The 288,358-nt window shown below is 38.8% G+C and overlaps 1 non-coding gene across 1 annotated transcript; it reads left to right on the top strand.

Moving 5' to 3' along the window:
* Positions 1–164,151: 164,151 nt before the first annotated feature.
* LOC132542490 (U1 spliceosomal RNA) lies at positions 164,152–164,315 on the top strand. The gene has a single exon (XR_009553503.1). It is a non-coding gene; the product is annotated as a U1 spliceosomal RNA (small nuclear RNA).
* The last annotated feature ends 124,043 nt before the right edge of the window (positions 164,316–288,358 follow it).

Raw genomic sequence — 288,358 nt, 5'->3', positions numbered from 1 at the left:
CATATGCAAATCATTGATTTAGTTAGTATTGTTCAACCTGCAGATGAAATAAGGATGATCATACCCTTAAGAGAACATATATTTCAGAACCAGAAAACAGGTTACAATTGATTTAAAAATAATTTCCAGATGATACCATGATGCCAACCTAACTTCCTTGGGCAGATAACCTCACCAATGTGTTCTGGAGCCTCAATTTCCCAGAGCGCTGCTCCACTAGGCAAAGAGAGAGACAGGCTGTGAGTATGAATTGACCTGCCAAGGCCCACTTTCAACAGGGAAGCAGTTATAGAATCCAGACCTTCCACTGTCTGCATCCCATAAGGATACTGGGTCCATAGTCCCAGAGGGATAAAGAATAGGAAAGCTATCAGGGGAGGGGATTGGATACAGAGTTCTGGTGGTGGGAATGGTATCCCACTTATACTATGGTCTTGTCAATATTTCCATTTGATAAATAAAAATTTTTTAAAATACTAGTTTTTAAAATTTTTAAATTTAAAAAAATACTAGTTTTTTTTTCCCTGAGCCTGAAATATGATACGCAGGTGGATCCAAGTTATGGTCTGGGGAGATGATGTCATGCCTAGAATAAAGATCAGAAAGCTGCATCAGGGAAGAGAGTAGCTCCCAAATATGGAAAAGAGGTATAAATATTGTTGACTATAAACCCCATCGATTTGATGTCATCTGGGGCCCATTTTCAGCTTAGGAGCGTATGTGACCTCTGTATCCCTGTAGATCTGAGCTCACATTCTGTGGTCATTGACAGGAACACTCCAAGCTGCCCCAATATCTGGAGCCATCTTCCTCAAGTGTAGCATAGAGTATGTTGTCCATCCTCCTTATTCTTGTTGATCCAAGTTGAGGACAAGGTCCTATGGGGGCCCACAAAGGGGTCTTTTGTGTTGTTCTTGATAGGGATGACTGGTAACAATGGAGAGAGGGATTTATTTGAGGCCTAGGCCCATCATGTTTGTTTGGAAATCTCAGGACTCCCCCATCAGGGCCCCAGTTGATGGGGTAGCCTTCTTCTAGCGTTTGCCCTTCTTCCGTAGCCAGTCAACAGCGTCAGGTTGAGCCTGATGTAAAGTTTCGAGACCTCCTTTGAATCTGGAGAGGTGGCAGTCGTTGACTATGTGGGTCATAGTCTGTCTGTAGCCGCAGGGGCAGTTCGGGTCGTCTCTGGCTCCCCAGTGATGGAACATAGCTGCGCACCGGCCATGGCCTGTTCTATCGCGATTGAGGAGGGCCCAATCATAACGTGCTAGGTCAAAGCCGGGTTGACGCATGCAGGGGTCTGTGATGAGGTGTTTGTTCTTTACCTCAGCTGACTGCCAACTCTGTTTCCAAGAGAATGGAACAGAGAAGTTCAGTGTAGGCATAGGGGACCAGATTGGGTAGTGAGACACAAAGCGCTGGACAGGGTGGGCGAAGATATCCGCGTATATTGGCAGGTCCGGTCGAGCGTAGACGTGGGAAATGAACTTAGATGATGCTGCATCCCAAAGAATATCTGGCGGGGCGATGTTGCTAAGAACTGGCAGCCATGGAACCGGGGTGGAATGGATGGTTCCAGAAATTATCCCCATGGAGGAATATAATTTGGAATCGACCAAGTGGACATGGGGGCTACGGAACCATCCTGGGGCACAGTATTCTGCAATGGAATAGCATAATGCCAGAGATGATGATCATAGTGTGGAAGCGCTCACGCCCCATGAGGAGCTGGCCAGTCTTGCAATGATGTGATTCCTCGAGCCCACCTTTGCTGCAGTTTTTATGAGATGTTTGTGAAATGACAGAGTGCGATCGAGAGTAACGCCAAGATAGACTGGCTGGGCTTCATGCCGGATTCTCGTACCGCCAAGCTGCACATTAAGCTCACGTGAGTCCGAGGCATGGTGTAGATGGAAAACAGATGATACCGTTTTTGCAGTGCTAGGGATTAGTCGCCATTTTTTACAGTAATCAGATATCAGAGACATGTCTTTTGTGAGTGTTTCCTTGAGGATGTCAAACTTTGATGCCTGAGTTGCACAGCAGATGTCATCGGCTTAGATGAACTTCCTTGAAGAAGTTTCTGGGAGGTCATTGATGTAAATATTAAATAGCGTAGGAGCCAGAACAGAGCCCTGGGGGAGGCCACTTGAGACAGGTCTCCATCTGCTAGACTTGTCACCCAGATGCACCCGGAATCTTCTGTTCTGGAGAAGACACGATATAGTGTCGGCCACCCATGGAGGCAGGCATCTTGAGATCTTGACTAGGAGACCATGGTGCCAGACCGTGTCATAGGCTGCTGTGAGATCAACAAAGACAGCACCCGTCTTTAAATTCTTCTGGAATCCATTTTCAATGTAAGTTGAGAGGGCCAGGGCTTGTTCGCAGGTAGATCTTCCTGGGCGGAAACCAGCTTGGGCGGATGATAGGAATTTCTCTGTAAGATGAGAAATTCGTGACAGAAGCAGCCTCTCAAGGAGTTTGTAACACACGGAGAGGAGAGAAATTGGTCTATAGCTGGCGGCCAGTGTTGGGTCTTTCTTTGGTTTCAAAACCGCTATAATCTTCGCACGACGACAAACTTTGGGCATAGACTCAGATTCCAAGATGTGGTACAGGAATGAAGCGAGCCACTTCTTTGCCGCGGGACCCAGGTTAAGAATGAGTTCTGGGGTGATGTTATCATAGCCAGCAGCTGTTCCTGGTTTAACCCTCTTCAAAGTGTCTTCCAGTTCAGACAGTGTAAAGGGAGAGAGTTTTGGAGATAGACAAGATAACCGGAAGTGGGATGACCACTCATGGGAAATTTCTCTCTTCCAGACTGGGTCAATCTTAGCACGTCCAACTTGAGTTAGGTGACTGGCCACTGAGTTTGGAGATACAGGGGGATGAGAGACGAGAGGGGGTTGGCTACCGGCACCCAGTCTGTGAAGAAACTTCCAGGCCTTCCTACTTGAGTGGGTGAAGTTCAGACTTTCCGTGAGTTGTTGCCAGCAGGCTTGGCATGCTGCATCCAGGGAGGCAATGAGATGGTCAGCCACATCTGGGTCGCCCGACTCATCATACTGCTTTAGTAGGGGTGGCCTAATAGTGACTAAAGAGTCATCATTAAAGTATGTCAGTCTCTTGCTCTTATTCAGCTTTTGTTGTTCTTAGTTTGTCTGACAAGGTTAACTTTGGAGTGGTTGAGGTATGTGTAATGGGAAGTAGATGGGGAGGATATCTAGGCTCAAACCAGGATTCTTACACCAGTCCTTGTGCTCTGCGCCACGTGCACTTAACCCACTGCGCAACTGCCCGACTCCCCCAAGTGGAAATATTTTCTAATTACCTTTGAAAGAAAATAATAGACATGAGTATTAGTTGTTATTTTATACCTCCTTGATTTTTTTTTTCATGAAGCAGAATTATTCCATAGTCCCATCCATTTTGTTCCAAAGGATCTTTTCAAATTGCAACATAGCACCCCCTGCAGTTCATATTGATACCTTCCTTCCCAGTGAGCCTTTGAGGGACAATTAGGCTGTTTCTGCTCCTTGGTTATTGTGACTAATGTAGCTATGAGTACAGGGCTGCATATGGTCCCATGAGTTAGTCTGAGCTATTCTTTGTTGGTGGATTACACATTGTGTATGGGACTGGACACAGGCCTGAGCAATGGAGCACAGGATTTACAGGAATGAGGTCCTAGGCTTTATTCTTTTTTTAACAAAAGCATGGGGTGGTGGGGGTGACGGGGAGATCATGTAAACAGACAGAGCATTGTAGGTGGTGGAACAGTGCACTCATTATTCTCTATCAACAAAATATATCAGTAAAGAAATGTTTAAGTTGTCCAGGAAGTAATACAGTGGTCAGACTCAGGCCTATAAGCATGAGGTCCTGAATCTGATTCCTTGACAGTACATGTATCAGAATGATATTCTGTGTGTGTGTGTGTGTGTGTGTGTGTGTGTATTACACATACACACCTCATAAATAAATAAACAAATATTAAATCAACATTTAAGGAGCAAAAGTTAGTTGAATGCATGGAATATACATTAGGAATGACTATGACATTAACAATTACTAGAACTTGAGTTTCTTGAAAGCAAAAGCTAGTTCTCTTACAACTCCAAATCACTGAAATTTAGGTTGTTTTCTTTAAAATTACGTCTGTAGAAAAAGACCCTGAGATGAAAAGTTTGTACGGAGGTGCTTATTAGGCATATTTGAAGGAACAACCACTCGAAAGGAAAGAAGCAGGCTGTGAGAGGACTCTCTAGTCACCATCAGGCCACCCCATAACCTGGGTCCCTAGTCATGGAGTCCTGGTTTCCCACACAGACATGATGAGCTTAGACCTCTAACAGATCCCTCTTGCCACTTTTCCATCAGGAACAACACATTGGACCCCTTTTGTGGGCCCCTGTAGGACATTGCCCTCAATGTGGATCAACAATGGTAGGGAATGTTACATTTTCTGGAGGGAGGTTGGACAACATAGTCTACTACCAGAGGAACATGGGTCCTGAAATTACTCAGCCTGGAATGTTCCTGGCCATGATCATGGAACGTGAGCTCAGACATACAGGGATGCAGAGGTTACATAGGCTTCTATGCTGAATATGGGCCCCAGATCAAATTGATGGGAATTACAGTCAACAATATGTATATTTTTTCCCATATTTGGGAGCTACTCTCTTTCCTGATCCAGCTTTCTAGCCCTTTTTCCAGCCATGACATCATCTCCCCAGACAATAACCTAGGTCCACCTGCATATCAAATGTCAGGCTCGGGCAAAAACTAATAAAGTCAAAGGCCCTTTGGAATATACCTAAAATAGACCTACTAGCTATTTTCCAAAACGGAAACCCCAAATCTTTATCTACAATATTCCAGCCTTTAGGCTCATGATTGGTCAGCAATTTGTTTGGCTTTATATGTTAACTCTTTTTTCAGCCACCTGCTTCCAGAAGCTACCGTGATGCCAACCTGACTTCCCTGGGCAGACGACCCCACCATGTGTCCTGGAGCCCCGCCTCCCCAGACTCCTGACTCACTAGGGAAAGAGAGAGACAGGCTGGTAGTATAGATCAACCTGCCAATGCCCATGTTCAGTGGTGAAGTAGTTACAGAATCCAGACCTTCCACTGACTGCATCCCATAATGACTCTGGCTCCATACTCCCAAAGGGATAAAGAACAGGGAAGTTTTCAAGTTAGGGGAATGGATTCAGAATTCAGGGTGTGGGTTTTGTGTGGAAATGTACCTCTCTTATCCTATATTCTTGTCAATATAACATTTTGTATATAAAACTTGAGAAAGAGAGAGAGAGACCTGCACCACGGCTTCCCTGTCTGTGAAGCTTTCTCCCTTGCAGGACCTAGACCTTGGGCATGGGTCCTTGTGGATTCTATGTTGCATGCATGTTCTGTGCATTATGCCACCACTGCTCGGTTCTCTAAATCATTGATCTTAAGATTTGCTCTGTGTATCTTACTGGGGCTCTAACATGTTAATCTAAGTTCATATGCTTTATATTAAACACAATTTCATTGTATACTGCAAGTTGTGACATGCCACACATGTATTACCATTTAATTCAATATGATTTATATTTCTCTGTTTTCTTTATCCTAGTGATCATTTAAATGAACATTGTTTAATTTTAAATGTTTTCATATTTCCAAGTTATAGACTAATGCTGTTTTCTTTTAATTCCATAGTGTTTATAGAATATATTTTGAGTGACTTTACATATTAAAATGAATTGATAATACCACATTTTCTAAGTGATGTTTCTTTTTAATAAACACTCCATATGCACTAGAAAGCAACTATTATTCTATTTAGGTTGCCAATCTATTGATTATCTATCATCCTTTTATCCAACTATCTACCTAATCAGTTCTATGAGTGTACTGCATGGGACTCCGTACTTCGGATGGATCCACACTTGACTTAATAGTCTGCTGTCATCATCTTAAAACTGTCACTTTGAACACTTTAACTATTGACCTTAGATTTGCAAAGAATATGTCCAGTCCTAAAACTTACAGTGCAATCTGTAATGTCTGTGATCATGTATTGAACAAATTCACAAAGGATCCACATTATATCATGTTCCTCTAGTGGTGATTTGCTAATTTACCCCTTAGCAAATAATCAGGGCTAATTTCATGATCCTACAATAAACCAAAATCGATTTAAAAAAATTTTTTATAATTTTATTTTTGAGAGAGATGCAGAGAGTGAGACACACCAGAGCACTGCTCAGCTCTGGCTTATGGTGGTGTGGGGGACTGAACCTGGGATTTAGGAGCCCTTCAGGCATGAGAGTCTGTTTGCATAACCATTATGCTGTCTCCCCAGCCCCAAGATTATTTTTATCTTTAAATGAAACCTATATTTCCTTCTTAAGATCACATTGTAAATTTGTGTGTGTGTGTGTGTGTGATCCAAGAAGAGGTAAATAAAATATTAAATGTCTGTTCAGTGAAACATTAGAATAGAGTGATTTTTCCTTCTCTCCTAAAGTAGATGATTTAACAATTACAAATCCAGAGCAGGCATTTGAGAGAAAATTTTTAAGGACTAAAACAGACTCTAATGGGAAAAATGTTAATGAGCACATAGCAGATATTTTTAGAAATAGGCAATCGGCCAAAATAAAAAGGCTCGATATGTGAAAAATGAGGCAGTATGGCAATTTTTTTCTTTTGCACAAAATGGGACCAATCTGCAGAAAGCTGGCAGACTGGCACACAAAAGAGCTACATAAGAATATATGCAGCTTTCCGGAGTTGGGCAGTAGTGCAGTGGGTTAAGCGCATGTGGAGCAAAGTGCAAGGACCTGCATAAGGATCTCGGTTTGAGCCCCCGGCTTCCCACATACAGGGGAGTCACTTTACAAATGGTGAAGCAGGTCTGTAGGTGTCTGTCTTTCTCTCCCCATTTCTGTCTTCCCCTCCTCTTTCCATTTCTCTGTTCAATCCAACAATGACAACAACAATAATAACAACAGCAATGATAAACAAGGGCAACAAAATGGAATAAAGAAATAAGATAAATATTGACATATATGTGCAGCTCTCCTTTCTGAACAGAAGAAATCAGAACGACATGTATTCTCGTGGAGATGTGCCCAGTCTCTTGTATCTATCTGATTCTTTTATAGCTGAGATCTTAGGGAAACAACTAGGAGCATGTTTATACAAAAGTACCTTGTCATCCTGTGATGCAGAGGAGAGATAGAGGAGATCTGGAGCGAAGAGGGAACACAAATCTTTATTTGCAGGGGCACCTCAGAGTTGGGTGACAGCGCAATGGTTCAGGCCATGTGGAGCTAGCAAAAATGGCCACGTCCTGCAACACCCTCCCTTGCGTCTAATCAACAATGTGAAAAGCAGGCAAGAGAGAGAGGGATGGAAGAAGAAGGGCTTTATGGGGCAAAAAACCGGGAGTGACGAGCCAGGACAGGATTGGTTGGGAAAGGCACTTCGAGAATATTGTATTAACTCTTACGGGAACTGGCACTAGCCTGAGGTGACAACATGGCTGAACAGGCCATCCGAGAATGTTCCAACTCTTGCAGGAACTGGCACTAGCCTGAGGGAACATCTGCACAGCACACCTGAACAGGGAATCAGGTGGTAGCACAGCAGGTTAATCACTTGTGGTGCAAAGTGCAAAGACTGGTGTAAGGATCCAGGTTTGAGGCCCCAGCTCCCCACCTGAAGGTGAGTTGCTACACAAGCAGTGAAGCAGGTCTGCAGGTGTCTGTCTTTCTCTCCCCCTCTCTGTCTTCCTCTCCTCTCTCCATTTCTCTCTGTCCTATCCAACAACAGATAGCAATAATAACCACAACAATGATAAAACAGCAAGGGCAACTAAATAAGATAAATTAATAATAATAAAAACACCTGAACTAGACAGGACTAGTTCCAAAAAACATTCTTTCAATGAAATGATAATCATATCTCAAAAAAAATCATTAACGGTAAGGACAATATTTGAGTAGCTTCTTTTAAAAAATATTTATTTGTTTATTTCCTTTTGTTGCCCTTGTTGTTTTATCATTGTGCCAGGATAGCCTGAGGGTGCTTCTTCCCGAGCTAGTGCTCTCTGGGTTGGAGAGAAATTAACTGGAGCCGATCTAGGCTGCTGCGTGGGAGAGGGATCAGGAACTCGTGCCGCACTAACTTTGCAGGAGATACACTCTGGAACTCTCGGAGCTGGAAAGCAATTTCCAAGTGTGTTTAATCAGAAGAACAGCTGTATTTATACTCTCCAAGTAGGGTGGAAACAGGATGTGACATAAGAGAGGGTGGAGCAAAAAGGGAGTGGTGGAAAACCAGGGTGTGACAAGGAGAGGGTGCAGAGCAGGTGAGAATTCTACCACAGAACCACCAATGCCCTGGAGGGAGGGTGGTGCTTAGTGATTTATGTAAATAGACCGCAGCTTTGAGTGGGATCAAGTCAATGTCATACAGACAGAAGCCGGGGGGAGCTGGCATACTACCCAACATCGTTGAAGCTATTGTTGTTGTTACTGATGTTGTTGTTGTTGGATAGGACAGAGAGAAATGGAGAGAGGAGGGGAAGACAGAGAGGGGGAGAGAAAGACAGACACCTGCAGTCCTGCTTCACTGCTTGTGAAGTGACCCCCCCTTCAGGTGGGGAACCAGGAGCTCCAACCAGGATCCTTACACCAGTCCTTGCGCTTTGCTCCATGTGCGCTTAACCCACTGTGCTACTGCCTGACAACTCTCTTGAGTAGCTTCTAAGAATGACTAGAAGTAAAGGTATATCACAAACACCGTCTTACTGCCCACATAATACATTTTCCACTTAGTCTTCTGAAAAAGGATGAACTTACTCTGTTGGCCAAGGGTACGAATGAAAAGGGATTGCTTAATGATTCATTTTCAAAGTTTTCTAGACTGTGAAACTCCAGTGATTCTTTCCCCATGGCAAGATCCTTTCCAGACAGACAAACAGCCTCAGTTCGACATCCTTGAGGAAACACTCATGAAAGACATGTCTCTGATATCTGGTTACTGTAAAAATTGGTGACTAATCCCTAGCACTGCAAAAACGGTATCATCTTTTTTCCATCTACACCATGCCTCGGCCTCGCGTGAGCTTAATGTGCAGCTTGGCGGTACGAGAATCCGGCATGAAGCCCAGCCAGTCTATCTTGGCGTTACTCTTGATCGCACCCTGTCATTTCACAAACATCTCATAAAAACTGCAGCAAAGGTGGGCGCGAGGAATCACATCATTGCAAGACTGGCCAGCTCCTCATGGGGCGCGAGCGCTTCTACACTGTGATCATCCTCTCTGGCATTATACTATTCCACTGCAGAATACTGTGCCCCAGGATGGTTCCGTAGCCCCCATGTCCACTTGGTCGATTCCAAATTATATTCCTCCATGAGGATAATTTCTGGAACCATCCATTTCACCCCGGTTCCATGGCTGCCAGTTCTTAGCAACATCGCCCCACCAGATATTCTTTGGGATGCAGCATCATCTAAGTTCATTTCCCACATCTACGCTCGACCAGACCTGCCAATATACGCGGATATCTTCGCCCACCCTGTCCAACACTTGACGTCTCGTCACCCAATCTGGTCCCCTATGCCTACACTGAACTTCTCTGTTCCATTCTCTTGGAAACAGAGTTGGCAGTCATCTGACGTAAAGAACAAACACCTCATCACAGACCCCTGCAAGCGTCAACCCGGCTTTGACCTAGCACGTTATGATTGGGCCCTCCTCAATCGCTGTCAAACAGGCGATGGCCGGTGTGCTGCTATGTTCCATCGCTGGGGAACCAGAGACGACCCGAACTGCCCCTGCGGCTACAGACAGACTATGACCCACATAGTCAATGACTGCCACCTCTCCAGATTCAAAGGAGGTCTCTAAACTTTACATCAGGCTCAACCTGACGCTGTTGACTGGCTACGGAAGAAGGGAAAACGCTAGAAGAAGAAGAACAGCCTCAGAAAAGGACATTTTAAGAGCTGGAGTAGCAATGCTGTGACTAGAACTCCCTGTCCAGCCTCATGACAGAACGAACCCTTTATGCTAGCCAAACAGTTGTGTGATTGAACCCTTCTCATCACTGGCCCCATTACCTTTTATAAATTCTGAGCCCTAGCCTGAGTAAAATGTTTTTTGAAACCTTACAATCATCACTATTAACCTGAAATAAGTGTGTTCTCCTTGCACCAACCCTTACCTCCAGAGTAATTGGCATTTTGAGTGGTAAGCAAAGGCCTTTGCACGTGGTAACAGATGGTGGCTTAAACCATCCAGGATTCACATGTTCTGGGTTGTTGGGTCTCATCATTTCTTTTACTAGTACTGGCAACAGCTGTCCAGCACTTTAGTTTAGTACCAGAAGCTGCCAAGACCTGTTTGTCTTCACAAATCTCCCTTACACTTTCTCTACAGAAACAGCTCTTCTTAACACTTTGCTAGCAAAGGAAAACAAGCTAGTGAACAAAGCTATCTCCTAGGGAGTCTGCAGCAGCGCAGCAGGTTAAGCACATGTCGCAAAACTCAAGGACCAGCTTAAGGATCCCAGTTCAGGGCCCCAGCTTCCCACCTATAAGGGGTTATTTCTCAAACAGTGAAGCAGGTCTGCAGGTGTCTATCTTTCTCTCCCCCTCTCTGTCATCCCCCTCTCTCCATTTCTCACTACCAATTCAAAAAACGTCAACATGAATAACAACAACAATAATCACTTCAACAATAAAACAAGGACAACAAAAGGGAATTAATAATTTTTTTTAAAAAAATAAGAAGAAGTAGATATCTCCTTAGGTTTTAGTAAAAGTCAACAAGCTTCAGGGGGCCAAGCAGTGGTTCACCTCCTTAAGCACTCACACTACTACACTGCACAAAGACCCAGTTTCAAGCACCTGCTCCCCATCTGCAGAGGGAGAGCTTTGCAAGTGTTGCAACAAGGCTTCAGGTGTCTCTCTGTGTCTCTCCCTCTCTATCTCCTCTTCCTCTTTCAATTATTTCTCTCTGTCACTATTCAATAATAAATTAATATATATATAATATATGTCAACAAGCTTCAAGACTGACAAAGTCACCACTGTGTAAAGTCTGTGATCTTCTGTCATTATTACCCTTTGGGCTTTCTGTATTTTGAGTTCTCTGGGTCATATAAGTTACTTGTTGTGGGTCTAATGTGTGTTTGAGCATGGAAGGTTGATTTCCTGGAAGCTCGTCTATCAGACTCCCCTTGGCACGCCAGCCTTGTGGTTGAGTGAGATATGGCCAGAGTATTCAGGGGAATTCCAACTTTCCTATCAGCCTCTGTTGGGGTCTGTCGTGGGGAAGAGAGGAGAGACCAGGAACTTGTGGCTGAGCAGAAACACAATTCTTTATTCACATGGGTGCGCCAAGGTTGGGTGTGAGCACAGCAGTTTAGGCCACATGGAGCTAGCAAAATGGCCTCTTTCCACTATGCCCATCAGCCCTTCTCCAGGTCTTCTCTGGGTCAGGGCGCAGAAGAGAATGAGAGCGAAACCGGAATAGCAGTGGGACTTATAGGGTAAAGATGGAAGTGGTAAGTTGGGAATGGGATTGGATAGGAAAGGGGGTGGAGAGAGGCAAAAGGCATGCTGGGAAGGTGGAAGTGTTCTTAGCAACTGTTGCAATGGTTTTAACTGAATTAGTAATACCCTGAGGGGATAACATGGTGGGGATATTTCAGGCAAAACAATGATTATGTAAGCAGAGCAGGGGGGCTGGCTTTAAGGCCCAACAAGCCTGTAAGCATCACCCTACCTCTCCTCCCTCTGGTGGGTTTCACCTTCCTTAAATTTCTATTTCCCTGTTCCTGCATCACCATACATACCTTCTCATTGGCTTGATCTCTTTTCCCTTATAAGGAGATATTGGTCTCCTTGGCCAGCTTGGCTACTGACCCTGCATAGCTACCTCTTTAAAAACTTGTAACTTCAATAATAAAATGCCCCATTCTCCACCTTAAGGGGGTTTGTGTATCATCTGCTGCCTTGGTATGCTGGAAGACCCCCTCTGTTGGTATGCTGGCACCCCTCAGTGAATTCGCTCCTGACTCTGCTAGCCTGAGGTTCCCCACTCTCTGTCTGTCTCCTGTTGTCCAACAGGCCATATGGGGAAGTGGGAGCCAGGCTGGCTCATTCCCCTGATGAACCTGACATCTTATGAGTTATTCTATTTATCTACCTCCAGCAAATAATGTTACTGCTAAGGATAAGCCACATACTATACAGGAAGCTAGACAAAGCCCCAATAAAGTCTGCATTAAGTGAAAACCTTTTTTTATAAATATTTATTTATTTTCCTTTTTGTTGCCCTTGTTTTATTGTTGTAGTTATTATTGTTGTTCTTGATGTCATCGTTGTTGGATAGGACAGAAAGAAATGGAAAGAGGAGGGGAAGACAGAGAGGGGGAGAGAAATACCTGGAGATCTGCTTAACTGCTTGTGAATTGAGTCCCCTTCAGGTGGGAGAAGAAACTGTTTCATTAGGTACTTGATGGTGGCTTTTTAGGTCTTTCTACTTGCTTGCTCCATTTATTGAATAGCTGCAAACTATTGTGCACTCTTGCTTTAAGGTATATATTTTTCCCTAACTTATGGATACATATACATATGCTCTATCTCATGGGCCCTGGTCTATATCTAGGTTTTGAGGCTTTGTTAAGAAGTGAACCACCTGAAATTGAATTAAGGAGTCCTAAGAGCTAGGGAAGGTCTCACCAGAGAAATGAAGCTGAAGGGTTGGCACTCCACCCCTGACATCTCTGAATACAGTCCATAGTGAAACATACTGAGGTGATACTGGCTGTATTGGTTAGTCTGGGATCAGCAGTATCAATTGGTATGAATTGAGAGAAGCATGCAGGAAAATGAGCCCCACCTTAGAGGTTCTAGGCCTGGGAGATGAATGGGCTTTATAGAAAAAGGGGGCAGCAGTTCCTTCTGTCTGAAGTTTTATCATATAAACATATAATCAAATATGAAACAAAAATAAAATCTCATGTAATGTGTATTCATACAATTTCTGCTACAGGGGAATTCAGTTCTTTGTACTTTTCAGATTTGGGATAAAATTTGTTTTGTTGGGGGACCAGGCAGTGGTGCACCTGGTTAAAGTCACACACTACAGTATGTAAGGATACAGGTTCAAGCCCTTCCTCCCCAGATGCATTGGAAAAACTTCACCCCCGACACCCCACCTGCAAAGGGGACACTTCACAATTGGTGAAGCAGGTCTGCAAGTGTCTATCTCCTCCTCCCTGTCTAAGTCCCCCTCCTCTCTCAATTTATCTCTATCCTATTCAATAAAATGGACAAAAATGGTCACTAGGAGCAGTGAATTCATAGTGTACACAGTAAGCCCCAGCAATAACCCTGGAGGCAAGTGCAGTGGATAAGGCATTGTATTCTCAAGCATGAGGTCCTAAATTCAATCCTCAATAGCCCATGTACCAGAGTGATGTCTGGTTCTTTCTCTCTCTCCTATCATTTCTCATGAATCAATAAGTAAAATATTTTTAAAAAATGATTCAAATCATAAACAAACATCTCAATAAGGTGTGTGATAAAAAATGAACACATGAAGCCATAGGAATACAATTCCTTATTCCCCAGTGTAGGTAGCAGTATACCTAGCCCTTTACCAAACCTTCCTCCTCCTCCACAAACAGGCCTTAGTCTCACCACCCCACTCAGGCACCCCCCTTTCAACTTCTGATCACTAAATCCTGTGATAAGCCACAATTCATTGGGATTTCACCCTGCATTATTACTTGTTCTGTTTCTTATTTCTCATTTATGTGTAAAATAACGCAGTATTTGTATTTTTACTTTTGTCTAAAAGAAATATGTATTAAAACAACAGTGAAAAATTGTTAAATACTTATAATAATAACCAAGATCCAGGACACTGACACCACCAAATTCTGATGAGGATCTAGAACAGGAACTATTTTTTATTCTTGATGAATAAAAAAATTATATCATAGTTGTATACTGTGCTGCAACTCTTTAAAAATCTAGTCTATTTTCTGGGATGGGTGGTGGCACACCTGGTGGCATGAACATGTTCAATGTACAAGGCCCCAGGTGTAAGCCTGTGGTGCCCACCTGCAGGGAGAAAGCTTTGTGAGTGGAGAGGCAGGGCTGCAAGTGTCTTTCTGTCTCTCTTCCTCTCTACCCCACTGTAGGGAATTGTGAAGATATGGTAGAATATGCAGGACCACCCACTGAAAGACAGGTGCTTGAGGGGTACAACCATCCTATGAGTCTCTCTTTACTAAGAGGTTGAGCAAGGAAGGACACAGCCTCCAGGTTCTGCTCTGCTGTCAGCCTCCCTGCCTCACAAGGACCCCGCATTCCCTGACACAATACTCCCTTGTTATCTATATATCAAACAGTAACTGAAGGCCCCCTCCCTCCTTCCCTGTCAGTGCTCATGTGGTGTGGCTCCAACCAGGGTGGGGGTTAAGCCTCCGACCCTCCCTCATCAGTTCTAGTGACTTTGTGAAATAGAAAGAGGCATCAGGAAATATTCTGGCATGAACATCTGTTTATTTGGAGATGGGTACATAATTTTATACTTAGTTAAACAAAGAACATTTTTTGCATGTGTCAGAAACTACAGGTTTCTTAAAGGTCAACTTGCCCCCATGGCAGGGGATTGGTATGACAAGAATTGATGAGATACATAAAGGTCAAGACAACTAGTTTCCATGATGCAGGAAGGTTAATTATCCAAAGGTATTTGAGAGAAGCATAGGGGTTATACCAGTAAGGTGAGGTAGAGAAGGAGAAAAACAAAACTTGATATAAATCACAGATATCAAAGATCACAAGGAAATAGAATATGGGATCGATGCAGGGGTACTGGCAGGGGTGTATGATAGAGTGTGTTCTCCTATATGATGAAACGGTGAATGTGTGAACTTTGAATGACTATCGTGAACTTTGAGTGAACCCTCAAGCAGGTAGCCATTTGGCCTGCTAGCAGGGAAACCTAAGTGTGAGAGGCTTCTAGGCTTTCTGTGAGCTTGAGAGACTAATAAGGAGAAACTGAGTCTGGAAGACTTTTCTTCTTGGCTCATCTCTATAAGGAGAGAGGCTAACAATTGGGGTGTCTTTCCAGGCCTCCATCCAAGGATCGGAGATCTCCCCTAAGCTCTACCAAGTTTTCACATAGTCCCATACTTCCCCATACCTTCCATTCCTTTGATCCTACCTGATCTATCTTCTCTCTACCCTCAGGACCCCCCCTCTGGCTACTGATTACTGTTAACCGTGTTTCCTCATTCCTTTAACAGATTCTGACCCTCCTCCATTCCCTTGTCTCTTCCACCATATAAGGAATATACATGTTACTTCCTCCTATGACCCCTTAAAAACCCTGCTTTGCTGTTCAATAAACAGATCATTCCTAAAAATGGTCTCCAGGTCATTTCTTTATCATGTACTAGTAAAGACACTAGGAGAGTCTCATAATGCTCTATCCTGACTGCCTCAGGTCACATTTTCCTAAGCACCCGTTCCTGGTGCTCAACAGGTTGGACATACCAGGGAATCTGTGCCTCAGAGAGGCCTCCCCACAAAAATCTGGTACCCCCCTTCCTTTTTGATTTCTGGCTATCTCTATCCAATAAATAAATAAAGATAATAAAATAAAATAGGAAGTCTATATTTAAATGTATTATATTATCTCACAATTAGTTTAAGATATTTATGATGATGATGATGATGATATTGGTTTCTCTTTGTAATGCTTATATTAATTGAGTCTCTAATAAAACACACCAAACAGGGGGTCAGGTGGTGGCACACATTACAGTGTGCAAGCACCGAGGTTCAAGCCCCTGATCCCCAACTGCAGGAGGAAAGCTTCATAAGTACAGAATCAGGGATACAGGTCTCTCTCTCTTTCTCTCACCCCCTAACTCTCAGTTTCTTTCTCAGTCTGTATCCTACAATAAAGAAATAAATGAAAAGAGTAAAAAAAATACCCAAAACAATTTTACAAGAATTTTCACTATAGTATTAAATAAAAACAATTCATTATTCAAGAAACCAGTCCTTTTCTCCAAGTTAATTTGAATGAAAATTTATATTCATGGCAGATTAACAGATTTATAAAAGCAGATATATTTAGTTGCACTTGACCCACTAAATTTCTGAATGTGTAGTTGCCTTGGCACATTCTAAGTCATCTAGATCTTTTATTACTCACTACTTGAATAGCACTGAGAATGCCCTTTCAGGTTGTAGTGGTGGCATGTCTTCTTTTCCTCCACATTGTAAAACCCAGAATAAATCAGGGAGAGAGATCAATTTGAAAAGCCAACTAAACTTTCTAGTGTCATCACTAGGAGTCTGATTCTACATCAATGAGCATATGTGTCAGAGAGAAGGTACATTAAGACCTTTTGGGGACTTGAGTGGTAGCACAGCCAGTTAAGCACAGGTGGCGCAAAGCACAAGGACTGGCATAAGGATCCTGGTTTGAGTCCCTGGCTCCCCACCTGCAAGGGAGTCACTTAACAGGCAGTGAATCAGGTCTGCAGATATTTCTCTTTCTCTCCTCCTCTCTGTCTTCCTGTCCTCTCTTCATTTATCTCTGACCTATCCAACAGCAATGACATCAATAACAATAATAACTACAACAATACAAAAACAAGGGCAACAAAAGGGAAAATAAAAGTAAAAAAAGAACTTTTGTGATGTTGAAGAAGGAGGTGGCAGAATAGATGGAATATCCTTTTAATTAAGGAGGAGAATGAAACACTTTCCTTATCTTTTTTGACTGCTTAATACAATGCTTCTTCACTTTTTGTAAGGACATATTTATATGGATTGAAAATATTTCATTAATTTATGAATTAAAAATTCATAACTAGGTACTTTGTGATAAAGTACTTCTATAGAAAAATTAAAAATGATCCATTATTTATAACTTTTAGCTAACCAATATTATTCTTATATTCCAACCGTTTAATTTTCTATTTCCTTTGTATTTTATTTAGATGACTATGTTGAGCAGAAAAGCTATATGATCTGATCAATGTATTCAAATTAAGTTATTTAATGGGAGATGGGAGTCATTAATGCAAGAGGAAAATTAGCAGGAATCTACTCCTGGAAATCATGTAGTCCTGAGAAGGATATCAGAGTGTAGTAACATCATCTGTTTTAAATTTATTTTATAGATAGAGATGACAGTCCTACTTATTGGTTACAAAGGATGAGCTCTATATGCCTCTTCAGATCCTCTCTAACTCACCTGTTTCTGCTTTCAGACAAAACTGCTAGGACCAGCTTTGTGTTTTATGCTGATAGCATCTTTCTCTAAAATTTTAATTGAAGTTTTGATAACGATGTTGAAATGTGAGATAGTTGTGTGCCTGTTTCAATTCCATAAGTAATTTTCATTCTTAATATATTTAATGTATTATTAGAATGTATTATTTCAATCTCTCTCTTGATTGAAATTAAATCTGATGCAGGCATAAACTTCTTTTTAAAAATATATTTCTAATAATATCTTTTTCTTTCCCCCCTTTTTATTTATTTATAAAAAGGAAACACTGACAAAAATATAGGATAAGAGGCATACAACTCCATACAGTTACAACCACCAGAACTCTGTAACCCATCCCCTACCCTGATAGCTTTCCTATTCTTTAACCCTCTGGGAGTATCGACCCATTTTGGGATACAGAAGGTGGATGGTCTGGCTTCATTAATTGCTTCCCCGCTGAACATGGACATTGTCAGGTTGATCCACACTCCCAGCCTGCCTCTCCCTTTCCCTAGTGGGTCAGGGTTCTGGGGAATCTGAGCTCCAGGACACGTTGGTGGGGTTGTCTGTCTCAGGAAGCAAATTGATGGGGTTTACAGTCAATAATATTTATACAGCTATTCGAGAGCTACTCTCTTTCCTGATCCAGCTTTCTGATCCTTTTTCTAGTCATGACATCATCTCCCCAGACAATAACTTGGATCCACCTGCATATCAGATTTCAGGCTCAGGAAAAAAAAAAAAAAAAAAAAAAAAACTAGTGTAGCCACAGGGCCTTTGGAATATAACATATATATAAAACATGCCTACTAGCTATATCTACAAAATGGAGACCCCCCAACTCTTCATCTGCACTGTTACAGACTTTAGGTTCATGATTAATCAACTATTTGTTTGGCTTTATCTCTCTTTTCAGCCATCAGGTTCTAGGCATGAACTTCTTACATGAGATTAAAAGAGCATACAGTGAGATACTAGGTCGTATCTAACTCAACCTATTTTTATATTGGTTTTCCCTCTTTTTCCATTTTATTTTATCATTGCACCCTAAGAGGTGGTAGCATGTTTTGACAAACATATTACTATCTGAATATTTTATCTAAGATTCCTTGTTTTTCTTCCATTTATAAGAACACCAGTACTATCATATTAGGACAATTAGACTTTCTGCAACTTTGAAATCTCCTACAAGTTCTATATCTGTATCTCTGTATCCAGTCACAGTGTGGGGAACTATTGGAGCTTCAACATATGAATTTGATCTAAGATACTTAGAATAGTTTGCTTGCTAGTTATAGAAGGAATACCTTTCTGTTATAAATGGAAAGTCTAGGCATACAGTGATATTATTCTTTTAAACATTGCATTTATGTATCGTTAAGATGAATTGCTTAATTAAAATGAATCATAAGGTGTGTAGGTCTTGGCTCTTGAATAATATATAAAATTGACAATAAATATAAGGACATTCCCATCTTCAGGGGGAAACCTTCATGAGTGGTGAAGCAGGGCTTCAGGGCTCTCTCTTTTCCTTCTCCACCTCCTCCTCCTCTCTCAATTTTTCTTTGTTTCTATCCACTTGATAAATTATACAACTTGAAAAGATTCTACACTTTAATTACTTGTGCAATAAATGTGGTTCATTTTGATACTCCAGGGTAACTTTTGCCATTAAGTGATTAGTGTCACGGTACTCCCTATGAATCTATATGTTGAAACCCTAATGGCCCCCAACACTGTGACTATATATAGGGATAGTGCCTATAGGCAATGTCATAGTTGCACAGAAACTCTAATGGTCCTAATATGATAGGATTGGTGATCTTATAAACTGAGGAAAAACAAGGAATTTGTTCCTCTCTACTTTCACAGAAGGAATGGAGTATGAGCACATAGTAAAAAAACTATTCATGTGTATACTAGGAGGAGTTAGAGAGACTCAAACATGCTGTCACCATGATCTTGGATGACCAGTTTTCAGAATCCTGAGAAAGTAAAATTTTATTGTTTTGACTGGCTCATCTATGACATATTTTGGTGACAGCCAATGTTGAATAAGACTGTTTTTCACATCTAGTTTGTTTACTTAATACTATATTGCTAGTCCCAGTTCGGGGCGCCAGTTGCCAGGTTAGCTTTGAGGGCGGGAGAGAGACGACCAGAGACTCATGGCTGAGTGGGGAACGCAGTTCAATCTTTATTGATGAGGAATTCAGTACAAGCTAGCTATCTCTAATCACAATCCTGTGCTATATATATCTCCTGAGGTGGAAGTGTCAGGTCAGAAGAGGAAAAAGTGCATGAACCAATGGGGATTAAACCAATGAGAACAAAACAATGACTATGTAAATAGACCACAAAGTCAAGCAATGCAAGAGAAGGGGTCTTAGAAGCAGAATTTAGAAGCAGACCAACAATATATTTAAGATTTTTTGCTTGTTAAAGGTGACATAGCCATAGATTCCAGAGATTCAAAGACAGACACTGTAGTATGGTGTTATTCTGCACACATACATTACTTATAGGTATTCATTTGTATTTTACTAGTTATTTAATAATAGACTACAATATTATACGATTAAATGGGTATAGTTTCACACCACACCCACCACCTTGAATGTGCCCTATTCTATCTGCACACCTCTCCTCATGGGTCATTTGTTGGCCTATCTGGAGTGTTCTCATGAAGGAAGAACATAAAACAGAGTTGGATGAAAATGTGTTCTTTTACAACTATTTTAATGAGATGTCTGTCTTTAAATTCATTTCAAATATGCCAAACAGATTCCTTTTTAATAAAATATGAATTCAAGTTCTATATGGGTATTGCTTTCAACTCAACAACTAGAGTTTCTGAGTTCACAAGTTGTAGTCCCTTCCTTAGGTTCAGAAAGAAATAACAGTTAGTCATCTAATATAGTACTTGATAGATTATCTGCTTACTCTCCAACAACATCTAAGAAAGGGTTAGGCATAAAAGGTATAAGGGAACTTAGATAAATGAAATAATTTGGGAATTTAGTTGTAATAAAATACATAGAAGCTATCAGATTCTAATAGGTCTCAGCTGTAAAGATGCCCTTTTGGAAAATGAAATAGATGTCTTGCTTAGGTGACCCAAATTTTTGAATCTGATTAATTGTGTTTATCTTGTTCACCTTCTAGATAACTGAATTCATTGACAGTGTGTGTGGGTGATATACACTGAGAAATCTATTTGTGAAGGCATTGTAAACTTCCTTGAACAATATTTGTTGGCTATTTTCTGTATTTAAAAACCAAGGTGAAAAATGTTATAATTGAAATTAATTCTGAATTAAATAGCAATGAATAGGTTTTGGCAAACAGGCACTTGTCTATCAATGAATTCATTGGTGTGGTTTCTATGGTAACAGTAGGACAATGTAGATAGATATTAGAATCTATTGAAAATTATGCTATTTTCACATTGATATCTTATTAATTTTTCATTTAAGCATTTTAAATCTGGGAATTAGGCAGATTGTTGTTGTCAATTGAAGGATCTTAATAGAAAACTACAATGGAAAATTTATCTGTACAATGAAAGCTGAACTTTTAGGAAAACATAATTAAGAGTCTAAGGAACTTCTCCTGCCCTACCAGAAGAATAAAGTATTTCATATTCCTGGGGAATAATTGAGCTTACTGCTATATTTAAGGCTTGGAAGATGTAGGGCCAGTAATTCTTTTTATATTCCCATTTAACATTCTGATGAAGCAGATAGCTGAATTTTCAGTGGTAATAGTTGCTAAATTAAAGTGCAGTTACATTTTTAGAATTTATTGGAATGAATTTACAAGTGGTCTACAGCTAAAAATTGCCTATATTTTTTGCTCTAGCTCAGGCAGGCAAAAAAAAACCTAGATAGGTTTATTACTAGCTAGATCAATAATAGATTGTATCTTTACCTCAGGGCTACAGACTAATATTTTTTCAAAGCCTGATTAGTGGAAAATGTCATTGTCTCTCAGTGATGACTGTCCCACTCTCAGAGAGAGGCTGGTTCATCTTACTCTGCCACTTGAGATAGGCTGTTCCTTTAATGTGAGCAGCCCAGAATGTCCTCTGCTGTGACTATGCACTGTGAGCTCAGATTAACAAGGACTCAGAGGTTATACAGATTTCTGTGCTAAAGGTGAATATACATAGGCCATGAGTCAGATCGATGTGTGTTGGAGAATGGACCCATTGTCCCAGAAAGTCCAGGCCACTGTTTCCATAAGATCCAAGTGGGTTGACCCCCAAACTCTCTCTTTAGGTTGAGAGAAGGGCTTGTTCCTCCAATTTTGGGAATTTATGATGGCTGGACCCTCAGACATGGTCACCTATCTACACATGCCACCTCCCCATTCCTTCTTTAATTAAAAACCATGAATAACTTTAAAACATCATCAAACACTGCTCAGCTTTTCCCCTCTCTCTTGCTGCTCTAAAGTGCCTGCAATTTACCTCCAGAAAAATGTACATTGTAAAGCTTATGATCAAACAGTCTGTTGGTAAAAATGTAACTATGCATTTTCTTGCTCTGTGCTTGGGTTAATGAATTACCCCCCCCCCCCCGATTTATGGCCTATATATATATCTACTTGTCCTTTCAATAAACTGTTGGTACAAATGTAACTATGCATTGTCTTGCTCTGTGCTTGGGTTAATGAATACCCCAAACCTTACCCCCAAGTTATGGCCTATATATATCTACTTTTCCTTTCAATAAATTAATTGCCCTCCAAGGCCCATCCTATGGCTAACTGAGTATTTGTCTCCCTGTGCATGCCACCCTCAACACGTTGAGTTGCTCTGGGACATGCTGGCACCACTCTGGACTTCTTTCTCCCAATGACCAGGGAGATGGGTGGATCCAGGAGTGAGCCTGCAGATGTGACTATTTCATTCTACATTTAGAATATGAATTTGGATTTTGATTTGCTATCTAACAATAATTAATTAGCAGTTGCTCCAAAAATTCTTTAATGGTATTATAAAATATTGTGAATGAGTTATAAGTCAATAAAACTTGTAAGTTACAGTGTTCATGTTTAGGTGTCTATTTTTCTCTACCCTTTTCTGTCTTATCCTCCTCTCTCCATTTCTCTATATCCTATCCATCAATGATGACATGAACAACAACAATAATAACTACAACAATTAAAAAAAAAAGAGGAAAAGAAAAAAAAGGAGGGTGGGGCAACATAGCACAATGGTTATGCAAAGACACTCCCATGCCCTGATGGTCCAATATCCCAAGCTCAATCCCTGCTCCACCACCCACCAGAGAAGATAATATGAAATGTACTGCTGGACTAGTGTCGCCAGAGAGAAAAAAGACCAGGAACTCGTGGTGGAGTGGGAAGACAAATCTTTATTCATGTGGGTGTCTCAGGGTCAGGTGTGAGCACAGCAGATTTAGGCCACTTCGATCTAGCAAAATGGTGGCCTCCCGCTATGCATGCCAGCCTTTCTCCAAGTCTTCTCCAGGTCGGGACATGGAAGAGAAAAAAGAGCAAAACCAGGAACAGCAGCAGGCTTTATAGGGTAAAAATAGAAGTGGCAAGTAGGGAATGGGATTGGCTACTAAAGGGGGTGGAAAAAAAAGGCACTCTGAGAAAGTAGAAAGCTTCCACAGCAAGTGTTGAGAAGGTTCTAACCACTATTGGGATTAATCAATACCCTGCCGGCAGGGCGGGTCTCAGGCAAAACAATGATTATGTAAATAGACCACAGCATCAAGCAATGCAGGGGAGCTGGTGTAATGCCCAACAATGTACTACTCACCAATTTTATTATAAGACTACTGCCAATACCCCCCACACATACACACACACACTTGACAGGGGCTAACCTAACTCAGAGTTCTAAAAAATACTGTTTGATAATGTAGAATAAAGAGAGTAATAATGAGTATGAAAATTTCCTGTATATACAAAGAATTTTACAAAAAAATATAAAAGCAGCAATTGTGCTATTTTTTTGCCAACTTTAGAATCACAATCATCTCAAGATGCACACAAATTCACAAAAATGATATTTTTAATTAATTATATTTATTTTTATCATCTTATGGGGGTTAATGATTTACAATATGATTGTTGACATATGTGTATAATTTACTACCATATGATAGATGTCTGAAAATCATTCTTACTCCCAATTGAGGTTCATTTGCACCATCATGCACTGGGACACCAAGACCCTCCTTACACTTTCCTGTCCCATCCCCTCCTTCTGCAAAGTTTTCTTTTTGTTGTTGTTGCAATACATCATACCCAGTCCAATTTTCACTTTGTACTTCCCTTTTATATCTCCATTTCTGAAGTTCCACTTATAAGTGAAATTGTCACTTATAACTTATCTCAATTAAATAATTTCTTTAAGTCACCCAAGATGAAGCAAAGGAAGTAAATACATCATTTAACTCAAAGGAGTATCCCATTGGCTAAGAAATTTGTGACATGTACATATATATGGAGAGAGAGATTTATTTTCTGATGCTACATTAGAGAATCAAGTAACTCCTCTTGGATGTTGGGGATGCTTTGTTGTTTCTTTAACTTCTATCTTTTTTCTTTCTTTTTCAAAATACAAAACAAAAATTTGGGGGAGGTGCAGGCAGTGGTGCATCAGGTTAAGGGTGCATAGTACAAAGAGCAAGGACCCACAAAAGATCTGGGTTTGAACCCATGGCTTTCCATTTGCAGTGGGGATGCTTCACAAGCAGTGAAAGAGGTCTGCTGGTGTGTGTCTTTCTCCCCACCCCAAATCTCTTTTCCCCTCCTCTCTCAACTTCTCTATGGATTATCTAACAGAAAGGAAAAAAAAGGAGAGAAAGAAAGAAAGGAAGAGTGGAGCAAAGGAAAAAATGGCTGCCAAGAGCAGTAGATTCATAGTGCAGACACAAAGCCCTAGTGACAACCCTGGAAGCAAAAAAAGAGAGGGAGGTTTGGTATGGTAGTTTATTCCTATCATATATGCTTGAAATCCTAAGTTTAACCCTCGGACTTCATAAAAATTGAAACAAGGGAGGGAGGGAAAGAAAAGAAATCTTAATATAATGTTGCGGATCAGATCTAGCTCCTAAAACATGGAAAGTATACTCTCAGTCTGCACCGCTTCCCACTGGATCAGTGCATTCTCATTGGAGTTTTAATTTACAATGAGTGGTCTGGATATCTTAAGAAAGGCAATATTTGGGAGGAAATTTTGTGCTTCTAAACTTGAAATAACTACTTGAGCTGATTTTGTGGTAGTGTTTGTGCTATCCATTATGCATACCATATTTTGTCGATTGTAATATGAATCAAGATTTATGAAATCATGAGATATCTAAATATATAATACACAGAATTTCCCTTAGAAGATCTCTGGCAAACAAATTCACAGCAATTCTAAGATATTTGTCTTGGATTTACCCCAACGATATTATTTTCTTTTTTTCCTGGGATGGTTCTTACTAGCAGAACTCACCCTTTCTGATATTCTTTATTTTTAAAAAATTTATGCAAGGTAATGTGTAATTTTTCTTCTATAACTAAATTATAGAGATTATGAAGCTTTGTATCTACTTGGAAGTGACTTATTAAAGTATCACAGATTTTCTCCTTTAAGAGCAATTTAGTACCATCTGCTATCACCCAGTGAAAATAACACCTATAACACGCAAATGAGAAAATTTGAATATTTTTCTGCTTTTCATTCAAAACACTATTCCAAGAACTTAAATTCATTTGTGAATTCAAAAGAAAATATATCTTCTATGTATCCCAAGCTAAAAGTGAATGACGAAGTATTGCTTTAACACAATCCTGTTATTTTCATTTATATTTTTATATTTATATATCCCACATATATTGAATATATAATGTCTCTCATTTATCAGTACCACACAGAGTCTGCCATGATAAGTAAATTCTTATTTCATCACTGACTATACAGTACTTAATACTGGAAAGGGCAGAAACCTTTATCATCCCTCAACTCCATCCCTACTCAAGTGGAATCAGATAGCTTACAAAGAAATAAAGGCAATACTCTTTCTTCTCAAGCTGAGAAATTTTCTTAGCAATATTGAGCTTATTTTTATCACCTTTAGTTAAATAAATTATCTTTCACTCTACTTGACTCAAACTTTTTCTGAATTGATACTTAACAGAGCTTATTAAAGAAAGAAGTTTTCAAAATCCACTAAATAAGCCCCTAACATATAGAAATCTGTATTTTAATACATTAGGTAACCAGAATAATATACATTGTTGGGCTAGTGTGAGGGTGTTTCTTCCCAGACACGTGCTCTCTGGGTTGGAGAGAACTCCACCGGGGCCAACCTAGGCTGCAGCTTACTCAACTATGTGGGAGAGAGGCCAGGAACTTATGGCAGAGCGGGAACACCATGTGTCTTTGTTGATCAACACTGGGTGTTGATCAGAGACAACAATGGGTGCATTGGATTGACCTTCCCGTGGTGCATCCCGTGAGTACCCATTCATTGGGGAAACTGACGATCCTTCCTAGCCGACTGAATCCACATGGATCCCAGTCACTTTCAAAGACAGCAACAAGCAGCTCCTGACAGCTTTCAAGCTGTTGGTCCTGTTCTTCGAGTTCTCCAACTTAATGTTGAGGGACTGTCCTTTGCCAAACGTGTTCTTATTGGTCAATTGGCGATACAGCATCAGGCAGATGTCATTTGCCTACAAGAAACACATATAGCAGTCGATGAAGCTGCTCGATTCACCATCAGTGGATTCGATTTAATATGCTATAATCTCCATCCTAAACACGGCTGAGCCATCTACGACAAATCGTATCTTGTGGACGTTTACCATACGGCCTCTTCGACCTTCTACGACTCCATTACTATTGGAACTATTCAGCTCATCAACGTATATAAGCCTCCCAGTGCCTCATGGGATAATGAGGTCCTGCCTAGCCTGAATCACCCAGCCATTTATGTTGGAGACTTTAATAGTCATCACCAACACTGGGAATATTCCTCCACTCATGCTGACGGCTCTATCTTAGCCGACTGGGCTTCAGCGAATGACCTCTCCCTATTATACGATCCCAAACATCCAGGCTCTTTTCACAGTGCTAAATGGAATAAAGACTCATCACCCGACCTGTGCTGGATTAGCACAGTCAATAGCCAAGCCTTTCCCACTAGGAGACAAGTTCTCAAGGACTTCCTGCACAGTCATCACCGCCCAGCTATCATCCACATTGGTCTCCAGCTCCCACTGATTCTGTGCTCGGAGAAACTAAGATGGAACTTTCAGAAAGCAAACTGGCGTCTATTCAGTGATCTTACCAACAAATCTATTCCTGCAATTCCAATTAACTCTATCCCCTCTGAAGATTCCTACAGGCGCTTCCGCCAAGCCATCTTCAAAGCAGCTTCCCAAGCTATTCCTCCTGGGAGATGTGCTAACTATACTCCTTGTCTTGATGCTGAATGCAAGCAACTACTAAAGAAGTATGATGAGTCGGGCAACCCAGATGTGGCCAACCATCTCATTGCCTCCTTGGATGCAGCACGCCAAGCCCGCTGGCAACAACTCACGGAAAGTCTGAACTTCACTCACTCAAGTAGGAAGGCCTGGAAGCTTCTTCATAGTCTGGGTGCCAGTAGCCAACCCTCTCCCGTCTCCCATCTTCCCGTATCTCCAAACTCAGTGGCCAGTTACCTAACTCAAGTTGGACATGCTAAGATCGACCCAGTCTGTAAAAGAGAAATTTCCCATGAGTGGTCATCCCACTTCCGTTTATCTTGTCCATCTCCAAAACTCTCTCCCTTTACACTGTCTGAAGTGGAAGACGCTTTGAAGAGGGTTAAACCGGGAATGGCTGCTGGCTATGATAACATCACCCCAGAATTCATTCTTAACTTGGGCTCCACAGCAAAGAAGTGGCTTACTACATTCCTGTCCCACATCTTGGAATCCGAATCTATGCCCAAAATTTGGTGTCTTGTGAAGATAATAGCAGTTTTGAAACCAAAGAAAGACCCAACACTGGCCGCCAGCTATAGACCAATTTCTCTCCTCACCGTGTGTTACAAACTCCTTGAGAGGCTGCTTCTGTCACGAATTTCTCCTCTTACAGAGAAATTCTTATCACCCGCCCAAGCTGGTTTCCGCCAAGGAAGATCTACCTGCGAACAAGTCCTGGCCCTCTCAACTTACATTGAAAATGGATTCCAGAAGAGTTTAAAGATGGGTGCTGTCTTTGTAGATCTCACAGCAGCCTATGACATGGTCTGTCACCGTGGTCTCCTAGACAAGATCTCAAGATGCCTGCCTCCATGGGTGGCCAACACTTTATCGTTTCTTCTCCAAAACAGAAGATTCCGGTTGCATCTGGGTGACAAGTCTAGCAGATGGAGACTTGTCTCAAGTGGCCTCCCCCAGGGCTCTGTTCTGGCTCCTACACTATTTAATATTTACATCAATGACCTCCCAGAAACTTCTTCAAGGAAGTTCATCTATGCCGATGACATCTGCTGTGCAACCCAGGCATCCAAGTTCGACATCCTTGAGGAAACACTCACAAAAGACATGTCTCTGATATCTGATTACTGTGAAAAATGGCGACTAATCCCTAGCACTGCAAAAACGGTATCAACTGTTTTCCATCTACACCATGCCTCGGCCTCGCGTGAGCTTAATGTGCAGCTTGACGATACGAGAATCCGGCATGAAGCCCAGCCAGTCTATCTTGGTGTTACTCTCGATCGCACTCTGTCATTTCACAAACATCTCATAAAAACTGCAGCAAATGTGGGCGCAAGGAATCACATCATTGCAAGACTGGCCAGCTCCTCATGGGGTGCGAGTGCTTCCACACTACGATCATCCTCTCTGGCATTATGCTATTCCACTGCAGAATACTGTGCCCCAGTATGGTTCTGTAGCCCCCATGTCCACTTGGTCGATTCCAAATTATATTCCTCCATGAGGATAATTTCTGGAACCATCCATTCCACCCCGGTTCCATGGCTGCCAGTTCTTAGCAACATCACCCCTCCAGATATTTGTCGGGATGCGGCATCATCTAAGTTCATTTCCCATGTCTACGCTCGACTGGACCTGCCAATATACGCAGATATCTTCGCCCACCCTGTTAAACTCTTGACATCTCAACATCCAATCTGGTCTCCTATGCCTACACTGAACTGCTCTGTTCCAGACTCTTGGAAACAGAGTTGGCAGTCAGCTGAGGTAAAGAACAAACACCTCATCACAGACCCCTGCAAGCGTCAGCCCGGCTTTGACCTAGCACGTTATGATTGGGCCCTCCTCAATTGCTATCAAACAGGCCAGGGCCAGTGTGCCGCTATGTTCCATCGCTGGGGAGCCAGAGACGACCCGAACTGCCCCTGCGGCTACAGACAGACTGTGACCCACATAGTCAACGACTGCCACCTCTCCAGATGCAAAGGAGGTCTCAAAACTTTACATCAGGCTCAACCTGATGCTGTTGACTGGCTACGGAAGAAGGGCAAATGCTAGAAGAAGAAGAGACAACACTGTTATATATTTATAACTGGAAATGGCAAGTCAGAAAAGAAAATGGCTAGGAAATGGGGTGGAAAAAAGGAAAGAACAACAGGAAGGTAGAATGTTTCTGTAGCAATGGTTGCTAGGGTTTTAACTGGTGGGATTAGCTGCAGGCAGGGTGGGTCTCCAGGTAGAAAGAAGATAGATTATGTAAATAGGCTATAGTGTCAGCAATGGAGGATGGAGCAGGGGGCTGCCCAACAACACATAAAACTTTTGTATTGATTTAATAAAGATTGGCAAGATTGTAGGATAAGAGGTATATAAGTCCATACAATTCCCACCACCAGAGTTCCATATCCTATCCCTTCCATTGGAATCTTTCCTATTCTTTATCTTTCTAGAAGTATGGACCAAAGATCTTTATGAGGTGCAGAAGGTGGAAGGTCTGGCTTCTGTAATTATTCTCTGATAGACATGGATGTTGGCAGATCAATCCATATTCCCAGCCTATTTCTGTCTTTTCCTAGTGAGACAGAGCTTTGGGGAGGTGGGGTTCCATAGCACATTGGAGAGGTCATCTTCCCAGGGAAGTCAGGTTGACATCATGGTAGCAACTGAAACTCAGTGGCTGAAAAGTGCTAAGATATAAAGCAGAACAAATTGTATAATAATCAAGAACCTAAAGGTAAGGATATAGGCGATGAGATTTGTGAGTCTCCATTTTGGAAATAGTTAGGAAGTATATTTTAGGTATATTTCAAGGTGCACAAGTATTTTAGAAACATATAAAGCATAAATGTAAAAACATAAGACAAAATCTTTAACATTTCATACCTATATAAGTAATCCTAAATAATAGATACTCAGGCCTTATTGTTATTCTGAGTTTTGAAGAGAAACTACTGGGTATTTGAAATTAATCAAAGACCAGGTGATTTACATTATGTTGCTTATACCTGTGAATGTCTGTTCTTAGGGTTATTTAAGAAAATTTAAGATAATAATAAAGAAAGAAAATTTGGGTCTTTAATCCCCTGTGTATCAAGAATCTTTGCAAGAATATATACACATAAGTTACTTTAAAAATAGTTGACTCTGAAGGAATTTATTGTTGACAAAATTAACTTCCAGCCCACTCTTTTTTTTCCTGACAGTTGGTAATTAAAAGTTAAAGTTCTATCGTTCCTTTTTTTTTTAATAGAAAATAACTTCAAAATTCTACTAATTAAATTTCTTCTTAAACTTGTCAAGAATATTAAAGGCACAGGTCAAATGTATGGTAGCTATAATTACCATGTCTGTACTTACCATTTTTAGTTAGGCAGTTTTTTTTTTCCACTCTGCATTGCTAAATAGGTTGTAATTATCCCTGTCAATTTCAAATGCATTACTCTTTGGAAAACACTACAGTTTCCACCAGGATCAAGTCTTCTTTATAATCCTTATTTGAGATTCTCAAATAGGATACTCTCTGATTCAATTAAAGACATGTCTTCAGACTTTTCAACCTTTCTATGTGTATGACTATTTCAATTGTAACTGTGTAGGCATATAACACTGGAACAAATTAAGAATTGTTTTCTGTGGGCAGGGTTACTTGATCATTACAAGTTGCCAAGTTGGAGAGTGGAGACTAAGGGATAAGCTGTCCTGTACCATTGTACTGCAAACTGATGTATTGTGTCAATGATAAAATAACTTAAATTTTGGAAATTGCATAACAGCTCTTGTTATTGATCCATAAACTTCTGAATAAAGTCTAATTGATAATTTATCATTAGTGTTATCTATAATAAACATAATAAATTTATGATAAACATAGTATAATAAGTATAACAACAAACAGTTCTGATTGTAAACATGCATGATTGGAAAACATTTGTGCTCTTCAGTAAGATGAGAAGCATGATAAGAAATTTTCAGCTTATTTGTTAATAATAAACATTCTTATGACAAAACCAAAATAAGTAATTGTATAGCTTTTTTCTGGTGCTCACTTAGAGTGGCTCCAACCAGGAGGTAAGCCTTCAATCCTCCTTCACCAGGTCTAGTGGCTGTGTGAATTAGAAAGAGGCATCGGGATATATTCTGGTATGAACATCTGTTTCTTTGGAGATGGGTACAGGATTTTATACTTAGTTAAACAAAGCACATTCTCCATATATGTCAGAAATTACAGGTTTCTTAAAGGTCAGCTTGTCCCCATTGCAAGGGGTTGGTATGACAAGAATTGATGAGATACATAAAGGTCAAGACAATTAATTTCCATGATGCAGGCAAGTTAATTATCTAAAGGTATTTGAGAGAAGCATAGGGGTTAAACCAGTAAGGTGAGGTAAAGAAAGAGAAAAACAAAACTTTATGTAAATTACAGATATCAAAGTGCACAAGGAAATGGAATATGAGGGTCTCACTGCCGGGTACTGGCAGGAGTGTATGATAGAGTGTGTTCTCCTATATGATCAAAAGGTGAAGTTATAGTGGATGTATGAACTTTGAATGACTATCGTGAACTTTGAGTGAACCCTAAAGCAGGTAGCCATTTGGCCTGCTAGCAGTGTAAACTAAGTGTGAGAGCCTTGTAGGCATTCTGCGATCTTGAGAGACTAAGAAGGAGATACTGAGTCTGGGAGACTTTTCCCTCTTGGCTCATCTCTATAAGGAGAGAGGCTAACAAGTGGGGTGTCTTTCCAGGCCTCCATCCAAGGATGGGAGAGCTCCCCTAAGCTCTACCAAGCTTTCACATAGTTCCACATTTCCTCTTTTTTATTTCATTAATGAACAGTGTCTATGGGTCTATGTCAGCAAAGGATGTCATGTCTGTCATAGTAATAGCAGTGTAGGGATGGACAGAAACCTTCTGAACTGTAACATTGATAATGTCATGTATGTACTTTTTGAGGAACTGAATGAGGCAAGGTGCAATCAGTAAAATAACTATAATAACCAGCAAAGGGCCTAGAAGAGGTAAAAGACAAGAAGTTAGTGGAGAAGAAAACCAAGAGTTAGTATCAAAAGAAGAAAAGGAATTGTTAATATCATGGCTAAATTTATGCAAGGTACCAATGTTTTGTTCTACAAATCCAGTTTCATTTATGAAAAAGCAACATTCTTCTTGTAATGCTAAACAAAGTCTGCCATGTTGAGCCAGAATTAAGGGCCTGATGGTTCTGGAGTACCACTTTGGCAAGAGAGTTTATCTGTCTCTGGAGAGACTCTAAGCTGTCAGAGGTGAAGTCAATGTACTGTTGAAGTTGATTCTCTATGAGTCCAGCTGTATAGAGAAATTGTCCTAGAGCAGCACCAGCAAGCCCAAGGGAAGCATTCAGTCTGATGCTGATGACCAGGGGGAGAAACACTGTATGTCAGGTCCTTGGGTGGGACATTAGCCAATGGAATTCTTCTTCTTCATAGAGGGTTAGCTGTAGAACAAGGGAAACTAGGAGGCAAGGACCAGGTAGAGAAGAATTTACTCAAAAATATAGGGTGGTATTACACCAGAACACAAACGGAGGAGGTGCATACACAGTAGAAGTCAAGGTGAGGTTCCTTGAACATCGAGGAACATTGGGAGAAAAGGAAGAGATCAATAGACATGTAAAGATGAAGTCAGAGCTAATAGCTTCTATGTAGAGAGGAATTGAGGTAAGTGGTGGTAGGTCAGCAGAGAGAGGACTTGGGTAGACTGGTGAGGTTGGCAAGAGTATAGTTTACTGGTGTAGCAGCTAGAAGAGGTCTATTAAGAGAAGCACATAAAAAGCAATTGGAGGCATTTTGAAGAGCAGGGGATTGATCAATGAGAGAAACAGCATATTGCAGATAATCAGGCCATGAGATATCATAGCTAGAATGAGAGGCAAGATATTTAGAGAGGGCTTGCTCTTGTTTGGTTATCACATTCTGAATTTGAATTTTTCTAGAGGCAAGGACTAACTGTCGATAAATGAAAACATCAGCAGAAGGAGAGTTAGAAGCAGCAGTATAGTAAAGTTTTCCAGTGACCCCAGAGGGGTCTCATCTCTATAAGGAGAGAGGCTAACAAGTGGGGTGTCTTTCCAGATCTCCATCCAAGCATGGGAGAGCTCCCCTAAGCTCTATTAAGCTTTCACATAGTTCCACAGCTTTTTACTTTAAATTTTATAAGGAATTAAAATGGCTTGTAGTTAATATAATGCCTGGGAAATGCACTGTGTGATACAGCTGCTTTATTCATCCAATAATAATTCTATATATTTAGATAAGGAGAGAGAAAGAGGGAGAGACTAGACTCCAAAGCATGAGTCTATCCTCCATGTAAATCCACTTACCTTGTTTCCTAGTGTTCATATGTAGTTGTGGAGATTAAACCATGTGTTTCACATAAAAGAGTCATATACTTTTCTTTCTTTTTTTTACCTCCAGGGTTATGGCTGGGGCTCAGTGCCTGCACCATAAATCCACTGCTCCTGGAGGCCATTTTTTTCTCCTTTTGTTGCCCTTGTTGTTGTAGCCTTCTTGTGGTTATTATTGTTATTGCTGATGTCATTTGTTGTTGGATAGGACAGAGAGAAATGGAGAGAGGAGGGGAAGATAGAGAAGGGGAGAGAAAGACAGACTCCTGCAGACCTGCTTCACTGCCTGTGAAGCGACTCCTCTGCAGGTGGGGTGCCGCGGGCTAGAACTGGGATCCTTAAGCCTTGTGCTTTGTGCCACATACGCTCAACCCTCTGTGCTACTGGGCAACTACCTCATGTACTTTTCTTATCTGTGAAATCACTTCTTGGTATCCTAGAAAGAACCTATTTTAGAAATGCTACTGAGTTCAATACCTGGAAGCACATGTACTAGAGTGATGTCTGGTTCTTTCTCTCCTCCTTTCTCATTAATTAATAAATAAAATATTTTTTTTAAAAAAGGAAATGCTACTATTTTCCCACTTTAAGGGGGAAATCTTTGCAAGGGGTGAAGCAGTGTTGCAGGTGTCCCTTTTTCTCTCTCCCTCTCTATTACCCTCTTCCCTTTTGATTTCTGGTTGTATCTATCCAACAAATGAATAAGGTAATTTTTAAAAAAGATTAAAAAGCAAAGAAATGCTACTAAATACACTGATGTTTCATCTCAAAGGAACTCTATGAATTTTCAAATTTCATAACTCAAATCATTTTTTTTTTCTCTATTCTCTTGCTAAAGTCCTTAGCAACACAGGAAGATGAAGGGGAAGCTGGAGTCCTGCACAGGTCTTATTTTCAATCTCCACTTTTAGTGTTACTTCAAGTGCTAAGCCATTTACATTTTACAGATAATTCTTCAAGACTAAGTTCCATTTCTTGTTTGCTTAATTTATAACAGTTCAGCATCACCATATCACCTGACATCTCAGCCCAGGTATTGCTTTGAGCAATAAGAGATGAAGGACACCTACCAGATGGTTTCACTTGGGTGTGGAATCTAGAGAACTGATACACATGAACTAGGAGGATAAATAATACAAAATCAAAACAACAACAACAACAAAAGCAAACAAATCACTTCTAAGACTTGTGAGAACTATAGTGGCTCAATAATTCTTAAAAGTTTGACAGCATATATAAATAATGATCAAAGGCATTCCACAAATCTCTAATAAAGACATAGGCATAGTTATTGATACCAAAATCATTGTTTTTTTCTTCTTAATGAAACTCAATTTCCCTTCAATATTTTATGCTAAGATACATAATTTTTTGCTCTAGGTGATTCATTCTTATAGACTACACATGTAGGACAAAGAGACTGATATTTGGTGATGTATTTTAACATCAATATTAGATAACTGATTTCAAGGCTCAAACTATGTGAATTAAAGTTAATTAGCAGTATAAATGTATTATTATTCTTTTACCTCTAGATAGTACTATAACTCAATTGATCTTACAAGTCAATTTTTTAGAATAACCCTTAAAATGTATATGTTATTTTATTTTAGAAATCTAGATTAAATTTGCCAATCCTTATCTGTTTAAGATTTCTGCCTTAGTGTTCATATGAGTTTGTTATGTAATTTTTATTTTCTTTTTCTCCTCTGCCTTCTCCTTCTCCTTCTCCTTCTTTTTCTTCTCCTCCTCCTCTTCCTCCTCCTCCTCCTCCTCCTCCTCCTCCTCCTCCTCCTCCTCCTCCTCCTCCTCCTCCTCCTCCTCCTCCTTCTTCTTCTTCTTCTTCTTCTTCTTCTTCTTCTTCTTCTTGTTGGTCTTCTTCTCTTTCTTCTCCTTCTCCTTTTATATCCTAGATAAGTTTTTCTTCAAGCATGCTGGATTCTTAAAAGAAAGTGGGACATATTTCTCTTTGGTCCAAGATTCAGACTATTTTTTTGGGGGGTCCTTAAAATGAATGTATCTTTATTGCTTATCTTCTTTTATTGTTCTTAAGGTTTTATCAGCTACTTTTGGAGACACATAAAAGATCTGTAAATTCCTCAGTGATGAGAATAAGACAACAATGTAAACCCAAATGATGATGATGATGATAATAATAATAGTTGTTATTATTACTATTACTGTTATTATTGTGCTCAAGAATCTTTCCTACAACTAGTAAATAGCTCTATTGCATGTATGAAATTCCCAGTTTGATTCTTGGAACCCCATGTACCAGAGTACTGCTCTGGCTTGCCTCTCTCTATCTCTCTCTCTTTCATTTTTTTTATTATTTAAGAATGATCAACAAGACCATGGAATAAGAGGGGTACAGTTCTACACAATTCCCACCACTAGAGTTCTGTATCCCATCCCTTCCATTAGGAGCTTTCCTATTTTTTATTTCTCTGGGAGCATGGATCCAGGATCATTATGGGGTGCTGTAGGTGGGAGTCTATTCTATTTCTAATGTAAACCCTCTCCTCTGTAATAAATGAGGTTTTTTATTATATAAAGGGAAAATGGTTAGTGATATGGTTTATCTGGAAGGGTAACTGCTTGTCTGTGTGAAGTATCCAGACTGGATCCAGGCCCCCACTTAGGGGAAATATTATTGTTGTGGTATCTTTCTCTCTTCCCCCCTCTCTCTGTCTCTTTCTATCTGATAACATTAGCCCACAGCAAGGGAACCTCAGTGATTAAATAAATTATATCTACATATATATAGAATAAAGAGGAAGACAAGACTAGCAAAACAACTTCCTCTTGGAAGATGCCAGTTTCACTATGTGTGCAACCCAAGATTGAGCCCAGACCCTACCACACTGAAGAAAGTTTAAGTGCTATAGTCTCCCTCTCTCTTTCCTTCACTCTCTCATTATATCTCTGACTTATAAATAATTAAACCCTGAAAGAAAAATTATTATAGCAGGTAAGCAAATATAATAAAAAATATGACAATAAATTACAAAAAACATTTGAGGGCCTATTATATAATGAAATTGTGTGCATATGTCAGTGATTAAATTGTAAAGCATTAACCCCTTCAATAAAAAAAAACTTTGAGAACAAAAAGACCCAAGCAAATAAATAAATAAATAAATAAACCTAAGAAAACAAAAATAATAAAATCATTTTTAATATTAGTGCTGAACAAGAAAACCATATCAAACAACAAGAAAAAAAGAAAAAAACAATATGCATCTTACTTTAAGACACGATTTAAATTAACTAATGAAATTATTTGGTAAAAAATACTGTTTTAGACAACAGTGGTGGGATGAAAATTCAAGTTACTTTTCTGATAGAAATGTTAGTAACGTGAGATAGACCAGAAAATGACTAATGAAAGTGGGATAATCTCACTCATGGACAGAACTAAAGAAGCAGTGACAAAATGAGGGAACACAAAATAAATGTTGGACTGGTTGGGAGTATTGCAGCAAAGGACTCTGGGCAAGGATGACAGGGAGACGTCTTCCGATGGGGCGACATTCAGGTCCTGGTTCATGATGGTGAAAAGGGGTCTTATCTGGGATGAGAGTGTTTTGCCTAGACCCATCATGGTGAGATGTGCAATTGTACCCACATACCAACAGTTGTACTATCAAGCATTAATCAAATTAAAACATATTTTATCATAAAACAGGAAGTTTATGTTTAATATGTATGGATAAGTATTTCACCAGAGATACAGCTGCATGTCTATCCTGCAACCCAGTGAAGTTATCCTTTGGCCAGGTTAGGGAGGTAGAATGTGCATTTTGTTATGTATGTTCACAGATCACCAGACAATATCTCAGCCTTACTTCTGCCTGTCGTATACTTTACTTCAAGGTACTCCTTAACGTTTCCATCTCCATTTGTATATACGGTTGGAACTTCACTGCACAATGGTGAAAGGAACCTGGTAATATAATCCTAAAAATGTTATCATTACTCCCAGCCTGCCTCTCTCTTTTCCTAGTAGGGTGGAGCTCTGGGGAAGCCGAGCTCCAGGACATATCGGTGGGGTTGTCTGTCCAGGAAAGTCTGGTTGGCATCATGCTAGCATCTGCAACCTGGAGGTTGAAAAGAGAGCACACAAAGCCAAACAAATTATTGACCAATGATGGACCTAAAGGCTGGAATAGTGCAGATAAAGAGGGATAAATAATAGGAAAGCTATCAGAGGAGGGGATGGGATATGGAGATCTGGTGGTGGGAATTGTGTGGAGTTGTACCCCTTGTATCCTAAGGTTTTGTCAATGTTCCCTTTTTATAAATAAAAAATTTTAAAAAATGTTATATGATTTGATTTAGCTAGCAATTCCTCTTCTAGTTAAGACAAGAATACACACGAGCTTCCAGAATTCAGCTTCTCCTGTGTATCTAATTAAAGACTCCAATTATTCAGGGTCATGTCATTTTCTTAGAGTACAACCTGTGACTTAAAATAGTTCTTTCAGTGTGGATTTATTTGTAAAATTATTTTATACAGTAAACTGAAAGGGACTGAATAGTAGCAATGATAATCTCATCTGGCAAATACCACTAAATAAAGTGAATTAATGACACTTGCCTAGCAAGTATTCTGTACAATTGCAGTACCAGGAACAAGACTATTGTTGCAGTTCTGTGGCAGTGCTCCCATGCACCCAGTAGAGTAAACACATACTCTTGTGTAAGGATTTTGGTTCAAGTACCCAGACACCATTTGCAGGGGTGATGCTTCACAAGTAGTGACAAGAGCCCAGAAGAAACTACAAATCAGCCAGAAGTAACCATAGATAAGAAAAGTATGCAAGCAATAATAAATTTATTAATCACAGAAATGAAAACAACATTGGAGGAAAGGAATTGCAGTATTAGGGAAGCAACAGTTGAGACCCCCAAGGAAAATACTGATTATCTTGAGGCAATTAGAGAACTGAAAGCTGAAATAGCTGTAATGAAGAAAGAAGCTGAGGCAAGGGAAAGCAGACTAACAGAAGCAGAAAACAGAATTAGTCAGACAGAGGATGAGTTAGAGAAAACTAAGAAAGAGGTGAAAGAGCTTAAAAAGAGATTGGGAGACACTGAAAACAACAACAGAGACATATGGGATGATCTCAAAAGAAGTAACATTCGTATAATTGGCCTGCCAGAGGAAGAAAGAGAGGAAGGGGAAGCAAACATTCTAGAGGAAATAATACAAGAAAACTTCCCAGACCTGAATAACAGAAAGGATATCAAGGTGCAAGAGGCCCAGAGAGTACCAAACAGAATCAACCCAGACCTGAAGACACCAAGACACATCATAGTCACAATGAGAAGAAGTAAGGATAAAGAAAGGATCCTAAAGGCTGCAAGAGAGAAATAAAAAGTCACATACAAGGGAAAACCCATAAGACTATCTGCAGATTTCTCCACTCAAACTCTAAAAGCCAGAAGGGAGTGGCAAGATATCTATCGAGCCCTGAATGAAAAAGCGTTTCAACCAAGGATAATATATCCTGCTAGACTTTCATTCAAGCTAGATGGAGGGATCAAAACCTTCTTAGACAAACAACAGTTAAAGGAGGCAACCATCACCAAGCCAGCCCTGAAAGAGGTACTAAAAGACCTCTTATAAACAAGAACATCACTATAATACTTGCAATATATCAGAGCAAACAATTTTTTTTTAGAACAATGGCACTACAATACATTAAATCCATAATATCAATAAATGTCAATGGCTTAAACTCACCCATCAAAAGGCACAGGGTGGGGGGATGGATCAGAAAACATAACCCAACCATATGCTGCTTGCAAGAATCCCATCTGTCACAACAAAATAAACTTAAAGTGAAAGGATGGAAAACTATCATACAGGCTAACGGACCACAAAAAAGGGCAGGAACAGCCATTCTCATCTCAGACACGATATATTTTAAATTAAATAAAGTAATAAAAGATAGGCAAGGACATTACATAATGATTAGAGGATCAATCAGCCAAGAAGACTTAACAATTATTAACATCTATGCACCCAACGAGGGACCACCTAAATACATTAAGCATCTACTGAAAGAATTTCAAAAATACATCAATAGTAATACAATAATAGTGGGAGACGTCAATACCCCACTCTCACACTTAGACAGATCAACAAAGCAGAGAACCAATAAAGATACAAGAGAATTTAATGAAGAGATCGACAGACTAGACGTCTTAGACATTTTCAGACTCCTCCACCCCAAAAAACTGGAATACACCTTCTTTTCAAACCCACATAACACATACTCAAGGATAGACCACATGTTAGTCCACAAAGACAGCATCAATAAATTCAAGAGCATTGAAATCATCCCAAGTATCTTCTCAGACCACAGTGGAGTAAAACTAACATTTAAAAACAAATGGAAAATTATTAAAAGACACAGAATTTGGAAACTAAACAACATGCTCCTTAAGAACCACTGGGTCAGAGACTCACTCAAACAGGAAATTCAAATGAAGTTATTAGGCAATATAGCAAGGTATCAGGCTACAAAATCAATGTACACAAATCAGTGGCATTTATTTATGCAAACACTAAATCTGAAGAAGAAGACATCCAGAAATCACTCCCATTTACTGTTTCAGCAAAGTCAATCAAATACCTAGGAATAAAGTTGACCAAAGAAGTGAAAGACTTGTATGCTGAAAACTATGAGTCGCTACTCAAGGAAATAGAAACTGATACCAAGACATGGAAAGATATCCCATGCTCATGGATTGGAATAATAAATATCATCAGAATGAATATTCTCCCCAGAGCCATATACAAATTTAATGCAATACCCATCAAAGTTCCACCACGCTTCTTTAAGAGAATAGAACAAACACTACAATCATTTATCTGGAACCTGAAAACACCTAGAATTGCCTAAACCATCTTAAGGAAAAGAAACAGAAATGGAGGCATCACACTCCCAGACCTTAAACTATATTATAAAGCCATCATCATCAAAACAGCATGGTACTGGAACAAAAATAGGCACACAGACCAGTGGAACAGAATTGCAAGCCCAGAAGTAAATCCCAACACCTATGGGCATCTAATCTTTGATAAGGGGGCCCAAAGGATTAAACGGAAAAAGGAGGCTCTCTTCAATAAATGGTGCTGGGAAAACTGGGCTGAAACATGCAGAAGAATGAAATTGAACCACTTTATCTCACCAGAAACAAAAATCAACTCCAAATGTATCAAAGACCTAGATGTCAGACCAGAAACAATCAAATACTTAGAGGAAAACATTGGTAAAACACTTTCACACATACACCTCAAGGACATCTTTGATAAATCAAACCCAATTGCAAGGAAGACTAAAGCAGAAACAAACCAATGGGACTACATCAAATTGAAAAGCTTCTGCACATCCAAAGAAACTATTAAACAAACAGAGAGACCCCTCACAGAATGGGAGAAGATCTTCACAGGCCATACATCAGACAAGAAACTAATCACCAAAATATATAAAGAGCTCAGCAAACTTAGCACCAAAAAAGCAAATGACCCCATCCAAAAATGGGCAGAGGATATGAACAAAACATTCACCTCAGAGGAGATCCAAAAGGCTAACAAACATATGAAAAACTGCTCTAGGTCACTGATTGTCAGAGAGATGCAAATTAAGACAACACTAAGATACCACCTCACTCCTGTAAGAATGGCATACATCAAAAAGGACAGCAGCAAGAAATGCTGGAGAGGATGTGGGGACAGAGGAACCCTTTTACATTGCTGGTGGGAATGTAAATTGGTACAGCCTCTGTGGAGAGCAGTCTGGAAAACTCTCAGAAGGCTAGACATGGACCTTCCATATGATCCAGTAATTCCTCTCCTGGGGTTATACACCAAGGACTCCATATCACCCAACCAAAAAGAGTTGTGTACTCCTATATTTATAGCAGCACAATTCATAATAGCTAAAACTTGGAAGCAACCCAACAACAGATGAGTGGCTGAGAAAGCTGTGGTATATATATACACAATGGAAACTATGCAGCTATCAAGAACAATGAACCCACCTTCTCTGACCCATCTTGGACAGAGCTAGAAGGAATTATGTTAAGTGAACTAAGTCAGAAAGATAAAGATGAGTATGGGATGATCCCACTCATCAACAGAAGTTGAGAAAGAAGATCTGAAAGGGAAACTAAAAGCAGGACCTGATCAAATTGTAAGTAGGGCACCAAAGTAAAAACCCAGCGGTGAGGGGTAGACATGCAGCTTCCTGGGCCAGTGGGGGGTGGGAGTGGGCGGGAGGGATGGGTCACAGTCTTTTGGTGGTGGGAATGGTGTTTATGTACTAGAAAAATGTAGACATATAAATCAGTAGTTAATTTATATGAGAGGGGGAAAATCAATTGTATGTCTCAAAGTTTCTCAAAACACAAACTGAATCTTTTTAATATATAGGCTGTGTATTTGATATGCGGACTCTCTCAAAAGCCTAGACCAAGTAGATTAGAAGCATCCAATAGCACAGCTATATACAAGATACTGGATACTGTACAGCAAACCATAACAAAAGGACTTTTCAAAGTTAACCCAATTACCAAATAATGTGATGATAACATTAACTATTGATTGTCTTTTTGAACCCTAAGACAGCAGGAACCTCACATCTCCACTATAGAGCCCCTACTTCCCTCAGTCCTGGAACCCTTGGATAGGGCCCACTTTCCCGTATGCATCTCCCAATCCAAACCAAATAATATTGCATCCGCCGATCACAGCCTAACCAACGCAACGATTGCCACTTCAACATGCTTCACCTCAGACTGTGTCCAGAGACTTCACGTGTGGAATGACAACCCTTCAGCTTCATTACTTGGGTGAGACCTTTCCTTTTATAGTACACTCTAATTTCATCTCAGGTAGTTCACTTTCTAACAAAGTCCCATAATATAGATATACACCAGTTTCTGTGAGAGAGAGCTTATGTTCACACGTATCCATAAACTACTACAAAATATATACCTGAAAGCAGAAGTACACTAGAGTTTGCAGTGAGTACCTCCCTAACCCTTCCTCTCCACTATTCCAAGCTTGGTATCCATGATTGCTCAACAAATTGTTTGGCTTCATATGTTAACTCTCTTTTCAATCACCAGATTCCAGATGCCACCAGGATGCTGGCCAGGCTTCCCTGAATTGAAGACCCCACCAATGTGTCCTGGAGCTCAGCTTCCCCAGAGACACACCTTACTAGGGAAAGAGAAAGGCAAACCGGGAGTATGGACCCATCAGTCAACGCCCATGTTCAGCATGGAAGCAATTACAGAAGCCAGACCTTCTATCTTCTGCAACCCTCAATGACCCTGGGTCCATGCTCCCAGAGGGCTAGAGAATGGGAAAGCTATCATGGGAGGTTATGGAGATTGGGTGGTGGGAATTGTGTGGAGTTGTACCCCTCCTACCTTATGTTTTTGTTCATTAATCCTTTCTTAAATAAAAAATTTAAAAAAAAAAGGCTACGTGATAAAATAGCATTTACCTACAGCATCTTCCCTGTTTATTTTACATACCTATTGTAGTATGACAATTCACTGGAGAATTTTAATATCTGATTTTGCATAATTCCATGTCTTCTATTATTAAAAATCATCTACGGTCTCAGTAATACTTTGCTACCATAAAAGGGTCCATCGAGACTAATAATTGTACTTTGCCACAGAAGGATTGTGCACTGTTACTCCCATGTGATCTATATCTTCCACTGTTTATACATTGCTTTTACTATGATACATATAAAATATGTTCAAAATATGTTTTCCTCTCTGATTGAGAAAGGAAATATTCATTTGTGGATGATTAAGTGAGCTGTTCACAGTATTAATAAATCTCTGAGTAAAAGAACAATGCTGAAAATAAACATAATACTGTGACTATCAAAATGCTACATAACCATCAAGCCCATATAGGTTAAAATAAAAAGTTAATAAAATGTAATGCACAAACATTTGACTCATAGAAAGTGAGGCTTGGTTTTAATAACCTTAATACGGGCTGGGTGGTGGCCAAGCCCCCATCTGCAGGGAGCAGTGAAGTGATGGCTGCAGGTGTAATACTATTTGCCTATTTCTACTTTCCCTCTCAATTTCTCTTTGACTCTATATTTTTAAAAATGTTAATTTAAACATATATATATATATATATATATATATATATATGGGATTAGTCTTCACTTAAGAAAAATAAGAACCTTAACAACCCTGCTCATATGGAGAATTTCCATTATTACATATTTAGTTCTTATCATATTACACTTCACTTTTACTGATGAACAAAAGATGAACAACTCAGTGAGAGATAATCATGAATAATAAGAAAAGATTCTTATCATTTAAAGATAAAAGGAAAAAAATGAATCCTAAATACCAGTTAAAAAAAAAACAGTTTTTCTCAGAGTAAGTTAATCTACTGTTTATTAACAACAACAACAAAAAAATCTGAGTTAGGGTACCACGAATGAATGAGAGTGAACTCTCCCTATCAGATGACCTTACCAGAAGCTTTAAATGGAACAATACCTATTTGTTAAATGTGTTTGTCTCCTATTTTAAGCTGAATAAAAGTGGATTAAATTGGTTGTGACATTAAATTTAATTGAAAATCTTCTCTTAAATTTTTAAAAAATGATAACTGTTTAGAGATTGAATATTTGCACTAATTTGCATGAAGAATGTGTTTATCAAAGCATCAAGTCTTTTCATGGTTACTCTAAAAATAAAATCCATACAGATAATAATTTCTAAATTGGCTAAACTATTTAGTTAAAGATTTCTTTATGTAGCTAAAACATTTTCTTTTTCACTTTTATGAATACTACAAACGTCAAAATAATTCTTCTTTAGCGTTTGCCGTCAAATAATTAATTTGCATTAATGCAAGATGGGTTTATTTCCAGAGACATTATTTTCTAAAGGATTCTTTTTTATATCACTGAATGGCACCTTTTGATTTTGAAGAAGACATAGTTAAAATAATACCACAGTTGCCAATAAATAAATATAAAAAAATTTATTTTGACTATTTTATTTTATTAATAAATGTTGACTGAAATGACCCTGTTGATCAGCTGTCATTCTCTCCCAATTAAAATCTAAAAGCAATAGGGGGCAGAGCCAAGATAGAGACTTGCAAGCAAAGGCTGGAGTGAGCTCCAACAAGAAGCAACTTGTGACTAAAGAGTCTCTGGATAGAATAGGATACTAGGACATCAGCAAAAGGGTGAATAAGGGATCCTAAGGGTGAGACCACTCTTGGGTCAGAAAATAAAGGCCAGGAGGAAAAAGAAAGGAAATCTTTTGATTATTTCTAAAGCTCATTCCCCCCCCCAACCCCAGAACCAGCCCCCAGGGAAGGACTCCCCGATGAGCTATTTTCTTTACCAAGATTCCTGGCTCACAAGCAGTGTCATTCCTAGTCTTTTACCCTTTTGTTTTTCTTCTCTCTCTCCCTCTCTCTCTCTCTTTTAAGAGGCTGGAGCTTTTGAGTGACAAAATACCTGAACAATTAGAGCCTCACCCCTGCCTACGAAAGACTACCTGGAGTTTTATTATTATTATTATTATTTTTTGGATACTTCTTACAATTGGCTGTTTTTGCTCAGGCTGCTTGCAGCCAATCTGGAGTGGTCCAAGCTGCAGGCTGACTGTTAGGGTTTTTAACTCCATTCCATTTATTATTACTATTATTATATGCATGTGTCCCTTTTATCCCCTTCTTCAGGTTGAGCAAAATTAACTGTTGTTGTTTTCTCCATTGATAGGTGACTGTGTGTTCTATCTAGTGTGAGAGGAACTTGTTTCTCTTGACCTCTTCCTTCCACTCTTCTTTTTCCCTCCTCATAGCTAATTAAAAATAAATAAATAAATAAACAACTCTTTCACTGCTCTATTTTTTTTCTTGTTCTTGTCTTCTTTTCTTCCTTTGTCCTTCTTTTGATTTCTGAATTCACTGATACTAGTTTGTGAGTTATTTGGGGGAAGAAATCTGACTCAGAGTGGACTCTTTCTGTATGGTTGTCTCTCTTCTCTACTTCCCTTTCTCCTATTGCTCTCCCTAGAATTTACAGTGGACAGTAGATTTGCATAATTATCTAGTCTTGATTATCCTTTTTTCCTTTCTTTTTCTTTTTCATTTGGACTTGGTTGTTATTTTTTCTTGGACTGGAGATATTGTTTGGCTAACTGTTCTAGGTTGAACTGCATCAATACTTGTATCAGTTACTATTGTGATTTCTGAGGTTGAGTGACTACATTTGCCATAAAGGTATTTAATATAGTGTAGCTTGTACTCAAACAAAGCAACTGAAGAGTGACAGAACAGAAAAATAAAAAACACATCAATGAAAAAATGGTTAAATCTAGAGCAAATAAAACTGCTACCACAATTAATCAAGATAGGAGCCCAGAAGAAACTCCATAGATAGGAACGTAACCATAGATAAGAAAAGTATGAAAGTAATAGTAAACCTAATAATCACAGAAATAAAGATAACTATGGAGGAAAGGGCTATCAGAATTAGGGAAACAACAGATAAGACCCTTAAGGAAAACACAAGGTACCTCGAGGTAATTAGAGAACTGAAAACTGAAATAGCTGAGCTAAAAGACCAATTAGAAGAACAGGCTAATACTATAACAGAAATGAAGAAAGAAGCTGAGGGAAGGGAGAGCAGGCTAACAGAAGCAGAAAAACTGAATTAGCCAGACAGAGGATGAGTTAGAGAAAAAAAAGAAAGAAGTAAAAAAGCTCAAAAAGAGATTGAGAGACACTGAAAACAACAACAAAGACATATGGGATGATCACAAAAGAAATAACATTTGTATAATTGGTCTGCCAAAGGGGAAGTAAACATTCTAGAGCAAATAATAGAAGAAAACTTCCCACACCTAAACAACAGAAAAGATATTAAGATTCAAGAGGCTCAGAGAGTCCCAAACATAAGCAACTGAGATGTGAAGACACCAAGAGACAGCATAGTTACAATGAAAAGAAGTAAGCATAAATAAAGAATACTAAAGGCTGCAAGAAAAAAAAAAGTCACATACAGGGGAAAACCGATAAGATTATCAGCAGACTTCTCCATTCAAACTCTAAAAGCCAGAAGAGAATGGCCAGATATCTATCGAGCCCTGAATGAAAAAGGGTTTCAACCAAGGATAATATACCCTGCTGGACTTTCATTCAAACTAGATGGAGGTATTAAAACCTCAGACTGAGAACCATCACCAAGCCTGCCCTGAAAGAGGTTCTAGAAGACCTCTTATAAACAAGAATATCAACATAATACTTGCCATGTAGCAGAGTAAATAAAAAATGTAAAATAATGGCACTAAAATACATTAAATCCATAATATCAATAAATGCCAATGGGTTGAATTCACCCACAAAAGGTGCAGAGTAGGAATATGGATCAGAAAAAACAACCTAACCGTATTCGTCTTGCAAGAATCCCAGATGACCTAACAAGACAAACACAGGCTTAAAGTGAAGGTATGGAAAACTATCCTACAGGATAATGGATCACAAAAAGGCAGGAACAGCCATTCTCATCTCTGACACCATAGAATTTAAATTAAATAAAGTAATAAAAGATAGACAAGGCCATTACATAATGATTAGTGGAACAATCAACCAAGAAGATTTAACACTTATTTATATATATGCACACAATGAGGTACCATCTAAATACATTAAACACCTACTGAAAGAACTAAAAAATACATTAATAGTAATACAATAATAGTGGGAGACTTTAACACCCCACTCTCACACTTAGACAGATCAACGAAGCAGAGACTCAAACAAGAAATAAGAGAATTAAATGAAGAGATGGACAGACTAGACTTTCTGGACATTTTCAGAGTTCTTCACCCCCAAAAAACCAGAATAACCATTTTTTTTTCAAATTCACAGAGCACATCCTCAAGGATAGACCACATGTTAGGCCACAAAGACAGTATCAACAAATTCAAGAGCATTGAAATAATCCCAAGGATCTTCTCAGAACACAGTGGAATAAAACTAACATTTAAAAATAAACAGAAAATTACTGAAAGTCACAGAATTTGGAAACTCAACAATATGCTACTTAAGAATTGCTGGGTCAGACACTCAAGCAAGAAATTCAAATGTCCCTGGAAAAAAAATGAAAATGAAGACATAAGCTATCAAAATATTTGGGACACAGCTAAAACAGTACTGAGAGGGAAACTCATAGCCATACAATCACATCTTAAAGAACAAGAAAAAGCTCAAATAAATTACCTCACTGCACACATGAAGGACTTAGAGGAAGAGGAACAAAGAAACCTTAAAGCAATCAGAAGGGTGGAAATCACTAAAATTAGAGCAGAAATAAAAAATATCAAAAATAAGAGAGTCATACAAAAGACCAATGAAGCCAAATGTTGGTTCTTTGAATAATTAAACAAAATTGACGACCCCCTAGCCAGACTCAGGGAAAAAAAAAGGAGAAGACTCAAATAAATAGAATTGTAAATAATAGAGTAGTGATCACAATTGACACCACAGAAATCCAGAAAATCATGCGAAACTTCTATCAAGAACTATATGCTACCAAGCTAGAGAATCTGGAAGAAATGGAGGAATTCCTAGAAACATATGCCCTTCCAAAACTGAACCAAGAACTACAAAACCTAAATGCACCAATCACAGACAAAGAAATCAAAACAGTTATTAAGTATCTCACCAACAACAAAAGTCCTGGACCAAATGGTGTTACAGATGAATTCTATAAAACCTTCAGGGAACAGTTAATACCTATACTTCTAAAGCATTTCCACAAGATCAAACAAACAGAAACACTTCCTTCCACCTTCTATGAAGCCAATATCACCTTGATACCAAAAGCAGTTAAGGATACTACAAAAAAGGAAACTACAGACCAATATCTCTGATGAATATAGATGCCAAAATATTAAACAAGATCCTGGACAATCAGATACAGCAGTATATCAACAAGATTGTTCATCACAACCAAGTAGGATTTATCCCAGGAATACAAAGATGATTCAACATAGGTAAGTCAATCAATGTCATTCAACACATCAATAAAAGCAAAACCAAAAACCACATGATTATCTCAATAGATGCAAAGAAAGCCTTTGATGAAATCCAACACCCATTCATGCTCAAAACACTACAAAAAAATGGGAATAGATGGGAAATTCCTCAGGATAGTGGAGTCCATATATAGCAAACCTACAGCCAACATCATACTCAATGGACAGAAGCTGAAAGCATTCCCCCTCAGATTGGGGACAAGACAGGGCTATCCATTATCACCAACACTCTTCAACATAGTATTGGAAGTTCTTGCCATATCAATCACGCAAGAGAAAACAAAATCAAAGAATACAGATTGGAAGGGAAGAAGTCAAACTCTCACTATTTGCAGATGATATGATAGTATACATAGAAAAACCTAAAGAATCCAGCAGAAAACTGCTGGAAGTTATTAGGCAATATAGCAAGGTGTCAGGTGACAAAATCAACGTACAAAAATCAGTTGCATTTCTTTATGCAAATACCAGATTTAAAGAAGACATTCAGAAATCACTCCCATTCACAGTTGCAGCAAAATCAATAAAATACCTAGGAATAAAGCTGACCAAAGTATAGAAAGACTTGTATACTGAAAACTATGAGTCACTATTTAAAGAAATAGAAAATGATACCAAAAATGTAAAGATATCCCATGCTCATGGATTGGAAGAATAAATATCATCAAAATGAATATTCTCTCCAGGGCCATATACAAATTTAACACGATCCCCTTCAAAGTTCCACCAAGCTTCTTTATGTGAATAGAACAAAAACTACAGTCATTTATCTGGAATCAGAAAACACCTAAAATTGCCAAAACAATCTTGAGGAAAAGAAACAGAAATGGAGGCATCATACTCCCAGATCTCAAACTATATTATAAGGCTATCTTCATTAAAACAGACTGGTACTGGAACAAAAATAGGCACACAGACCAGTGGATGATACTTGAAAATCAAGAACTAAACCCCCATACTTATGGACATCTTTGATAAGGGAACCCAAAGTATTAAATGGAGGAAGGAGACTCTCTTCAATATATGGTCCTAGGAAAAATGGGTTAAAACATGCAGAAGAATGCAACTGAACCACCTTATCTCACCAGAAACAAAAATCAATTCCAAATGGATAAAGGACCTGTATGTTAGACCAGAAACTATCAAATACTTAGAGGAAAATATTGGTAGAACATTTTCCCACTTAAACCTCAAGGACATCTTTGATGAAACAAACCCAATTGCAAGGAAGACTAAAGCAGAAACAATCCAATGGGACTACATCAAATTGAAAAGCTTCTGCACAGTCAAAGAAACTATCACACAAACAAGGAGACCCCTCACAGAATGGGAGAAGATCTTCAAATGCCAGACATTAGAAAAGAGACTAGCCACCAAAATATACAAAGAACTCAGCAAACTTAGCTACAAAAAAGCAAATGATCGCATACAAAAATGGGCAGAGGATATGAACAGAACATTCACTAAGAAGAGATCCAAAACACATAAAACTTGTACCAGGTCACTGATTGTCAGAGGAATGCAAATAAAGACAACATTGAGATACTACCTCACCCCTGTGAGAATAACATACATCTAAAAGGACAACAACAACAAGTGCTGGAGAGGCTGTGGGGACAGAGGAACTCTTATGAACTGCTAGTGGGAATGTAAACTGGTCCAGCCTCTGTAGAGAGTAGTCTGGATAACCCTCACAAGGCTAGACATGGACCTTCCATATGACCCAGTAATTCCTCTCCTGGGGATATACCCCCAGGATTCCATAATACCCAACCCAAAAGAAATGTGTACACCTATGTTCATAGCAGCACAATTCATAATAGCTAAAACCTGGAAGCAATCCAGGTGCCCAACAACAGATGAGTGGCTGAGAAAGCTGTGGTACGTATACACAATGGAATACTACTCAATTATTAAGAACAATGAACCCACCTTATCTGACCCATCTTGGATGGAGCTAGAAGGAATTATGTTAAGTGAGGTAAGTCAGAATGATACAGATGTGTATGGGATGATCCTACTCATAAACAGATGTTGAGAAAGAACAGAAAGGGAAACTCAAAGCAGGATTTCACTGAATTTTGAGTAGGGCACCAAAATAAAAACCTTGGGTCTAGGGTCATAGTGGAGTAAAGCTTCATGGGGGGGTGGGGTGAGGGGAATGGGAATGGGGCACAGTCTTCTGGTGGTGGGAATGGTGTTTATATACACTCATATCAATTTTAGTCATATAAATCACTATTTAATTAATATGAGAGAGAAAATTACTGAATGTATCAAAAATTTTAAAGCACAGTCTTTTTAATACATAGGCTGAGTCTTTGATATGTTGACTCTCTTAAAAGCTTAGACCAGGGAGAACAGAAGCAACAAGTGGCACAGCTATATTGAATATTTTTATTATAAATAAAAAAATTAAAAGCATTAGTACTTAAAAAATCACCATTTTCTTTTCCTTTTTTTTTTTTTTTTTGCTACCAGGGTTATCGCTGCTGTTCATTGCTTGCTCTATGAATTCACTGCTCCTGGCAGCCATTTTTCTTTTCCATTTTATTGAATAAGACAGAGTGAAATTAAGAGGGGTGGGGTAGGTAGAGAGGGGGACAGAAAGATAGACACCTGCAGAACTGCTTCACTACTTGTGAAGTGAGCCCCTGCAGGTAGGGAGCCAGCATTCAAACTGAGATCCCTGTGCCAAAGGTCATTATTTTCTATATTATTAAATCTCCAGGACTATTCATATTTAACAATGGAAAAAAGGGGAACGATACTTCCTATTGCATCTCAGGTTGCAAAGTCAGTTTATTTCTCATTTCTACTCATGATTTGCAATATCCTGCTAAACAAATATAATGCCTTTTAATAATCTCTCAACAGTTGGTCAAGTAACAGATTATTTGAGTTAATATAATTGATCCTAAATTCCATGATTCTCAAAACAGTTCATAATTTAAACTACATTTTCTTCATATTTTAAATATCTGACACACTTATTTTCTAATAGGAGATACTAATTACTACAAAAGAGGAAGCTGGCTGGAGAGATATTCCACTGGGTAGAGATATCTCACTAGGTAGAGTTTCCTGTTGATGCCATGAACCTGATCAAGGTTTGGGTCCTAGAATCATGTGGAAGGACCAATAGCAATAGAAAAAGCTTTGGTATTTCCTCACTCCCCTCTCTCTGAATGAAGAAATGACCTATTGTAGTAAAATCATGCACAGAAAACTCACTTATACGTACAAAATCATCTTATTGATTATAAGGAGTCAAATCTTTCTTACTTCCTTCTTTCCCTTTTATTGGAGGTATTAATGGTTCACAGTCAACAGTAAATACAGTAGTTCGGACCTGTGTAACATTTCTCACTTTTCCACATAATACTGCTTATTTTCTTAAATGCTATAGCAAGTTTCTACATTATATAATATTTCTGAAATATCTTAAAATATTATGATTATTGGATTCTACATTCAATGAATCAATTGAATTTTTTATGTTATTGATATTTATTTCATTCTTTTCACTTCAAAATTGACTACAGACTTTAATAATCAGTATAATTAATTATTGATATCTATTTGAATCATGGATGTAACCACATAGACCTGAAACTGAGTTCAACTTGGTCACTTCGTAGTTGAGATTTTTGACAAGACATGTAAACTTTCTGCACACCAGTTATATATTTTTTTAGTATGTAATAAACTTATTTAAGGGGTGAAATAACTCATGCCCAAGATCTAATATATTACATAAGATATGGTAAGTCCTCATATAATAATTATTATGCTATAAATTTAACTATTTAATTGAGAACTTCGTTGTGAAAACATATTCTGAAAACAAATACTATTTTTAAAGCTGCCACAACTCAGTTGCCTCTGGTACACTGAATTTATATAAATATATATTCTCTTATGGATTTAAATGTTTCACATTCTGCCTTCTGGGAAACTTAGCCTCTCTTCAATGAGTTAAATATGGAACTATTATATGGCCCAGTATTTTTACAAGATATAAGCATAATATAATTGAAAACAATGTGTACACATCCAATATGTTATTATGCATAATAACAAAAGAGTGAAAATAGTCCATGTCCATAAGTTAATGACTAGATAGACAAAATTTACTATTTATATGCAATGAAATATCAGCCAGTCATAAAAAGAACCAATAAATGCTACATCTTGGATACTATGACAGCATTACGTTAAGAAGAGGAGTTAGGCCAAAAGAAGACATATTTTAATGATCCCTTTCTGTGAAAGGTCAAGAATATATAAGTCCAACAAGGGCAACAAAAGGGAATAAATAAATATAAAAATAAAAAAGAATATATAAATCTATAGGGAAGAAAGTGAATAGTGTTTGCCTAGGTGCCAGAGAAGGTAATCATTAGTGATTATGGAGTTATTTGGAGCTGTGGGGTGATATTCTTTTGGAATATATATTCTTTTTGGAGTTATATATTGGGATATGTACCCCTATGTTCATAGAAACCTTACTCACAAGAGCATAGGAATGGAAACAACCTAAATACCCATCCACTAGATAATTTAATGAAGAAGGATTAGGATATAGTCATTGGATTGGTAGTCTGCAGTTTAAAAACATAATATTGTATTCTTAGGGATGAAACAGATGGGAGTGGAGGTGATTATAGTTAGTGAACTAAGAGATAAGATATAACTACTTTATGGTTTCCCTCATATACGGAATATAGATAATTACAACACAAAAACTTGCAAAAAAAAGTAACCAAATTATCTATGAGTCTTTGTGAGAATTATAGTGGTTATCAAGGTAGGAGGGCAACATAAGTTTGATAATGACTGCGGTTTGGCACTCCACTCCTATAATATTAAAGTCTTGTGAAACTAATAAAAATAGTATCTAGGGGTGAGAAGAGCATCTGGTAAACAACTCAGGTAGAGAACTAAACTCTCATGACTACGATTTCTAGTTTGAACCCACGCACTTAATACAGTGAGTCTCTGTCTTTCTGTCTTCTCTGCCTCATATTTCTCCTTTGTGTCATATATAAAACAAATATTTAAGAAGAGATTTTGGTATTGGTTACACAACTTTCTGAATGTACTAAAAACCATACATTTTAAGTAATACATTTAAGGTCTATGTATCCCAGCAGAACAATAGAAAAAATAATAAAAAAGAAAAAGGGCCCCGGATACTGTATTCTTTTAAATTCAAGCTCCATGGCAACTCATTTTGAGTAAGTCTGTTGGTGTTATTATTTCCAAAAGCATCTACTCACTTTATCTCTATGTAACATTTTGATTATTACTGAGATATTTAAAAATTTATCAGGCTGGCAAGATAATTCAGAATAGTGCCCTTGTTTACCATAGAGATGACTTGTTGCTGTGGTAAGTTTCCCTCTCTTCCTCTCTCTCTCTCTCTCTCTCTCTCTCTCTCTCTCTTTCTGCATCTTTCTCTCTGAAACTTTTAAAAGTTTGTTTGGAATGTGAAGCCTCAGTGACTACAACATGAAAAAGTGTTTTAATACTAAAGTAATTGTTTATGATATATGTTATAGTGCTATGTTAGTGATTTTTGATACTACCATTGTGCTTGCTTTAGGGTACCATGAACCATACAAAATATAAGGCAGGGTATCTAAAGGATGCACTGACGGGTTTTCCCTCTGACACTTTCCCTCTTCATGGGTCTCTGTGACACACAAGCTTATTAAAATAGTAGTTGATAGCCCTACAGTGACTTCTAAATGTCTGAATAAAGGGAAAATATGAAATGTCTCACTTTAAATTCTAGCAATTAAATAGTTTCAATTAAAGTACAAACACTTTTTTTTAAATGACATACTGCTAGTGCATACACAGTACACAGTAGGAGTAGATAAGAAAAGTGACTTTTATACAAGGAAAACAAAAATGCTATGGGGCTTATTGCTTAAAGTGATATGTACCTAACTGTGCAGTGTCTCTGAGGCACTATCTGTGTGAGCATTACCATGCAAACTGTAATATTTTCTACACATAACTATGATTAAAATGAGGTGTTCTATTTACCCCTAGAGAGCATTCGTCTGTTGAGTGGCAAAGTATGTCCCACTCACCAGAATAATCCCAAAAAGAAGTTAGGTGATTAAATAATCAAAGCATGGTAAATGTGGTTTAATTAAAGGTACTTATTACGAACTTAATATATGCTGCTATAATTTTAATAAAACATTCATTTTGTATGAACATGAGCTCGCCATAAATATAATGCAAAATCAAATTTAAATATGCAATTAATTGTATTTGTATATTCCAAAATCTATCGTTGTGAGTCACTTTAAAATACAAATAGACTACTAATACTCACACTAGCCATGCCTCTATTCTTAAGAATCCTGCTTCATTCTTTTTAAGTAAATGCATGTGACGGTACCTACAAGCCACTGTGATTGACTTTTCTCAGCTTCACACGTAGAATCCTTTCAATTTTCTTGTCGTTTCTTAATTAGCAAATATTCTCTTAGTCTACTCCTTTTGTCTCCCAATCACTTCGCTTTACCTCTCTAGAAAGACTTTTTTTCTGAAAGAAACAGGAGAGGCACAAAACAAGGAACCATACTACAGACCCAATGAGATGACACCTGGGTTTGAAACTTGGGTGTTCATTTTGCAAAGCAAGCACACTATTTAGATGAGTCATTCTGCCTACCCTCTTCCAAGCCTAATTTTTGGCTTCTTCTGCCCTGTTTCTTTCTTCGTTTATCTTCTTTAACGTGCAGAGATCATCACAACACCGCTGAAAACTGAAATATAAAGTACTGTTTTCTCAACATAAGTACAACTGTAACTTGTGACATTATCAAGAGTTACAATTTAGAAGATGATTGAGGAATATCTGGCCTGTAAACTGTATACAGCCTGCAAAGCTATTTGGTCAGGCTCTGCCAAGGCTGCTGCAGGTAGGACTTGAAATTCAGTTAGTGGTAATTTCTTTTTTTAATTTTAATTTATTTTTTATGGCTTTGTTAGGAAGTAATGGAATTAGACAATCCTGTGAGAAAGGAAAGGTCTCACCCAAGGAATGAGGGGAAAGGGTTGACATTCCACACCTGACGTCTCTGAACACAGTCCGAAGTGGACTATGCTGAGGTGATATGTTGGGTAGTATGCCACCTCCCCCTGGCTTCTGCTTAACCATATAGGGATTTACTGATCCAAAGCTTTGGTCTATTTACATAAATCACTTTTACATAAAGCACTCCAGGGCATTGGTGGTTCAGTGATAGGATTCTCGCCTGTTCCGCCCCCTCCTTGTCATACTCTGATTTTCACCAGTCACTTTTCTCTCCACCCTCTCTATATCACATCCTGTTTCCACCCTACTTGGAGAGTATAAAAACAGCTGCTCTTCTGATTAAAGACACCTGGAAATTGCTTTCTGGCTCCGAGAGTTCCAGAGTGTATCTCCTGCGGAAGTTAGTGCGGCATGAGTACCCTCAGGCTATCCCAGCATCTGGCGCCCGGAACAGGGACCCGTAAGCAGCAGATTTACAAGAAGACATCTTAGATAAGTACACACCTTTTGGGTATCTGCAATATTGTGTTAAGGCACTGTGTTTTTTTTTCTTTTTTTTTCTTATTGTTTTCCTGAGATCTCTCCACCATGGAAAATCTTTTCCAAATTCTGCATTCTTTTTCCAGTATACAATTTTTATATATCTGGGACATTTTTCTCGGGGCTTCACCTTATATCCTGTTGATCATCATAGCAGCTTTTAAGGGATATATAGGGCAACCTCTCAAAAGGCTTAAGGACCTAGAGGCTGAGGTCCAAGAGATAAAGGAAGTAATCATAGAACTTAACCAGCACCTTAAAAACAAGAAGAAGCAAAGGCCTGTCGTGATCTTGACCCACCCTAATTCCTCTGCATCTTGCCCTGAGGCCCCTATTTTGGCAGACACGTGTCCGAATTCTCCTTTGGACCCCACAGCCACTTCTTCGGCCACCCCCATTTTGGCAGACACGTGTCCGGAACCTCCTGCTGCCTCCACGGCTGCTTCTTCGCCCACCCCTGTTTTGATAGACACATGTCCGAATTCTCCTGTAGCCTCCAAAACTACTTCTTCGGCCACTTGTCCAGAAGCTTCCACTTCAGTGACTCCTCCTACCACTACACACTTATCAGAGCAAGTCCACACATTTCCGGTCAATGTTACCCCTAATAGACAAAAATCTCAGGCATGGTATCCATATTCCGCCACAGACCTGAAGGAACTACGCCAGGCTATCAAAGATGACAGTGTTCATGCCCCATGGACCAGGTCCATTTTACAAGGCCTGCTTCAGAACCTTAATACCCCCGAAGATTGGAGAGATGTGACTTGTGCTACGCTCCCAGGTCCCCTCTTCCTGCAATGGGAGGCATTCTTTCGCGACGAATGTTTACAACAATCGCGGAAAAATATTCAAAATCAGCCAGAGGGTAATTTTGATGCATTGTTTGGAACAGGCCAATTAGAAACAGGGATTCAACAGGTGGAAGCCAAGTTTCCACCGGGGTATTTTGATCAAGTACGCCTGTGTGCATTAAAAGCATGGGAGCGATTAACACCACCCATGGGAGCAGCCTCAGCTCCCATTCTCTCCCTGCAACAAGAACCTGATGAATCCCTCGCTAAATTCATTGCCAGGGTCCAGTCGAGTTTGGAAAGGAAGATTTATAATCCTGATGCTCGTTTTATCCTCCTGCGATCCATAGTCTGGGATGGAATGCTTCCACATTTTCGACAGGCCTGTATCACTCTTAAAAACGAACACCCAGATACTTGGATTCTAGCTACACAGGATCTCAGATCAAGCTCTTTTCAAGGACCTATGTTACAGGCCTATGCAGCTACCTTACATAAGCAAAAAGGGGCTTGCTTTCAGTGTGGTCGCCAAGGGCATTGGCGTAACCAATGTCCAGAAAATAGACCGCGACCCCACCTCCAGTCAGGGCAACCCCGCCTCCAGACAGGGAATCAGAGACCACGAATGCCTTGTCCCAGATGCCAGAAAGGATTTCACTGGAGGAGAGACTGTTGGTCAAGGTTCCATAGGAACGACACGCCTCTGCCAAATGTAAACAGGGATTTAAACTAGGTATGGGGCTTCCCTTAGCCCCGCCCCCAAGAGGGAAGGAAGCAGGTCACCCGCTTGGTGCTGTGCCCTTCTTCCACAAACAGAAGCCCAGCTTGGGACCCAATCCATCGCTATACCCACCACGCCAAGTAACAATAACAGAGGGTGAGCAGAAGGAGGAACCCGCGGTATGTGGGAACTTCCAGCATAGAAATACCGGCTGGAGCAAGAGAACAGCTCGAATTCGGAGCCTGAGATTTTATGGACCACCCCTGTTTTAGAAAGGGGTCACCCAACTATGACAGTAAAGATTGGTAATATTCCTTTTAAGTGTTTGATTGACACGGGAGCAGATAAGACAATCTTAAGACAAGCAGAGGTTCCCCAGAGTTGGGAACTCCTCCCAGGACCACGCTTACATGGTGTTGGAGGATTGACTCAGGCATTCCGCACACGAGATTCCCTTGTGTGGGAAGATCCAGAAGGGACTACTGGACGCTTTCAGCCTTTAATAGCTGATATAAGCACCAATTTATTGGGAAGAGACTTGCTGGAATCTTTAGATGTAGTGATATCCTCAGACACCTCTGCAGGACACCACACTCACTCCTGTGAGACTGCTAGACCCAACCAGCACCCCCAATACTAACTGCCACTGTTCGTAACAGAACTCCCCGCTTAGATTGGCTTTCTAATGAGCCTATCTGGGTGGAACAGTGGCCTTTGCCTAGGGATAAGCTAGAAATTTTAAAAGAACTCGTCCAAGAGCAGTTATCTTTGGGACACATTCGTCATTCTCGGAGCCCATGGAATACTCCAGTCTTTGTGATTAAAAAGTGCTCAGGAAAATGGCACCTCCTCCAAGATCTTCGTGCAGTTAATAAAACCATGCAGGTTTGGGGCTCCCCCCAAAGGGGTTTGCCTCTTGCTTCCACAATTCCCACAGGAATTCCAATCATAGCTATTGATATACAGGATTGTTTTTTCTCTATCCCCTTACACCCACAAGATTGTAAACGTTTTGCTTTCTCTGTTCCTTCTATTAATAATGCCAGCCCTGCCGATAGATTTGAATGGGTGGTACTGCCCCAGGGCATGGCTAATAGTCCTACTATTTGTCAAGAGGTTGTTAAATCTGCCCTTTTTCCATATATTCATAAGGGCCTTAAGGTTTTTCATTATATGGATGACGTGTTAATGTGGGGAGAATTAGATACAGATCTCTCCGCCCTACGTGATTTTCTAATCCCTGCCTTAAAGAGAAGTGGACTTAATGTAGCTCCTGAGAAGATACAGCTAATCCCTCCAATATCTTTCTTAGGCTCAGAGATTTCCCTAACGCAGATTCGTCCTTTTAAACCTTGTGTTACTTTTCCTTCTAATCTCACTCTTGCTTCTTTACAAAGTTTTCTTGGAAATTTGAATTGGCTTAGGCAGTATCTTTATCTGCCTACGAGCTGCCTGCAACCACTGTTCGATCTGTTAAAAGGAAACAAACAGCCCTCCTCAAAGCGTATGTTAACCCCTGAAGCATCCTTGGCTCTGGAAAAAGTTAACCAGGCTCTCCAGGACATGCACCTCGTTCGGTTCTCCCCCTTCTCTCCAGTAAATCTTCTAATCTTTAACTCCACCCCCATGGTAGTGGGGGCATTGTGGCAGAAACATGGCGTTCTCGAATGGCTTCATACGCCAATAGGTGGAGTTCCAAGACTCCTTACCGAGATTGATGCCTTAGCATTTATGGTTTGCCAAGGAAGAGATCGGCTCAGGTCTTAGGAAGGGAACCAGATTCATTCATTCTTCCCTTTTCTCTCACTGATACAGAATGGCTCATACGCCACCATTCTCGTTTTGCCATGAGTTTAATGGGTTTTCCAGGACAATTAGATAATCATTTTCCCTCTAATAATTTGATAGCTTCTTTACCTCTGTTGCTTCTACTAGTACCTAAACTTTTCTCTCGAGATCCCATCCCCTCTGCTCCTACAGTGTTCACTGATGGTGGAAAAAAGGGAGCTGCTGCCCTTATATATTATCCAGACCAGCAATACCCCAAACCTCTCTTTACTGAACTTCCTGATAATTCCCCTCAGTACAAAGAACTTTATGCTGTTTTCCTTGCATTAAAAGCTGTACCAGAATCCTTCAACCTTTTTTCTGACAGTGTGTATACTGTTAACTTACTTCCATGGTTTGCTCGATCTTATGTAAGAATTGATGACAACCCACTTTCTCCTCTTTTAATTCAAATTGCCTCTATGCTCTGTTCTCAAACCCATCCACTGTATGTTCAGCACCTACGTTCCCACAGCCCTCTTCCTGGTCCCCTGTCTGAAGGGAATGCTGCAGCTGACCGCCTTGCCTCCACAGGAATTCTCCTAGCCTCTGTCTCTAATCCTGCTGACTTTCATTCCCTAACCCATGTTAATCTTAAAGGTCTTTGAGCTCGATTTCCTGATATTCCTCTGCCACAGTTAAAACGTATTCTTGCTACATGTTCCTCCTGTGCAGGTCTAATCAAAACACCTGCTATTCAGACTCTGGGGGTTAATCCTCGAGGTTTAACAGCCAACGCTCTTTGGCAAATTGATGTTACCCACATACCTAACTTTGGCAAACAAAAATATGTGTTCGTCTCAATTGATACCTTCTCTAAGTTTATGTGGGCTACAGCTCAGACTGGAGAAAACTCAAAAAAGCTTATAAGCCATATGCTCTCCTGTTTTGTTGTAATGGGCTTACCGCTTCAACTTAAAACGGATAACGGACCTGCTTTTACCAGCAAACAATTTAAAGATTTTTGTTCCCTCTGGAACATTACTAATACTACAGGCTTTCCGTATAATCCACAGGGACAAGGCATTGTTGAGAGCGCCCATCAAACTCTTAAGGCTCAATTAAATAAAGAAAAAGGGGAAATGTACCCCCCTAATATCCAGCTGGCAAAAGCCTTAACTACATTAAATCTCTTTAATATTTACAAAAACTCAGACCAACCTCCTATAATTCTTCATTGGCAAACACCACCCACCCTTCCAGCTATTAAAGTCAAATGGAAAGACCCACTTGATAAAATTTGGAAAGGACCTGACCCCCTGTTGACTATGGGGAGGGGTTTCACATGTACTTTTCCACAAAATTACTTCAAGCCTGTTTGGGTTCCTGCCCGCCATGTTCGGCAATACCCACATGCTGGCGCTGATATCCCTGAAGAACAAGAAACACTGCAAGAAGACTGGCTGCAAGAGGACTGGCTACAGGATGCACCCCAGGATCCATAATACAGCATGGCAGAATCAAAAAAAAAATCTGATTCACAGAACTCTTCCCCCCCCCCCGAATGAATGTCTTATGCTATGACTGGCCAGTTGTGTTTTGTGAGTGAGTGAGTGAAAAAAAAAATTGAGTGAGTTGAGTGACCAAAATTTTTGTATGACCCATTGTGCTCAGAGTACTCTGAAAGTTAACTGACTTTACATAAAACGGCTGGACGCAGCCATGGTTTCTGGAGACGTCCAGAAACAGTCCAAAAATCGTTCATTCCCCCTTTTGATTTCTTTTTTAAGTCTTGATATCAATATGAAATGTTTAGTCTTAAACTGTGTGAGTAAAGATGGTTCAACTATGACAGTAGATCTAAATTCACATTTGAAATGATATATCTTATTTACAAGTTTTTCTCCTCCTGTGTGTTATAAACTATATGTTTAATATGCGTGTTTCAAGTTTGGTAAACATTAACTTAACAGTTAAATTGTAACTTCGAAGCTACATTTTTACGAGAAGAGGTAAAATCAATTCATTTAAGTAACTGAGTGTTTAAGGTAAAACTCTAAATATTCAATGTGACAACTCATCATCTCCTAAGTTAAAATACAAATTCTCTATACAGGACATTTTTGGAGGGCCCCCAAAAATGTCCTGTAAGCTATCTTGTGGAAATTAATCCACAACAAATTTGGCATCAATCCGATATTGTAAATGTACCAAAAAAAAAAAAATTGTCACTAAAATGTGTTAACTCTAGTAATCTGAGTTTGCTTAAAAACCCAATGTAAAAATAGTTAAGAATCAATATATGTGACTTAAATTCGGTATGAAAACTTTGCTATATAAAGACTGCTACATGAGGTCACGTAAGATGACCTTTACACGAAATTATAAAGATACCTAAACCAATTATAATCATTGAGTTATCAATTGTAGTAAACTTCTAATTTGTTACAAGTTTTTTCATAAGTAATTCACTACAGCTATGACAAGCCTTCACATAAAGAAGCATCTGCTCATATATTATCCCCAGAAATCCATCTTGGACCCCTGACCTCTGACATCACCCACAATTACAGCCATCCCCCGAAACCCATGATGTGACCTGACACGATCTGGAGAACCTGATTCACAGACTCCAAAGGACAAGTCTTTCCTACTGCCTTTCTCTCAACCATCAGTGTCTGCTCTTCCTGCTTCTGTTTCACCCACCATGTTTTGGCAGTTCCAGGTCACTCTCTACAGAGAAGAAAAGTTCCAGTGGCCGTCCTCCTCCATCAAGATAGACGTGTGGCATTTATTTCCTGGCCTTTGACATTGGACTGATGCTTCTATAGAACTTGCTGGACACTCCTTTTATACTGCTGGACTTCTTGAAGAATGACTGTAGCAGTTCATAGAACTTACCGCCAGCTGACTCGGGATTTTGCAATGCCAGATCACCCCTCTAGCCCCTCGGCTTATCAGGCCCCCACTCCTCCACCCATCAGGCTCACTCTGTCTCTTGCTACTCTTACTTATCCCTCCCTGTCTTGTGCTAGTTCTTTTTGAAGACACTTACACACTATCATTCTGCTTTCTTCCCAACAGGTTTCCGTTCACCCCTACACTGCTATTCCCCTGACAGAGATGAAGCCTTTTACAGACATTGACCCAGTTATATATGGCCATTAAGTAAGAGGAAGATGTCGGGGAATTGTGAGGATATGGTTGAGCTTGGAAGGGCTTGAGCCTGAGGGGTGTGTCAATCCTGTTAGTCTCTCCACGGAGAGGTTGAGCAAGGAGGGACAGTAGAACCCCCCAAAAAAAGGTGTGCCTCTTATCAGTCTCCCTGCCTCACAAAGTGCCCTGCACTCCTGATACTATGGCAAATAGTTAAAAAGAAAGGGGGAGATGTTGGGTAGTATGTCACCTCCCCCTGGCTTCTGCTTAACCATATAGGGATTTACTGATCCAAAGCTTTGGTCTATTTACATAAATCACTTTTACATAAAGCACTCCAGGGCATTGGTGATTCAGTGATAGGATTCTCACCTGTTCTGCCCCCTCCTTGTCACACTCTGATTTTCACCAGTCACTTTTCTCTCCACCCTCTCTATATCACATCCTGTTTCCACCCTACTTGGAGAGTATAAAAACAGCTGCTCTTCTGATTAAAGACACCTGGAAATTGCTTTCCGGCTCCAAGAGTTCCAGAGTGTATCTCCTGCGGAAGTTAGTGCGGCATGAGTTCCTGATCCCTCTCCCACGCAGCAGCCTAGATCGGCTCCAGTTGAGTTCTCTCCAAGCCAGAGAGCACTAGCTCGGGAAGAAGTACCCTCAGGCTATCCCGGCAGTGATACATGTTGTATTGATTAGGTTGGGATCAGCAGATGCGATATGATTTGATATGAATTGAGAGAAGCATGCTGGAAAGTGAGCTCCACCCTAGAGGTTCCAGGACTGGGGGAAATGTAGGCTTTATAGAGGAAATGGAGATTCCTGCTGTCTTAGGGTTTAAGAAGACAATAGATAGTTATTGCCATAATCACATTATTTGGCAATTGAGTTAACTTTGAAAATCCCACTGTTAGGATTTGCTGTATCATACACAACATAATTTATGTCCTTTGGCATTATTTAAATACACCTGTGTCTTATAAAGTAATGCCATTGGTTGCTTCTGTTCTCCCTGGTCTAAGTATCTAGAAGATTCAACATTTCAAAGTGCAAGTTATTATTAGGAATGTATTAACAATTTGAGACCACTGTTAAAATGCAGTCTGATTACACATTTGAAGTCTTAAGTGCATAGATTGAGGGAATATATACTCAGCCTATGGTCTGTACATTAAAAAGTTGAGATATTCAATCAGTTTTTCCCATCTCATATTAATTAAACAGTGATTTTATGAGACTACAAGTTAATAGGAGTCTATATCAACACCATTCTCTCCACCAAAGGACTGTGTCAGGACCCCCCACCCCCAATGAAGCTGAACATCAATTCTCACCCTCCACCCAGAGATTTTCACTTTGGTGCCCTACTCCAAACTCAGGTCTTGCTTTGAGTTTCCCTTTCTGTTCTTTCTCAACTTCTGTTTATGAGTGGGATCATCCCATACTCTTCTTTGTCTTTCTGACTTAGCTAACGTACCATAATTCCTTCTAGCTCCTTAGAAATTAGTGATAATTTCTAAACTGATAACTCTGTATGAACTATGGATGATGTTATAAATATACAAATAAAATTTTATAGAAAAAAAATGTTTGGGGCCAGGTGGTGGCTCACCTAGTTCAGCACACACTCTATAGTGTGCAAGGCCCATGGTTCAAGCCCTGGTCTCATCCTGCAGTGGGAAAGCTTCAGAAGTTTTCAAATAGAGCTGTAGGTATCTCTCTTGTTTCCTTTTCTCTCTATCTTCCTCTCCCCTGTTGATTTGTCTCTGTCTCTATCCAGTCATAAGTACAGTAATTAATTCATTAAAAAAATATCCCCACTCTTGATTTAGAGGAATTCAAAATATATCTAGGGAAAAGTAACATAAAATCCATACTATATAAAATAACTCAAATTTCATTCATATTCGTGGCATTTCAGCTTTAACAGACCCTCTGAGAAATTCCTTTAAATAATGACTTTAACAAGATTGCTACTTAAACAACCACTGTGAATTTTGCTAACTTGAGTATCCTTTTGCACTATATATTTTTAATTCATTTTATGAGAGAGAGTAGAGCACTATTCAGCTCTAGCTTATGATGGTGTCAGTCTTTGAACTTGGACTTCTGAGCCTCAGATACATTGAAATATTTCCCCAGCCCCTCAGTTGTCTTATTTATATGTTATCCTGTGCTGACACTGATACTGAGTAGGAAGTTGTAGAATATAGCCATGATCAAGCTATTTCTAATCAGGTGATAGTGAGCTGCTTTGTTACTTGTTTAACCTAGTTGCAAACTGATTTCCACTTCACTGAAGGAACTTTTGGTTCCATAGTGACACTCTCTCTTTCTCTCTCTCTCTCTCCCTCTTCTTCTCTTCCCTCTCCCTCTCCACTTCTCTGTCTCTAAAAATAAATAAAAGGCAATTATGTATGCCTTTGTTTTATTTCTTTATGTTTTATTGAAGAATCTGTGATTTATAATACAATTTCTGGCACATGGGTACAATTCCCACCACCAGAGCTCCATATCCCATCCCCTCCATTGGAAACTTCTTTATTCTTTAGTCCTCTGGGAGTATGGACCAAAGATCTTTATGGCATGCAGAAGATGGGAGTTCTGGCTTTTGTAATTGCTTCTCTGTTGGAAATGGACATTGATAGGTCAATCCATACTACCAGCCTGTTTCTATTTTTCCTAGTGGGGTCGAGCTCTGGAGAGGTGAGGTTCCAGGAAAGACTGGTGGGGTTGTCTTTCCAGGGAAGTTAGGATGGTGTCATGATAACATCTGCAACTTGGTGGCTGAAACCAAGCAGGGCAAACTGTTTACTAAACAGGAACCCAAAGGTATAAGAATAGAGCAGCAACCAGAGTTCTGTTAACTCTGGCTTATGGTGACGCCAGGACTGAATCTGGGACCTCGGCTATCTCAGGCGTGCAAATCTACTGCACTGTCTATCCAGTCTTTAAATAAGTCTGGATGAAAAGAGAAAGATCACTGTATGACAACTGTAGAGAGAGTTCATCAAGGATAATGTCTGTGCCATTCCCTTCATGTAGCATTTTTGAAAGCCAGCAGGCACACGGGCAAGTTCTAGCACAACAGAGAGAGCAGTGATGCCTCTCCCTCTCTCTTATCTGAAAGAGAAATCAGCCCAGTGCAGTGAAGCTTAAGGTATAATAATTAATAATAATAATAATAATGACAATAATAATAATAATAATACACTAGCAAAGATCAATTAGGGAAAAATCAGATCAGAGTTTCCATTATAGTCCATTGTATCAATTTCCATAAAGATTGTACATTTAAAACCAGTAAAAAGTAATCCCCACTAAGCCATCTATTTAGAAATGTGGATTATAATTACTAGGTAAATGATCTTAAAAGTATTAGAAGGGTAAGCTAAGTTCAACAGAATGACAGAAAAATTAAAGCATCTTATAGTTGTGTATAACAGCGTCTGTACTCTTTAAAAATTGTGTTAGAAAGTAAAGAGGATGTGTCATAGAACAATGTTTACCCAGAGGGATGGAGAATGGGAAAGCTATCAGGGGAGGGGGTGGGATATGGAGATTGGGTGGTGGGAATTGTGTGGAGTTGTACCTCTCCTACCCTATGGTTTTGTTAATTAATCCTTTCTTAAATAAATAAAATAATAATAATAATAAAGAACAATGTTTAAAAAAATAAAGAACCAAAGAATCGCTCAGCTTTGGTTTATGGTGGTGCCAGAGATTCACCTGGGACCTTTTGTACCTCAGGAATGCAAGTTTATTGCTCTCCTAATGTTGTTATCTCTCTGTCCTGGAACAAAACTCTTTGTGAAGTACTTAAGATCTTCTGCCTCACTCATCATTGCCAGGGAGCCTGACGTATATGAAGAATGAGTCTGGGAAATGCCTTTTTATTAAATTGAGTATAAAAAAATGCATTTCCAAAGTGTTTATTAGATAACCCTTTTAATATTTGTGAGATCACTACCAAATATAAATCAGCAGATTAAGTTATGTGAAACCTTGAATGACTCACTAATAAATAATAAAAATCAAGAAATATCAGAAATGTCTATTTCTTAGATTTAAACCATTCTATCACAGCTGGAAGAAATGACAATGTGCACCATTTGTTAGCAATGCCTTCATGAATAACTTAGCATGACTACTGTCAAAGACTGGTTTCTGCCATACATTAACTGATACTAAATTTTCTTTTACAATTTATAGTCGCCATTCAGCTATTCTACATAGCTTATCTTTTATGCTATGTAAATATGCTCTGAGACTCCTCACTCATTCTTAGAAAAGTTACTATGTAGAATTATGAGCTTACTTCAAGAAGATGCTGTTCCCATAACTATAATTTTGGGAGAACATGGTGGCTATCACTGGGGGAGGTGTGGGGGAGAAGGACACAGAATTTTGGTGGTGGGAGTTGTTTGGAATTATACCTCTACCATTAAATCCCTAATACAAGTGTGTAAAAGAAGAAGCTATGTACTTTGGATGAGTCAGTTAGCATTTCATTGTCTTACATTCTTCATCTTTTCAAATTAAAGGCCAAGTTCTTGGAGATGTAAATAAGGTAGTAAGACATCAAAAAAGTCAGTCAATGCAAATGCTTATTAAGCTTATTAATAATAAATCATTTCTCATAAAAAGGACAGAATCTATACATTGATATGTATACATTTTGCCTCCAAATGAAAGCAACCAGTGGATTGATCTGGGAGACAATTTCAAGAGTAATTAATGAAAAAGAAACACCATGCTTTGTTCACAGTCAACACATGAATTTATTAATATAATGCCTGACTTGTTTTATTCATTTATATTCTTATTTTGGGACCCCACAGGCTAACTGAAAATAATGTCCCAGTGACTGGCAAGGTAGCTGAGCAGTACAGCTGGTGACTGACCTATGTGAGGGCCTGGTTCAGTCCCTGGCAGGTACCATATAAAATGAAAGAACAATGATTTTGTCTCTTTCTCAAGGCACTGCTGCTGCTGGCAATGACTCAAGATATTTATTTACCATATTAATTGTTTCTTGAGCTGGTTGACATAATTCCTGAGTAGAGAGATCTATGAAGCACTTCTGAATAATTTCTCTTTTTACCTGAATTTACCTGTACTCCATCTGTACCTATGCTCCTCTAGCAAAAGCCTTCTTTTGTTACCTAGGACAATTGAAAGAGCCAGGTTCTTCTAAGTACTTCCCAGGATGGCAAATGATTCATGGTTTCTTTTCTTTTCCTCTTGTAACCACAAGCAGAGATAAACACGAACTAGTTGGGAGATAGCTGCTCATCTGGACCCCTGCACACTCTGACATCACCCACTAGATGGCACGACTACAGTGGCACACCCCCTGAAACCCTAGATGTCACCTGATGTGATCTGAAGAACCTGATTCACAGACTCCAAGGACAGAACTTTTTTACTGCCTGTCTGCCCTTTCTACTTCTGCTTTGCCTGCCACGTCTTGGCGGTTCCAGCTCACTGTTTACAGAGAAGCAGAACTATATCCCAGAAGCAGAACTAGAAGCATACCAACACTAGTACCATGCTCCTAGAAGGTTAAAGAACAGGAAAGCTGTCAGGGGAGGGAAGAAATATGGAGCTCTGGTGGCGGCGGGAACTGTGTGTGGAATTGTACCCCTCTCATCCTGTGGTCTTCTCAGTGTTTCCATTTTATAAATAAAAACTTTAAAGAAAAAAAAAAAGAATGTGAGCAAGTTGATAAGGATGATGGGTTGTCAACCTGACCATTATCCTAATAATTGGTAGTGAATAACTCAAGTCAACATAAAAGGGGCTGTCTGTGCTGTGTAAGATTGAATGAAGCCTCAACATTACCAGATGGTATTGTGGAGATTATATATATATATATATATATATATATATATATATATATATATATATTCATCATATCCATACCTAAGAAAGATAGTTATTTAAATATTTTTGTTTCATTTTTCAATAAATATTCCTACCAGATAAATATTGTCTAATAGGTAGTAGGGACAACACTTTTTACTATCTTTAATGTTGGGTCGGTCATAAGCACTTATTAAAATTTTGTTAATGATGTTTCCGTTTATGAAGATAATAGCTTCCGGTGTCACGATCTGAATGAACTATGTCAGAATATTATTTATTGATAAGGCAAAAAATAAAAATAAATTAAAAAATACCTTTGAATTAAGAGCAGTTATCATCACTTCTCAAAGGAATATTTTCTTCCAGTAACTGACTCGTTGTTTTGTTCAGTTTGTTTTAATTCTCTTCACTATTTAGGATTTAAAGTTGAATCACTGAACTGTAATATTCCTTGGGCAAGCTGGGGCTGGACCGTAGCCTTTGATCACTTCCTGTTTACAACTAGAATTTTCTGTGTCTGTTTCTACTGTATAATTTGCTGTGAAGTACTTGAAGGCTGGGATTAGAATGACAAACTAGTGAAATTACAAAACATGGAAAAGGTCAAGGTTATATACATTAGTGTTATCTTTCAGAGAACATATGAGGCCATAAAATTCTAAAACCTAATTCCTGTGACAAATCTTGTAAAAGGAAGGGAAAAAAAAAAGTGAGGCATAAATTTGGTTCTCTACTGCTATCTGGAGCAGCAGGAAACGTACCTACTTAAGCCATCTGAGTTACAAAGTGGAGACTGTAATCTCTGACTCACAGTTTTATAATCAGAATTGGATTTCTATCTCTTTAAATAAAGGATTTCATGTGGGTCCTTTTCCAATAAACCTTGCTGTGATTTCATTTCATTGTTTAAAGGTTAATGTTTTAAAAATCAAGCTTGTAGAGAGGTTAAGATATGTAAATATGAGAATGTTGTACTTCTTTTTTAAAATTCTTTTAATACTATCTTTATTTATTGGATAGAGACAGTCAGAAATGGAGAGGGGGAGAGAGAGAGAGAGATTGAGAGGAAGAAACCTGCAACCTTGCTTTACCACTCACAAAGCTTTCCCCCTGCAGGTGGGGACCAGGGACTTGAACCTGGGTCCTTGCACATTGCAACACATGCACTCAACCAGGTGCACCACCACCCAGGCCCAAGAATACTTCTTAAGTTATGTGACTAGGGAGACAGTCCAGCTTTAGAGAACAGAACTTCCATGTCTGAGGTTCCAAATTTCCTCAGTTTCAGTTTCTGGCACCATTAATAAGACAGAGATGAGCAGTATTCTTTTTTTTTTTTTTAGAATATCTCATAAAAATAAATAAATATATAAATAACAACCTTAATATAATAAAAGATAAATATATAGAATCAAAATTTTAAAAATGACAGTATATACCAGCAAAAGCTGGATTTTTCATGTTCTTGAGGTATTTTGTTCAGCTATTTTCTTTTTTCTATTTTAGTTTCAGATTAAGAAAAAAATGGGGGCAGAGGCAGGCAGTGATGCACCTGGCAAAGCATACACACTACAGTGTTCAAGGATTCAGGTTCAAGCCCCTGGTCCCCACCTGCAGAGGAGTAAACTTACAAATACTGATGCATGGCTGCAGCTGTGGCTGTCTCTCTGTTTCTTTCTCTCTCTATCTCCCTCTCCCCTCTCAGTCTATTTGCCTCTATCCAAAGTGAGCATGTTGTGCAGACACCTATCAGAGGGAAAAGATAAATCATACCCATGTACCAATGATTGTACTGTATACCATTAACCACCCCCTCCCCAGTAAAATAATTAAAAAATTAAAAAGTGAGAAACACGACTGTGGAAAAAAAAAACTCTTCAAAAGTAATTTTTCTTTCTGGACTTTTATTTACTTATTTATTTATTTTCCCTTTTGTTGTCCTTGTTGTTGTAGTTATTATTGTAGTTATTGATGCCCTCGTTGTTGGATAGGACAGAGAGAAATGGAGAGAGGAGGGGAAGACAGTGAGGGGGAGAGAAAGACAGACACCTGCAGACCTGCTTCACAGCCTGGGAAGCGACTCCCCTGCAGGTGGGGATCCGGAGGCTGGAACCTGGATCTTTACTCTGGTCCTTGAGCTTCGCGCCACGTGCACTTAACCGGCTGTGTTACCGCCAACTCCCTCTGGACTGTTTTTACGCACTGGGATACTTCAATTAGTAATGGGTACTGTGGCTCCTCAGTATAAACACGATCATACATACTTACTGTGACTTTAGTAGCATCAGTAGTCTGTCCTAATGAGAATGGGGAGTGACAAGCAGTAAGACCAAAATATGGGATGCTATTAAGAGCTTATGTGACTACCTGAGGGGAAGCTTGCTTATGCTTCAGAGCAGGAGTGAAGGCGATAATGTTCTCTGTTATTCCAAAGGTCAGTCCCAGACTGCCTTTCCTGTACACTTGGGTAAAGCACAGGAACATTCAAGGCACAAGTCTTTGTCTATCCCACCGTACACAGTGCACATTGTTTTGTAATCTGTAGACAATATATCCATTTTTTAAAACCTTTAAATAAATATTTATTTATTCCCTTTTGTTGCCCTTGTTTTATTGTTGTAGTTATTATTGTTGTTATTGATGTCGTTGTTGGATAAGATAGAGAGAAAGGAAGAGAGGAAGGGAAGACAGAGAGGGAGAGAGACAGACACCTGCAGACTTGCTTCACTGCCTGTGAAGAGACTCCCCTGCAGGTGGAGGAGGGGTTGTGTGTGGCTGGAACTGAGGTCTTTATGCTGGTCCTTGGGCCAACTGTGCTTAACCCGCTGCGCTACCACTCGACTCTCCCAATCTATCCATTCTTTTGTCTCATTGTATACTAAAGGATTCTTCTCTTTGAAGGTAAAATCAAAATAGTGTTTGGGGTGATTTAATGTCTAGATAACCCAGAAAAAATGGGTCATTCCTGATCTCCCCATTCTCATTTAGTTTCTTTTAAAACATTTAAGCCTTTATTTATTTAAGAATTAATATTGATTTTGCAAAATTATATGAAGGGCCAGGCAGTTGGCAGGTGGATCCACACCACCAGCCTGTTTCTATGTTTCCCTAGTCGGGGCAGGGCTCTGGAGAGGTGACGTCTCAGGACACATTGGTGAGGTTGTCTGCCCAGAATTCAGGATGAAATCATGGTAGTATTTGCAACTTGGTGGCTATGATTTAGTGAATTTCTGAAGAAATCTTGTCTATATTTTGCTGAGTTTTCAGGTGATTTTTTTTCTAGTTAATCAGTTGTGCACTCTGAAAGAAGTCCTACTTCATAGCCATGCCTCTGGAAGTCCCCTACCTTTTTTTTTTCTTTAATCATTTTAAAACTTCATTTAATTGACTCATACAGTATATACTTGACTTCTTTCAGCATAATTCTTACTATATTATCTTCCTTGTACATTTACATTTTTTATTATCTTTATTTTATTTATTCGATAGAGGCAGCCAGACATTTAGAGGGATGGGGATGATAGAGACGGAGAGACAGAGAGACACCTGCAACATCGCTTCACCACTCACAAAGCCTTCCCCCTGCAGTTGGGGACTGGGGGCTCGAATTTGGGTTCTTGAGCATTGTCATGTGCGCTCAACCAGGTGCACCACCACCCGGTCCCCTTGTTGTACATTTTAATAATTCATTTTTTTACTGAGTAATTGTCTTTTAAATCTAGAGTCAGTGATTTTTTTTCTATAAAAAGCATTACAGCAAATGACTTAGCTTTTGCTATTTATGTATGAGACTCTATCACATAATCATCCCTTAAAACTATTTTTCTAAGTCTTTAAATATATGAAGGCCATTCTCAGTACTCAAATGATATAAACACAAGCTTCAGACCAGATTAGTCCACTACACTATAATTTATCAGTCTCGATTCTAGATGAATGTGTGACAATATCTTCACTCATTTCAGTATCAGTGGGCATTATGTTGATTGTTTTGTGTTTTGAACTATTATAAATCAAACTGCCAGGAAGGTTTCTCTAGAAGTGTTTCTAGGACTACGTATGTCATGCTAGAATGCATGTAGCATAAAGTATTCCACTTTGAACATTTTCAAGTGCACAAGCGGATAGCATCAACTATCTCTCCAGAACCTGTTCATTAGCCCTAACAGAAACTCTGTCTTCATTGACCAGCAACCCCACCTCCTCCAACCAGCAGATATTTTTTAATTTTTTTATTTTTCTTAAATACCTATGGTTGAAATCGTTGAGCACTAAGGTAGGTAGATGTTTAATTTCTTAAGAAATTCTAGAGTTCACAAAATCATTTTAAAATTACATCCTACGAAGCCTCCTGTCCACCCTCATCCTCACCACAGGGTTTTTACTTTGGTGCCTACTTTCAATTTCAGCTTCCAGGGCCGGGGGTGGGGGTGGGGGGGGGTGGGGAATGGGTGGGTGGGATGGGACACAATCTTTTGGTGATGGGAATGGTGTTTATGTACACACCTATTAAATTGTAGTCATATAAGTTACTATTTAATTAATATGAGAGGGGTAAAAATTGATTGTATGTCTAACAAAGGGACTTTTCAAAGTTAACCCAATTACCAAATAATGTGATGATAACAATAACTATGCATTGTCTTCTTGAACCCTAAGACAGCAGGAAACTCACATTTCCACTACAGAGCCTAAACTTCCCCCAGTCCTGGGACCCTAAGGTAGGGCCCACTTTACCGTATGCTTCTCACAATTCTTATCAAATAATATTGCATCTGATGATTGCAGCCTAATCAACGCAATGAGTGCCACCCCAGCATGCTTCACTTCAGACTGTGTCCAGAGATTTCAGGTGTGGAACGACAACCTTTCAGCTTCAACACTCGGGTGAGACCTTCCCTTTCATAGTATTCTCTAATTCCATTGCAGGAATTTCACTTCCTAACAAAGTCCCAAAACCTAGATATAGACTAGGTTCCAGGAGATAAAGCCTATGTTCACACGTATCCATAAACCAGGGCAAATATATACCTGAAAGCAGAAGTACACTAGAGTTTGCAGTGAGTATCCCTCAACACTTCATCTCCACTATTCCAACATTTGGGTCCATGATTCTTCAACAATTTGTTTGGCTTTGTATATTAACTTTCTTTTCAGCCACCAGGTTCCAGATGTCATCAGGATGCCGGCCAGGCCTCCCTGGACTGAAGACCCCACCAATGTGTCCTGGAGCTCCGCTTCCCCAGAGACCCATCCTACCAGGGAAAGAGAGAGGAAAACTGGGAGTATGGATCAACTAGTCAACACCCGTGTTCAGTGGGGAAGCAATTACAGAAGCCAGACCTTCCACCTTCTGTAACCCACAATGACCCTGGGTCCATACTCCCAGAGGGATAGAGAATGGGAAAGCTATTGGGGAGGGGATGGAATATGGAGATTGGGTGGTGGGAATTGTGTGGAGTTGTACCCCCCCATCCTATGATTTTGTTAATGTCTCCTTTCTTAAATAAATAAAATAAAAAATTACATCCTTCAATTAATAATATAAAATTTGTAGTGGCCCCACATGTTCCCCAACACTGAACACTGTCACTGTCTAAATTTTCACTGTTCTCCTGGGTTTATCTCCAGTCATTCCAAGACAGGTGTTCTCTACCTTCATCCATCAGGCTCTCATCTCCCCCAAACCCCTGTGTGGTAAAAGCTGACTCCTGTCATATATGCAGGTCAAACATTTTCTCTCAAGAATGTTATTCAGAAGGTGCATTTATGCTTTCTTCTCCCTTCCATAGGGTAGCTGTCGCTTACAAGACCATAGGTGGAATTAAGTAAATTAGATTTTAAATAATAGTTTATTTTGCTAGGAAACTATATGACATTAATCCTAAACTTATCTACTAAAGAAAACAACAGTGGTGATTGGGTGGTGGCACACTCAAAAGTCACTTTATCCTTCCCAGGGACATAGGTTTGAGGCCCTACTCCCCACCTGTGTATTAGGGGGAAGGGCAGTGCTTCAGGAGCAGTGAAGCAGATCTCTCTCCCTCTCTCTCTCGCTATATATATATATATATATATATATCCTTTATTTTTTGTTATCTTTATTATTTTTTAAAATATTTATTTATTCCCTTTTGTTGCCCTCATTGTTTTATTGTTGTAGTTATTATTGTTGTCATTGTTGAATAGGACAGAAAGAAATGCAGAGAGGAGGGGAAGACAGAGAGGGGGAGAGAAAGACCGCCTGTGAAGCAACTCTCCTGCAGGTGGGGAACTGGGGTCTTGAGCCAGGATCCTTAAGTCAGTCCTTGCGTTTTGCGCCACCTGCGCTCAACCTGTTGCTCTACATCCTGACTCCTTATATTATTAACTGGGTAGAGACAGCCAGACAGCAAGAGGGAGGGGGCGGACAGAGAGGGAGAGAGAACGAGAAACATCTGCAGCACTGCTTATCAACCTGTTAAACTGGATGACAGATAGGACTCCATGGCTCATTGCCTGTTTTCTTTCCTTTTTTCTTTTTAACTTTTATTATGTTTATTTATTGGATAGAGACAGTCAGAAGTCTAGAAAGGCAGGGGAAATAGAGAGGAAGAGGGACAAAGAGACACCTGCAGCCCTGCTTCAACACTCGCAAAGCTTTCCCTCTGCAGGTGGGGCCCGGGGGCTGGAAGTTCTTGTGTCCAGTACCAAGTGTGCTCGACTAGGTGCGCCGCGCCACCAGCTGCCTCTTCTATTTTCAATTTCGTTTTTTTTTTTTCATACTGTTCCATGATTGTGATACACATTTATCTGTTTTGCTTTACTTTCTAGCCAAAGTACTATTGAGCTTTAGATGTGGGTGCAGACAAGTTTCAAACCTGACAGCTTTCACAAACAATTGATATGTGCTTCTTGTAGGTTATATGCTCAGCTGTTTATTTTTGTGAAGTCTTTCAGATTCCCTAGGTCATTTGATAATGTGTGGTTAATCAATTCTCTTCTAAGTAAGTGTTGTACACACATGCTAAATTCTACGTCCATAAGTAGGAAGTTTAAAATAAAGTTAGTGGGGGTTGGGCGGTAGCTCAGCGGGTTAATGCACACATGGTGCAAAGCATAAGGATCTGGGTTTGAGTCACTGACTCCCCAACTGCGCGCGCGCGGGTTGGGGGGGGGGCTTCACAAGTAAAGCAGGTCTGCAGGTGTCTGTCTTTCTTTCCCTCTCTGTCTTCTCCCCCTCTCTCTATTTCTCTCTGTCCTATCCAACAACAACAACAATAACTACAAGAACAATAAACAAGGGCAACAAAAGATAAAAAAGATCTTAAAAAGGTATATTATGTACCCACATATAAAATGAAGTTAGAGTGTACATTCACTTTTGTTGTGTCGTTTTTCTCTGAATAACTTTTCCAATTACAATTACAGATTAGTTTTCATTTTCAGTTCCAAGAGAATTCTTCATTAATTTAAAATTTTTCTGTTGGAAGCAGAATTATATTACATTATGCTTCCCAATTTATATATAAAATCATATTCAAACTTTTAATTCTTTTACTAGTCTATTTTATTACAGAGATGATACTGGCAACAACAAAAAATAAATGTAGGAGGCAGCAATTTTTTATTCTGGGGTGTTTATCAAGTGAATGTAAAAAGTGCCTTTGCATGCAAATCATCGTGATTATCAAGCAAATCCAGATAATGTGATCAAAAAGATAACAGAACTAAAAGGAACATCTTTTCAGCAGATTTAATACTTCCCTGATATGCAGTACTGAAATGTCCATGCCTTGGCTATTTTTCGTTCACCGTGCGCCCTCAGTCACAAGAATGCGTCTACATGACATTTTGCTTCTTGAAGGTCTATGGGAAGATTGCTAAGGCTTCCATTCTCTCTCTTCAAGAAGATTTTCTTCCTTTTCAAGTACTCACTTCATTAGACCAAATCACCCAGGATAATCATGTTTTGATGAATGTAAAAAAAAAAATCAAGTGATCTGGGATTTTAATTTTAAATGCACAGCTTTCCAACTTGGTTACATAATTTAATAATCGAAGGAATGAAATGCCTCACACTTATGGTTCTGGCCACACTCTGGAGAGAAGATAACTTGGGGCAATTATTGTAGGTGGTGGAAATCTGCAGGATATATTAGTCTTGACTGCAAATCTAGTTTCCTGACCCAGCCTAAGCCAGCAGCCTCCTGCAGAAACTACTCATTTCCAGAGAGCCTTACATTTGTAAAGTCAGGAGGGGTTGTTTTATTTTTAAAAGACTGTCACTTGAGAATGCAAAAAATCAGCCTGTGTAAGATCATAAAACTTCCATCTAAGCAATGGACAGGTTAATATTTTGCTGCAGAGTATGATTCCTTGGGAAATGAAGGAAAAAGATGATAATTAGTTCACAAGAGAGGAAGCAATAGACAAGCTTCAATTGTTGTTCATATGGTCTCATGTCTAAAGTCACAAATTGGCTATCTGGATGGAGTCTTTTTTTTTTTTCTTTCACCACCATATTTATAGCCGATGTCTCAGTGTCTGCATGGTGACGCCAACATTCCCAGCCACAATTATTTTTCCCTGTAGAGATAGAATGAAATAGAGAGGGAGAGAGAAGAAGAAAGGAGAAAGACACTCCCAGCACCGCTGCACTGCTTTTAAAGCATTGTCCCTGCAAGGTGGAAACTGTAGATTTGAACCAAGATGCTTACACATGGTAACAGATGTGTGATGCCAAGGATACCACCACCTGGCTTCCCTCGAAACAGTCTTTTAGGCTGAATCTTGACGCCCTGAAGCCACTGTGCATGATGACATATAAGGTCTTTGTGGTACCATTGTCTGAAACTGATCACAGAGATATGTTTCAGTAAGCAACTCAAAACTGAAGATGATTGAGAGGTTTTACATTTTTTTCTTGACCATTATAAACATTTAAGAAAGTTCCTCTGATATAATATTTTATTACATATTTTAGTTGTATTTCATCTTTTGGGTCGTATTTTACTTCTAACGTTTTAGTATCCGAAAGAGAGTATGTGGGTGGTGGGAGGCAGGGTGTCAGTTCTCCTGGTTGAGCTCACATGTTACAGTGCACAAGGACCCAGCTTTGAGCCCTCAGCCCAACCTGCAGGGGGTAGCTTTGTGAGTGGCGAAGCAGTGCTGCATGTATCTCTCTGCCCCTCTTCCTCTCTCCCACTTTCCTCTCATTTTTTTGTCTCTATCCAATAAGTAAATAATGATAATAAAAAAGTACAAAGAAGTTAGTTTAAAATGAGAGAGAAAAAAAAAACTTAGATGAGGGCTGAGTGATAGCCATTCTGGTAAAGTACATCTTACTATGTGCAAAGACCAAGGTTTAAACTTTCATCCCCCAACCTGCAATGCTTCATGAGTGCTAAAGCATACTACAGATGTCTTCTCTCTCTTTCTCTCTCTCTCTGTCTTCCCCCTCCTCTCTCCATTTCTCTCTGTACTATCCAACAATGACAACATCAACAACAATAATAACTACAACTACAATAAAAACAAGGGCAACAAAAAGGTGTTGGTATTCTTCGTGTTGGTTTGGTCCCCTTCCCCCTACCTCTGAGAGATTTGTTTTGGCCCCTGCTAGTTTCGCACCCCTCTTTTTCCCTGACCCCTATGCTAAGGAGGTCCAGGGTTCCAGCAGCAGCCGCTGAAGGAGAAGGATGGGGAAGCACATGGTGTGGTGATTTGCTCGCTTGTGAATAAAGATTAAACTGCAGCTTCTCAGCCCAGCCGTGTGTCCCTGAGTCTTTGTCTACCGCCGTGAAGCTAGCCCAGCCTGCTGGACCCCCGAACCCTAACGACAAAAAGGAAACAAATAAATATTTTTTAAAAAGTATGTGTGTGCACATGCTTTAAAAAAAAGAAAATTTAACTTTGGTGTTACACTTAAAACAGTAAATACATCATAAAACATAAATTATTAAAATATCACACACAAATAATTGTATTGATTTTAGATGAAACTATACCATGACATAGATATGTTCTGTGAGTAATACATCAATAAAATATTACCAAAAGTTTTACCTAAAATGACTTATCATTTTAGCTACATGCTATAGTTTTATCAAAATTACATTATAAATGAGCAAATGTTGAAGTTTGACATTTCATTACTGACAAACTCAAGTACAGTTTGGGGATATATTGTACTACATCTTGGTATAGAAAAAGGTGATATGAATGCAAGTCAATTATTATGCGTAAATTCTGCCTTGTCGTGATGAACTAACTATACTCAAGACTTTCTAGATAATTACTCCATTCTCACGTTATCTGATGTTACATCTTCTTTCTGAAATTGTATTGCTGCCAGACTTAATACCATGAGTGGTGTGTGTGTGTGTTTGTGTGTGTGTGTGTGTGTGTGTGTGTGTGTGTGTGTGTTATCCATGGTCTTGCAAAGTAAAAGAAAATGTCAAAAGTATTATCTATATTAAAGTCATGATTCATTCAATTACTAATGCTCAAGACTTATTTTAGGCTTTATATGAACTCCACAAATGTTTCTGGAGCACCAATTATCTGACTGTGTATGGGACAGAGAAAACAAACTTCTTGTGTGAGTGCAGTCTTAGTATTTGTCTAAGATCCAGTTGGAGAGGTCAGTGAAGTCGAGTCAGGCTGTTAATATATGGTCAGATTCCATCCTCACATTTCTTCAAGTGTCAGTATCAAGAGCCACTGAAAGCATGGACAGCCCTATTGCCATCTTTCAATTTGAATACAGATTTTTTAGTGAAGTCATACTAACAGTCACTCTAGGCAGCAATAGTATGTGTTTATTGTTATGATATGGGTATACCTGTTTCACATTATTAATAAATTAGACCTCATACTCTTAAAATTATGGTACTCAGACATGTGAGGAATGAGCACGATGACTGTTTTATTAATAAATTGTTCATAAGAAATAAAGGGATTTATAAAGCAATTTATTATTATTTTTTTAATTATCTTTATTTATTTATTGGATAGAGACAGCCAGAAATCAAGGGGAAAGGGGTGATAGAGGAGACGAGAGACAGAGAGACACCAGCAACCCTGCTTCACCACTTGCAAAGATTTTGCCCTGCAGGTGGAGACCGGGAGCTCGAACTTGGGTCCTTGCACACTGTAACATGTGAGCTTAACCAGGTGCACCTCCACCCGGCCCCTATAAAGCAATTTCTTAAGTGCATTAGGTTCTCTTCTTATGTTAACTGCTAACTTTATTTGTTTGCATAGTTAGAAATTCCACAATGTAGTTTGACATTAATGAAGGAGTACGAACATCTCTTTTTTTTTTTTTTTGTATGACTAGCATGCTTTTAGATTGGTGAATCAAATTCTAGCTTATTCTAGCTCTTCTTTTTTTTAATGGAATTTAATTGTGTCTCTAGCTCATGCAAGAGTAAGATGGCATCTGCCAAATTACTTACAAAATCTAGTTTTATAATTTGATTCAATAAATGAAAATGAGTTGAGTGTGAGGCATTTTCACAGCTGATGGTAGAAGACGTGTGTGGGGCCAGGCGGTGGCGCACCTGGTTATGCTCACACATTACAGTGCTCAAGGACCTGGGTTCAAGGCCCTGGTCCCCACCCGCCAGGGGAAAGCTTCACAAGTGGTGAAGTAGAGCTGCGGGTGTCTCTCTGTCTCTTCCCCTCACTATCACCCTTCCCTTCTCAATTTCTCTCTGTCTCAATCTAATATAAATAAATAAATAATTTTTAAAAAGACATGTGTGACTGTACAATGAGGAACCTACTCAGCACGGCATTTGGCTGTAAGATTGACATGGCACCATGTTTGTATTATACCACTCTTCAAGGTCTCATCACTTTTTCTCAGAGCTATAGCTTTGTGCATTCATAGGCTCACTGTTTCCTTTCCCAAGCTACTTTTCATTTCAGAGAAATAGACAGATGACAGACACCAAGGCAACAAAACTTTCTCTAGGGTATTAGCACCTCTTATAGAACGCCTGACTCAAAATCCTGAGCCATGAAGGTGGGATGTCACACACTACACGTCGAACGATGGCCACTGATGAGTCATTTTATTTCTTGAATAGCCACCCTGCTCACGCAGATGTGAAGCTATGTAGTCGACACATTGCCTACCTTAGAACTAAACGTCCTCACATATTTATATATTTGATGAAGTGCTTTTTTGAACATCTGTCTTAGAGAACATCAGTATATGAATTGTACCTCTTGTATCCCACAATATTGTCAATCATTAGTAAATAATTAATAATAATAATAATAATGTTGAAAAATAAGAAAACACAAAGCAGAACTTGGATGGGGCTTGGTGTATTGCACCAAAATAAAAGACTCTGGGGTGGGGTCGGGGTCGGGGGTTGAGGTCTTGGAACATGATGGCAAAGGAGGACTTAGAGGGTGTTGAACTGTTAACGTGGAAAACTGAGAAATTTCAGACATGTGCAAACTACTGTATTTTACTGTTGACTGTAACCCACTAATCTCTCCAATAAAGAAAAGGAAAGAAAGATAAAAGAATAAGGAAGCTTACAATGCAGGGGATGGGATACAGAACTCTGGTGGTGGGAATTGTGTGGAACTGTTCTCCTCTTATCCCATAATCTTCATGGTCATTATTAAATCCCTAAGAAAATTAAAAAAAAATAAAAAGCCTCAATGGATTTTAAACTAACAGAACAAAATGTATCCGGGGCCAGATGTTGGCACACCTGGCTGAGTGCACCTGTTACAATGCACAAGGATCCAGGTACAAGTTCCTGGTTGCCTCTTGCAGGGGCCAAGCTTTGGGAGTATTGAAGCAGTGCTGTAGGTATCTCTGTAGGTATCTCTGTTTCTCTTCTTCTCTACTTCCCCCTTTCTCTTGATTTATGGCTGGCTGTCTCTATCCAATAGGGAAAGATTAAAAAAAGAAGGGAGTCAGGTGGTAGCGCAGCAGGTTAAGCACAGGTATTGCAAAGCGCAGGTACAGGCATAAGGATCCCGGTTTGAGCCCCCAGCTCCCCACCTGCAGGGGAGTCGCTTCACAGGCGGTGAAGCAGGTCTGCAAGTGTCTATCTTTCTCTCCTCCTCTCTGTCTTCCCCTCCTCTTTCTATTTCTCTCTGTCCTATCCAACACTGAGGACGTCAACAACAACAATAACTGCAACAATAAAACAACAAGGGCAACAAAAGGGAATAAATAAATATTTCTTTAAAATAACAAGAAGAACAGGATGTGTAAGATTATGAATTTGAATTTTAGTGTGGACTTCTTTGTAAGGGACACCAACTTGCCTAAGTCTTGGGGAATGTTTTGTGTATTTTTTTTGTAGTGAGGATAGTTATGAAAATGAATTAAAAGAGATCTTTTGATATGTAAGATAGGAAATAAAATAGTCTAAATGTGTTAATGAATCAAAAAAAAAGTTGAGTTAACAGCATGCAATCACTCTGTAAGGAAATGAAAGCTAATTATAATGCAGTCATTCTATTAGCATATACACCTGCTACTTATGGGGCTCATTTCTTCCCAAAATAGTTTCATTCCTGAATAAGGTTCTCCCTCTAGTTTGCCTCCTATTGGATTTTTTTTTTGGCCTTAGTGTTATTTGCACTGATATTTCTTAATACAAGGAATATACTGATTTCACATGAAGCAATCTTGATGATGAAATGTCCCAGTATACTTTTTAATCCTGTGTTTTATTTTGGAAAATAGAGATACAGATGCTACTTTTCAAAATATCATAAATCCTGTAGGACCAGATGTGAGTTCACCTATTTTATTTATTTTTAAATAGTCTTTCCTTTTTTCTTTCTTTCTTTTTTTTTTAAGTCTTTATTCATTTATTGGATGGAGACAGCCAGAAATTGAGAGGGATGGGGGTGGTAGAAAGGGAGAGAGACAGAGAGACACCTGTAGCCCTGCTTCACCACTAGCAAAGCTTTCCCCCTGCTGGAGGGAACTGGGGGCTTAAAGCTGGATCTGTGTGCATTGTAACATGTGCGCTCAACCAGGTGTACCACCAACTGGCCTTTTAAAAAAAAAATTATTTGTTATTATTGGATAGAAACAGAGAGAGATGAGAGGGTGGAGGTAGAGAGAGAGAGAGACAGAGAGGCACCTGCAGCCCTGCTTCACCACTTGTAAAGGTCTCCCCCTGCAGGTAGGGACCAAGGGCTTGAACCCAGGTCCTTGTGGACTGTACTGTGTTCACTTAACTAGGTGTCCCCCCACCTGACCCCACTGAGATCTTTATTTTATTTTATTTCAACCACTTACAGCTTAAAGTGCACTGTTAGAGTTAAAACACGAAGATAAGTAACATTCAGGCACACTGATGCTTTATTTAAAGTACTATTTCTTTTCTGGAAACATTTTTTAAAGAAGTTATTTATATGCTTCTTTTACTGAAAGAGGCTATTTTCTCTCAAATCTTTTCAATCATGTGTCATGACATTCCTACTAAAAAATAAACAAATGTTCAATTAAGGGGTCTAAAAAAATAGTAAAAATAGGTCTGGGAGGTATCCAGGTAGGGCATTATGCCTCGCCATGCAAGCTGTGTTTGAGTCCAAGCTTATTTCTAGCAAAATTCTTAGTTGGAGGTGGTCCACAGTCTGGGATCAAGACAAGAAAATTCCTTAATCAAAGCTTATGATAAAGGTGGGCTGCTACTGGAGTCTCACCTTACCTAATTGCTGTGGGTGGTTACTGATCCCATGATTGAAATTTTGCTCAGCTCCTGCTGCTTATGCAGCCAACTTGGCAGATGCCATGTTAATGAATGAATGCCACAGCAGAGAATGTCTACTATGTTCTAGATACTACAGCTAGACAAGGGGCCCTTGGTTACATACTCAGTGTCACATACTGTGTTTGGGCCTTTCAGATTCTTTCCTGTGCTGTTGAAAATGAATGGAGAACATAGGCATTGTCACCATTTGTAAGAGGAAGTTTATTAGAAATAAATTAAAGATGTATTATTGAGAGACGGAAAAGTTAACAGATGAAGAACTCTTGGTATGCTTCTAATTCTACTTCTAAAACCCCTTCTGTTTCATTGGTTTAATCTCCCCTGCTTAACACTGTATTCTAGGAGACGACCAGAGACTCATGGCTGAGTGGCACACAGTTCAGTCTTTATTCATGTGGAATGCAGCGCAATCTAAGCCATCTCTAATCATAATCCTGTCCTTATATATACTCGCCAAGTAGGGTGGAAACAGGATGTGACATAGAGAGGGTGGAGCAAAAAAAGACTGGTGGAAATCAGGGTGTACTAGGAGAGGGGGCGGAGCAAAAAGAGATCATGAACCAGTGGGGATTAAACCAATGCCCTGCAGGCAGGGTGGTGCTTAGTTAACAGTGGTTATGTAAATAGAATACAGTGTTAAGCAGGGGGGATTAAACCAATGAAACAGAAGGGGTTTTAGAAGCAGAATTAGAAGCATACCAACAAAGATAATTTATATCAACATCAGGGATTGATAACCCCTTTGGTTATCAATGATAGACACTACTCTGGTGGCCATGATTAGCTCCATTTGGTCATTTGTGATGGGTAGTCATATTGGGCTGTGAGGGGTCCGAAATGGCTAGATATGGAAAAGCAATTCTTATTCTTAGACATTAGGAGTTTCCTATTTTCCCCACATCTTTATGCCCCCCCAACTTAGTGCTTATTGGAACTCTTCCAGGTAGAAATCTTGTTCACCATTGCTTCTTCAGTCATCTCAGATTCTGCCTTCATGTTTTTGTCTCTCTGTATTGGGGTCAGGGGGTGGATAATGACAAGCAGAGATTGTTTCCCACATGTTCAAAGGTTCATCATACACAAATCCAACAAAATATTAAGGAGTAAACATGATTTTGAGGAATTTTAAACTTTATTTAAAAGAAAAACTGAGAACATTCACATATTATGGAGGGAGAAGGGAGGGGGAGAGGGAGAGGGATTGAGGAAGAGAGAGAACCTTTACTCACATGTTGGCCAGCTTGCCTAGGTAGAGAGAGAGAGAGAGAGAGCCAGGAAGCTCACAGGTCTAGTGTATAAACATTCCAGCCCTGACTTCACCTCCTTGCTAAGCCACACTCACACCTGCTACCACCCTATTTCCTGTGCAGCAATTTCCTTCCCGCAGCCACACAGGTGTGCCCGGAGAACATGTGTTCTGGTGAGGTGCAGCAGTGTCTGTGTTCCCCTGAATACTTCCTGTCATTTCTGACCTCAACACCTCTTTGCTGAGGTGGGAAATATCCTAGTCCTGAGGGCTGTGTACAGCCAGTGAAATCATTTGGTCTAACTTTGCCAAGGTAACTAAAGCTTTTTTCATAGCAATATTAAGTGCTCCTTTTTAAAATAAATAGTTTTGTACGGTATGCAAATGGTACTTCAAATATCCAAAGGTCCTTGGCAGCAAAAAAATTTCCTGTCTCCACCTACTGTAACAGCTGTGTCTGTTTCTATAGAAACTATAACTGTTAGACCAGCTTTTGTGTACAGAGAAATCTAATTTATTGCTGCACAAAGACAGAAGGAGAAAGGAGCATGTGAAGATGAAGAGAATGGTGGGAACAGGGAAACAAGGAATAGCCGGGAGCTGGATTTTGGGAAATCAAGAAGGATTTGAAAGTACCCAAAGAACTTGAAGGCTCCTACAACTTTCTCATCCCCACAAATATTCCTCCTAATGTATCTACAGGGCAGGGTAGCAAGTGTAGGAAATGGGGAGGCAATGCCTTTATTCTGTAAGTACCAATAGTGTGTGTGTGTGTGTGTGTGTGTGTGTGTGTGTGATGTGTGATGTGTGATATTTCCTTATCACTTTATTGTAGAAATGTTGGTTTACAGAATTTGAAAAAAAGTATCATTCCACATTTCAAGTATTTATGTGTTTTAATCTGTCAGTATGATTCATTATCTTTATTTCATAGAGGAAGTCAAAAATTGAGAGGAAAGGGGATATAGGAAGGGAGAGAGACACCCGCAGCACTGCTTCACTATTCCTGAAGCTTTCCCGCAGCAAGTGGGAATGGGGCAGGGGCTTAAACCTGTCTGTCTCCTTGTGCATCATAGTTTGTGCCATCAGCTGGATAAGTGAGCACTTGGCCTCCCTGTCAGTATGATTCAAATTCTATCAATTTTATACCTGAGAATCAAAATCTTTTATCAATTTATAACGACTTAACAACAACAAAAGTAGCACTGCTGCAAGTACATTTATCCTGTTCATACCATTAAAAAAAGAATAGTTAATGTTTTTAATACTGGGAGTATAAAATAAAGCAAAGTGACGTATAGGCTCACCATCAAGATATCTTTGCTCTCTTGAAAAATAACAATATCCATCGATATTACACATGTAGAGCATTCATGTTACTAGTTGCAGGTCCCAGTTCAGGGCGCCAGATGCCAGGCTAGCTTTGCGTGCATGAGAGAGACGACCAGGGACTCATGGCTGAGCTGGGAACGCAGGTCAATCTTTATTGACGAGTGGGGATGCAGTTCAACAATCTAATCTCTAACTACAATCCTGTCCTATATGTATCTCCTGTGGCAGAAGTGTCAGGAAGAGGAAGTATGTAGGAAAGGGGGTGGGGAGGAGGAGAAAGCACGTGAACCAGTGGGGATTGAAGCAATGAAAACAATGATTATGTAAATAGACCAAAATGTCAAGCAATGCAACAGAAGGGGTCTTAGAAGCAGAATTTAGAAGCAGACCAACAATTAGTAACATGTATATCTACAAATACTACTTGGAAAAATCAAAACAGAGCATTCTAAAGTATTACAATCCTAAAATTATCACCATTAATAATTTATATATGTGTGTATGATTTTGCCCTGGGGAAAATACATGCTATTAAATTTTAATGATTTTAAAAATTCAGAACTCTGAAAAGTATTATTTTACATATTATATACCCTCTTCCCATTTTCATGAGAGTTATTATCCTACTCTGGAGTGCTATGGTTACTCCTCCCCCTTTCCATTCTCACGAGAGCTATTCCCATAAAAGCCCTTCTTCTTCCGCACCTCTCTCTCTTGCCCACCTTTCACTTCGGTGGTTAGACGCAGGGAAGGTTACTGCATGAGGCAGCCATTTTTGCTACCTCCATGTGGCCCAAGCTGCTTCTCTCTCACCCAACTCTTAGGTGCCAGCGCAAATAAAGGATTGAGTTCCCTTTCTGCTCTAAACCTCCTTTTTCTGCATCCTGCCACCGCACGTGACATATGTCACTCACTGAATGACTAAATATAGTCACATCAGAAGAATGTATCGTTAGTCATTTAAATAGTGTTTTATTAATGGATATTTTGATTTTCATCTGTAATGTATCACTATGAAAAGGCAATGACTTGGTGAGCATCGTCAAAAAGTTATATTAATGTATCTGCAGTGAATTCACACTAGTGAGGCCACTATGTCACCTGCCCCATTCCCTTCAGATTGAGGAGGGAGAGTCATGGGAGGCCCAATTGAAACTTTATACCAATTGAACTCCCCCCCATCCCCTATCTATGTCAACCTTTCTTCTGTACTATCCTTAGATAAATTAGTGGGAGTGTGGGGAGGGGAGCGAGACCAGGAGGTAGTGGTGCACCAGTTAGAGCTTTAGAGCACACACATTTCAACATGCAAGGAGCCAGGTTCAAGCGCCCAGCCCCATCTCCCAGGGGTGGTGGAGTGGACTATCAAGGAATGCAAGGTGCATCACAAATACAAAGACTACTACTTTATTTAAGACATTTAAATTAGTCAAACTCACAGAATATTTTTTTAAAAAACATATTCAAGGGCATAAAAAATGTAGTTACTCTTTCTTCATGCATAGGAAGTCAAATACTTCTTAAAAAAGGAAGGCAGTTTTATTATGATAATTATTATGGCACTGCCTCCCTGGGGTGGCCTGCAGCAGCAGAAACAGATCACCAAATTGTGATGCCAAGGAAGGCCAGTCACAGGGCATTTTTAAAGGGGTGGGACACAAATGCAGATTTCTAAACAATCAACTCCAGCTCTGTCAGAGCTCCCAGAGAGGCTAGGACTGGAGAAGCAGGGCAAGTTTATGGCCACACTTTCAGTCAAGATTCTAGATTCTTCATCTTTGGGAGAGGCTCGAAACTTTACATCAGGCTCAACCTGACGCTGTTGACTGGCTACAGAAGAAGGGCAAACGCTAGAAGAAGAAGAAGGAAAAAAAAAACTTAAGAATTAGCAATGTTAGGACCTAGTGGGGGTTGAATTATTATGTGGGAAACTGAGAAATGTTATGCATGTACAAACTGCTTTATTTTACTGTCAACTTTAAGCCATTAATCTTTCAATAAAGAAATAATAATGATAAAAATAATAAATAATGATAATAATAACAATAAAAATTAGCAATGTGGGGGCCAGGTGCTGGTGCACCTGGTTGGGTGCACATGTTATACTGCTTGAGGAGCAAGGTTCAAACCCCTGGTCCGACCTTCAGGAAGAAATCTTTGCAAATGGTAAAGCAGTGCTACAGGTGTCTCTCTGTCTCTCTCTCTCTATCCCTATCTTTGTTTTTCCCTCTTGATTTATCTCTGTCTCTATAAAATAAATAAATTAATAAATTGTCAAAAAACTAACTAGCAAAGTTACTGAGTTGCAATCATCCACTTCATGTCCTTGACTAGTAGAAAGGAGGAGGTATCTAAGAATAGACTGTTGTCCTTCTAACTTTTGCCCTCATCTGCCCCAAGGGAGGTAGGCAGGACAAAGGGAGAAGGAAGATTTTAATTACACGCACATCAATGAATCTGTTAACCGTGGAAGGGAACAAAAAAACTTTCCTGCTTGGATTAATTTTTCCCCTTCAACAAAGCTAGTAAATTACCAAAGGAATAATTCACTTACCTGCAGTACCAGATTTCAAGCACTGATCAGATTAAGTGATTCTGGGGAGAGGCTGATGGTGTCACCAATTTTATGATTAAAAATAATAATAGTAACAAAGTGAAAGATGGGAAGGAAAGAAAGTTTACTAAAAGAACATGTTATATAGGAGCAGGCAGAGAAAAATGAAAATATTGGGTGTATAGAATGAGCTCCCTGGACTAATAAGGACAGTTATATGTTTAGAAGCTTTAGAGCTTTGGAATGGAATTTTAAAACTGATTAATTTAATGAAGAGTTAGTTGGAATGGAATTTTAAAACTGATTAATTTAATGATTAGTTTATTAATTTATGAGAGAGAACCAAAGCATCACTCTGGCATCTAGGATGCCTGCTGGAGACCAAGAACTGAAGTCTAGCTCAAGCTTGAGTCCAGTTTTAACCACTAGACCATCTTCTGCAGCACAGACTTTTCCATTTCCTGATTTATGTTTATCTGTCTCTAATTAACCTGTCTAGTTACCAGGACTGCTCATAAATTTTTCATTTTCTTCTCCCAAAGATAGGGAACTTCACTAGATTAATGTAATTATGAAAACATAGCAGTGAGTTTACAAAGATACATTGGTATTCTGTCAGTTTAGTTCTATATCTGTACTAATTCTGAGATGGAGAAGTTCTGGTTGGGGGTGTTTATGGCCAGTCTTAAGTTATATACTAAATATTTCACAAAAGTGCTTTTTATTATTTTTTTTAAGTTAGCCCTTTCATTAAACTTGTGTTGTAGACAAAACTTACCTTTTCTAGTGACTGTACAATGAACCATCTTTTATCAAACAATCTTAGTTTGGATTTAGACTTAATCTGGAAATCAGAATTCCATTCTGGAAGGAAAGACATCATATGTATTCCCTAAGTGATTCATGAAATCCATTGTATGTTGTCTTAAGTGCCAATTTGTACTAAAAATATGTTTGTGACAATACATCTCACCCTTCTTGATGTATACTGAGTTCTGAGTGATCAATTTATTTCACTATTAACTGGATTGGGGAGAATTGGGACTGGGTTTATTCCTACATGTTTAAAAGTTTGTCACAGGTTAACAAAGAATTGAGGAGGAAACGTGATTCTAAGGAATTTTATACTTTATTTAGGAAAACTGAGAACATTCACTTGTTGGAATAAACATGGGCAGAGAGATAAAAAGAGAGAGCCTGAGAGCCCTTACATGATGACGTGTCCATCTAGGCAGACAGGTAGCCAAGCCGTGCCCAATAAACATCCAAGCCTAGCCTTCACATTCTTCCTTCCTTCCTTCCTTCCTTTCTTTCTTTCTTTCTTTCTTTCTTAAAGATTTATTATTATTATTTATTTATTTATTCCCTTTTGTTGCCCTTGTTGTTTTATTGTTGTAGTTATTGTTGTTGGATAGGAGAGAACGAAATGGAGAGAATAGGGGAAGACAGAGGGGGAGAGAAAGATAGACAGCTACAGACCTGCTTCACTGCTTGTGAAGTGACTCCCCTGCAGGTGGGGAGCCAGAGGCTCAAACCCGGATCCTTGCGCGTGCGCCACACACACACACACACACACACACACACACACACACACACACACACGTTACCACTCCCATTTCCTGTGCAATGATTTGTGGAGCAAGTATTCCGGTGTGGTGCCACAGTGTCTGTTTCTCCAGGTACTTCCTGTCATTCCTGACCTCAGTATTAATTAGGCAGCAGGAGTTTACAAGTGACTTTGCTTTGCTCATCACGGAAATGAGTCATCTTAGAATAGCATAGACTGGGATAAGAAAGATGTTTCAGCTAAACCTACAGTGAATTATTTTTAGATTATAAAATAGTATTATTATACTTTTAAATATACATATCACCACAAAATTCTAACAAGTGCAATTAAATGCTATAATGGAAATATTTTGGAAAAGCAGTTATCATTGGGGAGATGGTATGTGGTCATACAAAAAGGCTTTTATGACTAAGGCTTTTATAATAGAGACAGCCAGAAATCTAGAAGGTAGGGGGAGATAGAGAGATAGATAGATAGAGACTCTAGCTGCTTAATCATTCAGTGAGAAAACCAGGTGCCCCACCACTTGGCCCCTGTAATCATATTTATTTATTATTTTTAAAATTTATGTATAGAGACAGGTACATTGAGAGGGGAAGGGGAGACTAAGAGGGAAAGACAGAAAGATGCTTATAGCACAGTTTCACCAGATGTGAAGCTTGTCCCCTGCAGGTGGGGATGGGGCCTTGAACCCAGGTCCTTGCACATCATAGGTAATATGTGCATTTAACCAGGTGCACCACCACCTGCCTCCCCTGGAATTTTTCTAATACAGGATCATTAATAACGATTGTGGGTTCCAGATTCCTGTTGTAAACTGAAACATAATGAAAAAAATAAATCCATTTTAATGTTCCTGTTAATGAAATGAGGAATGAAATAGGTAAAATCAGGTGTGGGTTATATTATTAACATTGAAGATGAGCAAAGATTTCATAAAATGTGTCACTTATATGTGCCCTTCATCCTGCCCTTATGTTCCATGTAAACTTGGTCATACTGTTGATGTACGGTAATCACATCACATTTCCTTATTTGTGATCTTCAGCTGAGACGATTGATGTGTTTAAAACCTGAATCCTTAGTTTACTATGTGGGCTGCTCTGTTAGTTACCTCAGATCACACCATAGCTTACACCATCCTGATTCAGAAGACTAAGGGATTAACAAATTTCTGTGTCCATTCAAAAATCAATAAGTAAAGTATTCAAAAAAAGAGATTATCAAAAAAAGTGGGGCGGCCAGTGGCACACCTGGTTAAGAACACACATTACAGTGTTCCAGGGACCAGGTTCAAGGCCCAGATTCCCACTTGTAGAGTAGACTCTTCACAGGCAGTGAAGCAGTGCTGCAGGCATCTCTCTCCTTTCTCTTCTCTGTCCTCTTTCCTTCTCGTGAGTACAGAGTTTGTTAGTTGTTGAATTATACACCAAGCCTGAAGCTACCAGATAGCCTATCTGGATGTATGTCCATATAGGGGCTATCTCTCTAACTCTCAAATGCATTTTGCTTCTGTGTTTTGCTTTTTGTCTAATGAAGTAGATAAAATTGAGCTTATTAGCACTACTGATGTTTAATAACACTCTTTGGCCTAGTCTTTCCACATAGTTATTCATCATGTTGCTTCTACTCACTTCTCACCGTCTCCTTTTTTGCCTTGTTTTGCCAGATACAAAATAAATTTTATTGATATAAGCACCTAATGAATTGAAAACTGATTGTTTTTCTCACATGATATCTTCAAAATGTTATGGAAGTACTCTAATAAGAGCTTGTTAAACTGCGTGTATTCATGATACGGAAATTTCAAACTGAAAATGTCAAACTACTCAATGGAAAAGGGTCTATATTTGTTTCTTACTGCGTTTGTAACAAGAACAATGTCTTAAACTAGCACGAGTTTATTACCGTATAGTTCTGAAAATGGAAAGTCTGAAATTAGTCTTATTAGGTTAAAATCAAAAGTATGACTATAGTCCATCCTGGGGTTTCTAGGCTCATTCTACATGCTTGCAATGGTAATAACTATATTATTATTATTATTATTATTATTATTATTCCTACCACCACCACCATCAGCATCATCATTTTGTTTATTTTTAACAACATGATATTTGCTGGGGCTTCATGTCTGCACAATTCTATTTCTCCAATAAACTTTTTCCCCCTCTTAAATAAAGGCAGAGAGAAAGATAGTCTATCATTTTTCACCTTTGTAAAGCTTCTCCCTTCAACGGTGCTCCTATGTATGTAGTGGCTAGGAATTCAAACCCCAGTCCCCACAGATGATAAATTTTGCACTACAGAGGGAGCTATCTCTGGCCCTCATTCTTGCTCTTTTCAACTTCTAGATGGCGTTATGAGACCACAGGACAGAATCTGATAAAGATCCAACCTATGAATGGCTGGTACTTATCATAGAACACATTGAAGATCTTTAGCGTTTATTCTAGAGCAATTTCCTATTTGGGAGAAAGTAGTGTGTGTGCTTGCATGCGTGTGTGTCTTACATGTTTCTGGGGTAATATATGAGTGCATCTGCTATATGTAAAAGTGAAGCTGATTAGCATTCTGTCTGATGTTGACATGACAAAAATTAGTGACAGTCAGACTATCATCTGTTAAATTGCTAACAAGATTGCTTCTTTAATAGTCGAGCTAAATTTCTGCACTTATATCCTAGAAGGTCTCCAAACATCACATATGTAGTCAGTGGCATAAGATTCTGTGACTGGAATCTTAAAACTTCCATACTTAAGACATTTCAATTCATTGATTACCCTACTTTAGAAATGAGGAAATTAAAAATTCCAGAAAGCAAAAGACAAAGTTACATGTAGCCCAGGATTCATACTTGTCTATTAATACAAACTATTGTAATAATTATTCTCTTATTCTGATCATGAAATATAAGGCAGTCTAGATGATCAATATCATGGAAGGCTTGTAGACAAGTTGACAATTCTTTCTTTTCAATCTATATTTATTCAGTTCAAATTAACCAGTGGATACACTTAAGCAAAACAAGCAACCAATGCTAACATGCTAATTAAAAAACTAATTAAATACCACCAAGCTAAAGAACTATAATTCACACCTAGTAGAATAAAACATACAGAGTTTCACCAAGAAAAGCTAAATTGTCAAAATGCATTAAAACCTAAATCCAGAGTGTAATCTTCTTAATCCAACCTAAATGTAATCAACTTTTTGGATCAACTTTCAGAGTATGTCTTTTAGAGAAAATACTTGTAACTCACAGGACAACCAATGTAGTATTTATGTCTCTTATCACAGAAATTTCCTGCATTTAGCTGCACATTATTTTCGTTGCTGAAACAAATTAAATTAAATATTTAATAGTCATGGAATTATGCCCCATAAATGGCAGAGCTTTCTTTTTTAAAATATTTATTTTTTCCCCTTTTTGTTGCTCTTGTTGTTTTATTGTTGTAGTTATTTTTGAATAGGACAGAGAGAAATGGAGAAAGGAGGGCATGGCAGAGAGGGGAGAGAAAGACAGACACCTGCAGACCTGCTTCACCACCTGTGAAGCGACTCCCCTACAGCTGGGGAGCCGGGGACTCCAACCGGGATCCTTATGCGGGTCCTTGTGCTTTGCGCCAGCTGCGCTTAACCCGCTGGGCTACCGCCCGACTCCCAGGGCAGAGCTTTCTAACATGGAAATCTGACTTTGATGTTGAAGGATTGATGACTGGAAGGTCTGGAGTCTCACACCCCATCTCGTTCCTGCTTGTCTTTTGCCTTTAGGGTAAACAGTAACTGAAGACTGACACAAGACCCATCCCCATCGCCCCTAAAACCTCTAAAATCTCTCTGGACTTCAATTCTACTTATATGCATATTTTCCAAAACAAAGAAAGTAGGAGGAGGTTTATTTGAGCAATAGCCCATTATCTTTTGCACTTTTAAACTGCAATAAAATATTGATACATACCTTTATGAAAATGAGGGTGTACCAGAGTCTGACTTTCTGTCAGGCCTTGAATCTTTGTTTCTAGACTTTATAAATAATTTCTACTGATCCACTGATGACTTTTCTAGAACTGTAAAATACATGGAATCTCTAAATTAACAACATTTGCTTTTGCAACTCTTGTAGGTTTTTTTTTTTTTTTCAGATACCTTTTCCAAGTTCTTTTATGTATTGCAAATGATGGCATCATTATGTCATCTACTGGAACAAAATATGCTTTGTGTCATTTCTATACAATGTAAAGATATAGGGGGCTGGGCGATAGCGCAGCGGGTTTAGTGCGCATGGTGCAAAGCTTAAGGACCAGCATAAGGATCCTGGTTCGAACCCCGGCTCCCCACCTGGAGGGGCGTTGCTTTACATGCAGTGAAGCAGATCTGCAGGTGTCTGTCTTTTTCTCCTTCTCTCTGTCTTCGCTGCCTCTCTTGATTTCTCTCTGTGCTACCCAACAACAACAACAAAAAAGGGAAAAATATGGCCTCCAGAGCAGTGGAATCGTAGTGCAGGCACTGAAACCCCAGCCATAAACCTGGAGGCAAAAAATAATAAACATAAACATATAGATTATTTATCTTATTATTATTAATTATTAATAATGATTATCTAATACTTTTAATTTTTAAATTATTTTGCATTTACTAGTTTTGATTTATAATAGTTGGGGAAATCAATATTCCTTGAGAAATTTTTATCCCTCACATATATATCCTTTGTCTATTATTGTCTTCTGATTTCTTTTTTTTTTTAGAAAACATTGTGTTTATTTGATATAGAAGGCTGGGAGAAATCAGTAGAGCAACAGGGGGATAGAAAAGGAGCAGAAAGGACCAGCAGCCTGGCTTTAAGAAGCCTCCTCTTGGAGATGAGTGTAGGGGCTGGTGCAGAGGCAGAAGCTTGAATCTGGCTCTTGCAGCTCGTAGCTCATGGCAGGTGTGATCTTCCAGTCCTGCAACTATACCGGACCCCTCCACAAGTTCTTTTTCTCCATTAGTTCCCTACTTCCTAAAAGATGATGTTTTACTTGTTTCTCATTTATCTAACTTCAAACATACAAAATGCAGAGAATTTAGGGTCAGGGGGTGGAACACCCAGTAGAGTGTACACATTTTTTGCACAAGGACGGGGTTTAAGCCTCTGGTTCCTACTTACAATAGGAAAATGTCACAAGCAGTGGGGCAGTATCAGGAAAGAAAGAAGAAAAAAAAAAAAGACTGGCAAGAGCAATGGGATCATTGAGCAGGCTTTGAGCCATGGTGCTCAGAGAAACAAACAGAAGGGCTGAGTGGTGGTGCACCTGGTTAAGCACACAAGTTATGATGCTCAAGGATCTGAGTTCAAGCCCCCAGTCTCTCTCTCTCTCTCTCTCTCTCTCTCTCTCTCTATATATATATATATATATATATATATATATATATATATATATATGGTAGGGACAGAGAGAATTTTAGAGACAAGGAGGAGGCAGGGAGAGAGAGAATGAGAGAGATGCCTGCAGCACTACCTCTTGGGTATTTTATTTTTATAGTTTATCCAGGGATCAGGTCAATATTATGAATTGTATTTATTTATCTCCTTAGCCTCCACAATGTACACCATTTTCCCTTAAGCTTCTTAGACTGGAACAATTGTTTGACATCTTTCAAATTTCTTTTGTAGAATTATCTTGATTTCTCTTCCTTATCATATCTAAGACTGAGGAAACACAGATAATTGGAAAGATTTACATGTTTCATTAATTGTAAAAAGTAACGTTGCTAAAATATCCATTTTACTTTTCTAGCATAAAATAAATAAATAATCTGATCCTCTGGGTTCTCAGGAGAGTAGCAAAATTATCAGACAGTCATGAGGCAGAATGATATGTCAGAATAAATTTGGGATAAACGCACCTCTGTGTTTTTTTTTTTTTTTCATTTTCTTTTATTTTTCCCCCCCATGGAAAAAAAAAGCTCCTGGAGGCTATTTTTCCCTTTTGTTACCCTTGTTTATTATTATTGTTGTTGTTGTTATTGCTGTCATTGTTGTTGGATAGGACAGAGAGAGATGGAGAGAGGAGGGGAAGACAGAGAGGGGGAGAGAAAGATAGACACCTGCAGACCTGCTTCAGAGCTTGTGAAATGACTCCCCTGCAGGTGGGGAGCTGGGGGTTACCCTCCAATTCCCTATTTTCTTTTCTTTTATTAGTAGTTTAATAGTAATTTTCAAAGTTAGTTGATAATAAGGGTATAGTCCTACACCCCCCTACAACTGGAGTTCTGTGTCTTTCAAGGTTAACTATTACAATTCTCCCAATACTTTAAAGATAGATTGGCTCCTTTTTTTTTTTTCCTGCAAGTTGATGTATCTCAATTCTCTATAGTCTACATATAAGAGAAGCTATCTGATATTTGACTTTGACTTCCTTATTTACTTCATTAAAGATAATCACTACCATTTCCATCCATTCTGTCCTAAAGGACACAATATATCATTTTTAATTATCTAGTAATACTCTGTTGAGTATGTGTCTTATACCTCTTTATCCAGTCATCTGCCAATGGCCATTTAGGTTGCTTCCATATTTTGGCTAATGTAAATAACAGACTATGAACACCAGGGTGCATATGTTCCTTTTATCTCGTATCTTCATATACTTTGGATAAATGACTAGGAGTGGAACTGCTGGGTCATAAGGCATTTCCATTTATTTTTGTTTAGGATCTCTCCATGCCGTTTTCCAAAGGGATTTCATTAGCTTGTATTTCCTGCATTTCCACCAACAGCATAGCAAAGTCTATTTTACCCCATCACCTCATCAAATCTGTCATTTCCTGTTTTGTTGATGTCGGCTATTCTCACATGTGTGAGGTGTTGTTTTATTATGCCTTTCTCTAATCATGAGTGAAGTGGAGAATGTTTTCATGTCTGAGCTATGGGTATCTCTTCTTTAGGAAACTCTTTATTCAGCTCTTTTCACATTCTTTTTTAATTCAGTTATTTTCTTGTTATTGAGCTCAATATCAGTCATCAATCAGATGTGTGCTGTGCAAATATCTTATATCTTCTCCCATTTAAGGACTTGCCTATTTATCCTTATGTAGGTTTCTGTTGATGTCTAGAAGCTTTTTTATTTTGATAACATCTCATTTATTTACTCTTATTTTCATTCTCCATACTCATGGGGATGAGTTTCCAAATACACCTGTTGATGTGAAGAGCCTATAATGTTTCATCAGTTTCTTTCTATGTCTTATTGACTTAGAACTTCTTGCTGTCACTCTATTGCCACAATTTCAGAATTCCTCTCACCCATGTGGCTTTTAGTTTTAAAAACCTCAGCTAAGACAAATGACTGGGCAGAGTGGATTGGTGAGCGGGGATAGAATAAATCAGTTAGTTTTTCAGAGAAAGGCAAGGTACAACAAAGGTAAGCAGATATAACCTGGTCCTCAAAAAGATAAGCAATTAAATCTTTCACATATGGATATTTTTATCTCTGAATAAGTACATGCCTTTATTTCAAATTTATTTCCCTCATAGACTTAAGAGCATTCCTATTGAAATCATTTTTTCACCAAAGGGATATTTTGGGATGACCGATGTTTGCTTTTCTGTCTAAACAAAAGCATCTATACTTCAAGTTAATACCCATGAAAAGTCCAGGTGCATTTCCACAGATATGGCATGATCTATAAACAGCATTAATGATCTCAAGAAAGCTTGTCTGAGAGCAGGCCTTTATGCCACCCAGATTTGACACTGAACCCTACTGCATTGGAGAAAGTTTTGATGTTATAATGTCTCAACCTCTTTCTGTCTCTCTCTATTTGAAAAAAAAAATCAGTCTGAAATGGTGAAGCCCCAACAATGACCATGATAATGATCATGATTAATAATAATTATTAACTTGTTTTATGAACACGCATACATTACAAAAGGACTTTAACTAGACAAAGAAACTTTTAAGGAACAAAACTGGAGGTATTATACTTTTGATTCACACTATATTAAAAAGGAATAGTAATCACATTTTTCTGGTACATAATATATATATTACTGTGCATATATATATTACTGTGTATATATATTATGATATATATATATATATATATATATATATATATATATATATATATATATATATATATATATTACTGAGGCAGAATCCAGAACATATATCCATACAGCTCTGGTCAAATGGCATCTGAGTAAAAGGCCAAGAACAGCTAGCAGGAAGTGCAAAGTGTGTACAGTGCATGACATTAGCAAACATATTTACCTCATGCAGAGAAATATTGAAATCAGAACTCTCAAATTATACCACAGATAAAAACTAATTTCAATTGTATTAAAATATGAAATACCCTCCTCATTCTTGTTGGCACTGAGTTGTTGGACATGACACCAGGATGACTGTTAAATCACCAATATAAAAATCATTTTAAAATTCAGTAAATAAATGAGAAAGAACCTGAAAATATAATTTTGATAAAAAGAAATATAATTAACCAATAAGCACTTGAAAATATGCTCAGAAACTGAGCAGCGCTGCACCTGGCAAGGACTCAGGTTTAAGATCTAAGTGCTTACATGCAGGGTAAAGTCTTGCTTTAGGTGTCTCTCCCACCCCAATCTATTTCCCCTTTCACTCTCAACTTCTCTGTCTCTATTAAAAATAATAAAGAAAGAAAGGAAGAAAGAAGAGAAGAGAAGAGAAGAGAAGAGGAAAGAAAAGAAAAGAAAAAAGAGAAGAGGAGAGAAAAGAAAAGAGAAAAGAAATATATTAATAATGGATTTGTAGTGCAGGCACTGAGCTCTTGCTTCAACCTTGGAGGCAATCCAACAGGCAAGCGCCCAAGCAGACATTGTATAAATTATGTTTATTCCGCCCCCCCCTTTTCATCTGCCTTTTATTATAGTGGGGTTTCAGCCAAGAACCAGCAAGGCTTCAAGAAAACTTATTTTTCTCCTACACAATCTAAGATATTATAAAAACAAACATCATCCAAGTCAATTTTAAGATCTAATTGATTTTGTCAGACCATTCAAATATACATCCGGTAGCATACAACATTGTAAGTAGAAGGACTCTGCAAGGTGTTGCAAAAACTGGGAGATTTGTATGGTTAAAAAGAGAGTGGGACAAGCAAAAAGGAAAATAGATATTCCTGTCAAAGCTATCTTTCCTCAGGGTAAAGCAGGTAGGGTTGCCATATTGATTTCTTCAATATTGCTAACCAGGAAATTCAAATTATACTAGTTTATAATTCCACTTTTTATTTTATAAACTAATATTTTTAATATATATATATATTTCTTTTTATTGGATTGAATAGACAGAAGTTGAGAGGGGTGGGGGAGATAGAGAGGGAGGAGGCAGAGAGACACCTGCAGATCTGCTTCACTGCTTGTGAAGCGACCGATGCCCTCCCCAGCCTCTGCAGGTGGGGAGCCAAGGGCTCAAACCTGGATCCTTGTGTAAGTCCTTGCATTTCATGCTATGTGTACTTAACTCAGGACACCACTGCCTGACCCCCATAAATAAATAAATAAGTAAATAAATATTTTCATTTACTTTGATAGAGACACAGAGAGAGAAGTTGAGAGGGAAAGGGTAGAAGGAGAGTAACACCACCTCACTTTATTTAGTGTTTTAGACATGTTAATGTATAGAAAATCATAATTATAATTACACAATTACATACATAACTTCCATAGCTAAGCTACTAAATATAAACTTATATACATAAATATATGGATGTATATTTATCTTCATTCATACTCATATATAAATATGTGAAGCTAAATATAAATGTATATACATATATTTATGGGAGTATATTCATATTTAATGATGTATATACATATATTAAAGATCAATTTAATTTTCAATAAAATATGAAATTCTTAGATGTATTTGCTACCACATTGGGGTACTGATGAACTGAATGTGAGACTTGACTTAAAGCAACTGAATTCAAGAGACTTTTCAAGAAAGAGTCTTTCATTGTCCTGGCAGCATACTGAGAGTGAAAAGGCAACAGGAAAGGAAGAACCAACTTTTGTTTTATTGGTGATTCATCTATTCATACTAAGTTCAATGGCAACAGTGTTTGTATTACTAATAAAAACAACAGAAGTAATAATGTTACAGTTCACAGGATCTCTGACCTTCTTTGCTTCTAGAAATGAGTGAAAACACCGGATTATGCCCTTTGAAGTCATTGTAAGTCTCTGCAACTGTTTCCCTCATGCTTTGCAACAGGGCATCTGTAACCACACCTGAGTGCTTTGAAGGTCACCTTCTAATACACTTTACATAAGAGCTCCTATGTGCATTGTGATTGCCACAAGTCACATGGAGGCCTCATCAGTCACACTGCCTGACAGTCTTCAGACAGAAATTTCCAAATAGGAAACAGGTATCTGTCATGCAATGTTTCATCTTACACCCTCAATAACTTCCAATTTCCATGGCTGGTTCTATAAGTGGCATGCTGAGTGTAAGCTAATGTGTTTTCCATCCCAAATGGCACAGCTGTTTTTTTTTTTTTTCTTTTGCATTAAGCACTGAGCAGGTGGTGTTTTCTAATCATTGATGTTTATCCCGTCTGCTGTGATGAGCAAGAGAGATCATAGATGTGTTCAGTGGTTCTTGTAGTTAAATGATGATGAATAGAATAGTGAGTGTCGGCTTTGACCACAGAAGCATCTAATTTGGGAACCATAGCAACAGAACTATGGAGGTGGGGCTGAACCCCATCCACTGTCATCCAGAAACAATTCAACAGCATCTAATACCCATTAGTCTTGTCTCAGATTATTGCTGAAAAAAAACATGATCTTAACTATTGAATCAGTAGTAGAAATTGAAGGTTAATTCCGTTGGCTAAAAAAAAAAAGTCCATTAATGATAATTGACAAGCATATTATTTTTTAAATGTATTATAAAAGAAAGGAAGATACAGATCATAATGCTATTACTGCCTTATTAATTTATTGTTTTTATTTTAATTTATTTATAAAAAGGAAAATTGGCAAAACCATCTGATAAGAAGGATACAACTCCACACAATTCCCATCACCAGAACTCCGTATCCCACCCCCTCCCCCAATAGTTTTCCTATTCTTTGTCCCTCTGGGAGCATTGTGGGATGCAGAAGGTGGAAGGTCTGGATTCTGTAATTGTAATATTTGTTGTTGTAATATTTATTGTTTTTTAAGGATTTTTTTTTCCCCAGAGCATTGCTCAGCTCTGGTTTATGGTGGTGTGGGCGATTGAACCTGGGACTTTGGAGCCTCAGGCATGAGAGTGTCTTTGCATAACCATTATGCTATCTACCCCCACCCTTTATTGATTTTTAAAAATATATTAATAGTATAAATTAATAGTGTTCTAACTCCATAGATCTGTGTACCTACGCCCACACCCTACAAATGAATTTAAGAATCACCCTTCCCACCCAGTCTTTCAGTTTCCTGCAATACTCCAGAATCCAGCTCAAGTTCAGTTTTGTGTTTCCCTTTCTATTCTTCTTTCTCAATAATAATGCTTTTCTCAGTAATAGTGCTACTACTTTTCCAGTGTCAAATTCAAACAAAAAACTTTGTCTGTGGTCAAGGCATTATTTATAACAATGATGTTGACTTTCTCATTCAATCACACCAGCTATCAGAAGGGACAGAAAATTCTCTCTGTCACTTCTGAGTTGTTCTTATGCTGGTTGAATAATCAAATTGACATCAGATAGCATAGAAAAAAATATTATTTACCTAGAGGTAGTCTACTTAGTCTTGTAAATTCCAGATACAACAAGGTGAAATGGGGGGTATACAGACTGGGCTAAGGAATGAGGTAAGGACCTACGGCTTCAAGCAGAATGGAGACTCAAAGAACAAGAAGACCACTGGACCGCTCTGATGAAAATCAGATGCTGTGTAGCTTGCCCTGCCCTGCAAGTAGGTTTTCAGATCAAAAGCTTATTTCTGATAATTACTCTATGATTGGGCAAGGCCACCAATTTTCATTTACGAATATTGTTGAAGAGACAGTGAAAGCTTTTGCTGAAGCTTGATTGAACTGTACTGAAATAATCTGCATGCCAAAGAGGCATACCTAGAGAGAGGCCTTTTTGAATATTTGACTATCTTGGGGAGGTCTGCCTAGCCTTCACAACTTCCATTCCCCACCCCCACTTTTTTTTTTGTTCCTTCCTTTTCATTTTAAATACAAATGACAAGTAGATATAATACTTTAAGAAAAGAAAAGGTTATTAGAGCTGGGGAGATAGCATAATTGTTAGGTAAAATACTCCTATGACTGAGACTCTGTGGTCCCAAGTTCAATCCCCAAAACCACCATAAACCAGAGCTAAGCAGTACTCTGAGGGGGAAAAAAATTACAAGAAAAGGGCATTAAATTCCAGGTTTTATGGACCTTTTAAAAATCTAATCATGGAAAAGAAAAACCTGGATATCAATCACGGTGGCGCACCACCCGGTTAAGCAAACAAAAGCACCCAGTTAAGTGCTATTCAAGGATAAGCACAAGGACTTCCCACCTGCAGGGGGAACACTGCACAAGTGGCAAAACAGGTTTGCAGATAGCTGTCTGTCTTTCTCTCTATTTATTTCTCTCTTCTCCCCTCAATTTCTCTCTGTCCTAGAGTGCCGGGCTAGCTTCACGGGTGGTAGAGAGACAATCAGGGACTCATGGCTGAGCTGGGCACTCAGTTCAGTCTTTATTGACAAGCAGGGATGCAGTTCAACAATCTAATCTCTATTCATTAGAAAATATTGTCCTGGGGAGTCGGGCTGTAGCGTAGCGGGTTAAGCGCAGGTGGCACAAAGCACAAGGATCGGCATAAGGATCCCTGTTCGAACCCCGGCTCCCCACCTGCAGGGGAGTCACTTCACAGGCTGTGAAGCAGGTCTGCAGCTATCTTTCTCTCCCCCTCTCTGTCTTCCCCTCCTCTCTCCATTTCTCTCTGTCCTATCCAACAACGACGACAACAACAATAATAACTACAACAATAAAACAACAAGGGCAACAAAAGGGAATAAATAAATAAAATAAAATATTTAAAAAAAAAGAAAATACTGTCCTATATATCTCCTGAGGCGGAAGTGTCAGATCAGAAGAGCAAAGACATAGGATGGGGGTGGGGAGAAGGAAAAAGCTCTGGAACCAGTGGGGATTAAACCAATGAAAACAATGATTATGTAAATAGACCATAGCATCAAGCAATGCAACAGAAGGGGTCTTAGAAGCAGAATTTAGAAGCAGACCAAAACTAGAGAATGAAAAGGAAAAAAACAAACAAAAAAACAAACAGGCTGCCAGAAGCAGTAGATTTCTAGTGCAGCTTGTACTGAGCCAAAGAAGAGAAGAGGAGAAAGGAAGAAGGAGGAGGAGGAGGAGGAGGAGGAGGAGGAGGAGGAGGAGGAGGAGGAGGAGGAGGAGGAGGAGGAGGAGGAGGAGGAGGAGGGAGGGGAGGGGGAGGGGGGGAGGAGGATGGGGAGGGGGAGGAGGAGGAAGAGAAGGAGAAGAAAAAAAACTCACAGTCCTGTCTTTGACTCCTAATCACATGCTGATATAAAGAAAAATGATAATAAAAGTTACTGAGTGAAATCAAGCTTGGGAAATAAATTCATAAAAATGAAGAAAAAAAAAAGAGGGGGTCGGGTGAAGCAGGTTAAGCACACTTGGCTCAAAGTGCAAGGGCCAGCATAAGGATCCTGGTTCGAGCCCCTGGTTCCCCACCTGCAGGGGCATTGCTTCACAAAAGGTGAAGCAGGTCTGCAGGTGTTTGTCTTTCTCTCCCTCTCTCTGTCTTCCCCTCCTCTCTCTATTTCTCTCTGTCCTATCCAACAATGATGACATCAGTAACAACAACAATAATAACTACAACAATAAAAAAAAAAAACAAGGACAACAAAAGGGAATAAATGTAAAAAAATGGAAAAAAGAGAACCTTACCATTTTTAATTTTCTTAAATGTATCATCTATTTTGAATTTCAATTCATTCTGAATTTCTGAATTTGTCTTCCTTCTATTGATAACAGCTTTTCTGGAGGAAAACTATTACAAGACCACTTAGGAAATAGTCTGGTACAGGGAGACTGGAAGCCAAAAAAAAAAAAAAAAAAAAAACTCAACTACTTATCCGTGAATAGACATTCATATAAACAGTAGGATGATAAAAGGGTAAAAAATAAGGAACTGATAAGTCCCCATATGGAAAAATGATTCAGAACATTAAAAAAATACACTTTGAGAATTAGATACAGAACCATGAGGAGCCATATACAAGAGACTAAAGGATACAGAATCCATGTGCAGCACACATGAATTATTACCTTCCATTCCATTCTTTCACTATTTATCCACTCTTATTATTTATTTCAAAAAAAAGTTGGAGGGTGGTTGGTGCCACACACATTATAATGCGCAAGGACCTGTGTTCAAGCCTCTGGTCCCCACCTGCATGGGGAAAGCTTCACAAGTTTTGAAGCAGGGCTGCAGGTGTCTCTCTATCTCTCACACTCTTTGTCTCCCTCTTCCCTCTCAATTTCTGGCTGTCTATCCAATAAATAAATAAAGAGTATTTAACTTTGCGTATGCTATTTCTAATTATTAGTGACTAGTATCATCTATTTTTGAGTTGAGAAACAGAGACTTCACCTTTCTGGGCTGGGCTGGCTTTTTTTTTTTTTTTTTTCCAGGTAGAAAGAGACAGAAAAACAAAGGGAGAAAAAGAAAGACACTGCTCTACCAAAGCTTCCCTTGGTGTAGTGGAGGCTGGGTTTAAACTGGGGTGATGCTGGAGTTGGGCGGTAGCACAGTGGGTTGAGAGCACGTGGTGCAAAGCACAAGGACTGGCATAAGGATCGGTTCGAGTCCCTGGCTTCCCACTTGTAGGGGCATCACTTCACAGGTGGTGAAGCAGGTCTGCAGGTGTCTGTCTTTCTCTCCCCCTCTCTGTCTTCCCGTCCTCTCTCCGTTTCTCTCTGTCCTATCCAACAATGACAACATCGATAACAATAACAAAAATAACTACAAGGGTAACAAAAGGGAATAAATAAATCGTTAAAAAAAAAACCTGACAGGCACATGCCTAGATGAATTATCTTACCTGCCTGACTTGATTGATTGCTACAATTATTGATTATTACAAAAGCACTTTGTCTCATTCCCAGACTACCCCTCTGTATTATGAGGAAGTAGAATGTAAAATTCCTCCTTGCCCTAAAGCTCTTTTCTGGCTGGTCTAGTCATCAAAAAGCATCAGAGAGATTAGAAGGTAAAAAATAGCCATTTAATTCTTTATCTTGGGGAATTGTCCTGAGCAGTGACAATTCCCATTTAACTGGGTATAGGACTGGGGCAGACAGCATAATGGTTATGCAAGGAAACTCTCATTCCTCAGACTCCAAAGTCCCAGGTTCAATCCCATGCACCACCATAAACCAGTGCTCTGGCTAAAAAAAGAAGGAAGAAAGAAAGACAGAAAGATTATTAATTTCATTAATAATAGTTAATATTGTTAATTTTATTTTATTTATTTATTTTACCAGAGTACCGGGCAACTCTGGTTTATGGTGGTACGGGGGCATTGAACCTGGGACTTTGGAGACTCAGGCATGAGAATATTTTATGCTATCTACTGCCAACTTTTAATTTATTTATTTATGAGATAGTGCAGCGTCCCCAACCTGAACGCCAGGGAGACTGACAAGGTCATCTCCTCTGGACCTGCATTCAGACTTCAAGGAAGCTGGGCAGAAGGACGGGAATGGGTGGACGCATTCTCCCCCCCCCCCCGTTATTGCTACAAACAATTATACTGTCACAATTGATTAATAATGCTTTGGCAGTGCCTGGTGGAAATGGAGAGTCAGAAACACCCCCTCTCCCTTACACAGGGGCATATTTGAAAGTTACATTATGAAAGTGGGGAAGGTGGGTCAGCATAGACAGACAAAAGAAGTCATGTTATGGGAGTTGGGCTGTAGCACAGCGGGTTAAGCGCAGGTGGCGCAAAGCACAAGGACTGGCATAAGGATCCTGGTTCGAACCCCGGCTCCCCACCTGCAGGGGAGTCGCTTCACAGGCGGTGAAGCAGGTCTGCAGGTATCTAGCTCTCTCTCCTCTCTGCCTTCCCCTCCTCTCTCCATTTCTCTCTGTCCTATCCAACAACGACAACAACAGTAATAACTACAACAATAAAAGAACAAGGGCAACAAAAGGGAATAAATAAATAAAATAAATATTTAAAAAAATTTTTTAAAAAAAGAAGTCATGTTATGACTTGCCCCTCATAGAAACAATGCAGAGATTGAGGCCTTCCAGGTACAAGTTGCCGTATTGAAACAAAGAAAGATTAATAGTTAAACTGTACCAGACCTAGATGAGCAGTGGTCCATGACTAGGCAAAGATCTGTATGCCCCCACAGAAGATTAATGGTAGAGATAGCCCTCAGCAAAAGTCTAAAACAATTCTGGGTATGACCTCCCCTGGGAACAAAACGATACAAAGTATTGTACCATTCTTTACAGTTATAGGGGAGTAACATGTAGCTTGCCAAAGCCACAAGACTATAATGTTTATTGTTACTTCTTTATGAACTGGTTGCTTAGGCAACCTGAATGTAACCTGAAAAAAATATAAAAGCTAATGCAGTTTCACTATTAAAATGAGTCCAGATTCACCCTCCCATAGAGTGTGGTGTATATCTGTTCTCCCTCGCCGACTCCTGACCCACATGAGAGGTTGCCTTCAAGACCCCTGACCCTCCTGCTGCTCATCTACTGTGGTGGTCCGTGGCAAGATAGTACACACAAGAAAGAGAGAGAGAGAGAGAGAGAGAGAGAGAGAGAGAGAGAGAGAGAGAAAGAGATAAAGTGAAAGAGAGAATACCAGAGTTTCACTCTAGCACATGTGATATTCGTGATCACACTTGAGACCTCATGCCCAGAGTTGAGTACTTTATAGTGTCACCTCTTGGGTCACGTTAGATAGCTTTCTTTGGAATAATCTTTAAATTGAGATTTTTGTTCGTTGTTTTTTCTAGGTAATTAAGGGAGAGGTAAAAGCTTTACTGAAGACTGAAGGGTCTCAATTTACTTCAATTCAAAATAATCTTCATGTCCAGTTATCATGTCTCTGTGAGACCTGCTATGAGCATCTTAGAAATTCTGCATGCCTTCAAATATAAATTTCTTGAAGGATAAGTTATTTCTTCTCTTTTTTACATACCTAGCATAGCACTTGGAAAATAGTAAGTGGTAAAAATCCATGTGCTGTTGAAAGAATATATATGAGCATTAAGATATAATAATTACACTCATATGATTTGCTGAGAAATGACAAATTTCACCAAATCTTCAACTATAATATACCCAGTTATTTTAAATGTCTACCTTAATTGGATTAAGTGGCAAATAAAATTATTCACACAACTGCAATTTCATAACCATTAAATTATTGTATTTTATATTTTATTAGTAACTTAATATTGATCCATAACTTGATATAACTGGGGTATAATTCCAGACTGTTCCTATCACCAGAGTTCTGTGTCTACAACCCCTCCATTGGAAACTATAGCAGCTCTCCCAAGGTTCTGGATATGGGTTGACTATTATTTCTATATCTGTATATGTATAGTTCTGACCTGTCTCTTCTACACTCACTACCTGTCACACCTATACTTATGACTACTTCTGAATGCCTTTTTTTCTCTCTTCTCTCTCTAGTCACGATGCAATTGGAGTTCAGAGCCCTCTGGTCATCTTCCCCTAACATTTCTCTCCCTCTTGGAGTATGGGCCCAAATTCTTTATGGGATGCAGAAGGTGGAAGGTCTGGCTTCTGTAATTGCTTCTTCACTGGATATAGGCATTGGCAAGTTGATCCATACCCCCCAGCCTGTTTCTGTCTTTTCCTAATGGGGCAATAACCATGAGATTAACAAGGGAAGTTTATGAATTTATGTCAGAACATATTTTATGATGGCAGATCGTATTTGATTTTATGGGAGCACAGTGTCTTTATCCTCTGGTATTCTTACAAAAGCTTTTATTTGATATTGATACTGTTAAGGATAAGTCTGAGATTAGTCATGAAACTGTGTTAACAATGAGAATGAAATATTCTGGAAACTGAGTGTCAAGTAGAACATCACTCAGACTCCAACGAGGAGACAGTATCTATCTAGTATCACCCTAAAATGCAAAGGCTACTTCCTAGTAACTTGTTTGTCCAGATGCAATATAAGCAGTTAACTATACCTTGGTTATTGTTGCCTTAATTTCTGATAGTATGTCCTTTTATCTGTAGAGAAAAAACTGAGTGATAAAGAAAATAGAACCGAATATCACGAAAGCAAAATTTATTTTATCATTTTAAGGTCAACAGCAGGTCACAAACAAGCAAATTGTTAGCATAAATAATCACTTTACTTTTTAATTTTTTAAATTATCTTTATTTATTTATTTATTGGATAGAGGCAGTCAGAAGTTAAGACGGTCAGAGGAGATAGAGAGGGAGAGAGGCAGAGAGACACCTGCAGCACTGCTTCACCACTCACAAAGCTTTCCCTCTGCAGGTGGGGATCAGGGGCTTGTTCCTGCTCATTGTAACAGGTGTACTCAACTATGTCTGCCCCCACCAGGCCCCAGTAACCATTTTATGAATTCAACCCAGGCTCAGTCTGTATCATACTAGGGAGGCTAGGACTAAAACCTAGGCCCTCAGCTGCCCCAGTCCATCTACTGCTCTGCTGGTGAGTGTTTCTTTGCTCTCTCGAGACCTCTGGTATATTGGAGAGAGCTCTGTAGGTGGAGCAGACTGTGAAAAGCTGGAACCTTGAAAGAGTGTGAAGGATTCAATACTAATATGGAAATGTCATGATGGATTTGTTTTTCAAAATACACAGTATGTTTATGATTTTGTTTTTAAAAGTCACTATATCATTTATACCCTTGCTCTAAATATTTATAGTGATCAAAAGTGTTCCCCTCTCCTGGGGATTAGATCCTAGAGCCTCCAGTTTGAGTTTCTCTTCCCATAGTGTCCTCTGACAGATGAGGGGAACCTGTGAATTCAGTATTTACCTTAACTACTCTTAACAGACATGTGAATGAAATCTGGGCCAGAGTTCCTGCCAAGAAGCTTTTAAACTCAGAGTACATTCATAACACACTGACCTCTTGTGTCTGGCACAACACAATTGGAAAGTTATACCACCTTAATTGGATTTGGACTTTGACCAGGAAAATCGGCCTTCACATTGACTCTCCACTCAGTAGACTATGGATAATTTTTTTTTTTTTTCACACACAGAGAAATTTTATTTAGTTGCTTGGGTTTTTTGAGTTGGGTTTATTTTATACTAAAAAAAAATATTGCAATTGCTTTCTGACCTAGGGAAATCAGGATAGAATCATAATAACATTTGTAACTTGGTAGCTAAATGGCAGTAAATTTTAAGGCAGGGCAAAATGTTTAATAAACAGGAACCAAAAGTAGGAACAGAGAAGATAAGAATAGGGATTTTGGAGTGGGAAGAAGCTAGGAAAGTCTATTTTAGATATATTTCTAGGGGCCCTTGATTTCAGTAAATTTTGCTTGAGCTTGATATCTAACATAGGTGGACTAAAAATATCTGGGAAGATGGTGTTAGAGTGGAGAATAAAACTAGAAAGCTGTATTAGGGCAGAGAGTAGCTCCCAAACTTAACAGAAATCTATGAATAAAATTGACTGTTTGCCACATTGATCTGACCCGTGGCCCATATATATATATATTCATGTTTAACACAAAGGCCTGTATATCCCCCAAGTCCCTTCCAGTCTGAGCTCACAGTTCATGTCACAGCTGGGAACATTCTAGGCTGCACTCATTTCAGGACCAGTCTTCCTTGAGTGGCAGAGTAGGCTGACCCAGCCTCCTTTTGGAAAGTGGGGCACTCCCTACCTTTGCAACTTCATAATGACCACAAGGTCCTGGAAAGGCCCTCAGTTGGACCTATGTTGATGTTCCAGATGGAAATGACCAGTGATGGTGGAAGAAGGAATCTATTTGAGGTCTAGACTCATAGCATCTATAGGGAAATCCTAGGTTTTCCTGACCAGGGCCCCAGTTATATATATATTTTGCCAGTTGTTTACAGTGATTACCAAGACTCCCCAGGCTTTAAATTCACTACTTTTACAATCACTTTAGTACCTCAAATGTGTCCTTATATAAAAGCCTATTGTTTAGCTAATGTGAAATAAATTATATACATATAATTTACTTTTATATATATAGCAATATATAGCAGTATAAATGTATATATAGCAGTATAAATGTATATTTTATACATAGCAGTATAAATGTATATTTTACATAGAAGTATAAATGTATATTTTTTCTTAAAAGTTTTAACACCTATTATAAGAATTCTTGTATCTGACCTGATCTTAAAATATGCATATAATGATTTTAATTTTTTTTTTTCTAATTCACTGCATAGTTTACACATGTGGTTCAAACATTTACAATGTGCAGTGTCCCTCTTTTCACTCTGTCTCTGATTTCCTTCCTGGCATTGACAATCTCTGCTGAGATTTTAGAAAATTTTAGAAAATTTCCCTAGCTGCTTGTATATCTATGCTCAAATGAACTGGTGTTTTAAAATTTGGTATATTAATTTTCTTATATTATTTTTTTTAGTTCACTGTCTTCTTTTAATAAACTATCATGTTTTACTTCTAGTCATTTTATGAATAAAACTTTAAAAAATGCATATTATATTTGCATGTACTCTTTCCCTAGCAAGCACCAAGTCTAATTATCTGTATTTATGTTTAAATAATTACCTTAATATGTGCGCTTTTCTTAGTAATTTTTAAAAGTAATCCTTTAAAATCAGCTGTTTTACTTTCTCTGCTGCCTTTTGGGCGATTATTATGAATGAGTATGAGCCATTGAGGTAATATGTGATTAGTTCATATGATTCATTCGTTAAAACGAGTACTATAAGAAAAGCTTATTTCGGTGCAAGTGAACGGGTAATAAAGGCTCTGAAACCATTTTTTTTTCCCCAGAAGGGAATAGGAATGGTTCAGGCTGCTTAGGTATGGCATTTATTAAAGCAAATTTTATTGATGCTTGAAGCCGACTGTCTCAATGGAATAAACATGCTTCCTGGAACTTTTTGCCCTATTTTTCTGGTTCATGAGACCTTGTTTTAGTTTCTTTCATCAGGAAGTGATCAGCTAGGTGGCATTTTCACTATACTCCCCCTCTTACTCTTGCTCCTTTAAGAGGTCAAGTTAGATTCTGTTGTAAATTTTCTTTTAAGTCAAACTGAAAAACAAAAAAAGATTCCATTTTGACTGCATACATGATCTGTGTCCTCTGATGCAGTCCTGTCAGAAAATTAGCAGCTCCTAGCAATTCATTGGACACTTATTTTTATATAAGCTGAACATTATTTTTTTCCTAATGGACTTCTGCTTTTGTTGTACACATTTTCACTTTTAGTCATATCACAGGGAATGGAAGAAGAGTTCTAAATTTTTAACAAGATATGATAAATCAAATAGAGTCATTCAAAATTTTTGATTTATTATTTACTTAGATCATGGTTCTTGTACATCATAACATGTGCGCTCAGCATGGTGTGCCCTCACCCAGCCCCCTTCCTTGCCCCCCGTTGTACAGTCACTTATTTTTCCCCCCTGGTCTAAGCTTTTTTTAAAAAATTATTTATAAAAAGGAAACACTGACTAAACCATAGAAGAAGGGCACAACTCCATATAATTCCCACCACCAGAACTACTTATCCCATCCCCTTCGCTGATAGCTTTCCTATTCTTTATCCCTCTGGGAGTATGGACCCAAGGCCATTGTGGGATGCAGAAGGTTGAAGGTCTGGCTTCTGTAATTGCTTCCTCACTGAACATGGGCACTGACCTGTCATGGGCACTGAACATGGGCACTGACCTGTCATGGGCACTGAACATGGGCACTGACCATACTCCCAGCCCATCTCTTACTTTCCCTAGTGGGGAAGGACTCTGGGGAAGCAATGCTCTAGGACACATTGGTGGGGTTGTCTGTCCAGAAAAGTCTGGTTGGCATCATACTAGCATCTGGAAGCTGGTGGTTGAAAAGAGAGTTAATGTTGGGCAGTACGCCAGCTTCCCCCTGCTACTCTACAGTCTATTTACATAACCAGTTACCTAGAAATGACCCTGCCTGCAGGGCATTGGTTTAATTCCCATTGGTTCACGATGTCTTTTTTGCTCCGTCCCCTCTCATAGTCACCCTGATTTCCACCAGTCTTTTTTCGCTCCACCCTCTCTACATCACATCCTGTTTCCACCCTACTTGGCGAGTATATATACAGCTGTTCTTCTGTTTTAACACACTTGAGATTGCCTTCCATCTCCAAGAGTCCCAGAATCTTTCTCCTGCGAAGCTAGCTCGGCACAAATTCCTGATCCCTCTCCCACGCAGCAGCCTAGGTTGGCTCCAGTTGAGTTCTCTCCAACCCAGAGAGTACTTGCTCGGGAAGAAGCACCCTCAGGCTATCACAGCAAGTTAACATGCAAAGCCAAATTCTTGACCAATCATGAACCTAAAGACTGGAATAATGCAGATGAAGAGTTGGGGGGGGGAGGTCCTCCATTTTGTAGGTAGCTAGTAGGCATATTTTAGTTATATTCCAAAGGGCCTGTTTTACACTAGATTTGTTGTTGTTGTTGTTGTTTTGTTTTTGTTTCCCTTTTTTCCCCTGAGCCTGAAATCTGATATGCAGGAGGATTCAAGTTATTGTCTGGGGAGATGATGTCATGACTGGAAAAAGGACCAGAAAGATGGATCAGGGAACAGCAGCTCCCTAATATGGGAAAGGGGTATAAATATTGTTGACCTTAAACCCCATAGACTTGATGTGATCTGGGGCCCATATTCAGCTTAGGAGGCTATGTGAGCTCTGCATCCCTCTAGATCTGAGCTCACATTCTGTGGTCATCAGTAGGAACATTCCATGCTACCCCAATTTAGGTCCATCTTCCTCAAGTGTAGCATAGAATATGTTGTCCATCCTCCCTTTGGATGATGGAACATTCTCTACCATTGATCCAAGTTAAGGGCAATGTCCTATGGGGGTCCACAAAGGGGTCTATTGTGTTGTTCCTGATAGAAATGACCAGTAACAATGGAGAGAGAGATTTATTAAAGGTCTAGGCCCATCATATCTGTGTGGAAGTCTCAGGACTCCCCGACTAGGGCCTCAACTGATGGGGTGGCCTGATAGTGACTGAAGAGTCATCATTAAAGTATGCCAGTCTCTTGCCCTTATTCAGCTTTTGCAGTCCTTGCTTTGATGAGGTTAGCTTTGGAGTGAGTGAGAGAACTGTAATAGGAAGTAGATGAGGAGAGTATCTAAGTCTAAGTAGACACTATTTCACTGTGAATCTGATACTGACTTACTACAGACTATTGTGTACTTTTGCTTTCAGGTATATATTTTGCCCTAATTTATGGATACATGTGAACATATGTTCTATCTTATGGGACCTGGTTTATATCTAGGTTTTGGGATTTTATTTGGAAGTGAACTCCTAGAATGGAGTTAGAGAATACTATGAAAGGTAAGGTCTCACCCAAGTAATGAAGGTGAAGGGTTGACATTCCACACCTGATCTCTCTGGACATAGTCTGAAGTGAAGCATGCTGAGGTGGTACTCCTTGCATTGATTAGGTTGGGATCAGCGGATGCAATATCATTTGGTATGAATTGAAAGAAGCATGCAGGAAAGTGAGCCCCACCCTAGAGGATCCAGGACTGGAGGAAATATAGGCTCTATAGAGGAAGCAGGAGGATCCTGCTTTCTTAGGGTTTAAGAAGACAATAGATAGTTATTGCTATAATCACATAATTTGAAATTTGGGTTTACTTTGAAATATCCTTTGTTAGGATTTGCTGTATCATACACAAATCACCATAACTTATGTCCTTTGACATTATTTGTATGTAGCTGTGCCACTTGTTGCTTCTGTTCTCCCTGGTCTAAGCTTTTAAGAGAGTCAACATATCAAAGACTCAGCCTATGTGTTAAAAAGACTCAGACCTCCAAAAGGAACCCCAGGACTCTGGCATCTGAGAGGGTAGTGCTCAGGTGGAAGAGTGGCTTGCAGCACCGTCCTTTGTAAAGAAGGGAGAAATCCCCAAAGACGATATCAGGACAGATCATAGAGCTCAAGTTGGCTTCATTCAGTGTCTGCCTTATTTAGACTCTTCTCAGGAGTGTGTTATCAAGACCAGATCATGATTCTAATTTAGCTGGATCTGTCAATACAGCCAGCTTTTACATGCCAGTTGAGCAATACTTGGGTTCTCTCATTGGCTTGACTGATCAGAGACAATAACTGTTTCATTAAAGTAACATCTAGGTCAATACAATATCAAAGCACTTAGCACTGAGGAACTTCTTGCTCTGACAGTGGAGAACTAAGATGCATGTGTGTGCTCTAGTTTGCTTCTGCCTTTCTTCTTTCTACAATCATCTCTTCTTCCTTGTGAATTGTCCTGCTAGGCCATCTGCTTAACTGAGGATGCTCAGAGATGCAGAAGCTACCACTGCAGATGCAATAACCTCCCATATAACTCTCTAATACCTTACCTTTTTAGACTCCACCTCAGCTTTAGAAGGGCATCGCCATACAATAGCAGGCTAATGTGATTAGTGCCTTTATAGTTCTTTAATTCCCATTTCTAGATCTTTGCTTGGCAAGTATATTTTATTTTATTTTTTGTTTCACTATCTTTTATTATATTTGTTTTTTGAATAGAGACTTCCAGAAATCAATAGGGTAGGGAGAGAGAGAGAGAGAGAGAGAGAGAGAGAGAGAGAGAGAGAGAGAGAGAGAGGAACCTGCAGCGCTGCTGCACCGCTTGCAAAGCTTTCCCCCAGCAGGTGGAGGCCAAGGGCTCAAAACCACATCATTGCAGACTGTCAAAGAAAAAAAAAAAAGAACAATTTTGGGAGTAAACTAAGCATCAAATGATGACTAAATATTATGTTTGCCACATTGCCTGTTCTCTTGTTTGTATATCTTCTTTCTTTTTTACTACAGACAGATTCTTCTGATAAATCTTTTAATCACAGGATATTTGGATTATTTAGTAAGGGTATTTGTCTGACTACTTGAAATCTTAGAGCTAGATTAATATACCAAAATATAACTATATGAATCAAGATATATTAGGTTATTTTATTATAGAAAAATTAAAATATTTCAGTGGCTTTAACTGACACTGGTTTATCTCAATCCCATAAAGCACATTATAAATTCTACAGGAGCCGTGAGCTATAAGTTGTTTCAACATTTCCATAGCTGCCTTGATGGTACATCCTTCTTTTGAAGTGAAATTAATTCATCCTATATTTCTATTCAATTATTAACATATCTTCCCAGCCTTAGATTCAGTAGAATAATGTCAGGAGCTTGAAATTAGGATCATTTACATCTCAAAAGTCAGGAAAGTTTACTAGGACTTTTCTTTTTTTGTTCAGAAACTCAGCCTCTAGTCATTCACCACCACACTTGACATTAATACACACTTTCATGAGTTTCCTTGCAAAGTAAGGACATGGCAGTTTGTAAGCTAGCTCTAAAGTGCTTCCAAGTAGAGGAAAAGTGGGGTTTGCCAGGTAAAACAAAAGAGAATTCATGAAGTCAGTTCATTGTAACTTTCTACGTGGATGTTATAGAAATGAAAACTAGGCATGCTGATTTATTTTAGTCATATGTATATATGTTGATCTAGTTTGGATTCAGTCATATCTCCTGGTTAAAGTAGAAACTCCAGGGTTGTTGAACACCTGTTCAATGATAAAGAATTGTGTGTAACATATTTAAGACAATTTCCTAGAATGATCTTCACAGGAAAGGAAAAAAAAAAACCTGAAACCAATAAGCTGGGAATGAAGCCATTCATTCACAAGAAAATATTTCAGCTATGCTCATGGATATATGCAGAATGTGTCAGTCTTTGTAGAGTACACCCACATTTGGTCTTACTTGGCTCTCACTCGTGTTCTTTTAGATAATTGTTTCATTACTTTTATTGACATCACATTTTATTTTATTTTCAGTGCCAAAATGTATCCTATTTATTAGAATGTTATTTAAAATTTTATCTGGGGACCATTTAATTAATTTATTAATTTATTTTTAAAATTTTATTCATTTATCAATGGGAGGGATAGGAAGAGAAAGAGAAAGAACCAGACATCACTCTGGTACATGTGCTGCCGTGGATCAAACTCAGCACCTCTTGCTTGAGAATCCGACACTCCATCCACTGCACCATCTCCTGGACCACTAATTTATTTTTTAATGTACAAGTAAGATCTATATTTTCTTTTCATGTCAAACAATGTTTCTTCCCCGTCAAGTAATTGAATACTTTTTGATGCCTTAATATCAATGAAATTGTCTGCTTTTTAACGTTCCTACTCATGACCACAGAATGTGAGCTCAGATCTACAGGGATGCAGAGGTCACATAGTCTCCTAAGCTGAATATGGGCCCTAGATCAGATCAAGTCTATGGGGTTTACATTCAACAGCATTTATACACCTTTCCTATATTTGGGAGCTACTGTCTTCAGGGATCAGGATCCAGCTTTCTGGTCCTTTTTCAATCCAGGACATCATCTCCCCAGAGAATAACTTGGTTCCGCCTGCATATCAGACATCAGGCTCAGAAGAAAAAAAAAAAAAAAAAAGCACTAGTATAGTCATGGGCCCTTTGGAATATAACTAAAATAAGTCTACTAACTCTACAAAACGGAGACCCCCAAAATTTTCATCTGCACTATTCTAGCCTTTAGGTTCATGAATAGTCAACAATTTGTTTGGCTTTATATGTTGACTCTTCTTTCAGCCACCAGGTTCCAGATGCTACCATAACGCCATCCGGACTTCCCTGGGCAGATGACCCAGAACAATGTGTCCTGGAGCCCCACTTCCCCAGAGCCCTACCCCACTAGGGAAGAGAGAGACAGGCTGAGAGTATAGATTGACCTGTCAACACCCATGCTCAGCAGGGAAGCAATTAGAGAAGCCAGACCTTCCACCTTCTGCACCCCATAATGAAACTTTGTTCACGCTCCCAGAAGGATAAAGAATAGGAAAGCTCTCAGAGGATGGGATGGGATATGGAGTTCTGGTGGTGGGAATTGTGTGGAGTTGTACATCTCTTATCTAATGGCTTTTGTCAGTGTTTCCTTTTTACAAATAAAATTATATTAATAAAAGTCTGCTTTTTGCCTATGCACTTGGAAAGGTAAAATGTGTGTGTGTATGTGTGTGTGTGGTTTTATTTTTCAGTTTTGACCTCACCCATGCATATTTTTACTGCTGCAGGGCTTCTTTTTTCACTCAAATAGAGAGAGATAAATAAATCTTGAGGGAGATATATCCTGAACCATGATATGTACATGTGGTCTGAAGGTGTGAACCTACCTGGTGAGCTTCTCTAAGGTTCTTCTAAATTTTTTGTTTTAATTGTTAACTGGATATGATAAACTGATCTGAAATTATTACCTAGGGGGGACAGAAAGAGAGAGAGAGGCACAGAGAGAGAGAGATACAGAGAGAGAGAGAGAGAGAGAGAGAGAGACCAGCAATACTGCTTCACCGCTTGTGAAGGGGTTTGAGCTTGAGTCTTTGTACATGGGAATGTGGACACTCAACTAAGTGTCCCATAACTTGGTCCCTTAAGCAATATAATTTTAAATTTATTTATTTATGTATTATTTTGGACAGAGATAGAAACAACATAACCACTCATAAAGCTTCCCCATTTCAGGTGTGGACCCAGGCCTTGAACCCAGGTCTTTGTGCACTGTAATGTGTGTGCTTGACCAGAGGTCCCACCACTTAACCTACAGTATAATTTTCAATGTTTGTTTATAAGGTCAATGGCAAGTATAAACTACCTACTCAAAGAATAGCTTGTACTCCCACAGAAATTCAGTCATCAGTGTACTTAACAATGGAGATACAATTGATAGATGTGTCGATGGTTTAATTTTGGTACACTGAAATTTTATTATTATGATGGTTAATATTATTTATAGAGGTACTGACATATACATGACAGCTTTATACAGAAATTATTCCTGTTATACACAGAAATATTTACTGTTCAGGTATGATTAAATTCAAAAATGAAAATGATACAAGATGCACATTTCAGAAATAAGGATGCTATCTTATCTCTTCATATTCTTTAAAAACTTTACATCAGGCTCAACCTGACACTGTTGACTGGCTACGGAAGAAGGGCAAACGCTAGAAGAAGAAGAAATACTTTCTTTAGTTTAATGAAAGACAGAAACAGACAGCACTGCTCAGCTCTGGTTTATGGTGTTGCTGGGAATTGAACTTGAGATTTCAGACCCCGGACACAAGACCTTTTTGCATAACCATTATGCTATCTCTCCAATCCCAGAGGAAGAGCTTTCTCATGTCACTTAAATTGATAGGGTGCAATGTCTAAATATAGTACAGCATAATGAAGTTTAGAGTTGTTTATTGGTCAGCAATTACTTTTTGATAATATTCCTAAGTGTTTTCTCAGTCACGTAGTAAAACAAATGACTGCTGGAATCTTGATGACTTAATGTGAGTTTATGAATAGTGACAATCACATACTTTTTATTTTATCAGATACCAATGGTTTATAAACAAATGAGTTAAGCATTAGTACTTTTATAGTTTTTAAAGATACTGATGGGTATCAGGTAGTGGCTACCTGGTGAAGCTCACATAGTGTGAAGAGGAAGAACTGTTGCAAGGATCCTGGCTCAAGCTCCACCCCCACCCCCCACCCCACCCCCAGCCCAGCTCCGCACCTGCAGGGGTTCATTTCACAAGCAGTAAAGCAGGTATGTAGGTGCCTACCTTTCTCTCTCCCGCTCTATATTCCCTACCTCTCTCAATTTCTCTCTATTCTATTCTATTCTATTCTATTCTATTCTATTCTATTCTATTCTATTCTATTCTATTCTATTCTATTCTATTCAATGCAAAAAAAACCCTTATAAACTTTTAAAATTTTCATTGTTCAAAGCAACTCATATTTACAAACAGATTTGTTAAAATCCATAAGCTATTTCACTCTGAGAACATAAAATTGTATCACCCAATGCCCAGTACTATAATGAATAATACTGAAAGTGAATATTCTCTATGTCTTTTAGTGTTTATTAACTGTTTATCTATTGAATAGAGACAACCAGAAATCCACAGGGAAGGAGAAGTCAGAAAGGGAAAGAGGAAGAGAGACACCTACAGCACTGCTTCTCCACTTGAAAAGCTTTCTCCCTGCAGGTGGTGACTGGGAACTCAAAACTAGGTTCTTTTATATTGTTACAAGTGTGCTCAACCAGAGGCGCCACCATCCAACCCCATTCTTTCTTTCTTCTCCTTCTCTTTTTCTCCTTCTCCTCCCTCTTCTTCTTCTCTTGTTTCTTCTTCTTGTTTTTCTATTATTATTATTATTATTATCATTATTAATTATTTTGCCAGAACACTGCTCATGGCTTATGGTGATGTGGGGAACTGAGCCTGGGACTTTGGAGCCTCAGGCAGTCTCTTTACATAACCATTATGCTATCTCCCTCACCCTTTTGTTTCTAATATTAAAGGAAAACCTTTCAGGTTTTGACTATTGAGTATGATTTTTATCTTAAGGATTATAAAATAAGGTCTAGTCAGATTATTTCTCTGTGTCTGTTTATGTGGTCAGATTATTTTTATTTTTCCTTTTGCCATTCATGTGTTTCTGTAATGAGTTCTGTTTGTTTTTCAACTTTCATCCATAGACTATGCTGTACTTGGCCATGATCTATGAATTTATCATTGTATTGCTGATTTTGGTTTGCTGTGACTTCATTGGATATTTTTGTATCACTATTCACAAAAGATATTTGAAACCAATTATTCTATCTCACTGAATCGTGCTGGGATAGCATGAGGGTGTTTCTTCCCAGGCATGTGCTCTCTGGGTTGGAGAGAACTCGACTGGAGTGAACCTCGGCTGCTGTTTACTCAGCAATGTGGGAGAGAGACCAGGAACTCATGGCAGAGTGGGAACACAATGCATCTTTATTGATCAGAGAGAACCCTTTTATATCTTAGAAACCAGAAGTGGCAAGTCAGGAAAGGAAATGGCAAGGAAAAGGGGTGGGGAAAAGGAAAGAGAGGGCTAATGGTAGGAACTCCCTTAGCAACTGTTGTGAAGGTTTTAACTGGTGGGATTAATTAACACCCTGAAGGCAGGGTGGGTCTCAAGGCAGAAAGAAGATAGATCAGGAAAAACAATGATAATTTAAATAGGACATAGTGTCAGCAATGGAGGATGGAGCATGGGGGCTGCTCCACAGAATAATGAAAACTAAATAGTGAACTTAGTCACCAAATAAAACATTTTATTTTTCAAAACTATAAATCAGCAAGGACTCACTCCCCACCTACAAGGAGGACACTTCACAAGAAGTGAAGCAGGTCTGCAGGAATGTTTCCTTGTCTATCTCTTCCACCCTTCTCTCAATTTCTCTCAGTCCTTTTAAATTAAAATAAAGAAAAGATCCACTAGGATCAGTGGATGTGTAGTGGTGTAGTGCCAACATTGAACAATAACCCTGGTGGCAATGAAACTAAATAAATTGATTCTATTCACCATTTTTAAGTAAATAAGGACTTTACTGATTCATCACTCCAAATAACGAGAAAATCTAAAGTGATTCTGTATATTTATTTTAGAGTCAAGTTTTTAAATAAGGTATCTCCCTTTCTCAAAATACAGATTGTCTTCCCATTTCTCAGTTTCTAAGCTCTGCTTTTCTTAGTATTTCTTAATGATAACAACAGTTATTTCAAGGAATTCCCAGGTATTCTTAGAATCTCAGCATTTAAAATTCATGATCAGGATTTCTAGAGTTTAGCAATATGTAAGTTCAATCCTCATCCCCTTCCATCCCAGCATCTTGGGACAATGTGCAGAAAACCCCAGAAACGTTTTCAAGCTTTTATGAATGTTCCTTTGAAAAAACACGGCATACTGAAAAGGATATTTCTCAAATAAAAAGGGAAGTAACTATACAATTATATAGCTTTATTATTTTAGGGACATGGACAGCACAATAGCTCATGTGCATAATGCACTGTAGTGCCATCAGAGTAACTCAGGTATGTGCCCGCCCCTGAAATGCAATGAAGTTTTTGTGCTGGTCTCTCTCTCTCTCTGTCTCTCTGTCTCTCTCTATCTCAATGTCTCTCCCACTCTCTATCTCTCTCTCAGTCAGTCCGGAGTGGTGGTGACCAAAAAATGATAAAAAAAAATCTATTGTTTTATTATTTTTAAAATAATGTATTGCCACCATGGTCATCACTGGAACTTGGCTCCTGCACTAAATTCACCACTGGAAATTTTTTTTTATTGGATAGAGACAGCCAGAAATCAGGAGAGAAGGGGGAGATAGATAGATGATGGATAGATAGATAGATAGATAGATAGATAGAGACAGACAGAAATCAGGAGAGAAGGGGGAGATAGATAGATGATGGATAGATAGGTAGATAGATAAATAGATAGATAGATAGATAGATAGATAGATACAGCCAGAAATCAGGAGAGAAGGGGGAAATAGATGATGGATAGATAGATATATAGACAGATAGATATAAAGATAGAAACAGAGACGCAGCAACCCTACTCCACCACTCACAAAGCTTTTCCCCCTGGAGGTAAGGACTGGGGGCTTGAATCTTGGTCTTTGCATATTGTAACATGTGTGCTCAACCAGGTGTACCACCACCGGTCCCCTCCACTCTCAATGACTTTTTCTTCCTTTTTTGATATTGACAGAAAGAAATTAGAGTAAGGGAAGAGAGAGGGAGAGAGAATGAGAGACACCTACACAGCTTTTAAGGCTCTCCCACTCTTTGTGCTCAGGGACTTGGGCTAGAGGGTAATACATGCACTCTAGTGGGAATGCTATACCTGATTCCAAAGTTCTATTATTTTGATAAAGGAAAAGCGATGCAGACAGGAAATAGACATTCATTATTGAGTAATGCATGCCTCCTGGAGTCAGAGTCCAGAACAGTAACATTATGTCAACAGTTTTTTTTTTTTCTTTTCTAGATCTAATCTCCCGTATTTAATATGGTTCCTGGTGAAAGTTAGTGGTTGATATTTGCTCAGTGATTAGAGATGAATAGCAAAGGTATTTAGCTATCCCTTTGTCAATGTTGAATTGCTTTCCTCACTTCCACTTACACACTTTAAGAATTTGAACTTCGGTGACATTTACCGTTTTATATCACATAAACAAATGTGTAGCCTACGTATGAGAGTGTTTTGTAGAAAACTAATGGTTTTTCATATGCACCAACAACTGTAAACCATTAATTTCCCTACTAATTATATAATAATATATAATCATATGTATATATATATATATATATATATGTATATGGCATGGCATGACAGAACAGCTGCACTATCCAAGTGAGCTATCATGCCAGTTCTTCATTCAGATAGTATTTCAGCTAGAATTAAAAAAGAAAAGTTTTTAGGGACACTTATTCCTCTAGTAGATAAATCATCATTTTGAAAAGAATTATACCCTCGGTCTTTGATCATGTCATTTAGGATTATAACAATCCTTTAATTACTGTAGCTATCTAAAGTTCTTCCTCTCTCAAGTAGCTTCCCATGGACTTATTCAGAGTAAGATTAAAACTGGAAAAAAGAAATACTGTCATTTTTAATAGCTGAAAAAATGTTCAGGATCCCAGCATGGGTGCACCTGGTTGTGTGTATAAGTTATATAGCACAAGGACCCAGGTTTGAGCCCCCAGTCCTCACCTGCAAGGGGGGGTGTGGTGGTGAGGGAAGCTTCACAAGTGTATGAGCATTGCTGAATCTCTCTGTCTCTCTCTAATCCTTGCCTCTCAATTTCTGTCTGCCTCTAACAAATAAATAAAATTAATTCATAAAAAATACTGTTCTAGTTGGCTTTTATGTCTGGAATACTGTGCCTACCATTTCCACTTTTTTTTTCTTTGAGTAGGACCTTTATTTAAAAGGAGCTGTCCGACAGCAGGAACCTCACATCTCCACTATAGAGCCCCTACTTCCCTCAGTCCTGGAACCCTTGGCTAGGGCCCACTTTCCCGTATGCATCTCCCAATCCAAACCAAATAATATTGCATCTGCCGATCACAACCTAACCAACGCAACGATTGCCACCTCAACATGCTTCACCTCAAACTGTATCCAGAGACTTCACGTGTGGAATGACAACCCTTCAGCTTCATTACTCGGGTGAGACCTTTCCTTTCATAGTACACTCTAAGTTCATCTCAGGTAGTTCACTTTCTAACAAAGTCCCATAACCTAGATATACACCAGTTTCTGTGAGAGAGAGCTTATGCGCACACGTATCCATAAACTACTGCAAAATATATACCTGAAAGCAGAAGTACACTAGAGTTTGCATTGAGTACCTCCCTAACACTTCCTCTCCACTATTCCAAGCTTGGGATCCATGATTGCTCAACAAATTGTTTGGCTTCATATGTTAACTCTCTTTTCAATCACCAGGTACTAGATGCCACCAGGATGCTGGCCAGGCTTTCCTGGATTGAAGACCCCACCAATATGTCCTGGAGCTCAGCTTCCCCAGAGACACACATTACTAGGGAAAGAGAGAGGCAGACTGGGAGTATGGACCGACCAGTCAACGTCCATGATCAGCGGGGAAGCAATTACAGAAGTCAGACCTTCTACCTTCTGCAACCCTCAACGACCCTGGGTCCATGCTCCCAGAGGGCTAGAGAACGGGAAAGCTATCATGGGAGGGGGTGGGCTATGGGGATTGGGTGGTGGGAATTGTGTGGAGTTGTACCCCTCCTACCTTATGTTTTTGTTCATTAATCCTTTCTTAAATAAAAAATTAAAAAATAAAAAATAAAAGGAGCTGTCCAAATGCTTTGCACTGGACAGTGCCAGTCTTCACACAGCAGGCCTCTCCATGGAGGCTTCTCTGGGGGCTTCTTGACCGCTGCAGCCCTCTTTCCCAATACAGGCTTCTTGACTACCTTCACACTGACAGTTTTTTTTTTCTTCTTCTTTCCTCTTCTTTTCTTTCTTTTCCATTTATTTTCCTTCCTTTTGTAATTTTTAAAAATATTTATTTATTCCTTTTTGGTGCTGTTGTTTTGTTGTTGTAGTTATTAATGTTGTCATCCTTGTTGGATAGGAGAAAGAGAAATGGAGAGAGCAGGGAAAGACAGAGAGGGGGAAAGAAAGACAGACCCTGCAGGTGGGGAGCCAGGGCCTTAAGCAGGTCCTTGAGCTTAACCAGCTGCGCTGTTCCTACCTTTCTTTGCTCCTTTTTTCTCTTCCACAAGCTTCTTTTCTGTCACTGCCTTATCACCAGATTTGGCTTCTAGAGATGTGACCATACTTCTTAAGTGTGTTTTTTTATCACAATTTCTGACATCATCCTAAATGGGCTGTAACATCAACTCTGCCCCCACTCAACCCCAATGCCTCCCAGGTACTTTTTGAGGTACTGGCCTCAAAAATATCTTAGAGCAAATAGTTTACATATTGCATGTGTTTTTGCATATTTTATTTTACTTGTTATAACTTTTTAACTAGGTTGAATACTTATTTAGATGCATGTGTGATGAATTGTTCTTATAGGATTGAGTCAGGATAAAACATTCCACAGAATATGTACTCAAAAAAATTTAAAAAACAATGATAGAAGCAGCCTACAAAGTATTTAACATTTTTCTTGCAATGTTAATGCACATAGTTCCTCAGCTTAATTTCATCTCATCTATTTTTAATCTTAGATTTTAAGATGCAAGGTAAGTAATGATCAATCTTAATCAAATGTAACAATTAGGAGGAAGAAAATTTGTGAAATCATAGTCCAATAGCTCTTAAATCAAACAAAAAAAAATTGTGTGTTTGGGAGAGAGGTGGGTCCACCTAGTACAGCACATGCATTATGGTGTGCAAGGTCCCAGGTTCAACACCTGCAGCTAGGAGCTGGGGTTTGGGGCAGTGTGCTTCATAAAAGTTAAAGCAGTGCCACAAGTGTCTTTCTCTTTCCCTTCTCTATTTCTGCCTCTATCCAAAATAATAAATAAGTAAACAATATGCTTTTCATACTTCAAAATAGAAATTACTAATATAAAGAAATAGAAAGGTACAAGTCGTTACTATTTTTTAATTTACAGTATATCCAATTAATGCAAAAATTTCTGATTCCTTACAGAGCATTAAAAGTATATATTAAAGTATTGTTTTACATAAACCTGTTATCAGATAATATGCTTTATGTATGTTATATTCTTTTTTATATTTATTTATTCCCTTTGTTATAGTTATTATTATTGCTGTTATTGATGTCACTGTTGTTGGATAGGACAGAGAGAAATGGAGAGAGGAGGGGAAGACAGAGAGGGGGAGATAAAGACAGACACCTGCAGACCTGCTTCACTGCCTGTGAAGTGACTCCCCTGCAGGTGGGGAGCCAGGGGTTCAACTGGGATCCTTACGCTGGTTCCACTATGCTACAGACTGAGTCCTGTATGTGATATTTTTATCTTGTGGAATGAAATGAAACACCACACGGAGGAAGGAAAACAGTGTGTAAGTGTTGGTCTGTTTCTAAATTCTGCTTCTAAGACCCCTTCTGTTGCATTGCTTGATGCTGTGGTCTATTTACATAATCATTATTTTTAGACCCACACTGGTTTAATCCCCACTGGTTCAAGAGCTTTTTCCTTCTCCCCACTCCCTATTCTATGTACATCCTCTTCTGACCTGACACTTGTGCCTCAGGAGATATATAGGACAGAATTGTGATTAGAGATTAGATTGTTGCACTGCATCCCCGCTCGTCAATAAAGATTGAACTGCTCAGCCATGAGTCCCTGGTCTTCTCTCGCCCACCCGCGAAGCTAGCCTGGCACCTAAGACAATACGTTGTGGTAAATTCTGATTCCAATGCTGGTTCTACCTCTATTACATATGCAATTATAAGAAACTTACATATGCCATCAAATTCTCAATTCTATTACTAATTTCTTGGTATAATAATACTTGAAAAGTTATATTGAGAATCGTAGTACATAATATAAACTGAGAGCCTTACCAGGGTACTTGATACATTTTAATAACCCAGAAAATGGGAACTTTCAATGTTTTCAAAAACCATTTCATTTGATCTTTTCCCTTAGACTGTTAACCTCAAACAAGGAGCTCTTACTTAACTACCAAATTTATTTATTTATTTGTTTATTTATTTTATTGGAATAATGTAGACACAGGGCCAGTGATAGTTATTTTATTTATTTACTTATTTAATTTTTATTTATAAAATGGAAACACTGACAAGACCATAGGATAAGAGGGGTACATTTCCACACAGTTCTTCACCAGAACTCTGTAGTGCATCCTCTCCACTGATGGGCCCAGGGTCATTATGGGGTGCAGAAGGTGGAAGGTCTGGCTTCTGTAATTGCTTCCCCACTGAACATGGGTGTTGTCAGGTTGATCCATACTCCTGGCTTGTCTCTCTCTCTCTCCTTAGTGGGGCAGGTCTTTTGGGAAGCGGGGCTCCAGGACACATTGATGGGGTCATCTTTCCTGGGAAGTCCATCATGGTAGCATCTGGAACCTGGTAACAGAGTAATGAAGCTGGTGGGTTAACATTCCACAACTAAGTATCTGGACACAGTCTGAAGTGAAGCATGCCAAGATGGTACTGGTTGCACTGACTGGATTGGGATCAGCGAATGAAACAGCAGTTGGTATGAACTGGGAGAAGCATACAGGAAAGTGAGCCTCACTCTAGAGGTTTCAAGAATGGGAGATGTATGGGCTTTATAGAGAAAGAGGAAGGTTCCTGCTCTCTTAGGGTATAAGAAAGCAAGAGATAATCATTGTTGTAACCAAATCATTTGGCAATTGGTTTAACTTTGGAAATCCCATTGTTAGGATTTGCTGTATCATACAAGACCTCACCATAATTTGTATCATTTTATACTATTTATATATAACTGTATCTTATAAAGAAACACCACCAGTTGCTTCTGTTCTCCCTGGTCTAAGCTTTTAGGAGATTTAATATTTCAAAGAACAGGTCATTATTTGAAATGTATTAACAATTTGAGCCTACTGTTAAAATTCAGTCTGATTATGAATTTGAATGCTTAAGTGCTTAGAATATATTCTCAGAGGTACAGTCTATGCAACAAAAATTTTGAGACATTCTATCGATGTTTCCCCTCTCTTATAAATTGAATAGTAATTTGTGAGACTGTAAGTTAATAGGAGTACATAGCAACACCATTTCCACCACCAAAATTCTGTGTCCCCACTCCTGCCCCTGTGAAGCTGAACATCTACCCAAATTTATTTTAACAGTGTCTGATTAGGAATATCAGATAAGTTGATACTAAAGGGAGCCAAATAATGAGGTAAGCTCTCAATTTATATAACAAATTTAATGATTACAATTATAATCGTAATAATAGAAGACTGTTAATACTCCATTGAACTATCAGAATGGTACTTAACCTTGGAGATAGGGTGTTATGTGGACATCAACAGGAGCTATCTTTCTGGGGTGCACTGTTCAAAGTTTTTTTCTCGGTCTGTGGCTATTTACATGGGACTGACTATTTTTGAAACTTGAGCTTTACAAAAAAAAAAGAAAATTGAACTTTACATGTATGCTATATTCACTTGTGTATGTGTTACATATTATAAAATTAACATTCCATTAATTTATTAACTTACTGTTTCACTCATTCAAAAATATTAAACTATTTATTTATTGCCAGAGCACTGCTCAGCTCTGGCTTATGTTGGGGCAGAATTAGGAGCCTCAGGCACGAGAGTTTCTTTGCATAACCATTATTCTATCTATCTCTGCCCCCAAATATTAAATTTACTACCTATATATGATGAAAGTTCTCACTGGCTTATTATTCCCCTTGAAAGTTTTAATAGCGCTACATTTGTCAATTGAATTATGATTTTTTGTAATTATTATTTTTATACTAACATTAACTGTATGTTATTTAAAATTGCAACTCACATTTAATGATAACATAATGAATTTTTAAAGACTGCTGGACATTTAGAGTGTTAAATTTCAATGAATTTGAATAATATGTGCTTAGGCTATTATGACAGGATAATATTTATAAGACAGAAAAGTCATTAAAAATGCTTTATGAGAGAGACTCTACAGGGAAACGTGAAGTGGGTAAATGATATAATTGGTGTCTTTGAAAAGCTTTGTTAATCACCAGTATCAATACCAACAATAACAAATCCCTTTTTAAACTTTGTGTTTTTCACTAGGGCTTCATTTCCCATAGCAAAAACAATTAGTATTACTTTACATAGGCCAAGTCTATCAAATGTGAACATTCCATTCATTTCCTTTGGCATTATTTTTTCCTCAAATGCAGCAAAAGCATTTACCTCAGTGAGTAACATATTGAGGATCATAATTTACTTTTAATGTAATTGTTGTATTTCATATATATATATATATATATATATATTACCTTTTGTTACCCTTATTATTTTTATTGTTGCAGTCATTGTTGGATAGTACAGAGAGAAATGGAGAGAGGAGGGGGAGAAAAAGTGGGGGAGAGAAAGACAGACACCTGCAGACCTGCTTCACTGCTTGTGAAGAGACTGCCTTCCAGGAGGGAACCGGGGGCTCGAACCATGATCCCTATTCCGGCCCTTGCACTCTGCGCCACATGTGTTCAAGCCGCTGTGCTACCGCTGGACGCCTGTGAAACGACTCCCCTGCAGTTGGGGAGCCGGGGGCTCGAACCGGTATCCTTACGCTAGTCCTTGCGCCTTGCGCCACATGAGCTTAACCCACTGCGCCACCACCCGACCCCTAATTGTTGTATTTCTACTGCCCTTCAGCACTGACTTTTTCTCGAAAATAGACCCCATGCCTTCAACTATAAGTCACTTACTTCTTGGCTACCAGGCCTGCTGTCTTGTACAGTAACCATAATCTTCCCTACATGCTTATATGTATAAGCTACTGCCATAATATCTCTTTAATGTAATAATAATGTGGTATCATAATATATTCTCATTACAGAAATTCCAAACAACAACACAAACTTGCTAATTGTCCAACCTCTAACCAACTATTTAACTGGGATGGATCCTGATTCATTATCATATGAAAGAGATTATATTAATAGTATACAGAATTATTTAAAGTAAAATATACTTTTTAGCAAAATGAAATGCCATCTAATAAAGTTGGCAATGCAATTTGGAGCTGTCAAGTGTTTATGATTTAATAATAATTTAATGATCTGATGATGCTAATGTGATTTAAGCATGTTTCTTCTCAACATGATTTATTGTCTTTGTATCTTTATTTTATAAACTGATAGTTATATTAGGATGTGTAGAATTCATTCATTTTGTAAATTTGAAACATTTTTGTTTTGTTCATAAACCAAATTATTCCAGAATCACTGCCACATAAGCCTCTTCTTTGTGTTTCTGTATCACTTTGCCCATTTGAAAGATTCCACTATGAATTATTATACTTTGTTAAAAAATATTTCTAGTTCTGCATTGAACTATACCCTATTTGTGGGCAACTTTTGCACCGTCTTCTTCTTTGATTTTAAGATTCTTCCTAGTTGGAGAATGAACTTCTAGACAATGTTTTTAACGTATAGAAAAATTTCAGGGGAAGACTATGTAAATCTTATTGATGCATTTTCTTCTGTAAGTAGCTTGAATATCAGAAATGGATGCAGTAGTTATACCTTTCACATTAGACTGTCTGACTCTGAGTTCATTTGTCTCAATATATAATATAATGTGATTTTTAGGATCAAAAAGAAGACTGGTGTAGAAATCAAAGCTTCACAGGATATATGCTCATCCCAATTACAAATTATCAAATCTAAAATCATTTTAGGGATTTCTTCAGTATATAATCCCAATCTTTGAAAATACAGAGTGATGTGTTTTATGCATGAGTACAGACCACAGACTGCATAACATATTTTCATCACAAATGACTATAATCATGAAATAATGGAAGGCAGTAACAACACATAATAATTCGGAGTTGTTTTTTTTCTTTTTAATTTTGGGTAGCAATGTGATTGGGACTGTACCGCACACTAATAAGTTGATTTGATAATTGGTCAACATACTCTTAGGTTTGTGGTGAAAGATGTAAATCAGAGAGCTCAAAGGGACTTTGAGTTCATTTGTCTCAATACTTCAAAACAAGGTCAAGAGAGAAAAGGGGGGATTTATAAAGATCAGGGCTTTCTAAAACAGGAAACGCTGCCAGAGCCTAGTGCTCTTTTCCATTTCCTTTCCATGGCATTATTCTTCTTGATTGTATTATCAAAGCATCAAGTCAAAAGATTATTATTTCTAAAAGAATTCTGTACTTTTTGATATGTAAAATGAACAGTACAATACACATAAAATGCACTAGCATCATTATGTACTCTGAATTCAAAAATTAAGATATCGGATAATTCTATCTCTTTCATGTCTTTAAACAAATAAAATACAAGGTGATGAGGGAAACCATCATTCCGATAGTGTAAAATGAAAGATGGTGTTACCTTTAGGCTTCATAAGATGATGGGCAATTTGCATATACAATTTACTGGTCCATAGTTCCAGCTGTATAGCTTAACTGCCCTGAGAGGAAACACACACATTGGCAACACCTAGTGATCTCTGCCCCTTAGTTATCAGTGGGTGTGATTATAGGTTCTATGTCTAGGTAAAAGACATATTTTCAGGAAAAGTGGCAAAGAGTATCTTCCAGCTAGATCGTGAGTATCTATATTAGATGGTGAGTATCAAGTATCTTCCAATTAGATGGTGAGAATGAGATTCCTCTGGAGAGACTGAGACACAAGAAGGGAATGACCCCAAATATTCATCTGCAATATTCCAGCTGTTAGGTTCATGGTCAGTCAACAGTCTTTTCTGCTATATATCTTAACCTTTTCTCAGCTGCCAAGTTCCTGATGTTACCATGATGCGAACCCAACTTCCCTGGGAAGACAACCCCACCAGTGTGTCCTGCAGCCCCTCCTCCTGAGAGCCCTGCCCCACTAGGGGAAGAAAGAGACAGGCTGGGAATATGGATCTACCTGTCAATGCCCATATTCAGTGGGAAAGCAATTAGAGAAGCTAGACCTTCCACCTTCTGCACCCCATAATGATCCTGGGTCGTTTCTCCCAGAGGGATAAGGAACAGGGAAGATATCAAGGGAAGGAATGGGACTGGGAGTTCTGGGGGTGGGGATTGTGTAGAATTGTATCTTATGTTCTTGTCAATATTTCCATTTTATAAATAAAAAGTAAAAAAAAAATTGATAAAAGAAGGGAATGTTTACATCTATCCTTAACATCTGTTTACACTGCTGGAATGGCAGTGCTATTGTCTGTTACTTTGTGTCTTTTTCAATCCTTCAACATTCACACTTCAGAAAATAAAGCCCTTTATTGAAGATAAAAAGGCTAGCTGGAGAATTGGGAGCCTATTGTTAGCCTCATTATGTCACGCACCAACAAGGTGTAGGAAAGGATTTAATTTTTATCATAGGGTATTTAGAACCTAGAGCACTTCTGATTTTATCACTAATCGATGTCAATGAGAATATTTGTTTCTGTTTTCCAATGAAGAATAGGGAAACTTCCATTGGAGGGGATAGGATATGGAACTCTGGTGGCAGGAATTATATGGACTCGTACCCTTCATATCCTACAATCTTGTTAATCATTATTAAATCAACAATAAAAAAGTTTAAAAAAAGTCATGGGGGGGAGTGGTGCACTTAGTTAAGTGCACATATCACTAAGTACAAGAATCCCAGTTTGAGCCCCTGCTGCCCATCTACGGGGGGGGGGGGGTGGGTCTTTTCATAAGTGGTGAATCAGATCTGTAGGTGTCTATCTTTTTGTCTCCTTTATCTCTTCATCCTTTCTTAGTTTCTCTCTGTCCTATCTGATAAAACTTAGAAAAAAAAAGAGAGAAAGAGAGAGAGGGGGAATGGCTATCGGGAGCAGTGAATTTGTAGTGGCAGTGTCTAACCCCAGTGACAACATTGGTGGCAAGAAAGTTAATAATGATAAAAATAAACAATAATAATAATAAGTATTTTTCCAAAGGGGCATTATGCTAAACTCTTAATATACACATATGCAATGTATAATTATACTTAAAGTGACATGTCTATCTCTGTCATCATTTACTTCATTCTAGAGATAGCTGTGTACCTTATAGGTATATATCTATATCTGAAAATAAATGGAAGGGATTAATGGGATTTAATTATTAAAATGAAACTGGTTAATAACAGCAGAGTTGGGAAATCAGGTCTCCTCCTATTATTTTTCTCCTTAACACCATGATTTACAGATTTTGGCAGCCGATACTAAAGCAGATTGTCTTCTGATGGAAGTCAACAGGTTGTTCTAATTTTCATTTTATAAATTCTTGTCTCTATAGCAGAGGAAGCAGCCTTCCTAAAACAGTTTGGCTTTCAACCTATAGTTTTGCTTTTACAGATTTACATGTTGCCCTTTTAATGTAATCTGTTATTTCTGTTGAAGAATTCAGGTATACTGCACTTCCAAAGAAGTAGAGGTTACCATCAATCGGTCCATACTGTCCAAATCACCGCATGCTTAAGGTAAGCAGTGAATACAGACTGTTTAGAGTGTTATCAGATGCCCTACATCTAACAATTCTGAAATATGAAAAATTCTAAATTAAATGATTATATTCTGCATAAATTTAGTTGGTGTTATTGGCATACTTTTCATACAAATAAATATCTATATTAATTTAATTCCTCTCATACTATATCTATATTAATTTAATTCATCTCATACTATATATATATATATATATATATATATATGGTATATAGTATATATACCATATATATATATATGGTAGAGAATGAGAGCTTCATCTTTCTTTCCATTTCAGACATTAATTCAACAAGACACACACATCTATTAATGTGAAGGCATAGAATTAAATGGAAGAATGAAATACAGTATCTCATATTTAAACCCTCAAAATTTGTTCTTGTGTTATCTGTTTATGTGCTTGAACCTCCAAGTGACACTAAGAGATAAGAAGCGTCGGATTTTTCATCTTTAATACTTTGCCAAATATCTCAAGTCTGCTTTCTCCCAAAGAAACTTAAATTTTAAAAAGGCATATAACTCATGGAACAAGTATTTCTACATGCTACACACTAAAAAAAAAAAAATTTAAAATTCATATAGTATTTGTGCATTTTGTGCATTTATTATTAGTGTCTTTTTGAATATTTTATTTATTTACTTTGGATAAAAATAGAGAGAAATGGGAGCAAAAGGGGGAGATAGAGAGACACCTGCATCCTTCCTTCACTACTTGTGAAGCCATCCCTCCCCCACACCCTTGCAGATGGGAACCAGGAGCTTAAACCCAGATCCTTACACACTGTAATGTGTGCACTTAATCAGGTATACCACCACCTGGCCCCTTGATATTAATTTATTTTTCTACCATTCAAATTACTGGATTTTTAGTGTAGTTTCTTAAAAATCTAATACAATGTCTAGGGATTACAAGTTATATATATGATAAATTTAAAAAGTTGTTGTGTGATTGCTGTTGTTTTCACCCTGGTGAAGTCTTACATATGTATATATGTATATATGCTGGACTTCACCAGGGTGAAAACAACAGCAATAACAAAACAGCTTTTTAATTTAATTTATTTTTTTATATTTTATATTACATAATTACATGTTGATGGGTATTTGAATCTAAACTATTCCCACCACCAGAGTTCTGAATCTTCACTCTCCCCACTGCAATCCACCACAGTTTCCCTAAAGTTTTAGACATGGGCCAACCATCTTCTCTACAACTATATGTTCACCTTTGTAGATAGTTGCCCGTTCTTTTTCTGATTCAATCCTCTCTTTCCCGCTAAGCCACTCATGGCATAATAACTACTTTCATATGTCCCTCTCCTTTTACTTCTCTCTCTCTGGGTGCTGATGGAGCTGGAGTGCAAAGTCCTCTTATCTTCATCCTATCACTTCTCACCCACTGCGAGTCTGGATCAAGGTTGTTTATGGGGAGCAGAAGATGCCTAAAACATCAGAGGCCCTAAATTCATTCTCAGGCACCAGAGATTAGCAGTGTTCTGGGGGGGAGGAGCCAAAAGTTCAACAGATCTATGAAAAAACTGTTCAAAGTCATTGATTATCAGATAAATTCTAATGAAGACAATGAGATACCACTTTACTTCTGTGAGAAAAGACAGTAACAACAAATGCTGGAGAGGTTGGAGGGTTAAAAGAACACTTCTGCCCAGTTGGTAGGAATGAAGATTGGTTCAAGCCCTATAAAGAGTGGTCTGGAGAACTCTTAGAAGACTAGAAATGGATCTACACTGTGACCTGGCAATTCTTCTCCAGGGAGAAGATATTCTAAAGAAACAAACATACCCATCCAAAACTATCTGTGCACATCTCTGTTCATAGCAGCACAATTTGTAATATTCCAAACTTGTAACTTAGGTGTCTAAGAACAGATGAGTAGCTTAGAAAAAGTTGTGATATATATATATATATATATATATATATATATATATATATAGTAAAATACTATTTAGCTATTAAGAATGACAAAGTCACCTTCTTCATTTTAGATGGAGTTTGAAGAAATCCTGTTAAGTGAGATGAAGCAGAAAGAGAAGGATAAATATGGGATGATCTCACTCCTGGGCAGAACCTAACTAAGAACCAAGAACATGAAATGAAACTTGAATTGGTTTGGTATATTGCACAAAAGAAAAGTGATGTTCCCCTCATCAAACATATTTGGTAGTATTGCCCTTCCACAATTTTTTAAAAATAGTGTAAGGAGAGTAAGTGTTAGTTCTTCTTTTAAAGTCATAGGATTTGTTAGTAAAGCCGTGGGACCTGGGATTTTATTCTTAGGAATAAAATGACTCACGACTGATTCAATTTCTAAACTAGTTATTGGCTATTTTAAGCTATTAGTTTAATAGAATTTATTAAGACATTATAAGTATAAAATGCCAGAGAAAAAGTCCACCCGCACCCCTTCTAACCTGAATGTTACTCTGGGACTACCTCTATATAAAAATTTTGGGATCCCTTTCATTGCCTATTGTACATTTGCAGAATTTTATAGTGAAGGAATGAAGACATGAAGAGGAAACGATGGAAGGAAAAAGGATGATAGCAGTCGATTGTGAAGATAATATAGAATTCCCAGAATCAAGTGTCAGAAAAAGACTTAATCTTTGTCATAAAGTTTATCTGTTTATCTTCTATTCTGTCAAAGATGTTGCTTATTAAATCTACTCTTTTTTTGTGGGGATGGAAGACTACATACCCAGCATTCCTTGATGCCATATGTTTTCTATGTGACTAATGTTAGACAGTTAAATGGAATCAGAAGTAACAATAATATGTTCCTTCAAACTTTACCCCCATAAAAGTATTAATCCAAATCACAAACTCTCTTATTTCCCCACTTTACATACATAATACAGATGAGCACATTGCACATAAATGCCACTTGACAAATGGAAATTAAAACTCATCTTTAGATTTTATTGCAGTCATTCAATTTTTCAGGTCAAATTAAAGTTCCCTTTTTTCAAAGCTACTGTAAAAACAATGTGAAAATAGCATAGTTTAGGTAGTATAAAGGAAGCATGTTAGCTTCTCCTAAGAGCATAACAAATTAAGAGCCATTCTAACTCACTGTTTTCCCTATATTTTCGCTTTCTTGGTAAAGGACTAGTCATTCGAAATGTTAGGTTGAAGCTGTGGTATTCTCCTGAGTTGGATAGACTCTTTTCTGATATCTGTCTCTGATGTCTCCCATTTTATTTAAACTGTCAAAATTAATATGCTAAAATAGTGAGAAATCGTGTGAATTACAATTACTTATATTAACCTGACATCTTACTTCTTATTTGTTCATGGAAGTTAGTTTAGACCTTCAGTTTTTCATCTGAGGAACAGAGCCCCCATTATATAAAGCAGGAAATCTTCATTATGTTTTGGAATTTAAACTGACTTTTTGTAGAAAAGAAAGTATTTTGTTAATGAAAAACTTTTTGAAATTTTTTTACTCACTTATTAAATTATTTAGCAAATATTTTATATACTTTGTAGCAGCAGGATAAATTAGGAATATTGAAGATAAAGCAGTCAACTAAAAGTAGCCAAGAATCCAACTAACATAGAATTTATATTATAGTTTGAAATTTTGCTGCTGAAAAATGGGCAAGGTACAATTAACCATGCCTGTAAATGAAGGTGCGAGCACTCAGGCATCTGTGTGGACGGTGATGTTCTCCTGAAAGTCATTACTGACTCTCTCCCAAAGGGTCTCTCCTTCATAAAATCATCAATTCTATTTTGGTAGTAGGTTGAAAAGACAGACTGTAATTGAAATGGATTTTCCTATGTCCATCTGTTCACTGAGTATTGTATAAGCCTTTGTGTATGACAAAAGGAACGGTGAACTTGAAATCATTTGGTTGTGGGGCAATATTATACTGTGGGATAATTCTAAAGAGATATTGGTTTCAATCTTCAGCTTATAAGGATTAATCATCAGTATATTTTACAAAAGTATAATGCATATTGGATTATTAGATGGGTAAGTTTAGTGAAAATGATTTTAGAAAGTTTACATTGGCTTTCTCTATTCCTTATCAGGCTTCTGAGGTATGACTAAGATAAAGTACAGTGCACTGCAAATCATTTGGTATTAGCTATTAGATTTAATTATTAAACATAGACCAGGTTCCCGACAGGAAAGATCTGTGTGATCTTGAGACATCTCTGGAATTATTTTCTACCATTTACATATTGATGTAACATTGTGTGCAACACCAGTCCCCTACCTTAAGAGATGGCAGTTCAGTATGCTGCTAATGACATGACAACAAATTTGGTGTGCTTCTTAGCACTACTTTCTACTAATTGAGTCATCCAACACAAATAGCATTATTTCTAAGTGTCATTTTTTTTCTCAATATAAAACCGAGTGTAATTCTAATGGCCTTTAAAATATTTATGAAGGTCAAATATAACAGGTAAGAAAATAACACATTTCAAGTGTTCAAAATATATTCCTATATGATTATTCAACATTTAGAGTGTATGCAGGGGATTTATTAAAAGCAGATAGAAAGTATCTGAAGATTGCAACCACTTATAAATATCACATCCTACTATATAAATTAAAATGTACTAAGTTGAATTTATTCGCTTACATATACTTACTTAGTGTAATACAATTCTAAATTAGCATTTCCTATTATCTAGGAATGTTCTTATTGTCTAGTTTAGGGTTTCATGAAATATCCCTTAATAATTTATTTATTACTTTAACCTAGCATTTTCCAAGTTATTTATTATTTCTCTTCTCTTTAGATTTGTGGGTAGCATTAGAGTATTTTAGTGATTAGAGAAAGTAATGAGTTTCAGTTTGCTGCAAATGAATCTTGAAAGCTTCAGTGATTACAAATGTCTTACTATAATTGCTTTTATTTCAAAGGCTAAGACAGAAGATTATTGAAGATTAAATTTGCTGAAACTCCCTAACAAAACCCAATGATATATTGTGTAGGAGGGAAGTGAATATGCCCTCCTTGAAAACTGTTTAAGTTCAGTATTCCTGGAATAATATAATTGTATAGCACTTTGGCTATAGAACAGTATTAATGAGCAGGTTAGTTTAACAGCCAAAAAACTGAGAGCAGAGAGGGCTTATAATTTGATCATGGGCACAAAGAACATATTATCCAGTATATATATTTGTATGTTACATATGTAGAAGCCTGAAATCTCAAAATATGATTTCTATATGATATAGAAACATTTTAGACAATTGTAAATAAGAGAAACAAAAATGAATGCTAGCTAGACTTAGGAAATAAGCAATATTGAATCAAATATTTAATTAGTTAATATTAATAAATTAAAATTAGTATTTAATAAATTGTTTTAGTTGTACTATGCATGTATATATATGTTTATATATATATAGTAGTGATATATATTGTAGGGGTGCAATCTCTTCTTATATATATATGTATATATATATATCACTACATTATACTACAGAAAAAAATTAGTAGACAAAGACAAACCTCCTAGTATGACATAGAATTCAGTTTCAGAAAACAAGGTTCATGAAGGAATCCATGGACAAGACAAAAAAAATAATAATAATTGTTGGTCTGCTTCTAAATTCTGCTTCTAAGACCCCTTCTGTTGCATTGCTTGACACTGTGGTCTATTTACATAATTATTGTTTTGCCTGCATTGGTTTAATCCCCACTGGTTGGAGCTCTTATTCCACTTCGCCCCCTCTCCTAGTCACATCATGTTTTCCACTGTTTAATCCCCACTGGTTCTGGTGCTTTTTCCTTCTCCCCACCCCCTATCCTAATTTACATCCTCTTCAGACCTGACACTTCTGCCTCAGGAGATATAAAGGACAGGGCTTTCTAACGAAAAGGAATTAGATTAGCTAGTTTGCACTTCATTCCAGCTCATCAATAAAGATTGAACTGCGTCCCACTCAGCCATGAGTCCCCGGTCTTCTCTCTCCCGCCTGCGAAGCTAGCCTGGCAAATAATAATTTAGCAAAATGTACATAATAGAAATTGGATCATTGTGTTATTTATTATAGTTGTTTATTATATATGTAAATAAATATGTATAGACCTTATAATTTGTTGTCTTATCAATTGTCTTATAATTTACTAACAAATATTCCTTAGTGAAAATGGATTAAAGCTGTTATAAAACAATGTCATTAGCAAAGTACTTATTTAACTTTTAATAATTCTAGACTAACTTTTTCGAATAGAAAGAGAGATGCAGAGACAGAGGGAGAGAGAAAAGACACCACAGCACCGAATCTTTCTCCTGTGCAGTAGGATTCAGAAATAACCTGGCTTATACTCATGGCAAAGCAGGCCTACTATCCAAGCGAGTTGTTTTGCTGGGCCTAGACTCTTTTTACCAGATTTTTTTTTTTAATAGGAGAATATTCAGAAGTAATTTAGTCTTGGCTATTTGGGGGAAGGGAGAGATGAATGATTAATTTCTTCTGTAAGAACATCTATGCCAGTTAAGATAGTCACCTGATTTTTATCATCAATTATTTAAAAAGAAATCTCTAATACATGTTAAGTGAGTCTTTAATTCATATGTTGTGGTTGTGAAGTAAACAGCTACTCGACCAATAAAGTGGACAGATAACCCCGCAAACATGTCCTGGAGCTCTGCTTCCCCAGAGACCCAGCCTACTAGAGAAAGAGAGAGGTAGACTGGGAGTATGGATCAACGCCCATGTTCAGCGGGGAAGCAATTACAGAAGCCAGACCTTCCACTTTCTGCAACCCACGATGACCCTGGGTCCATGCTCCCAGAGAGAGAATGGGAAAGCTATCAGGGGAGGGGATGGGATATGGATATCAGGTGGTGGGAATTGTGTGGAGTTGTACCCCTCGTATCCTACGGTTTTGTTAATGTCTCCTTTCTTAAATATTTTATAAAAAATATAAAAAAGAAATAGAGTATCAGTCATTGATAGCTCCTAAGAATTTCTTCAGTTTTCACTTTACTTTTTGAAAACATAAAGATTGTTAATTCTAAAATGATTTTTACATTTTCTCCATTCTTTTTCTTTTCACTATTTACTGTATTCAGTTCTAGTTTTTAAAGCTTAAGAAGTGCTAATATATTCAGTGAAGATTATTATTTGTACTTAACTTATAAAGTTCCTTCATTGGTTAGAAAGGAGAGAAAGAGAGAGAGCCGTAACAGTTTTACTTGTTGTCCTTCCAAAGGGAGTAATGAGAGGGTAATTGGATAATTAATTATGAGAAAGCATAATCTGAAAGCACTAAGTATAATTATTCTTTTTCATAAAACTGAAATCCTGTTTCTTTGAACTGTGCTCATAAAAGCTCACAAAACCCTAGAGATTGGCATTGTTGATACTGTGAACTTGTTATTTAATTTTAGCCAGCATAACTCTATAGGAATGGTTTTCTAGAACAAAAGTGAAAAGAGATTTGCATCTTGTTTTTATTAAAACTCAGGGTCAGAGGTACTTAGCTTGTTATCTCATGAGACCATGGCCTATTGGCCTGAAATATAAAGTTAATCTCACAGGTTCATTGCATGTTATTTTATAGATAACTCTGTGTCTCAGGCTAGCATCTTGCCAAACATTATGCAAGTTGCTGAGTTCAATACATGTTCTTATTACAATGTTAATGTTATAAAATGTACGACATTACATGAACTCCCAAGGCAGTATTTTCATGTCTCTAAAGTTAAAACCAGAGAAAACTCTCAGGAAAGTTCAGGAAGGTAAACCCAATCAATAGTCATCACAAGTCCCATTCATGAAATTTTCCTTTCTTGTAAATCTAGCAAACTATCTTTGCAAATTAAAGAATTTTTTTTTCCTTTTCTTTTATACAGTTTCATTTAAATAGATTTAAACCACATTTACATGAACTGTGAAGAAACTGAATAGTACTATGGTAACATTTGACTTTAAAACTCTTTGCACAGAATAAGAGTTTATTTTTAGATGTTAAATTGCCTATCTGGGGAGTAACTCCTAATATTTTAATTATTATTGGGAGATACAGAGGAACTTAAAATATTCTCATATCTCACCTTGCCATTTCCCCATTAACTTTTTCCATTACTCTTTATATATCCGACATTGGTTAAATAAATATTTCACTATTTATTTTAGCATAAACAGATAGTCTTGTTTTAGAAGATTAATTCTCTATCCCCATGTTACAGTACTTCTTCATGTATTTTTCTTTATCCAAAGGATGCTTTCTCCCGATATTTGATCTTAGTCTTTGGGAAAGCAATATATAGAACTTTTTATAAAATATTAAAATATGATAGTAACACATTCAGAATTAAATAAATTCTCTCATAATGGGGAAGCATTCATTTAATTCCTATTTCCTTATTTAGTAGCATGCATTCATAAATTTTAAAATTATTTTGTTTGCTTACTTATTTTGGATAGAGACTGAGAATAACTGAGAAGGGGGGAGAGAGAGATACACCGGCAAAAATATTTTACCATTTGTAAAACATTCCTCCTGCAGTTAGGGACAAGGTACTTGAACCTGGGTCCTTGTGCAGTGTAATATGTGCACACACAACCAGATATACTGCTGCCTTTCCTGGCTTTGATGACTTTATTCATCTAAGGCATACACACATTTTCATATCAATATTAAAATGATTCAAATTTCATATTAAATTTTAAGTGAATCCCAAGTGTATTGTACATTTTGTTGGTTTGTTTTTTCCTATGCCCCTCATTCCTCCTCAAGGTCAATAGGATCATTTAGTAAAGATGTTTCAATGTTTCTCTTTTCACATTTAAGATGTTCTCTGCCTACCTGTGTATGAATAACATGTATGTATCCATGCAAAAATTTTATGTACAGTCTACGCTACTTTGTTATGGTGGTGTGACCGGGTGAATTTATTAGCAATCAGTACTAGTGTTATTGCTTAACTACTGCTTATATAACTTATATATTTCATTAGCCAAAACCACAGACTCGCGGCCTTCTCTCACTTCCTGGTGTACTTCCTTCAGTGTTATCTTGCATGTCTAAAGAATACAAAGGCAGGAGAGTACATACTTGGTTTTAACATATGTTAAGTGGTGCTTGTGCATCTACAATGCTGGCTATCATTTATCAATGTGCCGATATGTAAAATATAAAAAAGTGCATAGTCTTCGTCTACAGGCCAAACACAAAATGAATAAAAAATAAAATCTACAGAATCATATAGTGTTGAGTTCTAGTTCCTGCTTTATCGTCTATTTTTTTTTTCTTTATTGGGGGTTTTAATGTTTTACAGTCGACAGGACCTGAACTCTCCCCAAAGTATTACTTCGGTGCAATACACCAACTCCAGTCCAAGTTCTGCCTAGTCTTTTTCTCTTTTGAGCTTTTTTTTTTTTTTTTCATCTTCTGCCTATGAGTGAGATCATCCCATATTCACCTTTCTGTTTCTGACTTATTTCACTTAACATGATTTCTTCAAATTCCATCCATGATATCATCAATTTTTATAAAATTGAAAGGCTTATTTAATTTTTCTTGGCGCTGTGGATGGTGTTATGCATCCTCTCCCACAGGGGACATTCTATATCCCAAGTGCACAGAATGAAAACACTGGGTTAGGGAGGCCACAGGACCACACATGAGCACGGCCTTGTTTTATCCTCAGACAACACCAAAGAGAAATGGTGCAAAGAAGAGATAACTAAAAGAAGGTAGCTAATTTACTATGTATGTGACACAGCTTCAAAGATTCTATTTTTTGTTTTATTTATTTATTATTTATTAGATTTTATTTATTTATTTTTCACTACTCCCATCACCAAAGTCTATTTCCCCATCTGCACCCCCCCTAGATAACCACAGTAGCTCTCACAGTCTTGAAAATAGGTTGTTGACATATTTTTCTTCACAATTGTATATTCAATTCTTTATATTCTGTATATGACAGAAGCCACTCTGCAGTTGTCCTTCACCTCCTGACTTGCTTCACTGAGAATAATTTCTCTTATTCCACCCACTTTATCCCAAATGACACAATAGCATCCCTTTTTCTTCCTGCCTACTACTCTGTGGAGTAGATGTCCCATCATATTTTTTTTATCCAGTCCTCTGTTGAAGGGCATTGCGATTGTTTCCAGGTGTTTGTTATTGTGAATAAAGCCTCTATAAACATGGGGGTTCATATATCCCTTCACATCAGTGGTATTCTACAAAATGGGAATCTTGGGACTCGTGCGGTAGCACAGCGGGTTAAGCGCAGGTGGCATGAAGCACAAGGACCTGTGTAAGAATCATGGTTCAAGCCCCCAGCTCCCCACTTGCAGAGGAGTCACTTCACAGGTGGTGAAGCACGTCTGCAGGTGTCTATCTTTCTCTCCCCCTCTCTGTCTTGCCCTCCTCTCTCCATTTCTCTCTGTCCTATCCAACAACAGCTACAACAATAAAAAAGGCAGGGGGCAAAAGGGTATAAGTAAAAATTTAAAAAAAATGGGAATCTCACATTTGCTTATCAGTAAGAAAATAATATATATGAAAAAGATAGTTTTTCATATTTCACAATGTTCAAAACTTTTTTAAGGAATAATTTTCTTTTCTTGTTTTTTAAAATTATTTATTTATTTATGAGAGGGATAAGAGGAGAGAGAAAGCAAACCACTCTTGTCCATGTGCTGAGGGGGATGGAACTCAGGACCTCATGCTTTAAAATAAAATATTTTACCCACTGCACCACCTCATGGAGGACCACAATTTCAGCATCACCTTTGATTCACCTTACATATAAGAAATTAGGGAACTGGAGGTTGGGCAATAGCAAAGGGTTAAGCGGACTATAAGTATCCCAGTTTGAGGCCCTGGCTCCCCGTCTGCAGAGGGCTTGCTTCACAAGGGGTGAAGCAGATCTGCAGGTGTCTATCTTTCTCTTCCTCTCTGTCTCCCCGCTTCTCTCGATTTCTCCAACAACAACAACAGCAATGGCAACAATAACAACAACAAGGGCAACAAAAGTGAGAAAAATGTCCTCTGGGAGCAGTGGATTCATGGTGCAGACACCGAGCCCCAGCAATAACACGAGAGGAAAAAAAAAAGGAAACTATCTTATAAAATTTATCTTTTCTAATGTTGTTATGTTTTATGTTATGTTATGTTTGTTATGTTATGTTTGCTATGTTATATTATGTTTGTTATGTTATGTCTGTTATGTTATGTTTGTTATGTTATGTTATATGTTATGTTATGTTATATGTCATGTTATATATGTTATTTTATGCTATGCTATGTTATGTTATATATGTCATGTTATGCTATGTTATGTTATGTTTGTTGTGTTATGTTTGTTATGTTATGTTTGTTGTGTTATGTTTGTTGTGTTATGTTATGTTTGTTATGTTATGTTTGTTATGTTATGTTATGTTATGTTTGGTTATGTTATGTTATATGTCATGTTATATATGTTATGTTATGCTATGCTATGTTATGTTATATATGTTATGTTATGCTATGTTATGTTTGTTGTGTTATGTTTGTTGTGTTATGTTATGTTTGTTATGTTATGTTTGTTATGTTATGTTATGTTATGTTTGGTTATGTTATGTTATATGTCATGTTATATATGTTATGTTATGTTATGCTATGCTATGTTATATATGTTATGTTATGCTATGTTATGTTTGTTGTGTTATGTTTGTTGTGTTATGTTATGTTTGTTATGTTATGTTATGTTATGTTATGTTTGTTATGTTATATATGCTATGCTATGCTATGCTATGCTATGCTATGCTATGCTATGCTATGCTATGCTATGCTATGCTATGCTATGCTATGCTATGCTATTTGCCTCCAGAGTTAGGGTTCGGTGCCGGCACTACACAGTCACTGCTCCTGAAGCTATCTTTTCAATTTTGTTTCAAATATGGTAATGAGAAATTGAGAGAGGAGAAAGAGAGACAGAGAGGAGGAGAGAAAGACACCTGCAGACCTGCTTCACTGCTTATAAAGTGACCCCCTTGAAGGTGGGGAGCCATGGCCCAACCAGGATCCTTTGGCTGGTCCTTGCGCTTAGTACCATGTGCTCTTCATCTAGTGCCTCACCACCCAACCCCCCTGTGTTCTATTTTGTCTCAGTATTTTGGTACAGGACCCATCACTTCTTAGAACGAGTGCTATTGAATTGGTAGACAATTTTCCAGTTTATCTTTCACAGTATGTGCCCTTTTATTTGTGAGTTATTGATACTTACTTTCTCATATTTTCTTTTATGGAGGAAGACAAGGAGACTAAAGGACTGTTCTGCCTTCCAGATGTTTCATTTGTTCTTTTAGGTTTTATGTTCCTTAAGCCTCCCACTCAAATATAACACACATTTTCCTCCCCAAGTCTTTGAGAAAGTTGAATCACTTGTCTTGCTGTTTCTGTTATTTGTTAGCTCATCAGCCTCCATTCCCTCTATTCCAACTCATGAGTGGGACTACTCAGTGGCTGGCTTTCACTTCCTTACGCACTTCACTAAGAATATTCACATCCATTGCCATCCATTTTGTCACAAAGAATACAATACCAGTTCTCAAAACTTCAGAATAGTATTCTGTTGGATATGTGTCCTATAACTCATTTATGTTGTCATCTGTCATGTGCATGTAGGTTGCTTTCACTTCTTGGTAATTGTAAGACAGCTATGAATTTAGGGATGTTTGCATCCCTTCAAACTGGTGTTTTCCTGCCCTTTGTATATGTGTATATTTGGAGTTATATTGTATGATCATGTTCCTTGTTTGAGGACTCTCCATATTGTTTTCCTTAGAGGCTTCACTAGTTTGAATTCCCACCACAGCACAGCAGGATTCCTTTTTATCCATGTGCTGCCCAAAACATATCATGTATGACTGTTCATATAGGCTGTTCTCACAGGTGTGAGGTGGTATATCATCGTGGCTTAAATGAGCATTTCTCTCATTTTAAGTGTAGCTGAACACTTTTTATTTTTTGAATGTCTGTGGGCCATCGTGTATCTTCATTAGAAAATTTTGCCCATTATTTAAATTTAATTTTTTATATTTATTTATTTAATTTATTTTCCCTTTTGTTGCCCTTGTTGTCATTATTATTGTTGTTGTTATGGATGTCATTGTTGTTAGATAGGACAGAGAAAAATGGAGAGAGGAGGGGAAGATGGGGAGAGAAAGACAGACACCTGCTGACCTTCTTCACTGTCTGTGAAGCGACTTCCCTGCAGGTGGGGAGCCAGGAGCTTGAACCGGGATCCTTATGCCGGTCCTTGCATTTCACACCATGTGTGCTACCGCCCAACTCCCCCATTTAAAAAAGTTTGTTATATGTTCTGCTGATGTTATTTAGCTGTGTTTTTTTAAAATTAGAAAACTGCTCAGCTCTGGCTTATGGTAGTGCAGGTGATTGAACCTGGGATTTTAGAGCCTTACACATGACAGTCTCTTTGCATAACTATTATGCTATCTCCCCGGCCCTAGATGTATGATTTCTTTTTTTTTAATAATTATTTTATTTATTTATTCCCTTTTGTTGCCCTTTTTTTTATTGTTGTAGTTATTATTGTTGTTGGATAGGACAGAGAGAAATGGAGAGAGGAGGGGAAGACAGAGAGGAGGAGAGAAAGACAGACACCTGCAGACCTGCTTCACCGCCTGTGAAGCAACTCCCCTGCAGGTGGGGAGCCAGGGTTCGAACCGGGATCCTTATGCCGGTCCTTGTGCTTTGCGCCACCCGCGCTTAACCCGCTGCGCTACAGCCCGACTCCCAGATGTATGATTTCTTTAGAGATGTATGATATAAATCTCTCTTTATATTTAGACATACGATATGTCACTATTTTATTCAAATTTCTGGGTTTTCTTCCTATCTCTGGGGAATTTTCTTCTGGAGTATGGAAACATTTTAGTAGTCCCATTCATATAATCATGTTTTAATTTAATGTAGTCCCATTTAATGCAGTCATATTCATTTAATCATGTTTTAATTTCGCTTACCCATGGGGTCGAGTCTCCAAATATAATGTTGATGGTAAAGTCATGAAGTATTTCACTGATGTTTCCTTCAGTGTGGTGGAAGCTAGGCTCAAACCTGGCAAAGGAACACACTGTCCAAGTGAACTTTTTCCCAGCTGCACAATGCTTTTTGGAAGTAACTCAGATATACTCTGTTGTTGCATACACACACGGACACACACACACACACACACACACACACACACACACACACACACACAATGAAATTTCCTCATTTGCTACCACTTAGAGGAATCATGTTAAGTACAATAAAACAGGAGAAGAAGGTTGTGTATCAGATAATCTCATTCATAGATGGGATTTAAGATAGGGTGGCAACAACTGGTGACAGCCAGTATCCCACTGACTGACTGCTTTGTCAATCACAGCAGATTCAAGGACTCTCAAAGGAGAAATTAATATGCTATATGCTATAATCTCCATCCTAAACACGGCCAAGCCATCTACGCCAAATCGTGTCTTGCGGACATTTACCACACAGCCTCTTCGACCTTCTACGACTCCATTACTATTGGAACTATTCAGCTCGTCAACGTATATAAGCCTCCCAGTGCCTCATGGGATAATGAGGTCCTGCCTAGCCCCAATCACCCAGCCATTTACGTTGGAGACTTTAATAGTCATCACCAAGACTGGGGATATTCCTCCACTCATGCTGACGGCTCTATCTTAGCCGACTGGGCTTCAGCAAATGACCTCTCCCTATTATACGATCCCAAACAACCAGGCTCTTTTCACAGTGCTAGATGGAATAAAGACTCTTCACCCGACCTGTGCTGGATTAGCACAGTCAACGGCCAAGCCTTTCCCGCTACGAGACAAGTTCTCAAGATCTTCCCTCACAGTCATCACCACCCAGCTATCATCCACATTGGTCTCCAGCTCCCACTGATTCTGTGCTCAGAGAAACTAAGATGGAACTTTCTGAAAGCAAACTGGCATCTGTTCAGTGATCTTACCAACAAATCTATTCCTGCAATTCCAATTAACTCTATCCCCTCTGAAGATTCCAGGTGCTTCCACCAAGCCATCTTCAAAGCAGCTTCCCAAGCCATTCCTCGTGGGAGACGTGCTAACTATACGCCTTGTCTTGATGCTGAATGCGAGCAACTACTAAAGCAGTATGATGAGTCGGGCAACCCAGATGTGGCTGACAATCTCATTGCCTCCCTGGATGCAGCACACCAAGCCCGCTGGCAACAACTCACGGAAAGTCTGAACTTCACCCACTCAAGTAGGAAGGCCTGGAAGCTTCTTCACAGACTGGGTGCCGGTAGCCAACCCCCTCCCGTCTCCCATCCTCCCGTATCTCCAAACTCAGTGGCCAGTCACCTAACTCAAGTTGGACGTGCTAAGATCGACCCAGTCTGGAAAAGAGAAATTTCCCATGAGTGGTCATCCCACTTCTGGTTATCTTGTCCATCTCCAAAACTCTCGCCCTTTACACTGTCTGAACTGGAAGACGCTTTGAAGAGGGTTAAACCGGGAACAGCTGCTGGCTATGATAGCATCACCCCAGAACTCATTCTTAACCTGGGTCCCGCGGCAAAGAAGTGGCTCACTTCATTCCTGTCCCACATCTTGGAATCTGAGTCTATGCCCAAAGTTTGGCGTAGTGCGAAGATTATAGCGGTTTTGAAACCAAAGAAAGACCCAACACTGGCCGCCAGCTATAGACCAATTTCTCTCCTCTCCATGTGTTACAAACTCCTTGAGAGGCTGCTTCTGTCACGTATTTCTCCTCTTACAGAGAAATTCCTATCACCCGCTCAGGCTGGTTTCTGCCCAGGAAGATCTACCTGCGAACAAGTGCTGGCCCTCTCAACTTACATTGAAAATGGATTCCAGAAGAATTTAAAAACGGGTGCTGTCTTTGTTGATCTCACAGCAGCCTATGACACAGTCTGGCACAGTGGTCTCCTAGTCAAGATCTCAAGATGCCTGCCTCCATGGGTGGCCAACACTATATCATTTCTTCTCCAAAACAGAAGATTCCGGGTGCGTCTGGGTGACAAGTCTAGCAGATGGAGACTTGTCTCAAGTGGCCTCCCCCAGGACTCTGTTCTGGCTCCTATGCTATTTAATATTTACATCAATGACCTCCCAGAAACTTATTCAAGGAAGTTCATCTACGCCGATGACATCTGCTGTGCAACTCAGGCATCCAAGTTCGACACCCTCGAGGAAACACTCACAAAAGACATGTCTCTGATATCTGATTACTGTAAAAAATGGCGACTAATCCCTAGCACTGCAAAAACGGTATCAACTGTTTTCCATCTACACCATCCCTCGGCCTCGCGTGAGCTTAATGTGCAGCTTGGCGGTACGAGAATCTGGCATGAAGCCCAGCCAGTCTATCTTGGTGTTACTCTCAATCGCACTCTGTCATTTCACGAACATCTCATAAAAACTGCAGCAAAGGTGGGTGCGAGGAATAACATCATTGCAAGACTGGCCAGCTCCTCATGGGGCGCGAGCGCTTCCACACTATGATCATCCTCTCTGGCATTATGCTATTCCACTGCAGAATACTGTGCCCCAGGATGGTTCCGTAGCCCCCATGTCCATTTGGTCGATTCCAAATTATATTCCTCCATGAGGATAATTTCTGGAACCAGCCGTTCCACCCCGGTCCCATGGCTGCCAGTTCTTAGCAACATCGCCCCGCCAGATATTTGTCTGGATGCGGCATCATCTAAGTTCATTTCCCACGTCTATGCTAGACCGGACCTGCCAATATACGCGGATATCTTCGTCCACCCTGTCTCGTCACCCAATCTGGTCCCCTATGCCTACACTGAACTTCTCTGTTCCAGTCTCTTGGAAACAGAGTTGGCAGTCAGCTGAGGTAAAGAACAAACACCTCATCACAGACCCCTGCAAGCGTCAACCCAGCTTTGACCTAGCACGTTATGATCGGGCCCTCTTCAATCGCTATTGAACAGGCCATGGCCAGTGCGCCACTATGTTCCATCGCTGGGGAGCCAGAGACGACCCGAACTGCCCCTGCGGCTACAGACAGACTATGACCCACATAGTCAACGACTGCCACCTCTCCAGATTCAAAGGAGGTCTCGAAACTTTACATCAGGCTCAACCTGACGCTGTTGACTGGCTACGGAAGAAGGGCAAACACTAGAAGAAGAAAGGAGAAATGTGCAAGGTGATGGATGGCGTCCTATGATGAAGAAAGAGCAAAATTTTGTAGAGGTGACTGTGGTGAAATGATAACTCTCATTAAGACATGAAGTTGTACACATGTGACAACAAAAATCTTGTATGTCTACATTTCCATATATACTCCTGTCAAAAATTTGGCAGATATGACAAAGTTGTCTTTACTTTCTAGTCACAAATCTGTTCTTTAGGTTTATTTCAAGATTTGTTTTTAATTTTAAAATAAAGTTACATTTTTCACTAATATTATTTGACTAGAGATACAACTTAGACATTCAAATATTCAAAACAAAAATCATCAAAATAGAAGACTGGCATAATAGTGATATATGGATAAGAGTTTCATTATACAGTAATGCTTTTATTGGTCTTCAAATCATAAAGAATTTATTTCAACCCAGATTTTCCAAGTCTTCATAATTTGATTATAAATGCAGAAGAACCAATTTATCAATTTAGAATTGTGTAGTACAATCAGGGAAACGATAATCTTGCAGTAAATCAATCCTTATCAGTCAGTGCATGGGTGTTCTAGGCTTCTTTATGCCTATAATCCAGGACAAACCTTGCCAATATATAATTACATAGGACTTAAAGTATTTGGAAAGTAACTCATATGATAGCATAATCTAGGTGGTAGTAGTGTCAATTTATCATTTGCTCCTAATTGTACAGTGATAACAGATGTAGTGTTTTTTGATTTGGTCAATGAAGAAATATAATTTGTGTTTCCTTAAAATAGTTTTCCTAACTATCTATAAAAAACCCTTTTAGTTTTGTTGACTTTTATTCACTCTAAAACTATTTTATTTATTCCCTTTTGTTGCCCTTGTTGAATATATTCACTTTTATAAACTTTTCCAATGACCTTTAAATTTCCTTTGCCATTAGAATTTAAACACTTGATAATTTTCCACTAATGAGTACTTAAGGTTTATTTAAGCAATGACAGTGCTTGGATATTTAGGTATTTTAATTTTATTAGAAATAGATTTTGTGATTAATGTATTTAGAAATATTTCTGAATGTTTATTATTATTTTCTTGGCATAACTGAATGACATGGCTTGATCAAAAGTAGTGTACATTTGAAGTCTTAATATACATTTTGTGAAATATTCCTTTGAAACCATCACAGAGGTCTAAATCTTGTTTGAATTAGAAAAATAGTGAGTATTTCTCTGTATTTTATTTATATTATTTATCATTCATATTGTAAAACCAGGAAGATAATCTCAGCAAAATAGCATAGTAGTTGCATATTAAAAATGCAAGAGGTCCAAGGTTCAATCTTAGCATAGCCGTGTCTTACTAATAAGAAGAGCTTCATTCTCTTTTGTTCATTCTTTTTCATAAAATGAATAAATAAATCTTTTAACAATCATTGCCAACTATGTAAGGAAAATTAAAACCCTTTTAATTTATACACTTTTACATACTAATATGTGAATGGTTGCATTTCAATTTATAAACCATGACATTTGTCTTTTAATGATTTGATCAATATCAATAAGTACATTTTAATTTAAATTTTGAGTGCCTATATAAATATTCCTTTTATTTTTAGTGTTTTTTTTTTACTTTTTTGTAAAATAGTTATTAATTTTAATGTCTTATAAAAACTTTCAGTATGTTCAGAATATTAATTCATTTTTAGTATGTTGAAAATTTGGGAAATTATTGATACTAACATATAGCGAATTCATAATTTATGAATTCATGTCTTCAGTAAATTTACTATTCAATGATAATTTAGTTTCTTTTCTCTTTGATAATTTAGTTTCTAATGATTTATTCGTTAATTTGCTGGGAATTCTTCATGTTCTAAGATGTACAACTTGCCAACTATGATAATTTAAATTTGCTTTTGTTTTTACTATTTATGTCCTTTATCTTTATTTGGTTTTATAATAAATACCATGAAGGTCATGTTGAATAGTAAAGATAGCCACATGCTAAACTTATCATCACGTGAAATTGATAACATTCATGATTTCAGGTTTCTGGTAACACATGTTTATGTAATTTCACCATGCTATTTTCCACATAATATTCCTAATAATAACAATTATAATTTTACTAAGATACTTCTATGTTACACACAGAAATAAATGAAATGCATGTAAATTTATTATATATGAGTATGAATTTGAAAATGTTATGATTCCTGTTAATATACTTAGAGACAAAATTGAAAGTACTAATCTTCACAGCATGAACTTTTTATTTCTAGAAACACAGGAAATAAAGAGTAGTTAGAAAAAGTGTCTGGAAATGCTTAATAGAGATTTTTCAGATCTTGACCAAAGTTTCATGACCATAATTCATGAAAATTCAAAGCATGGCACATACATAGAAAAGTACAATGTACATTAGCTAAACAGATTTTCAAATGCAGATAGGTAGTGCTACTGTAATCAAACGTGGTAACATGCATGCTAAAAAAATAGGAAATTGTTGAAGTAGTAAAAGAATGAAGGCCTATTAATGTATATAATATATAAGTGGAAACTATAAGTTGATATCAAAGGACAATAGTAAAAGCAACAAAATATGGCTTCTTTAAACTACAAAAAGAAAACAATGGCTATTTAAGTATTACATACTCAGTCAAATAACCTCCGATAGAGGTAAATGAAGAAGCTTTCTTAGATAAGAAATTTGAAGAGATTTAGTATCATCCAGCCTGCAAAATGGGCATTAAGACTAGATGTACAGGCAGAAGGAAAGTACATGCTTGGAAATATGGGAGGGAAAAATAACAGTAAAGGTGAGTGAATTTTTAATTTAATGTCAATATAAATATTAAGTCTTGTGAACAGCTTCACAAGTCAGAGGCTATTTCAGATTCAAATTTGTGATTCCAGGGCTATCCAAAAATTCCTTCAGCTTATTTTTTAAAAATTTTTATTTATAAAAAGGAAACATTGACAAAACCATAGGATAAGAGGGGTACAACTTCGCACAGTTTGCACCACCAGAAGTCTGTATCCCATCCCCTGATAGCTTTCCTATTCTTTTTTTTAAATTTTTTTTATTTAAGAAAGGATTAATTAACAAAACCATAGGGTAGGAGGGATACAACTCCACACAGTTCCCACCACCCAATCTCCATATCCCACCCCCTCCCCTGATAGCTTTCCCATTCTCTATCCCTCTGGGAGCATGGACCCAGGGTCATTGTGGGTTGCAGAAGGTGGAAGTTCTGGCTTCTGTAATTGCTTCCCCGCTGAACATGGGCGTTGAATGGTCAGTCCATACTCCCAGTCTGCCTCTCTCTATCCCTAGTAGGGTGTGTCTCTGGGGAAGCTGAGCTCCAGGACACATTGGTGGGGTCTTCAATCCAGGGAAGCCTGGCCAGCATCCTGATGGCATCTGGAACCTGGTGATTGAAAAGAGAGTTAACATACAAAGCCAAACAAATTGTTGAGCAATCATGGACTCAAAGCTTGGAATAATGGAGAGGAAGTGTTAGGGAGGTACTCACTGCAAACTCTAATGTACTACTGCTTTCAGGTATATATTTTGCAGTAGTTTATGGATACGTGTGAACGTAAGCTCTCTCTCACAGAAACTGGTGTATATCTAGGTTTTGGGACTTTGTTAGAAAGTGAACCACCTGAGATGAAATTAGAGTGTACTATAAAAGGAAAGGTATCACCCTAGTAATGAAGCTGAAGGGTTGTCATTCCACACGTGAAGTCTCTGGACACAGTCTGAAGTGAAGCATGTTGAGGTGACAATCGTTGCGTTGGTTAGGTTGTGGTCAGTGGATGCAATATTATTTGATATGGATTGGGAGAGGCATACGGGAAAGTAGGCCCTCTCCAAGGGTTCCAGGACTGGGGAAAGTAGGGGCTCTATAGTGGAGATGTGAGGTTCCTGCTGTCTTAGAGTTCAAAAAGGCAATCGATAGTTACTGTTATCATCACATTATTTGGTAATTGGGTTAACTTTGAAAAGTCCTTTTGTTATGGTTTGCTGTACAGTACCCAGTATCTTGTATATAGCTGTGCTATTGGATGCTTCTAATCTACTTGGTCTAGGCTTTTGAGAGAGTCTGCATATCAAATACACAGCCTATATATTAAAAAGATTCAGTTTGTGTTTTGAAAAACTTTGAGACATACAATTGATTTTCCCCCTCATATTAATTAACTAGTGATTTATATGTCTACATTTTGCTAGGAGCGTACATAAACACCATTCCCACCACCAAAAGACTGTGACCCATCCCTCCCACCCACTCTCACCCCCCACTGGCCCAGGAAGCTGCATGTCTACCCCTCACCACAGGGTTTTTACTTTGGTGCTCTACTTACAATTTGGTCAGGTCCTGCTTTTAGTTTCCCTTTCAGATCTTCTTTCTCAACTTCTTTTGATGAGAGGGATCATCCCATACTCATCTTTATCCTTCTGACTTAGCTCACTTAACATAATTCCTTCTAGCTCTGTCCAAGATGGATCAGAGAAGGTGGGTTCATTATTCTTGATAGCTGCATAGTATTCCATTGTGTATATATACCACAGCTTTCTCAGCCACTCATCTGTCGTTGGGCACATGGGTTGCTTCCAGGTTTTAGCTATTATGAATTGTGCTGCTATGAACATAGGAGTACATACCTCTTTTTGGTTGGGTGTTATGGAGTCCTTGGGGTATATCCCCTGGAGAGGAATTACTGGATCATATGGAAGGTCCATGTCTAGCCTTGTGAGAGTTTTCCAGACTGCTCTCCACAGAGACTGTACCAATTTACATTCCCACCAGCAATGTAAAAGGGTTCCTCTGTCCCCACATCCTCTCCAGCATTTGTTGCTACTGTCCTTTTTGATGTATGCCATTCTTACAGGAGTGAGGTGGTATCTTAGTGTTTTCTTAATTTGCATTTCTCTGACAATCAGTGACCTAGAGCAGTTTTTCATATGTTTGTTAGCCTTTTGGATCTCCTCTGAAGTGAATGTTTTGTTCATATCCTCTGCCCATTTTTTGATGGGGTCATTTGCTTTTTTGGTGCTAAGTTTGCTGAGCTCTTTATATATTTTGGTGATTAGTTTCTTGTCTGATGTCTGGCCTGTGAAGATCTTCTCCCATTCTGTGAGGGGTCTCTCTGTTTGTTTAATAGTTTCTTTGGATGTGCAGAAGCTTTTCAATTTGATGTAGTCCCATTGGTTTGTTTCTGCTTTAGTCTTCCTTGCAATTGGGTTTGATTCATCAAAGATGTCCTTGAGGTATATGTGGGAACTTGTTTTACCAATGTTTTCCTCTAAGTATTTGATTGTTTCTGGTCTGACATCTAGGTCTTTGATCCATTTGGAGTTGATTTTTGTTTCTGGCAAGATAAAGTGGTTCAATTTCATTCTTCTGCATGTTTCAACCCAGTTTTCCCAGCACCATTTATTGAAGAGAGCCTCCTTCTTCCATTTAATGCTTTGGGCCCCCTTATCAAAGTTTAGACGTCCATAGGTGTGGGGAATCTTTCCTATTCTTTAGCCCTCTGGGAGTATGGACTCAAGATCATTGTGGGATGCAGAAGGTAGAATGTCTGGCTTCTGTAATTGCTTGCCCACTGAACATGAGTGTTGACAGGTCGATCCATATTCCCAGCCTGTCTCTCTCTTTCCCTAGTGGAGAAAGGCTCTGGGGAAGCAGAGTTCCAGGGCATATTGGTGGGGCTGTCTGTCCAGGGAAGTCTGACTGGCATTATGTTAGCATCTTGAACCTAGTGGTTGAAAAGAGAGTTAGCATACAAAGCCAAACAAGTTGTTGAGCAATCATGGCACTAAGGGCTGAAATAGTGCAGATGAAGAGTTGGGGAGTCCTCCATTTTGTAGATAGCTAGTAGGCATATTTTAGTTAAATTCTAAAGGGCCTGTGGCTATACTAGTTTTTTTTTTTTCCTTTTTCTTATTTCTCCAGAGCCTAAAATCTGATACGCTGATGGATCTAAGATATTGTCTGGGGAGATGATGCCATGGTTGGAAAAAGGACCTGAAAGATGAATCAGTGAAGAGAGTAGCTCCCTAATATGGGTGACTGTAAACCCCATTGATTTGATGTGATCTGGTGCCCATATTCAGCTTAGGATCCTGTGTGAGCTCTGTATCCCTCTTGATCTGAGCTCATGTTCTGTGGTCATGAGTAGGAACACTCCAAGATGCTCCAATATTGACTCACCTTCCTCAGGTGTAGCATTGAGTATGTTGTCCATCCTCCCTTCAGAGGATGGAACATTCTCTACCATTTTTAATCCAAGTTGAGGGAAAGGTCTTATGGGGGCCCACAAAATGGTCTGTTGTGTTGTTCCTGATATAAATGGCCAGTAACAATGGAGAGAGGGATTTATTCAAGGTCTTGGCCCATCAAGTCTGTTTGGGAAACTCAGGAATCCATGATAAGGGCCCCAGCTGATGGAATGGCCTGATAGTGACTAAAGCATCATCGTTCAAGTATGCCAGTCTCTTGCCCTTATTCAGCTTTTGCAGTCCTTGCTTTGATAAAGTTAGCTTTGGATTGAGTGAAAGAATTGTAATATTAAGTAAGAGAGGAGGGTATCTAAGTCTAGGTAGACACTATTTCATTATGAACTTGTTACAGACTCACTATAGACTATTGTGTATTTTTGTTTTCAGGTATATATTTTGCCCTAATTTATGGATACATATGAACATGTGCTCTGTCTTATGGGACCTCGTCTATATCTAGGTTTTAGGATTTTGTTAGGAAGTGAGCCTCCTGGAATGCAGTTAGAAAATACCATGAAAGGAAAGGTCTTACCCAAGTAATGAGGGTGAAGGGTTGACATTCCATGCCTGACATCTCTGGACACAGTCTGAAGTGAAGCATTCTTAGGTGGTCCTTGTTGCATTGACTAGGTTGGGATCGACGGATGCAATACTATTTGGTATGACTTGAGAGAAGCATGCAGGAAAGTGAGCCCCATCCCAGAGATGCCAGGACTGGGGAAAATATAGGCTCTATAAAGGTAGTGGAAGTCAATATTGGGGCTGCATGGAATATTCCTATTCATGACCACAGAATGTGAGCTCAGATTTACAGGGATGCAGAGGTCACATAGACTCCTAAGCTGATTATGGGCCCCAGCTCACATCAAATTGATGGGGTTTACAGTCAACAATATTTATACACTTTTCCCATATTAGGGAGCTACTCTGTTCCCTGATCTAGCTTTCTGGTCCTTTTTTCCAACCATGACATCATCTCCCCAGAGAGTAACTTGGATCCAGTGGCATATCATATTTCAGGCTCAGGGGAAAAAAAGAAAAACAAACAAACAAACAAAAAAAACTAGTATAGCCACAGGCCCTTTGGAATTTGACTAAAATATGCCTACTAGCTATCTAAAAAATGGAAGAATCCTCAACTCTTCATCTTCATCTATTGACTTCCACTATTTCAGCTCTTAGGTCCATGATTGCTCAACAACTTGTTTGGCTTTGTATGCTAACTCTCTTTTCAACTACCAGGTTTCACGTGCTAGCATGATGCCAACCAGACTTCCCTGGACAGACAACCCCACCAATATGTCCTGGAGCTCTGCTTCCCCAGAGCCCCACCCTACTAGGGAAAGAGAGAGACAGGCTGGGAGTATGGATCAACCTGTTAAGTCCCATGTTCAGCAGGCAAGCAATTAAAGAAGCCAGGCCTTCAACCTTCTGTATAGCACAATAAGTTTGGGTCCAAACTCCCAGCAGTTGAAAGAATAGAAAAGCTATCAGGGAAGGGGATGTGATAGTAATAAGAACAGTGATAGGAAAGAGTTTTTTTTTTTTTTAATTAACTAGGAGTGGGGGTAAAGGAGAGTGGAGGGAAGAGGTAGAATGAAAGTAGTTCTTCTCACAATGGATAGGACACCCACTCACCTAGCAATGGAAAAAAAAAATAACTATTTTTGGTCAACCTGAAAAAGGAGGGGGAAAAGGGAAATGTATATATATATATATATATATATATATATATATATATATTAGTAATAATAAAATAGAATAGAGTTAAAAAAAAAAACCCTAACATTCAGTCATTCTGTGGATTGGAAGGCTCCAGATTGTCTCAGGTAGCCTGAGCAAAGACAGCCAATTATAAGAAGTATCCAAAAAAAAAAAAAAAAAAAAAACAGGTAGTCTTTCCCAGGAAGGGGAGAGGCTCTGATTGGTCAGATATTTTGTCACTCAAATAAAGCTCCAGTCATTTAGAAAAAAAAGAGAATGAAAACAAAAAGTAAAAGGATTAAAATGACACTCCTGGTGAGCCAGGAATCTTGGTAAAGAAAATTGCTCAGCAGGAAGCCTGCTAGGAATGACTGTCTAGCCCCTGGGGGTTAATTCTGGGAGGAGGGGGAGGTGTGAGCTTCAGAAATCATCAAAAGTTTTCCTTTATTTTTGCTCTTTGCCTCCTTTTTCTAACCCAAGAGTGAGCTATAGGACCTCTCCTTGGTGTCACACTTAGTGCTGGTCCCAGTTCGGGGTGCCAGTTGCTGGTCTAGCTTTGCGAGCAGGAGAGAGATGACCAGGGACTCATGGCTGAGCTGGGAATGCAGTTCAATCTTTATTGATGAGTGGGGATGCAGTTTGACAATCTAATATCTAATCACAATTCTGTCCTATATATCTCCTGAGGCAAAAGTGTCAGGTCAGAAGAGGATGTACGTAGGATAGGGGGTGGGGAGAAGGAAAATAGCACTCAAACCAGTGGAGATTAAACCAATGAAAACAATGATTATGTAAATAGACCACAAGCAATGCAACAGAAGGGGTATTAGAAGCAGAATTTAGAAGCAGACAAACATTTCCTCCTTTCTTTTTAACTATTGACCATAGTATCAGGAGTGTGGGGTGAACAGAAACCTATATCTTACAGGCATTTTCAAAAGAACTGGGACAAGACATGGAGGAATAAATAGGAGAGCAGCAAGAACCAGTGTGATGCCAAGGGAGGCCTGAGGGTGGCATTTCCTGACTCAAAGGGCAAGTCCTAGCAGGCAAAAGAGCATTTCTTGCCTCTGGGGGCATCTATTGCCTCAAAGGGCATTTCCTGCCTCTGTGGGCATTTCTTGCCTCAAAGGGCGTTTCCTGCCTCTGTGGGCATGACCTAGTAAGGAGGAGGGGTTCCTACCTCTGAGGGCATGGCCTGCAGGCTAGGGGATGTGCCCTATAGAGTCTCAAGGCTGATGGCTGTGAAGTCCATGGACTGCTGCAGTCAGTCTTTGAGAAACCCAGCAGTGTAAAGGGAAACTGCTGTAAAGTTGTGTAAAGTGTCCAAGAGGTATTTCAATAAGTCCAATAGAAGTGTCAGTCCAAAGAAGATGACCATGGAAGAAATGCCAGAGGATGAAATGCTGCATGTCTCTCTCGATGGGGAAGATTAGCCACCGGAATTCCACTTTTCTGTGGAGAGTGAGCTTTGGAGTCTGTGAATCTGTTTCTTCAGGTCTTGCGAGGTCACATCATTGGTTTTGGGAAGTGTGTTGTAGTCATGCCATTTTGTGGGTGATGTCAGAGAACAGGGGTCCAAATGGATTTCTGGGGGTTCCATTTGAGCAGATGATTTTTCATGCAAAGACAACAGCTGCAATTCACTTACTTGTGAAACCAAACTTTTTAAGGCTGTTTAAACAGCATAAGCTCAATAGAAGAACCATGGTTAGAAGCCTCAAGCTTGAGAATCATTAGCATAATCATTGTGTTATCTACCCCGCTATACTCATATAGTTTTCAGGATTAAACATTTCCAAGATGTAAAAAATCAAAAGAGAAAAAACAAAAAAACAAGTTTTGGACTGTTTCTGGATGTCTCTAGAAATCATGGCTGTGTCCAGCATTTTTTAAGTCAATTAAATTTCAGAATACTCACAGCAAAATGGGTCATACAAAAATTAAGTCATTAAAATTACTTTCTTACGAAACACAACTGAAAGCAGACAGCAAACTTAAGATATTCAGAGAGAACAATGAGGGGGGAATCGAGAGAAAAGTGGTAGGCAGTTTTTGCTTCTTTCACCTTGAACCAGATTATCCAGATCTCACCATGTAGCATCATGAGTCCCCAGAGGGTGTCCTAGTCCAAAAAACTCCTCAAAATTCCATTTAGGGTGCTTCTGACGGTTCCTGCAGGATTGTAGGCATCCATCTTTAAAAGCGTCTTCCCATAGAAGAAAGAATCAAATCAGGAGGGTAGAACTAACCTCATGTCTCCATTCTTGGAAACTGCCAGGGTACTGGAGAATGCTTTTCAATTTAGAGTAGTCTTTCTTCGTGGGAAACATGTGAGAGGAAGTCCAGAAAGTCCCAGGGGAAAATCTCTGTGCATCTCCCAAGCTCTAAGATCAGAGTCATAAGAAACCAAAGTGTGGCCCGGAGCAAATGTAATCCTTCTCCTCGGGAAACATTGGAGAGGGAGTCCAGAAAGTCCAAGGAGAAATTTTCGCGCATCTCCCAAGCTCTATGATCACAGTCATAAGGAACCAAAGTTCCTGGTCTGGGAACCAAAGTGTGGCCCAGAGCAAAATATTCCAGAGACAGAGAAACTGTCTCATGAAGAAAGAGTAGAGGCTTTGGGAAACCTCTTCATAAGTAGAAAGGCAGGCCATGACAGATGGGTAGCCAAGTGGCTTTACTTATCTGGTCTTCTTAGGTCTGCTGCTTGTGTGTCCCTGTTCCGGGCGCCATATGCTGGGCTGGGCTAGCTTCACGGGTGGTAGAGAGATGACCAGGGACTCATGGCTGAGCTGGGAATGCAGTTCAATCTTTATTGACGAGCAGGGATGCAGTTCAACAATGTAATCTCTAATCACAATTCTGTCCTATATATCTCCTGAGGCAAAAGTGTCAGGTCAGAAGAGGATGTATGTAGGATAGAGGGTGGGGAGAAGGAAAATAGCGCTCGAACAAGTGGGGATTAAACCAATGAAAACAATGATTATGTAAATAGACCACAAGCAATGCAACAGAAGGGGTATTAGAAGCAGAATTTAGAAGCAGACCAACAATTTAGGACTCCTTATTCACCCTCTTCCTGAAGGCCCAGTCGCCTACCCTATCCAGGGAATCCTAGTTCACAAGCTCCTGCTTGTTGGAGCTCATGCCATCAGCTGCCTCTAAGTCATCATCTTGGCTCCCCTCCAGCTTATTATTCACCTTTCCAATATTCTGTTAACATTTTTTCAGTGATTTCTGTGACCTTTCAACCCTGATCTTTCTTTCTGAGAAGTTTTATTTTTTTTATTTAATTTAATTTTGTATTTTGAATAAGATCTACCAAACCTGGATCTTTTGATTTGAGTTACTCATTGAAAGTAAATTGGCAGTTGAAAAACTACTTAATAAATACAAATTCTTCAAGTACAAACTTTCCATTTTACACTTCCTCCACAAGCCCTCCTACCTGTTCCTATATCTTAGAACTTTTCTAGCCGAAGCCTGATTAACCTCCCTATTCTCTCCACCCCCACTCCTATTTCCTTTAAATTCTAGGGTATGCTCACCAAATTCTTTGTTTTTCTGAAGCCTGTCTAACCCAATTTTTAAATGGGAGTGAAGAAAAACCAATGTGTTTCAAAGATATTGCATTAGTATCACACATTTGGAGAGAGTCTTTGTGCTTTTCAGTGTATTTATAAAGGGAAAGTATACAAATTTGAGAATGACTGCTTTTAGAATCTGGTTTGATTTCTTCTTTAACTCTCAAACTCATTCTTCTTTTCTGGAAATAAGTAACACAGCAATTCGTTATAATTGTTCAACTCATCGTTTGGAGGAGGGATCCAAAGCAACAGATATCTCAGAATCTCCCAGGCTACAACTTCTCTATCTAAGCTCAACTGGTCTTTGATGCTCAACTAGTTTGTCTGCTTTTGGCTCAAGGTGAGCAGACATTTCTGCTTTTGTGCCCAGAGTTGCTGTTGGGGAAGTCATATAGGAAAGGGTAGATTTTAAGGGAGATTACACATACGTAGTTTGAGACATTGTTTTACATTTATTTGTTTATTTATTTATTTTGCTTTCAGGGTTATAGATGGGGTTTGGTGTAGGCACTATAAATCCATGGCTCCTGGTGGCCTATTTTTTTTCCTTTTTGTTTTTTAATTGGATAGGACAGAGAGAAATTGAGAGGGGGAATCTCAATTTTGGAGATAGCTAGTAGGCCTATTTCAGGTATATTCCAAAGGACCCATGGCCATACTAGTTTTTTCCTGAGCCTGACATCTGATATGCAGGTGGACCTCAGTTATTGTCTGGGGAGATGGTGTCATGGCTGGAAAAAGGGCTAGAAAGCTGAGGTACTGATTTCTAAGAATTACTGAAATATACAATTTTACTAGTCAGACTTTTAAAATTGATTATTGTTAAATATTGCTCTCTGCTGTGACAATATGTATACATAACTTCATTATAATACAGAAGTACTATATATATATATATATTCTCATGCTTTTTTCCTTTCATCGTGACGCTCGGAATGAATTCAGGACTCGGTGCTTGCACAATACCAAGGAGTTGCCTCCTCAGTTTTCTTTCCTGGAGTGTTAGGTGAGTTAGTTGTAGACAGACAAAAGAGACATGATACTCCACATGGTCACTACATGACCATGGAAATACCTCTGTGTTATTCATAATGTTCCCAGGTAATGCAGGGATTAGAACCCAGGGTCTTGTGGTCTTGTGTGTGGAAAGGTTTGATCTCTATTGAGTGAACTACTCCTTGGCCCCTGACACTTTCCTGTTTATAAAAGTACTGTTAACTAGGAAAGATCAGTATTTTAATTCACTTTGTCTTTCAGAGAAACCAAACTATCCAAAAATTATATTAGTCATCTAAATCTCAGTGAAAGTGAACACTTATAATCTAAAATTAGGGTTTTTTTTTTTAATCCTCTGGCCACGTTTCTTGTCACATTTTTTCTCTTGGAGGGAGTTATGATCATGACTGATGTGCTTTCCTTTTTTTTTTTTTTTTTTTTTTGGTCATAGCAGTAGAAAACAGTTTCCCTGCAAAATCTTTTTTATATAAAGAAGTGTCTATTTTGAATATATGTATATTTATTTATTATTGGATAGAGACAGAGAGAAGTTGAGAGAGAATTAGGAGGACAGAGAGAGGGAAAGAGTGGAGAGACACCTGTTTCCCTGCTTGTCTTACTCATGAAGTTTCCTCTTGCAGGTGGGGAACAGGGGTTTGAACCTGGGTCTTTGTACTTCATAATATGAGTGCATAACCATGTGTGCCCCAAATAATGTGAGATCAGACTGGTATTCTTTTATAAACAGAACACTGCATCTCTGGCTTATGGTGGTGCAGGGGAATTGAACCTGGATCTTTGGAGACTCAGGCATGCAAAATTTTCTTAAGCACTAGAAAACTTAGAGCTTTATTTTATTTTGCATAAGATAGTTTTAATAAGATTTAACTATCCTCTTTTTGGTGGAGGACTGCAAATGGTATGTCAGTGTAAATATTTGCAATGAATCATAATCATTCTAATGTGCACACCTGGTATCTGATTTTTCAAATTAATTATTCTGTCACAGAAATTTCTATAACCTGTGACTTTGGTTTCCTGTTGTGAGTTCAAAATTTTCTATCAAATGTTTGTGCTTTAAACACTGCAGTTGTCATTAAAATGGAAGATTGCTATTTTGAGTTTATAGAGGTCATTTCTGTGTGGGAAAGTAATGCATATTTTGCTGAATTTCTGGCATATAATAGAAGAAAACTGTTTAAGCTGTCAGGGTTGATTGCTCATTTTTTGGTATTGCAATAAATATATTTTGGTCAGATAACAACGTGTGAAATAACAGAAAAATGAGCAGGCATCAGAAAAGCAAACTTTTCAATATGGTAATTACTTCTAGGGTAATATGCATGAGGGATGCCTTTTTTTTTTTTGGTATCAAATTTTCAGAGTCACTTTTCTCCTTTAACCCCTTTAACCCCTAAAGGAAATACCAAATCATGTGTGATATTTGTCTACAGACAAAAGTGCACATTTTCAATGTTTAAATTTTCCTGTCAGAAGCAGAGCATAGACTGCCCAGTCAGTATGTCAGGAACAAAGGCTGGAGAATATATGCCCTAAACGGCAGGCATGTCAAGAGGCTAATTAAGAACAAAGTGCAGAAGAGAAAAGACTGAAATAGCTGGAAAATTAACCGAGTTCACATTTTCACTTGAATTTATTAAGATAAGATTGTTGAGGCAAAAGTATTTGCTGTGATGAAGTAGTAACTTCATGAAAAATATTTCAAATATTGATAGTTTTCTGGCTTATCTTCATTCAATTGACTCAAAAATTGCTCTTAGGGACACTATTTCAAAACCTGCTTTCTGTAATAGGAAATAAAAATAATTCATATTATGAATAAGATTGGTTTTAAATTTATTTATCTATCAAATATGAGTGCCAGTGATGCTTTCAGAAGAGATTAGAAGGTATATCTCATACTTACCTGGCAGCGGAGATACCATGATCACGAAGGTGGTTTTCCCAGGGCGAGGCTTATCCATTGCACTCCGGATGTGCTGACCCCTGCCATTTCCCCAAATGTGGGAAACTCGACTGCATAATTTGTGGTAGTGGGGGACTGCGTTCGCGCTCTCCCCTGCAATAAAAAGAAAAAAAATAAGAAGGTATATCTCACTATCTTTTGTGAAGTTAGTTAAGTAGATAGAGTGAGCAAAAAAAAAAAAAAAGAAAAAAAAAAAGGGAAGTAGGGAGTATGAAAGGAGACTGGACCTAAGTGTAAATATTTGATTACACAATTTTATGATGTCTTCTCTAGGTCTTTTTGCTTGCTTGTTGAGATTATTAGGTCTAAGTCTAATCATTGACTCCTATGCTAAATGTAAATAAATATAAGCCCTGGGTCAGATCAATGGGGTAAATATAAATACATAACTTTTATATAATTTCCTTAAGTTTGGGAGCTACTCTCTGCCATCATCCAGCTTTCTAGCTCTATTCTCAATTCTGACTACATCTTCCAAAACAATACTTTTAGTCCACCTGATATCAAGCTCAAATAAATTTTATGAAAGTCTTGGGCCCCAAGAAATATACCTAAAATAGACTTCTTACCTTCTCTCCACCTTATGATCCTTATTCTCATCTGGTCTATTTTTACTTTTTGGTTCCTTTTTATGGTTCAGTTTTATTGTTTCACCCAGTTTTATATCTTATTGCCTTTCAGCTATCAAAGTAGCAGATGTTAGTATGATTCCATCCTGAATTCCCTGGGCAAATTACTTCAGTAATGTGTCCTAGAACCTCACATCTCTAAAGCTGGGAGTATGGGTCAACCTGCCAATGTCCATATGCAATGAAGAAGCAATTGTAGACGCCAGAATTCCCACCTTCTACCACCCAAAATTAATTTTTGTCTATACTCCCAGAGGGGATACATATTAGTGGAAGATGACCAGAGGGCTCTGAACTCCAATTCCATCAGGACCCAGAGAGAAAAGAGGAAAAAAATATTAGAACACTCACAAGTAGTAATAGGTGTAAGTATGATTTAGGAAGGAAGAAAAGGTAGGATTATAGAAAAAATGGATACGTACATATAAATATAGATAGATAATTATAAGAATAATAGTCATGGGACTGTTAACTGACCAAACTTCTGTTGACAACAAAATGGAGAACTCTCAGAAGACTAGAAGTGAACCTGCCTTATGACCCTGCAACTCTTCTCCTGGGTATATAACCTAAGGAATGAAACACACCCATCCAAAAAGACTTGTATATTCCTATGTTCATAGCAGCACAATTTGCAATAGCCAAAATCTGAAAGCAACCCAGGTGTTCAACAATGAATGAGTGGCTGAGTAAGTTCTGGTATATATACACAATGGAGTACTACCCAGGTATTAAAAATGGTTAATTCACATTCTTCATCCCATCGTGGATGACGTTTGAAGGAATCATATTAAGTGAGATAAGTCAGAAACAGTAGGGTAAATATTGGATGATCTCACTCATAGACAGAAGTTGAAAAAAAGATCAGAAGAGAAAACACTAAGTAGAACTTCGACTGTAGTTGGCCTATTGCACCAAAGGAGAAGACTCTGAAGTGGGGGGTGGGGGGAGGGTGATTCAGGTCCTGTAACATGGACAGGGCATCTAGTGGGGGTTGATTTGTTATGTGGAGAAATATTATGCATGTACAAACTATTGTATTTTACTGTCAACTTTAGACCATTAATCCCCCAATAAAAAATTTAAAAAAGAATAATAGTCAAACCATATCTGTAATCTTGGGAAAACTACTGCAGTTTTCAATGGAGGGAATGGAGACACAGAACTCTGGAATAGTGAGCAATTATTCCCCTGTTACCTCATAATTTTCTAAATAAATATTAAGTCACTAATAAAAAATGTATTAAAATGTACTATTGTGACTTTCTGTGCTTGAACTGGTAATTCCACCTTTTTTTTTTTTGCCTCCAAGGTTATCACTGGGGTTCCTTGCCTGCTCTTGTGGCCCTTTTATCCTTTTTTTTTTTTTCTTTTTGGATAGGGCAGAGAGACATTAAGAGAAGAGGGGAAGACAGAGAGGGGGAGAGAAAGTTAGACATCTGCAGAACTGCTTCACCACTGGTGAAGTTGATACCCTGCAGATGGGAAGCTGGGGGACTCATACTGATCCTAGGGTGAATCCTTGTGCATTACACTATGTGCACTTAACCCGGTGCTGCATGGCCCAGTCCCTCCACTTTTCTGTAACAGTTGAAATCCACAATAAGGATATAGAGCATCCAGGAAAGAAGAGGACAAGACTTCACTTTAACAGGTTTCATCTTCATTATGAAAGGAAAGATGTTAGTTTATAGAAAGAGTAGATGTGTTTACTGATAAACCTATGCCTGGATGATACTCCCCATTCCAACAATCTTCTCCTAGAAGGAGTTGTGATTGCCTCTTCAATTGATAAAAGAGCATCAGCATGTGGAGTGACCATCTTTTCTTCCATTATGGAATACAAAGAGACGAAAGAAAGCACAATTGTTGGGATTTAGACTTCAGATTAGCTTTTGTTTTCAAATCAAAATAATTTGTATTGTCTTTTTGTTTATATTCTTCACTCCTGGCCAATGTTTCAGATCAAAACAGAGAGACAGACACAGAGAAACAGAGAGAAAGAAAGATTGAAGCACTGAATCTGCCCCCTATGGAGCAGGATGCTGTCTCAAATCTTGGTCATTCGCATGACAAGGCAAGTCACCTTTCCAGGTATGTAGTTGAAACACATAGTACGTAATATTTTTCTATTGGTTTATTCTACTTAGTAATAAGCAGTTAGGTTTCCTCTAAGTCTTTTCATGGTTTGATGTCTCATTTGCTTTTAGACTTCAGTAGTACCCCATTTCCCGGATTAGCACATAGTACTGATTCATCTCCTTCTTCTTCTAGCGTTTGCCCTTCTTCCGTAGCCAGTCAACAGCGTCAGGTTGAGCCTGATGTAAGGTTTCGAGACCTCCTTTGAATCTGGAGAGGTGGCAGTCGTTGACTATGTGGGTCATAGTCTGTAACCGCAGGGGCATTCATCTCCTCATTGAATGAATTATATTGATCCCAAGATCTGACAATATGATGAATAGACATAAAGAATCCATGTACAGGTTCTTGAGTGGGCATAATTTTTCACTTACTTTGGCTAGATACCAAATAACATAACTAAATCTAATGGTAAGAGTTTTGCAAAAACCACAAAGATGTTTTTCAAAGTCACTGCACCATTTTCCATTCCCACAGGGAAAGGATGGTAGTTCTATTTCTTCACAACCTGAATAGTACTTGTTGTAGTTGGTGTTCCAGGTTTTGATAACTCAGATAGGTGTGTATTTGCTTTCTTTTTAAGTATAGATTATGTTGTTATCAGTAGTGTAAAGGCAAAAAGAAAAAAAATTCTCAATGCATTTTTAAATTGGGAACAGCTTAGTATCTATGCATGTTTATTGCTGAGTGTGAATATTCAACTTAGGAAGCCATCATAAAATTGAGTGAAACAATTTAAGAAAACAATTCTTCTAAAGAGTATCTTTTGGGCACAGAAGTGTAGAAATGCAACAATAAATTTGCCATCTCGTGTTCCCCAATATATAGAAGCGTGCAGGGCTGCCAGACTCAATCTTTGAGAACATTATGCTTAGAATTAAAAAAAAATGATTTTGAAAGGCAACAAAGTCAGATTTCATTGAAAGCTGAAGATATGGAGCAACAATACGTGTTAAAAATCATGTCAGAAAAGAAGCAAATGGAAATGTACTTTCCCAACTAGAAAATATTTTCTATATTTTATATAGATACTAGAGTTTATTCACATGTTTTTTAGTAATGAAAAAGTTTGGGGATACATTTATGACTTCTTTCCCCAGAGCACTTCTCAGCTCTGGTTTATGATGGTGCAGGGGACTGAACCTGAGATATTGGCATGAAAATCTCTTTGCCTAACCATTATGATATCTACCCCCGCCGTTTGATGTTGAGCATTACGCCAGCTCCCCTGCATCACTGACACTATGGTCTATTTACATAATCGTTGTTTTGCCTGAGACCCGCCCTGCCTGCAGGGTATTAATAATCCCACTGGTTAGAACCTTTGCTGCTATGGAAGCTTTCTATCTTTGCACTCTTTTCTCCACCCCTCTCCTAGTCATTTCCTTTTCCCACTTGCCACTTCTGGTTAAAGATATATATAAGTGCATTGTCTCTGATCAATAAAGGCATTGCATTGCGTTCCTGCTCCACCATGAATTCCTGGTCTCTCTCCCATAATGCTAGGCTGGCACTTTAATGATATTTTTCATAATTCTATAAATTACTTTAGAAAGTTGTATTATTTTTTTCTTTCATTCGAAAGGACTAGGTCAATGATACTGAAGAACTGAATACATTTACTTGTGTTTGAAAAGTTATGTCATGTTATGAAGTTTCTAAATTTTGAATCTCCATCTCGATGTTTTACATTTTTGTTAAAATCTTAACTTTTTATAATTGTATTTAATAATAACACTGATTAAAAGTTTGTTAGGAAACTATGAATGTTGAAAGGTTTAAGAATGAGTACAGAAAGTCATGTCACATAGATTAACCATCTGTTTGGCTAAGCAAAAGGAAAAATAGCATTATTCAGTAGCTAAAGGGCAAGATAACATTATATGACCAATTTACTAGTAAATCTGGGAAATGAGCCATAGGTAAAGTAATAAGTCATCACTATATGAGTATTATATGTTCCCTCTTTTAATATTGTCTTTAAGCATAGCTGAAGCTATGAACAATCTACTCTGTGTGTGTGTACACTGCTGGCTAGGGCATCGTGCATAATTCTACTGTTTCTTGACTGATTTTCTCACTCTTTTCCTTTCATTTAGGGGGAGAGAGAAAAAGCTTCCCCTTGTCCCTTGGTGATCTCATGTAGTGATAGGGTTCATAACTCCATAAGGCTCATGCTCTCCCTGATGAGCTGTCAGACCTTCACAATCTACTTAACAAATAAATTGTTTAGGGTGCTCAGTGGTGGTGCACCTGCTTAAGCACACATAATATCATATCATGTTCAAGGATCCAGAGTCCTATTCTGGCTCCCAAATGTGGAGTGGGGAAGAAGGAGTTTGCATCACAAGTGATGAGGCAGTGTTACAGGTGTCTTCATTTCTCTCTGCCCCCCACTCACCCTCCTTTCTGAATTTCTATTCTATTAAGTAAAATGGGTGAAGATGGGGAAACTGGTCACTGGAGGTCAATGGACTCATTATGCAGGCACTGGCACCGAGCCCCCATGATAACCATTTTATGATGGTGAAAAGATGAGGAGAAAGAGAGAGGATTTTTAAATGTTCATTTTCTGTGTCATTTTAGAGTCTAGAATATTTAATTTCTCTATTCTTGCCCCTAAATTGGGTTAAGTATGTCCATCAGTCTTTACACTAACCCCCATACCTGTCTCTAGTTAATCACACCATTGGTTCACCTCCTTTTGAATGTTGCTTGGGGATAAATTATTGCCCTTTAATTACTAAAATATAACCAGAGGAGTGGAATTTAATTTCTGTGTAGAATAATTGCATTAACAAACATTTTCAAAAGGCCAAGGAGTTAGTAAAATGGTTATACACTGATTTATATCTGAAGTCCCAGGTTCAACTCTCAACAAAGACAATCAGTATTCATTGAAATAAAATATATGCTCAATGTATTTTCACAGTTACATATATTTTAGGTATTTTTTACTGTCAAAAATCACTTGGGGGTGGTTCAGGAGGTGGAGCACAGGGCTAAGCTCACATAGTGTGAAGAGCAGTGGATTACTAGTGTAGGCACCAGTCACAGCAATAACCCTGGAGGCAAAAAAGAAAAGACAATAAGAAAGGAAAGGAAGGAAAAGAAAGGAAAGGAAAGGGAAGGGAAGGGAAGGGAAGGGAAGGGAAGGGAAGGGAAGGGAAGGGAAGGGAAGGGAAGGGAAGGGAAGGGAAGGGGAGGGGAGGGAAGGGAAGGGAAGGGAAGGGAAGGGAAGGGAAGGGAAGGGAAGGGAAGGGAAGGGAAGGGAAGGGAAGGGAAGGGAAGGGAAGGGAAGGGGAGGGGAGGGAAGGGAAGGGAAGGGAAGGGAAGGGAAGGGAAGGGAAGGGAAGGGAAGGAAGGGAAGGGAAGGGATGGAAGGGAGGGGAAGGGAAGGGAAGGGAAGGGAAGGGAAGGGATGGAAGGGAGGGGAAGGGAAGGGAAGGGAAGGGAAGGGAAGGGAAGGGAAGGGAAGGGAAGGGAAGGGAAGGAAAGGAAAGGAAAGGAAAGGAAAGGAAAGGAAAGGAAAGGAAAGGAAAGGAAAGGAAAGGAAAGGAAAGGAAAGACCCTCAGTCTCCATCCAGAGATTTGTATTTTAGTGCCATACTCTACAATGAGTCAGATTCTGCTTCTGTCCATTGAGTATGATGTGGGATATAGGTTTGCTATAGGTTTCCACTATCTTGAGGAATTTTCCATCTATTCCCCATTATTTGTAGTGTTTTGAGCATGAATGGGTGCTAGATTTTATCAAAGGCTTTCTATGACTCTATTGAGATTATCGTGTGGTTTTTGTTTTTGCTTTTATGGATGGGCTGAATGCTGTTAATTGACTTATGTATACTGAAGTGGCCTTGCATTCCTGGAATGAATCCCACTTGGTCATGATGAGCAATCTTTTCGATATACTGTTGTTTCCAGTTTGGTAGGATCTTGTACTGCTCATTTATGTCTTATGATGGTTCAAGGGATTGGATTTAGGATGTTAAAGTCTCAGGCTTACTAATATTTTACATAATCACTATGATATCTCCCCACCATTAACACACTTATCTTTAAATGAGAGTGCTTGTCTCGTGATGCTTTCAGAAATAGATAATTCAATAACAGGAAGACTGTACTCATGAATTTTAAAACCCACTTAAGTTCTCCAGAGTAGTTTCATAATCTTCCAGAATAAAATAAGAATTTGATAGACAGCAATTCACAGATGTCTACTTTCTAGCTAGTACCATGCATCATATAAATAACTGAAAATCTGATGTGAATTATCCCAATTTCTTAGCATGGAGAAAAATCAAAACTTATAGGGCAAGGGTCCAGGTGGTGACACACTAGGTTAAGAGCACATAGCACAAAGCTGAAGGATCCAGGAAAGAACCCCAGTTGGAATCCGTCACCTGTAGGGGGTCACTTCAGAAGCAGTGAAGCAGGTCTGCAGGTGACTGTCTTCCTCTCTATCTCCCAAACCCCTCTCAATTTCTCTCTGTCTTATCCAATAAAAAAAAAAAAAAAGGCAACCAGGAACAGTAGACTCATAGCACCAGGACCAAGCCTCAGTGATAACCCTTAAAGGCAAAATAAGAAAACAAACAACAACAAAGACAGAGCACGACCAGGTCAGTGACATGTTGTACCTGGATTCAAACACCGACATGCCCGATACCCATCATTCTATAAGCCACGCAAATACTCACTAGTTTAATAGGTTCCAAAGTCATTGTATAATTCTAATTCTAGTTTAGGTAAACAGCAATTATTCCCTGCTTACGAAAAACATGTATACATTTTCTATCTCTGTCTCATGCATATATACAAGCACCACCTGGAGATGATATATTTAAGTGTCTGTATGTACAATGCAAAAAAGTATGTCCACAAATATATGGGCAGAAAGGAAATAAAAAGAGAGTGGAGAAAAAATTGATTGACAATCATTTGCTCTACTAAGAGTTTTCTAGCATAGGGAAGTTTAAATAATTTTGAATATATCTTTTCAACATATTATATTCTGAAGTAGAAATTTCACACAGATGTATTCTGAAGTAGAAATTTCAAAAGATAGGAATCTAGTTAAGTTTTACTTTAGAGAACAGTCTATGTTCTAGTTCCATTCTGAATCAGTATTTAGTCTGGTTTTCATTTAAACTCATTCAATAATTTTCATTGTGCTTTTGATTGTTTTTTTTTAAGTTTGTGTCTTCTAATGAGAATTTTATTTTTTACCAAATTAAAGAAACATGTTCTATGTCCAACTTTATAAATTGCTTTCTGTAAGATGTTTGAATCTCTGTGAAACTACAAAGGAATATGGAAAAAAAAATTATGTATTTCTCTTTCTGCCTCAGGCAGTTTGCATTCAAAGAAGTTGTAAAGCTGATATGATCAGAAAGACTAAGGTTTAAATTGGTTTTCCTTTCCCTATTTATTTCTGCAAAACCATTCCCATTAAGGCTATAGGGCTCCTTAGAGAAATGGTTAATTCTAAGATTGGGATAAGAAATATTAAATGAGAAACTCAGAGAAGGCTTTTGGGTCACACTAGTAGTACATGTGAGAAAAATTAATTTAAGGTTAGATTTTTTTAAAAACATCAAAATCAATAACTAACCAAAACACACTACATGAATAAAACCATGTGTTTAGAATGAAACTCTAGAAGAGTTCTTATATTTTTAATGTTTGAAAATTATTTCAAAGTGTAAGAAATAATAGAGAGTCACACATTCTATACTTTCTTTTAAATAGACTACTTCAAGGTAAAAATGTGTAGGTAAAAGAAGTTTATTACTTATAAAAAGAATATTACAGTTAATAAAGGCAGAGTAAGGTAAATCCCAACCATGGGATTTTTGAAGAAAAACAAGCTCCAACTTGGTTATACTTATATTTTTGCCTTTTCAAACCCTAAGACAACCAGGAAACTTTAGTTGTATTTTAGTTGTATTTTAGTTGTATTTTAGTTGTAGTCTGGATTCCTCTTCTCTTGATCTCCTACCCTGTTATACTGCCTTTGTTGACCTCAGCTAAATCAGCGCAACAAGTTCCACCATGCCATGTTATGCCGCCATTGTCTTTTTGCTTCAGATTGTATCCAAAGAAACCAAACCAGAGATATCAACCTCCCACCCCCAATCTGGTGAGACCTTTCCTAAAACATGGGGCTACCCAGCCCCTTTTCAGATGGTTCTTTCTCTAGTAAAGCTACCAATCCTAGATACTGGCTAGGGTCTTGGGGACTAAGGTATCCATGCATATACACCTATTTATAAATTAGGGGCGATACACCCCAAAGCAAAATGCTTGCTAGTCCTCTGTGATTTGATTTACAGCTATATAGCTCAGCAATCTAGTAGAAAGACCTGAAGAATACATTATAAAATTTACAATGAAATATTTATTACTTAGGCTTAGGCATCCTCTCTCCTACCCCTACTTTACTTCCCTCAATCACTCTATCTACTCAGTAATTACACAAAAGAATGTAAGATGCATCTCTTAGTTTCTTCTGACATTAGCGTTATTGTCACCCCTTGTCAATCTTTAGAAGGAATACTGTGTACAATAGGCCAAGAGATACACTGACAAAAAAAATCATCAACTAAAGGACAATGATTGTCTCTATTATTAGAGTCTATTATATATTGTCTCTATTATTAGGAACCTTTATTAGAATCATCAAACAAGTTAATGCAGCAAAAATTTAGTTTAAGTTAGACCACACTAAGGTCTTATGTGTATTTCCTCCCTAACTTGAGGCCATGTGTGCTCAACAATGTGTGCCACCATCCAGCCCCTGGACAAAAATTCTTTATGGGGCGTATAAGGTAGAAGGTCTGGTTTCTGTAATTGCTTCTCCACTGGACATGGATGTTGGCAGATGGGTCCATATTCCCAGGCTGTTTCTATCTTTCCCTAGTTGGATTAGAGTCTGGAGAGGTGAAATTTGTGGTACACATTGGTGCTCAGTAGTCTGAAGTGAATAAATTTAGATCCAATAAATTCAGCAAACACGTGGACAGATCTAAATACGACACCATAAAGGACCTAATCAAATATTTACTATTGAACCTTACACACCCTACCTGATACTTCACTTATCTCAATCACTTTGACTAAAATTTAATGTTCTTAATTACTTTGTAATATAAGCTGAAGTTGAGGAGTGTGATACATCCATATTTTTCTTTCTTTATTTCTAAGAAGTGTGTTGGCAATTCCTGGCCTTTTGTGGTTCCACACAAATTTTTGGACAAGTTGTTCAATTTGCCTTAATCACTTATGTCTTCAAAATACTCTCTTCCTCTGTATCTCATGCCTTCATCTCAATTTCTGACTCAATCCAATACAGAAATAATGATAATAACTTTAAAAATAAATAATATTCTGAATTTTCTGTTCTCCAATTTACTACTATTTTATATAAATGTTCTTCCATCAAACTCCATGTTACACATATAGAAAAATCTTTCTTAACCTCACATGTCCACATGCCATTTTTGTCTATAAGATAGATTTAAATATAAATAAACAAAATTTGATAATTTTATTGCATAATGTTAGTAAAAATCTCCAATGAATTTGACTCGACTGTTGGAAATGTTGATCCTGGCTTTTGCTTTATCTTGGGTGGACCTTACCCTCAATGTGGATCAACAATGGTAGAGAACGTTCCATCCTCTGAATAGAGGATGGGCCACATATTCTATCTTCCACCTGAGGAAGATGGGTCCTGAAATTGGGGCAGCTTGTAATGTTCCTATTCATAACCTCAGAATGTGAGCTCAGATCTAGAGGGATGCAGAGGTCACATAGGCTCCTAAGGTGAATATGGGGCCCAGATCACATCAAATCGATGGGATTAATAGTCAACGATTTTTATACCCCTTTCCCATATTGGGGAGATACTCTCTTCCCTGATCCAGCTTTCTAGTTATTTTTTCCAGCTATGACATCATCTTCCCAGACAATAACATGGGTCCACCTGCATATCAGATGTCAGGCTCAGGGGAAAAAAAAAGTTAGTATAGTTATGAGCTCTTTGGAATATAACTACAATAGACCTACTAGCTATCTTCAAAATAGAGACACCCCCCCCCTTAATTTGAACTATTCCAGCCTTTAGGTTCATGATTAATCAACAATTTGGCTTTATATGTTTATGTGGCTCTTCTTTCAGCCACCAGGTTCCAGATGCCTACATGATGCCATCCGGACTTCCCTGGGCAGATGACCCCACTAACATGTCCTGGAGCCCCGCTTCCCCAGGGTTCTGCCCCACTAGGGAAAGAGACAGTTTGTGAGTATGGACCAGTCTTTCAATGCCCATGTACAGTGGGGAAGCAATTACAGCAGCCAGACTTCTCACTTTCTGCACCCTATAATGACCCTGGGTCCTTACTCCCAGAGGGATAAGGAATAGGGAAGCAATCAGGGTAGGGAATGGGATATGAAGTTCTGGTGGTGGGATCTGTGTGCAGTTGTACCCCTCTTATCCTATGGGTTTTGTCAGTTTTTCCTTTATATATATAAAAATTAAAAAAAGAAAAAGAATAAAATTAAAAGAGGTGGAAGAAAAAGAACTTAAAAAACAAGGAGAGTAAAGTAAAACAAGATAGTACATAGAACAGATAGAGAGCCAATGAAACATAGTGAAGATGGGCCTGCTGGGAGTGTTGTGCAGGGCTTCAGACACCTACCCAAGGCAAAGATAAATTGTTTCCAGAGATATTGGGTGTGCAGTGTCAACCCTCCAGGTTAATTTCTCTACCACCAGGTTCCAAATGCTATAATGATGCCAACCTGACTTCCCTGAGCAGATGACCCCACCAATGTGTCCTGGAGCCTTGCTTCCCCAGAGTCCTGCCCCACTAGGGAAAGAGAGAGGCAGCCTGGGAGTATGGATCAACCTGTCAATGTCCATGCTCAGCGGGGAAACAATTACAGAAGCCAGACCTTCCACCTTCTGAATCCCACAATGATCCTGAGTCCATACTCCCAGAGGGATAAAGAACAGGAAAGCTGTCAGGGGAGGGGATAGAACAGGGAGTTCTGGGGGTGGGAATAGCATGGAATTGTACCCCTCCTATTCTGCGGTCTCGTCAATATTTCCATTTTATAAAATATAAAATTTTATAAAAATAAAATAAATAAATTGTATCCATATGACAGACAAGAACTGTCTGGTGAATCATGATTTCCCAAGTGAAACAAACAAAAATATCACTTCTGGAACTGTGTGTGTGTGTGTGTGTGTGTGTGTGTGTGTGTGTGTGTGCTTACATGTAACATTTTGATTGAAACAGAAGATGAAAAAGATTTCTATTTTAAAGGTTAAACACTTTCTTAGCAATTGAAAAGAATAACTGAGATTTCCACATGGTGTCCTTAATTTATGTGGAAGAAATACTTCTTGAAATTCCATAATAGATCTTCAAGCAATCACCTTGTGTCTCATTCTCCAATGTTACTGAGTTTCACTTGTAGTGAAATACCTCTTTCATTTTAACACCTGAAAAGAACTTCCTGACATATGAAATTATTGTGACCTTTACAACAGAAGGGTTTTAAGCTGTGCTCTGATAGATCTTTATGTAAGCATAACCAGTAGGCGCCACTCAGTAAGTGATCACACAAATTGGCCTTCACCATGAGATTACATGGGCCAAGAAAGACATAAATTAGAGGTGTCAGTAGAAAGGGATTTTAATTTTCACCATGATTATGAATACAATTACAAATAATCAAAGGACAGGCAAGAAATAGCATAAAGAGCCTCTGAAATTAAAAGAAAGAAAGAAAGAAAGAAAGAAACTGAGGTAAATACATGACAGATAAAAATAGGAAACATTTATTTTACAGCTTGTAGGAAATACTAGTTATTTTTAATGACTTATTTATTTATTGGATAGAAGCAAAGATAAATCAAATGGGAAGGAGGCAATCAAGAAGAAGAGAAAGAGACCCCCACAGCACTGTTTCACTGGTTATAAATTTCTCCACTGCAAATGGAGAGCCAGGGGCTTGAACTGGTTTCTTTAAGCCAGTTCTTGCTCTTAGCCCAGTGTGCTACCACTAGGCCCCAAATTATTCTTAAAGAGAGAATCTAATAGATGCTGATTGTCTCTCTATAGCACTGTTGAAAAATAAGGGGTACCTGCTTCATTAAACAAGAATGTGATCTTATTCCTTGTTCTCCACATCAAGGAAAAAGTTACCACTCAGGCTGAACTTTTCAAATGGAAAGAAAGAGATGGGGAGCCTGGGAGTGGCACATCAGGGATGAGCTTACATGACAAGGATCCTGGTTCAAGCCCCCAACCCCCACATGTAGGGGAGAACCTTCATAGACGGTGAAACAGTGATGCAGGTGTTTCTTTCTCTCTCTGTCTCCTTAATTTCTCTCTTTCCTATGGATCAAGGAAACAACACATCAATAATTTTAAGTATAAATTAAAAATAAAATGAGAGATAGAGAGAGAAAGACAAAGAGAGGAAAAGTTATCACAGCACTGAAGCTTCTTCTAACAACATGATGGGTCACGGGCTTGAACTTGGGTCCAGTGCATGAGTACGTGCACAACCTAGGTGACCTATTTTATCTGCCCACAAGGAAATCACAACACTGTGATTTAATCAAACCCAGCAAATAATATAACATTGTCCCCATAATATAATGTTGCCTATGTATAATTGAATTAGTAGAAACATGGAATGGCTTTCATTTATTTCAAGGGCAGTAAGCAATGTCCATGTGTGAATGAGAAATTAATGAATGATTCTAACACACAATTATTAAGTGCCGAACAAATTTCATACTCTTCAGAAGGTACGCAGACAAATCAATGTTTCATACATTTAGTGAGAGGACATTCAGGTAAATAATTATAAGCAGTATGTAACTATTACAGTACAGTTTTGCCTTATATACTATGTATATAAGGTTTTTCTTTCTGTTCACATTTTCAGCAAAGTGGTTGCAATTTGGGTGATGGTATATAATGAGTGGGATAGCATTATGAATATCTTTTGGATAGGATACCAAATATTGAACATCACATTAATTTTCCTAATAAAATATATGCTATAATCACAATTCCATCTTATCATATTCTTTTGGAGTCAGTGATAGATGCCTATGGAGAGAGAAAGCTAGTAATAAATCAAATACACAAAGTCAGGCAAAAGCCTGTGAGGATTCCTATCAAAACTAAAGCAAAAAAAAAAAGGTAAAGGGAAAGGGAAGGGAAGGGAAGGTCCAACAAAAATGGTAGAGACAGAATGCAGGTAATTATGTAGAGGTTTTACAGGCAAGAGCAATAAATGATGGCCTAGGACTTTCTGTCTAAGGAGCATCATATACCTGGGATGCATAGTAATGCAACCAAAACTTTAAGCTCCAAAGGTCCCCTATGCAAGTATAAACCAGAGTTTTACCGTGCTCTGTTCACTATGTCTGTCTTTTATTTTTCTTTCCACCTCACTCTCTCTGATGGAAATAAATATATTTTAAATAAAAAAAATAAAATGAATTGTAGTAGTATAAAGACAAAAATACAATTACAAGACAGTGTGGAGGCAAATAGTTCACCTGGTAGAGCATAAGGCTTGCATACCTAAGGTGTTTTATAGACTGTAGTGATACTCTGACTTCTCTATTTCTCTCTCATGTAAAATATTCTCTCTCTTGAATCTTGAAAAAAGATATAATTAATAGAAAAAATATATCAAATATTCACACATTATATCTAATGACTTCAGCATTATGTAGACAGAAGGAAGTTAAATGTATGCATTCTATAAAGAACATTTTTAATTATCTTTATTTATTTATTGGATAGAGAAAACCAGAAATGGAGACAGAAAGGAGTGATATAGAGGGAGAGAGACAAACAGACACCTGCAATACTGCTACACCAATTGCAAAGCTTTCCCCCTGCAGGTGGGGACTGGGAGCTCGAACCCAGGTCCTTGTGTGTCGGGTTCCTCGGGGGAACGGGCCAGCCTGGCTCCCACTTCACCATCTGGTCCATTGGCCACTGGAGACAGATGGAGAGAGGGGAATCTCAGGCCAACAGCAGCAGGGGTGAGCTTGCTGAGCCGTCTTCCAGTGCATTCTGGCCGTGGACATTACAACAAACCACTTCAGGGCACCAGGGCAGTGTCCAGAGCCACTTTATTGTTGCAGTTACAAGTTTATAAAGGGCTAGCTGTATAGGGGAAGTAGCCAGCTGGCCAATGTGACAAATATCTCCTTATAAGGAAAAAGAGAGCAAGGCAATGAGAAGGTCTGGATGGTGATGCTGGAAGGGGGAAATAGAAACTTAAAGAAAGCGAAGCCCACATGGAGGGGGGTGAAGTGATGCAGCGGGACTGATAGGCTACTTGGAATTCCCCGAGTACTCCCGCCCATCTCATTCAACCACAATGGCTGACATGCGAGTGGGAGACTGACAGACAAGCTTCCGGGGGTCAACTGTCCATTCTCAAACATGCATTAGACCCACACTTGCATATTATATCCTGCACTCAACCAGTTGTGAAGCCACATGGCCCCAAGAGGGTTTTTTCTTTTAGCCAGATGTAGTTAATTAATTAAAAAATTTAAAAATTAGAGGGGGATGCCTTAGTGGGTAAAGTGCAGGATGAACAATCTTCCTATAGACTTCAGGGTAGGAACTGGATATTTGTGGCATAGGTGATGTGGGGAGTGCTATAACCTGTGCAACTTATACTTCCAACTGTATCATGTGGGTGGCAGAATGTGTGTAGGGCACTGGGTGTTGACAGTACTGTTCACGTCAGGCCGAGAGAACAGTGCATCTCTGTGAGACCGTGTCTTCTAGGGCTCCTGAGTGTACCTGTAGGCTTCCATCTTGGCTTGCCTGGTTGCTCCCACATGACAGAAAGAATAGCCAATGTTTGAATCCAGGGCTCTAAGCACACACATATTTTGCTTTAAACACTGAGCTATTTCTATAGCCATGAAATTATAGTAATATATTTTGGTATTCCACAGTTTTTTTTTAATTTTTTAATTTACATTTTCTTGAAGATACATGATGTTATGTGATACAGAAAATCTCATATGCTTATTTTCCCTCTGTATCTCTACTTCGGTGAGATGTCTCTTAACGTCTTTGTTTAATTTCTAACCGGGCTCATTGTTTACTTACTATTAAATTGAAAGTGTCCATTGGGTATTTTAAATAACTCTGTATCAGGTATGCCTAAAAAATATTTTTCACCTCACAACAATCCTGAGGCCATACTCTCAGAGGGATAAAGAATAGGGAAACTATCAAGGGAGTGGACTGGATATGGAGCTCTACGCATGGGAATTGTGTGGAAATGTACCCCTCTTATCCTATAGTCTTGTCAATATTTCCATTTTGTAAAAAGAAATTAAAAATATTTTTTTCCTTTAGTCCATGATGTCTAATTCTCTCATTACATTTACAGAGCATAAGTTTAAAATATTAGTCAAAGTTAATATAAGCCTGTATAGCAACAACTGTGCTGTAAACTAACTACCCCCTATAAATTAAAAAAATGAATAAAACTTAATGTAAGAACCCAGGAAAAATAATCCTTTACATGTATATACATTTATATGAAATTCTAGAAAGTACAAATGTATCTATTATAAAACAAAGCTGATATGGTTGTTTAGGCATAAGGTGGTAAGAAAGGAATAAGGGAAACTATGTAGAAGATATTACAAAGGAGCCTGATAAAATTTGGGTGATGGGATGGCTGTTTACTTAACTGCAATGTTGTCTTCATGGGTTAAGACATTAAATTGTATATTTTACATATGTGTGCTTTTTTATTGAATTATGCTCCAATATGTTTTAAATCACACAACCAATGTGCTGAGCTTAAGTCTGTCTAATATACACTGCTGGCACTCATTCATAAATTATCTTGTAGAAGAAATCAATCAAGAATATAACAATTATTAACATCTATGTACCCAATGAGGGCCCACCTAAATACATCAAACAATTACTGAAAGAACTGAAAAAAATACATTAATAGTAATAGTAATAGTAGGAGACTTCAACACCCCACTCTCACACATAGATCAACTAAGCAGAGAATCAACAAAGAAACAAGAGAATTAATTGAAGAGATGGCTAGACTAGACCTTGAATTTTTCAGAGTTCTTCACCCCCCCAAACTGGAATACACATTCTTTTCAAATCCACACAGCACATCCTCAAGGATAGACCACATGTAAGGCCCCAAAGGCATTATCAACAAATTCAAGAGCATTGAAATCATCCCAAGCATCTTCTAAGATCACAGTGGAGTAAAGCCAGCATTCAACAATAAAAAGAAAATTATTAAAAGTCACAAAACTTGGAAACTCAACGACATGCTGCTTAGTAACTGCTGGGTCAAAGAGGCCCTCAAGCAAGAAAGTAAAATGTTTCTTGAAAGAAATGAAAATAAAGGCACAAGCTATAAGAATATATGGGACACAGTTAAAGAAGTACTTAGAGGGAAACTCATAGCCATACAAGCACATATTAGAGAACAAGAAGTAGCTCCAGTAAACGACATTACTGCACACCTTAACAACTTAGAAGAAGAGGAACAAAGGAACCCTAAAACATCCAGAAGGAATGAAATCACCAAAATTAGGTTGGAAATAAACAACATTGAAAGTTAGAACCATAAAAAAGATCAATGAAGTCAAATTTTGCTTCTCTGAAAAATTAAACACAATTGACAAACCCTTAGCCAAACTTACTAAAAAAAGGTGGGGGGGCGAGGAATCAAAGACTCAAATCAATCGAATTGTAGACAATAAAGGGGATATCATAACAGACACTACAGAAATTCAAAAAATCACGTGAAACTTAATACAAACAACTATATGCCACCAAGCTAGAGAACTGGGAAGAAATGGATGAATTCCTGGAAAAATATACCCTTCCAGACCTGAGTCAGGAAGAACTACTGAACTTACATGCACAATCGCAGAAAAAGAAAGTGAAACAGTTATTAAGAACAACAAAAAGTTCCCAACAACAAAAGTCCATGACCAGGTGACTCTACAAATGAATTCTACAAAACCTTCAGGTAACAGTTAATACCTATATGTTTAAAGCTCTTTCAAAAGATCAAGGAAAAAGGAACACTCCCTTCCACTTTCTATGAAGCCAACATCACCCTGATACCAAAAGCAGATAGGGACCCAATGAAAAAGGAAAACTACAGACCAATATCTCTGATGAACATAGATGCCAAAATATTAAATAAGACACTAGCCAACTGGAAACAGCAGTATATTAAAAAGATTGCTCATCACGACCAAGTGGTATTTATCCCAGGAATGCTAGGCTGATTCAATATACATAAGTAAATCAATGTCATCATCACATCAATAAAAGCAAAACCAAAACCACATAATTATCTCAATAGATGCAGAGAAAGCCTTTGACAAAATCTAACACCCATTCATGCTCAAAACACTAAAAAAAAAAAAAAAAAAGGGAATAGATGGAAAATTCCTCAAGGTAGTTAAGCCTATATTCAGGAACCCTACAGCCAACGTCACACTCAACGGTCAGAAGTTGAAAGTATTTCCCCTCAGATCAGAGACTAGACTGGGCTGTCCACTGTCACCATTACTCTTCAACATAGTATTGGAAGTTCTTGTCATAGCAATCAGGTAAGAGAAAGAAATCAAAGAAATACATATTGGGAGGAAAGAAGTAAAGCTTTCACTATTTGCAGACGATGTGATAGTATACATAGAAAGACCTAAAGAATCAAGCAGAAAGCTAATGGCAATCATTAGGCAATATAGCAAGGTGTCAGGCTACAAAATCAATGTATAAAAATCAGTGGCATTTCTCTATGCAAAAACTAAATCTGAAGAAGAAGACATCCAGAAATCATTCCCATTCACTGCTGCAGCAAAATCAATAAAATACCTAGGAATAAACCTGACCAAAGAAGTTAAAGACCTGTATACTCAAAAATATGAATTGCTATTCAAAGAAATAAAAAATTATAACAAGAAATGGAAATACATCCCATGCTCATGGATTGGAAGAATTAATCAAAAGTGAATTAATCAATGTGAATATTCTCCCCAGAGCCAGATACAAATTTAACGTGATACCCATCAAAGTTCCACCGAGGTTCCTTAAGAGAATAGAACAAAAATTGCAATCATTTATCTGGAACCAGAAAACACCTAAACAATCTTGAGGAAAAAAATAAACATAAATGGAGGAATCACACGCCCAGATCTCAAACTATATTGTAAGGCCATCATCATCAAAACAGCCTGGTACTAGAACAAAAATATGCACGCAGACAAGTGAACAGAACTGAAAGCCCAGAACTAAACCCCCACACCTATGGACATCAAATCTTTGATAAGGGGGCAGAAATTCTTAAATAGAGGAAGGAGGCTCTCTTAAGTATATGGTGCTGGGAAAACTGGGTTGAAACATGCAGAAGAAACTAAACCACTTTAACTCACACACACACACAAAAGTCAACTCCAAATGGATCAAGGACCTGGATGTTAGACAAGAAACTATCAAGTATTTAAAGAAAATAATGGTGAAATATTTTCCCACCTAAATCTCAATAACATCTTTAATCCTACAAATCAAATTGCAAGGAAGACTAAAACAGAAACAAACCAGTGGGACTACATCAAATTGAAACACTTCTGTGCAGCCAAAGAAACCATCACCCAAACAAAGAGACCCCTCACAGAATGGGAGAAGTTCTTCACATGCCATACACCAGACAAGAGACTAATAACCAAAATACACAAAGAGCTCAGCAAACTTAGCACCAAAAAAAAAAAAAAAATGACCCCATCCAAAAATGGGCAGAGGATATGAACAAAAAATTCACTTCAGAGGAGATTCAAAAGGCTAATAAACATGAAAAATTGCTCCAGGTTGCTGATTATCAGAGAAATGCAAATTAAGACAACACTGAGATACTATCTCACCCCTGTGAGAATGGCATTCATCAAAAAAGACAACAGCAACAAATGCTGGTGAGGTTGTCAGGACAAAGGAAACCTTCAACACTGCTGCTGAGAATGTAAATTGGTCCAGCCTCTGTGGAGAGCAGCCTGAGAAACTCTCACAAAGCTAGACATCCACCTTCCATATGACCCAGTAATTCCTCTCCTGGGGATATACCCCAAGAATCTGTAACACCCAACCATAAAGATATGTTACACCTATGTTCATAGCAGCACAATTCATAATAGCTAAAACCTGGAAGCAACCCAGGTACCCAATAAGAGAAGAATGGCTGAGAAAACTGTGGTATATATACACAATGGAATACTCTGCAGCCATTAAGAACAAAGGAACATCTTGGATGGAGCTAGAAGGAATTATGTGAATTGAGCTAAGCCAGAAAGACAAAGACAAGTATGGGGTGATTCCACTCACAAACAGAAGTTGAGCAAGAAGAATAGAAAGGGAAACTCAAAGCAGGATTTGACTAAGTTTTGAGTAGGACACAAAAGTAAAAATCTCTGGGTGGAAGGTGAAGCTGGATGCCCAGCTTCACTTGGGGATGGGGGGAAAAGGGAGTATGGGATGGGACACAGTCTTTTGGTGATGGGATTGGTTTTTATGTACACTCCTATTGATTTGTAGTCATGTAAGTCACTATTTAATTAATATGAGAGGGGAAAATTGATTGAATGTCTCAAACTTTTTAATGCACAGACCGTAGGCTGAGTCTGAAATGGTGACTCTCCTAAAAGCTCAGACCATGGAGAACAAAAGCAACCAGTTGCGTTACTCCATAAGACACAGACATATATAAATAATATCAAAGGACATAAATTATGGTGGTGTTTTCTATGATACAGCAAATCCTAACAAATTTTCAAAGTTAACCTAATTGTCAAATAATGTGATTATAGCAATAACTACCTATTGCCTTCTTAAACCCTAAGACAGCAGGAAACTGCTGCTTCCTCTATAGAGTCTATATTTCCCCAAGTCCTAGAATCTCTAAACGAGGGCTCACTTTCCTGTATGCTTCTCTCAGTTCATACCAACTGACACTGTATATCCTGATATCAGCCTAATAAATGCAATGAGTACTCTCTCCACATGCTTCACTTCGAACTGTGTCCAGAGATGTCAGGCATGGAATGTCAACCCTTCACTCTCATTACTCAGATGAGATCTTTCCTTTCTCCTAGGACTCCTTAATTCCATTTCAGATGGTCCACTTTATAACAAAGCCTCAAAACCTAGATATAGACCAGGTCCCATGAGATAGGGCAGCTGTACACCTGTATCCATAAATTAGGACAAAAAATATACTTTAAAGCAAGAGTGCACAAGTGTGCAGTGAGTCATTCAATGAAGCATATAAGCAGAAAAGATCTAAGAAGACACTATAAAGTTCCTAATGAAATAGTTTTTACTTAGACCTAGATACTCTTCTCACCTACTTCCTATTACACTTCCCTCAATCACTCCAATGCTAACCTTATCAAAATAAGGTTAAGAGACTGAATAAGGATGAGAGACTGGCATACTTTAATGGTGACTCTTTAGTCACTATCAGTCCACTCCAACAGCCAGAGCTCTAGTCAGGGAGTCCTGGGATTCCCACACAAACATGATGAGCCTAGACCTCAAACAGATCTCTCTCTCCATTATCACAGGTCATCTCCATCAGGAATAACATAATGAACCCCTTTGAGGATTCCCATAGGACCTTTCCCTCCATGTGTGTCAACAATGGTAGGGAATGTTCCATCCTCTGAAGGTGGGTTGGATAACATATTCTATCTTCCACCTGAAGAAGATGGGTTCTGAAATTGGTGCAACTCTGAATGTTTCTACTGAAGACCACAGAATGCAAGTTAAAAACCTACAGGGATGTAGAAGTTAAGTAGGTTCCTATGCTGAATATGGGCCCCAGATCAGATCAAATTGATGGGAGTTTACAGTTAACACATTTATATACCTTTCCAATATTTGGGAGCTACTCTCTTCCCTGATCCAGATTTCTAGCCCCCTTTTCAGCCATGACACCATCTATCCAGACTATAACCTAGGTCCACCTGCATATCAGATGTCAGGCTCAGGCAAAAACTAAAAAAGTCATGGGTTCTTTGGAATATACCTAAAATAGACCTACTAGGTATTTCCAAAACGGAGACCCTAAATCTTCATCCACAATATCCCAGCCTTTAGGTTCATGATTAGTCAACAATTTGTATGGCTTTATATGTTAACTCTCTTTTTCAGCCCCCAGGTTCCAGATGCCACCATGATACCACCCAGGCTTCCCTGGACAGATGACCCCACCAATGTATCCTGGAGCCCTGCTTCCCCAGAACCCTGCCCCACTAGGGAAAGACAGAGACATGCTAGGAGTATGGAAGGACCTGCCAACACTTATGTTCAGCAGGGAAGCAATTTCAGAAGCCAGAACGTCCACCTTCTGCATCCCATAATGACCCTGGGTCATACTCCCACAGGTTTAAAGAATAGAAAAGCTACCAGGGGAGGGGATGGGATGCGGACCTCTGGTGGTAGGATTTGTACCCCTCTTATCCTATGACTTGTCGTGTTTCCATTTTATAAAAAAATAAAATTTAAAAAATAAGCTGGATAAAGGCAAGAGACTGACTCACTTAATAATTGCCTTTTTGGTCTATATCAGGCCACCACATCATCCTTGGATTCCTACACAGATGTGATAGACCTCTAATAGATCCTTCTCTCCACCAGCTCTAGTCACTTCCAACAGGAACGTTATCACAAGCCCTATTGAGAACTGTCCTGGACCTTGCCCTCACTGTAGAGCAGCAATGGTAGGGACTGTCCCACTGTCCCTAGGGAGACTTGGGTCAGCCTACTCTGCCACTTGAGAAAGATGCATTCTAAAATGAGTGCAGCCTAGAATGTTCCCAGCTATAACCATGGATTGTGAGCTCAGACTAAAAGGGATTCAGAAGTCACAGAGGCTCCTGTGCTTTTATTCTAGTGATGAAAATCACTATCATGGAACTATTCTGGGGAATAACAGAAATGCATTTCTGAAATCGCTACCCCAAGGAAGGCAGGGCACAGGCCAGTTTTTAAGAAAAAGGGGAAGAAAGTAGATTTTCACGAATCACACATTTAAGGTATTTCATCTTTGCTCTGCCAGAAATTTCAGATTTTTGACTGAAGATAATAAACTTTTGTTGGAGAGTTTTACCCTTTATTTTCTGGAAAGGCTTAGGAAAAAGTTAAGAATGCTTATTGCCATTACAAATTACTCTGTTTAGGTCTCAGGAGATGATATTTACTTAGCAAATAAAAGATTGTCTTTTAGTATTTGTCTTAACCTGTCCCAGGGTCTCTATAGAAGATGGTAGTGGTGTTTACTTTTAACTGAAATAAAGAGATCCTGTTCTGCTAGAAACGGAGTCCTAAAAGGGGAAGGGAATTTTCATGACTCAGTGGTGTCTTTCCCTCTCTCTGTCTATTTCTTTTTTTATTTAAAAATTTTGTTCAGAGAAGTGAGTCCCAAAACACCAAAAAACCCTTGGGAGCCAACCACACCCACTATAGAGCACAAGGTTCAAGCCCCTGGTCCCCACCTGTAGGGGGAAATCATCTTCACAAGTGGTTAAGCAGGGCTGCAAGTATCTCTCTGTTTTTCTCTTTCTCTATCTCCTCCCTCAATTTCTCTCTCTATCCAATAATAAATAAATAAAGTAAAATAAAAAACTCAATAATAGAAAAATAACTAACCCAATCAAGAAATGCCCAGAAGATTTGAAGATGTAAAGGTGGTCAATATATTTATTTAAAAAAACTCATCACTGATGATTACCATGTAACCAGAAATGGAAACCACAGAGTTACTACCTCACATTTCTGAAAATGAGTTTTATCAGAAGGGACAAGTATTGGAGAGGGAGTGGAGAAAAAGAAATGCCCAAGCACTGTTCACAGGAATGGAATCTGGTACAAGCATCTTGGAAGACAGTAAGGTCATTTATTTAGAAGGGTGAAATTTTGACTTTTACAGAAAAATGTGAGGGCATCATGTAAAGTGAAGTAAGTAAGAAGGGAAAAAAATTAGTATCAAGTTATTTCATTCATATATGCAATTGAAGACTATCAAGTTGAATAGTCAAAAAATATAAAACATCGGACACTGACAACATACTTAAGGTTATAAGTGGAGGGGAAGAAGAAAAAGATAAATGGGAAAATCAAAAGCTAGTTTAGTATCTTTCTGTGATTAGAAATAGTTCTAGTTTTTTCATCTTTCTAATGGTCAATCCCGACCACTGGGGTGCCAGACAGCTAGTTTTTCTCCCAAGAAAGAAAGAGATGTAGGATTTCAGTAGTCTGTGTGGAAAAAGATCAGATGAAAGCAAAAAGAATCTAGAGAAACCAAGAGCTAGGGGCAAGACATTCCAGTTCTGTGCAAGTCCTGAGGATCTTTGGAAAAAAAAAAAATTCTTGTGAGTAACGGATTTGGGTCATGAACATTTCAAGAGGAGTCAAAATATCAATGGATGAGGCCATAGGACTATACCTTCTTCCCACTGGAAGGGGGAAGGGATTGAATATCATGCTTTAGAGTCCTGGAAGTACATTTCAGCTCAGGGTTACGCTGTTAGTCAGTATTTTTACTATGATAGGTATATGCCATCTTGGATCCTGGGGAAGGTAATCACCTTCTTTGTGAAAACAGGGATAATTCTGTGAACATATTTGTTTGACTCTTGAGAGTATTTAAAGGAGTAATAATGCAAAAGGCAGGTCCTGGGACATAACAGACACCCCAGTGTCATTATTTATGAGAAAACAGATAACAAGTGATCAGAAATGTAACATAATTAGTGCAGCCCAGTGGTTGGTACAGGCAGTGAGAAATTGTGCCCTACAGTACAAAGGAGCTACTGGAGAAGACTCCTTTCCTTGCCAATAGTCTGGTATGAAGTTATGAGGTCTCCAATTGCTGCTATCATCCTCATATCTTGAATGGATAGTCTGATTTTGTCTGGGATGGGGAAGGACATAGACAGGAGAATGAGAGAAAAAAAAGATACTTACAACACTGCCCCACCACTCAAGAAGATTTCCCTCTGCAGGTGGGAACCAGTCTTGAAGTCTTTTCACATGTTAACAAGTGTGCTCTACTGAGTCATTCACCTCTCAACCCCTCACAAATCACTTTTAACTATTTAAATTCCAGGTCTTGGGGGTTGCTAGCAAGATAGCTCACTTGGTATGGTATCTGTCTTGCCTTGCACTTGACCTGGGCTCCAGCCTCCAGAAAAACCATGTGGTAGCATTTCTAATGTCAATGAGGAAAGAGACAATGTTTATGTCTCTCTGTCTCACTCTATCATCTGCATATTTGTCCTTCTGTCTCTAAAAAAATATGTCATAGTGGCGACATTAAACATGTGTGTAGTCCCAGTGCATAAAAATTGTCCACCACCTCCCCCATCTCCTGCTCTACCCTGTCTTCTTGTAGAAAGATGGTAGGAAGGAAAGAAAAAGGGAGAAAGGAAAAACCTGGGTTCTAGTCTTCAAACTTTTCATCTCTACAGACATAATTGCTGTTACTGGGAAGGTGGAGAGTTTTTTAAATTACTATTATTACTGGCGATTTAGCATTTACTTGTGAAATCATGATTTTGGTGGTATAGTTTCACAATTTCATACATGTCTGTACAACTCACCACAACCAAAGTAGAAGTTAGGATTTGATTTAAAAAGGTATTCCAGCCTCTAGAAGTTGTCTTTTTTTTGTAAAAGACTGGTGTGACAGGAATTGACTCCTGCAATACTCATCAAAAATGGAACTCTTGTCTTGTTTCAATACAGGCCATGCAGAACTAGTCCTATCTTTTCCAGTTAAGAAGAAAAGCATTCCCAAAGAGACCACAGGTAAATCAGTCATGTGAACTTAAGTTCTGGTCCATAGAATCCTTCATCTCCAAAGCAATCTTCATTTGACATCCCTGGTCTCTCTCTTGATATTATTCTTTTGGGCATATTTTGGGAGTGGCCAATTTTTGTTTCCCTATGTTAGTTATGTATATAGACTATGTGGATGATAAGACCACAAACTATATTGGACTTTAAATGCTGAGAGTCATAAATTCCTGACTAAATAACAGGTATTCTTGTGCATGACTGAGTCAGAAAAATTTGATCTACTGCCTATTTTTCTATCGCCTAGGATTTAATAAGTTTTTAAACATTTAAATATGCTGGAAATATATCAAAATAATACTTTGTGACATGAAACTTCTCCTGAATTAACATTTCTGGGTTCATAAAATCTTTTATGCTACTGCAGCATAGCTGAGTAGTTGCTGCAGAGGCTAAGTATGTCTCTCAAAAACTAAACTATTTGGTATCTGATTCTGTACAGAAAAAAAAAATCACTGTTTTAGTTTTGACTCTCCTTTTCACTATGTCCTGGACTAGATAATTTGTTCTCTTGAACTGATTTTTTGGTGACAAATCAAGTTATCATTTCTTTAATTCCATTCTTATAATGCTATTTGTGATATGAATAGAAGTTATAAAAAAAAACTGAAACTCCAAGATTTCTCTGTCTCTTTCCCTCTCTCTCTCGCTCGCTGGGACTCAGTTCCAGCACTACAAATGCACTCCTCCTGCAGGGAATTCCCCCCAACCCCATTTTATTGGACAGGACAGAGGGAAATTTAGAGAGGAAAGAGTGACAAAGAGAGGGAAAGAAAGATAGATATCTGCAGACCTGCTTCACTGCTTGTGAAGTGACCCCCCTGCAGATGTGGATCTTGTGAGGGTCCTTATGCTTTCTACTGTATGTGCTTAATCCAGTGCACTACCATCCAGCCCTCATTACATTTGTTTAAGAGGGTTAATGCTTTACACTGGATTCTTTACATATTCATAAATTTCCAGACCCTTAAATGCCAGTCCCTATTTCAGGCGCCAGATGCCGGGCTAGCTTCGCCGGCGTGAGAGAGACGACCAGGGACTCATGGCTGAGCGGGACGCATTTCAGTCTTTATTGATGAGGAATGCAGTGCAAGCTAGCTAATCTCTAATGACAATCCTGTCCTATATATATCTCCTGAGTTGGAAGTGTCAGGTGAAAAGAGGATGTACGTAGGGTAGGGGGTGGGGAGAAGAAAAAAGCACAGGAACCAGTGGAGATTAGACCAGTGCAAACAAAACAATGATTATGTAAATAGACCACAGTGTCAAGCAATGCAACAGAAGGGGCCTTAGAAGCAGAATTTAGAAGCAGAACAACACTTAAAGACTTCTCCTCTCTTTCTCTACCTCCCCAGAGCCCTTTGCTTTAGTGCAATACACCATGCCCAGTCCATATTTCACTCTGCTCTCTTTCCCCCTCCCTACTTAATTATTAAGTTCCACTAGTAAGTGAGATCATTTGGTATTAATTCTTCTCTTTTGCCTTGTTTTACTCAACATGACGTTCTCAAGTTTCATCCAAAAGTATGCAAAGGTGAAAACTTCATTGTTTTTAACAGCTGAGTAGTATTCCAACAAGTAAATATACTACTTTTTTTTTTTTTTTTTTTGTCACTCATCTGATGTTGGACCTGGGTTGCTTCGTGGTTCTGGTGATTACAAATTGTGCTGCTGTGAGCATAGGTATACACAGACTTCTTCTGATAGGTGTTCCTATTACCTTTAAGTAAATCCCTGGGAGGGGACTTGCTGGGTCATAGAGTAGGTACAATCCTAGTGTCCTACTAAGTCTCCAGATTGTTTTTTCCAATGGTTGCACCACTTTGCACTCTTAGCAGCAGTGCAGAAGTGTCCCTTTTTCTCCACATCCTCACCAACATTTCTCATTTCTGTCCGTTCTGCTGTATGACATTCTCACAGGTATAAAGTATTATCTCATTGTTGTCTTTATTTGCATTTCTCTGATGACCAGTGACTTTGAGCACCTTCTCATATATCTGTTCGCCCTCTAGAAATCTTCCTCAGTGAATGTCTGTCCATAGAGATACATCTTTATAATGATAATTCTCACAAGATAGTATCCAACGGTCTTTCAAAAATATACTTACAATGTGCCTGAATCAAAGCTGCCAGAATTCCACTTTATTGCCATTTAGTGTTTTCTCTCATTTTATTTTCTCTTCTCTTTTTTAAAATTTTTATTATCTTTATTTATTGGATAGAGACATCCAGAAATTGAGAAAGTAAGGGATAGAGAGGGACAGAGACAGAGGGAAACCTACAGCACTGCTTCACCACTTGCAAAGCTTTCACTCTGCAGATGGGGACCTGTGGCTTGTACCTGAGACCTTGTGCCCTGTAACATGTGGGCACAACTAGGTGCACCAACACCACCTGACCCTTTGCTCTTCTCTTTTCATCCCATCTCTTCTCTTCTCTCCTTTCTCTTTCCTTCTTATTTTCCTTTCTTTTTTCTTTTCATTTTCTTGCCACCAAGGTGATCACTGAGGCTTAGTGTCTGCATGAAAAATGCAGAGACAGAGAGAGCTGCATACCGACTTCATTACTTGCAAAGGTTCTTTTCTACAAATGGATACCAGTAGGCTTGAATCTGTTCCTTGCTTAACCAGATGTGCCACCACTCAACCATTGTATTTAGATTTTTTTTTTTTTTTTTAGTGTATAGAAGTATAAGAATTTTTGTGATTTGGTAGTGACATCAAGAACCTGATTTGATTTCAGAGTGTCACTAATTTTCAGAAAGACAAAATCCATGATTTCCCTCCCTCCCCTCCTCTTTCTTTCTTTCTTTCTTTCTTTCTTTCTTTCTTTCTTTCTTTCCTGTAGAGACAGGGAGAGAGACAGAAGGATAGAGTGAAAGAGACCACAGCACCAGTTTTTTTCAATGTCATGGAGACCCAGCTTAAACGTGGGTCCAGCTCTTGACAAAGCAACACACTACCCAAATTAGTTATTTTTCTGTCCAAGCCCATTATTTTATGACTGTGTGTTTATACCATGTTGTGCATTATGCTTAGTTATTTTCACGTGTTGGGTGAATGTTTATTATTGCTTCCAAATTTCCATTCTCCTTTACACCAGAATAATATAACTCTGAAACTCAAGTTTTGCAGAATAAACTCGAGTTTTACAGAATAAACTTTGTGGCTAGATGTTACTATGTGCCTTATGGCCAAAGGAAAGCAACTGCATTGTGTGCACAGTGGCCAGTACATATCCTTAAAAGAAACAGACAGAAAGAAGAAAGGAAGAAAGAAAAGAAGGAAGGAAGAAAGAGAGATAAAGAAAGAAGGAAAGAATGGAAGGGAGAAAGGAGACAGACACCACATTAAAGCCTCTCTGTTACCATACCACCTACCATACTGTCTGTCTCACAGACTTTGTAGCACAAGCCGGTTTATATATTCTATATAGCACTTGTCTGTTTTAATTGCTCAAATGCACTTCCTGTTTATGATAAAACACTATGACATTTTCACTAATACTTATCTAGATGTTTACTAGACGGCTGACTCTCTGTTCCCTAATTTCTAGTTGGAGCACATGATAGAGGACTGATGAATTCAAACTTTCCATTCCTAGGGCCAGGGTGACAGATTCATGGTTAGCTGCACAATCTGAACAAGGAAGAGTGGTTCGGATTTCTGATTACTTTCAAAACCCTTTTGAAAAAGAAAGGCTCTCTTTTCTTCTTAATTGCTCAACGATGAGGATGTGAGCCTGGATATAATAGCTAAGAGCATAGCAAGAGGAAACGCAGTGATAAATCAACACAGGAGAAGCCCTAATGAAACAGCTGAAACAAACTACCCCAGCAGCTAAGCTTTTGTATCCAGATCTACCCAGATCTCGCATGAGTATTTCTTAGCTTCAGTTCCATGACACATGATATATCTTTATATTATATTCTACCATTCTTTTCTTTTCTTTTTGCCACCAGACTATAGCCTACCTGACTTGTCACTCTTGGTGGTTATTTTTTCTATTTCTATTTACTTTTTACTATTGGATAGAAACAGAGAAAAAATGATAGGAGTGGGGGAGAAACAGAGAGACACCTGCAGTCTTACTTCAATACTTTTGAAGTTTTCAAACTTCAGGTGGGGACCAGGGGTTTGAACCTATGACGTTGAGCACTGTAATGTGAGTGCTTAACCAGTTGCACCACTGCCTGGACCTTCTCTTTCTGTTTTTAAGATAGTGAGAGAGGAAGAGAGGAAGAGGGGAGAGAAAGTGAACAAGAGAGGAGTAATGCTGCAGCACTATTCCACCCTTGATGAAATTCCCCTCTACTGGCACTCCCATGTGGCAGCTCAGGGCTTGAACCCAGGTCCTCATGCAGGATAGAATGTGGACTCTACAGGAGGAGCCACCTACCACCCATTCCCCTTTCTTTTTTTATGCTAGTTGGATAACTCATTTGTAACATGAAAATCAAAATAATGCAACTCATACTTACTTAGATATTTACAGAACTATTTAACACTTATTTTTAAAATCCTATGACTTTTCAAGTAATCGGGTCAATCTTAAGTCTTGCATTCCCAACAGAGCCCAACATCATACTGCTCACAATTTGCTGGCAGAATTAAATTAAGGTGAAATATCAGATTTGATGGTCTATTACCTGATACAACTTTTTTGTTGTTCATTCTGGGACTTCATTACTCCAAAATAATTTTTTTTTCAGATAAAAATAGGAGATAGGGAAAGATGACCCAACATTGTCACCTCCTTCAGTGCAGACTTGAAGGTGGGGTATGTGAATCGCAAAACTAGAAAATTAGCTTGGCAAGATATATTACCAGCCTTGACATCTCATTTCTAATCCAACCATTATCAAGTCACCAAAACTTAAAAAAAGAGAAAGTCATGCCCTTGATTTCCTCCAATAAGACGGAGATAAATTTTGAGTTTTTTTTTTTTTTAAGCAAAAGCAAATTGACCTGATGAGGTTTGCAGGTTGAAAGACATGACAATCATTCCCCCTATGAGAAGTTATTCTTATGGCTTTGATGGTATTAGGGTAAAGCCTCACTGACAAAGACCACGGACCCAGAGCTGAGTAGTACTGGTCAATCAATGGAGTCCTCCTAGACCTCTAGTGTGTGTCCTGATGATATTTTACCACCATTATTTTTTCTTCTTTATTTTATATTGTTACTAATTTGTCAGGCATTAAGCCAGCTCCCCCTGCTCCACCCTGCTTTGCTGATACTACGGCCTATCTTCATAATCATTGTTTTGCCTGAAAGATCCCCACCCATTCCATTCTATCTTCTTCAAAACCCACCCTGCCTGCAGGGTAACATTAATCCCACCAGCTAAAATCATCACAATAGTTGCTAAGGAAGTTAGTTTATATCTTCCCAGCCCACTTTTGCCTTTCTCCATCCCCTTTCCTAGCCATTTCCATTTCCGACTTGCCACTTCTGATTCTATCCTATAAAAGCGTTGTCTCTGATCAATGAACATTGCATTACCTCGCACCATGTGTTTGGTTCCTGAGTCACCTATCTCCTGCATTGCTGAGTGAGTAGCAGCCCAGGCTGGCTCCGGTCGAGTTCTCTCCAACCCAGAGAGCACGCTACCAGGAAGAAGCACCCCCACGCTAGCCCAACACTTATTTAAAACAGAGACAGGGTAAAAGGTAACAGAAAAGGTAACAGCAGCAAATGCTGGAGAGGGTGTGGGGTCAAGGGAACCCTCCTGCACTGCTGGTGGGAATGTCAATTGGTCCAACCTCTGTGGAGAACAGTCTGGAGAACTCTCAGAAGGCTAGAAATGGACCTACCCTATGACCCTGCAATTCCCCTCCTAGGGATATATCCTAAGGAACCCAACACATCCATCCAAAAAGATCTGTGTACACATATGTTCTTGGCAGCAAAATTTGTAATAGCCAAAACCTGGAAGCAACCCAGGTGTCCAACAACAGATGAGTGGCTGAGCAAGTTGTGGTATATATACACAATGGAATACTACTCAGCTGTAAAAAATGGTGACTTCACCGTTTTCAGCTGATCTTGGATGGACCTTGAAAAAATCATGTTGAGTGAAATAAGTCAGAAACAGAAGGATGAATACAGGATGATCTCACTCTCAGGCCGAAGTTGAAAAACAAGATTAGAAAAGAAAACACAAGTCGAACCTGAAATGGAATTGGAGTATTACACCAAAGTAAAAGACTCTGGGGTGGGTGGGTGGGTGGGGAGAATACAGGTCCATGAAAAATGATGAATTAAATAGTGGGGGTTGTATTGTTAAATGGGAATCTGGGGAATGTTATGCATGTAAAAAAAAAAAAAAACAAGAAGAAGTAGAAACGCAAAGCAGAAATTGACTGAGTTTGGAGTATGGCACCAAAGTAAGAAAGCAGAAGTACACTAGAGTTTGCAGTGAGTACCTCCCTAATACTTCCTCTCCACTTTTCCAAGCTTTGGGTCCAGGATTGCTCAACAATTTGTTTGGCTTTGTATGTTAACTCTCTTTTCAGTCACCAGGTTCCAGATGCCATCAGGATGCCGGCCAGACTTCCCTGGATTGAAGACCCCACCAATGTGTCCTGGAGCTCAGCTTCCCCAGAGCCCCACCCTACTAGGGAAAGAGAGAGGCAGACTGGGAGTATGGACTGACCAGTCAACGCCCATGTTCAGCGGGGAAGCAATTACAGAAGCCAGACCTTCCACCTTCTGCAACCCTCAATGACCCTGGGTCCATGCTCCCAGAGGGATAGAGAATGGGAAAGCTATCAGGGGAGGGGGTGGGATATGGAGATTGGGCGGTAGGAATTGTGTGGAGTTGTACCCCTCCTACCCTATGGTTTTGTTAATTAATCCTTTCTTAAATAAAAAAATAAAATAAATAAATAAATAAATAAATGAGGTCCTGAGGCCAAATAAATAAATAAATAAATAAAATACTATTTAATCCTGAAAAATAAATAAATAAATAAATAAATAAAACAGAGACAGGAAAAAAAAATGAAGAAGGTGTGTTATAGGGGGAGGGGAGAGTGAAGTGATATCTGCAACACTGTTTCACCACTCATGAAACTTCCCTCAACTGCACTTGGGGAACAGAGGCTTGAACCCTGGTTTATGTGCACTTAGCAAGGTACACCAGTACTCAGACCCTCCCACCTTTCTCTCTTTTAAAGAGATTTTATTTATTCATGAAGAATGATAGGGAGAGAGAGAGAGAACCAGACATCATTCTGGTACATGTGCTGCCAGGGATTAAACTTGGGACCTTGTTCAATGCTTTATTTTCCTGGACCACAAATAGATTTTACTTTATTTATGTAATTATTTCTTTATTTATTCTTACCAGCACACAACTCATCTCTGCTTTATGATGGTATAGGCTACTGAACCTAGGAGTTCAGAGTTTCAGGCATAAGAGTCATTTTGCAGAACCATTATGCTATTAACCCTACCTCTTTCCACCTTTCTTTGTACAACTACTCTATAATATATGATTGTGTATTCCTCTACTGAGTGTCTTCATCTCCCCCCCTTACAAATATATGTGAGCCCTCCCCAAAAGAAAAATTCCTAAATATGTATTTAGCTTTGATGTCATCTTAACTGTACTTAGTATAAAACCATACACCCACTTCCTTTCTTTTGATACTTCCCTTCACAGCCTAAGCTATCTTAAGTTTTCCAACTTAAGTTGCTTTCAAGCTAGTAAATTCCATTCTTTTTATTTATTTGTTTGTTTTTGGATAGAGGCAGAAATCGAGAGGTTTGGGCGAGGTAGAGAAGGAGAGAGACAGAGATATACCTGTAGCACTGCTTCATCACTTGAAAAGATTTCCCAATCAGGTGAGAACCAGGACTTGAACTTGTGTCCTTGTTCACTGCAATGTGTAAATTAACCAGACGCATCGTGGCTTTGCCCCAATTCCATTACTTCTATTCAGTTGTTCTTGTGACCTTTGGTGGAAAAACAAATCCTAATTTAGATAATTAAATATTCGTTTTCTTCAAAACATTTCTATGAATTACTCTTTCATTGCTCTGTATATTCTGAATGCTGATATTCGGTAGTTATCTTTTTCATTTTTTATTTATGATGAATAATGGATTGAAAGATTGTAAAATTCTAAGTTATATAGTTCTACACCACTCTCACCAGCAAGATTATATGTCCCCTCTCTCCTAACTCCCAAAGATAGAAAATAATCCTTATAGTTCTCACAAAGTCTTAGAAACACTTTGGATTTTTTTTTTTCTTGTAAGTGCATCTATTTCTCTTCTTGGGATCCCACATATAAGTGAAACCATCTTTCATCTCTTTTCTTATTTCACTAAACACACTTGTCTCCAGCTTCATCCATTTTCCCCCTAAGGACACAAGATCACTGTGCTTAATGCAGAATAAAATACCATAGAGTACTCACCAGATAACGTCTTGAGCCAGTCATCTGTTGATGGGCCTTTAAGCTGCTTCCACACTTTGGCTGTTGTAAATAATGCCGCTATGAGCAAAGGGGTGCATTTGTCCCTTCAAATTAATGATTGTATTCTTTTGGATAAATTCCTAGGAATGGTATTGCCGGTTCATAAGGTAATTCCATTTTTATTTCTTGAAGGACTCGTCATGCATCCTTCTAAAGGGACTGGACCAGTTTGCCCCCACAACCTTGCCAACACTTGTCATTTCCTGTTTTGTTGATGTAGATCTTTCTTACAGGTGTGAAATGGAATCTCAGTGTAGTTTGAATTTGCATTTCCTTTTTAAATTATCTTTATTTATTAAATAAAGACAGTCAGAAATTGAGAGAATAAAAGGAGAGAGACAGAGAGTCACATGCAACACTGCTTTACCACTCGTGAAGCTTTCCCCCTGCAGGTGGGGTACCAGGGGCTTGAACCTGGGTCCTTGTGCACTGTAACATGTGTGCTCAAACAGGGGCATCACACCTAGTCCTTTCATTCTTTCATTTGCATTTCCATAGTGATAAGTGAATGCTGGGATAGCCTTAGGGTGCTTCTTCCCAAACAAGTGATCTCTGGGTTGGAGAGAACTCAACTGGAGCCAACCTAGGCTGCTGCGTGGGAGAGGGATCAGGAACTCATGCAGAGCTAACGTCGCAGGAGAGAGACTCTGGGACTCTCAGAGCTGGAAAGCAATCGCAAGTGTGTTAAATAGAAGAGCAGCTGTATATACTCGCCAAGTAGGGTGGAAACAGGATGTGACATAGAGTGGGTGGAGGGAAAAGTGACTGGTGGAAATCAGGGTGACTACGAGAGGGGGCGGAGCAAAAAGACATCAGAAACCACTGGGGATTAAACCAATGCCCTGCAGGCAGGGTGGTTCCTAGGTAACTGGTTATGTAAATAGACCACAGAGTAAGCAGGGGGAAGCTGGTATACTGCCCAACAAGTGAAGTGGAGCACTTCTTCCTATGTTAATGGGCCGTGTGTGTCTGTCCCTTTTTTATATTATTATTTATTTGTTATTGGATATAGACAGAGAGAAACTGAAAGACAAGGGAGAGACAGAGGGAAAAGAGACAGAGAGATGCCTGCAGACCTGCTTTACCACCTGTGAAGTGACTCCCCTGCAGGTGGGTTGTCTGTTCTTTGGAGAGTTGCCAGTTCAGTTATTTGGCCCAATTTTTTTTTTTTACTGGGCTATTGTAATTAAAAGAACATGATACTGGAATAAAAATGGATAGTAGGGTCAATGGGACAGAATTTAAAGCCCATAAATAAGACTAATATATGACAAAGGGGCCAAAACCATTCAATGGGGAGGGAAATGAAGAGTTGCTATGGTCAGGTCTTTTTTTCGCCCTTTTCACCTTTGCATCTGTGTAGAGAAGGGTTGCTGTGCATAGTGGGAGGCGGCCATTTTGCTGGCTCCACATGGCCTGAACCGCTGCTTTCTCACCCAACTCTGAGGTGCCCGAGTGAATAAAGATTTGTGTTCCCTCTCCTCTCTGATATCCTCTCTCCCCTCTGCATAGCAGCCCGACTTCTGGTATCCTTGAGAATGTTCCATGTGCACTTAAAAGGAAAGCATATCCTTTTTATCTGGGATGAAAGGTTCTGAATATATCTATTAAGTTCCTCTCTTCTATGACTTTATTTAAGACCTCTATTTCCTTGTTTGTTTTTTGTGCTGATAGTCTTTTTATTGTTGTGAGTGGTGTGTTGAGGTCTCCCACTAATGCTGTGTTGCTTTCAAGGTCTCCCTTGAAGTCAGTAAGTACTTTTTAAAATATATATGTGGATGCCCACATAATTGGAACATATATATTGACAATGGTCATGTCTTCCTGTTCGAGCGATCTTCAGAGCAATATACAGTATTCATGTTTGTCCTCTTTCACCTTCTTTACCTGAAGGTCTAGTTTATCTAATTTCAGCTTTTGGGAAGTTATAGCATGCGGTGGTGATGGTCTTTCTCCTGAATGTTCATAGAACAAGCAGAATTATTTTTCTATTTTGATATATATTTTCAGAGGGTTTTAGTTCTCAGCCAGGTTTCTTTGTTCCCTTAAACACTTTTGAGTCCCTGTGGGCAGTTCAATATTCTGAATAAGCACCTAGAACCACCTTCTCCCCACCGACACTGTGCTTTGTTGCCTACCTCCCTAGATGTCACCAGCTGCCACTAGGCATAGTTTCTCAAGTCTAGTGGATTTCTCCCTCATCCCTTTTCTATCTACTGACCACATGCAACTATACCCACCTGTGAAGAGATGAATTTATAAAAAAGTCTCAGTTGTAATTTGGTGAATATTTAGGTGATTTTCATTGTACTAGTTGATCAGAGGAGCCATGAGAGGAAGCTGCTACTCCATGACCATGTCATGCCTCTTCTGTAATCTATTACTTTTATTTATTTGATAAGAGACAGCCAGAAATTGCGAGGAAGTGAGTTATAGAAAGGGAGGGGTAGAGAGAGGGCGGAGGGAGACCTGCCACACTTCTTCACCAGCTCCTTCAGGTGGGAGCTGGAGACTTGAACCTGGGTCCTTGCACATTGTAACATGTGCTGAGGTGCACCACCCCCTGACCCCTGGCCATGCCTTTGGAAGTCCTCTAGTTACCTTTATAGTCAGTGCCATTTTGGTATGTCTTTAACTGATAGTTTCTTTTCTATGAAGCATGGTGTAATTCTTTCAAACAACCAACATTCAATTTGAATGTAATCTATTAAGTACTGACAAAAGAATCTAAATAGGATTGTGGCATAGACTATTGCTTAAACTAATAATATGCACTAGACACACTACATAACTGCTAGTATTTGAATACATGTTTTTTTTCTGCTTGTTAATTTACATGACTTTTTAATTTATTTACTTTTGTATGATTTTTACATAAAAACATAATCATTCCAATCAATATCTAAAATTAATAAGTTGGATTAAAGCATGTCAAATCAAGATATGCCAAATAAAGGTAAAATGAAAGTGCTAAACATTAGATATATTTTTATTAAAGAAGACTCTTAAGCAAAGTTTCTACAGAATGTGCCCATCTGTTCAACCGGGTACGGAACACAACTCATTGTCACATGCACTCACAGCCATTGCACTAAAAGCATTATTATTTTTGCTAGACAAGGTAATGGGGGGAGTGGGGGAGAAGCCAGACTCATTAAGGAGATCAATCATTTTACTTTTCATCAGTAAGTGTATCACTTTCCAAGTTGACTGTTTTATTTGTATAAATGTATGTTTGCTTTTTAAACTCATTCTTTCATAATCTTAAGTCTCTTTTTATCACCCCCTCTTATGTGTAGAGCATTTTTAAGTGGGCAACCAAAAGGTAACAGCCTCATCTTTCTTGGGAGCATAATATAAAGTAAGTCCTCATTAAACTTGATGGATACATTACCAGAAACTGCAACTTTAAGTGGAACAAGATGTAATGAAACCAGGTTCTCCAGTAACATTGTTTAGTTCATCATTTGTTTGGGACTTTTTTTCTTTTCTCAGCAACACACTATAATGCAGTGACATTCATCTAAATGACATTATTTGAGGAGCTGCTATATTTGAGAGTGCCTTGAGCTTATATTATCTACAACTATCAACTTATCTATTCTAAGGAAAAGCTCTTGTGAACTTCAAATCATAAACGAACAAATATCTCATTGCTTATTGTGCAGCAATAGTGATAATAAGAAGCCAAAACATCCCAGGGTAACAAAAAAACAAAAAGCATTCTCTGACAGTATCAGATTTTCTTTATTTGTTTCTCTGTAGCTGATGCAGGCACTGAAATAGGGGCAATGAGTCAGGAGGCTTGATAGATACACATGCTATTTTCTGCAAACAGGGCTCAATATTGCTCTTCAAAAGGACACAGGACACTTTGGGCAGGGCATTTTGCAGTTGCTTGCTTGCTTCTTACCATCCAGTGAAGTCAGTTTCCGAGCAGTAGTGACTCCAGAATGGGGACTCTTTCCCATTTTGCAACTCTGAGCAGCTACCTATTCCAGAAGCACCTTGAAATTTTCTGTGATGCAGCCAATAGAGGATAACCTTAATATATATATATATATATATATATATATATATATATATATATATATATATATATGATGATCCAAGAAGTTTCTCCCTTTTAATGCAGACCATAAATAATTCCAGTGACACAATTCGGGTGATCCAAGGGAGAGTTGGTGAAATAACAGGGGGTGGGGCAGGGGTGGGGGATGCACTAGCAGGAACAAGAGTTTTGATTTTTGATTTTATACTTAATCTCTTCCTGACTCACTTATCTTTTATAAAGTTAGAGTATAACAATACACATACTGAGTATAATTGGAAAAATTAAGTAACTGAATACATGTCCCTATAATGGCTCTATGCATTTTACTGCTTTATGTTATATGTTGAGTTCACTGCTATATAGTAGCAATGGACATCTGTTAGATTCAGTGATGGTGGTGGCAATGAAGGTGATGGTTAAATGCAGACACAAAATGAGATGGAGAGGGTCGGGCGGTAGCGATGTTGGTTAAGTGTATATGGCGCAAAGCGCAAGAACTGGCAGAAGGATCCCGGTTAGAGCCCCCAGCTTCCCACTTGCAGGGGAGTCGCTTCACAGGCGGTGGAGCAGGTCTGCAGGTGTCTGCCTTTCTCTCCCCATCTCTTTCTTCCGCTCTTTTCTCCATTTCTCTCTGTCCTATCCAACAACAATGACATAAATAATGATAATAATAACCACAATGATGGTAAAACAAAAGGGAAAAAATGCCCTTCCCTTCAGGAGCAGTGGAGTCGTGGTGCAGGCACTGAACCCCCGCAATAACCCTGTAGGCAGAAAACAAAACGAAACAAAAAAAAGGAGATGGACATTTTGAGGACAAATTGTCTAATCAAAGTTGATAATATAGTTCAACTGTTTTCCTCTAAAATATAATAACAATGGCATCACTATTTCATTCACTTTTCTGTCTGTGAAGCAGTCTGTCATGTATTCTCCTTCAAGCAATTGAGGAATATTGGTTTCACAAAAAATATGACTCTCATTGCTCACAAAAGCTGTTGGTGGTAGAGCCATGTTGGTGATTTCCAATCACAAGAATATGGAACTTATTACAAAAGCCTTTAAGACGTGTCTAAAGCCCCAGGGTGTATATTTTATCTGCGTGACTAGGAGGAAATACATAATCTCTTGAATGAGAAGAGATAGGATGAGGTGCCAAATTAAGAGTGCTTTGGAAGCTGTGAAATATAGTGACTTGATATCTGGCAGTGAGAAAACAGTCCCACTCCTGCCCATCTTTCCAGCTTCAGTAGTTGATATGCCTCTTCTGAGAGTCTATCCTGACCCTTCAGATAAGGATTCACAGCTTCCTCGGTCCACTGCAGCCCATGCCTGTCTTTCGAGCCCTTAAACGTTTACAGCTGGCTTCCCTTATTGATCCTTGACTCTGAGAGCAGAGGTTGTTACCACTCGGCCCAAGATGAGCATAGTGTCTGCCTCCCAGCAGGAAATCCACTCATGGAGTTGCTGAGTGGCTGAGCAAGAGGAATTTTCTGTGGAGGCTGCCAGCAAGGTGGATTGTCAGACTTCCCACATTCTGTGCTTGTGTGTTCATTTGGGAGGTCTCCAGATTCAAACGTGGACTTTCAATTATAATAGAAGAACAAGTCCAGGAGAGGTTTTCAGCCCTAAAAGGAACATGGATGGCCTGAGGATGAAGGCAAGTGGCAGTTTTCTTTTTTTTCCCCCTACTTCACTGGGGGGATTAATAGTTCGTAATACAGTTGCTGACACACAGATGCAACCTATCACCTCCTCGTAATACTTACCTGCAAGACAGTCTCTCCTCCCAACTTGGGTCCTTTCCCACCATCATTACTCCAGGAATCCATTAATTATCCAAACATGTCTTCAGAATTCAGGATCAAAAATAGGCAGTAGAGGTAAGGAGTTAACTACAGATTAATCTGATTTTCCTTTAAAATTAAGACCCAGGAAAAGTTTAAAACAATACTGTAGACCATTCAGCAGAGCAGAAAGAAATTATTTCAAAGTCTATGAGTTGGAAAAACAGGAAGTTTTACAGTCCAGGCAAACAGTTCCTTGGTCTTACTTCTTCCCCTACTCCTTCCCTTCTTCCCTCCTTTCCTCTGTCCCTCCCTTTCCTTCCTTCCTTCCTTCCTTCCTTCCTTCCTTCCTTCCTTCCTTCCTTCCTTCCTTCCTTCCTTTCTGTTTAAAGGAACAATAAGTGAATTATGTCAAAATGAGAAAATTGAATACTGAATGATCTCACTCAAAGGCAGAACTTAAACAAGGACAGGAAGGAAACTCACTAAGGACAACTTCAAGTGGGTTTGGTGTATCGCATGAAAACAAAGGAAAGGTTTATTTGTATTGATTTACTTTATATCACATTTTATTTGTATTGATTTACTTTATATCACATTTGAAGAACTTTATTTAAGTGCACATTTCCAAGAGCAACACTATCTACAACTCACCCACAATTTCCTCCTTAGTAAATTATGTTTCCTTATGTAATACTTACTCCTTCATGCAATACTTTACGTGTCCTTTGTCTAGCCATAAATTCTGCTTATTTCCTTTGGGTAACTTGTTCTTCAAAGGGTTCTATGCGGCATATGTATTACATGAAACCAAGCATCCTCAAGACTCTTTACATTTGAATTAAATATTTTACATAAAAGTTCTAGAAATACATATTAAATAAAGAATTTGATATTTCTACTAGCCATGCCCATAACTTACATGGCCTTCTCATAGCATCTGACAGAGAAAATGGTATGTATCAAGGGTGGTACATTATATAGGCTATGAGTTGGAAGGTGGCTGGATACACGGTGGTGAATATCAAGTGATTTATATAGTAGATGAGATGCTATCCACCTAAAATGGAGACAGTAAGTCCATGCTGCTTCAAAAAGAAAAAAAAAAGGTGTCTCTAGTCCTTCCATTAACACTTTGGCTTTTAGTAGAAGAACTGCCAGGGCTATGAACTTATGAATTTTTCTTTTCTTGAAGTTTGCCATTACTCCATGATTAGATACATCCCAGTCCTAAAGAATAATAACCTCTTTTCCCATGGCAAATAGCAAAATGCATTCTTGTCATAACAATGAGAGAAAAGCTGTTTTACATAGAGAGGAGCAACACTTACCGAAGCAGAAAAAGGAATGAACAAACTTCTATTTATTTATTTATGTATGTATTTATTATTGTCTCCAGGGTTATCACTGGGCTCAGTGCTTGCACTAGGAATCCACTGCTCCTGGAGGCCATAACCCCCCCTCATTTTTGTTGCCTTTGTTGTTATTGTTGCCTTTGATGGACAAAAATATCTGATGTTGGATAGGATAGAGAGAAATGGAGAGAGGAGAGGAAGACAGAGAGGGGGAGAGAAAGATGCCACAGACCTGCTTCATGGCTTGTGAAGTGATTTCCCTGCAGGTAGGGAGCTCAGGGCTTGAACCGGGATTTTTTTCACTGGTCCTTGTGTTTCACACCCTTTGCGCCCAACCCACTGTGCTACTGCCCGACCCCCGGGCTTTCTTGTATGTAGAGTTTACTGACATGGGACTGTTGGTTCAATGATTTATCTTGCAGCCTTATATACTGAGGGTGTCAATATTTCAGTCTATACTCAAACTCCTGTGTAGCAGTCTATGTTCTTTTGCACTTGATTGAGAAGTTGTGATCTGTGTAAAGCCTTAAATACAAATTATGCTGGATAGAGTTGAAATGCCAAGAAAGCCTTTTTCAGTACTGCTGAAGTAGGGGAGGAAAATTAGGTTCAACTCCATTGAAAGAAAAATCAGGATAATTTAAGCACGGGATAAGTCAGAGAAAATTACTTCTGAACACTGTATGTATAGGGAGGAGAAATTTAGTGTTATCTGTGTTTTGTAGTTTATAATCATCAAAAGTAAGATCCTACCCTTGAAGATGTTAGAGGAATTGCTGTCAGGTCCCTGAGCAAAACATTCTTGAGTGTGTAAAACTGGCAAAGAATTTGGAAAAGATTCATATATGAAAGGAGGCAGAGATAATTTTTAATCTGTTTCCTAAAGTCAATAATCTGGTAAAAAAAATAGGGGGGGAGGTCAAGACCCTATATTAGAGAAGAACCTAGTCGGGTCTGGGTAGTAACACACCTGGCTGAGCATACCTTACTATGTTCAAAGACTCGAGTTTGCACCTGCAGGGCAAAACCTTTACAGTGGTAAAGCAGGGCTGCAGGTGTTTTTCTGTCTCTCTCCCTATCACCCCTTTTCCCTCTCAATTTCTGGCTGTCTGTATCCAATAAATAAAGAACTATAATAATAAAATTTAAAAAGAGAACCTAGTATAAAATTAAATGAACCTGAGAGGAAGGTGGATTTAAACCATTCTGCTTATAGCTCCATGTAGCAGAGCTCCTGTGAATTGACATAGCTTTCCCTGTGTTCTCCTTAAAGAAGAAAACAGCTTGATATAAATGCCACTGAGGATTAATCCAAATTCCATTCGTGTGAAGAAGCAGCGAAACACTTACTGTGAACATAAGGGCAGAAAGTCACACAGCACAAACATGTTACCACTTAATATTGTTATTTCAGTCTCTTTTCTTAAATTAATCCTGTCCCTTGTGCTCCAAACTTCTTTTCTAAATTTTTATTATGTTTATTTATTTATTGGATAGAGACAGACAGAAATCAAGAGGGAATGGGGTGATAGAGAGGGAAAGAGATCCCTGTAGTACTAGTTCACAACTTGTAAAACTTTCCCCCTTGCAGGTGGGAATTGTAAGCTCAGACCCGGGTCTTTGAGCATTGTAACATGTGCGCTCAGCCAGGAGTACCACCACCTGCCCCCTTGATCCAAATTTCTTTCCACACTTGTTATTCTAAAAATCGTATCACAAGCCTCTCTGCCAGCTGGAATAATTTGTCATATGGATAATCCCTGAAAAAAAGGAGACTTTTTAGCTAACTGAACATTCACAATATCTTATGATAAAATTAAAAAAAACAACTTAGGTAACTTGTCTAAGTTCATCTACAGGTGGGATTTTTTTTTTTTCCTATTTTCAACATCTTGTCTCTAAGGTTAACTTGACTGAAATCCTATATGGATTAGCGTGCTATCCACATGCCTATAAACAAGTTCATGTTTTGCTGTGTCAGTATATTTATTTAAAATTATTTTTAATGCTAGAATAATTTGGAAATTAAAATACTGTTTGGAACAAGTCACCTATCCCCTAAGATGCTCAGTTTAATGTGTCTGTCTGTCTGGGCTCTAGTCCCCAGAAGTTCAATGAAACACTGATCTATCTGCTTTTGGTAAAGGGATTTTGTAGATATGACTAAATTTACCTACTTACCCAGAATAAAATAATCTATATGAGATAATCTCTCAAAAAATAAAAATCAAATAATGAATTTTCCTGGAAGAAAAAGTCTACCTCTCATTTGTTGACTTGACTCATTTCCAAGAGTTCCCCCTTTTCTCTAATGGTGTATCCTGTTTGTTTACCAGGATTGACATAACAAGTTATTACCAATTCACTACTTTAAAATGACATTATTTTATTATCTTACTTTTATAGAGAACTGAAATATGAATAACAGACCTATATTCTCTCCAAAATTTCTGCAAGAGAACTCTACCTTGGCTTTTCTAGCTTCTGAAGGTTCTGTGTCTTCCTTGACTTGGGACCACATAACTCCAATCTCTGCTTTATTTTTCTCATCTTCTCTTTTACCTGTTTACTTTTTTCTTATGTTTCTCTAAGGTGATATTTGTCACTGGATTTAAGGTATATCCAGGTAATCAAGGATAATCTTATGATCATATCTTTAAAACAAATTAATTATATCCATGAAGGCCTTTCAAATAAAGCCTCAACCAAAAGTATGGAAGCATGCAATCAAGTTGAATATATATATATGTATATATATATATATTCCTATATATATTCAACTTATATATATAATATATATCTTAATATATATATCTTCAAATATATCTTTTCATAAATAACTCTGTTTCTGAGTAGATTGACACACCATCTGTAGATCTTGTATCTTCAAGTATATTATGATGGAATGGTTAAACACAAAGGTTGATCGTCAAGGTATACCTTAAGTAAATAATTAAACATATCATAACTAGTGAGAACACAGACTTCTGAAATTTTCAATTGTTGCTTTACATGAATCTTAGGATAGGATGAGAGAACATTAGTAAAAGTGAAGATTCTGATTTTATCTTCTTTAACAGTTTGTAAACTAAAGATTCATCTAAGTATTTTCTTCTTCTAATTTATTGTTTGCATAGAAGAAGGCCATTGATTTCTATATAGTGATTTTGTAGCATGACACTTTACTATATCCTTCAGCAATACTCGGAAGTTTTCTACTGGACTCTTTAGAGTTTTGCATATATACAATCTGCAGCTAGGGACAGTTTAAAATCATCTCTTCCAATCTAATTCCCTTTGATTCCCTTTTCTTGTCTTATTGCTACGGTTAGAACTTCCAAGGCAATGTTGTAAGTAGTGCTGATAATGGGCATCCCTGCCTTGTACCTGACCGAAGATGGAAAACTTTCAACTTCTCACCATTTAGTATGATGTTGGCTGCTAGTTTGCTATATATCAATTCAGCCAGCTTGAGGAATTTTCACCTATTATCACTTTTTTTAATGTTTTGATCATGAAAGATTGTTTTATGCCTTTATAAAAGGCCTCACTCTCCTTCCCTATAGCAGAAAGAACCAAATATCTGAAAGAATCAAATATCTGGGAATCGAGCTACCATAGGAAGTGAGAGCTTATACACTAAAAATTATGAGTCACTCTTTAAAAAAAAAGGAAAAATACAAAGAAATGGAAACACATCCTATTCTCATGAATTGGAAGAACTATTTGCCATGGACCACCACAGTGGATGAGCAGCAGGAGGGTCAAGGGTCTTGAAGGCAACCTCTCCCGGAGTTGGCGCACGGGAGAACAGATAGACACCACACTCTATTGGAGGGTGAATCTGGACTCATTTTAATAGTGAAACTGCATTAGCTTTTATACTTTTTTCAGGTTACATTCAGGTTGCCTAAGCAACTAGCTCATAAAGAAGTAGCAATAAGCATTATAGTCTTGTGGCTTTGGCAGGCTATATGTTACTCCCCTATTTCTGTAAAGAATGGTACAATACTTTGTATCGTTCTGTTCCCAGGGGAGGTCATACCCAGAATTGTTTTAGACTTTTGCTGAGGGCTATCTCTACCATTAATCTTCTATGGGGAGCATACAGATCTTTGCCTAGTCGTGGACCACTGCTCATCTAGGTCTGGTACAGTTTAACTATTAATCTTTCAATCTACTTTCTAGACCTTCCGGAAATATAACTTCCCCCAGGTGGATGAAATAGCATAATGGTTATGCAAACAGATTTTTAATTTTTTAATATCTATTCATTTCCTATTGTTGCCCTTGTTGTTTTATTGTTGTAGTTATTGTTGTTGCCATCGTTATTGGATAGGACAGCGAGAAATGGAGAGTGGAAGAGAAGACAGAGAGGAAGAGAAAAAGACAGATGCCTGCAGACCTGCTTCACCACTTGTGAAGCAACTCCCCTGCAGGTGAGGAGCTGGGGGCTCGAACCGAGATCCTTACACCGGTCCTTGTGCTTTGTGCCATTTGTGCTTAACCCACTTAGCTACCACCTGACTCCCAGCAAACAGAATTTCTAAATATTTTGAAACATTATCTTTATTTGCTTATTGGATAAAGACAACCAAAAGTAGAAAGGAATAGATAGATGAAGAGGTAGAGATAGACACTTGCAGCCATGGTTAACCACTTGCAAAACATTACCAGAGGGCTCAAACCCGGGTCCTTAAACATTATAACATATGCCCTCAGCCAAATGTGCCACCACTCAGCCCCATACAGATTCTCATACCTGAGGCTCCCAGTCCCAGGTTCAAACCCCAGCACCACGGTAAACCAGATATGAGCTGTGTTGTGGAAATTAAAAACAACAGCAACAACAAAACTCACATTATAAGTTCTTATATCATATAATATAGTGAAAGTATAAATACAAGGAAATTTTTTCTTATTACTTCTATCAAATATTAGCATTTTTCTAGAAGGGAATGTTTAACAACAACAACAAAAATAACACCAGAATTTATTTAAAAAATAGCCTTCTCAACATTTTCATAAGGAAACAAGACGTTAGTGAAAATTTCCTTCCCTTCTGATGTAGCTAAGTATTCCTGGTAGATTCTAGTCCATCTTTTATTAAAACTATATTGAAGAAGTAAGCATATTTTCAGCTGTCTCATAAAGGCACCCAGCAATAAATTATTTGTTCTAAAATGGAAAACTCTCAGAAAATCAATTTTTGATGAAAAAAAAAAGAATAATCTTGAAACTTGCTGAAAGAATATGACTTTCAAATGTTCAAAATATAGTTGAAAATTTACCCAAGAGGTCTGAACTAGTGATTTCTGCTAGTAGAGTAGTGAAAGCTCACCCATATGGTCCAAATCAGTAGTCTTGCCAGGAACATTGCATTTTCTTCTTCAGTTAATGTACTTTCTCTCCTTCACCCATACATAAAATGAATATTTCCAGATGCTGATTAAGTCATCTCATGTTTGAAACATGCCCTGCCAAGAATATCAATAAATATAAAGGAGGTATATTGAAAAATGACAGGATCAAATACTTTGTTCATCCAAAAATAGACAAAAATCTCTTCCTTATATAGGTTTTATATGTATTAGAAACAGTTTATTCATTCACTAAGCTAAATATTAAAGTGTAAATTATAAATGAATATTTAACTAACTTAATATTAAGAGAATATATAGTCATTCTCAAAAGAAATGTGGCAGAACTCAATCACAATGCAACTGATCTCTGCATTGTGTTTCATAAAGGGTTAGTGGGTAAGATGATCAACATTAAAAGTCATTTACCCACGCCACTAATGTTTACTGTATCAGCAAGCACTACTAGGAAATTTTGAGTAAGACAATATCTGGGAATAAAATTATGCTCTATAAATGCCTTTCACATGAATACTCATTAAAATGTGTGCTATATCTATTTCAATTAACAGAAAAGAAAGAATTAGAAGGGTGTATGTGGAAATGCAAGTCTAAGAACACTACAGTCTTACTTTTAAGTAAAAAGACATTTGAAGACTTGAAAGTAAGCACACCTTAGAACTGAGTGAGCAAGTATGTCTTACCTTCATCTATGCCAAACCGAGTTCATGAAGATGAGTTAATTTCACTTTGATGAAAAAGACTTTCCAAATTGCTCAGTAGACTATTTAAACTATTTTCAGTGCATGTCACATTGGCATGTAGAGCTAAGGTCAATGGACACCCTGTAGAATTCAAGAGAAACAGTTACTATGATCTTCAAGAATGAAGATTACGAGGTTTAAGAAGTTATTATCAGAGAGCCACCCATGCAGTAGTACAAAGGTGTAGAATTTGGTTATATTACAGCATTCAAATTTTCTCATTATGTGAGTGACTCTCTCCCCTTCTTGACTCCCCAGGTCCCTACACCATATATTATTACACAGAGAATAATAAAAAAGACCCTCATTATGATTCATTTACTTCAGAATTAACATCCATTATAAATTCTCAATAGGCATAATAAATTTGTTTTCCCTCTTAATCTGCTTAGTCTAATTTCTTTTTTCCAACCAGTCCAAGGAGAACCCAGAAGAGTCAGTATATTTTTTTCTATTCTCCAATAGGTGTATATATCTTATAAGATGAGCCCTGTAATTTAATGAGAATTAGAATGATAGCAAACACATTCACCATGACAGCAGAAACTATCTTGATAGTGTCTGTACTGACATCTTTTTTCCCCCACTAAAAAACAAAGGGAGAAGACCCAAATAAATCATATAATTAACAAAAGGGAAGAGATCATAACAGATACCCAAATCAAAGAAGAAATCAAAGCATCATGTGAGGCTTCTATGAGCGATTTTATACCACCAAACAGGAGGACCTGGAGCAGATAGATACATTTCTAGACACCTACACCCTTCTGAGACTAAAGTACGAAGAACTTTAAAACATGAATAGACCCATTCCAACCAAAGCAATTAAAATAGTAATAAAAAACTTCCCAAACTACCAAAGTTCAGACCCACATGGTTTTACAAATGAATGTCATAAGACCTTTAAGAAGGAGATAGTGCCTATACTTCTCGAGCTCTTTCAAAATATTAAAGACACAGGAATATGCCCTTCTACGAAGCCAACACCATCCTGATACCAAAACCAGATAGAGATGCAATTAAAAAAAGAAAACTACACACCAACTATATCCTGGATGGACATAGATGCTAGGATATTCATCAAGGTCCTGGCCAATGGGATACAGCAGTACATTAAGATTGTACACCATGGCTAAATAAGCTTTATCCCAGGGATGCAAGGCTGGTTCAGCATAATAAATGTAATTCACTATATCAACACAAGGAAAACCAAAAACTATCTGATATAACACCCATTCATTACCAAAATATTTTTACAAAGAAATAGGTGGGAAATTCCTCAAACTTGTTGAGGACCTACAGCCAACATCAGTCTCAATGACAAGAAACTGAAAGTCCTTCCTCTCCAATCAGATGCAAGGCTCTTTGCCTACTGTCAATATTACTATTCATCATAGTGTGGGGAAGTCCTAACCATAGCAATCAGGCAAGAGAAAAGAGATAAAGGCATTTGGACTTGAAATTCAACTGTCACTATTTGCAGATCATAACATCTGCAAGTAGAAAACCCTTAAAGATTCCAGTAAAAAAAAAAAAAAAAAAAACCACTCCTGGAAGTTGTTGAACAATACAGTAAAATGGCAGGATACAAAATCAAGATACAAAACTCAGTGGAGTTCCTCTATACAAACACTAAATTCAAAGAATAAAATATCCATAAACCTATCTCCTTTACTATGGCTGAAAAAAAAAAAAACATTAAATATTTAGAAAAAAAAAAGCACCAGAAACAGCAAAAGCTGGGAAAAATGTGGAGAACAAGGCACGTCTTTAACCCTGTCATGGTAGTGTGTACACTGTAACAATAGAGATGCCTCAGAAGTTTGGAGATGAACCTATCATATGATCCAGCTCTTCCTCTCCTAGGCATATTCAAAGAGAATAAAAACACCTAAGAAAATCTTTACACAACTATGTTCATAGCAGCACTATTTATAATTGCCAAAAAAAAAAAAAAAACTGGCAAAACCCATATATCCAACCTAAAATAAGTACTTAAGAAAGCTGTGGTCTAGACTCCAAAGTAAATAATGCTCAGCTATAAGAAATTATGAAATCTCTGTTCTTCCTACATGAATAGGACTGGAGAGAATCATATTAAATGCAATAAGCCAGAGGAAGGAATACAAGATTAACTAACTCAATTGGATTTAGGAGACAAAGTGAGAGATAATACAGGAGAAATCCTCAACTGACCCGCGTCTTTCAAGGCATAGCTGACAGCTGGTCAACTTTGTGAGTGGGTAGCGGCTTAGGAGGAATTGAAGATCTAATACTCCATGGCTGACGAGTCTGAGAGTGTACTGACATCCATCTTGGGAAACGTGGTACAATCCCCCCTTTGACAATAACCTGGTGAATCACCATTTCCTCAATGTAGTGATTAAAAAAATACATCGCAGTGGGTTAAGTGTACATGACACGAAGCACAAGGACCCGCGTGAGGATCCAGTTCAAGCCCCCGGCTCCCCACCTGCAGGGTGATCGCTTCACAAGCGGTGAAGCAGGTCTGCAGGTGTCTATCTTTCTCTCCCCCCTCTGTCTTCTCCTTGTCTCTCAATTGCTCTGTCCTATCCAAACACATTAGCAATAACAACAATAATAAAAAATAATAATTAAAAAACCAAGGACAACAAAGTGGAAAATGGCCTTCAGGAGCAGTGGATTCATAGTGCAAGCACCGAGCCCCAGAGATAATCCTGGAGGTATAAATAAATAATAAATAAAATAAAATAAAATAAATTTGAGAATGTGTACATTTCTTTTTCTGCTTCAGTAAGTGCTGCTCCTCTCTATGAAGCTGATTTACTCTCATTGTTATGACAGGAATACATTTTGCAATTTTCCATGGAAAAAGAGGTTATTAAGAGACTTGAGTGGGTCAGGCGGTAGTGTAGTAGATTAAGCACACATGGCCCATGGCCTGAAAGGCAAAGACAGGCACAAGGAGCCCAGTTCGAGTCATGGCTCCCCACCTGTAGGAGAGTCATTTCACAAGTGGTGAAGCAGGTCTGCAAGTGTTTTTCTCTCCCCTTCTCTGTCTTCCCCTCCTCTGTCCTTTTCTCTCTGTCCTATCCAACAACAACAACATCAGTGACAACAATAAATAACCACGACAATGATAAAATAAGGGCACCAAAAGGGGAAAAAATACCCTCCAGGAGTAGTGGACTCCGGGTGCAGGCACGAGCCCTAGCAATAACCTTGGAGGCAAAAAATAAAAAGAGAGAGAAGTGAGTTTAGAAGGAGTATCTACTTACACTTCTATACTACTTTATTTGTTGATATAAAAATGTGATCTTATAAGCAAAAATAAATAAATAAATGAGAGGGTTTTTTAACTAAGAATAAAACTATCTTTCTATTTCTACCTGCAGTGCAAATTGAGTTTGCATAAAGGACACTGACATGAAAAGTAATTAGAATATCTTTTCACACTCATTTTGGAATAGCTAGTGTTGAATTTTTGGTACAACAATCCTGTACAAAATACATACTTAGGCACATTGGGTAAAATAGTGGTCTTGTAGAATACCGGTTTCTGTAGGATAAAGGCAAGGGCTTACTAGATCTGAGTCTAATAATGGAGAGATATTAAGCACTTTTACTTTGAGTTACACAATTGCCCCTAGTTTATGGATACATGTACACCTGTACCCAGTACCCCAGGCCCTAGCCTGTATCTAGTATCTATAACTGTGTTAGAAAAATGTGCCGTCTGTAATGGAACATGGTAGTCTCACATTTTAGGAAAGATCTCACCAGATTAGAGGATCTGGGAGGTTGACACCTCAGGCTTGGTCTCTCTAAGTGACAATCCATAGTAACAAGTCTATAACAGCATAAGGAGGCAGGGCAGCACTGGCAGTTGATTTAGTTGAGGTCAACAAAGGCAGTATGACAGCAAGAGACCAGAGAGAAGAAACATCAATATGGACATAGTCCTGGAGGTTCCAGGACTAAGAAGAAATAGGGATCTTAAAAAGAATGGGAAGACTTCCTTGTAGTTTATAAAAAAAGACTTTAAAATAGCACTACTAAATTATTATTATATCCAGGTTAGTTGGGGGGTTGTTTTGCAACAATAACCACAATAAAAAGACATGTAAGTCGCCAACAGGCAACTAGGAAAAAAATGTTCATTACTAAGTAAAAGAGAAATTCAGAACAAAAGAATGAGATATCACCCCTCACCTATAGAATGTTCTATATTAAGAAGATCTGAAAGAGCAGTGGTTATAAAGGTGTGGAGAATAGGGAATCCTTATACACTGAAAATCTATATGGAGATTTCACAAAACATTAAAAATATGTCTCATAATCTAATAATTCTGATTTTTGTTGTTGTTGGAGGGTTAATGTCTTACAGTTGATAGTAAATACAAATAATTTGTAAATGCATAACATGTCCCAGTTTTCCACATATCAATAAACCCCCACCAGGTCTTCTGCCAGTATGTTACAAGACCTGAACCCCCACCCACCCAGCCCAGAATCTTTTACTTTAGTGCCATACACCAACTTTATCCCGAGTTTTGCTTAGTATTTTCTCTTCTGATCTTTTCAACATCTGCCTCTGATATCATCCCATATTCATCCTTCTGATTCTGATTTATTTCACTTAACATGATTTCTTCAAGCTCCATCCAAGATGGGCTGAAAATCATGAAATCACCACTTTTAATAGCTTATTAGTATTCCATTGTGTATATAGATGAAAACTTATTCAACCTCTAATCTGTTGTTGGACACCTAGGTTGTTTCTGGGTTTTGACTATTACAAATTGTATTGGCATGAACATAGGTATACATAGATCTGATTATCTCTTATCTCTCTTAGCTAATAACACCAAAAAATAAAATTTTGTTGTATCTTAGTCTGGCTTTTAGAGAAATGAGGGTTCAACAAATGACATATGAGAATAGGCTATAGATCGTTCATATCTGTAGGTTTTTTCTTCATTTCTTTTCTTTCTTTCCTTTTTTTTTTTTTTTTGGTTCTTATATTGGGATAAATATTTTTTGTGTCTTTACCCAGTTTAATTGTTAGTACTGAGAGGATAAGAACATCATTTTTGTCAATAATTACCGATCATCTTGTCTTCTACTCTCGTAGTCTAGAATGTAAGTTACATGCATTGTGGGAACATTTTTAGCCATCTTTATTTTTTTAAATCCTTAACACCTGGTTAGTACTTATTATGAGCACATATTCATTGACAATATGACTCAAGTATTATCTCTGGAGAATTTTTCTTATTTTACATTAACTGAGAAAATGTACTGCAGAAAGTACTTTTTACCACATTCTTATTTATTCCTTTATGAAGCTACTTCTGTTGCTTCTAGGACATTTTCTATTTTCTTTTAGCAGCATATGTATGCAGTTCGACCTGATGAATTTTCCCTTGCAGTATTGAGGGCTGAGTGATCTTTCCATGTTTAATTCATCCTGGTGTTGGTAGGCTATTGGCCAAAAGCTGAAATATCAAGTACTTAGATCAAAAACCACTTAAAGAATATTATGACAGGGTAGTGGTGTCCATGATGTTCATACACTGTGAAAGTTATTTTATAAGTTCTCTGCACAGACTTTCTGTTGTTATCTTCATATTTGGATGAGATTTTAAAATTGGATTACTTCTCATCCTCACCCTCCTCCCTACCCTTACAATCTTATAAAATTCTTTCAACTAGACACAAATCCCATTTTAATGGTGGCTATGCATCGGAGGTTTTAATAGTGTGCATATCACTGAAGGAATCTCTGGTATTTTTTTGATGCAGACAAGATGCAAAAATGCATCTCAGTAGATTCACTTAGCATTCAAAGCGTCTGTTGTCCTGTGTCTTTGCTTCCCTCAATTATTCTTAGATTTAAGAAAATATATAAATAAATAAATAAATAAATAAATAAATAATGAATTTCCCCTTATATCAGTGTTTTCTCAGGGGAGCCAGAGGCAAATATTCTAATTTTTTCATTCAGTTTCCCATTTCGTGGGAAAGTTACACTTTTTTTTCTAGTAGCTTTTACCCTAAGAGCTTTATAATCACAGTACATCTTTGTCGGGGTGCTCCACATGGGCGCCAGATGTCAGGGTTCATGGTGGGGGGAGGGGCAGGAGCCAGTTCACTAAAAGGGGTCTTCTAGCGTATTGTGGCAGCTGATGATACACAAACCACTTTTAGGGCACCATCGTGGGGAATGGAACATCTTTATTGAGGCAGTTACAAATTTATAAAGGGGTAGTTGTGCAGGGGAAGTAGCCAGCTGAGCAATGAGGTCAGTATCTCCTTATTAGGGAAAAGAGAGCAAGGCAATGAGAGGGTAATGGATGGTGATGCAGGAACAGGGGACTAGAAATAGAAGGAAGGCAAAGCCCACCAGAAAGGGGGGAGGGTGGGTGATGTGGCAAGACTGATAGGAAAGTTGGAATTCCCCCGTGTACTCTTGAGGGTCAGCCATCCATGCTCAAGCACACATCAGACCCACACATCTTGAGTAAGTAATGAGTGTCTACTGCTTGTAGGCTACCCCCATAAGATCATTTATCCCCTTAAGATTGGTTGCAGCTCTTCAAAATAAAAATAGAAGGAAGGAACACAGGTGCACAGGTTGTGGAAACTGATGGAGTTTAGGCCAACTATTCATGTAACAAACTGAATCTTAGATAACTGGATGTCATTCACTAGTATGCTAATCAGTAGGAATGAACTTAATTTTGTATGGGCCTGAGGATGAAAACATACAATTTAGCACCCTTCCAGATGGGGCTTTATCAGTTGCTAAATATAAAATATCAGCTGTCATTGGGTTCGGCTTTCATCTGAGGTTCTATCACTTTATTTGGCTGAAGATTTAATATAGATCAAATTTAATGCAAAGTTTTATTAGTTGTTACTCGGGCTACACACCTCTTCAATGACTTCTTCTTTCAGAAAGATAGAGGGAGCTAGGGAAAATACATTATCATAACACCAAAGATTCCTCCAGTGCTGTGGGAAACAGACTGGAATATAGACCATGCACATACCGAAGCAGACACTTTCCAGGTGAGCTATGTAGTCTTCTTAAGAACGAAATTTATTAATGCTACTAAAGGTTTGCCTCAGCATGGGTGAACTGCATATTTTTAGAAAATGGTCAGAAAAGGAGCATCACTTTGGGAATTACTGATAGATTCCTAAACAACTCTTGAAGTTTTCATTTCTTCCACTTTCCAGGAGGTAAACTATCGCTTAAAGAAAATAAAGTCACATTCTTGAGACTACTAATGAAATATTTTGTCTTTTTTGTTTTGTTTTCTGATTTCTGTTTTTTGAATTGGGGTAGGGAGGATTTTTTATTCTGAATAACAAAGAACAGAGGTAACAAGAGTATATATTCTGAAAGCTAATATTCACATTCACTCCATTCAATAGTTTGTTCAGGCAAAAGTCCTTGCAAAAACAAAGCATGCTTAGTTGTTATCAAATAATTCTATCTTTATGATAAAACTGTGGAATCAACTGGAGATAGAAAAAATGTCCCAATTGAGAAGTCTTACTGAAAAGTTGTAAATTTCAACAAGCATTTCTTTGGTAGAAAGTAGAATGAGGTGGCCAAATTCCTCAAAATCCCAAGGATCTTGAGTAAATGACTTAGAAAAACAAGTAAGAAAGTTAGGGGGAAGCTTTTACGTCGTTTATAGCCAGACCTTCATGCTAAGATTCATGCTGTGTTGCCTTTTGCTTTATTTTCTAGATTTCATCTGTGAATTAAGTAAGCTGGTATTCATCTTTCTCTTTCTGAGTTATTTTGCTCAGTGTACCTACTTCTAGTTCCATCCATATAGGAGCAAAGAAGAATATATTGTCATTTCTTACAGCTGTTTACTATTCCACTGTGTTATTTATTCTTAATTTCACAAGGAAGTGAGGGAGAGAAGGATATGTGTGGATATATCAACTAGAATGTACATGAACGGAAATGTCATTTGGATCTAGTTCTTTTCTGCGACTGAGTATAGTTGAAATGTAACTGGTGTCTTTTATTTTTTTTAATTTTATTTTACTGATGATTTAATAATGATCAACAAGATTGTGGGATTAGAGGGGTACAATGCCACTCAATTTATACCCCAAGAATGTCATATACCATCCCTTTTAGTGGAAGCTTCACTATTCTTTATCCCTTTGGGAAAAAGGACCAAATATTTTCATGGGTCTGGCTTCTGTAACTGCTTCTCTGCTGGACATAGGTGTTGACAGGTCAATTCATACACCCCAACCTATTTCTATCTTTCCCTAATGAGATATGGCTCTGAGGAAGTTGGGTTCCTAGACATCTTGGTGAGGTTGAATGCCTAGGGAAGTCAGGTTGGTATTATAGTATTATATGCAAATTGGTGGTTGAAAAGCAGATGATATTTGGGGTCTTCATGTTGGAAGAAGTTAAGAAGTCTATTTTAGGTATATTCCAAGGGGATCATGATTTTACTAATTTTTGCCTACTCCCAACAGCTAATATGTGGGTGGGATAAAAATACTGTCTGGGAAGATGGTGTCAGAGTTGGGAATAGGACCAGAAAGTTGGATCAGGGAATATAGTAGTTCCTATCTAAAAGTGTATAAATGCTGTTAACTGTAATCTCTTTAACAATTTGACCTAGTGCCCACATCTATTCATATTCAGCACAGGAGCCTATGTAACTTCTAGATCCCTCTCAGTCTGAGCTCATATTCCATGATCATAGCTAGGAACATTCTAGGCTGCATTCAATTCAGGGCCAGTTTTATATCCACCCAGCCTCAGGGTGGGGCAGTTTCTACCACTGTTGTTCTTCATTGAGGGCAAGGTCCTGTAGAGGCCCACAAGAGGGTTTATGCTGTTGTTCCTGACAGAGATGACCACTGATGGTGGAGAAAAGAATATATATGTATAAATATATATCACAGCTTACTCAGCCACTCATATGTTGTTAGACACCTGGGTTGCTCCCAAGTTTTGTTAAAGCCTTATTGCTCCATGTCCTAAATCTTTTCCTTTTGTTTTCATGTTACTGCCTACAATGCTTCTTTCTTTGCCTCCAACCCTTTCACATTCTACATTTACCACTTCTTAGGAATCTGTTCCTTGCACTTGGCACATCAATATTATTTTAATTATCTAAGAGGCAGATTTTTAGTCTCCTTTGTTGGTGAGTCAAATTTATTGAATCTCTTCCTCTCCCAGGTTCCTCAAGCGGAGTCATGAATCTTGGCTTAATCCTGTAACTGAAAATCTAGAACTAGTTACAAGAATCTAGGTTTTTTTTTTAATGTGTGTCTTGGATATATATATATATATATATATATATATATATATATATATATATTAGAAGAGTCAATATTTTTTTTTTACTGGAAGAAGAAGACATTTCTGAATTGTCTGTTGATATCTAGCTTTCAGGAAATACTATTTAGGAATATACTTTCTGGAATATATGAAGGAAAGACAAATAAACATTTAGGCAGGTAAGTAGCAAATAAGACTATTAAGGTGAAAAATCTAGGTTAAAAAAAATGATTGTAAAGTCATCTTCAAAAATAATAAGACATATTTTAAGGGTAATGACATCATTTACTTGTACATATATATTCCTCATATTCATGTTTTTGACATTTTATCTTGGATCTCTTTGATACCTATAGGAGACTATTTTTGAGATGCCAAGAAATCCCTCACTTCAAGAAAGCTTACAGGCTTCCTGATAAATGTACCTCTTGGTCTTTCCATCTAAGAAGGGCTTAATAATAAATCTGAGTTTCTTAAGGGCAGCATCAAAATACTGATGCTCTTTTTTTACTGTATGCAATCTGTGCATTGACAGAATATTTTGTCACATTCTGGTCCTAGTACAGAGAGCAGTTATTCAGTTGCCACAGCAGCCTAACTGAATCACCTTATTAGTCTTCAGAGGCAGAGCAAAATAACATAAAGAAAACTTCAATCACAGCCTACCTGAGGATTCAGAGTGCAACATGTCAGTTCTAATAAGAACACCCTTGATGAAGTTTTTAGTGCCGCCCCCACCTTACAACTGTACAAGAAACTTTGCTAAACGTATTGGAGATTATCAGTAACACATAGTATGGTGTAAAGTGACAGGTATTTTGTTACTTTGAGTGAAAAAAAAATAGCTCGGGATGACACTTTTAAAAAAAATGTCTTTTTTTCTATTTATTTATTTATTTACTTATTTTCCCTTTTGTTGACCTTGTTGTTTATCATTGTTGTGGTTATTGCTGTCATTGTTGTTGGATAGGACAGAGAGAAATAGAGAGAGGAGGGTAAGACAGAGAGGGGGAGAGAAAGACAGACACCTGCAGATGTGCTTCACCACCTGTGAAGCGACTCCCCTGCAGGTGGGGAGCCGGGGGCTGGAACCGGGATCCTTAAGCCGGTCCTTGTGCTTTGCGCCACATGCGCTTAAACCTGCTGCGCTAGGCCTGACATCAGGGATGACACTTTTTTTAATGTAACAATTTATTTTATTTTTATTACCTTCATTTATTCACTGATAAAGACATCCAGAAATTGAGAGGCAGGGGGAGATAGAGGAGAGAGACAGAGAGACACCTGCAACACTGCTTCACCTCTTGGGAAGATTTACCCCTGCAGGTGAGGACTAAGGGCTGGGACCCAGGTCTTTGCATATTTAACATGTGAGCTCAACCAGGTGTGCCACCATCTGGTCCTATGTCACATGTTTTTATAATAGAGGAGTTAAAAACAAACATTGTCCTAATTTATATGCATTTGTTACATTCCTAAGTAGTTTCTTGAATGAAAGAGAAAGACATCTTGGAGGATTAAATTAATGAACCATACATTAAATTTGACCTCATATGTTTTTCTCCCTGTAGTTAAATTATATATCCACTAAGTATCTTGGAAAAAGACAGATATTCTGGAATAAACATTTCTCTCCATCACCAAAATGCCACATTCTTAAGACACTTTCTATAATATTTCTGTGCCTTGATGACCTGCCAACTTTTTGCTGAAGGGGTTACTGAAAATACAAAATGTTTTATGCTCCCTTGAACATTTAAAAACCTAAAGGTCTGTAAGAAATCAGTCCACACTTAAATATTATTCTTTCTCTTAAGTGAGGTTATGGGGACACCTTTTTAGAGAACGATAAATAAAAGCATAGGTTAATTAATTTATTAACATGACACACTGAAAATTATGTTTTTGTTTTGTCACCTAATTGAGCATGTTTTTATTGGTTATTTGACACTGACTAGAAGAAACCTCAAATTTCATGCAAAATTTTATTGAGTAAGTTGTTTATATTACCAGAAAAACAAAGTAAAGCAAACTGCCATTAATTAGTCAATCACTCCTTAGATTGTTGGTGTGGCCATTTTTTTTTTTATTTAAGAAAGGATTAATTAACAAAACCATAGGGTAGGAGGGGTACAACTCCACACAATTCCCACCACCCAATCTCCATATCCCATCCCCTCCCCTGATAGCTTTCCCATTCTCTATCCCTCTGGGAGCATGGACCCAGGGTCATTGTGGGTTGCAGAAGGTGGAAGGTCTGGCTTCTGTAATTGCTTCCCGGCTGAACATGGGCATTGACTGGTCAGTCCATACTCCCAGTCTGCCTGTCTCTTTCCCTAGTAGGGTGTGTCTCTGGGGGAACTGAGCTCCAGGACACATTGGTGGGGTCTTTAATCCAGGGAAGCCTGGCTGGCATCCTGATGGCATCTGGAACCTGGTGACTGAAAAGAGAGTTAACATACAAAGCCAAACAAATTGTTGAGCAATCATGGACCCAAAGGTTGGAATAGTGGAGAGGAAGTGTTAGGGAGGTACTCACTGCAAACTCTAGTGTACTTCTGCTTTCAGGTATATATTTTGTAGTAGTTTATAGATACATGTGAAGATATGCTCTCTCTCACAGAAACTGGTGTATATCTAGGTTTTGGGACTTTGTTAGAAAGTGAACCACCTGAGATGAAATTAGAGTGTACTATAAAAGGAAAGGTCTCACCGAGTAATGAAGCTGAAGGGTTGTCATTCCACACGTGAAGTCTCTGGACACAGTCCGAGGTGAAGCATGTTGAGGTGGCAATCGTTGCGTTGGTTAGGTTGTGGTGGGCGGATGCAATATTATTTGATATGAATTGGGAGACACATACAGGAAAGTGGGCCCTATCCAAGGGTTCCAGGACTGGGGGAAGTAGGGGCTCTATAGTGGAGATGTGAAGTTCCTGCTGTCTTAGGGTTCAAAAAGACAATCGATAGTTAATGTTATCATCACATTATTTGGTAATTGGGTTAACTTTGAAAAGTCCTTTTGTTATGGTTTGCTGTACAGTACTCAGTATCTTGTATATAGCTGTGCTATTGGATGTTTCTGATCTACTTGGTCTAGGATTTTTTTTTTTTTCAGTCCGACTGGTGCATCAAACAAGGGTACCATTGTTTTCTAGATCTTACACTACATGTACAAAATACTTGCTTTCATTACACAAAATTTACTACTATTGTATAAAGGTGTTGATATTTATTTTAAAAATATCTTTAAGATAAAGTGTAGTCATATAAACCACTATTCAATTAATATGAGAGGGGAAAATTGATCATATGTCTAGAACTTTTTAAAACACAGACTGAGTCTTTTTAATACATAGGCTGAGTCTTTGATATGTTGACTGTCTCAAAAGCCTAGACCAGGGAGAACAGAAGCAACCGGTGGCACAGCTATATACAAGATGCTGGGTACTATACAGCAAACCCTAACAAAGGGACTTTTCAAAGTTAACCCAATTGCCAAATAATGTGATGATAACATTAACTATCCATTGTCTCTCAAACCCTAAGACAGCAAGAACCTCACATTTCCACTATAGAGTCTATATTTCCCCCAGTCCTGGAATCTTAGGGTGGGGCCCACTTTCCTGCATGCTTCTCTCAATTCATATCAAATAATATTGCATCCGCAGATCACAAGCTAATCAACGCAGGATCCTTCACCCCAGCATCCTTCACTGTAGACTGTGTCCAGAGACTTCAGGTGTGGAATGACAACCCTTCAGCTTCATCACTAGGGTGAGACCTTTCCTTTCATAGTATTCTCTAATTCCATTCCAGGTGTTCACTTCCTAACAAAGTCCCCAAACCTAGATATAGACCAGGTCCCCTTAGATAGAGCATATGTTCACATGTGTCCATAAACCAGGGAAAAATATATACCTGAAAGCAGAAGTACACAAGAGTCTGCAGAGAGTTCCCCCCACCCCCCAACATCTGCACTATTCCAGCCTTTAGGTCCATGATTGTTCAACAATATGTTTGGCTTTGTATGTTAACTCTCTTCTCAGCCACCAGGTTCCAGATGCCAGCATGATGCTAACCAGACTTCCCCACCAATGTGTCCTGGAGCTCCACTTCCCCAGAGCCCCACCCTACTAGGGAAAGAGAGAGGCAGACTGTGAGTATGGATCAACCAGTCAATGTCCATGTTCAGCGGGGAAGCAATTACAGAAGCCAGACCTTCCACCTTCTGGAACCCACAGTGACCCTGGGTCCATACTCCCAGAGGGATAGAGAATGGGAAAGCTATCAGGGGAGTGGGTGGGATATGGAGACTGGGTGGTGGGAATTGTGTGGAGTTGTACCCCTCCTATCCTATGGTTTTGTTAATGTCTCCTTTCTTAAATAAACAAACAAATAAATAGATAAATACATAAATAAATAAAGATAAGATTATAACCATAACAGTTGCTTCAAATTTTGTGTAAGGCTAATAGGCATTACCAAAATAATGGGTATTATAACTTAAACTTTTCCCATACTGAATTGTGTAAAGGCACTGTTTTTTAATTTATCTTTTTCTTTATTGGGGAAAATAATGGTTGAAAGTCAGTAGCCAAATACAGTAATTGGTGCCAAAGTCACTATTTTATATGACATAACTAAAAAGTTCCTTTTAAAAAACTTAAATTTTTGAAATTGTCTCTATCTTCAAAGCGACCATTCATTAAGTTCTTAAAACTGCAAGTCAAATTTGACTATATGTAGGTAAGACCCAATGCAAATTTTAAGTGTAGGTGTTAGTTATCCTTATTTTTGCAAAAAAGATAGATTTATTTATTTCACATGAGTTAGAGAAAGTTTTACATAAGAGAGAGAGAAGTCAGAGCACCAACAACACTGAGAGACAGAATGAGGATCTTTAAATATGTAAGTCCTGTGTTCCATTAATTCTGCTATTTCTCTGGCCACTCGTCTTCCCTCCCCCCATATAACACAAATATAAACAATCAGCTTTAAGTAAATAAACAGAATCAGTAAAGAGGAGATTTTCAAGAAATACAGAGAGACAAGTGCTTCTGAGAAACTTGGAAATGGCTTCATTTAACATAAATGTGACTACTATTTTTATTTAAATTGTTTATGTACTTATTTATTTATTAACAAGAAGAGATAGAGACTGATAGATAGATTATAGATAAATAGATGATAGATAAATGATAGCTAGATAGATGATAGAATATCCAAAATACATAGTACCAGCAGTAATACTCAGGACCTCCTGACTCTGAGTCCAGTGCTCTATCTACTGCAATACCTCCTAGGCCAATAGACACGCAAAAATGCTCAGACTCATGATTATTAGGGATATTTTTACATAACTGAGATCACCACTCCAGTTCAGGTAGTGCTGGGAATCAAACCAGAAGCCAAATCTGATGGGGAAAATCTGGAGTTTTTACAGTAAGGATAATTATTAATATATTTCTAAGCACTGTAATAAAAAAGGAAATGAAGTGCAGAAAAAACTGACCAGTAGCTTAAAGCTGCTAGTTACTACCTCCCCCATTGCAAATAAGTCAGCTAATTCTTATTGCATGTGAATCTACTTATAACCAAAATGATTGGAAGGAAGGGAGATTATCACATAAAATAAGTACAAATATCCTTTAAACTCTCAGTCCTCACAAATTGCTCTTCTTTGCTCCAATTTAAATGTCAAACAGACCTTGTGGTTTGTTAAACAGGTTTCTTTTTAAATCTTATTCCTAACAGGAAAAATATAGAAAGGAAAACACAGAAAGGCCAGAGCCCTGACCAGCTCTGGCTAATGGCAGTGCTGGTGATTGAACCTGGGACTTCAGAGCCTCAGGCATGAAAGTCTTTTGCAGAACCATTATGCTATCCCCTCAGCCCTGTGGCCCAGATTTTCATTTATGTCTGAGGATCTTATTTCTCAGCAACAGGTATAATCAACTATTGATGCCTCATAGTTGGGTAACTTTCTGGGAATTGCTTACAATACAATACAATACAATAAAATAAAATAAAATAAAATAAAATAAAATAAAATAAAATAAAATAAAATAAAATAAAATAAAATAAAATGTAAATAACAGCCTGACCTAGTAAGAATTCTTTTCTGGAATAGTTGAAATCCAACGGGTGCTTAAAATAGAAGAACAGAGTCTAACATCTGGTCCCAACTGGGAAAATTGTAGAGGAATTAATTGCAACCTTTTCACATTTCACTTCTCTCTTCGTGAAATCTATTTTCCTTACTTCCTCTAAAAAAATTCTTTTTGACAGCTGAATCTCACCTAAGAGCCTGTTTCCCAGAATACGCAAATCAATACTGTGGCTGTCAATAGTGGCTTCAGGAATTTGACTTGGAATGAAATATCCCACCTTTGTCAATGAAGACAATGTCAACTCCTGATGTGTTTTATCTGCTGGAGTGATACATTTGGTAATCTTTCCTGCTGCTGAATTAGGTAGAGCAGCAGGAAATTAGGTAAAGGGATACACTAGTTGATGCACTATGTTTATTCCCATTAGATATTTTTCAAATGTTTGAAAGGGTTGGGGAAATAAAGCTCATGGAATAACTCACGATCAAAGGCTTCTTTCATTAGAATTAATATTACCCCTTCACCTGCTGCAGAGATAAGAAGAGGCCAATCAGTCAGAGGAAAGATAATTACATCACATAGGTTTGCTGATGTTCTTAAATGTTTTTATTATCTTTGTTTATCAGATAGAGACAGCCAGAAATCTAGAGGGTAGAAAAAAGGTAGAGAGGGCAACACTGCGTCAACCACTCCTAAAGCTTTCTCCCTATAGGGGGGTACGGGGACTCAAACCCTGGTCCTTGGGCATTGTAACATGTGCACTCAACCAGGTGCACTAACCAACCACCCAATACCCCTCCTTTTTTTTTTTTTTTACATTACATATGTTTGTATTCTAGAAAGGGTTTATATCTCTCAGGTCTGGAGTTGTAAGCAGAACTCTGACCTCCATTATGACTAATACTCTAGTACTTATGGATATGTATGTGATTTAAAAAACTACTGGGGGCCGGGCAGTGGTGCTGCGGGTTAAGAGCAAGTGATACAAAGCGCAAGGACCGGAGTAAGGATCCAGGTTCTGGCTCACCACCTGCAGAAGAGTCGCTTCACAAGCAGTGAAGCAGGTCTGCAGGTGTCTGTCTTTCTCTCCCCCTCTCTGTCTTCCCCTCCACTCTCTGTTTCTCTCTGTCCTATGCAACAATGAATGATATAGACAATAACAATAATAACTATAACAAGGCTACAATAACAAGGACAACCAAAGGGGGATAAATGGCTTCCAGAAGCAGTGGATTCATGGTTCAGGCAGTGAGCCCCAGCAATAACCCTGGAGTAAAGGAAAAAAAAAAAAAAAAAAAACTACTGTTGTGCATTGTGACTATATTACTATACAGGGTAAAAAGACTTGTGATGTAATTAATGTTACTGTTTTCCATTTTATTGAGAGGAAATAGTAGTTTACAAAACAATTGCTGACAACAAAAAAAATTCACCCTGACATGTATGCAGTTTGTCTTTGAGGCACAGGTCTCTGCATGTCACTTCACTACCAGCTGACAACTCTTTCAACCTCAGTGCACTGAATCTCCCACTTCTTTTATTTTCCTCCCTTCTCCTTACTTCAGTCTTGGAATCTGCTGGGATAGACCAGAGCTAGTTTGTTTCATCCAGCTTAGTTCTTAAATGTCACCTATGAGTCTGTCATTTCAAAATTATTTACTTCTCAGGAGCTGGGCGACAGCACAGCAAGTTAAGCGCACATGGGGAAAAATGGAAGGGCCCGCTTAAGAATCCCAGTTGGAGCCCCCAGTTTCCCACCTGACGGGGTCGCTTCTCAAGCTTTGAAGCAGGTCTGTAGGTGTCTGTCTTCCTCTCCTCCTCTCTGTCTCCCCTCCTCTCTCAATTTCTCTCTGTCCTATCTCACAACAACAACAGCTATGACAACAATAACAACTACAAGAGCAACAAAATGGGAAAAATGACCTTCAGGAGCAGTGGATTCATAGTGCAGGTACTGAACCCCAGCGATAACCCTGGAGGCAAAAAAAAATACTCCTCAATATTAATATATATGGGTCAGATAGGTGATGTTTACAGTTAATGGTATTTATATACTTTCCTCATATTTGGGAACTACTGACTGCCTTAATCCAGCGTTCTAGTCCTATTCTCAACTCTGGCACCATATTTCCAGACAATATTTTTAGTCCACCTTCATGTTAACTATCAGGCTCAGGTAAAAATTACTACTTGGACATGGGCCCCCTGGAACATAAGTAAAATAGACTTCCTAACTTCTTCTTACACAAAGAACCCTCGTTACATCTGCTCCATTCCTACCTTTGGATCCCTGTTTATTCAACAATCTGACCTGCTTTATATTTTATCTCCTTTCAGCCACCAAGTTGCAGATGCTACAATGATGTCATCCTGACTTCCCTGACAACCTCACCAATGTGCCCTGCAACCCCACCTATTCAGAGCCATTACCACTTGGGAAAAAAAGAAACAGTCTGGGAATATGGATTGACCTGCCAAAATCCATTTCCAGCAGAAAAGCAATTATAGAACCCAGAACCTTCGGCACTCCAGAAAGAATATCGGTCCATACTCCCTGAGGGATAAAGAACAGGGAAGCTTGCAGTGGAGGAGATGGGACACAGAACTCTGGGGTGGGAACTGTGTGGAATTGTATCCAAAGGATGCAAACAGGCTCTCCTCAAAAATATTAATTTCCCTTCTTCCTGTATTGAAAGTTACTATGTACAAAAGAAAAACCCAGCTACAGTAGACATAGAAAGGATATTGCAAAAATACAAATTTATATATATATATATAAATTTATTTTTTAAGAATATTTTTAATGAATTTGAAATTGTATGTATACCATATACCTGTAGTTATGGTATATCTACTTTATATATATAGCCTGTATAGGAAATAGAGATATGAATAAATATAACAAATAATGACATTTTGTCAGCTTCATTTTTTCTTTTATTTTCTCTTTTTTTTTTTTCCTCCAAGGTTATTACTGTGACTCAGTATTAGGCACCATGAATCCACTTCTGGTGGTCATTTTTTTTTATTGGATAAGACAAAGAGAAATCGAGAAGACAGGGGGATAGAGGAGAGAGAAAGATGTACATCTGCAGACCTGCTTTACTGCCCATGTAGCACACCCCCTGCAGGTGGGGACCAGGGGCTTGAACTCCGATCCTTGTGTGAGTCCTTGCATTTTGTACTATGTGCACTTAAACTAGTATACCCATTTTTTTTTCACTTGATAGGACAGAGAGAAATTGAGAGGGGAAGGGTAGGTAAAGAGGGGGAGAAGATTGCCCCTGCAGGTGTGGCACTACTTTTAATTCAGGCGATAATGATTTACACAACAATAGAATCCACATGAGTGGGGCCAGGTGGTGGTGCACCTGGTTGAGAGCATGTATCACAATGTGCAGGGACCCGGGTTTGAGCCCCTGGTCCCCACCTGCAGGGGGAAAGCTTTACGAGTGGTGAAGCAGGGCTGCAGGTGTCTCTCTATTTCTCTTCCTCTCTATCACCCCCCTCCTCTTGATTTCTGGCTGTCTCTATCCAATACATAAAGATAATAATAAATGCATAAATAAATAAATAACTGTTAAAAATAAAAAAGATCCACATGAAAATGATACATCTTCCTGTGATAGATGTCTACAGATCACTCCCCTTCCAACCAAGATATTCTTCTTCCACCATCACACACTGGGACCCCAATCTCCTCTCGTCCCCCATCTACTCTACTAGAACTACATACAGATTTAATTCAATCCCTATCACAGTACTACCTAATTATGTTTTTTTTCAATTTTTATTTATAAAAAGGAAACACTGACAAAAACCATAGGATAAGAGGGGTACAACTCCACACGATTCCCACCACCAGAACTCCGTATCCCACCCCCTCCCCTGATAGCTTTCCTATTCTTTATCCCTCTGGGAGTATGGACCTAGGGTCATTATGAGGTGCAGAAGGTGGAAGTTCTGGCTTTTGTAACTGATTCACCCTTGAACATGGGCATTGACAGGTGGATCCATACTCCTCCTTGCCTCTCTCTTTCCATAGTTGGGTAGAGCTCTGGGGAAGCAGGGCTCCAGGACACATCGGTGGGGTCATCTGTCAGGGAAGTCAGTTGTCATCGTGTTAGCATCTGTATCCTGGTAGCTAAAAAACGTTAACATACAGAGCCAAACAAACTGTTAACTAATAATAAATCTAAAGGCTGAAATAGTTGAGATGAAAATTTGGCGGGGGGGTGGGGTTCTGTTTTGTAGATAGTAGTCCTATTTTAGTTATATTCCAAAGAGCCCATGACTATACTAGTGTTTTTTTTTTTTCCCTGAGCCTGACATCTGATATGTAGGTGGATCAAAGTTATTGTCTGTCCATCTAAGGATCCAAGTTTGAGTCCCGGCTCCCCACCTGCAAGGGGGGATGCTTCCCCATAGTCCCACCCTACGAGGGAAAGAGAGAGACAGGCTGGGAGTATGGATCAACCTGTCAACACCCATGTTCAGCGGGGAAGCAATTACAGAAGCCAGACCTCCCACCTTCTGCATCCCACAATGACCCTGGGTCCATACTCCCAGAGGGATAAAGAATAGGAAAGCTATCAGGGGAGGGGATGGGATATTGAGATCTGGTGGAACTGTGTAGAGTTGTATCCCTCTTATCCTATGGTTTGTTAATGTCTCCTTTTTTAAATAAATAAAAAAAAGTGACTACAGGTATCAGGGTCTCTGGCGGGGTGATCTCTAGGGGAAAGGTAACGGACCGGCTCTTTCTCACTTGCTACAGGGGATGACATGAAGTAAAAGACACCAGGAGACCTGCAGCGTGCTCAGACCTCAGATCTCAAGTCTCAGGTCTCAGGTCTCGTTTATTAGCAGGTGGGCAAGGTTTAAGTAGAAAACCAAACAAAGAACATTATTCAAATTTGTCAGAAATTACAGGTTTCTTAAAGGTCTGCTTGTCCCTATGGTAGGGGAATGGTGTAACAAGAACTGATGCAGATACATAAAGGTCAAGATAATTGGTCTCCTGATGCAGGCATTTAATTACCCAAAGGCGTTTGAGGGGAGGAGAGAGGTTGAACCAGTTAAGGCAAGATAGAGAGAAGATAAGCAAGGTTTGATGCAAACTGAGGACATCAAAGGGCACTGCTAGGAGTGTGTGATAAGGTGTGTTCTCCTCTGTGAACTCTGAGTAAGTGAATCTTAAAGTAGGCGGCCATGTGGCCTGCAGATAAAGGAGGGAAGTATTAGGGTTTCTGTGGGCTTGAGAGACTAACAAGGCAAGCTTAGTCTGGGAGACTCTTTCCCTCTTGGCTCATCTCTATGACGAGAGAGACAGCGGGGTGTCTGTCCAGACCTCCATCCAAGGATGGGAGAGCTCCCCTATGCTCTACCAAGCTATCACATATTCCCAACATACAGGGGCCTGCACAGTTAAGAGCACATACCACCATGTACGTAGATCTGGGTTTGAACCCTGCTCACCACCTATAGGAAGGACGTTTCATGAGCGGTGAAACAAGTCTGCAAGTGTCCATCTTTCTCTCTCTCCTTGCTTTCCTCCCCTCCCCTCTCAATTTCTTTCTGTCTTGTTAAATAAATAAATAAATAAATAAATAAATAAATAAATAAATAAATAAAATAATGGTCACCAGGAGTCGTAGAATAACAGTGCCAGCCGTGGGCCCCAATGGTAATCCTGTTAGCAATAATACAGAAGTGATAAATAAATAATATAATATAAAATAAAGAACTACAAAAACCGGTTAAGGGTGAGTAACTGGCTCACTTAAAGATGACCTTTTGGGCAACTATCATTTGACAGGGACTCAAAGGTTATATAGAATCCTGTGCTGAAGATTGGTAGATGTGGGTGCCATGTTAATTGCAAAAAGATCTTCTTCGAGATTTTGAGCAACTCTCTGCTGTAATCCTGCTTCTTAGTTCTACTCCCAACTATGACACCATCTTCCCAGACAATATTTCTTCTTTTTTAAAAAAAATATATCTTCATTTATATATTGTATTAAGACAGCCAGAAATTGAGAGGGGAGGGGGAAGAGAGAGAGACACCTGTAGCCCTGCTTCACCACTCCCAAAGCTTCCCCCCTGCAGGTGAGGACTGGGGGGCTTGAACTTGGGTCCTTGAACATTGTAACATGTGTGCTTAACCAGGTGTGCCACGACCTGGCCCCTCGAGACAGTATTTCTAATCTACCCCTATATTAGCTATCAAGCTCAAACAAAACTTATAGGATCCTAGAAAACTAAAATAGGATTTCTAGTTTCCCCCTACCCTAAGGTTCTACCTTCATGTTTTCGATTCCTGCTTTGTAGTTCCTGTTTATTAAAGATTTTGTCCTCTTTTCCAGGTTTTTACATTTCAGCTACCCAGTTCTAGATGCTACTATGATTCAATCCTATCTTCCCTGGGCAGACGACCTCACCAATGTTTCCTGGAACTTCACCTCTCCAGAGCCCTACCCCACCAGGGAAAGATAAAAAGAGACTGAGGGTGTGGATCAAACTCTCAGTTTCCATGTCTAGCAGAGAAGCAGCTACAGAAGTTATAACTCCCACCTTCTGCACCCCGTAAAGAACTTTGGTCCATACTCCTAGAGGGATAAAAAATAGGGAAGCTTCTAACAGAGAGGATGGGACATGGAACTCTGGTGGTGGGAACTCTATGGAATTATACTGCTACTATCTTACAAACTAGTAAATCACTAATAAGACATAATAAAGTGCTCACATATATGGAAAACTAATTTATGACAAGAGGGTACAAAAATTAAACAGAAAAATTCTTTAAAAAAATTAACTTACTGGGGGCCAGGTGGTGACACACCTGGTTGAGCGCACATGTTACAGTGTGCGAGGACCCAGGTTCAAGCCCCCGGTCCCCACCTGCAGGGGGAGAGCTTCACAAATGGTGAAGCAGTATTGCAGGTGTCTGTCTCCCTCTCTATCATCCCCTTCCCTCTCAATTTCTGACTGTTTCTATCCAACAAATTGATACAAAAAATAAAAAATAAACTACATTTAAAACAAAAAAAACCCTTACTGTATAGGTTAGAGAGAAACAGAGGGAAATGGGAAGTAGAAAAAAAAAGAGGGGGCTGGGTAGTAGTGCACTGTGTTAAGCACATAAAGTACGAAGCACAATTACCTGTGTCAATATACCGGTTTGAGGACCCACACTCCACCTGCAAGGGGCGTCGTTTCACAAGCGGTGAAGTGGGTCTGCAGGTGTCTATCTTTCTCTTCCCCTCTCTGTCTTCCCTTTCTCCCTCAATTCTCTCTGTCCTATCCAGCAACAAAAACAGCATAAGGAAAAAATGGTTGTCAGAAGCAGTGGATTGGTCACCGAGCCCCAGTGATAATCCTAGAGGCAAAAAATGGGGGTTTGGGGGAGGAAGAGACACCTGAAGCACTGCTTTGTCTCTCACAAAGCTCGCTCCCTATAGGTAGTGACTGGGACTTGAACCTGGGTCCTTGCACATGTTAATGTGTGTCATCAACCAGGTGTGGCATCACCAGGCTGCCAGGAAAAAAAAATTCTTCAACATATGGTGCTAGGAAAATAGAGCTTGAAATATGCAGAATAATTAAATAAGACTGCCACATATCACCATGCATGAAAGTCAACTGCAAATAGATCAAAGACCTGGACATTAGATAAAATACAATAAAATATATGGAAGAAAACATTAGAGGGACACTTTGCAATGTTCGTTTCACAACAGAATTTGAAGAATCCACTCCAAAAGCAAGGAAAGTAAAAGCAAAATGAAACCGATAAGATTATGTCAAACTGAAAAACTTCTGCTCAGGAAGATAAATAATTAAAAAAACAGAAAAGACCTCCTGCTGAATGAAAGATCTTAACACACCAGACAACAAGCAAAAGTATAATTGCCAAAATATAAAGAGCTCACAGAACTGAACAACAGAAAAAGCAACCAATTAAAAATCAGGAGAGGGAGTCAGATGGTAATGCACCAGTTAAGATCACATAGTATTAAGCACAATGACTGTCTCAAGATCCAGGTTCTAGCCCCTGCTGCCCATCTGCAGAGGGGAATGATTCACCGCTGATGAAGCAGGTCTACAGGTTTCTATCCTTCTCTCTCCCTCTCCCTCTCCTCTTTTCTCAATTTCTCTTTGTCTCATAGAATAAAATGGAAGGGGGTAGCCACGAGGAGCTGTGGATTTGTAGTGCTTGGCACAGAGTCCAAACAATAACCTTGAAGGCAAAACAAAACAAAAATCAGGAGAGAACATAAAATATGATATCTTATAGTGGATAGATCTTTGAAATGTTTTCTCTTTTTGAAATTAAGGCCCAATGTTACAACCTTATGTTAATTCACATATATGTTTCCTATGTTTGATTTTCTAACCACCAGATTTTATGAACTGAAAAGTGTTTGTTGTCGCTGTCCTTAGCATTGCACTTACAGTCCTCACTGCAGTTACATTGCATGTAATGCACAGATAGAAACAGGAATGTGTCTTCCCAGCATGTTAGTCCTTATCTGCACCTGCTCACTGAATCATTTAACTCCCAAACACAAATAATTTCCCCCTAAGGTGATAGTTGTATGCCAAAGAACCAGCCAAATGAACCCATTAGAGATGAACAGTAAATCTAAGGGATTGGAAAGAAAAATGTCTCAGAAATTCATTTGTTGATTCAGCTATGAGGTCTACTAGCAGAGGTAGGAATTTCTTCACCTAAGTTACTACACTTGCTCTGGGAAGAGAGGTAGTGAGATGCCAGACCATCTCACACAGTGTTATCAGAAGATTTCAGGCCAGTGAACTGATGAATTCCTGCGGATGTGGAAAGACTCCTGCTCAGACATTCTAACACCCATTCCTGAAGACTGGCATTGTGGCACCAGGGCACAGCTCAACTCTGACTTACAGTGGTGCTAGAGGTTGGATGACATATTCTTATCTTCCACCTGAGGAAGATGGGTCCTGAAATCAGGGCAGCTTGGAACATTCCTACTGATGATTACAGAATGTGAGCTCAGACTTACAGGGATGCAGAGGTCACATAGGCTCCTAAGCTGAATATGGGCCCCAGATCACATCAATGGGGTTTATAGTCAACAATATTTATACACCTTTCCCATTATTTGGTAGCTACTCTTTTCCTTAATCCAGCTTTCTAGCCTTTTTTTTCCAACCAGTACATCATCTCCCCAAACAATACTTGGGTCCACCTGAATATCAGATGTCAGGCTCAGGCAATAACTAGTATAGTCATGGGCCCCTTGGAATATAACTAAAATAGGACTACTAGCTACCTCCAAAATGGAGACCCCAAATCTTCATCTTCAATATTCCAGCATTTAGGTTCATGATTAGTCAACAGTTTGTTTGGCTTTATATGTTAACTCTTCTTTCAGCCACCACATTCCAGATGCTAACATGTCAACTGGACTTTCCAACCAATGTGCCCTGGAGCCCTGTCTCCCCAGAGTCCTGCCCCAGGAGGGAAAGAGAGAGACAGGCTGGGAATATGGATTGACCTTTTTTAAAAAAAAAATTTTATTTAAGAAGGGATAAATTAACAAAACCATAGGGTATGAGGGGTACAACTCCACACAATTCCCACCCCCCAGTCTCCATATCCCATCCCCTCCCCTGATAGCTTTCCCATTCTCTATCCCTCTGGGAGCATGGACCCAGGGTCCTTGAGGGTTACAGAAGGTGGAAGGTCTGTTATTGCTTCCCCGCTGTACATGGATGTGGACTGGTCAGTCCATACTCCTAGTCTGCCTCTCTCTTTCCCTAGTAGGGTGTGTCTCTGGGGAAACTGAGCTCCAGGACACATTGGTGGGGTCTTCAGTCCAGGGAAGCCTGGCCGGCATCCTGATGGCAACTGGAACCTGGTGGCTGAAAAGAAAGTTAACATACAAAGCCAAACAAATTGTTGAGCAATCATGGACCCAAAGGTTATAATAGTGGAGAGGAAGTGTTAGGAGGGTACTCACTGCAAACTCTAGTATACTTCTGCTTTCAGGAATATATTTTGCACTAGTTTATGGATACATGTGAACATATGCTCTCTCTCACAGAATAGTACTAAAAGCAGGATATGACTAAATTGAAAGTAGGGCACCAAAGTAAAAACCCTGTGGTGAGGGGGAGGGTGGACATGTGGCTTCCTGGGCCTGTGGGTGGTGGGGGTGGGTGGGTGGGATGGGACACAGTCTTTTGGTAGTGGCAATGGTGTTTATGTACACTCCTAGTAAAGTGTAGTCATATAAATCACTTGTTAATTAATATGAGAAGGGGAAAATTAATTGTATGTCTCGAAGTTTTTAAAACACAGACTGAGTCTTTTTAATATATAGGCTGTGTATTTGATATGCAGACTCTCTCAAAAGCCTAGACCAAGTAGATCAGAAGCAACCAATGGCACAGCTATATACAAGATACTGGTTACTATACAGCAAACCCTAACAAAAGGACTTCTCAAAGTTAACCCAACTACCAAATAATGTGATGATAATATTAACTATCCATTGTCTTTTTGAACTCTAAGACAGCAGGAACCTCACATCTCCACTATAGAGCCTCTACTTCCCCCAGTCCTGGAACCTTAGGATAGGGCCCACTTTCCCACATGCTTCTCCCAATCCATATCAAATAATATGGCATCTGCCGATCACAACCTAATCAACGCAACAATTGCCACCTCAACATGCTTCACCTCAGACTGTGTCCAGAGACTCCACGTGTGGAATGACAACCCTTCAGCTTCATTACTCGGGTGAGACCTTTCCTTTCATAGTATTCTCTAATTCCATCCCAGGTGGATTGACTTTTTAATGCCCATGTTCATGAAGGAAGCAATTACAGAAGCCAGACCTTCCCCCTTCTGCACCCCATAATGACCCTGGGTTCATACACCCAAAGAATTAAAGAATAGGAAAGCTATCAGGGGAGAGGATGGGATACAGAGATCTGGTGGTGGGAGTTATGTGGAGTTGTACCCCTCGTATCCTATGGTTTTGTCAGTGCTGCCATTTTATAAATTAAAAAAAAAAAAATTAAAAAGGTGTCTGTAAGACATTTCCTCCCATTTAGGCATGTTTCCACCGTCATCGCCAAGGGCTCAGAACCTCTCCAGGTTATCATTTTCTCTCCTCCACGAGACTATACCAAATCCCACTTTTTTTCTGCTCTGCAACATGTGAAGATACAACAGAAAGATAATCTGAAACTCTGAAATGGGTCCTCCCAAAAACATGACCACGCCAGCACCATGTTTTTAGGGTCCTAAGTTCCTAAATGGATTTTCAAACCACTTTTAGGGTGAAAGTTTGTCAAGACGGATACAGCAGGTAGGAAACAGGTAGGAAAAACTTCAGTTTTTCCAAATTTATAGGAATCCAGAAATAAATTATGCTTCACAGGGATGAACAGAAAGTTTCTCAATCCAGTCATGGTATTTCTTCTAGCAGAAAGTGACTTACCATGCAATGACTGAAGAGATATATCTGATTTTAGTTGGGTCAAGGGAGAATTTTCTATTTTAGCAGGGAATTTATATACTTCATAACCACTACAGGGTTAATTTCTTAGAGGTTTATTTATTTATTTTATTATTTTTATTAGTGATTTAATAATGATTAACAAGATTGTAAGGTAGCAGGGGTACAATTCCACACAGTTCCCACCACTAGAGTTCTACGACCCATCTGGTTCATTGGAAGTTCCTCTATTCCTTACCCCTTTGGGAGTATTCCCCAAATTCTTTGTAGGGTGCAAAAGGCTTCTGTAATTGCTTCTTCTCTGGGCATGGACATTGGCAGGTGGACCCAAACTCCCAGCCTGTTTCTATCTTTCTTTTGTGAAGCAGATCTCTAAAAAGATGAGGTTCCAGGACACATTGGTGAGGTCTTCTGCCAGGGGAGGCCAGGAAGGCCACGACAGTGTCTAAAATTGGTGTCTACCGTGGTAGTGTCTAAAATTTAGTATCTGAAAGACAGTAATATATAAAGCAAATTGTTTAGTAAACAAGAACCCAAAAGTAGGAATAGAGTAAACGAAACTAGGGGTCTTTGTGTTGTAAGAAATTAGGAAGTCTATTTTATATATGTCCCATTACAATTTTTGTTACATTTATTTATTGAATAAAGACTGCCAGACATCAAGTAGGTAGGAAGATACAGAGGGAGAGACACAGAAAGATACTTTCAGCACTGTTTCTCCACTTTCAAAGCTTCCCCCCTGCGGGTGAGGACTGGGGGCTTGAACCTGCATCCCTGAGCACGGTAACACGTGCATGCAACTAGGTGCACCATCACCTGGCTCCCATTGATGATGCTTTTTATACTGGGAGAGAGGCGATAACTAGGGTAATAATTTTAGTATTTTTAAGTAGTATCAGGGAGATAATTTTTAAAAATTTCCATGGAGAGGGCAGGCAGTACTGCACCTGGTTAAGCACACATATTACAGTGAACAAGACCCAGGTTCGAGCCTTCGCTCCCTACCTGTAGAAACTTCAGGAGTGGTGAAGCAGGGCTGCAGGTCTCTCTCTCTCTCTCTCTCTTCCCTCCTCTCTCAATTTCTATCTCTATCCAATAATAATAACTAAATGCATTTTTACAAATTTCTTTATTGGGGGGTATGATTGATTTATAGTCCACAGGAAAATACAGTAGCTTGTACATGCATAACATTTCTCAGTTTTCCACATAACAATTCAACCCCCACTAGATCCTCCTCTGCCATCATGTTTCAGGACCTGAACTCTCCCCCACCCCAGTCTTTTATTTTTGTGCAATAATAAATACAAAATTTTAAAAGGAGATGCATTTAAAGATTTTGTGGTTTTTCAGATTAATCCTTTAGTTTTTCAAAAATAAATCAAATATTAAGTAAACAAAGAATTACCACAACTGCCACCAATATTTAAGTAGCACAATCATGTGCCATGTACAGCCAATAAAGGGCAGTGGTTAACAATTCTTCTGTCTTGGATACAAATTAAAGGGATTAAGGTAAAATATTTCAAATTCATACATTTTTAAAAGAAGCATTTGTTTCATTTTCTTATGAAATTTGCATATGTTCATCAGGAAATATTTACAAAATACAGACAGATGTTAAGGGAAAAAATGTAACAGTAACCCCAGAGACAGGCACCTGTGCTGACAGCTACGTTTGAATAGGGACCACAGTAGTGTCTTTGTGCTTTTAAGTTTGCCTATTGGACTTCAAACTTAACTGACCATTGTGTTGACCTTGGAATTAAGACACAATCACTGTAATTCCAACCTAGGGATGTCAGTAGCCAATAAAAGCCACACTGTCGGTGCCCACATGCTTTCTACAATCTTTTAGTCAAACACAAAGAAACTATCAGATCACACAGACAAGCAACTGTCAAATGTGTAAGACATCAACTGGTAACTAGTGCTATGAGGAAAAGCAATTATGCCTAACAATATGTGGGGAGGACAGTCTCTTCATACAATGTTCTTATGAAAAGGGTATTCTGGGAAATTTAGTAGCTATTACTAGAAAATTTGCAAATATAGATGGATGGAGATTTATGTCTAATGATATAGTAAAATTGTAGCAAGATTGTTTTTGGAGATAGAGGAAGGGCTCAACTAGTTAGGGGTTCAACTTGGCAGGAATACAGAAGGACTGCAGAGTTATCTCCTCATGACCTGGGAGTCACTGGAGGTTTTGGAACACAAGATCAATATTACTTAAAAAAAAAAAAAAATTAAGGGGCAGTCAGCTAGTAGCTCAGGGGGTTAAGCTCAGTGGCACAAAGCGCATGGACAGGCTTAAGGACCCCGGTTTGAGCTCGCTCGTGGCTCCCTAGCTGCAGGGGAGTCACTTCACAGGTGGTGAAGCAGGCCTGCAGGTGTCTGTCTTTCTCTCCCCTCTCTGTCTTCCCCTCCTCTTTCCATTTCTCTCTGTCCTATCCAACAACAATGACAACAATAATAACCTCAGCAAGGTCAACAAAGAAATAAATATTACAAAAAAATTAAGGAAGGATACTAATCACTAGCAGAAGAACCAGCAGAGATAGCGAGGTAGTAGGAGGCATTTAAAATAAAGTTTAATTGGGGGGTGGGGGGTGGGGGGCGGGCGTACAGGGTTGACTGCACATAGTGTGAAGCACAAGGACTGGCTCAAGGATCCTGCTTGAAGGTCCTGGTTCCCCACCTACAGGGTGGGGGTGGGGTGGGACTGGGGTTGTCGCTTCCCCTGTTGTCAAGTAGGTCTTCAGGTGTCTGTCTCGCTCCCTGTCTCCCCTGTCCCTCTCATTTTCTCTCTGTCCTATCCGATAACAATGAAAAATGACTGGCTGGAGCAGTGGATTTGTAGTGCTGGCACCAAGCCCCAGTGGTAACTCTGGAGGCAAAAAATAAATAAATAGGGATTCAGGCAGTAATGCCGCAGGTTAAGCTCATGTAGGGCAAAGCGGAAGGATCAGCGTGAGGATCCAGGTTGGAGTCCCCAGGTCCCCACCTGCAGAGGTGTCACTTCACAAGTGGTGAAGCAGGTCTGCAGGTGTCTATCTTTCTCCCTCTCTGTCTTCCTCTCTTCTCTCCATTTCTCTCTGTCCTATGCAACAATGACAACAACAATAATAACTGCAACAATAAAACAACAAGGGCAACAAAAGGCAATAAATAAATAATACTTGTATGGAAATATTAGGAGTAAGAGATGATAAAATGTCAAATTCTGATATTTCTGATATTTCAAGATTCTGAACTTTCAAAATTTGGGGATGGACTGGATGAAAAGACGAATATGGGAGATCTTTGCGATGTGTATCTAGCTGTGTAATTTGTAATAAGCTTGTACACATGTCTTAGTAAATATTTCACTAATGCCTTGGAAAGTGGTTGTAGCAGTTGAAATCTATGAGTTTATATATCTTACTCTATTTGGATCTTAGTAACAGTATACCATAGACAAGGGGTTTATAAGCGATATAAACGTATTACTTCATAGTGCCAGAGTTCCTGAAATCAAAGACACAGACTCCAGCTGATCCAGTGTCGGATAACTTCCTGCTTCCAGGTTCATAGAGAGCTACCTTCTCTCTGGCTTTAGATAATATGAAAGACAAGGGAGCTCTCAGGACTAGGACTATGTCTTACAAAGTCAACAGACCCATTAATTGCCATTACACCTTCACAACTTCATCAAATCCCAAAGACACCACCTCCAAATACATTCTGCATTGGTGGGATGAAAACTTTACTTACATGTGTAACATCTGACCTGCACATGCATGTTTATGTGTGCTTGTGTGTCTGCGTGCATACACCTCATGTGCACTGTATATATTATGGTGTGTGGATTGACCTTTCCATATTAATCACCTTTTCCTAGTGTGCGTGTGTGTGTGTGTGTGTGTGTGTGTGTGTGTGTGTGTGTGTGTGTGTGTATGTGTGTGTTGGTTTCTTTATTGGGGGATTAATGGTTTGCAACTGACAGTAAAATGCAGTAGTTTATACATCTGTAACATTTCTCAGTTTTCCACATAACAATTCAACTCCCATTTGGTCTTCTTCCACCATCATGTTCCAGGACCTGAATCCTCCCCAACCCCACCCCTGCCCAGAGTCTTTTATGTTGGTCTTCTTCTTCCTCTTCCTCCTCCTCCTCCTCCTCCTCCTCCTCCTCCTCCTCCTCCTCCTCCTCCTCCTCCTCCTCTTCTTCTTCTTCTTCTTCTTCTTCTTCTTCTTCTTCTTCTTCTAGCGTTTTCCCTTCTTCCGTAGCCAGTCAACAGTGTCAGGTTGAGCCTGATGTAAAATTTCGAGACCTCCTTTAAATCTGGAGAGGTGGCTACACCAACTCCAGTCCAACTTCTGCCTTGTGTTTTCTCTTAGGATTTTGTTTGTCAGCTCTTTCTATGAATGAAATCACCCCTTATATATTTTTGTGTCTTATTTAACTACTTTTCTATTCTCTACAGTCAAAAGAAATTCTTATTTAACTTTATTTTCCTACCAGGGATGTTGCTGGGACTAATGTCTGTATTATCCATTTAGTTTTTGTTGCCATCAGTGTTATCACTGGGGTTTGGTGCCTGGAATAATAAACAATCCATCACTCCCAGAGTCTATTTCCCCCCCTTCCTTTTCTTTAACAGGACATAGAGAACTTGAGGAAAGATTGAAAAGGAGAGAGACAGAGAGATGCCCGAAGCATAGCTTCACCACTTGTGAAGCTTCCTCCCTGTAGGTGGGGACCAGGGGCTAAATCCAGTCCTTATTCAGAGTAACATGACCTGGCCCTCTCCCTTCCTTCTTCCTTCTTCCTTTCCTTTCCTTTCCTTTCCTTTCCTTTCCTTTCCTTTCCTTTCCTTTCCTTTCCTTTCCTTTCCTTTCCTTTCCTTTCCTTTCCTTTCCTTTCCTTTCCTTTCCTTTCCTTTCCTTTCCTTTCCTTCCTTTCCTTTCCTTTCCTTTCCTTTCCTTTCCTTTCCTTTCCTTCTTTCCTCCCTCCTTTCCTTCATTCCTTCCTTCCTCGCTTCCTTCATTCCTTGTTCCCTCCCTTCTTCCTTCCTTCCTTTTCCTTTTTGATAGAGGAAGAGAGAGACAGAAAGATGCTGTTGTTTTGGTCCATTTCCTGTGAAGCATAGTCCCTGTTGTCATTTCCATCATGGACTTAAACCAAGGTTATTTTGTCTTCTAAAGTACCAACTGGGTCAAATGCCAGCCCCTGCTTAGAATTATTTTTTGTATGTTCTTAAGAGAGAGCACCTTTTCTTTTTTTCTTTTAAATATTTTATTTATTGAATATAGACAGAGAGAAGGGGGAAATAGAGAGGGGGAGGAAGGAGCCAGATGTTGGCACACCTGGTTAAGGATCCAGGTTCCAGCCTGTTTCCCACCTGCAAGGTGGTCTGATCCCAAGCGACCATCTTGAGGGACCTGCTGTGCTCACACCAGTATACAGGCCCCTCTGACTCCTTGGTCTTGGACTTGACATTCTGGACAAATTCTGTTCTCCCTGTGGGTGGATGTAATCCATGAAAAATAAATGAGCTCTTCTGCTGTTTTAGCTAGAGGAATAAAAAAAAAAAATCTTGTTGAGAATTCTTCTATTCACAAGAGGTGAAGCAGGTCTGCAGGTCTCTGTTTCTTTCCCTCTATATGCCCCACTCCCTTCTTAATTTCGCTCTGTCCTATCTAAAAAAATGGGGGGAAAATGGCCACCAGAAGAGAGAGAGAGAGAGTCTGACCTGCAGGAGGACTGCCTCATTGCTTTTGAAGCTTCCCTCCCTTCCTGCTGTTTGGGGGGAGATGGCTAGGATGGCTTGAACTTGGATTTTCTGACATTATAACATGACCCCCCAACTTTTATTTCCATATGAATGATTTTATCCATGGGAATGATCTAATTTTGCAGTGGTAACAAGTTCATTCTTAAATTTCACTGGCAACACAATGTTTCATGTGTGGTAATGCAGTCACAGAATATGTTCATCAATATTGTTTTGATACCTGCAATGAGTTGTTCATTAGTGTAGAAAAGTTAGGAATATCTATGTATATATGATATAATATGAAGCAAAGATAAACACTTGGCAAACAAGGAAAAGAAATAGATACTCTCAAATTAATCAAGGATATATTACGTAAACAGCCTACATTTTGATTAGTGTTAAAAAATTAAAAATCAGAAGCCAGGCAGGTGTGCACTGCATTAAGCACATATAGTAATAAACTCAAGGATCCCTGCGAGGATCACTGTTCAAGACCCTGGCTTCCCACCTGCAGCGGGTTGGTTTCACAAGCAGTTAAATGACCCTTCTCTATCTTCCCTTCCTCTGTCAATTTCTCTCTGTCCTATTTAGTAAATAAATGGAAAGAACGGCTTCCAGGGGAAGTCGATTCGTAGTGGCCACATCAAGCCCTAGCATACACCAAAGGCAAAAAGAAAAAAGAAATCAAATCAAAAAGTCGGTGAACCTGTTTGAGTGTACATGTTACAATTTACAATGTTCAAAGACTCAGGTCTGGGCCCACCGTCCCCACTTGAATGTGTAAAGGTTTGCGAGTGGTGAAGTGTTGAGGTTATCTCTCTGTTTCTCTCCCTATCACCCCTTTCCCTCTCGATTTCTGACAGATTCTTTTTTTTAAAGTATTTTATCTATTTTATTTTCGAGAGATATGCAGAGAGAGTAAGACACAGAGAGAAATACCAGAGTAATGTTCAGCTCTGGCTTTTGGTGGTGCGGGGGATTGAACCTGGCATGAGAGACTCTTTGCATAACCATTATGCTATCTACCCCCACCCGATTTCTGACAGATTCTATCCAATAAATAAAATAAAGATAATATCTATATTAAGTTAAAAAGTCAAATTCCATGAAATTCCATTGAGAGTCTTTTGGCCTTTGCACCGTCTTCCTAGAAGCCTCTGTGTGGTGGGAGCCAAGTGGAGGAAGAAGCAGTGAATTCGCAGTGAATGAAGCATAAAAGAGGAGAGATGAGGCAGAGATTCAAGTAACCTTGTGCACCCACGGAAGCCACAGGGGCAAAAATAACAATGACCGAGGCCAGAGGCGCTGGGACAAACTGGACCGCGGTGCTGCAGCCGAGAACGTGTGTCAGCCAACCTACAACCTCCGTCAGCATCTGATCCCAAGCGACCATCTTGAGGGACCTGCTGTGCTCACACCGGTACACAGGCCCCTCTGACTCCTTGGTCTTGGACTTGACATTCTGAACTAATTCTGTTCTCTCTGTGGGTGGATGTAATCCATGAAAAATAAATGAGTTCGTCTGCTGTTTTAGCTGAAAGAAGAAAAAAAAATCTTGTTGAGAATTCTTCTGAATCGCATTGACTTTAGAAATTCATGAAGCCATAGAAAGGTAGATGGAGGTGGGGGGTGGAGTCTGATGGTATCACAGTAGGTGTGAAGCTCAAGGACCTGGGCACAAACATCCGGGTTCCAGCCCCCTGTCTCCCCACCTGCAGGGGAGTCGCTTCATAGGCCACAGGCGGTGAAACAGGTCTGCAGGTGTCTATCTTTCTCTCCACTTCTCTGTCTTCCTCGCCTCTCTCCATATCTCTCTGGCCTATCCAACAAGAGAGACATCAGGGGCAACTAAAATAATAAGCACAACAACGATTATAAAAATAACAACAAAAACAGGGCAACAAAAGGGAAAAGATGGTCTCCAGGAGCAGTGGATTCGTGGTGCGGGCACCAAGCCCCAGCGATAACTCTGGAGGCAAAAAAGCATTTATCATATACTGACTCTTGTGATTCATGTCGATTTTAAGCGCTTCCATAATATTTTCTATTTTTATCTATAAATGCCTGGCAAATTACTCACAAAAATTTATTTTTATGTTTATATATAGATATATATATATATATATATTTGCTTCCGGGGTTATTGATGGGACTCGGTGCCTACAACAGGAATCCACTGTTTCTGAAAGTCATTTATTCCTTTTATTGCCCCCTTTTTTATCATTGTTGTGGTTATTATTATCGTTATTGACGTCGTTGTTGTTGGATAGGACAGAGAGAAATGGAGAGAGGAGGGGAAGACAGAGAGGGGGTGAAAGACAGACACCTGCAGACCAGCTTCACCTCCTGTGAAGCGACTCCCCTGCAGGTGGGGAGCCAGAAGCTTGAACTGGGATCCTTGCCTGGTCTTTATGCTTCGAGCCATGTGCACTCAACCTGCTGTGTTACCCTCCCGACCCCCCACATCTCTTTTTTATTTACATCTTCTCACCTCGAATCCCCTTCATTTCTCTCTTCCTGTCTACCCTTCCGTCTTCCATTTACTTATTTATGGAAGAGACTTAGCAGATGTGCTGTCCTTCTTCACCAAAATGTACTTTTTTTGATTCTTTCCAGTTTAGAGAGAGAGAGAACAAATGAAAGTGGAAAGAAAAGGAGAGATACAACATCATTCTACCTATGATCAAGCTTCCCCTGGCAGTGTTTTTTTTTTTTTTTTTCATACAGCATCAGGGCTTGAATCCACTCCACTCTCTCTTTTTTTTAAACTTTCCTATTTAAATAATAAAATTGGCTGTTTACAGAAATATTATTAAACACTGATTTGGGGTGCATCAATTTTGTAGATTTAAAATGTCTATTTGCACAGCCAGTGGTAGTTTGCAGATTTCTATTTCTCTCCTCCTCTCTATCTTCCCTCAATTTCTTTCTGTCCTATCCAATAAATAAATGGAAAAAAAATGGCATCGAGGTGCAGTGGATTTGTCGTGCCCACACCAGGCCCTAGCATAACCCTGAAGGCAAAAAGAAAAAAAATCAAACCTAACAGTCAGGGCTGGGTGGTGGTGCACCTGGCTGAGTGTGCATGTTATAAACGCTCAAGAACCAGCGTTTGAGCCCCCTGGTCCCCACCTGAAGGGGCAAAGCTTTGGGATTCGTGGAACAGTGCTGCAAGTGTCCCTTTGTCTCTCTCCTTCTCTTTCACTCCCTTCTTCCTTTTTGACTTTTGTCTCTATGAAATAAATAAAGATAATTTAAACATTAAGTAAGTAAAATAAAGTTTCAGGTTGAGGTACAATCACTTTTTCCTGTATAGCTCATCATACAGTCTTCACACTCTGTGCCATTCCATGTTTAGACCTCTTCTTTCAGTCTTTGGTCTTGGTTTGATTTACTAGTTAGTATCTTTAATTCAGAGCTAACAGAGGCATTAATAAAGTTCTCCTACTAATTCTAAATTAAATTTCTTTTTATATTTTATAATTTAGTGTGCTGTTTAAGGGAAATATTCTGATCTACCTTTAACAAGAATTTTCTCTTTGTCTATATGCATTTGAATATTTATTATGAATACATTTTATTGAATTTGTTACACCATAACTTCATTTGAATAAAGTATCCTATATATTTTCCCCAAAGATTAAGATGTGGTATTTTCTGCCCATCAATTGTTTTTATATCTGACCTTTACTTACCGTGTGGTTAAATTTGAGAATATATTTCAATTTTATTGGGCATTTTAATGCTTTTTACAACAGTGATATCCCGATGAGTTTATTGCCAAAGATTACTCCTTTAAATCAGATTCATTTTTATGTTTTGTGCTTGTAAATACATGTGTGGGTAAAATACATAAATTAATTTTTCTAATTAAAGAAATTATTGCCACTAGGGTAATCTCTGGGGCTCTGCATCTGCACGATGAATCCACTGCTCCTAGTGACCTTTTATTCTCTCCCTTTTTCTCTTTATATTTATATTTTATTTTTTAAAATATTTATATATTTATTCCCTTTTGTTGCCCTTGTTGTTTTATTGCTGTAGTTCTTATTGTTGTTGTTCCTGATGTCATTGTTGGATAAGACAGAGAGAAATGGAGAGAGGAGGAGAAGGCAGAGAGGGGGAGACAAAGGTAGACACCTGCAGACCTGCTTCACCACCTGTGAATAGATTACCTTACAGGTGGGGAACTGGGAGCTTGACCTGGGATCCTTGTGCTTTGTGCCATGTGTGCTTAACCCACTGCACCACCATCCGACTGCCCCCCCCCTTTTTTTTTACCTTCAGGGTTATTGCTAGGACTCAGTGCCAGCACTGCGAATCCACTGCTCCAGGAGGCTATTTTCCCCCCATTTTTGTTGCCCTTGTTGCTCTGGTTATTATTATTGTTATTGTTGTTACTAATGTCATTGTTGGATAGGACAGAGAGAAATGGAGAGAGGAAGGGAAGACAGGGAGAAAGATAGAAACCTGCAGACCTGCTTCATCACCTGTGAAATGACTTCCCTGCAGGTGGGGAGTCAGGGGCTTGAACAGGGATCCTTATGCTATTCCTTGCTCTTTGCACCACGTGCGCTTAACCCATCTATTTTTATTTTTATTTGGTAGGACAAATGAGAAATTGAGAGAGGAAGATGAAGTAGAGAGGGTGAGAAAAAAAGACAGACATCTGTAGACCTGCTTCACTACTCCTGAAGCTCCACCCCTCTACCTCCCACAGGTAGGCATCAGGGGCCCTGGCATAGTCATACCTTGCTCAGCCTGGAGCACCATTGTCCACCCACCCAACACAGACAGTCCAGCTGATTATGCCATTTTCTAGGGAAAACAACTTAAGCCAAACCTGTAACTTAGACTTGTAAAACTCTGTTCGTTTCAAGTTCTATTTCTACTTTGATAAAATGAACTAAGGTCTTTGAATATTCAGAAGATCATTCACCAAGACTATATGAACAAACTAAGGATATAGTTAGGAAAGAAGTCAATTACTTCTGTTTCCTTTCCTTGGCTATAAATACCTCTGAGCTGCTTATCATTGAGGTAGTAGATTAACTGCAGGGATTTTATTTTGAAGACATTCTTTTTTGAACGGTACTTATTGAAAGCAGGATCGGTGTCAGCTTTACTGTGTCTTCTTGCTCATTACAAACCATATCTTCCTCACCGAGCTCTTTTAATTAGCCAGATAGTTGTTGAAACAACTTAGATAAACAAACCAATAAAATAAAAACTAATAGAGAAGAAAAGAGAGCTAGAGATTAAATTTAAGTCCAATCACTCCTCTAAATCTTGGGTGTTTGTCGCATTATGGTGGCAGATGGTGCAGGGCTTCAAAGATCAACTCAGAGAGCTATAAATGACGTTCTCGAGGATGTCTCCATTGGATGTGTACCCAAAATAGGAGCAGGGCAAACAATGGAGAACCCCCTCCAGAGCCAGGACCCTTTAGCTTTTTTTTTATAATATAACATGAATGACAGGTTACAAAGCAGTTGAGTCAGCAGGAAAGCAGGACAAACAGCAGGGTATGTGGGTAAACAACTTTAGGCAAGTGGGAGCAGTCACTGGGCTTAAGCATTGTGAATCTTAATAGAGCATTTGTAGGATCCTGTTGGGAACATGTGTGAGCCTGACAGAGCTTAGGGAGAACCACCCCCATCTTTGGATGGAGGTCTGAGAAGATAACCTCTTGGTAAGTCTCTCTCAACCGAGGTGAGCATAAGGGGGGAAACTCAGACTTGGTTCTTTCCTTCTTGACTCTCAGGCCCACAGATACCCCAGTACTTCCCTCCATTAACTGCAGGTCACATGGCCACAGATTCACTTATTCAAAGTCACCTTCTGATCACAGAAGAACACACCTTATCACACACTTCATCACACACCTCAGACCCCAGACAAGAGAGATTCCAAACTATATGGCCTTTTGATATCCATCTTCTCTCTGTCTCACCCTACGGGTTTAACCCCTATGCTTCTCTCAGATACCTTTGGATAATTAAGTTGCTTGTGTCATGGAGAATAACTGTCTTGTATCTCATCAATTCCTGTCATACCAGCCCCCTACCTTAGGGGCATGCTGACTGTTAAGAAACCTGTAATTTCTGTCATATTGCAACAACAATTACCTCTATTGCTTTTCTATTTAACTCATGTCCACTTTGCTAATAAACGGACTCTAGGATTCTGGGACTCTAAGGACTCAGATTCTAGATTCACGCTGAGTCCCCTGGTGTCTTTTACTTCGTGTCCCCTCTGTCGTGAGCTAGAAAGAACCAGCCCGTTACCTTTCCCCTGGAGGACACCCTGCCGGAGAAGGAGAGAGACACCCCGAAATCTGGCGCCCAGAGCGTGGGGCAGAATTTCTCAACCTGAAGAGGAATAAGAGGTCCTGGAACCGCAGAGCACCCCTGAGGAGACGTAATGCAACCTGGCAGGACCTGAGAAACCTGGTGCATGGCATCCAGGGGCAGAATCCCTCTACTGCCCTCCTCTCACCCATTGCTCTCTCAGTATACCTCATCCCGCTATCTGCTTTTCCTGCTCCTGCTTCCTCCTCCCCAGTTCTCATTTGGCAGTTCCAAGTAAGGGAAACTTACAATGGAATTAATAAGATTATTGGGACTGGAAATTGCTCCCATAAGGGGTGCCAGTCAGCTGTAACTATACCTGTCAAATCAGAAGCAACAACTTACTGTACAGGAAGTGGCTGCCCATATGTTTGTTTTCCTTTTGACAATTCGGGCAGTTGTCTCACAGATGTAAATTATTATGGTGGATGCCGTTATTGGTCTTGCAAAATTCATGGAGTTCCTGTTGCTTATATTCGGCGCCACAGTACAGCCAACTTGCCAGTATATAACCCTGCCCAACAATATTTTTCTGGTGAAGGATTTCTCAGATTTATCATCCATGACCCTTGGCACCCCAAGGTGGGCCTCTGGGGTCACTGGAAAACTTTACTATGGTGCTGCTTCTAACTCTCCCTCTGCTGACATTTTTATCTCTCGACTGTTAGTCCTCGCCCCTAGGGAAATTCAGGTTCATAGCAAGATAACCAAACAAGAGCAAGCCCTTTCTAAAGCCCTTGCTCCTCAAGCCAGCTATGATATATCATGGCCAGACTTCCTTCAATATGCTGTCTCTCTTATCGACCAGTCCCCTGTTCTCCCAAATGCTTCCAACTGCTTTTTATGTGCCTCTCTCAATAGGCCTCTTCTAGCTGTCACATCAGTAAATAATACTCCAGCTAACCTCACCAGCCTACCCAAGTCTTCTCTTTCTGCTGACCTACCACCTCTGACTTCAATTCCTCTTTATACAGAATCCATTGGTTCTGATTTCATTCTTACATGTTTATTGACCTCTTCTTTTACCCCCAGTGTTCCTCGATGTTCAAGGAACCTCACCTTGACTTCTAATGTGTATGCACATTCTCTGTTTGTGTTTTGGTGCAACACTACCCTATATTTTCGTGTCAGTTCTTCTCTACCTGGTCCTTGCCTCCTAGTTTCTCTTGTTCCACAGCTGACCCTCTATGAAGAAGAAGAATTTCATCAGCTGGCGATGGCTACCCTCCAGAGGACCAAACGTGCAATTTTTCTCCCTCTGATTGTTGGAATCGGATGAACCGCTTCCCTTGGAATTGCTGCTGGAGCTTTGGGACAATCTCTCTATGCTGCTGGACGCATTGAAAATCAGCTCCAACAGTCCGTTGACTTTACCTCTGACAGCTTGGAGTCTCTCCAGAGACAGATAAACTCCCTTGCCAAGGTGGTACTCCAGAACCGTTGTGGTTTGGACTTAATATATGCAGAACGGGGTGGTCTTTGCGTAGCATTGCAGGAAGAATGTTGTTTTTTTGTAAATGAAACTGGATTTGTAGAAGAGAATGTTGATACCTTGCACAAACTTAGCCGTGATATTAAGAATTCCTTTTCCCCTTTCAATACTCACTCCTGGTTCTCTTCTCCTTTAACTGCTTGGCTTCTACCTCTCCTAGGCCCTTTGCTAACTATGGTAGCTCTATCGCTGATTATTCCTTGCCTTATACAATTCCTCAAGAAACACATACATGACATAATTAATGTTACAGTACAGAGAGTCTCAGTTCACCCTTACACTCGTATTCCTTTAGAGGAAAGAAATTCTCTAACTGACATTGATCCATAAACACTGTTCATTAATTAAAGAAATTAGGAGGAGATGTTGGGAACATGTGTGAGCCTGACAGAGCTTAGGGAGAACCACCCCCATCTTTGGATGGAGGTCTGAGAAGATAACCTCTTGGTAAGTCTCTCTCAACCGAGGTGAGCATAAGGGGGGAAACTCAGACTTGGTTCTTTCCTTCTTGACTCTCAGGCCCACAGATACCCCAGTACTTCCCTCCATTAACTGCAGGTCACATGGCCACAGATTCACTTATTCAAAGTCACCTTCTGATCACAGAAGAACACACCTTATCACACACTTCATCACACACCTCAGACCCCAGACAAGAGAGATTCCAAACTATATGGCCTTTTGATATCCATCTTCTCTCTGTCTCACCCTACGGGTTTAACCCCTATGCTTCTCTCAGATACCTTTGGATAATTAAGTTGCTTGTGTCATGGAGAATAACTGTCTTGTATCTCATCAATTCCTGTCATACCAGCCCCCTACCTTAGGGGCATGCTGACTGTTAAGAAACCTGTAATTTCTGTCATATTGCAACAATAATTACCTCCATTGCTTTTCTATTTAACTCATGTCAATTTTGCTAATAAACGGACTCTAGGATTCTGGGACTCTAAGGACTCAGATTCTAGATTCACGCTAGGAGTCCCCTGGTGTCTTTTACTTCGTGTCCCCTCTGTCGTGAGCTAGAAAGAACCAGCCCGTTACCTTTCCCCTGGAGGACACCCTGCCGGAGAAGGAGAGAGACACCCCGAAAGGATCCCTTTTACCAATATGTTACTGATTCTCCTTGAACATAAGGAGTCAGGGTATCCAGGGGTTATTGTGTCCTGGATGCTTTTGTCACTGACCGCCATCAATGTTTGAGGAGCTTACAGATAAGTTTATTGGGCACCGAGTCCCCCAGACTCTGCGGTAGGTATTCAGTAGACATTAAGTTTGAAATAATCAAATATCTAGCTGGAATGTGCTGCTGTTAGTGTTTTCTTCTCAGAGCTCAGATCCCAGTGTTTTGGGGTTAAGGATACATACTGACTACCTGGTCAGATTCAATGGGATCATGTGACTGGCTGTCTACCACTGTCACTCTTGCCAAAAGCACTTTATATTGATGCATATGAATTGTAACTGTCAGCATTAAAATCTAAAAATTTCCTGGGTGGTAGATATATCTATCTAAAATATAGCCATACCATCATTATTGTGTATTTCCCCATATTTCCTACAAAAGTTATGAAATAAATATGACAAGACACAAACTTAAATACACCAGCAAAACATAATTTTTTTAAAAAATGTTTTGTTATCTTTATTTATTTATTGGATAAAGATAGCCGGAAATTGAGAGGGAAGGGGTGATAGAGAGGGAGAGGCAGAGAGACAACTCAAGCCCTGCTTCACCACTTGCAAAGCTGTTCCCCTTCAGGTGGGGACCAGGGGCTTGAACTCAGGTCATTGCACACTGCAATGTGTGTGTTTAACCAGGTGTGCCACCACCCAGCCCCCAGCAAAACATAATTCTTTACTGAAATTCTTTGAAGGAAAACCCAAAATACTCATTTACAAAATAGGGGCCAGGTAGTGGCGCACCTGGTTGAGCACACATGTTACAATGGGCAAGGATCTGGGTTCAAGCCCCCAGTCCCCACCTGCAGGGGGAAAGCTTCACAAGTGGAGAAGCAGTGCTGCAGCTGTCTCTCTGTCTCTTACTTTCTCTATCCCTCCCTTCCCTCTCAATTTCTGACTGTCTCTATCCAATCAATAAATAAAGATAATATAAAAAAGAAATTTCAGAATAACAATTAGAGAAAATGAAACACAGGGTTATGGGATAGCTTAACCAGACAGAGCTTTATCAGTTGTGAGGATCCAAGTTTGAGTTGCTAGTCACCATATGGGGTTACCATGCAAGAGGGAAACTTCAATAATTGTAAAGCAGTGTTATTTAGTCTCGCCTTCTGTCTCTGCTCCTCCTACTCTGTCTCTCGCTATCTGGTAAAAGGGGAAAAATGTTCTCTGCTGGCAGTGGAATCACACAGGTATGAAGTCCTATTAAGCATAGCAACTAGGGAAAAATAATAGAAATTTCATGAACTCTCCTAAGAATGAATGAAATCTCTACCTTTTCTAATCTTGTTATGAACTTAGGAAGTAGGTCCCATATAGTTGCCTGACTGGTAACTAACTAACACATTGGCTATCAATTTGGTTCCAAATTATATTACTTTGCAAGTGAATATTTACATGAAAATTTGGGAGAATTGAGAGTATTCTTCTCAGTAGACAGTATCCTCAAGTCAACTACCTTTCCAAGATTTCAACTCAGATGTGCTTCTTCTAGACCAGTTAGAATGTGAGTTCTGGTGATACCAAGCAAAACAGGGTATTGTTAAAACTGTAAACCTCAATTATTGCCTTGTTGGAAAGTGAACCCACTGTCAGGGAAGTCCAGACATTTTTTCCATGAGGTACGAGTGGGTCTACCCCAGGCTGCCCCTCTCCAGAACTAGACAATGGCAGGTTCCCCTGACCTCGTGAACTAATGAGGGATGACTTCTCCGGATGGGGGCTATCTTTCTACAAATGCCCCTCCTCTCTCCTTAAACAAAGACTATCAATTACTGTACATTGAATATGACCAAACTTGAAAACCACCACAAACGTCCTGTTACTCAACTGTCCCCCTTCGTCCCCCTCCTCTGAAGTGCCTGTAATTTATCCCTGGGGAAAGTTTCATTGCAAGCTTGTGATCAAATCTTGTATGGTAACCTTTCATTTGTGATCAAATAGTTTGTAGGTCAAAATATGACTATGTATTGTGTTGCTTTGTGTTTGGGTTAATGATGACCTTAACCTTCTCCCTGTGCTATGGGTATATCTGCCTGCCTTCTCTCTCAATAAAGGACTCAACTAATTCTCTGAAGCCTATCCCGGAGCTGGATAAGTGTGGCATGATTCTTACCTCCACACATGTCACCCTGACACCAGAGCCAACCCAGGACTCCCAGGGGGTCTCACTGACCTCCATCACCCAATGGCCGGGGAAGCAGGGGACCCAGAGTGATATTCTGCATTGCCTCACCACTGACAATTTTTCCTTGGAGTTTAAAGCTCTGTTGTCAAAAGTGTAAGCTGGAAATGCACTTACTGGAGTTTATAAGAATCCGTTTATAACATTTCCAATTATGAGACATTATATCAGTATATATGGCCATCTTCCTATTTCTCATTGGGAGAAAATAGAATTGATGCCTAGATGACCATAAATAATATTTGTTCTTTAGTTTCCACATCTATTTAATGTATATATCAGCAAACACATGTTAGGTTACAATTATTTGCTTGGTTCTATAGTCTGCACCCTATACCAAACCACAAGAGATAAGAACTTCTTCATATATATATATATCTATATATATGATAAAAATGATTTAAGAATTGCCATCAGGGTTATTGATGGGGCTGGTGCTAGTTTTTTTTGTTTGTTTGTTTGTTTTACAAGAACATTGCTCAGCTTTGGTTTATGGTGGTGCAGGTGATTGAACCCACTCAACCACCCCCCCTTTATTTTACAGGAAAGAGAAAATTGAGAGAGAGAGAGAGAGAGAGGGATATAAACATCTACAGGCCTGCTTCACTGCTAGTGAAGCAGACACCCTGCAGTAGGGGAGTGGGGAGCAGTATCTGGAACCTAGATCTCTGCTCATGGTGGTATCTGCACTTAACTAGGTGCACCACTGCCTGGCTTCCTCATATATATATTTGTGGTTTTCCAGTTTAACATTCTATTTTTTATTTTTTTAATATTTTATTTTGAGAGAGATGGAGAAACAGAGAAGAGAGACAGAGAGAGATACCAGAGCACTGCTCAGCTCTGGTTTACTGTGGTGCAGGGGATTGAACCTGGGACTTTAGAGTCTCAGGCATGAGAGTCTGTTTGTATAGCCATTATACTAGCTCCTCATGCCTCAATATTCTATTACTACCTCAGTTGAATGTACAACAATGATCATCTTAATTTTGGTTTTCATTGGCTAACAATCACTTTCTTACTTGAAATTATCTCACTCAAGATGAGAAAAGATATGGTTACAGCTTCATGTGTCTTCTATGATTTGGTGATACCCCTTCATGACCAAGTTTACACCTTATGAATCTGAGTGTCCTTATGATTTAGTTCAGCATCAAATTGAGTTTTCAGTGAAAGCTCAATTAGGATTTATGGAAAAGACTAGATAAAAATAAGAAACACCATAGGTAAATTTTCTGCACTTAAAATTTAAGGCCAAATAAAAACAGAATGACATGATAATTAAGAGAGATGGCAAGAAACAGAGTGTGCATTTAAGTTGGGTGATTGGACAGGAATTTAATAAGTAGATTCTACAATGAAATGGGAAAAAAGAGAAGAATAAAGGTTAGAGAAGTAACAGAGTGATCATCAAAAGAGGAGAGACATGATAATCTCTAGGCTGACTGTGGGGTGGGTGTGATTCCTTTAATCCTTGATAGGAAGGAGAAACCTTCTCTTTAAGAATGACTTCAGGGAGTCGGGCTGTAGCACAGCGGGTTAAGCGCACGTGGCGCAAAGCACAGGGACCGGCATAAGGATCCCCGTTCGAACCCCGGCTCCCCACCTGCAGGGGAGTCGCTTCACAGGCGGTGAAGCAGGTCTGCAGGGGTCTATCTTTCTCTCCCCCTCTCTGTCTTCCCCTCCTCTCTCCGTTTCTCTCTGTCCTATCCAACAACGACGACAACAACAATAATAACTACAACAATAAAACAACAAGGGCAACAAAAGGGAATAAATAAATAAAATAAAATATTTTAAAAAATTTAAAAAAAAAAGAATGACTTCAGTAGGAATGTAGCCAGTACAGGCTGCTGCTCCTAAAGGGAACAAGGAGGCTACACGACCCAATTTGACGTTTCTCCATTGCATCAACAATGTTGGCTAAATTCAAGATGCAAGAAGGTAAAGAAAACTACAGCCATCCATTCTTGTCAGCCCTTTGGAATATGTTGGTCTGCTTCTAATTCTGCATCTAAACCTTCTGTTTTGATCATCACGTTAGGTTAGCTTGCATTGCTTAATGCTGTGGTCTATTTACATAATTATTGTTTTGTTTGAGACCCTCACTGGATTAATACCCACTGTTTCGCACTCTTTTTCCACTCCGCCCCCTCTCCTAGTCACATCCTGTTTTCCACTACTTAATCCCTACTGGTTCTCGCACTTGTTCCTTCTCCCCATCCCCTATCCTAAGTACTTCTTCTTCCACCTCAGGAGGTACAAAAGACAGAATTTTATAATTAATGTAGATTAGATAGATTGTACTGTATCCCTGCTCATCAATAAAGATTGAACTGCTTCTCACTCAGCCATGAATCCCTGGTTGTCTGTCTTCTGCCTGCAAAGCTAGCCCAGTAGGAATACAGGGTACAGTATGGAAGGGTAAGAGTAGATCTTCCATAATAAAGGGAATGTATACAGTGTAGCAGTACTTGGGAAAGTAAAATTTTATTAGAGATTCAAGACAGAAATGACAGATTTTTAGAAGTTGAAAATTGTCACAGTACCAAATATGGTAATAAAGTGCTAATATCCTGAAGGCAGTATCCAATATAGAATGTATCATTCCTTGTAAACAGGTTCTCAGTAGGTAATACTGTTTTTGAAAACAGGTACTAACAGCACCAAATAAACAGGGTGGGCTTTAATAATTAATGGCTGAATGAAAAACATGGAAGAGAACATTGAAAGCAAGCCATTAGGACTATATTTGAGAATATACAACCTAACTTGGAGGATTCTTACAACACAGACTGCTGTGAAAATAATTGTGACACACCTGGTTGAGCACGTAAGTTACAATACACAAGCACCTAGGTTTGAGCCTACAGGTTCCATCTGCAGAAGGAAAGCTTTGCAAATGGTGAAGCAGTGCTGCAAGTGTCTCTCTGTCTCTCTGTCTCACACTTTCCTCTCAATTGGTTGTCTCTATCCAATAAATAAAGTTAATTAAAATGTAAATAAAACAAAATAAAATAATAACAAAAAATAAGTCACCCACACAAAAGATCAATGAAGCCAAATGTTGGGTCTTGGAAAGAGTAAACAAAAAAGTCTTTCTCATTGAGCACTTGATATATATTTTTTTTTTCTCTTCTCTTCTGGCTTTTAGAATTTATGTGGAGCAATCTGTAGATAATCTTATGAATTTTCCTCTGTATATGGCACTTCTTTTCTCTTGAAGCTTTCAGAATTCTTACTCCATTCCATTTTAACAATGAGGAGTCTTGGTGTATGTAGGTCTGGGTTTATTTTGTTTGCTAGTCTCTGGGATTTCTGAATCTTTATGTCCTTTCTGTATGTAGAGTTGGGGTTAGTTTTCTACTTTTATCTCCTACAGAATGATTTATCTCTTACTATTTTCCTCCCTCTGGTAAGCCAATAAAGTGTATATCACTTCTTTTGAGGTCATCCCATATGTCTCTGTTATTTTCTATTTGAAGTCAACTAGAAAAAGTATTTCTAAAATTCTAGATATTTTCTAGTGAAAGAGGCACTCCATGAACTCATCTAACCCATTATTTACAAGTTTAATTTGACATTTGAAATGCAATGAGTAGCCAGAATTTTGTATATTATTAGCAAATGATGGCAAGTTATCTTGAGGGACTGTTTATATCAAGCTAAGGTATGGTCTACACTGAAAATAGCAGAGTCATTGTTTAATTAACTATTTAAAGGCATAGAGCAGGATGATGGATCAAAAAATACAACCCAATCACATTTTGTCTGTAGGAATCCCACCCAATTCAGTAGGACAAACACAGATTTAAAATGAAAGGATGTAAAATTATATTCCAAGATAATACATAAAAGAGCAAGAACAGCTATTCTCATATCTGATATAATAAAATTTAAAACAAATAAGTAACAATAGGGATGAACATTACATAATTCTTAGAGCATCAGTCAATAAGAGGACTTAAAAATTATTATCATCTATGTCCCCAATGATAGGCCACTTAAATACATCAAACATCTACTGAAAGAGCTATGAAAATATATCAATAACAACACACTAATAGTAGGAGACTTTAGCACCCCACTTTTCCAAACTGACATAATATCTAGGTAAAGAATTAATAATCAAGATAATTAAATGAAAAGATAAATAATCTGGAACTATTAGACATTTCCAGAGCTCTTCACCCCAAGAAACTGGAATACACATTCTTTTGAGTCCACATGGTACATTCTGCAAGATAGACCATTAAGCCACAAAAACAGTGTTAACAAATTCAGAACATTGAAATCATCCCAAACATTTTCTCAGACCACAGTTGATTTAAACTAACACTTAACAACAAACAAAATTAGTAGAAGTTCCTATATATGGAAACCGAACAGCATGAGACTTAACAACTACTGGGTCAAAGAGAAAATTAAGGAAGTAATTAAACTGTTCCTAGAATTAAATGAAAATGATGGTATGATCTATCAAAATATTTGGGGCACAGCTAAAGCAGTACTAAGAGGGAAATCCATAGCCATGCAGGCACACATTAGAAAAGGATCAACCAGTCAACGCCCATGTTCAGCGGGGAAGCAATTACAGAAGCTAGACCTTCCAACTTCTACAACCCACAATGACCCTGGATCCATACTCTCAGAGAGACAGAGAATGGGAAAGCTATCATGGGAGGGGATGGGATATGGAGATCGGGTTGTGGGAATTGTGTGGAACTGTACCCTTGTTATCCTATGGTTTTGTTAATGTCTCCTTTCTTAAATAAAAAAAAAAGGAAAGGAAAAAAAGCTCAAATAAACAACTTGACTACACACCTTAAGGACATAGAAGGAGGAACACTAAACCATTAGAAGGACAGACATAACTAAAATGTGGGTAAAAATAAATAACATAAAAAATAAGTGACCCAGGGGCCAGGTGGTGGCACACCTGGTGAGCACACATGTGGCAATGTGCAAGGACCTAGGTTTCCCTGCAGGGGAAAAGCTTTTAGAGTGGTGAATCAGTGCTGCAAGTGTCTCTGTCTCTGTAGGGAAATTGTGAGGATATGGTTGAGCTTGGCAGGGGTTGACCTGAGGGTCACATCCATCCTGTCAGTCTCTCTACTGAGAGGTTGAATGAGGAGGGACACAAGATCCCCCCCCCAAGGGATCTTCTTGTGCCTTCTCTTATCAGACTTCCTGCCTCACAAAGCACCCTGCATTCCTGATACTAATTGCCTGCTCCCTTATCTACATAATCACTGTTTTTCCTGAAAGGTCTCCTCCTTAATTCTTCTCAGGGTATTATTAATCCTACCAGTTAAACTCCTAGCAACAATTGCTAAGGAAGTCCCTACCTTTCCCAGCCCCTTTTACCTTTCTCCACCCCTTTCCTAACCATGTATGGTATTGTCAAGCCACTTCCATTTCTGACTTGCTCTTCCAGGGTCCGGGCTGGAGGAGCACGAGGGTGGATAGGGAGGTGGATGCTGGACATTGCAGTTTGTGTCACATGGCTTAATCAGGTGTTAGCACAACACTGGAGCACTCAGACAAATAAAGATTTGAATTGCCTTGCCGCCACGAGCTTGGTTCCTGGACCATCTCTCTCTCACATCGCTAGCTCTACATGTCTCTCTATCCCTTCTCAACCACCCCTAACCCCTTGATTTCTGGCTGTCTCTATCCAATAAATAAATAAAGATAATAAATATTTTAAAAATTAAAAACATAGCAGAAAAAATAAGTGGCCCATGCAAAAGATTGATTAAGCCAAATGTTGCTTCTTTGAAAATGTAAACAAAATTGACAAACCTTTGGCCATATTCATTGAAAAAGGGGGGAGGGAACTCTTCATCTGCACTAGTTCAACCTTTAGGTCCATGATTGGTCAACAATTAGTTTGGCTTTATATGTTAATTCTTTTTTCAACCACCAGGTTCCAGATGCTAGCATGATGCCAACCAGACTTCCCTGGACAGACCACCCCACCAATGTGTCCTAGAGCTCTGCTTCCCCAGAGCCCTTCCCCACTAGGGAAAGAGAGAGGCAGGCTGGGAGTATGGATCGACTGTCAACACCCATGTTCAGCAGGGAAGGAATTACAGAAGCCAGACTTTCCACCTTCTGCATCCCACAATGAACTTGGGTCCATACTCCAAGAGAGTTAAAGAATAGGAAAGCTATCAAGGGAGGGGATGAGGTATGGAGTTCTGGTGGTGAGAATTGTGTGGAGTTGTGCCCCTCTTATTCTATGGTTTGGTCAATTTTTCCTTTTTATAAATAAAAAAAATTTGAAAAGGGGGGAGGTGACCCAAATAAATAGAATTGAAATGAAAGACACCAGGGAAATCCAAATCGTCATGTGAGGTTTCTATGAGCAAAAACATGTCACCAAGCTAGAGAACCTGGAAGAAATGGAAGAATTCCTAGAACCATATAAAATTCCAAAATTGAAGCAAGAAGGACTGGAAAACATGAACAGGCCAATCACAGCAAGTGAAATTGAAACAATTACCAAGAACATTCCCTACAGTAAAATTCCAAGACCGGTTGTTTTTGCAAACGATTTCTACAAAATCTTCAGTAAAGAGTTGATACCTATACTTTTTTAGTTTTTTTCTTTTTTATTTATAAAAAGGAAACATTGACAAAATGATAGGATAAGAGGGGTACAACTCCACACAATTCCCACCAGCAGATCTCTGTAACCCATCTCCTCCCCTATAGCTGTCCTATTCTTTATCTCTCTGGGAGTATGGACCCAAAGTCATTGTGGGATGCAGAAGGTTGAAAGTCTGGCTTCTGTAATTCCTTCCTGGCTGAGCATGGGCATTGACAGGTAGATCCATACTCCCAGCCTGCTTCTCTCTTTCCCTAGTAGGGCGAAGTTCTGGGGAAGCAAAGCTCCAGGACACATTGATGGGGTTGTCTGTCCAGGGAAGTCTGGTTGGCATCCTGCTAGCATCTGGAACCTGGTGGCTGAAAAATAAAGTTAACATACAAAGCCAAACAAATTGTTAACCTATAATGGACCTAAAGGCTGGAATAGAGCAGCCTATTTTATTTTAATATTTTAATATAATATTTTAGTTATATTCCAAAGGTCCTGTGGCTATACTAGTTTTAGCTTTCTGTTCCATGACATCATCTCCCCAGACAATAACTTGGATCCACCTGCATATCAGATTTCAGGCTCAGGGGAAAAAAAAAACTAGTATAGCCACAGGACCTTTGGAATACCTATACTTTTAATGTTCTTTAAGAATACTGAAGACACAGGAATTCTCCCTTCTACCTTCTATGACACTAACATCACCCTGATACTAAAAGCAGACACTGACACATAAAAAAGAAAACTACAAAAGTAGATTCATGGTTTTATAGTCAACTCAGTGAAGTTCTTATAAAACAAATAATTCAAATGTTTTTGTTGAGTTAGAGCATAGATAAAGGTAATTTATAATTTATAAAACACACAAAGGCATAAATTGCTTTATTTTGATAAATCAAAAATAAACTATTGCATTGAGGTTTTTACATGGATTGTGAATTTGATGTTGCAATGAAGTTTAGACATTTTGAGATGTTTTGAATTCTCTTTTCTGAGTTACATTCAAGTCTTCCGTCTACCTGTAGTATAATTGTTTTGGTAATTCCTTTAATCATTTTGAAAGTAGGTTTTAAGCCATACTTATTGCTTTTGTTGTATATGTATTAGGCCAAGTTCTGAAAAGACTATATAACCAGAGTTACAAAGAAAATGTATCTCTTGCTGGTATTTAATTTCTTCATATTATGCACAACATAGCACTTATTGATGATGGAGGAAAATTTCAAAGTCCCTTTATTAAACTAGTTTTATAACACAGTAAGTTTCACAAAAAAATTTAAGTCCCACACTTGATGAAGCTTAAGTGGATTAGTAAGAAAGGGAGGAGGCAGGTGGAACTTATAGGGCTATAGTTCTGGTGACAGGTAACAAGGAAATTGTGGTGGTGGGTATAGTGATCTTATACATATAGAAAGGTATAAGTCAATATCCTGATTTTATAGTATTATAAATAATAAATGATAATCTATTGAAATTATAAATCTGTTAGACAAATCTAATGATAAATCCATTGAAAGTAAGTTATATTTATTATGACATTATTATACAAAATTTCATAAACATCTGGTGTATATTTCAATTAAACATACTTGAGTAAAAAGAATGGAGCTATTGATGAATATTGCTAAAAATTTAGAAATGTAAATAGACCCATCTTTTGATTAGACTTTTCCTAGAAACCTTGTTTTTATTCCTCATTATTTTACCAACTCTCAGTATTCAAGTTCAAAATGTATCCAACAGTGTGACCAGACCATGAATATCACAGCATACTTGGAAATTAAACTTAATCTATACTATGAAGAATGGAAATGATCGTGAAAAAAATACACATTTTTAAAATTCACAGATAAAACATGTGAATAAAGAACTTTACAGGGTTGTGAGAGGAAATTATACTTATTATATATATATATATATATATATATATATATATGAAATTATACTTATCATATATATTCTTCTGGGCAGAGAAAGCCAGTATTCATTGTGTTAGCTTTGATCTGTGTTGTCTGTGAATAATTTTGTCTTGACTTCCCAGTGATTGATCTCAACAGACAAACTGAAGTCCTTAGGGAGCTTCTGAGATCTTAAACAGAATTTTTTATTTGTTTTTTAGGAGAGGCTTGGGAATTCAGGGATAGGGAGAAAAGATGCTTAGTGTGGAGGTGAGTTCAAAGGAGAAGAAGTTAACAGAACAGAACAAAATAATAAAACGTGAGAATTTGTGTTGAATCAATGTTCCTAATCCCTTTCAGACTCGGAGGTGATACTTAGTTGCCTTGGTTCCAATAAAAGTCAGGTAGCATACTCTCAAAAGTATGTCCTTAGGGGGAAAATATAGAATAACTCCATGTTAGAGTAATAATGATGTTTTTCTTCCAAAGGTATTTTCTTGTTAAAGAAACATAAGGTATATTAATATATATAGATTCCTCATGGTCTATCAGATAAACGTAAAGTAGATAGAAGGCATTACTTCCGCTGAATGATTCAGGTACCCCCAGAATGAGACAACTATGATAGTCCCCTTGTGGTGATGTTGCTTTGGCCTTAGACGTCAATAGCTTCCTTCCAGAACCATAAATGTTTCCTCACAGTTTAAAACAGTTCTAGTTTGTTGAGGCTGTTTATCCTGAACTATCTAGTGAAAGTTACCCAAAATCACTAACTCCTCTATGCATACTAAGTACTTCATACTCAAATTATCCACATTTCTGTTACTTATAGAACTTAAGTATTTTAGATTATTTAAATATTTGTTTTCCCTTTTGTTGCCCTTGTTGCTTTATTGTTGTTGTTATTGATGTTGCCCTTGTTGGATAGACAGAGAGAAATGGAGAGGAGGGGAAGACATAGAGGGGGAGAGAAACAGACACCTGCAGATCTGTTTTACCGCCTGTGAAGCGACTCCCCTGCAGGTGGGGAGCTGGGGGCTCGAACCGGGATCCTTACTCAGGTCCTTGCTCTTTGTGCCACGTGTGCTTAACCCACTGTGCTACCTCCTGACTCTCAGTATTTTAGATTTTTGAGGACAGGGGTACTGTTACTGATGGTTCATATCCCCAGGATGAAAATTGCTCAGTATATAAGTAAGTGAATGAATGACCCCCACTTCTTCCAAGAAGCTTAACACAGTAGGAAGTGTGATACAAGTAAGTGGTGAAGCAGTGCTGCAGTTGCAGCACTATCTAATAAATAAGTAAAATGTTTTCTTTAAATAAGACCATAGAAATAACAATTTCTCCTTTAGTTTACAAGTGTGGCATATAAGGGGATTTGTTTACAAAATAATATCTTTGTACTTACTTGAAATTTATTATTTTTTTCTGTTGAGCTATTTCTTCCTCTGATCTTTACATTCTAGTCACTTAAAAATAAGATGAGGTTCTCTGGTCAGTAAATAAAAGGTCCCTGCTGAAGTTAGAGTTAAATTTTGAATGTTTTCTTTTAATAGAGAGAGAGATTTCTCTTCAGACCTTATGTGGGAGTGTAGGAAGCAGTAACACAACTGGGATGTCATTTCTTTGGAGCTGGTATATACAACACAACTGAGGGAGGTACCCCTAAAGACTGAACGTTTTGGAAAAGATACTAAAGTCTCAAAAATTAGTCCTAGTCTACATTTCTAAAGTACCTTATATATTTCAATCTTTCTTTCTTTTCTTTTCTTCTTCTTTTTTTTTTTTTTTTTTTGTCTCCAGGGTTACCACTGGGGTTAGGTGGTGATTATTATTATTGTTGTTGTTGTCTGGTAGGACAGAGAAATCCAGAGAGGGAGCAAAGAGACAGACAGACACCTTCAGACCTGCTTCTTCACTTGTGAAGTGACTCCCCTGCAGGTGGGGAGCCTGGAGGAACCGGGATCCTTATTCTGGACCTTGAGCTTTGTGCCATGTGCGCTTAACCTGCTGGGCTACCTCCCAGTCCCTGAACCTTAAATTATCTTTTGAGACAAAGTTCTCATTTACTATGGTTTCAAATCATACATAACCTGTTGTGGCTCAAGATTTTTATTATAATTATAATCCTATTCATTATTTATTTATTATTTCTATTTTTTTTTTTTTTGCCTCCAGGGTTATTGCTGGATCTCAGTGCCTGCACCATGAATCCACTGCTCCTGGAGGCTATTTTTTTCCCCTTTTGTTGCCCTTGTTGCTTTAGTCTTGTTGTGGTTATCATTATTGTTGTTGATGTTGTTGCCAGATAGAACAGAGAGAAATGGAGAGAGGAGGGGAAGACAGAGAGGAGGAGAGAAAGACAGACACCTGCAGGCCTGCTTCACCGCACGTGAAGTGACTTCCGTGCAAATGGGGAGCCGGGGGCTCCAGCCGGGATCCTTTAGCAGGTCTCTGCGCTTTGCACCACGTTGGCTCGATCCACTCCACGACCTCCAGACTTCCTATTTCTATTTTTTTTTCAGAAACAGATTAACTATTCTTCCTTTCTTTCTTTCTTTCTTTCTTTCTTTCTTTCTTTCTTTCTTTCTTTTAATTGGGGGGTTAGATTGACTGTCTCAAGCTTTTTAATGCAGACTTCAGTCCTGAGTATAGATTCCTTTAATCTAAGCACTTAAGTTTTCAAATTATAAAATGATTGATTTCAACACTGAGCTCAAATTGTCAATGCATTTTTAATAATATTTTTTGAAATATTAAATTATCTATAATCTTAGACCAAGGAGACCAGAAGCAACTGGTTTTGCCAGTATATAAAATGTAGTTAATTATAATTAGCATAAATGACATAAATCATGGTGAGGTCTTATATGGAATCTCTGGGGTTTGGCTCATTTTCCTTCATGCTTCTCTTGATCCAGACCATTTGATACAACATCTGCTGATCTTAACCAAAGCAAGGCAACCAGGGCCATCTTGACATGTTTCACTTTGGACTGTGCCCAGAGATGCTAGGTCTAGGGTGTCAAACCTCCAGCTTCAATATCAACAAAAAGCTAATAACAGAATATATAAAGAGCTCACCAAACTTAGCAACAACAACAACAACAAAAAAACAATAACCCAATTCAAAAGTGAGGGGAGGATATGTCCTGAATATTCAATACAGAAGAGATGCAAAAGGCCAACAGACAGATGAAAAATTGCTCCAAGTCACTGATTGTCAGAGAAATGCAAATACAGACAGCAGTGAGATACTGCCTCAGAGTGAGAACTTTCCTAGCTCACAGGAATCCTAAATTCAGGGGGCGTACCTCCTGGCAGTTACAGAACCTAGATATAGACCAGGGCCCATGAAATAGGGCACATATGCACACACATACATAAGTCAGGGTAAAATACACACCTTAAGGTAAAAGTTTATAGTAATCTACAATGATTCAGTAAGTGCAGCAAGCAAATAGAAAGACCTAAAAAAACAACAAAAAATACTTAATCAAATAATTTCTACTTAGACCTCAATACCCTCTTCACCACCTTCTACTTCACTTCCTGTTGTTCATTATGCCAGTCTGCTGCATGCTTGATGCTGTGGTCTATTAACATAATCATTGGTTTTGCTGAGACCCGCCCTGCCTGCAGGGCATTGGTTTAATCCCCACTGGTGAGAATTTGTGATCTTTTCCTTCTCTCCACCCACCCTCCTACCCACTTCCTTTTCTAGCCAGCCACTTCCGCCTCAGAAGATATAAAGGCAGATTCTTTTCTGATCAATAAACACATTGGATTGCATTCCTGTTCAGCCATGAGTTCCTGGTCATCTCTCTCCTGCCCTTGAAGCTAGCCTGGCAACTTCCCTCAATCACTCTAAACCTAGCTCTGTCAGATACAGTAAGAGCTACAGAAGCTGGGTAAGCGCAAGAGACCGGCACACGTTAGTGATGGCCCTTTTGGTGACCATCAGGCCAACCCATCATCCAGGAATTTAGTCAGGGAATCCTGGTATTCTCACATAGATATGATGGGCCTAGACCTCTAACAGATCCCTATCTCCACCAACAGGAACAACATCATAAACCCTCTTGTGGGCCCTCTACATGACCTTGCCCTCAATGGGGAACAACAGTGGTAGAAACTGCCCCACTCTCTGAAGGGAGGTTGGGTCAACACACTCTGCCACTCAAGAAGGACTGGTACTAAGATGAGTGCAGCGTAGAATGTTCCTAGCTGTGACCATGGGATGTGAGTTCAGACTGACAAGATACAGACGTTACAGAGGCTCATGTGCTAAGCATGTGCTAGACATGGTTCCTAGGTCACATTGATAGGACTTATAGTTAACCACATTAATATATTTCCCTAATATTTGGGAGCTACTTTCTGCCCTGATCCAGTCTTTCCCCCCTTTTGCTGCCTGTGTTGTTTATTATTGTCATTGTTATTATTGTTGTTGTTATAGCTGTCATTGTTGTTGGATAGGACAGAGAGAAATGGAGAGAGGAGAGGGAGACTGAGAGGGGGGAGAGAAAGATAGACACCTGCAGACCTGCTTCAACACCTGTGAAGAGACTCCCCTGTTTGTGGGGAAGCAGGGGCTCGAACTGGGATCCTGATGCTGGTCCTTGCACTTTATACCATGTGTGCTTAACCTGCTGTGCTACCACCTGGCTCCTCTGATCCAGTTTTTTAGTTCTATTCCCAACTCTGACTCCATCTTTTCAGGCAATGCTTTCAGCTCACCTGCATGTTAGCTATCAGGCTCAGGCAAAAATTAGTATAATCATGAGTCCCTTGGAATATATCTAAAATAGACTTCCTAGCCTCTTCCAACATGAAGAGCCCAAATCTCACCTGCTATATTCTTAATTTAAGGTTCCTGCTTTCTAAAAATATTTTTTCTGCTTTAAATCTTAATGTTTTTCAGCCATCAGTTTGCAGATGTTAGCATATGTCAACCTGACTTCCCTAGTCAGAGGACCTCACCAATAAGTCCTAGAAACTCACCTCCCCAGAGTCTTGCCCCATTAGGGAAAGAGGAACAGGCTGGGAGTATGGTTGACCTGCCAGTGTCCATGGTTAGCAAACAAGCAATTATGACTTCCCCCTTTCTTTACCTCCTAAAAATCTTTGGTTTATAGTATGAAGGGCGAGGATCCCAGTCTGAACCCCCATTTCCCCACCTTCAGGTGGGTAGCTTCAAGAGTGGTAAAGTAGGTTTGCAGGCGTCTATTTTTCTGTCTCCCTCTTTATCTTCATCTCCCCTCTTAATTTCTCTCTGTCATATCCAACAAAAATTGGAAGGAAAAAAAGAAAAAAAAAAAAAAAACATCAAGGAGCAGTGGATTTACAGTGAAGGAACCCAGCCCCCAGGATAACCTTGGAGGCCAAAAAAAAAAAAAAAGAAATCTTTGGTTCATACCCTCAGAATAAGGAAGCTGGGATGGAGTGTGGAACTCTGGTGGTAGGAATCATGTGGAATTGCACCTCTCTTATCCCACAAACCTGTCAATAATTATTAAACCTCTAATAATAATGATGAATAAAAACAAAGAATGGTAAACTGGAAAAAGTGGGGGCCAGATTGTGGAGTACATCTTTAAGCAAAATTGTTCCCCACCTCAGGGAGAAAGCTTCACAAATTGTTAATCAGTGCTGCAGGTATTTCCCTGTCTCTCTTCCTTCCTTCCTTCCTTCTTTCTTTCTTTCTTTCTTTCTTTCTTTCTTTCTTTCTTTCTTTCTTTTTATTTATAAAAAGGAAACCCTGACAAAACCATAGGATGAGAGGGGTACAACTCCAAACATTTCCTACCACCAGAACTCCATATCCCATCCCATCCCTTGATAATTTTCCTATTCATTAACCCTCTGGGAGTATGGACCCAGGGTCATTATGGGGTGCAAAAGGTGGAAGGTCTGGCTTCTGTAATTGCTTCCCTGCTGAACATGGGCATTGACAGGTGGATCCATATTCCCAGCCTGTCTCTCTCTTTCCCTAGTGAGGTGGGGGTCTGGGGAGGTGGGGCTCCAGGACACATTGGTGGGGTTCCAGAGGCTAGCATGATGCCAACCAGACTTCTCTCTCCCTTTCTATCTCCCCTTCTTCTCTAACTTTCTCTCTGTCTCTATTCAATAATAAATAAATAAAAATACTTTAAAAATAAAACTGTATGTGCTGATGGGAAAATAGTTACTCTGTAAGAAAACAATGAGTTTTTTTTTTTTTCCTTCTCATCCCAGTGACTTAAAATAACCTCTTCTCTCTTTTGAAAACTGTTTTAGTAACACTTGTTCCTTAGTAACCACTGGTTAGGCTTGAGGTCTAGAATGATAAGGAATTTTCTGAAAAGTGTTATTTAGTAAATTATAACACCAACAATTATATTCTGAAAAACAAAAAATGAAATAAAAAGAATCACTGTGCACATAAGCTCTCTCTCACAGAAACTGGTGTATATCTAGATTATGGGACTTTGTTAGAAAGTGAACTACCTGAGATGAAATTAGAGTGTACTATAAAAGGAAAGGTCTCACCCGAGTAATGAAGTTGAAAGGTTGTCATTCCACACGTGAAGTCTCTGGACACAGTCTGAGGTGAAGCATATTGAGGTGGCAATCGTTGCTTTGGTTAGGTTGTGATCGGCGGATGCAATATTATTTGGTTTGGATTGGGAGATGCATACAGGAAAGTGGGCCCTCTCCAAGGGTTCCAGGACTGGAGGAAGTAGGGGCTCTATAGTAAAGATGTGAGGTTCCTGCTGTCTTAGGGTTCAAAAAGACAATCGATAGTTAATATTCTTATGTGCACACGTATCCATAAACTACTGCAAAATATATACCTGAAAGCAGAAGTACACTAGAGTTTGCAGTGAGTACCTCCCTAACACTTCCTCTCCACTATTCCAAGCTTGGGATCTATGATTGCTCAACAAATTGTTTGGCCTCATATGTTAACTCTCTTTTCAATCACCAGGTTCCAGATGCCACCAGGATGCTGGCCAGGCTTCCCTGGATTGAAGACCCCACCAATGTGTGTCCTGGAGCTCAGCTTCCCCAGAGACACACCTTACTAGGGAAAGATAGAGGCAGACTGGGAGTATGGACCGACCAATCAAAGCCCATGTTCAGCGGGGAAGCAATTACAGAAGCCAGACCTTCTACCTTCTGCAACCCTCAATGACCCTGTGTCCATGCTCCCAGAGGGATAGAGAATGGGAAAGCTACCATGGGAGGGGGGGGGGATTATGGGGATTGGGTGGTGGGAATTGTGTGGAGTTGTACCCCTTCTACCTTATGTTTTTGTTCACTAATCCTTTCTTAAATAAAAAATTTTAAAAAAAAGAATCACTGTTCTTTCCAGCATTTAGGATCTGAAATAAGATGCACATATATCTGTGGATATATATATATATATATTTATATATATATATATACATATATATATTAGCAGTGCAGTATTGATGCTTCACTAGTTTGCCCTCGGTCTTACAGGTTAAAACAGAGAGGAGAAATGAAATCAGCATCTTAATTTATTGCTCAAAATCTGTTACTGCACATATGGAGGTCATGACTAGTATTTCTATTTTTTTTCTTATGAGTGTTAGGTAATTGTTTTGTTTAATTTTTGAAGAAGATAATCTCTACACAGCATTTCTACACAACTGGTCCCTTTGTGGAAACTTTGTTACTAAGTTTCTAGTCTGTCATTCAGATGTGGTATATGCACTAGTCCTCAGAATGGAGTGACTCAAATGTGGTTGTTCCAAATAAACTAAAAAAAAAAATTATTTATCCCCCTTTTGTTTCCCTTGTTGTTTATCATTGTGTGTTTTAGTTATTATTGTTGTTGTTATTGATGTCATTGCTGTTGGATAGGACAGAGAGAAATAGAAAGAGGAGGGGAAGACAGACAGGGGGAAAGAAAGGTAGACACCTTCAGACCTGCTTCACTGCTTGTGAAGAGACTTCACTGCAGGTGTGGAGCCAGGGGCTTGAACCGGGATCCTTACACTGGTCCTTGAGCTTTGCTCCACCTGCGCTTAACCCGCTGCGCTGCTGCGCTACTGCCCAACTCCCCAGAATAAACTTTTTAAAGGCAGAAATCTAGAAAGAAATAGTCTCTCTCTCTCTCCCTCTCCCTCTCCCCATCCCCTCCTCCCCCTCTCTCTCTCCCTCCTCCCAGGATCCACTGCTTCCGGCACCAGTTTTCCCCCATTAGATAGGACTAAGATAAATTGAGAGGGAATGTGAGATAGAGAGGGAGAGAAAGATATTAGACTCCTGGGGAGTCAGGCATAGTGCAGCAGGTTAAGCACATGTGGTATGAAACACAAGGACAGGCCTAAGGATCCCAGTTAGAGTCCCTGGCTCCCCACCTGCAGGGGATTCGCCTCACAAGCCATGAAGCAGGTCTGTAGGTGTCTATCTTTCTCTCCCCCTCTCTGTCTACCCCTCCTCTCTCCATTTCTCTCTGTGCCAACCACAACGACATCAATAACAACAATGATAATAACTACAACAATAAAAAATAACGGGCAACAAAAGGGAAAATAGATAAATAATAAAAAGATATAAGACTCTTACAGACCTGCTTCAGTGCTCCTGAAGGGGGCCCCTCCAGGTGAGGAGCCAGCGCTCAACCCAGGTCCTTGCACCAGTCCTCAGGCTTGGTAATACATGCACTTAACTGGGTGTACCACCGCCTGGCCCAAAAGAAAGTCTCCAATCAGGAACAATGGGTCTACATAGTCAAGAGGCTACTAGGGTGAATATTTCTTTATATAAACTATTCCATTCAATTTGCTGGTATTTTGTTTAGAAAGGTGTCTACACAATGACATATATGCATGTGGTTTATTATCATCTTAAACTTTCGATAAGATGTATTCTCTGAAGAATATGATGAAGAAATGATTATTGGAACATATACGAAAGATAAAGAGAAGTCATTCTGAAATGGCTCATGTTGGCCAGATCGAGTACAATCAGAGTTATCAAAACCAATGAGGGCTGTATCATGACTCACCAAACACAATTGATACATAAGCCCAGTGTGTTAGAATAAAAGAATAAGCAAACAAATACAAGAAAAGGAAATTCTGAAAGGTATAATGGCAATATATGTGACAGATTTTTAATATTTATTCATTCCTTCATTAAGAGCTAACTTGTAGATCATCAATGGACGATTTAATAGAATCAGCCGCTCATAAAACTAATATTCTCATGGTTAGGGTATGTTAGATAATTACATAACAATAAAATTCAGCTATTATTTCCTTTTCCATTTTAGTTTAATAAAGAGAGGGGGGAGTAGACTGAGATTTTTTTTTTTATGAGAAGTGATTTCCCACTCAGAAACTTTATTACTTCTCCCCTTCCCCCTCCTCCTCTTTCTCTTTAAACTACTTTGTCTCACACCTCTCCCTCCCCCTCCACTCCTTCCTCTCCCTCCCCCTCTGTTCCTTCCTCTTCCTCCTTCTCATCCTTCTCTTCCTCCTCCTCCTCCTTGTCTTCAACTTTTTCTTTGAAGTCACCATGGAACAAACCTAGAGCATGACACATGAATGATACCTTTGAGGACTGCTTGGGTCAGCCTTTCTCTCTTTCTCCCTTCCTTCCTTCCTTCCTTCCTTCCTTCCTTCCTTCCTTCCTTCCTTGTTTCCTTCCTTCCTTCCTTCCTTGTTTCCTTCCTTCCTTTCTCTCCTTCATTTATTTGAAATGTGAACAATACCACAGTTTTCTACCATCTATGGTGCTTCCTCAATACTGCACTGTATGGCCCTATGTAGTACTGGAACTTATACTTAAGGGCTTAACAAGAAAGATGTGTGTTCTACTGGGTGAGTCATAACTGTGCCTTCCTTTACACACATTAACATATTCTCATTATTGCAATACTACATGATAATTATCAGTTATGTTAAAATAAAAAAATGTATTATTTCTTTGCCTCAGTTCCTATATAGCCTTGTTCCCCTTTCCTAATGATTCAATTATCAAAATAAAATTGCTTTTAACTGAGCAAGAATTAGGTGCCTAATATTAAATTTATTGACAACAATCAATAAAGACAATCTAATTTTACCTAATGTGTTTTTGTGCTCTTAATAACCATATGAAATAACTTGTAATGTCAGGGCTGAAGTTGATGATGCAGATACTTTGTAGTAAGCTTCTAATATTATAATTATAATGCAACTAGCTCATTTTGTTATTTCTTACACACACACACACACACACACATTTATTAGTGATTTCTCAAAAAAAAAAAAGACTATATTGCTACAGGTATTCAAGTTCCTAATGGGTCATTTACTGTAATTGTTCTAGTAACTAATTTGTGTTTATTTTCAAAGATACCCACATCTAATAAGCAAGAGAACATCTGTTCTACACCAGCAAATGGAAGTAGTAAGAGTAATCAATTGACACCCAAACCAAAATCCTTCTAATTTAATGTTTCCTTTAGGTGAAAATGTAAGTTGTATCAGGATTGATGGTTTGACTGAGTTTGACTGATTTAAATTGAGTTCCCTAAGGTTCTAGAAGAGAAGTAGCTTGCTAAACCATAGCACTTAGTGTTCTTTATTTCACTACTGACCTCACTCTTTTCTAAAAAGCCCTTTCTTTGAGAAAGATCATTAACCAACTTCCTCCAAACTATTTAGAATCCTTATTATGACATTTCCATATTTTCTGCATTATAGCATCTGCCCTCATGACATAATTTGAGAAAGAAGCTTTGAAAGGCTGTGAATTTTCTATGTGCATAGCATAGTTTTAAGTCATCTTTTCCCACTTTTGGTTTTTATTTTGTACTACTCATGAAATAAACTTATGGATTGGAAAGAAAATAAAGTTTGGAATAACCTAGTTATTAACTCAGACACCTAACTACTTGTTATTATATCAAACTCTATTTTTTTCCTCAAGAGAAAAATCTTATTGCATCAAGACTGAAAGCTTTTGAGACTATGGGGAAATAACATTGCTTCAGCAGTTTTTAAATATGTTAGACTAGATTTTTCACACGCATTGCTAAATGAAAGATGGAACAAATGCAGTACATCTGGGACCTCCCTTTTGTGTGTATGTATAAAATAATGGTTGGGGGTAAAATTTTTTATGATGACTTAAAGTTAAAATATTCTATGTGCAATGACATTTATACTTTTTTCAATCTATCTTGTTAAAATCTATCTAGTCATTTTGATCAAGTGGGAGTAGTTATTTATTTCATTATTGTGATTGTATAAAGTCAATTTTTTAAATGGGAGGATGGAGGAGAAAGAGGTAGAGAGAGATATACCTGCAGCACTACTTCACTGCTTTTGAAGTTTTCCCCTACAGGTGGGGACCAGAGTCTTGAACCCAGATCCTTAAGCCTTGTGTCATGTGTGCTCGACCACCACTATAAAGTCAATTTATAAGAACAAAATTAAAGGCAAATTTATTATGAACAAGAAAAAAGTGTTCTTATGGGATAGGTGAAAGATTTCATCAGCATTAAAGAACTTAGAAAAGCTCGTAAATAGGATGTTTGATTGAAAATATTTTTGCTGATCTTGTAGAAATTACCTAGGATGCCTCATAAAAGTGTCTTTATAGGTCACACTTGAACTTTTCTGTCTTTGAGCCAGAACCACTTCTGGATATGTCTACTCTAAACCCTAAGAGTTTAATTTAAAAATATCCATGAATAACTACAATGGAAAATATGCCCATCAGAGATTCTCAGTCCTTGCTTTTGTATCCTCCCTGCCTTATTTCCTGGAATATCATCCTCTGATGGTTTATTTAGAACATCTGTCTGCCTTTAGGCTCAAAGAATTTTTGAATAACTGTAACCTATTTTCTTTTTTCACTAATTAATTTTATAGGAGATACCAGAGCACTGTTTCACTCTAGTTTATGCTGGTGTTGGAAATTGAAATGAGGACTTCTGGGACCTCAGGCCTGCATGTCTTGTGCTCAGTAGCTGAGCTATTTCTCCAGTTCTAAATTTATTTTTTTTAATTTTATTTATTTATTTATTTTTTACCTCCAGGGTTATCTCTGGGGCTTGGTGCCTGAACCACAAATCCACTGCTCCTGGAGGCTATTTTTTCCCTTTTATTGCCCTTGTTGTTTATCATTTTTGTTGTTATTATTATTGTCATTGCTGTCATTGTTGTTGGATAGGACAAAGAGAAATCCATAGAAGAGGGGAAGACAGAGAAAGGTGGAGAAAGAGAGACACCTACACACCTGCTTCACTGCTTGTAAAGGGACCCTCCTGTAGGTGGTGGGAGGGGCTACAACCGGGTTCCTTAAGCCCGTCCTTGCTCTTTGCTCTATGTGCGCTTATCGCTGCACTATACTGCCTGAATCCCTAGTTCTAACTTTCTTTTTACAATTAATTGATCTTTGGGTCTTTATCAATCCACAGGTTCACTATAATTTCCAACAGGTATAGAATGTAAAATATTTCATGAATCTGTGAAAACATACCAAGAAGATTTTCCCTTCAATTTTTTTTACATAGAGATGAGAAAATGGTACTCTGTTCTTATACCACTTGATTGAGCAGAATCTGTGAGATGTTTCTACTGTGCTGTGGATGAAACATTTTCTACCCTTGTTGATCCACATTGAGTGGAAGGTACTATAGGCTTTATATGTTAACTCTTTTTCAGCCACCAGATTCCAGATGCTACCAGGAGGCCAACCGGACCTCCCATGGACCTCCCATGGAAGACAACCGGACCTCCCATGGAAGACCTCCCAGGAGGCCAACCGGACCTCCCAATGTGTCCTGGAGCCCAGCTTCCTCAGAGCCCTATCACACTAGGAAAAGAGAAAGGTAGGCTGGGTGTATAGATCAACCTGTCAACACCCATGTTCAGCAGGGAAGCAATTACAGAAGCCAGACCTCCAACCTTCTGCATCCCACAAATACCCTGGGTCTGTTGGGAAATTGTGAGGATGTGGTTGAGCTTGGCAGGACTTGACCTGAGGAGTGCATCTATCCTGTCAGTCTCTCTCCCTACTGAGAGGTTGAGCAAGGAGGGACAGTAGTAACCCGAAAGGTTTGTCCCGTCTTTCAGATTCCCTGCCTCACAAAGCACCCCGCATTCCTGATACTGTGGTCATTAGATAAAAAGAAAGAGGGAGATGTCTGGAAATTGTGAGGAGCCTCACAAAGCACCCTAAATTTTTCTGCCTCCGGGCGCCTGGCATTCCTTAAAACATTAAGTCAGCTCCCCCTGTTCCACCCTGCATTCCTGATACTATGGCCTATCTATATAATCATTGTTTTGCCTGAAAAATCCCCACCCATTCCATTCCTTTGATCTATCTTCTTTCTACCCTCAAGACCCTCCCTGTCTGCAGGGTAATATTAATCCTACCAGTTAAAACCCTTCGCAACAGTTGCTAAGGAAGTTTCTACCTTCCCAGCCCCCTTTTGCCATTCTCCACCCGCCGCTGTCCTAGCCATTTCCATTTCCGACTTGCCACTTCCAGGTCTGTCCTTTAAAATCCTTGGCTTTCTGATCAATAAAGGTATTGCATTGTCTTGCCACCACATGTCTGTTCATGAGTCATCTCCCTCACATCACTGAGTGGGTAGCAGCCCAGGCTCGCTCTAGTCAAATTCTCTCCAACCCAGAGAACACATGCCAGAGAAGAGGCACCCCCACGCTAGCCTGGCATGGGTCCATACTTTCATAAGGATAAAGAATTGGAAAGCTATCAGGGGAGGGGATGGGATACAATGATCTGGTGGTGGGAATTGTACCCCTCTTATTCTATAGACTTGTCATGGTTTCCATTTTATAAATGAATAAATTAAAATTTAAAAATACAAGGTTAACAAAAAGAAAATCGTTTTCTTGTGGTGGGAACTAGGCTTTAACTAGAATAGAAAAACATCATACTATTCAGCTGATCTACTTTTGACATCACTGTCTTGCTATCTAAAGGGCATTTTATAAAATTTCAGAGAGTTTCAGAAAAGCACAATGAAGGGACATATGCCATTCTTAAAAGGTATATTATTGGGAGTCAGGCAGTAGCTATCCATTGTTTTCTTGAACCCTAAGACAGCAGGAACCTCACATTTCCACTATAGAGCCTATATTTCCCCCAGTCCTGGAACCTCTCGGGTGGGGCCCACTTTCCTGCATGCTTCTCTCAATTCATATCAAATAATATTGCATCCGCAGATCACAACCTAATCAATGCAGGAGTGCCACCCCAGCATGCTTTACTTCAGACTGTGTCCAGAGACTTCAGGTGTGGAATGACAACCCTTCAGCTTATCACTTGGGTGAGACCTTTCCTTTCATAGTATTCTCTAATTCCATTCCAAGTGGTCCACTCCCCAATAAAGTCCCCAAACTTAGTCCCCTGAAATAGAGTATATGTTCACATGTGTCCATAAACCAGGGAAAAATATATATCTGAAAGCAGAAGTACACAAGAGTCTGCAGTGAGTACCCCCACAACTCTTCACCTGCACTGTCCCTGCCTTTAGGTCCATGATTGTTCAACAGTTTGTTTGGCTTTGTATGTTAACTCTCTTTTCAGCCACCAGGTTCCAGATGCCAGCATGATGCAGACCAGACTTCCCTGGACTGACGACCCCACCCATGAGTCCTGGAGCCCTGCTTTCCCAGAGACCTACCCCACTAAGGAAAGAGAGAGGCAGACTGGGAGTATGGATCAACCAGTCAATGCCCATGTTCAACAGGGAAGCAATTAAAGCCAGACCTTCCACCTTCTGCATCCCACAATGACCCTGGGTCCTTACTCCCAGAGGGATAGAGAATGGGAAGGCTGTCAGGGGAGGGAATGGGATGTGGAGATTGGGTGGTGGGAATTGTGTGGAGTTGTAAGCCTCCTATCTTATGGTTTTGTTAATGTTACCTTTCTTAAATAAAAAAAAATTTAAATGTATGTTATTTTCTTCTTATCAAAGGCTTAAATTCAGCATTTAACATCTTACCTTTGAAGTCAGTTTTATCAATTTTTTTATCAAAAATGAAAATGTGGGAAATGTTATTTCTCTAAAATACATAATCACTACTATCTGTTTACCTTTGAAATGATATATGCATTGACACTACAATTAATTTATAAGTTCCATTTCTCTTTTCCACACAAAATCCCAAGTAAGTTTACAAATTTAAAGCCTGATAAATATGCTTACTTAGTAGTCTAATAAATATGCACACTTAGTAATTCAGTGATTTTGGAACATTTACTTGGCATCTAATCCCTTTACAATGGAGCTCAAAACATCAAATGGAGAAAGGAGAGCATATCAACAAACGGTGTTGGAAAAGTTGGAAAGAAATATGCAGAAGAATGAAACGGGATCACTATATTTCATCAAGTAAAGAATTAAACTCCTAGTGAACCAATACTTAGAATTTAGGCTACGGATTACCAAATACTTAGAAAAAAACAAACAGAACTTTCTTCCATGTCAGTGTTTATAGCACCTTCACCAACTCAAATTCATTTGCAACAAAAACAAAAATAAAATTGTCAATGACACTACATTAAATAGAAAAGATTCTACACAGCAAAAGGACTCACCATTAAAACAAAGATAACCACCCACCGTGGAATTGGAGAAAATCTTTATGTGTCATGAATTCCACAGAGGACGGATAACCACAACACAAAAATAACTCCCTATACTCAAATATAAAGGGTAAACAACACCATTGAAAAATGGAAGGAAGACAAGGGAAGAATCTTCTTCAAAGAAGAAATTCAGAGGGCCAACAGATAGATGAAAAAATGATCCAAGTAGTGAAGCAGATGTCTTTCTCTCTGTCTCTTTCCATTTCCCCCTTTCTTTTCAATGTCTCTGTCTCTAACATATATGTGTGTGAGTGTGCATGTGCGTGTGTCTATATATAATATCATGTCTAAACCTAGCTCTGTTAGTTGAACTAGATGATATATAAGATGAATACATCAAAATTGGCACAACTAGTGCTAGCCACACAGCTTTTTCTCAATTTCCTTCTAAATATAACAACTGGAAAAAAAAAAAAAACCCTTTAGTCAAATGGTTTTCTATTTTAAAATAATGTTTATTTATAAAAAGGAAACAATTACTAAACCATGGAATAAAAGGGGTACAACGCCACACAATTCCATCACCAGACCTCCGTATCCCATCCCTTCCCCTGATAGCTTTCCTATTTGTTATCCTTCTGGGAGTATGGACCTAAGGTCATTGTGGGATGCAGAAGGTGGAAGGTCTGGCTTCTGTAATTGCTTCCCCACTGAGCATGGGCATTGACAGGTATCCATACCCCCAGCTTGTCCCTCTCTTAGATGTTTTTCTAAAATGTTATTTATCCCTTTATTGTAATACATTGCTACTACAATGCTGACAAAGGATAACAAGAAAATATTAATTTCCACAACTAATTTTTTCTATCTCTGTCAGACAATTAGATACAAGGAGTTTAGAGGGACATATAAACAACTGATGATAGATAATAACATGGCTTCTGGAACAAACTCAGCCTTTATTCAGATATAGAATTATATCCAATGTGTATGTAGTACTTCTAAACCACTGGGGACTTCTCTTTCTACCAAGAAAAGGAAAATAACTGGGAAATTAAGGAAACAATTTTATTCAGGCTGTTGAGATAAGGAAGATGCCTGTTAATAGGAAACACGTCAAAGAAAAGGAAGGAGAGCTCTGGTTTTATAAATGTAGATAAACAGAAGAGTCAACTGAGAGCCATTGGGTTTAGAAATGGTACACATCCTCTTGAAAGTTGCAGGAACAGTGTTGCCCTTTGAAGTTGACTTTTATATAACAGAGGAAGACTTGGAAAAAAAAAAAAGCTAAAGTATTTCATAATTATCAGTGTCCTGGGAGCAAGAGACTCAGGAAAGCTCAATGTAAGCAGGGATAGACATTTATTTTGGTAGAGAATATTTCAGTGTGGGAGTGCAATGGTGTGTGAAAAGCTCCAGAACTGTGATGTCTCTCACCCTCTTACTGTCTTTCCCTCTGTCTCTCTATCTGAATGAAACAAGAAGAACAGGAAAAGGTCCAGGAGCAGTGAAATTACACATGAGCAAGGAGAAAAAAATAAAACAAACAAACAAGTGAAAAACTATTTCAATTTAAAGGATGTTATAATGGAAGATATTCATTTATTTGAAAAAATGTTTGTCACAGTGTTCGTACATTGGTGCCCTGCTCTCCATTTAATCAAATCCTGCTTTTAGTTTCCCTTTCTGTTCTTCTTTCTCAACTTCTGTTGATGATTGGGGGCATCCCATACTCATCTTTATCTTTCTGACTTAGCTGACTTAACATAATTCCTTCTAGCTCTATCCAAGATGGGTCAGATAAAGTGGGCTCATTGTTCTTAATAGCTGCATAGTATTCCATTGTGTATATGTACCACAGCTTTCTCAGCCACTCATCTGCTGTTGGGCACCTGGGTAACTTCCAGGTTTTAGCTATTATGAATTGTGCTCTTATGAACATAGATGTACACACATCTTTTTGGTTGGAATCCTTGGGGTATATCCCCAGGAGAGGAATTACTGGGTCATATGGAAGGTCTATGTCTAGCCTTGTAAGAGTTCTCCAGACTGCTGTCCAGAGAGGCTGGACCAATTTACATTCCCACCAGCAGTGTAGAAGGGTTCCTCTGTCCCCACAGCCTCTCCAACATTTGTTGCTGCTGTCCTTTTTGATGTATGCCATCCTCACAGGAGTGAGGTGGTATCGTAATATTGTCTTTATTTGCATCTCTCTGACAATCAACGACCTGGAGCAGTTTTTCATATGTTTGTTAGCCTTTTGGATCTCCTCTGAAGTGAATGTCTTGTTCATATCCTCTGCCCATTTTTGGATGGGGTCATTTGCTTTTTTGGTGCTAAGTTTGCTGAGTTCTCTGTATATTTTGGTGATTAGTCTCTTGTCTGATGTTTGGCATGTGAAGATCTTCTCCCATTCTGTGAGGGGTCTCTTTGTTTGTTTAATAGTTTCTTTGGATGTGCAGAAGCTTTTCATAGTATTCTCTAATTCCATTCCAGGTGTTCCACTCCCCAATAAAGTCCCCAAACCTAGATATAGTCCAGGTCCGCTGAGATAGAGCATAGGTTCACCCGTGCCCATAAACTAGGGGAAAATATATACCTGAAAGCAGAAGTACACAAGAGCATGCAGGGAATATCCCCCAATACTTCATCTCCACTATTCCAGTCTTTAGGTCCATGATTGTTCAACAATTTGTTTGGCTTTGTATGTTAACTCTCTTTTCAGCCACCAGGTTCTGGATGCTGACCAGACTTCCCTGGACAGAGGACCCCATCTATGTGTACCGGAGCGCCACTTCCTCAGAGCCCCACCCTACTAGGGAAAGAGAGAGACAGACTGGGAGTGTGGATTGAACAATCAACACCCATGTTCAGCGGGGAAGCAATTACAGAAGCCAGACCTTACACCCTCTGCAACCCACAATGATCCTGGATCCATACTCCCAGAGAGATAGAGAATGGGAAAGCTATCAGGGGAGGGGGTGGGATGTGGAGATCGGGTTATGGGAATTGTGTGTAATTGTACTCCTCATATTATGGTTTTGTTAATTTCTCCTTTCTTAAATAAATTAAAAACATGTTTAAAAGTTTATTGTGTAATAAATTGCATAATTTTTTAAGTACATGATTTCATTATTTTAACACATGAAGCCATTGACACAGTGGTAATGATAGTAATGCCTATAAATGTAAGATTTTCTGGAAACAGAAAAAGGAGCTGGAGACAGAGAAAAGCAAACAATTGGGCCAGCACAGAATCACTTGCACTGAAATTCAGTTTAGTCGCTACTGACTTAATTACAAATTCAATTCTCATAAATAAAAGTTTAAACAAACCAGTTAGAAATTACCTGGGCATGACTGGATAGGTTCTTTCTCACTACTTAAAGGGACATTTTGGTCCAGCATAACTTCTTTATTCTGGCTCCTTCCTGCCCCTTAATGTCTTTCAGTTCAGATTTGACAAAGTTATACATTTCTTATTTAAAATCTACTGCAGTATAAAGATATGGTGGATTAACAGTAGAGAATGGATAAAGATATGCCATGCTAACACTAATCAAAATGTATCTACAGTAGTTACATTAATTTCTATTTTAAATTTGTTATTATCTTTATTTACTTATTGGATAGAGACAGTCAGATATCGAGATGGAAAGGGGTGATAGAGGGGGAGAAAGGCAAAGACACCTGCAGCCCTGCTTAAACACTCATGAAGCTTTCTCCCTTCAGTTGGGGACCAGGAGCTTGAACACATTTCTTACAGCATTGTAACACGTGCACTCAACCAGGTGAACCACCACCCAGCCTCCTTATATTAATTCCTGGCAGCTACCTTAGACTCTGAAAAGTTACCAAAATGGAGGAAGACTGTTACATAAGATAAATGTCTGTCTTATCCAGGAAAATATAGTTTTCCTTAACTTGTGTATAACTAGAATCAGAACATCAAACTACATAGGAATAAACTTTTGAAATTGAGAAGAAAATAGTTATCCCAGAATTGTATTTGTGTATCTCAGCATACAGGGATACAGAGATTACAGAGGCTCCTAAATTGAATCTGGGCCCCAGATCAAATTGATGGGATCTACAGTCAACACTATTTACACACCTTTCCCATATTTGGGAGCTACTTTCCTCCCTGATCCAGCTTTCTAGCCCTTTCTCCAGCTATGACAGCATCCCCCCAGACAATAATAACTTAATAAATAATAATAATAATATTATGGGCCCACCTGCATATCAGATGTCAGCCTCAGTCAAAACTAATAAAGTCATGGGCCCTTTGGAATATAAATAAAGTAGCTTATTAGCTATCTTCAAAACAATGACATCAAATCATCTGCAATATTCCAGCCTTTAGGTTCATGATTAGTCAATAATTTGTTTGGCTTATATGTTAACTCTTTTTTCAGCCTCCATGTTCCAGATGCTACCTTGATGCCAACCGGACCTCCCTGCACAGGCAACCTGACCAATGTGTCCTGGAGCCCTGCTTCCCCAGAGCCCCACCCCACTAGGGAAAGACCAAGACAGGCTGGGAGTATGGATCCACCTGCCAACACCCATGTTCAGTGGGGAAGTAATTACAGAAGCCAGACCTTCTGTCTTCTCTATCCCATAATGACACTGGGTCTATACTCCCAGAGATGTAAAGAATAGGAAAGCTATCAGGGGAGGGGATGGGATATGGAGTTCTGGTGGTGGAAATTGTGTGGAGTTGTACCCCTTTTATCCTATAGTCTTGTCAGTATTTTGTTTTGTTTTTATAAATAAAAACTACTAAAAAAAATGCTCTGGGCAGTCCAAAACTCAGGAAAATTAGAGTTGATCTGTATTGCTCTAGCCATCTATTTTATGCAACTGACAATTACAAAAGAATAGATCTAGCAAGTGCTACACACTTCTCCAACCTGCATAGAATATTGTCAAAAATAAACTACATTAAGTGATATAAAACAACATTATACTCAATGCAATTGTCTTTATCATTGAACTACTGCAATTTTTCGAAGATTACTTCTCAGCTTAACTGAATCATTGTACCTTGTTTCTTGCTCAACCTGCTGGCATAAGAATATATATATCATACTAAGTCATTCACATCAAAAAAACCCTGTGTATCCCAGAGCCAACTTCCCTTGGACCATACATTCAGTTGTCTCATTGTGCTCCCTGTGCCTGGGTCCAAGATGCTAGGGCCAAATTTTACTTTGTGTTAATCTCCTTTCATATCTTTTTAAAGTAAACCTCATCATATAATAATATTTTAGCTGTGGATGCTGGATAGGTTTTTTAATTATTTTCTTAATATGTATAATTTTGGCACATTATTCATAAAATTCAGCATAAATAACTCCTTAAGTAAAAAGACTAAACACATACAAAGAAAATACATGGGGACTGGGCAGTGGTGCACCTGGTTGAGCACACAGGTCACAATGCACAAGGAGCCAGGCCCAAGCCCCCAGGCTCCACCTGCAGGGGGAAAGTGTTGCGAGTGCTGAAGCAGTGTTGCGGGTGTCTCTCCATTTCTCTCCCTCTCGGTTATCCAATATCCTTTCAAATTCTGCCTGTCTCTATCTGGTAAATGAATACAGATAATAAACAAATTTAGAAAAGAAAATACATAATTTGAATGGACATAATCTATTAAGGAAGCTTCGTTAGAAGCTTTATGAAGTAGAAAGCACTAGGTTCAGATGAATTTTATGATAACATTTACCAAACACACATAAAAGAATTGATATTATTAATTCTCCACAATTGTTCCAATAAAGTAAAAGAGGAAATAGTTTTAGGCTCATTCTGTGAATCTAGAATTAGCTTAAGAACAAAATCAGAAACAAAATTAAAACAAACCTTCAGAGATTTTTCAGAACTTTGGTAATCAGTGTAGTGTGGCAATATGCCCCTGTAATCTTGAAAACGTATACACTGCATGTTAGATGTCAAGCTCAGACAATAATTAATAAGGCCAGGGGCCCCTTGGAATATACCTAAAATAGACCTAGTAGCTTTTTCCAAAATGGAAATCCCAACTTATTCAGATTGGGAAACAATAAATGGAATTGTGTGGAGGTGACATAATTATCTATATAGGTCATGTTGAACTGACAACCATAGACCTCTTAGAACTAGTAAATGGGATTAGTGTAGTAATACAAACCAAGTCAAAATTACACACTTATTTTTTGTAGTGGTAAATGAAAGAGAAGAACGCGTTTGGCAAAGGACAGCCCCTCAACATTAAGTTGGAGGACTCGAAGAGCAGGACCAACAGCTTAAAAGCTGGCAGGAGCTGCTTGTTGCTGGCTTTGAAAGTGACTGGGATCCATGTGGATTCAGTCGACTAGGAAGGATCGTCAGTTTCCCCAATGAATGGGTACTCACGAGATGCACCACGGGAAGGTCAATCCAATGCATCCCAAATAATATGTAGTGGCAAATAATATGCAAATACAGAAATTAATAGTAATAAACCATATGCTTCTTTTTCTAAGTTTATTGGATAAATACTTATTCACATGACAACAGTTGACACATGCCTACAACTTCTTATCTTCTCTTAGAAAAATATCTGCCCAAAACTCCCATCACTAACTTTGAGTCTATCTTGACCATCATACATTTGGTCTCCAAAGACTTCTTAAACTCCTCCCATTTCTCCATTCCCCAGAGTTGTTTAACCTTCTCCCATACACAGTACAGCTTTCACAGAGTGGTGTTTCTTAATTTTCTTGTTTCTTAAAGTTCACCTATAAGTGAGATTATCTAATATGTCTTCCCCCTCTGGATTATCTTAAAATGATTCTTCCAAGTTCTATCCAAAATGAAGTAGAGGAGATGATTTCACAGTTTCATTTCATTTTATTTTATTTATAAAAAGGAAACACTGACAAAACCATAGGATAAGAGGGGTACAACTCCACACAATTCCCACCACCAGAACTCCGTATCCCATCCCCTCCCCTGATAGCTTTCCTATTCTTTTTTTTTTTTTTGTCTTACATTTAGAGTTTATTATGAGTGCATAAGTGAAACAGCTTAGTCATGTGGCAATTTTTTTTTTAAATTTTTTATTTAAGAAAGGATTAGTGAACAAAAGCATAAGGTAGGAGGGGTACAACTCCACACAATTCCCAACACCCAATCCCCATAACCCACCCCCTCCCATGGTAGCTTTCCCATTCTCTATCCCTCTGGGAGCATGGACCCAGGGTCGTTGAGGGTTGCAGAAGGTAGAAGGTCTGGCTTCTGTAATTGCTTCCTCGCTGAACAAGGGCGTTGACTGGTCAGTCCATACCCCCAGTCTGCCTCTCTCTTTCCCTAGTAGGGTGTGACTCTGGGGAAGCTGAGCTCCAGGACATATTGGTGGGGTCTTCAATCCTAGCAAAATGTAGACATATAAATCAGTAGCTAATTAATATGAGAGGGGGAAATCAATTGTATGTCTCAAAGTTTCTCAAAAGCTTTCCTATTCTTTATCCCTCTGGGAGTATGGATCCAGGGTCATTATGGGATGCAGAAGGTGGAAAATTTGGCTTCTATAATTGCTTCCCTGCTGAACATGGGCATTGACTGGTCGATCCATACTCCCAGCCTGTCTTTGTCCTTCCCTAGTGGGGCAGGGTTCTGGGGAATCAGAGCTCCAGGACATACTGGTGGGGTTGTCTGTCCAGGGAAGTCTGGTTGGCATCATGCTAGCATCTGGAACCTGGTAGCTGAAAAGAGAGTTAACATATAAAGTCAAGCAAATTGTTCACTAATTATGAATCTAAATGTTTGAGTAGTATCCCAGCATTTTATATATATATACACACACACACACATACACAGACACACACACACAGACACACACACACACACACACACACACACATTTATAATTTTCTTAGCTACTTCTCTGTTGTAAGGCATTTTGGGTTGTTCCCAGGTTTTGGTTACTACAAATTGTACTGTTATCAACATATATATATTGAGACCAGAATTAGCTTAATTAGGAAATCAGAAAAAAAACTACAGAATAATTATATATATGTATATGTTAAATATATTATGTATAATAATAGAAAAAATAGCACTTCAATATAAGTTTAACCATATATATATTGAATGAATGCTCATAAAACTGAAATGTTAATGGTCCAGGAGTGCTAAAGCAGTTATAAATCTTTGGACTATCAAGCATGAGTTTCTGAGTTTGATCCTGGCAGCACATGTGCCAGAGTGATGTCTGGTTCTTTCTCTCTCCTATCTTTCTCATTAGCAAATAAATAAAATCTTTAAAAAAATTGAAAAGCTAGTGAAATAAATAAAAGTACTAAATGAGTGTCTACTTGCTTGGCCATCAGGATTCATGATTCAGTGCACCAATGTGTCCTGGAGCTCTGCTTCCCCAAAGACCCACCCTACTAGGGAAAGAGAGAGGCAGACTGGGAGTATGGACTGACCAGTCAACGTCCCTGTTCAGTGGGGAAGCAATTACAGAAGCCAGACCTTCCACCTTCTGCAACCCACAACCACCCTGGGTCCATACTCTCAGAGGGATAGAGAATGGGAAGGCTGTCAGGGGAGGGGATGGGATATGGAGTTC

The sequence above is a fragment of the Erinaceus europaeus genome, chromosome 1, assembly GCF_950295315.1.
Source record: "Erinaceus europaeus chromosome 1, mEriEur2.1, whole genome shotgun sequence".
Lineage (NCBI taxonomy): Eukaryota > Metazoa > Chordata > Mammalia > Eulipotyphla > Erinaceidae > Erinaceus > Erinaceus europaeus.
The sequence above is the reverse complement of the archived record's forward strand: the minus strand, read 5'-3'. Positions and strand labels throughout refer to the sequence as shown.